At 35.1% G+C, this 276,451-nt stretch overlaps 1 long non-coding RNA gene across 1 annotated transcript; it reads left to right on the top strand.

Moving 5' to 3' along the window:
• The first annotated feature begins 92,843 nt into the window (after nucleotides 1–92,843).
• LOC103659009 lies at nucleotides 92,844–261,559 on the top strand. The gene is made up of 6 exons (XR_567379.2): nucleotides 92,844–92,957; nucleotides 157,019–157,127; nucleotides 193,671–193,730; nucleotides 218,274–218,355; nucleotides 256,931–257,126; nucleotides 261,374–261,559. It is a non-coding gene; the product is annotated as an uncharacterized LOC103659009 (long non-coding RNA).
• Nucleotides 261,560–276,451: the final 14,892 nt, after the last annotated feature.

Here is a 276,451-nt window from a genome sequence, read left to right as displayed (position 1 = left end):
TTTTTTTTTTTTTTTTAAGATTTTATTTGTTTATTTGAGAGAGAAAATGAACGAGAGAGAGTGAGAGAAAGAGAGAGAGAGCGCACGCGCACTCACACAAGCTGGGGGAGGGGCAAATTGAGAGGGAGGAGCAGACTCCGCTCTGAGCAGGGAGCTTCACAAGGGACTCCATCCCAAGACCCTGGGATCATGACCTGAGCTAAAGGCAGATGTTTAACAGACTGAGCCACCCAGGCACCCTGGACATTGTTTAAAAAAAACTTTCCCTACAGTGATTTTGTGCAACAAAGGACTGATACCACTGCTTTAGAGGATCCAGGTTTGTAGATTTAGTTTTGCATCAACTTGCAGCAAACTTGTTTAATCTGAAAGGACCCCTGGTAAGAAGATGACCCAGTGGGCAGACAGTATTACAGATAGCCAGATGCTTGTCCAGATATCTTGAATCTCTGTATGTCATATGGATGCAGCCTTATGTTATCATCCAACAAGGAGGATTAGCTGAGAAAAATATGAACATATTTATCTCTATCAGAGTGGGAGGAATTACACAATTGCTGGAGTTTATCTTTGACTCTCTGAAGAATAGGTCACACAGTTTTAAGCCAGCCTTCCAGCAGAGATGGAAACATCAGACAAACTGCTTATCTGACATACCCATAATAATTTAACATATTGTCCCTTTCCCTACTCTGTTGTTCACTTGTACTGCCAAACATGATAAGGGAACAAAGATTGACACACTGTTAGCATTTAAATATTACAGTGCTTCTCTGTCTTTATTATCTATGTTTTTCCCATCCATCTCTCTTTCTTTCTTTTCTTTACCCTGCCTCTTTTTATATCTTTTCCTCCTACATTTTAAGGAGCTTTTATGATAATAAGGGTTATTTTTTATTATGAGCAAGTGACACTGTGATAAATTCCTCTGTATGATATATGTAGTGGCACATTGTCTTACTCAAATGATTAATTAAAATTGATCATAAAAGAATGCTAATTTACCGAGGCCTCTTTAATACCTGTGAATCCTCTGTTATGAGGGAAAATCACAATGATGTGCGGCAGCAGTGCCATTAGTCTTTGAGCAAGGAATCCTTTTAGTTATGGACAGCTACATACTTCTCTTAAGTTCAGTGCTTTTAAAGGAAGTAGCAGAAAGTCCTTTGGCAACTCCCTGACGGATTTCATACGATGTGTTTCTTTTCTATTGGGAAATAGAGCAAATGTATCCAAGGGAATTGGGTAGCCATAAAAATGTATCATTCTAATTATGTTTATATGGATTGAAGATTTATTCTAGTTCTTTGAAAATTCAAGTGTGTATTTCTAGTGTTAACAATTACCTGACACTTTATGAGATGGTGCTGTCTTGCAATGGGTCCCTGGAGACAAGAAAAAAAACTGCTGACAACAGGATTCCAAGCCCTGGAGATCTCATCTTTATCTGCCATCTACTCCCCTGTTCTAACCAGGCAGCTGGAATCCAGCCATTAACATCATAAAATCCAGGCATAACATAACAAAAACCACAAAGTGCTGTAAAAAAAAAAAAAAAAAAAAAAAGGAAAAGAAAAAAGAAAAAGTAAAAGTAAAGAAATATAAACTACTGAAAGAAAAGATTAAATCTGAATTCTCATGTCAGGTATTTTAAATATAAATAAATAGAAGAAAGTGTTGATCCTGGTATTATTAATTGATACTAGCAGAGAAGACTGGAATCTTTTAGGCTGGGACTCCTATGTGAGACAAAAAGTTTCAGTAAATTCAGGCGGGGAAGTCGGTTTTACTGATTATGAGGCAGTTCAGTCCAAATGGATGATCTAGTGTTATATTTAGATATACCCTGAAGATCTGACACAGAGACAGAGAATAATCAAGGGCTCCTCTGTTTTGACTACATCAACATCATAATCATCATCAGGCATTAATTGATGTTTGGGCGCTGTGGTAATCACTGGTGCTGTGAACAGTAATGAAGACACATTAGACATATTGGAGTAACAATGTGAATAGGAGGTTGAAATTTTATTTCCAAAAGGGAAAAAGCAAATATTCAAAAAAGTATAACGGACAGTGCTGTATGGTTGCAAGAATTTTATGTAGTGTCACTGGATTTATAGATGAAGAAGCTACGGCACCCTTGGATCAGAATTAAACCAACTGGCTAAGCCCCTAAATGAAACCACCTTTGCCCAAAGCACCTCTTAGTTCATATTTTACAATAGGAAAGACATAACACACATTTTTAAATACATGAGGTCATGGGAAAGCATTTTAATTTTCACATACTTGGAAAAAGAAAGGACTCATCCTTTTTCTGAAGCAGAAGAGGAACTTGAGGATAAGCATATGAGCATTTGCTTTCTTTTTTACTTGAATACCTGGGGAAGTAAATACCTACTAGTATAAGTGAATATCTCTAGAAACAGAAACACAATCCTAAGGATAATAACTAGTATTTATTGAGTGCTTATTATGTGCAAGGTGCTGTTCTAAGCACTTTGCATAAATTAACTCATTTAATCCTCATCACAATCCTGTGTGGTAGTTATGTACTATTATTATTACCACTGTACAGAAGAACTAAACCAGAGAAGATAAATAGCTAGACCAAGGTCATGGAGCTGGTAAATGGCAGAGCTGGCATTTGAACCTGGGAGCGCTTAGTCTGGACTCTGTGCACAAAACTATCACACCTGAGTACCTAGATATATTTGGGTAATTTAAAAAAAAATTTCTTCTTGCCTCTTCCTAGGATTCTATCACAATCTTGTGGAGTTAGTTACTTTTTATTATGTGCTTTTCAGATCATTAAAAGTTCAATGATTACAGTAAATAGCTGAGCTACGTCAAAAAATAATACAGGATGATCATCAACCTTCAAAGGGCATATTTGCATGGTCCTGGAAGCCTCTGGAAAGAGGGTTAGGGCATAGGCAAAGAGGAGCTAAGGACACACAAGCTACCTGAGTTCTTCTGGGCTCGAATACCAGGTTGGACCATAGAGAGAGTGTCAACCAGATTGTAAGGTTCACAAATCAATGATAAAATTTCCTGGGGAAGAGAGGTTTGATGTGTATCTATGGGGAAAGGCTTTATTGTTGGCTTGTCTGAGGCAGCAGGGCCTTCAGGCTATCTAGGGGATAGGTACAGTTCAAGGAGCAACACAGGTCTGAATAAATGGGGCCAGTGTTTTTCTTCTGATAACGTTTACTCACTATATCAGAATGACATTTCCTCCAGGCTATGATGTGATCCTAGAGATTGAGGTTAGCGCTCTCATGCTAAAGACCATCATGAAATAGACTATTGTTACCATATAAACAGTAATGCTCAAGGGTGAATTCCTGGTACATCTGTCTGATAACTAATCAGTGCTTTCAAAATGGTTGACGGGAAAGCCTCTGTGATTCATCCAGATTAACATCATCTATCCTCAGAGAGGAGATGAGATAGTTCCCCTTTTCTCGTAAGTTTCAGACTTGTTCTCTCTAGTGTTCAGCCAATAACCCCCTTTTTAAAAAGATTTTATTTATTTGAGAGAGAGATAGAGCACAAGCAGGGGGAACGAGGGGTAGAGGGATAGGGAGAAGCAGGCTCTCCACTGAGCAGGGAGACCAACCTGGGCTCCATCCCAGGACCCTGGGATCATGACCTGAGCCGAAGGCAGACGCTTAACCGACTGAGCCACCCAGGCATCCCCTGCCAATAATTGGTTACACAATTGATTACACAAGAAAATAAAATGAAGTAGTAAGATGCTTTTGTCTATATACATAGAATTCCAGGAATGTGGTCCAAATGCAGACTGATACAGGTATGTTGTATTGGTTATACCAGTGACTTGAACTTCACAAATGACTTTGCTGTCAGGACATGATTTTATAAAACTGTAGACAACTTTTGATTAAAGTTCAGATAAAACAAGATAAAATCTTTCCACAATTTGCTTAGTACTGGCATTTCCGGAAAAAGTACCTTAGGGAAAACCATACAAAAACACACTGTGCTTGTTATAAAATATGGTTAGATTTTAGGCTCAAATTATGAACAGATTTTTCATCTATGTAAGTGACCAGTGGGACTTTTGAAAGCGATGTGGGCTGTGGGACAATTCTTTGTCAGTGGACTGCTTTGCATACCATAGAACATGTAACATCTTTGGCTATCTCTCTTGAAAAACTGGTGCCCATCCTCATCGTGACAACCCAAAATACCCCATACTTTTCCAAAATGCCCCCTACAAGGTGGTACCACCGCATGGAGAACCATTGGTCACTTGCTTCAATAGAATTTGTCTTTTTTTCTCCTTTCTTTAGTGGGAATAACATAGCTATTCGTCTGTACTCATGTCTCAATGACTGTAGACTATATATACCGCACATGAAGGTTATTGTTAAGTGCCTCTTTAACCTTGTAAAATGCCAAGGAAGACATTAAACAAAAATCTCTCTGTAAAACCGAAGTTGCTTTAAGAATGATTCAGCCATGGCAACAGTGAAAGTCAGTTTTTAAAAAGAAAGTGTTCTTTGACCAGTGTAAATTCCAGAAGGCAAAAAGAAAAAGAAAAAGAAAAAGCCACAGAGACCATCATGGTCATTTTGAAGGGCAAAGACACCTAAACTGGGTTTTATCCAGAACACAAGTACAAATGCAAAGCAGTTTTTCAGAGTGTCAATGGCTCTCATACAAAATTATGTAGTCAAGTCCAGTTAGCATGAATCCAGCCACAAAAATCAATGTTACATATGTCCTGTCAGAATGACCCATACATAAATCTCTTAAGTGCCAGACATATTGATAAATCTACCGAGCTCTCTAATGTTATCTGACTCTTTCACAGATAAGATGTCACATTTTTTGTGGCATTCATAGATTATTTTAGACAGGAATAAATTCCTAGAGGAAAAGAGGATAAGAAAAAGAAGATAAAGTATATGCTATTAAATACATTGAAATTTCTTTTTTTCTGTATTGTTTGAAAAAGCACACACTTAGTGACATTGTGTTTTGTCAAAGTAGTTCTAAAACTCACTTTATCCATGAAAACAAAATAGGGAATATTTATAGGATATCAGGAAGCCCATATGCTCCAATGACTACATTGATAGAATAACAGGACAATGCCCAAATGGATAAAGGCTTGGTTAGACACAAATAGGACAGATCTTAATGCTTTTTACCTTCTTGGCAAGCATTACTATTGTTAAGAAATCTCAGAACATAGGTAAGATTTTGAAATTTTTAAGATATGAACCCCTCAATATGTCAATATAGACATGGAGAAACATGCATATTTAGTTTACTAAATATAGTATTACCTCAAATTCATAAAAATGCTATTTTTAGACTTACCAAATTTCAAAAAGTGAACCTCTTACACAACAATGTGAATATGCTTAATACTAATGAACTCTTAAAAATGAGTGATTACGATTTTAAAAAAGTGAACCTCTGTAGTCAAAATTGTGCACTTTTAAAATTTGAATATAATTAACACAATGTTACATTAGTTTCACGTGTTCAACTTAGTAATTTGACAAGTGTATACATTATGCTGTGTTCACAAGTTGTAGCTACCATCTGTCCTGTTACATCGCTATTACAATATCATTCACTATTTTCCTTATGCTGTACCTTTTATTCCCTAGACTTATTCATTCCATAACTGGAAGCCCATATCTCCTCTCCCCTTCACCCATTTTTCCCATCCCTCCTCCGCAGCTCCTCTGGCAACCATCAGTTTATTCTCTGTATTTATAAGTCTGATTTTGACTTTTTTAATTTGCTTTTCTTTTCTGCTTTGTCTTTTTTTAGATTCTACTTATGAGTGGAACCATATGGCATTTGCCTTTCTCAGTCTGACTTATTTCACATAGCATAATACCCTCTAGGTCTATGCCTGTTGTCTCAAATGATGTGATCTCATGTCTTTATGGCTGTATAACATCCCATTGTATATATATATATATATTTACCACATCTTCCTTATTCATTTGTCTATTGATGGACACTTAGGTTGCTTCCATGTCTTAGCTATTGTAAATAATGCCACAATAAACTTCAGAGAGCATATATCTTCTTTGAATTAGTAAGAACTGTACACTTCTTAATAATTTCCTAACCCCTCTGTGCTACATTATAACCAGTATAGTACAATATCCAGTGGAAAGTAAGCAATGTGAATTCAGGGATGTGATTTATTTTGTTTATAGCTATATCTTCAGAGTCTAAAACATGCCTCTCAAAGCAGGAGTTCACAATACTTGTTGAATAAATGTTGACTTTATTATTAAATATCAGTTGTTCTCATGAGCTCCTGTGTCTTTGAGTGCATAATACAGTCAGTAATAAAATATACTGAATTCTTGGGATCAAATGAGATAATGTATGCAGAACTACCTTACCAACTCTTTCCAGTATGAGTTATTATTTTTACATGATGTTATTTTGATGTTTATCTTTTCAAATAAAATCCCACGTCCCAGTAAGTGAGTAAAAGCCAAAAGAGTACCTGACTTCTCAAGAAGTAACACTGCACATTTCCTCAAATACTCTTCTTTTAGTTTTCAAGATGTCTTGTGTCTGAGATTTCACTGACCACTCCTTCTCAATCCCTTTTGCTAGTTTCGCCTAGAACCTTCTTCCTTGAAACTTGGTTACCTTGGAAGCTTCTCCTCTTTCTTTATATTCTCTCTTTTGGTGATACAGTTTGTTACCATCACTTTATATATCACCTACAGACTGAGGACCTCTCAATTATGCCCATTTCAAATGTCTCCTCATATATATGTTTATCTGCCCCCCCCACACCAACCTTTCATTTTGGATGTCTCACAGGCATCTCAAAATATACATGGATACAACTGAATTCCTTTGCACCTCATCCCACCCCACCTATGTTCACATTTGTTCTACTTTCAAACTTCTCCAGCTCAGAAGATGTCAGCACATCTACTGATGTATCCGTTCAGTTGCTTAAATCAGAAACCTCGGAGTCATACATAAGTTGCTTTTCCTAATCCTCCTGCCCTCCCTCAGCCAATTCATCAACAGATTCCTTGAGTCTTCCTTCAAAATATCTTCAAATCTTTATTTTTCTTTATCTTCTCTGCCAAGACTCTGGTACAGTATACCCTCCCTTCTTCCTTGGAGGACAGCAATAGTGTCCGACTGCATCTCCTTTCATCGTCTATTTACCAAGGGAACAATTTGAACTTTAAATCATTTCAGTCCTCTTTTATACTCTCCCACTGCACTAAAAATCTAATCCAACCCCCTTGACATTTCTTATATAGTTCTGATGACCTGACTGCTATTTATTTTTTATAATCTTATTTTATGTCTGTCTTCTCTTCCCTCCTCTGTTCCAGCTGCGGTGGCATATTCTCTGATCTTTGAACAAAAAGATCTCTTTTTATGTTTCAGGGCTTTTATATGTGCTTTTGTCTTCCCCTAATACTACTTGAAATGGCAGACTCTTTCTCATTCCTTAGTCTCCAGCATACATGTCTATCCTAAGAAAAGCACCTCTTATTTATTTATCTAAATTAGCCCCATTCTTTGTTGTTCTTCATCACTGTACACTGTTTTCTCCATAAGACCAACTATGATTTGAAATAATGTATTTATTTACTTACATAATGGCTGTTCCCCTAACTGTAGTCCAGTTCTTTTAGGACAGAAACATGTCTATTTTGGATATTATGTTTTTGGAGGAGAGCCTGGAAGCTCAGAACCAAGTTTCATAGGACACTTACTTTTTTTTTTTTTTTCAGAAAACTTAACCTCCGTTTGTAATTATACAATCCTTAGAGTGATCATTTCAGTCATGTCTGTCTGTCCCATGAACCAGAAAGCTCCATGAGGACAGGAACCATGTCTGATTTTGGCCACTTGGTACATAGCACATATATAATTATTCTCAATGCATACTTGTTGGATTTTATTGACTGCATAGTAACATTAGAGTATATAGAAGGGAATTCTTATCAGATCAACAACATTAGATCAAAAGGAGCAGATTCTAACCTGACCATCTTACATGTTTAATCGCACTGTATTTTTCTAATTATCTAGGAATGGGCATTTCATCTGGTTTCCATTATCTTAAATCTTTATAAAGTGATACTTTTAAAAATTGTGTTTAAGGGGTGCCTGGGTGGCTCAGTTGGTTAAGCATCTGCCTTTGGCTGGCTCAGGTCATGATATCAGTGTCCTGGGATCAAGCCCTGCTCAGCAGGGAGTCTGCCTCTCCATTGCCCTGCTCATGCTCCCTCTCTCTCAAATAAATAAATGAAATCTTTAAAAAATTGTGTTTTAAAAAAGTCTGTAAATATAATAAACTTTCTATGAAGAATTCTAACTACTGACTGTGTTCATAAAAATTGTGTGAAAACCTCTGCTGAACAATGTCATTCAAAACTAGAAAGTTGTATGACTTTGATAGTTATGCTTCTTGTACTGTCTATAAAGAAAATATGAACTATTATGGTTAGTTTCCATGAGTTTCATTCTGAATTACAGAACAGTCTCCCTTCATGAAAAGGAAAGGAAGGTGGTCATTTTATTTTTCCCTCAAGTCTAGTACTTTATTATGGAGTGGTAGCACAGCAGATTCAAATACTATGGAATGTACTTTAGAGCATGATAACTTTAAAAACGAAATTTGTCAAGCTTTTGTTCAAGTAGTTCAGTGGAGGATTAAAAAGTACATTACTGAACTAAGGTCCTATGAAAAATGCCACCTCTTCTATTCCAAGAGACTTAGGAGTTTGAAGTTGCAGTCCAGAATCAGCTATGCACTTGGCTTTATTCTAAAGAGATAAAACATCAGAGCTTCCTTTTCCATAAATAAATGTTCACTAACTTCATTATAACGTCATTGTTTTAAAACCATGCTTTGTGAATTACCATGTTATAGCTAAGATCAATTTTAACAAAGTCTCTATAGCATTTCTGTTCACTGAACTCTGCTAAATAATGAACTGTGAAGGAATCCTTGAAGAATTGGTGACATTTGCATAGGTGACAGAAGAGGGAAAAAAGATGCTTGGAGGTAGCAATGAACAAAATATGTTTGCAGGTCAGTAAAAATACTGACCTACATTGCCTAGAAGGAATATGTGGGAAGAAAGAAGAAATAAGGCAGACTAGGTAGGGAGACCAGTGGAGACCTTGAAAAGCAAGCAGAATTGTAAACTTGACCCAGTGGGAGATAGGGACTCACTGAAGGTTATTAAGTAAGTAAGTAAATGCTCCAAAGTTATCTAGAGCCCTTTTTGTGTTTTTCATGGTATCAGATTTTTCACAATTGTGAGGCAGTGCTTACTAAAAGAGATGTTATCTGTACAAACTTCCTAGCAGGTAAGAGATATGTTAGCTCCCAACCTTCCTTTCTAAGGCTTTGGTACCTTTGAGCTAGTTAGTTTTGCCCCAGCACATCGTCATTTTCTCTAAAGTAAAGCAGCTATAACATGATACATTTGTCTATCTTACAAAAACCTTCTGTAAGAGAGAGAATCCAAACATGAATATGATCATCAAATTCCTGGAGGCAGTATGGCTAAAAGAGATGCATTTTGTAGAGCTGTTAATTGTTATACCAACAGATGACTGGTAATTCTATACCCAACTTTTTTAAGGAAAAAGTTGAATAATTGTTGAAAAAAACAAGCATAATTTAGAGTTAGATATCCAATTATGGTTCAAGTATGCTTGGGAATCATTAAGGCAAATGAACATTTCAGTTGTAAATAACTATCTACCAAAGTCTAGTATTTAGGATTCTCACCCTGGAGCAGTCCTGAAAGAATAAGCTGATGTGGAAGTCTCAGAGGTTTTTAGGAATCATATCCATCCATACTGATGCTTTACAACTCTCAGCTCTCTTCCCAGACTGCTTACCTATTATTACAGTGTAGCCATGAAGCCATGGGTGTTTCCTGGGCAGATAGTGACTCGACTAAGACCTAGAGGTTCAGGTGTGGGCAGGTAAAGGCTCTTTCAGGAGTAATATAATTGCCACTGGGGTGGTGGGGGGATGACTAAGCAAACATGAGTCATCTCAACTTAGGGTCCCATCCCACTGTTCTTGAATGTCTTTCTCAACTATTATATTTAAAGTTGTTTTCTTCCACAATACATCCAAGGAATGACTGCCCCCTGAGCTCAGGAGTTTCTGTTCATTCCAGTCATTCATACATAGTGTAGGGAATAGGGTTTGTCAAGGCAGGTTTCCCTAGAAAAGATGGCATTGGAGGAATCTATTTTTGTGAACACACCTGCTAGTCTCCCTCCCTTAATGAATATCAGCAATAAGGCCTGACCATAGTAATGCCAATATCTGTGAGGCCCAACTTCTCTCTGAAGTCTTAAGGTTGTCTGACTTCCGTTTGTCTGGTTTGAGATTGCCTGCTGATGACTGTGGCACGACCTTAGCTGCTGGCCTGTTCTGACAGCCAGCTTAACCCTCCAGTTCTGGAAATGCCTCTTTCTCAACTTTCCAACATTATGACTGACATGGTCAGCCACTGCTATGTGTGAAATGGCTTAGTGGTGCTGCTAGTAAAATAAAGCTGCATCATAAACCGTGCTACTGCTTTGGCTCATACCCCATGGCATATGCATATCCTCAAATTACCCATCATATCCACAAACACTAACTGAGCATCTACTATATGTCATTGGGCTGGTTCATCCATGGTATACCAATACGCGTAGTGCTTAGGCCTTCTTGCTCTTCAAAGGCCGTTGACAACATTTAAGAACTCAAAACAAAGCTAAACATTGATTCCAAAATATAAGAAGTAACCCTGAAAAATTCAAAGTAATAAATGTTTAAATGTCTACAAAAATTAACATTGCTTCAACTTCATTATTTGTTAAGGTTCATGTCCAGTAAAATTTCATAACCACTGAAAACAATTTGTGATTTAGATTTTTCCACTTTGCAAGAATTCCTGAGCGTGCATTGAGACTGAGATTATGGAGAATTAGAGCCAATCACAAACTGTTTGGCTTAACACCAAATTTCAAAAAAAAAATTACAAATACCTTTAAAAGTTTATAGTAAAAGTACAGTAAAAATGAGCCATAATGTGACTACTAAAATTTAACATGTTTCTGATGACGTGGAGTGGGGTCTCTTCAGGCAAAAATAAGTGCTGTTAAAACATGATTTTTTTTTAATTTAAATTCAAGTTAGTTAACATACAGTGCAGCCCTGAGTTCAGGAGCAGAATCCAGTGATTCATCACCCAGTGTTCATCCCAACAAATGCCTATCACCCATTTAGCTCATTCCCCCACTCACATCCCTTCCAGCCACCCTCAGTTTGTCCTCTGTATTTAAGAGTGTCTTATGGTTTGCCCCCTCTCTGTTTTTATCTAATTTTATTTTTCCTTCTCTTCCTGTGTTCCTGTTTTGTTTCTTAAATTCCACATATGAGTGAAATTACAAATTTGTCTTTCTCTGACTTATTTCGCTTAGCATAATATGCTCTTGTTCTATCCATGTTGTTGCAAATGGAGAGATCATTCTTCTTAATCACCTAGTATATATGTAACCATATCTTCTTTATCCACTTACCAGTCGGTGGACATTTGGGCTCTGTCCATAATTTGGCTATTGTTGATAGCGCTGCTATAAATACTGGGGTTCATATGCCCTTTTGAATCAGCATTTTTGATTCTTTGGATAAATGCCTAGTAGTGCAATTGCTGGGTCATAGGGTAGTTCTATTTTTAACTTTTTAAAGAACCTCTATTCTATTTTCCAGAGTAGCTGTACCAGTTTACATTCCCACCAGCAGTGTTGAATTTGATGAGTTCTTTATAGACTTTGGATACTAACCCTTTATCTAATATTAAAATATAATTCTGTAAGATGTACTGCTTACTTGATTTGCCCAGAATTTCTGGAGTCTCTTGTGGGGTTATCTCTGTATGTGATCACTTAATATGGAATCTTAAGAAGACCAAAAGAGGATTCACTGAGAATGGTCAATCCATACTTCAAAACTGAAACAGTGCCTATATTACTATGCTTTAACTTCAACATAAATCCAAATACCTTCAAAGTATATATATTGTGTATTTTGATAAAAATTTTCCATTCTCCTCCCTAAGGAGCTAATTTTGACTAAGAACTTAAAGGATAGTCTTCCCTCCTCATCCCCATGCATATGTTTTCTTCCACAAGTCTTATAAATATTTTTTTGTGTTCCACATCATTCTTGCCCCACAGAGCTCTGTCGTGAAAATGTTACTTCCTTGTGTTAGGGTCTTCATTTCTATCTTAAATAGAGTTCTAACTCCCTGTTCTATTTCTCAAGTTTTGCCTCAATAATAATAATAAAGTAACAAGCCATCTCTCATTGAATACTTACTATATGTGGCTCTGTGGCATACATAAACATTTCATGTAGTTCTGATATATTTTCAAGGTGTGTATTATTATCTCCATTTTACAGATGAAGAAAAATAGTCTCAGAATTTGTGTTACTGTTCATTGCCACATGGTGAATATCTTGAGCAAGATTCAGCTCCCTCGTGGTAACTCTAACCATGTTTTCACTACAGGATAGTTCCTTCCAAATCTTTATCACATGTTTCTTATTGGATTGGCATTTCAGTACAGTCTATAGGGTGCCAGCCCCATGTGGGAACCTTTAATAACTGTAGGATAGATCACCTTCCACTCAGTGTCTCTGCCGTTTGCATTTTGACCATGATGAGAGTTCTTTCTGTCCAGAATTTCTCTGTTACGCTTTTAATATTGGGAAAGTTAAATAGATCTCTTCTGGGCAAGAATAGTCATTTACTTGCTGGAGTCTCAGCCGGAGACAAATTTTTTTCCCACTGTACAGTGTCAGGGCACTTCCTGTTTAATGCCAGTGAGTTACTTCTCATAACAGCAGCTCGTAAGTCCCATTGTTCTGTTATTTCCTTTCCAATACTAGATATACTGCTGAATTAGAAAGACAAGCTCAGAAGGCTGTGGGCACAAAAGGAGAGGGCACCAATTCATGTGGTCTCTTTGTTGTGGGGTCCTTTCTGCTATTTACAGATTATTCTGTTTACTTGATAATATAATTGCTCAGAGTTTGCTTTCAGTTAATAAGTCTTTATTAATTGATGTCTGTAGTAGTCTGCTCCCTTTAATGCACCTTGTAAAATGCCTGCTATTTACTTAGTGTTAAGGAGGGAATGGCTTCTTTCTAATCTGCATGCTCTGTCCCATGTCTGTTTTTTCTCTTTCTGTATAATCAGCAATCTGTTTGCTGTTTACTGCAGCAGTGGAAAGGGTTATAATTTGTTCCCTTTAGTGGGAAGAGAAAGTTGCTGATTGGGATCACAGTTGAATATGAATCTTTCATAGGACAGAAATGTGTGCAACATGTTTAGTGATTAAACATTCCTCAGGGGGTGGTCTGGTTTACTCATTTTGACTCAAAATCATGTGCATTATACAAAGTTAGTTCAATATTAGGAAAACAGTTAGTATATTACTTTCTACCAATAGGTCAGAAAAGTAAAAACAATTTGGTAATTTCAATAAAATTAGAAAAATTCTGGAAAAAATTTACACTCACATTTTATTTTAAAATCTTTCCAAATTTACATATAAAATTTCATTAACATATGTTGTTTCTGTAACATCTCAAATCAATGGCTGACTTCATTCTTAATAGTATCCAATTAAAATCAGGTGGAAAACAAAAATGCATGTTATTATCATTGTTATCTAATTGTTCTGGAAGCACTAATCAAAGCCATAAGATATAGAACCAAAATACAAGGTATAATTATTAGAAAGGAAATGCAAAATTATCTTTATTTGCAGATGGTATAATTATATACTGAAAAACACAGAAAAGCATGAACTTAAAAACCGTAAGAATTTATAAGGACCTAAAATAAAATGTACTGATGCAAGATGAAAATACAGCCCCCTCCCCACACCCCATAAGTGACCCACCAAGACAGTCATCATCATCATCATCATCATCATCATCATCATCATCATTAAAGGTGTTCTCTCAGGGGTCTCCCAGCCAGTGATGCTCTTGCTGTGGATGAGTGTGGTGAAGATGGAACATGTCCTGAGCATCAAGCCACAGCACAAGCTCAAGTTACAAGATTCCTTCATAAGAGTTGTCACCATCATCCTAAAACTTGGCAATCTTACAGACCAAATGCATGTTTTAAAGTGAAGAACCTGGCACCACATTGATGCAGAAGGGGAGTTTGATAGATCTGTGATGTTATAGCCTTCTGATTACAATTTACATTTACAGTCCAACTTGCATCTGCTCCTCCTGACACCTCTGGTAACAATGGAAGCAGAGCGACCAGAGGCAAAACCAGAAGACATAGATCCAAAACTTAGGTGTGTTGGAATGGCCAGCAGAAAATAATAAGCCACATGTTGTAGAAATCAATAAAACACATTTACAAGTGTATTACAGACAAAAACACCAATGGTGTCTAAATCTCTCAGTCTTCATCTTGGGAGGATACTGAAGTTAAGTGATGGATGATGGTAGGACGCTGCAGGTAAAGTTCAGAGGCTGCAGGAGAACAGTTAAAAGATGATGAGCTTCTGTATTACTTAGCTCAAGCTGCCATAAAAACACCACAAACTGGGCAGCTTAAATAACAGACATTTATTTTGTAACAGTTCTCAAGACTAGAAGTCCATGATCAAGGTGCCAATAAATTTTGTTTCTGGTGAGAGCCCTCTCCCTGGCTTATAGACAGCTGCCTTCTTGCTGTGTGCTCACGTGGCCTTTCCTTTGTACTCATATGGAGAAAGAGAGAGAAAGTGTGCGGGGACAGGAGTGGGAGAGAGGGAGATACATTTCTGGTGTCTCTTCTTCTTCTCATAAAGACACCAATTCAGTTGGACTAGAGTCCTGCCTTCATAACCTCATTTAACCTTAATTACCTCCCTAAAGGCCCTCTCTCCAAATACAGTCATATGGAGGAGAGGGTTAGGTTTCAATATATGAATGGGGGGCACAATTCAGTCTATAATAGCTTCTTTATATGAGGAAGACTGTGCAAAGCAATAATTCAATTTCTGTTGGAGTCATAGCTCCTTGCTTCGGGGGTTTCTTTCTTTACTCTTGGATAATTATAAGGAAAATCTCCCTGTAGAGGCAGGATGCAAAGGATGGAACGTCGGATTGATGAATCTACTATATCTTGAGGTTTAAATTTATCTTAATAATGTCTAAAAATAAATTAATGATTGATGATATCTTACAGGTCTTTCCTTCAAAATACCCCTCCCTATACAAATATAGATACACACACACAACATGATTTTTCAGAAAATTTATTTTTATTTTTAATTTTTAAAAGATTTTATTTATTTGACACACAGAGAGAGAGAGAGAGAGAGAGGGAAGAGAATGCACAAGTAGGCAGAGCAGCATGCAGAGGGAGAGGGAGAAGCAGCCTCCTGCTGAGTAGAGAGCCAGATGCCGGGCTCTATCCCAGAACCCTGAGATCATGACCTGAGCCGAAGGCAGACATTTAACTGACTGAGCCACCCAGGCACCCCTCTTTTAGACAATTTGAAATGTATAGTAAATTATTTGGTCAGGGGATGATGAATGATCTTTATTAAATGACAAGGGGAATTGCAAATAATACCACAATCAAGTATTGTAAAGATAATTTTCACTATGTGTAGGCTTTGGTACATTACTTGCTAGATTACCAAGGTAGTCTTCCTTTCATTGTTGATACTGGCCCTTGGGAAGCTGGAATCCAGGATGGTGAGGAGTGTGGTCACCTCCATAGAGGAATATACCAATGGCTCATTAACCTCAGAGGTTTCTTTCCCATGTCTTCAATTCTGTTTAAGCCATCAGTTTCATGGGACCGATGAACAGACTCAGAAGCCAAAAAGAATTTCATTGTGGTGACTAGGAAGATCGGTAGGAGAAGAAAGAGATAAAGAAAGGGGGGGGGGTAATCAGAAGGGGGAATGAAGCATGAGAGACTGTGGACTCTGAGAAACAAACTGAGGGCTTCAGAGGGGAGGGGGGTGGGGGAATGGGATAGGCTGATGATGGGTAGTAAGGAGGGCACGTATTGCATGGTGCACTGAGTGTTATACGCAACTAATGAATCATCGAACTTTACATCAAAAACCAGGGATGTACTGTATGGTGACTAACATAATATAATAAAAAATATTTAAAAAAAGAATTTCATTGTGGTGATAAGAGACATGCTAGTCATGAATGAAAGGCATATAGTAACTGATTTACCTAGCACATTGAAATTTTTCTGCTTTGTTTTCTTAAAGGGGACCAAACTGGTCCCCTTTACTGTTGGTTCATATAGTAAAATTGAACGGAGATTAAGAGATGTATAATGCCTGGTTATTTAATGTATTTAATTTGGTAGTTTTTTGTTTTGTCTTGTTTTTTATTGTCACAAGATTACGACTAATGCTGTGTCTTAAACTCATGTGTCTTAATGAATGCCATTGGGTTAAGTTGGCATTGGTGCTGAGACCTGTGCTGGCCCCTTATCTCTACATTGTTGTGAAAGTTATGATTTATTTAAATGTTGGAAAACAGATATGTTTTTCCATGTAAGTAAATAACATTTTTCATAGGAAGGGATGTACTTAGTAATAACAGTCAAGTCTAGATTATCCTTTCATTGAAGAAGAGTCAGAGAAAAGCTGAACCTAAGCAAAAGCACATACCATTTTTTCACAACTCCTAACCACCACTTATACTTCTAGCCCACTTACCTCCATATCCAATGGCTTTAGTTTGGAATCATGAAGAGTGATTCAGGCTGCAGAATGATTAGGAGAGAAAGTAACAAGCTTTGTGTAGAGGGAAAATGGAGAAAGACTCTTCAGGTAATCCAGAAAACAGTCACTGAGACTATGAATATGAACTTTTTTAATGATGTAGAAGACCAGTCCAATCCTGTTTAATTATGTATCATCTTAAAATTAAATAAAACTTCCAAACAGAATTCTTCCATTTGTCCCATTTGCTAAATTGGAGTGGTTCCTGTTGTTGTTATTATTTTGTCATCAAAAAGTTGAGTTTAAAATAGGCTTCATCTGTGAAAGATACATTTCATGACTGAATGGTATTTTCTTTGGTTGGTTTAGCTGTGGGTTTGAAAACAACACAACTGAAAATCTTTTTAAAAATGCATAATCAGGGATGCCTGAGTGGTTCAGTCAGTTAAGCATCTGCCTTCAGCTAAGGTCATGATCCTGGGGTCCTGGGATCAAGTCCTGCATCAGGCTCCCCGCTCAGTGGGGAGTCTACTTATCCCTCTACTGCTCTCCTCCCCTTCCCTGCTCATGCGTGCTCTCTCTCTTTCTCTCTCAAATAAATAAAATCTTAAAAAAATATATATTTCTTTAAAAAAATGCAAGATCATTAGCCTTTCTACATTTCACCATTATAAATAAATACATACATACAACAGTAAGTAAAAATATATATAATGTGGAAACCTCATTTTCAATTCCAATGAAAAGATAAACTACAAAAGAATAACCTTAATATTATTAAAATATGTGAAGAGTGTATGAAGAAAATTATAACACTCTACCTAAATGGGGTTTTTTTTTTGACAACTTTATTTATTTATTTGAGAGAGAGAATGGGCACAGCGGGGGGCAGAGACAGAGGGAGAGGGAAAAGCAGACTCCCTGCTGAGCAAGGAGCTTGATGTGGGGCTTGATCCCAGGGCCCTAAGATCATGACCTAAGCTGAAGATAGATGCTTAATGACTGAGCCACGAGGCTCGCCTCTACATAAATGGTTTTTAATAAAAAGGGATATTTATACTAGGAAGAATAAATAGCTCTAAGGTATTGGTCATTCCTAAATCAATTATAGTTTTGATGAAAATTCCAATGAATATTTTCCATGTTGACAAAATGCTTCCAAAGGTACCCTGAAAGAATAGAAAGTTAGTATAATAGAATAGAAAATCCAGAGACAAATCCACAATTATATGGTCAATTATCTTCAACAAAGGAGGAAAGAATATCCAATGGAAAAAAATCTCTTCAACAAATGGTGCTGGGGAAACTGGACAGCAACATGCAAAAGAGTGAAACTGGACCACTTCCTTACACCATACACAAAAGAAGTTCAAAATAGATGAAAGACCTAAATGTGAGACAGAAAACCATCAAAATTCCGGAGGAGAACACAGGAAGCAACCTCTTTGACATTGGCCTTAGCAACTTCTTACTAGACAAATCTCCAGATGCAAGGAAACAAAAGCAAATGAACTATTGGGACTTCAAGATAAAAAGCTTCTACATAGGAAAGGAAACAATTAATAAAACTAAAAGGTAACCTTTGGAATGGGAGAAGATATTTGCAAATGCCATAGCTGATAAATGGTTAATATCCAAAATCTATAAAGAACTCATCAAACTCAACACCCAAAAAACAATCCAGCTAAGAAATGGGCAGAAGACATGAATAGACCTTTTTCCAAAGAAGACATATAGGTGGATAACATGAATACACATGAAGAGTTACTCATCACTTATCATCAGGGAAGCACAAATCAAAAGTTCAATGAGGTATCATCTCACACCTGTCAGAATGGCTAAAATTAACAACACAGAAAACAGCAGGTGTTGGCAAGGATGCGTAGAAAGGGGAACTCTTTCGCACTGTTGGGGGAGTGCAAACTGGTGTAACCACTCTGGAAGACAGTATGGAGGTTCCTCAAAAAGTTAAAAATAGAACTACCCTACAACCCAGCAATTGCACTACTAGATGTTTAATTAAAGGATGTAAAAATGCTGGGGCGCCTGGGTGGCACAGCGGTTAAGCGTCTGCCTTCGGCTCAGGGCGTGATCCCGGCGTTACGGGATCGAGCCCCACATCAGGCTCCTCTGCTGTGAGCCTGCTTCTTCCTCTCCCACTCCCCCTGCTTGTGTTCCCTCTCTCGCTGGCTGTCTCTATCTCTGTCAAATAAATAAATAAAATCTTAAAAAAAAAAAAAAGGATGTAAAAATGCTGATTTGAAGGGACATATGCACCCCAATGTTCATAGCAGAAAATACTGTTTTTTAAAGAGAGATTTTAAAGAGATTCATTCGGTAACTGCGTACAGCAAATTGGATTTGATGATCTAGAGGTGATGGGTGGCTTTGACCAGGGTAGGTTTGGTGCAGTGGTATGAATGAGCATCTTATCATAGTGGGTTAAGAGAGAATGGGAGTTAGAAAATGAACATAAACAACTATGTTGAATAGATTTGTAATGAAAAGGAGCAATCATGGCTGGTGGAGAGATTTTATCTATCTTTTTTTTTTCAAGAAAGGAATTATTATAGCGTTTTTTTTTGTGTGTGTGTTGGGAATGATCCAGTAGAGAAGGAAAAATTAATGATGCAAAAGAGAGAAGGCGTAATAGTCTTTGAACACACTTGACAGTGGCTGGAATATTAGGCTAAAATAGGACTATCTTAAATCCATGACAAAGCATTATGGTTTTATGATAAAATAAGATAAAAATAGAATAATAAATTAATATACATAAGGAAAGGGTAATTTTTTTAGTAGTATATACATTAATGAGAAAAAATATATACCCGTTAAATGTCTGATGTATAACCAAATAAATAAATTATGGTAAGTTTATTACAATAGTATTCAATTATTTTAAATAAAGAGTACAAATGTGTTACCATGACCAAAACATAATTCCTAAATATACATGATTAAGATTAAGGAACAAAAAGCAAGTTTCAGAACTATATACATTGTACTGTCTCATTTATTTAATGAAATAAGGAATGCATATAACATTTTTGTATATGTGCAGAAAATATTTGGAAAAATACACAACAAATTTCATAATGACGACATGGAGGGAGGGTGCGAGAATGCATTGTACATTGGATCTTTCTGTGCCATTTGAATTTTTTAACAGAAACATCTGTTGAATTTATAATTAAAACATCTTAAACAAATCAAAAGATATATACCGATAGATTTTACTATGTATATAAAATTAAGATTTACCAAAAAATTAAGTAGAAGGGAAAATGAACTGAAAACACACACATACACACACACACACACACACACGAAGACTCTACTAGTTAAAATGAACAAATTGCATGAGTAGTAATTAATTCAACATTAAAATATATCTGTTCATTAGTTGGTTCCTATGTATCCAACGTTTTTAGATAGTGTATATGCAAATATAAGCATGAAACATTGTTCTCAGGGAGCTTCCAATCTAGTGGAAGAGACAGAAGAATAAATACGAAGTTCTGATTAAAGGTGATAATGCATATGGCATGAAAAAGATGGGCAGACATAGAGAACGCAGGTACCCTGAATTTCTAAATACATATATCTAAGCTGAGACCCAACAGGCAAGTAGGAGTTATCCAGAGAAGAAAGAACATTCCAGGTAGCAACAGTAGCAAGTGCATAGGCCCAGAACAAGTAAAAGTGTCACATGCTGAGAAAACTGCAAATCAGTTTCATTAATGTGTTCCCAGTATATATCATAATGCCTAACACATAATACTTGCTTCATAAATATTTAACTGAATGAGTTTGGCTGAGCATAGGGTCACATTTGGGGGAAGAGGAGAGGTTGCAAATATTTCATACAAATGACAAGCAAATTCAAGAAAAATATATAGATAATATATAGATAAAAAGATAACACTTAATTTGCCAAAACATTAAAATAAAAGGAGACACCCAGTATGATTGAGAATGACATTGAACTGCCAACACTCTTGTGCATTTTCACTGATAGGTTGAACACTTGAAGAAAGACAGTTTTGCAAAATAAATCAAGAGCTTTAAAAATGTACATGCTTCTGAGATGCCCAAGTGGCTCAGTTGGTTAAGCATCTGACTCTCGATCTCAGCTCAGGTCTTGATCTCAGGGTTGTGAGTTCAAGCCCTGCACTGCGCTCCACATCTGGGGGTGGAGCCTACTTAAAAAAAAAAATGTACATGCTTCTCATCTGACAGTCCTTCCGTTGGGTAACTCCACTGAAAAACTTTTAGTTCCACCAAAAAATGCCCAAATCTGTGTACAAAAATACCAATTTCCACAGTACTTCCAGTAAGTCAGAAGTAGAAATAACCTGTCATAACAGTGAAGAATATTCAAGTAAATTGTCCATTCTGCATCATTAAAAAAGATACGTAAGGGAAGTTTAAAGTTCTCAGGAAAAACTTTTGTTGATATAAAAATGTAAATTATAAAAATGAGAAGCATACATTTTTTTTTAAAATGAGGTGTTGTAGAGTAGAGGAAATGTAGCAAAATGTTGACTGTAGTCATGTTAGATGGGAGAACTACAAATGATACTTTTTCTTTCTTCTACCTCTGTGTAATTTCTAAGTTTAGTATACATAAGAAAGTCGCCACATGAACTAAAAATTTTTAAAAAAATATGTACTAATTATCCTAAATTGCAAATATCTAGACTTCTGTGAAGCCATTTAGAAATGATGTCTTAAAGCCTGGAATATGGAAGAGTGGCTTTGATCGCTCTGTTCTTTTCATGTTATTTTTGTTGGCTTCCCAAAATTAATGTAGAGGTAATCCTTTAAAATTAAAATATGATTAGCTAAAACTGTTTATTCATGGGGAAAAAGGTGAAGGAGAGCTAGTTAGAATGGGTCTGACTTTGTAGGCAGCCTTACTAAAGAGGAAGCTTCTAAAATCATGAGATGCAGAGTTCTTAGGGACCTGTGGAAATAAAGGACAGCAAGTATGTGGATTATATGACATTGCAATATGATAAAAGCAAGAATGATTTACTATCTAAGTTTTAACTAATATATTACAGATTCAAATCTTCCAGTAAGCCAATTTTCAATAATGAATATGTCAATTAATTATGAGTTTTTCTTTATACAAGGTTGAATTTTTTACCACTTTATTTTCTCTGTTTATCCCATCATAAAATTCCAGTAAGGGGGGGCACATTTCAAGTGAATGAATTGTACATTTGTTATTGTAGTTCTGTCTAATAAAAACCAAACTTTTTCTTGGTACTAAGAAAATTAGCCCCTTGTCTGGCAAATATGTTGCTTATTTGCTGTCACTTGTTCATTTATTTTTTGACTTTGTTTACAAATTTTTTTTTTTTTTTGCTATGCAGAAATTTCTAATGTATCATTTTCTTAAGCTATACTCAGGTGTGCAAAAAATAAAAATATACTATTTTCCTTTGTTTTTGAATATCTTAATTTCACTTTTATTTTCGGCAGTCCCTCCATTTCCCTCTTGTTGCACGTGATAACAGATGAATTTTATTCACTTATATAAATCCAGTCATTTCAAGCTTAAACTGTGGCAACTCAGGACTTCCTTCACTCCCCTACCTATTTGTCCCTGAAGAGGCATATTAGTTCTGGGGGTCTTCTAGAGCATCATGGTGTTGGGGGAATGTGATTAGTCCCTCAGCTGGTTTCTGTTCGTGTTTGCATCTGTTGGGATGGCTATTAACACTCACTGATGGTTGGCCTCGCTAAAATGGCCGGTGTCCCCAGTTGTACAGTATAGTCCATGCTGCCATCTGCTGGTGTTTCCTCTTGTTTACAACTGTGATACCTCTTCAGGTCCCTTAGTTCACTCTAGAAACTTAACAGCTGTATACTTTTCAGGGTGATTTCATCTTCTCTTCTTTTATTCTCTGGGACTACAGAAAGTTGATGGGATTGTCTCAGCTTCTTCATACAGCCATCCCAATTTCTCCCATTCTACTGTGATGATGCCAACAAGAGTCATGTAAAGAACCCTCCCACTCCAGAGTTCCAGATAGGAAGTGAGGTATGGGTCTTTTCTACTCTTAGGTCTTAACCTTCTTTCTCCTTCCCTTGAGAGAATTTTTATTTCATTTTGGGAAAATGAAAATTGACTTTTTGTTCTCTATATTTTTTGCCTTAAAACTGGGCCATAAAAAGGCCAAGAAATTGACACAATTCTCTTTGACTATCCTAAGTTGTCTTCCCTCTTTGTGTCAATGAAGACTTTGTGTTTATTTCTTTTCTTTTTTTTTTTTTTTTTTAAAGATTTTATTTATTTATTTGACAGAGAGAGAGACAGCCAGCGAGAGAGGGAACACAAGCAGGGGGAGTGGGAGAGGAAGAAGCAGGCTCCTAGCGGAGGAGCCTGATGTGGGACTCGATTCCGGAACGCCGGGATCACGCCCTGAGCCGAAGGCAGGCGCTTAACCGCTGTGCCACCCAGGCGCCCCCTTGGTGTTTATTTCTGATGCTTAGATTAACACTGTAGGGCAAAGGAAGCATAGGAAATAATACACCTACTTGAATTTAACGATGTCATCCTGCACCAGTTTTTATGTATTAAAATTTGTCTGTCCTCCTGCTCTTGCTTCTGGGCTTAGGTCATGTTTATTCTAAGGTCTTTTTCACCTCAAGATTTTGCAGACTTTTATCTATATTTTCTTCTAGTATTTTTATAGACTCAACATTTTAAGCATTTAAATTTTGGGCTTGTACTAATTTCTCATTAAAGAAGAAAAGATTATTTATTTATTTATTTATTTATTTATTTATTTATTTATTTATTTGACTGGGAGGGGGGCGCTGACCATGTGTGAGTAGGGAGAGGAGAAGAGGGGGAGGCAGAGGAAGGGGAAAGAATACCAAGCAGACTCTGGGTGGAGCCCGACATGGGGCACCTTTTCACAACCCTGAGATCATGACCTGACCCAAAACCAAGAGTCCGATGCTTAACTGACTGAATGATCCAGGGGTCCCAGTTTACTCATTTCTCAAAATGACACCGTGGTAACATACCGGTTTGGATTTCTTGGAGCAAGATTTAGCCTGAAGTGCTCCAAGATGTTAGAAATAATCACTAATTTCATGACTGAACCTGTCTTTAGAGCTTAGAATAGTGGTTGTCACCTTTGACTGCCTATTGGAACATGTATGGATATATAAAAAATACCAGTAAATTGGTCTTAGCCCCTCATGACTGTAAAAATCTTCCTGGATGATTCCAATACAGTTATATTTGAGAATTGTTAGGTTACAAGCCTGTCTTTATGGCAAAAGAGAGCATAAGTGAAACCCATGTGACATTTATATTCCTGTAGAGCAGGTTGGAATATGCATCCCAGTCGCTTGGAGGGCTTGTTGAAACCCAGGTTGCTGGGCCCCACTCTCAGAGTTTCTAATTTAGAAGGTCTGGTGTGATGCCTAAGAATTAGCATTTCTAATAGGTTCCTGGTTTATACTGATGTTGCTGGTCCAGAGGCCACAATTTGAGAGGAGGTGCATTAGGGTATACATAGAACTTTTGGGAGAAAATAATTCTTGTCTTTTTATTTGGCAGAAGTTACCTGCATCTACATTTATAGTAGTGCTTCTCATTTCCCATTTGAATTTTTAAAAAAGATTATAAGCAAAAAATTATATGTGCAGAATTAATTATGTATACTTATTTAAGAAATGATTAAAGTTGCAATGAAATGTAATATAAAATGAAAAGAAGGGCAGAAAATTGGAACATGAGTTAAATACTGTTTGAAAAGATAAAATTAAAAAGGTAATGTACATATGTACATATGCTGATGTTGGGCTATAAATTTGGCTAAGCTTTCTAGCAGTGAACATTAAACAGGGAAACAAAATCATGACAGGATTTCTAGTGCTCCTGAGATGAAAACAAGCCAGGTGCTTCAGATAAAAATACTTATCCCTGTTCTGACATCACAGGAAAATTTCCTACATGTTTACTTTCAAAGATGATGCTGTACAATATTGGGAATAACATCTTCTCTCATCATTATCGCTGCAATAAAGGCGTCCGTTCCATCGATCAAAGATTAGGCTCAATTAGTAACGTTAATATACTAGGTCATTTGGTCACTAGGTCATTTGGAGTTTCTTTCTTTCTTTCTTTCTTTCTTTCTTTCTTTCTTTCTTTCTTGTTTCAGAGTGTATTTACTAAGGTGGTACCTCAGTGTGAAGCATTAATGTCTACCAGAATGCAGTAGAAGCAATGAAACAATGGGCAAATATATTTTTCAGCATTGCTAGTCTCAGTTTTTGGAGTTTGAGTCAGAGATAAACTTTAAATTATTCTGGGTCTTGGTTTTTACTTTGGTTATTCTAAAGTCTGGTCACAGACTTTTTTGAGGATCTGGTGATAACTAAGCATCTTCTTCATAGAAAATAATATATAGTGATCATCATCATTATTCACAAATTCCAAATTTATGAATTTGCTTACTCCGTAAAAGGATTTGTAACCCCAAAGTCAACACGTGAAGTCCTTTCCTGGGCATTCTCAGGCATGTGCCTGTGCAAAGCAATGCAAAACTTGAGTGGCCTGATGTATATGTTCCTGGCTGAGGTTAATAAGACACTTGAGCTTTGCTTTCTCGTTTCAGGTTTTGTACTATAAACAAGTATCAGTTTCACACACCATGTTTTTCACTCTTTTGTGCTTTTTCTTGTGATTTCACTGTTTAAAATGGTCCCAAGCATAGTGCTGAAGTGCTTTTCTAAGCGCGAGAAGGCTGTGATATGCCTTATGGAGAAAATAGATATACTTAAAAGACAGGCAAGAGTTATAGTGATGTTGGCCATTAGTTCAATGCTAATGAATTAACAATAAATATTAAAGTGTCTTTAAACAGAAACACACATAAAACAAGGTTATATATTAATCAGTTGACAAAAATATTGTGACCACAGGCTTGCAGAAATTTCTATTTTCCCAAGGAAAGAAATTCTTCATTTTCTTTAGGATCAGTGAGTTAGTATTCACTAATTCTACATTCTCAGTGACATTATGAACTATAACTACTGCAAATATAAAAAATTGACTTATAGACCCCAAATTTGCCTTCAGATTTTTTAAAGGATTTATGAGGTCTCTCCATCTATGTTGGTTAAGAGCCCTATGATGAAAGGATGTTTTCAGTATATTCAGAACTATCTTTTTTCTACTCAGTAGGCTTTTTATAAGGTTTATTGGTTCTAAAGCCAGACTGCTTTAGAACCAATATGGGGTTCAAACCATGTCATTTACTAGGTATATGGTCTTGGGCAAATTTCTTAGCCCAAGCTCCCTTATCTGTGAACTATAGGAATTAAGAAAAGGAATTGGAACATCTTTGATATTGCTAGTACCTTAAATTGATGGATTGGATATTGACTAGAGAAATACAGTAATAATTAGATTCTCATTACTCAGCAGGGAGGAGGTTAAATAGAGAACAGTAGGCTGCAGATATTAAAAAATAAACCACTCTGTTTTTACACCTTAATAAGCATAAGACTTCTCAATTAAACTGTTTACCATTCAGCTCCACATGGTTCTGTTCACAAATGAGTTTGGTGGGAACTTGTAACTGAAAGAACAGCTGACAGGGAATCAAACTTCTCATTCCCCAACTTTGGGTTGAAAATAATCATGCTACAAAGTAGCTGGGTTTTAAAAGGAAGAAAAAAGGGTTAGCAGCCAATGGAATTAAAAATATTAAAGGGAGAGTTAAAAGATTAAGATAAAAGCCTAAAGGAAAGGCAAAAAGCTTAGAGATTAAAAGAGAAAGCAAAAGGAAAACTCACTAAAAGCTATAAGCATTTGTGCCCAAGACAAGGCTTGAGGTGTGTCTAGTTTCCTGAGGGGTTGGGTCCCCATTATAATCCTGATGTCCATTACTCTCTGATAAACAGTTCTACAGAAATCTGTAGTAACAAAGTGCAGGACCACTCAGTTCAAGTAACCGGAGGGCTTTAAGCCATGCAGCAATTTATCTCAGCTAAATGAAACACACTGATAAAATAAATATGACGGTGAAATAATATCTGCTGTGACGTTCAGGTTTTTTCTTCTTTAATATTACCTTGGTTATTTTTGGTTCTTTGCATTTTAATAAAAAAATTTAAAGAATTCACTTACCAAGTTCCGTTTGGAGTGTTTGAAATGTAATCTGTAGATTACATTTAATTGATGATAATTGATCTCTCTATAGTACGTCTTTAAATATATGGTATATTAAAAATATGGTATATTTCTTCATTTATTTAGTACTTTAAATTCTGCCCATAATATTTTGTAGTTTTCAGTATAGTAGTCTTACACATCTTTTATTACATTTATTTCTAGGTATTTGATGTTATTTAAGCTCTTATAAATAGTATTGTTTTAAAATTTCATTTTACAAGTGCTTATGGCTTGTAGATAGAGAAAACAAATGACTATTTATTTAACAACTGACTTTTTAAATATTAACTTTGCATTGAGTGACCTGGTTAAAGTCACCCATTGCCTATTGGCTTCCAGATTCTTTTGGGCCTTCTAACACATTATTATTTTTGCCATGAATTGTAGCACCATTATTTTTTCTAATTCTTACAATTCTTATAACTTTTATTTCCCTCTCCCTCTTCCCATCCTTGCCCTCTCTCCTTTCTCCTGTTATTTTTGCTCTTCCTCCACTTCTTCCTCTTTCTTCTTATCTTTTTGTACTGGGTACAAACTCCAGTTCAATGTTGAATAAAAAAGGTGATAGTAAGCATCTTTGTCATGTTTCCAGTTTGAGGGGAAAATATTTTGCCGTTAAGTACATTATATATTAAAATTATGTATGTATGCCCATCAGAAGACATCATTAAGAGAAAGAAAGTGCAATGACAGAATGGGAGATATTTTTAATAATACCCTAACAAATGACTCCTATATAGAATAAAGGACTCCTATAAATTCATAGAAGACAGATAATTGAATAAATGGGCACATTTGAAAAAGTACTTCACAATAGAGGATATCCAAGAAGCCAAAAGACACATGAAAAGATGAGTACATTTGTGAGTCATCAAGGAAATAGAAATTAAGACCATGGTGTAATAGCACTACATCTCCACTAGAAGGGGTAAAATAAAAATGACTGACTGTAGCAGGTGTCAAGAATTTAGAGCAGCTTAAATCTCATGCACAGCTGGTTAAAATGGAAAATGGTAAAACCACTTTAGAAAACTGTTTGACAGCATCTATCAAAGCTCAGCATATACACATTCTCTGATGCAATAATTCTATACTCAATAGAAATGCTTACATATTATTAAAGTACATGCCCAAGAATGTTTATAGAAGCATTATTATATCTAAAACCTGGAAAATGAATCAAATGTCTATAAATAGTAGAATGAATGAGTAAATAATATATACTTATATGTAAGTATTATATGTATATATATATAGTATAAGTAATGAGAAGAAGAAGCTTTGCTGTACAACTTTGGACTTAGTGGAGTATATACTATAGGCTTCTATTTACATAAAATTCAAAAGCAGACAAAACTAATCTATAAGGTGAAGAATAGTACCTAGAAGAAGGCCTGAGGGGGTTCTAGAGTGCCGGTGATAGTAGATATCTTGGTCTGGAGGTTGGTTACATACATGTGTGTGAAAGTTCATTGAGCTGTGTATTTGTGGTTTGTGCACTTTCCTGCATGTATTATACTTTAGTAAAAGCAATAATGAAAACAAACCCAAAGCCTAAGGATTGAATAAGGCTATTTAATTAAAGATGACTAAAATCTGTCATAAATGTCTAGTGTACCTCAGAGGAAAAAGTAATGCCTATCTGAAGATGATTAAAATTTATAGGCTACAAAGCTTAGACCTCCATCAAAGACCTTGATGGGAAGACTTTGAAAGGTATCTGCTACTCCTTATGCCCCAGAATAAACATGTACTGTGATACACACTTGTGGGGAGAAGCAACTAGTATAGACAGGAATATCTGCATTGTCACACCATTAACCAACTTCAGAGTCCATGCTAATCCCCTCACCCAGAACACTTCAACAAGACAGTTTCCACATTGGATTCCATTCATCCCATAGCATTCTTTTCATAATATATGGTCAATTATTGGGTCCTAATTTGGAACTAAATCTACTTTTGTCAGCCATAAATACATGGCTAAATGAATTGTCCACTGGCTGATGAACTTGATTGCTTTATTATTTCTACTTCCTTTTAAATGAGGAAGAACAAGCCTTCTGAGGTAAGAGACACAAAGATTTCTGAGTTCAGTATCAATGTGATTACAGGATTATCACTATCTATTTCCCAGACTGCTAATGAAATGGCCAATAAAATATGAAAATAAGGGCAAACATATAGCATCTCTGAAAACTAGGAAAGGTCCATGAAAACAGCAGATAGGTCAAGACTAGAGGCCTGATTGAAGGTTGATTCACCAGTTCACTACAAGAAAATGAGTCCGTATTCCCCGGATGAAAATGAAGGTCACCCTGAAGAATCCTACCAACATTGCCTAATAAGAGGAAATGAACTATAGAGACAAAGGCGAAACACAGAGACAGTAAAGAAAGACAATACTACTTGTACCTCCTTTTATTGATTTGGATCAACCACATTTGAAAGCATAAATTCTCCCTCCTCTTTATCTGTGACTTGAATCGCATTTCTTATATTGATTGATATCATATTGTTCACCTAGGCTGGAGTTTTTTCCCTCTCAATCTTTTTTTTTTTCTCTTTGTTCTTCAGTTTGGATATTTTTTGTTGATTTGTCTTAAATTTCATTGACCCTTTATTCTTCTATATTTGAACTCTTGGTAAGGTAACCCAGTGGATTTTTTATTTCATATATTGTATTTTTCATCTCTAGAACTTTATATTGCTTTCTATGTATATTTATAGTTTCTCTTCTGAAAGACTTCATCTCTTCATTTATTCTATCAGTACATTCCTTTATATCCTTAATCATATTCCTAATAGTGATTTTAAAGTCCTTATGTGATGATTTCAATATCTAGGTCATCTTGTTTTGTTTTGTTTTTTTTTCTATTGACTACTTTTTATGTAATTATGTTTTCTATTTTTCTGCTTCTTTTCAGGTCAAATAATTTTCGATTGTAGGGTGGACATTGTGGATGACAGATTGTAGGGATCCTTGATAATACTGGTTTATCTTTAAGAATATTGAATTTTGTCCTGGTAGGCAGTTAATTTACTAGATCTTCTTGAATCTGTCACTTTTAGCTTTATGTTTTGTTTAAACTTTATGTTTTGTTTTGTTTCTATTTTATCTTTAATCTCAGGGTATGGTCCTATTTCTAGTACTTGATCTTTACTTCCATATTTTCCATTTCTGGGGTCCCAGTTGAATGCCTGAAGGGTTCAATGAGATTTCTTTACTCTGACACAGTCAGTAGTACTCCAATATATTCCAGCACTGCAAAACTTCCAAGTGTCTTTTCTTTTCATCTCTTGACTTTGAAGCAGCTTCTTTCTATTAGGCTTTTTGAAATCTTTCTATGTAGGTGTACAGCTTAGACCTTGGTTAAAGACTCAAGAGTAATCTCCATGACTCTGGGTCTCACATCTGTGTATCTCATGTATCTTTTTTTCTTTTTTTTACTCTGTCTTGAAAACTACTTTCTTTAAGTGCCCTGAACCCCAACTTCTGCTTCATCAGCTTAGCAAGACTGCTTCTCTGCTTTGGCTCCATATCTCTTAGCTATGATAGCTGGTGTGTTTCTAGGCAGAAAGCCTAAGTGATTATGGTATTTATCTCACTTTGTTTCTCTTCATGTTCTGTCCTGCCTATTGTGCAATGCCTAGAAACTATTGCCTTGTATGTTTTGTTAAGTTCATAGTCACATAGAATGTGTGTATGTAAGGAGTAAATCCAATATCAGTTTCTCTATCATTATTTGAAACAGAAGTTAATTAGATTTTTAACAAAAAACAAGATGTAGATTGTTACAATTCGTGATATATTACAATCATTAAAACAGTGCTGTAATGACTCCAGGATAGATAGATCATATTAAGACAGTGAGGTACTATACTCATATAAACTTTCAATACTGTATTCAACAAATACTATGAAGCATCTAGTACATACCCTATCTTTTGGTACACTCATTATGTTGATTTGTATCACTTTTATTTTATTGCTTCTTCCAAAAGTGTTCTCATTGTGGCTTTATATGTGACAAAATATCTGAGACTTTATATGCCTGAGAACAAAAAAGTTCTTCTTTTTCAGTATTTTAATTATACTACACCTCTGTCCTTTTGCCTCTAGTGGTACTGTTGAGAGATTTGATGTCAATCTGACTTTTGTTTTGTTTGTAGGCAATCTACTCTTTTTATTTACATACTTTTATAATTTTAATATCGTCTTAGTTATTCTTAAATTCCACGATCACTGAGATGTAATTCCCCTAAATTTTTGTGGGTTTTATTTTCACCCTCTGGCTTGCTAGTGTCTTGCCCATGTATGTAGAGTAGTGTCTCCTTCCTGCTCACCAGGTCCAATTATCATCAATGTTTTGGACCAGTATGATGGAAGAAGTGAAGGAAAAAAAAAGATGACCAAGTTCTTTCCCTGTGCTCTATGTTTTGATGTATGTCTGATGAGTTTATATACCCCTTTGGTAAGACTATGAAGATACATTGCTGGCCTTGCCAACTGAAAGAAACATCCTTCAGATGGTCCTTATAAACCATTAGAACAAGAATAAAAAAACCTTGACCTGATCAATAGTTGCATACTAGGTGTCAGGGTATATATTGACTTGTTTAAGCAATGAAACCACATTTGGAACTACAGCTATAATTTGAGTCACCACCATCTGATTGCACTTAAGATAATTCACTTTTATTCTCCCAAGAGTAATCTAACTTCTGCACAGGCCAAATAGACAGGCTGAATTGGAATGTGGTAGGAAGGAATTTAATACTAAATGTTGGTGAAAATGGAAGATGGGGTGCTTTTTGAATATTTGGGCATATACACTTGCACAGCAATTTGGGAAACCAATCTAGTAGTATGCAGTAAAACTGCCCTCTGATCCAACATCATAATCACGTATATATGATTTTATGTAAAAAATTATATATATGTACAAAATTATATATTATTTATGTTCCAGAGATATTCTTTCATAAATTTATGACTAACAGAGGCAGTTAAGAATATAGCTAAAAATATAGCTCTTGGAGACTTTAGTATTTAGATGCTATTAAAAGTCACATGTGAGATCACATAGAGACAGAAGTTGAAAGTCCTTGAATACAATATATTAGCATTTTAATTTTTATTGTTAAATCTGTGCAAACTGAAAGAAAGAAAAGGCTATGATAATGTATACCACAATGTTAAAAATGGTTCCCTCAAGTTAAAGGAATTAGTAATTGTAAGTTCTAGATTTTTTCCTTATTTTCACTTTGAATACATATTTTTAGGTAATAGATAGCTATAGGAAAACTGTCCTAATATAATGTAAAATCATGAATCAGTATGCAAACCATATGTATAAAATATGCATGTAATAAAAGCCTAAAGGAAATATGCCAAATGTTAACAGCTTTTATCTTTGACTATTATTATAATTTCATTTTCCCCTTTATATTTTCTTTTATAATAAATATGTTCTTTGTAACATAAAATAATTATCTTTTTAAAATGTTTGTACCATTTGATGAAGTTTAGAACAATTTATAAAGGTATTAAATGAAGTAATAAGTATTTATAAAGATTTATTACAGAAAGAATTGGAATTATACTATTAAAAAGAAGAAATAATTACATCTATTAAGCAGAAATGCTTCAACTATTTAAATTTGCTTTGTAAATATTTAGTATTAAATATGGATAAAACATTTGATATGTTTTCAGGTTTAAAAAACAGATTAAAATACAATGTTATTCTGATTTTGTAAAGCATTATATGCATTCATACACTAAAAAATATGCTTAGAGGATACATCTGATGTTCTCAGTAGTTGTCTCTGTGTAGCTATATGGTGGGAGAACTATTGGCTTTTATTTTCCTTATTTTTCTGAATTTTCCAATGTTGTTTTCAAAGTACACATATCACATTTTAAAATTACATATTTAAAAGTGATTTTTCTCCTTCCATACATTATTTTTTTAACTTAGCATAAAGAAGAAACAAGAAAAAATAATGGAAAGAAATATGAGAAAAAGTTATTAGAAAATGACAGAAAATAGGAATATAGGAAAAGTAGAAACAAATGAAATGTTATAGAGTCTAAGTAAATATAAAGACAATGTTTGGCCACTTATTTTCATGACAAGTCTATTATATTCAAATTAAGTCTTCCAAAATATTTTGCTTGTATCTAATATTTGTATAGAAACTTGAGGCTTTCAGTAGTTATTTTCTGAAAGCTGTTTAAGAAATGTTTTCTTTTTTCAAGAAAAGCAATCAGCTATTGAGATTTAAATAAATCTGTAATATGGGCAATTAAAAAGTATGTCATTTTGCTGTTTTGGTGTTTGCTTAGTGCAGGAAAAGATGATGATGCTAACCTGGTTATTTCAGCTCAGATTGACACTGTGTATTGCATGCAATACATGGTAATTTTATGTTTCATCTTCAAATATCTGAGCACACACTATCTATAGTAAGTGTATGTTTCAATTTGTTACAGATGCTTCTGTATCAAAAATGTTTATGTGAAAAAATTTGTAGGATGTTTGAAAAAAAGTTGAGTATTTAATTTATTTGTGCTCCTTTTGAGAAAATTCATTTAATCTGATATATATTCATTCTTCAGATTATACGCCTTTCCTTGGGCCTTTAAAGGGCTTATTTAAAATGTGTGTAAATATTTTTTCTTTAAAATCTGTTCTGTCATCCAGGAACCTTGGTTCCTTATTTTCTTTTGAACAAAATCTAAACAATTTATCCTGAGATTCAAAATTCTCTACAGTCAGGTCCGAATATGCTTAAACACACACACACACACACACACACACACACACACACACACACACGTAAAATATAAAATATAAATCTTATATATATATTTAAAATATTTTATACTTAATTCTTAAAATCTTATATGTATACACATATACATGTGTATATGTGAAAAAATATATATATTTTTTCCTTCCTCCACCCCTGCTATTCTTTCCATAGCAGTATACTCATCATTTTCTGAATATACTGCATTTTCCATGTCAGTTTCTTAGCCCAGAATATCCTTACTCTATATCTCCACCTGTCAAAATTCTACCCATCTTCCAAGAACTATCTTATGTCATCTGCTCCACAAAGCTGTCTCTAATTTTAGATTATACTCATTATTCAGGTATTTTAAGGTATTTAAAAAATATTTTTGCCCGAGAGGGTGCATTTTTCTAATAAGTAACATCAATGTTTGTAGCATCTCTTCAGGGAAGAGATTCTCTTCAAAAATAAAAGTAAGAACAGTAACTAACATAACAGTAATTTTTCTTCTCTTTGGTAAAAACTCGCAACTTTGTCATACACGTTGTGATTTTCATGAGCATGTATGAAACATTTTAATTCACTGGGATGTGTGATAACAAGGCAAAGAGGAAGAAATCAGCTAGATGGCTATCCAATATGACATAGTCTTCTTTATGGCTGCAGAATCAGAAACCCAAATACCATGCATATGAGGTGCCACTCTTCTATAAATATCTTCAGGGAAGATTTGGCATGAGATCTAGCTATTAAAATCGTTCATACTATTCTTTTTTTTTTTAATTTTTTAAAATTTTTTTTTTAATTTTTAATTTTTTTAAATAATTTTTTATTATGTTGTTAGTCACCTGAATCATGGAACACTACATCAAAAACTAAGGATATACTGTATGGTGACAATACATTTCCTTTTTTTTTTATTTTATTTTTTTATTTTAATAATGATTTTTTATTATATTATGTTAGTCACCATACAGTACATCCCCGGTTTCCGATGTAAGGCTCGATGATTCATTAGTTGTGTATAACACCCAGTGCACCATGCAATATGTGCCCTCCTTACTACCCATCACCGGTCTATCCCATTCCCCCACCCCCCTCCCCTCTGTAGCCCTCAGTTTGTTTCTCATAGTCCATAGTCTCTCATGTTTCATTCCCCCTTCTGATTACCCCCCCTTTCTTTATCCCTTTCTTCCCCTACTGATCATTCTAGTTCTTATGTTCCATAGATGAGAGTACTATTCTTACTATGTTAGGAGTATAGCAACCACATAGTTTGTGGAATAAAGTCCACCTTCATTCTTCATGTCAAAGATAGGAATATTTTTCTTCATTTGTCCTGGAATAATTATACTTGGCAGATCCCTACAACTGGTGGCATCCTGAAATGCCTAAGTAGAACCCACATATCCTCAGTGTGGAAGCTCAGATCTATGACTTTCTAAGATGACTTACAAAGATTGTGTGATTGTGAAATTTTAAAGACTTTCTCTAGTAAGTGGAAGTCATGGCTCTGTGGTTTTCACAGCTTTTCCAGAATCGATCTAGCTCAGTTCCACCTCCAGCCCATTCCAGAAGTATAATGAAAGAAGCTCTTATCAAGGATAATGGAAAGAATGATTCTTTTACACTGGATAGTTTTATTGTCCAGTCACTTCATAACCTAATGATTCAGGATTTATGAATAATTGCTAAATACCTTATCATCAAAAGAGACATTCTAAATGGTTAGCCATTCTGAATTTTGTTTTTATGAAATTATAGGCCTTTTAAAATGCAAGGCAATAAGCTAACATTTGGGTTTACTAGCAACATTATCTGCTACAGTATGGATGAATAATTAGATTTACAGTATTAAGATATATTACTTGTAAATAACATAGTGAATGTTCCCAGGAAACGTAAAGGTATTTATCCCATCCAAATTACCAATTTTAGCAATGTACTCACTAATTCATATTTTGAATCTTACAATTATACTAACACATACTCATCTAAAATTTCTTTTTTAAAAAGATATATTTAGGGGCGCCTGGGTGGCTCAGTCATTAAGCGTCTGCCTTTGGCCCAGGGCGTGATCCCAGAGTCTTGGGATCGAGTCCCACATCAGGCTCCTCTGCTGGGAGCCTGCTTCTTCCTCTTCCACTCCCCCTGCTTGTGTTCCCTCTCTCGCTGGCTATCTCTGTCTCTATCAGATAAATAAATAAAATCTTTAAAAAAAATAAATAAAAAGATGTATTTATTTATTTTAGAGAGAGAGCACAAGAGCAAGAAGGGGAAGAACAAGGAGAGAGAGAGAGAGAATCTCAAGCAGACTCTTCGCTGAGTGTGGAACCCAACAGACACAGGGCTCGATTTCAGGACCCTGAGATCATGACTTGAGCTGAAATCAAGAGTCAGAGCTTAACTGACTGAACCACCCAGGTGCCTCTCATCAAGAAATTCTTAAAGCAGATATTTTAAAAGTGGAATCAAAACAAAACAAATGGCAAGCAGAAAAACCTGGTAAGGGGCACTTGGGTGGCTCAGTTGGTTAAGTGTCTGACTTCAGCTTAGGTCATGATCCCAGGGGCCTGGGATCAAGTCATGCAATGGGCTCCCTGCTTAGCAGAGAGTCTGCTTCTCGCTTTCTCTCTCCTTCTGCCTCTCCCCCTGCTTGTACTGGCTTTCTCTCTCTCTCTCTCTCAAATAAATAAATGAAATCTTTAAAATAAAAAAAAAAAAACCTATTAAAAGGCATTTGGAAAAAAAAAGCATTTGACTAAAAAATACCAGATTTTAAAAATGTTTAGAAAATCACTATTTTTATAACAGCATAATATCAAATCAGAATAAACAGACATCCCATGAAATACTATTTTCATAATTATACTTTAAGTCTGTATTAGGCATTGTTTTGATTTTATTGTTTTATTGATTTAACAGGAAATGTGGACAATGCTTAGCAATTTAAAGAGATAATTACATCAATCTACTAGTATAAAATTTGCAATTTCTGTGTATCCAGAAACAGTACATGATGCTGTTATTTACACTTCTTTGGTCATTGTTAGTTGAGAGTTAAAGGAAACTCTAAAACAACTTATATACTGTGGTTTGCGATTAAGATAATCTTTCTCTGAATTCTATAAATGATGAGTCTTATTGATATTACTAGGGATATAAAGCAAAAGATATGCCATTAAATTCCAATCTATTATAGACCTTTAGTTATAGTGGGAAGATTTATTTTCCAATTCCCATTATTTTATTCCTTGATCTTCTTTATAATCTTTTTCAACATACATTTTCTGAATATATACCATGTGCAAGTGTACAACTAGGAAATAGTTGCAAATTCCCATTTCCATAAGCCTCTCATCTGTTTTCCTTCACTGAGTCATTATTTTATTGGTAAGGTTAATGACAATAGATTTGAGTGAGGGCTCAATGATTTCATTTGAAAATTAAAATTGGTTTAGTTTAATGTTTTGTTGTATTCACCATTTAGATTCAAAAATAATTTTAAAAACTTCCCAGAAATTTTGTGCCAGATTTGTTTTCCAAAAGAAAAAAAAAAAAAGACTTCATTTTGATATACTTCACTTACAGATTTTTTTACAACTAAATAAATTGAGCAATATTTAGCTTTATGTTCCTCAACTCCTCAAAAATTTTATTATTTAATAAAGCAAGAAATATGTATCCATGATTGACTATGTCAAAGTCAGTTTCGAGGAGCATCAAAGACATTCTACTTAAAAATGCCTGGTGAAACCTTACAAGCATGCCTGGAATGAAAATCCTGTTAAGTTTCTTGACCTGAGGCGAATAAGTATTTTCAGGCAGATAGTATAGTAAGCATATCTTTTACCGGGGAAGTGTATTGAGCCACGTTATCACATTCTGTAAAGCTCAGTTTATATTTTATGAGATTCTTAGTACTCAGATTTGTTAGGATCCTAATGTTTGACATGACCACGTAAAGATTACCCTTACAACCAGATTGATTTCTTTAGTGGCCTAGAAAAAAAATCAAATGCTACAAATCTGGAAGCTTAAATCAGTTCTCTGGGTATGATCTTCTTTCAAATGACTAGTCTCAGTAAGTCAGATCTAGTATTCTTTTTTTTTTTAATTTTTTTTTAGAGATTTTATTTATTTATTCGACAGAGAATTAGAGACAGCCAGCGAGAGAGAGAACACAAGCAGGGGGAGTGGAAGAGGAAGAAGCAGGCTCATAGCAGAGGAGCCTGATGTGGGGCTCAATCCCACGACGCCGGGATCACGCCCCGAGCCAAAGGCGGACGCTTAACTGCTAAGCCACCCAGGCGCCCCCAGACCTAGTATTCTAAGATCAAAAACTCTTCAAGAAAAGATCCTTTACAAGATCAATGGTTTTTGATAATTAAATATGTCATGTTTTTTATGATTCAGTGCTCAGTACCACTAAGGATTACTGTTCTGCATTTGATCATTGATTCATTTGAGGCATGTTTAGTAAACATATTTTCATGCCAAGCAAAGTGCAAGGCTTGGGATATCAAATGAACACAAGAGTGCTTTTTGCCCTTGAGCTGCTTGCAAGTAGAGTCAGACATAAAGACATTTCAATTATTTTTAACTACTACAGTATATATGTGAACAAAATGTTATGCGATCGTTGAATAAGGAGCAGTGAGGGATACTTTTCCATAAATGAGATGAAGCAAAAGTTCAGGCACTTGATAACTAAAATACGCATGTTTCCAATAGAGAAAGTCTTAGAAATAGTAATTATAGTAGGTGATATTTATTAGGTTCTCACCAAGTGTGAAACATTGTTCTAAATTTTTTAAAAATAATATTAGTCCCCCTATCCTTATCCAATTTATGCTAGTGGGCTGAAAGAACATAGCTGCTATACCTGTGGTTCTCAAACTGTGCACCAAGGTGCCCTGAGGCACCACAACAAACTCAGGACAACATGGGATATATTTGCTTTTTAAGGGAAACACAAGGGATACCCGATAACTATGAGACATTATATGAATACTAGCTTGAAGTACTTCACAATTTCACATTAGATCACACTAAATTATTTTTAATTAAAGTTATAATTTTTAAGGAATTTTTAGGAATTACTTTTTTCCCCCTAAGTTATCTGATTTGTTAGTATATATTTATAGTAATCTATTATCATACTATGTATATCTGTGGTTATCTGTTACATTGTTTTCCATTTCTCATTTTGGTTCTTTAGTTTTCTCTTTTTTTTTCTTAGTTAATATTGTTAAATCATTGCCAATTTTGTTAATTTTTTGGGAGAAGCTAATCATTACATTCAATGTTATGTTATTGTTTATTCTGGTCTCTATCTTACTTATTTTTGATTTCTCTTTGTTATTTCCTTCCTCTACTAAATTTTAGTCAAGTTTCTTCTTATTCTAGTTCCTTGTTATCTAATGCTAAGTTGTTTCTTTTTCTTTTTTGATTTGAACTTTTTTTCTTAATACAAGCATTTATAGCATGAATTTAACTTTAACACCTGCCTTTGCTTCGTTCCATAGGTTTTGGACTATTGTGTTTTCTTTTTCTTTTGTTTTGATACATATTTTGATTTGCCATTTGATTTATTTAGCCCATTGCTTGTGCAGTAGTGTGTTGTTTAATATTTACATATTAAATATTTAATATTTACATCGTAGATTTTTCAGCTTTGTTTCATTGTTGATTTTTAGTTTTGTACCATGTGGTTGGAAAATATACTTGGTATGATTTCAGTCTTCTTAAATTTGTAGTATTTGTTATGCCTCTTTTTATGTGATTTAACCAGGGGATTCTTCTGTGTGTACTTGAAGAAAATGTGTGATCTATTTTTGTTGCATGGAATGTTTTCTGTATATCTTTTAGAACCATGTATTCTGAAGTATGCTTCAAGTAAAAAATGTTCTTGTTGAGAAAAAAAAAAAGGACATACTATCTATCCAAAAATCAATATGAAACAGGAAAAGAGGGTAACCAGCCATACCCAATCTGATTGCATGGTTTAAGGTTCAGTAGTCAACAGGCATACGTATTTCAGGAATAAGTAATTGTAATTATTTAAAGATAAAACTTAAAAATTTTCCCTTCAGAATTTTCACATTTTTTTCAAATAACAATGGTTTTGTTAGAGTATAAAATGTATTAAGTTGTCATACCTCACTACTTAACAAAAGGAACTGTTCGATTTTTTTTTTTTTTTATCCAGTTGTTTCGTTTTGTTTCTTTGTTTTGATCTTGGTGATTTGTTAAAAAACCTTACTGGGACTCTCAGAATGCTTGGAACTAAGAAGGTTTAGGAACCTCTGATTTACAGCATTTCTATTTAGGATATGCCCCCAAATGCCTATTTTAGAGTTTATGTAAACAAAGCAATTTAAATCAATATAATTAATTAAATATACTTTCTCTCCGTTCTTTGCTTTCTCTTAGGGACACAGTCATTCTAGAGTTGCATTGAGGGGCCACAGGGTACGAATTAATGCAATAACTGTTTTTGCCTTATTAAACAATAGGGACAGAATCTGGTTCAATGAATTCATAGTAAGTCTGTGTGTGTATGTGTGGTGGCATTGCGAATTACCTGTACCCCACTCATGTAATGATCTGGATAGCAAGAAAACAAAAACAAAATACGTGTAGTCCATTTCAGTTTATGATTTAGTCCAAGTTGGTCATTTAAGTGGTCCCTATAGTTTTCAGTTTCATTTGTATAATTGCTCAGTCTTCCACACGCCTCTATTTCTTTCTCCTTATTGATCTGTAGGCAATGTGGGGAACTGACTGTGTCCTTGCTGCAGCAGTGGAAGCAGGTGATCTCCATGGAGTCCTCTGGTCTTTCTAGACTATGCCGATGTCTCTCATCTGCCTGTGCTCTGATCAGCCTGCCAGCACTTAGACTGAACTTGGGGATCAGTATACACATCTGGTCTGGCCTCTCTTGGCATGGTCAGAGCTTGGCAGCCTTCCCTCACTTGGCTCTCACCATTGCCTTTCACCTATTGAACCCCTGCCATGTCCTCCATCCTGCCAGTGGCCTAGTAAATCCCATGGCAGGCCTTCTGCTCACAAAGCAGCTGCTTTCAGCTGTTCCTTCTAAGATCAGAGACCTTCTGGGTCCCATCCACAACAGAGACAAACCAAGAACAGTGCAGGAAAGCTAAACCCTGTCCTTCTTCATCAGAATACCTGTATATTATTTTCTGCCTTTCTTCTTTCTCTGTTCTCTTAATACCTTTGGACCAGAAGTGGAGGACCTGCCTTTACCTTATCCTTGTGGCAGTATTCTGTTACAGTCTCTGGCCTTTTGGTGAAGTGTTAATTGGAAATCAGGGTATGGGAGAGAGAGATGGACTTACAGATAAGGGACCTTAAATTGGGAGTATTTTAAAGATAGTTAACCACATACATATGTAGTAAGGAATTATAACTCTAAAAACAAATGTTTAGATCCCAAGACTTTGTATTTTAGAACTTCTCAAAATGAGCAAGTTGAGGATAGTTACATTATCAAAAGGTTTTGACTAAAAACTGTCCCTCCATATAACAGGGCACAGAAAACTGAAACAATTAGAAGAACACATGCTTTCAGGGGAAGAAACGTAAAAATATATAAATATCACTGATGGTTCTAGGCAAAGTAATATGGTAGATAGTTTTATTCAACATCCTCTAAGTCTTTTATGTCAACCAATCTTGGGTACCCTGCTCATTTAACTGAAGCTGACCTTATTAACTAGTTCATTTTTTTCATGTTTCAGTTTACATGAAAATGTGACTTCAGGATGGAGATTAGAGATCCAGGAAAGCAAATACTGCATTTCGTTGTTTGCCAACTAACTTATACAGGAGAGGCAATGAAGTGTGATAGAAAGAACATGGTTGCAGAATTAAATGACTTTTTATAGAACTGCTTGCATGTACTTGGGTAAATCCATTTCTCTTTTGGAGTAGCTTTTTCCTTATTTGCATAAGACAAAGGTCAATTGCATGGTATTCTTTAAATATCTATTATTCTAATGCATATTTTTATCATGTTTTAACATTTTTTCAAGAATATAATCTGTGTGAAATCACTACAGGAAATTCACTATTACTGAATGGTGTATTTAAATTATGTGTCATATATTGAATAATTCTATTAAATAGAAAAAGAGAAGGCATCACCTGAATTCTGGACTTCATGGTCAGCAGACTTGATAAAAACCACTGAACAATACAGTTCTTAGCATTTGATCAAACAAATTAAACATTTGAAACTGAGAGGCCTTGTCCTTATTGTTTTAAAACCAGACTTTAAAATAAATCTATCCTTTATGTATCTTGCTCTGGTTGCATTGTGGTTCTCTGCAAATGAGACGTTGGTGCATGTAAACAAAATAGTTTCACTAACAGCACATAGCTCAGAGCCTTCTGTCCTGTTTTCAGTGACCTGGAAAGTACAAAGAGAGATGTGTCACAAAAATGGCTTTACTAGTATATTTGTAGACAGGTAGAACCTTCACTATCATCATAAATTTAAGCCTATCCACTTCCTCCTAGAAAATTATAATAGGAGAAATAGAAATATTGAGTTCGGTTTCATAACCATTTCATTTGGGAGATTGTGAAAAAGAAGAGGGAAAATAGATTGGGAAAATCTTTACTCTTGACATGAAGTAATAATAAATTAGAACTTAAAAGAGGAAGAAACTTCTACCAGTACTTATGGAAAAGAATTTTATTCACAATCATACTCCTTTCTAAATAATATTTTACCTATTTGATATACCTACAAATTACTCTTCTGCACCAAGCTTATTTAATCACTGGCATTGGTGTCTTTAGTCTTCATAAGTAGAAAAACAAATATATAAACTCAAATGTATTAGACAGTTTTATTGCGTACTAAATAGATAATGGAGAAATAGCTTATTACAATATATTTGTATGTTACAAATTGATTTATGGTGATCACTTGCAATGAAGTAACTTCTTTTATGTAACGTTAAAGATATAATCTAACTCTATAAATATCCACTTTCTGAGGAATTCACGAAGGTGTTTTAATATTTCTTAATAGAAGAAAGTTAAACTGATTTGGAAATATGTATAGAATCACACTTAAGTTTTGTTTTGCTTTTGCTTTGTTTAATTTTAAAGTCCTATTATATTTTCCCCTGCAGCATCAGACAGGTTGGAATATACTTATATTAAATCAAATATCTGTTCTAGATTCAGGTAATTAATAAATGAGATTCAATGGTAGATGACTGTTTTTAAAAATCTGGTGTTGATGGGATTAAGGTCGCAGGTGCATCAATCTGGCTTAGCAAAGTAAAAGTAGAAATCTCAAAGCTCTAAAGCCAATCAGTTCTTCTAACTTTGATGTTTTAATGCTTCATAATTTACACCTAATGCTGTAGTTTATACATTTGAAGAGATTATGTAAACACTGAAGACATTCATCTTTAATGTTCCCATTTGTGCAAAAAAAGGCTTTGCATATTTCATTAATATATATAAATTTCTGACATTTGAAATGGAGCTTAATTTTTATACTCTACCCTTCAAGATATCACTGTAAGAAGCTAGAATTCATCTCTCCCTAATAACTGTTCATTTATTAAAGTTTTGTTTTACTTTTTTAATAATACGTAGGACTTCATTATTATCTTGGTCAGTAAACCTTACTTTGTATGTTAAAGCTAGACATTTTTTTAAAAAAAATGCTTTATTTCATTTACTACTGAGTGATTTCATTCTTTCATGTTGTTAGGACTGTTCTGTATTTCTGTTTTAGTAAATGTTAGTGTTTGTTCTTTATTAATTAAGTTGTAGCTATATTTTTAAATATCTCACTAGCATTTAGAAACCTAGTGAGGATCTTTTCCCTTCCCACTTTCATCAACCAGCTGTTTTTTCCCCTTTAATATGGAACCTCTATAAATATTTATCTGTATTTTAAATATACTTGTGGTTATCATCAAGGCTAGTCTATTTAACAAGTCAGTCAATGAAAGCACATCGCTCATTTTAATTGTATTAATTCGCCTCCTCAGGGAAAGAAGGCGAAGCTTCCATCTGTCTCTGTCAATTTTGTTTCTTTCCAAGGAGATGACAAAGACATTTTTACCATATAGGTGTGAAATGCACAAGTATGGTAACCCAAGTTCACTCCCACGCCTACTCATCCCCCCATAAATCATCCTACCAGCAAGTGGAAAGCTTAAGGATGAGTGACATTAGTGGGTTCAGAATCCTTACTCTCCGTCTCTATTTAAAAAGCAAAAATCCCATGCTAAGAAAGCTTCAGTGAGTCCCTTATCCTTTTCCACTGCCATAGGACTTGTAGCTGCACTATTAGTGATGATCTGCCCTGCTGGGATATTGCACAGTCTCTTCATGCACGAAATTAATTCCTCAGTAAAGGCAAAACAAAGTCTCATGAAGCCCCCTCACTGTAATTTTGAAAGAACCAAGACAGGAAATGTTTGAGGAAGAAAATGTTTTATATAAGATATAAAACATAGGTTTATAGATTTAACTAGTCATGAAAAAAAAATAAAGATTTAAGAAATGTCTTATATGGGCATTGCTATAACATGTTAAATTAGTAAAATTGTCCAAGGGTAACATATTTTTCTACTTAAAAGGTAATAGGATCTTTTGGCTATGTGGACTCTCTGCCTGGGGCAGCAGGACACAATGACATTGCCTTGCTTTGTGGCAGGGAAAAATCTCCCCTCCTTCTGACTGTTTTCCCACAGAGTTCACACTTATTCTAACTTTTTTTCATACCTGACCTGCAGCTCTCTATTTCAAGTGATTCCCCTGATTACCACAGCTATGCTTTTAGCAGTTTGACGCCCAAAATATGCTTTCTCTACCACTTATGTCTGCACAGACTCTTGTAGTCAGAGAATTCAGAGTAGGGATGCATGGAGAAAATTCACTCTACCTAAACTTGCCCTAACCACATCTTTTATTAGCTTTAAAGTATGTGGAAAAAGGAAGCAGGACCATCCTCACTCAAGTAAATAGGCTGTCAGTTAGTTTGTAAAACATTGGCTGATGGTGAGCTCCCAAAGGCAATTTTTTTTTCTTTCAATGAAGGAATTTTGTATAGAGGAAATGTAAAAATTATAGAAGACTTAAATTTTAAGTTAAAAATAACTTTAGAAATAAAATATTTGTGTCCATCCCTATGATGTTGCTTAAGAAAGAAACTGAGGCCCAATATATTTATATAGCTGAGTTCTCACTTGTAATGGTTTAAAGCAGAATCCCATTTCCTCGTAATTGCTGAGAAACACTCCACATATAATTACTGATTTGTACATTTACCATAACTAATACTTGCAGTGTTGAGCTAAGTAGAATGATAAATATTAAACTTTTAATAAGGAGAGTGAGTATTTAGAATGTTTCCTCTAGGCCAGCTGGTGGCAATTACATTGGTCAAACATTTAGGGAAAAGGTAGTTGAAAATTTAAGTAAGGAAAAACAATATTTCTGTGATGTTTTACGTGCAACGTTTCCCTTAATCTTAAAATGTTAATAGTAACTTTTATCACAATGCTTTCTTTTATTTTTTGATTAATAAACTTTATTCTTTAGAGCAGTTTCAGGTTCACATCAAAACTGAGCAGAAAGTATGGACAGTTTCCATATAGTTCTTGTCCCCATCCATGCACAACTTCCTCTCTGTTGACATCTTATACCACAGTAGTATATTTGTTTTAATTGATGAACCTACATTGGCACATCATTATTATTTAACATCCATAGGATTCACTCCTGACATTGTATAGTCTATGGATTCCAAGGACATATATCTATTATTGTAGTATCATATATACATATATAGTTTCACTGCCCTACAAATATTTTATGCTCTTTTTATTCATCCCTTTCTTTCCCCCAACCCCTGGCAACCACTGATCATTTTTATTTCCATAGTTTTGCCTTTTCCAGAATGTCATATAGTTGGAGTTATACAGTATGTACCCTTTTCAGATTGGGCTTTTTTCATTTAGTAATATGAATTAAAGATTCTCCCAGGTCTTGTGCCCCCCTCTAAGTTTTGGTAGTATGATTTTTCTATGCTCTTTTTTTCCCCCTTTTCCTACTGCCACTGAAGTGTAAAATCATTCAGAGAGAGGAGAGTGAGGTTAGTAGGGTACAGTTAAGCATATGGCTGATTCACCTTTTTCTGAGGTTCTTAAGTTACCTTCAAATTTTAAGAGAATTTATAGGAATAATCTAGTCACACAGAAAGCATATATGGGGAACTGTAACTAAATAGCTTAGCTTCTTACAAAATCCACTAAATATGGTTTTATAACATCTCTTCACAAAACCTCACTGAAAGGAATTCCTACAGGTACTGAGTCATCATCCAGAATAACGTGCTGCAGACTCACAGGTGGCATGCATGGGGGTGTAAACCACAGGGACTTCAGGAAAGAGCATTCATTCAACAACTTAAAACAGGAGATACCAAAAGTTACTATTTTGGAAACTCAGAAATCAAATTAAGGAATTTCCTTCCTAATAGGGAAGGAAATCTCTTAATCTCTTTCCATTATGTCATCCATTTTTGCTCTTATCTACATGATTACACTGATTTGGGAGGGTCATCACAAAATCACAGGTTTGCCTTTCCGTTATTCTAAGAAGGAATTTAGTTATCAAAAGAAAATCCTAGTTTTAGAGAAGCAATGTAGAAGATGAAATTCCAAAGAGACCATTTTAGAACTCATCAAACTAAATATTATGAACATTATATTCTCAAAATCAAATAAATAACAAACTCAGTATTGGAATTGCAGTTTCAGTGGAAGATTTTAGAACTTGGTTTCCTGAATTTTATAAGAAAGGTCATTGAAACCTGATTTTGAATCGATATTTATCATGCTTAATTTTGCCTACTGTATAAACCAAAATCAACTCTAATATTTACAGAATTCAGATCTCTTTCTCTTTCCCCTTTTAATTTTTTCCCCAAAGTAATGCTTACATATGGTTAAAAATATCAAATAGTGCAGAAGTGATTATAATAAAGAATAACTACCATTCACCTCACTCAACCAAGTTATATTGCTACTTATCCTGCCTCCCAGAAAAAAAAAAAAACAACCTCTTTTTAAATTTTATGCCAATTACCAAGCAACTAAATAATAGATATAATTTTATTTTTACCAATTTAAGATTCTATTTATCTATTGATTCAGCATTATGAGAGCTGAAGATTTATTTCAATGAAATCCTCTTTTAACAGGTTATTAGTTTTTCATTTGTCTATTGGCTACTTTTGTAATGTTAAAACTCTATTTCTATATGTTCAGTTTCTGGTTCAACATGTAAGGATGTTGGAAGTCGCCACTGTGTCCTAAAAACAAGTAAAAAGGTGAATAGTCTGAAAAATCAGCTACTCTTCCTGGATCCCTAAGAGTGGGAGGGAAACAGGGCAAACCACCGCTCCCAAGATTGAAGAGACAGGCCAGTATCTTGGAGTCATGGTTTCCTAGAGCAGAGACACAAGTGAAAACTGCCAGGGGAACCAGTGTCAAGGTAGGAAAATCTGAACTGTAACTGATGAATTGCTGGAAGCTTAGTGTGGACAACTCTGAAAGTTAAAATCTCCAAGGGAACCCAGTCAAATTGGAGGGGGTGTCTGTCCCCTATATTTTGTGTTTTACTTCCTAGAACTCAACCAGATTCTTAAATACTGGAGAAAAACCCTGTATGCTTCCAATAGGGAGAGGGGGAAATGAATCATTTTGAAATATGCCAGAGCATTGTTTTCTCAACAAGACTGCCCTCAGGAGAAACTAGTTAACCAGGTTAACCTGCTGGGATATTATGAGAGCCTAAATGACCTGGCAGAAGGTAAATACCCAACTCCAGCCCACTCTAGCCATCCAAGGAGAGAAAAAAACTGAGTAACACTTGGGAAGTCTATAGTCTAGAATTATAGATACACTAAAGGATAAGATTTAATCATAAGAACTATAGAATATTTTGCCTTCCCTCATACCTTACCACCACATTACTAAGGCCTACTTACAATAATTCCTTTTACATGGTACATCACATCTAGTATCAAGAAAAAATTACAATGCATACTAAAAGGCAAACAATATGATTTGAAGAGAGAAAGCAAGATAAGAATCAGACATGGCAGAGATGTTGGAATTATCAGACTGGGAATTTAAAACAACTATGAATAATATGCTGAGGGTTCTAATGGATAAAATAGACAGCATGAAAGAACAGATGGGCAATATAAGGAGAAAGATGAAAATCCTAAGAAAGAATCAAAAAGAAATGCTAGAGATAAAAAACACTGTAACAGAAATGAATGCTTTTGATGAGCTTATTAGTAGACCTAGGGAAGAATCTCTTACCTAAAGGATATATAAATAGAACCTTTGAAAACTAAAAAGTAAAGAGAACAAAATCTGGAAAAAAACAGAACAGATTATCCAAGGATCGTGAGGTAACCACAAAAGTATGATACATACATAATGAGACTACCAGAAGGAGAAAAAAGAGAGAAAGGAATATGAAGCAATAATGACTGAGAATTTTCTCAGAATAATGGCAGATACCAAACCACATATATTACAGGGATCTAATTCTGGGCTCTCTATCCTGTTCTATTGACCCATTTCTTTGTTTGTTTGTTTATCCAATATCCAAAGAATGCTTTGTTCTTCTTCAATACTGGGTTGGCTATTCTGGAGCTTTTGCTTCCCTATATAAACTTCAGAATCAGCTTAAAAAAAGAGCAAAGGCAATACTATGGAGGAAAAATAGTCTTTTCAATAGATGGGGCTGGAACAACTGATATCTACATGCAAAAAAAATTAATCTAGTTACAGACTTTAACACCCTTCACATCAGTTAATTCAGAATGGATCACAGACCTAAATATAAAATGCAAAACTAAAAAAATTCTGAAATGTGCATTAAAACAATGAGATACCACTATGCATCTATTAGAATGGCTAAATCTGGAACACAGTCAACAATAAATGCTGATGAGGACATGGAACAACAGGAAATTTCATTTATAGGTGGTGGGAATGCAAAATGGTATAGCCCCTTTGGAAGAGTGACAGTTTCTTACAATACTAAATATAATCTGACCATATTACCATATCACATACCTTGGTATTTACCCGAAGGAGTTGCAAACTTATGTTCACTAAAAACACTGCAAACAAATGATTAAAGCAGCTTTATTCATAATTGCCAAAAGCTGGAAACAACCAAGATGTCCTTCATTAGGTGAATGGGTAAATAAACTGTAGTACATCCAAACAATAGGATATTACTCAGGGCTAAAATAGAAATGAGCTTTCAAGCCATGAGACAACATGGAGGAATCTTAAATGCATACTACTAAGTGAAAAAAGCCATATGAAAAGGCTATATACTGTGTCATCCCAACATTCTAGAAAAGGCAAAACTATGGAGACAATGAAAAGATCAGTAGTTGCCACAGGTTGAGTGAGGAGGGGGAGAGGGATGTACACAGAGGACAGAAAAATTTCAGGACAGTGAGAATACTTTGTATGATACTATAATGATGGATATATGTCATTATATTATACATTTGTCCAAACCCATAGAATGTACAATACCAAGAGTGAACTTTAATGTAAACTGTGGACTTTGAGTGATTATGTGTCAAAATGTACTACTCTGGTAGGGGATGTTGAGAATGGAGGAGGCCATGTTTGTATAGGGGTAAGGGGTTTATGGAATATCTCTGTACCTTCCCATTTCCTTTTAAACTGAAACTGCTCTAAAAAATGGTCTTGAATAAAAAACTGTTTCTTGTTCCATCAAATTTTAGACAGTTATCTATTGACCAGGGGTTACTCTATTTGATGAGATTATCAGTGTCCCTTTGTTCTCTCCACTTCACCCTTCCATCATGCCTCCTAATTTCCTGTCAGCTGTAACTTTACTTCCATAGGTTTATGACTGAAAACATCAATATTATGTTTTATAAGTATACTTAAATCCTATGTCAATTTATTAACGACTATGGATTCTGTTATTGTCTTCCTTTTAATATAGAGAGTGTCATTATAATAAACAAAAACATTGGGCAACTATTAGTGTCTGCAAACTTCAGGTTCTTTAAGCTTACAGTTAAGCTGAAGCTATTGAGACTGGTGTTTTATGAGAGGGGCAGATAATGTGTTAGGCTCTGTCATTATTTTTATTATCTCTAAGACAAACTTCTGAGAAACAACATAGGATTCTATGTAGCTTTTATTGATCCCTTCGTGACCTTTGACTCCAAATCCATGAATCAGTTATAGGTCTAACCAAAAGAATATAGTATAGGCCAGTAGCTTTGGTATAACCTGCACTTGGAAATAGTCTCCTGATGAGTCAGATAATAATTTCCTGCGCATAAAAGAGAGCTGTGTACTGGTGTCCCTCCTTTTCAACTAGTTCTTTAATAACTTGATACTCCTTTTGAGTAGTTTGGCATAGATACCTGCTGGCTTTCCAACTAGAAAGAACAGGAAAACAATATTTTGTGTATTTTGAGAACAGTGTTTTACTGTAACAAATTAGGAATGATGTTAGCAGTACTATCTAATTAATGTCAGATGGCTAATCATCAACTATTACAGGTGAATAATCATTTTTGGTCATGAGAATCCAGTCTTTATCTAGTTTGTAGTGAACAGGCTTGCAGTATTCCCTAAATTTTGATGCATCAGAATCACTTAGGAGGCATTTTAGGCATACAGTGTTCTTGGACCCACTCATAGAGATTCTCAGTTCGTGGGTGTGTTGGAGTGGGACCTGAGGATTTATGATTTAGAAAATCTTCTCAAGTAATGCCAAGACAAAGTCAGTTTTTGTAATTACTGTATTCACCAAGCCAGCTTGCTCATTATTTTCAGATACCTTGTACAATCAATTTACATAAGAGGGCAGTCAGGAAGTCGCATGATCTAAATATAAACAATCAAAAGGACTTCAGAAACTTTTTTCATATCTATAGCAGGTGTTTAATAGTACTTGTTTAAATTATTTTTCCATTTTAGAATTATCATGGCCATGCTCTTCATGTATTCTTTGGAAACTTGATTACCTTTTTATTTATAAATTGGAAGGGTTGCAGACTTTTTTCCAAGGATAGCTCATCTCTGTTCATGGTTATCTACAGAATCATTTACACTAAAGTGAGCTTTCTGTTATGCCTCAGCTCATCTCCTTGAAGAACTAGTATGTTCTTCTTTTCATATTCATATGTGAATATTCATTCACATTCATTCTTTATGTGTTAGATTCTGTTAACCTAAGTTTCTACCAAAATTTTTCATCATTAGTGCATATAAAACAAGCATTAACAGCAATATAAGATAATTACACTCCAGATACTTAACAAATAATACAATCTTGACCTCTCTGCCATCTAATACTCACAAAAACTCTGTTAAAATAAATAATACTCTTGAAAGACTATGTAAAATGCATGCATTCCAACTCTTAGTAAAATTTATTCTTGGATCAAGTTAGACCAGAAGAGAGATGAATAGTATTCTGCATTATTTTGGTCCCTAGTGCATTGCTTTTATTAATGTTAGACCACCAGCCTCCATTGAAAAAACAAAATCTATATAAAAGTCATTATTAGGGGTGCCTGGGTGGCTCAGTTGATTAAGTGTCTGCTTTTGGCTCAGGTCATGGATCCCAGGGTCCTGGGTTTGAGCCCTGCATCAGGCTCTCTGCTCAGCGGAGAGCCTGGTTCTGCCTCTCCCTCCGCCTGCTGCTCCCCCTGCTTGTCCTCTCCTCTCCCTCTCTCTCTGTCAAAAAAATAAACAAATAAACCTTTAAAAGTCATTATTATAGTTACTATTACAATCTTATATATCCAGCCTTTTAAAAAAGATTTTATTTATTTATTTGACAGAGAGAGAGCATGAGGTAGAGAGAGAGAAAGAGCATGAGTGGGGGTGGGGGTGCAGAGGGAGAGGGAGAAGCAGGCTCCCACCTGAGCAGAGAAGCCAACGTGGGGCTCGATCCCAGGACCCTGGAATCATAACCCGAGCCGAAGGCAGACACTTACCAACCCGAGCCAACCAGGTGCCCATTATCTATCCAGTCTTTAAATTAATTTTAAAAAATTGAGAATCACTGAGTATCTATAACCTTCAATGATAGAGGAGAATATATTAGTGTCTCTCAGTTTATGGAGTATAACTGTTAAGAGTAGAAATTGTAGACTCATATTTTATCTTAAAAGCTCACTAATTTTTTCTGTTACTGTATACATATTAGTGTTGATTTTGCAAATAATGATTCTTATTCTTATTTAAATTTTCAAATAAAGTTAAAATTCCACAGAGATGAACTGAGTTTATCCTAGGATTTAAGTAGTATCAGGCACTTGGCATGACTCTCAGGGGTAAGCACAATCCAGTTTAAAAAACAAAAGCCTTGTCCTCTTTTAAGAACTCATGGGAGAAAGTTATTTTATGTCCTATAATGATGGAAAACTGGGTTTATGATGAACAGCTTTTTTGTTTGTATGTTATAGACCCTGTGAACATTGTAACTGATTCATTTTCTACTTTATCCCTTGAAAGTTTCAAGTTGAATTGCCAACCATCTTGAACATATGTTCAGAACTATTGGACATCTAACAATTCTTTTGTTCTAATCTTTTATCTGGCTGCATTTAATTTTTCTGCCTTTTTATTCTTCTGTGAAAGACCTTTTTTTTTTTCTTCTATAAAAAAATCTTGATCCATTTTATTGCTTTGGGAAATTCCCACTCTAAAACTTCAAATTCTAATACCCCACTTTCAGACTACAAGCTTCTATACTTCCACCACTTCCATCACTTAATGTACTATTACATCCACTGTTTGACCTCATGGAATCCTTTATTTTATTTATTTGCTATTTGATAGATTGATTTCCTATTTTGGTAAAATGACATCAATCCGTCTTGTCATCCAAGCCTGAGACCTGGGAACAATCTTAAGTGTCTTTTCCCAAAGTCCCTTACCTCCAAAAGTCATTAAATTCTTTCATTTCCACCTCTTTAAAATCTTGAGGATTTGTCCTTTCCTTCTTCTTTATTTCCACAGCCCATCACCTTAGTTCAGACTCACAATATTTTTTGCCTATGCTATTACAGTAGTCCCCTCATTGGGCCCATTACTTCAAGTCTTATCTTCACCAATCTTTCCCATACTGTTACCAGAGCTACTTTTTCAAAACATGAATCATTACAAATCATATCATTCGTCTACTTAGAATTCCTCAGCGTCTTCCCACTGTCTATAGGATTAAGCCTAAATTTCAGCATGCCATACATAGCTCCTAATGATTGATTCCTATTTTCCCATACATTCTAGAACACCCTCTACTCCAGCCTGCCTAAGTATTTCAATGTTCCAGGGGTAGCATACTGATCCTTACCTCTGGTCTTTTGTACATGCATAATTTTTCTATGGAATAGCCTACCCAATTCCTCTACCACCCCAGTTCTATGTCATGATTTTTAATTCTTTGTTAATGCCATTTATACTAGCAAGGCCTGTACTCTTCTGAAATTTATATTCTCAGTATCTAATAAAATTTCATTTTTCTTCTCTAGCTGCCTGCCCTGTCACTCTTTTGTGCCCATGTTTCACCCATACAGGATTTCTTGTGCCTTTGCCTCTTCTTGTCCCATGTAAGACCTTCATATATAGTATTGCTCTTGATTGCAGTGTTTTCTTGCTCTTCTTTTCATGTCAGCTATTCATACTTCTTTTTCGGATATGTGTCTATGTCATGATAAGCAAAGACCTCCATGTGGCCAAACCAAATGGAAATTTTTCTGCCCTCATCATGATCTCTCAGCAATATTTATTAAAATATATAATTTTAGTACTTTTTAAACATTGTTATCTTTCTTTTCCTGCAGGTATATACTCTCTTTTCATCCTACCTCATGGACCATTCCTCCTGACTTCATTTTCTGGTTCTCTCTTTGCTACCCAGAATCTACTTCCTGGATTTTCTCAGGACTGAGTCCTTGGTCCCATTTTCTTCTCTTATTATGGTCCCTTTCTAGGTGATTTCACCAAGTTTCACTTCTTAAAATACCAGATGAGGATCTTCATCCCTAAATATCTATTCTATGATCCAAAGTATCCCCAGCACCTTGCACAGTGGTTGCAATATGGCAAATGTTTCATAAATGTCTGAGTAGTAAAGGAATATCTGCTACACTTTAGAAGCTTATTAATTTTTTGTTGACTGAATGAATTGACTGAATCAAAATTGCTAATGGTGACTTAGAGACTTTTTTAAATGGTAGAAATGAGTTAAGTGTAAACAAAATGATAGATCTCATATAGAGTTGGAGGTTAGATAAGATTGTGATTTGATCATTACAATCCAAATAATGTTTTCTCTCTAAAAATAGACACAACCATATAAATCTAAAAAAGCTATTTGGTAATTTGCACAAGAGAAGAGCATTGGCTCAGATACAGTCAATAGTAAGGAAGAATATGCCTGATTAAGCAAGAATTCTTTATTAATAATGAGTCAAAGAACATGGGTAAAGCTCAGCAACAAAGACAATTGATTCCCTTTGAAGGGCAGAATATTAGATCTATACCATTCATCAAGAACATAAAATACAGACTGATAAAAAAAAATTATTACAACAAAAATATATGTTGTAAAAATATATGTTGTAGAAAAAGATTAAAATCAAAATAAAATGAAACATTATGTGTATATGTGTATATATATATATATATATATATATATATATTCTATCTATTATAACAAAAATAATAACATGGAAAAATAAAGACCTAGAGTAAGAAATTCCAAATGTGTTCTGCTGGTAAAATGGTGTGGGGAGTGGGAGCAGGGAAATAGTTCCCCAGTGAAACAAGTGTGAGAAACACTGGCTCAAATAAAATCATGACTATGTCCTTCCTGAGAATTTCTCATGCTGTATGCTGTAGTGCCTTGGGGCTCATCAGTGGAAATATATGGAATGATTTTTTTTCCTAGATCTATTTGCCATCAAATCATTTTTGCACAGAATATCTAGTGGAATTGATCTGGGATGAATTAGTCTTGGTACTGAAAGTACTCTTCCATTAGCAAAGATTTAGTTCAGTTTTGTTAGATGAGAAGTATAATAGTCATCCTTAGATTGTTAAAAGGAGATTTTCTCAACGAGGCAATTATTTGAATGCATTGCCTGTGGTTATTCAGTGACAGATACTGATGTTTCTTTCTGTATGTGAAAAGAATGCAAATCATTCTATGAGGGAGTGTCAAGGAAAAAATGGATTTTGGGGAAGAAAGGAAGAAATGAGAATGGTGAAAGCAATGTGCAAATATACCTTAAATGCTTCATAAAAGAGTGGAGCAGTCAAAACTGTAATAATCTTCATCTAATCCTTGACAGAGCCTAATTCATACATTTCAAAGTCATTGAAGGGGTCATTATAAGGTAAGTTAATGGAAACTTCATGATCTGTTGACCTTATTGCATCATTAAAAGATCAGATTTTGGCCTGAAAATAGCAGATTCCTTCCCAATGATTCACATTGCCCAGAACTGTGGGGCTTACTGGAATTCTTAATAAAAATTACAAATCTCCTTGCAATAAATTTCAAGTGCTGGTTTTTGGTAATTTTAAGTACTGTTTGCCATTAAACTTGCCCATTATCAATTATTGCTTACCTTTCATTTTATTTTGATTTTAATCTTTTTCCTGATGATTTCTAAGTAGTATAGAACCTTCCATTCTCAGTTCATCCATAGTCACTTAGGAAGTTGATTTTAGGTTTTGGCATAAAAAGCCCAAATGGTGTCCTTAACTGTTACTTATTTACACTGAGAGTGCTTCATTGTGTGGCTTCCATAGATGGAGACACTCAGCTTTCATCAACAAATCCTTCCTCTGGAAGAAACTGGCTTTCTCATCTCAAACCAGATTGTAAACTCCCTTTCCCTTTGCTCATTTCACTGCTTTTTTTCTCCATTCGAGGCCATGAAAAAAGTAGAAAAGAACGATAATTCTTTTTTTCTTCCTTGTAACTTTATTTTTTAAAGATAACAGCTTTTTTCTACATAAAATGATACATGCTCACCTTAAACAGATTCAACAATATAGAAAAGCAGAAAGAAGAGGCAATTCATTCAAAATTTCATCACCCTGAAATGAGCAGTGTTACATTTGGGAAGCATTTCCCCAGATATATCTCTATGTGTATACATAGAAGGAAAGAGAAAGGAAGCCAAATAAAATTTATAATAATTGAATGATAGACAACTTGCTTTTCTAAAAATAAAAAGTATTAAGTTTAATTCCACTTGAATTTAACAGAATAAGAAACAGTAGAACTGAAGGAATTATTAAACTTGAAATAAATGTTTCTTTTTACTAAAGGATTATCAATTATTAAAAAAAGAAGAAAATAGGAAAAATATAGGTGTGGAGCCTTTTATTATTTATTTATTTATTTATTTAAAAAATATTTTATTATGAACCATACAGTATATCATTAGCTTTTGATGTAGTGTTCCATGATTCATTGTTTGTGTATGGAGCCTTTTAAGTTCCATATCGATACTTGGTCTGGAAAGACCAATAGTTCTCCATTGGAAGATGGAGGGTAAATTCTTTTATACTTGCTTCCCCTCCTATTCCTTTCTTCTGAGTGTTGTTGTCCATCTTACTATATCAGTGCCTTAAATGACGGCTGGGTTGAGTATAATACTATATAGTACTGTTGTGTCTTTCTTTTCAGAACATATAAACTTGGCTCCATTGTGTTCTGGAATTGAATGTTTAGGAAACATTCTTTGGCCAGCCTTCTTCTCCCTGTTTTATTCTTTTAGGACACCCTAGAGAGTTCTTACTTATCTTTAAAGTTCAGTTATTTAACTAGTATGTTTTGCTATTGATTGTTCTTTGTCAGCTCTTATTAATTCTGCAGATTTAGTTCCTGGAAATATTGTGTATCATATCTCTAAGTCCTTTTTCTGTTCAGTTTGTTGAGTTTTCTACTTCAAACGACAATTATCTTTATGTTGTATTGTTTTTGTCCTTCAAAAATCTATCATTGTTTGATTACTTTTTTCCTCTTCCACATTTATCGTGGTTATTTCGTCATTAATTCAAATGCTACTTAAGCTTATTTGCCCCTTATGTGTTCTAACTGATTTATTGGCTATGTAATGGTATTTTTTGGTTGTTCATTTGCAGTGGTTCTTAATTTACTTCCTTTGGGTCTGCAATTTCCTTGCCAGTACTTTCTATGCTTTATCTTTTTGCCTTTGAACTATTAAATCCTATCTAAGATTTTCTATGACATAAGGCATTCATGAGGAATTCAGTTTCTAGGGTTATGGTTTTGTCCAGGCTGATCTTGGTTTATCCCATTTGTAATTTGTTGCTTCTTTTCTCCTTTCCTTCCTTCTTTCCTTCCTAACTTCCTTCCTTCCTTCCTTCCTTCCTTCCTTCCTTCCTTCCTTCCTTCCTTCCTTCCTCCCTTCCAGTTTACTTTTGCCTTAAAAAATTAGTACTATTACAGTATAATTGCTCATATATAGGTGAGCTGTAATCTAGTATGACTGGTGTCCTTATTAGAAGAGGAGATTAGGACACAGACAACACAGACTGAGGACACATTGAGAAGTCAGCCTTCTGCAAACCAAGGGAAGGAGGCCCCAGAAGAAACCAAAACCTCCTGACACTTTGATCTTAGACTTCTAGCCCCTAGAACTCTGAGAAGATGAATTTCTGTTGTTTAAGCGACCCTGTCTGTGGTATTTGGTTGTGGCAGCCCGAGCAATACAGGTAATAGACTCTCAAGCTGACTTACCACTGATGATGTGAACCATGATCTTCTACCCCAGGTTGTTTTTTTCTAGTTTCTCTACAGTAAATTAATTACTTTTTCCTCCTCTATTCTTTTGAAGGAAGTTACTAAGTGTAGCCCACACAGGAGGGCAGGGAGTAGATTGAGGGAGAGTTTGGCTCCACTTTCTGGGTAGGAAGTATCATTTGGAATTCTGTAAGAAAGATCTGTCTTTTCCATTTATTTATTTCTTCAGTTGTCTATTATATTAATATGAACTCATGTGTGTTTATTTTATATTTTGGGTTATAATCCAATGCTAACTGATTCATTTTGTTGCTCAAATTGTTCTGGCTTTGGCCATGGGGACCTCTTTCAGTTGGCCTTATATTCCTTTTGACATGCATCCATTGTTGTGTTTTAAGTTTTTTAGCACTTTTTAATTTTCTGTCATTACATAATGATCCAGGGTCATCTTGTTTTTTTTTTTTTTTTTCCTGCCCCAGCTCTAGAATTAGCCAGTTTTCCAAGGAGCCCTGCTTCATTTTATTGGAGAAACCAAGATCAGATGCTAGATGGAGCAAATTATTTTAAATACAGTCTCATAGAACTTTTCTAAAAGTGTTCTCCATACATCAGTTACAATTTCTTTGTTGAATTTATTCTCAACAGTTGTTCTCAGTTGTTGTCAGGGAAGTTGAACTTTTCTCTCTTTGATGTAAAGGACAAATTTCCTTGGTATTTTCTGTTTCTTTCTTACTTATTGGAACACAAGGTCTGTAAGAGGCTCTGCAGGAAAGAAGGTTAACTTCATGATCAAATAATTTTGAAAGCATATGATATCACACAGCCTCTGAAAATTTACATTTTACATTGACAAATAATAAAGAGCTTTCTGAAAATATTTGTGCAGTAAAAAAAAAATAATTAACCTACTTTAACCCAAATCTTTTCCAATCTTATTTGACTGTACATACCACCTTTTTTGGAATATGCATTAGCATCTTATAGAATTTGTAATCCTTGGATTTCACTTGGGACAGACAAACATAATACCATGGTTTGGAAGCCCCCCATAGCTATACCATACAGTACTTGAGAGAAGTGTTTTCTTTTAAGAACACCAAGGCTAGAATGAAAATAATCCTTCTGAGGTGCCCTATGATTGAATGGCCTTTTCATGCAAATGCTAGATCTGTTTCTTTCATTTCCTTGAGCACTAATCCCTCCAACTCTGTTAAACTCAGGCTAATGTGGGTACTGTATCCAGTATTGTTGCATATGGGGTTGTGAGTAATTTTCTCATCTCTCTCACCTAGGCTGTTTCTCCAGAGCTCTGACATCATGATTTCCAGGTGCTGTTTTCCTTATACACCTCTAAGAGATCTGTTATGAGAGAGGGTGCACCCTAACTATTAAGTAAAAAAAAGGCTGGATCATTTTTATGAATTCACTGAAATTAGAGACAATAAATTCAGTAAAATCTTGATCAATAAAAATACAGCTGCTTAGAACAATCACTTACCTAGAATTTTTCCCTGCAATACTTAGAGAAGTAAGAGAGGGAAGACAACAGAATAAATTGATATCAGAAAAATTGGCTTCAATTTAATTTTTAGTTCAAACACAAACTAATTAAAATTTTTTTCCAATAGAACAGTGACATAAAATTAGAATAGAATCATTTTTATTAATGATAATATAATAAAGAACATTTCAAGTTACTGTTTTTCAGTTTGTAATTAATAAATATCTGTGCAAGATACTTTGAGGCTATGTAAATATCCTGTTCCTTATTAAATTTTCACCCCCTAGTTTTAGTATCCATTGATTTTTGCCTGACTCAATTATTGTGTCATTGGTTGCCAAATGATGATTTTTCTGATTCTATCATTCCTTCTACATTTAATGGCTGGCATTCTACTATAAGAAGGGGCTTTCTTTCATATTGTTTAATTGATTAGTATCAGCATATACTCCTGGATTGTTATTTAATCCATTTTTTAATTTGTTAAGGTGATTATTTTGATGCTTAGATTGTCCCAACTTTAATTAGTGGAAAACACTTTCAAGCTGACTCTTCTGATCTTTTGACATGTTTCTATTCCTATGTAAGTACTTTGTTACTGCCCTGGACTACAAGATGTTCCACTCCTTGGCCTTTGATGTCCATTTATGATGCCCTTTGTCTGTCTCTACGTGGATATGAGAATGCTTATTTAACTTTGTCTTCACCAATTTCTTGAGCCTCCTGGTGCTTCCAGTACCCCTGCTTGGATGAGTCCTGTCTCATCTATTTTTAAACCTATCAGATATTATCTTTGCTTTCTTGAATCTACCACGGCATGGGATTCTGTATGATGCTGCACCCTGTGGGCCTTTAATAAGTATTGGTGGATTGATGGTCATATACAGAAAAGGTTGCTGCATTGTAAATCTCAGGAAGAAGAGCAAGCTAAAAAATGACTTAACCTTTCCAATTGTTAGCACCATAAGGACCTGCAGGGCACATGATTTTGGATGAGGATCCTAAGATCATTAATTGTCAGAATAGTCTAATTGTTAACAAGGCACCTGTAGTGAGGAAATTGTGTTTGTACTTGCTGAACAGAAGACTAATGTAGCAAAAAATTATTAACATTGAAATATAACTTAATCAGGTATTTTATACTTTCTCTTATATTCTATTTATATTGGATATCACTGCTATTTCTCTCACCTGCCATTCCCACTTGAATAGCCTTCTACTTATCCCCATTTTGTTCAGTCATTTTTGGCTCAAAGGTGGCTAGAATTTAGTGGGTAGTAGCTTCTGTCTTCTGACAAGAGAATGAAGAGAAAAGAGATGAGGAAGAAAAGACAAAAGTAATAGAGAAAATGTTTAAAGGGTGTGAGGCTAAGCATCTCAGCACTTACGGTTGCTTAGCAAAGCAATGTTGATGGAAGGAAGGGAAATATGTTTGGGAATTGCAACACTGAAAGTGGTCTGGTGTGAGACACATAAAGATAATTGTATAGAAAAATAAAATAAAAAAATAATTTTTTTGGCAGTTTCTTCATTTTTTCTATAATAGTTTCTTTACTAAAAGAAAATACCTTTCATATAATGCTGGGAATTCTTCAAAACAAAGCAGGGCAAGATATATTTTAATGTGAAGAGTGCAGACACTGGAGTTAGTAGAAGTTGCTCTTTCCACTCATCAGCTTTGAGACCTTGAACAGGACCATAAACGTCAGTTTCCTCATGTTAAAATGGGGATAATAATATCTGTTGTATTATGTTATTGTAAAGCATAGAAACTAGAGTGGAATGTTAACACATAGTAGATACTTAACAAATGTTGCTTCTAGTCTAGCAGATCCTAGAATTCCATGCTGGTATGAATCCTTTAGGGATATTATTTTAAAAGCAAAATGAGACAAACAGGTCGCCAAGCTTTTCCTTGGAGATTCTTATTCACTCAGTCTGGGAAGAAAGCTGGGAATATCTTCTTTTCTTTGTAAAATTTATTTTAATGAACACTTGAGGCTATTCTTATCATCAGCGAAGGTGGGCAATCCTGTAACAGAACATCCAGTGCAGCATGGGCCTATCAAAGGGGAAGTTGTCAGGACTGATGAAACCAATATGCATATGATCATGATGCCCATGGTCTCTTTCTAATCCATATTTTTTCTAAGCTCCTGTCCTCTTTCTATTTCACTGCCCACTTTCTATGTTGTGCATGCCTTTGAAACTGGAATATCCAAATTGAACTATCCAAATGGCCTTCCCTTTATCATTTACCTTTGAAAAAGGAAACTCCTCTTTGTTTCCATTTTCAGGAAGAAGCACAGCCACCTTTCTAGTTTTCTAACTGAGATGAGAGGGGTATCTTCCATTTCTGCTCCATCTCTTCCAAAATGGTCTCCTGTATCCAGTCTTACTCATCCAACTTAATAGCAGAATGATCTTTCTAAAATACAAAACTAGCCATGTTTAAAATTTTTTAATGTCCCCTTAAAAATCTTCAGAATAAAATACAAATTTCTCATGGAAACATTTGAGGTCTTTTATGATCTGACCTTAGTCTCTGTCTTTTAGGCTCACCTTCTACAATATTCCTTCTTTATGCTTCTCTTCAGATAGACAATACTACTTGCTTCTTCCCACAGGTGTTAAGGCCTCACACCTGTGTGACTTTGCTGTTGATGGCCTTTTTCTGGAATTATCTATCAGCTGCCACATTTCACCTAACTCCAGTAAATTCCTCTATTCTTGGTTTTTTAGATATCTGCCAAGTATCCTAAAAGACTCAGGTAAAACATTATATGCTCCTGAAGCTTTTCTGAGGCTCCTTTCCTCACATCTGCTAATCTTTCTTCTAGAACCTTCTTTTGGCTTCTATAACCCTGATAATGCTATATTTTAAGCATCAATTTTCTCATTTACTTTCCATTAGACTAGATTTACTTTAAGGAGAATAATTATATTTTAGTCATCCTTATTTTCTCAGTTATTTGAAAAACTTGTGATATATGGAAGGCACCCTCTAAATATTTGTTGAATGAATGAATTAGGAACCAAATAATTTCTTTTTTATTCACTAACAGTTCACACTTAACAGTCAGAGTAACATTTACCAATTATTAAGATCTTACCCTAATTACAATTACATAGATTTATCTTTATCTCAGACATATTCTGAGAGTAGAGTAGTTTGTTTCCCTTAAAGATTCTATAAAATATGGGTTATTACCATTTTTATCCTCATAAGCTTTGGAAATGAGAAGTAGGAATGTTTCTAAGATTATTTCTTAATTCTGTGTCAACAGATGTGGGGAAGGATAGCTTGGATTTCATCTGTCCCACTTAGTGTGCCTTACTTCATGGAACATCCAATCACTAGTGACAACTTACAGTTAATTATTGCTTCCTGTCACTAATGTGAGTAGACATACTCTGTCAGTAGAAACAGCTCAGGGGAAATGATTCAGAAAGAAAAAAAAAAAACAACAACACAACTTTTTACATAAATATCCAGGCAGTAAGTGTGCTTTTATTGATTTTACCGATGATCAAAATGGCTAATTTGTATTGTCACTGTCCTTTGTGTGAATGGAAACAATATGTAGACCTTAGTGATTTGCATATCGACTCCTGAGGAAAATACCTCAGAATGCAGAAGTGCTGGTGAATTTACAGTGTTTTCCTTGGTCATTTACAGGAAAGCATTTTTCTCCAATCTGAATGTAATTTATCTTCTGGAAACAGAAAGGAGTTTCATTATAACAGTTCATTATAGCATGAACTTCAGCATAGCAATGGTATTTTCTTGATCCATTCAAGGAGGCTTAGAATGCAGAGTATATCATAGTAACACACCATATTACTTACGGCATGAATCCATATTACTGAAAAGCATTTTACAAGAAGACTTTCCATAAAGGCTTTCCTATATGGGGTAGAGGTAGTCACAGTATCTGTCTTGTTTACTAACGTACTCATGTACTTGTAGTATTAAAGTTCTAATGTAATATGCACATGTGTGTGTGTACCTGCATATTAATTGGAGAATAAATGAATGCAAGTTATGATGGCTAATGTCAAGGATAAAGAAGAATTGGGAAATTTATTAAACATCCTTTATAATTTTCCAACTAAAAGTAATGGTTGTGAAACATGTTGCAAATTAATAATGGACTAGCACTGAACATCAATAATCTATGTTTGTATTGCACAAAAATGTGTACATTTTAGTTTTACATCAGATTGCTAAGATCAGACAACATTTCTTCCAGGAAGCTCTTATTAAAACAAAAACTTGATTTAGATACACTCAGTTTTGCTTTCTGATGAAAAGAAGGATTAATTTACTTGGTCCTCCCTGATGTAATTAGTCAACACAATTTGCAGCTTAAAAAATGAAAGATACACTTACATAATAGAACTTTAAATGATAAGAACATTTGTTTACTAACTCAAAAAGACATTGTTAATGAATAGAATGAATGTCTTAAGATTTTTTCTCCCCCCACACAAGTAGATTGGCTTTAACATTCTACAGGAGATTCAGATTTCCAATTTTTCCAAGCTCATTAGACTTTAATGGTCCCTTATCACTGTCGGCATTGTCAGGGATTGGACAAAAGTCCAGCAAAGCTGCACATTAATTAAGCAAAGACATGAATGTCCTCCTCACAGCTTCTGCATATATAGCTGTGTTCCATCTCCCACCAGAAAGCAAAATAGCAGGAGTTAGACATTTTATAAGCTTTCATTTTAAATAAGGACATGGGAAATGTTAACACTTTCCTTTAAGATTGTGGAAGGAAGGTAGTCGTTCATTTTTCCCCCAATTTTATTTCCTCCATAATTATTCTCAAAGCAGTAGGCAGAGAAGTAGCTGACGTATTTTGAATTCATAAAATAAAGGGTATTCTTCATTCATTTCTGAATTAATACTTTTGTATCCATATATTCTGAGAGGGAAACCAAATTTTAATTTTCATGATCATGATCAAAGACTGATGAGTACTTATTAGTCAGTACTCTCTCAAGTTTCTCAAGCAAGGAATAGAAACTAAACTCAAAGTGGGTTTGGTGAAATGGGGCAAGACTGGTTCATATGATAGAATTATAAAGAGGGCAAGAAGGAAGTAGCCATAGGGGAGGTTGGGAACCAGGAATTTGTGTATTTCAGGATTTGTGCTCTCATGCTCTTTCTCCCTTCCTGTCTGCCACTCCCAGCCCTAGTTCTTTCCCTCTTTTTTTTTTAAAGATTTTATTTATTTATTTATTTTAGAGAGAGGAAGACAAAGACAGCAAGTGAGTGGCAGAAGGGAAGGAGGAGGGACAAGCGGACTGCCCTGAGTGCAGAGCCTCATTTGGGGCTTGATCTGAGATCCTGACCTGAACCAAAATCAAGAGTCGGTGGCTCAGTTGACCGAACCACCCAGGCACCATTTGTTTTCATTTTTAAATCAGTGTCTGACATAAAGTAAAGGTTTTGCCCTCCAGGAACCCCAGACTTACCTTATATAGCTTTGTATCTAGAGAGGAAAGATGCTTCTCTCAACTTCAGTTGGAGAATATTCAAAGGAAAAAGCAAACAAAAGAAAAAAAGAATAGGAATGGTCTCCGGCTAGTCACTTAAGAATGCCTTGGGCCGGAGCAAATATTGACAAACACAAAAGTAAATGTTCAGATCATGCTTCTCTTCTGAGGGATAATCTTTTTTTAGTTTATAATCCTGTGTGATGCTTATAAGTCACCATAAAGAAAACTATAATTCTGAAATATACAGAAAGATACACTTTTTTTTAATTTAAAGAAAGCTAATGCCTTTATGAAGAAACAATTTATTACTTTTTAAAAAAGTGAACAGATGAATAATGAGATAATAAAATGTAATAGAATTCCTCTAATTGAATTTGCTTGGAGTTGGAAAAGATGCTAGAGATCTTAGTCAAATGCTCTTGACATGCCCTCCTTCTTACCCTGTGCCCTGTCATGCAAATTCATTGATCATTCTTTAGTCTATTGAGAAGCATTAACAAGTTATGGTGTTCCAGAGGCCTAATGGTATAGAGACCTATATTAATCATGTGGAAGCTGAATATACGAATAAAATCAGAGGGAACTCAAAAGTGGCAGAAAAATTTCTGAGGAATTCTGAATCTTCTTATCCCAGATTCAATACTAAGCATCTGATATTACATCCTTGGGAAAGAACTATAACTGGTTAGCTAATTGTCTGATGGCCGTCCTGGTTTTAATTTCATTGCCATTAAAAAAAATATCTTCTTAGTTTTGGGAATTTTCTTACTTAGTCACTTTTAACTTTCCTGTGTTTCCTCCCTCAAAGAGACTACAGATTGGGAAGGACCACAGATGGAAAATTAATATAAGTTCTTCGTATGATTGATAAATAGCCTAGATCATGGAGGAGTCTATCCATGGTTTATTTTGAATATCAAAGGATCCTCCCAGATTCTGGAAATACACACACCTGAAACGTCTCTTAATTTGAGAACAGACTGAAAGATATTGTAAGGAAGGCTTTTTAAAACGTAAAGAAGGAAAGGTGTTGTGTTTTCGTTTTGCTTTTTCCTATGAAAGGTTAGGCCAGGACAGTGTTCAGATGTCAAGGTATGGGGACATCCATGTCTCATAAAATTTCCTGTGAGCCTCCAGGTAAGATTGATTCTTTTTACTTGAATCCAGGATTTTAGGAGAAATTGTTATTAGAGGGATGTTACTAGAGAGCTGGTAGCTTCACCAATAACATTTAGTGAAGGTTTATTGTGTGGCAGGCACTAAGGTATTGAAAGGAGATAAAAGAAGGAGATGATGCAATCCTGTGTTTTAAAAAGCTTAATTTTTTAATGAGTGAAGTAGACAAAAAGATGTAATAAAGTAATACAAATACGTAAGGATGCATTAGAGGCACAGCTGAGGAAATCAATTCCATAGGTGGTAAAAAGAGATAAAAATTTACAGAAGAAGTGTACATTTGAGCTGAGTCCAAAGATGAGTAGGCATTTGCCAGGGAGACCAGGGGAAAGCATTCCAGGCTGAGCGAGCAGAATCAGCAAAAGTGTGGACTATTAAGGTCCATTAGGAGAACTGTCAGCATTTCCTAATGGCTGGCATATATGCTAAAGGTGGAGATCTGTAAGACCTATACCATGTCAGATCCTGGATTTTTTTTTTTTTCCCTATAGAAAAAGTAAGCCGATGAAGATTTGGGTTTTCTTAAAGATCGCTTAAGTTTGGAGGATTGGTTGAGAATGACAAGATTTGAAGCAAGGAGACAGGTTAGGAGGCAATTGCATTAGTCCAGGTGTGAGAGTGAAGTGGCCTGGACTGGGTTGAGGCATAGGGATGGATGGTTAGGCCTGTTTACCTGCAAATACTATATTAGCATTTTTGTAATTGTTAATGTCATTGAATTGTCTGGTGTCTTAAAATTTTTATTTCTTTGATTATCATTAATGACCATTTATATTCTTTCTGATTTTTCTCATATTCTGTGTTCTTTTTTTTTTTTTTTTTTCATTTGGGGCACTGTTTGACAGAAACTGCCAGCTATTACTAGTATCTTCTCTCTTTCTCTCTCTTTCTTTTGGTTGGGAATAAGCCCAGGCATTTTATCTGGATGCATAGTTATTGAGAAAAAAAAACAAATTCCAGGCTTCTTGGCAGCTGGAGTGGTCCTGTGACTGCTTTCTGGCTAGTGTGAGATGAGCAGTATTGATATGTGTGACGTCTGGGTCCATGAAGAGAAAGAGAGAGGGATGCTGTCTACTCTCTTTTCCCTCCTCCTTGTCAGCTGGAATAAGGACGTGATGACAGAAACTGGAGCAGCCACTGTAGCCCACAAAATGGAAGATGCATATTAAGAATAATAGAACCACAAGGTAGAAGGAGCCTGGTGCTTACCACCATACCATTGAGTTGCCATGTCAGCCCTGATATGCTCGTGCTCAGATTGCAGTATGAGGGAGAAATTAATTTCTGTATTCTTTAAGTCTCTGCCATTTGATCAACTGGTATAGCAGTTATGCCTTTATCCTTACAAATATAAGGTGTTTGAATTATGGTTTTTAATTTATAAGAATTCTATATGTGTGTATGTATATAACTTTATTTATACATGTGTATGAAGTATATGAATCATTTTGTGTTATAAATGTGCAACACTTTTTTCCATTTTTTCGTTTTCCTTTACATTTTTAACTTTTTTTCAGCAGTTAAGACTCAAAAACTATTTCTTCTGAAAACTGTTGTAATTTTCCTTCTTAGATGATTATTTTTTCTCTTTTGTTTCTTCTCTCACCCTTAAATCTATACATTTCTTAAAGTCCTGTCCTTCAGTTCTTTCTTGCTTAAAAAGATTCTCTCCCCAAATCTTTATCTAGGTGCAGAATTTTAAATATTGTTATTGCTCAGGTATATATGAGTCTGAAATACAGTTCTCTCATCTCAGTCACTCTTCTGAGCTTTAGACCACTAACTGTCACTTACTATCTCTCTTACAAGGTTCTACTGGCACCGTGTGTTTAACACGTCCAATATCATATTCATTGTCCTCATTCCAGATCACATCCTTCTCCTTACATCCTGGTTTTCATTGGTGTTACCAACATTCTCGAAGGTACCCAGACATAAAACCCTGAAGTCATGTCATTCTTTTCCTTCATTCCTCACATCCAGGCAGCTGCCAAATTCTACATATGCTATTTTTGGATGATTTCTTTACTTCTTTCATAGTCTACTGCAAATACCCTAATTCAGGTTGCAAAATTTGTTATATCCTTGACTAGATAACTGATAAGTTTTGTTTTGTTTTTTGTTTTTTGGTTTTTTTTGTAATGGATCCAACTGTCTTGGCTTTCCATAATTCTAGTATAGGGGTTAGCAAACATTTTCTGTAAATGGCTACACAGTAAATAATTTTGGTTGAGGTTCATATAGTCTCTGTTGCAATTACTGGACTCTATCCTTATAGTATGAAAGCAGCCATAGGCAATTCTTAAATGAATGGGTGTGTCTGTGTTCCAATCAAACTTTGTTTACAAAAATGGCAATGGGCTGGGTTGATTCAATAGCAATAGTTTGTCAACCTGTATTCTAGGCCAGTAAACAAGAAGACAGTTCCTGGCCCCTAGATAACTTCTAATTTAGACAATTTATGCAAAACATGAAGAAGCAGATAAGTAAGTGATCAAGATTATGACCCCTTTCGTTGCTGTATTAAATGTTATGGAGCCGATGAAATGGGTGATATAACAACAAAGGACTAAGAATTCTCTTTAATATTGGATGGTCAGGGAAAGATCCTCTGAGGAAGCAGAAGCAAGTCAAAGGCCCTGTACTGTGAAGAAGGTTGGTTTATTTAAGGAACTTGTTAGTAGGAGAATAGGTACTAGAGTGTTGGCAGGACCTCATGGAGGCCTTCTACAAAGACTATGGTAAGGATTAGGGGTGCAATTTTACATCCAGTAGAAAATTTCTAGAGGATTTTAATGTGGGAAGTAAGAAGTTTTGATTACCTTCAGAATGCATATGAGAGGGTTGAGACATGGAGGCAGGTGACCAATTAGAAGGATTTTGTCATAGTAGTTCAAAGAATGAGTGTGCTTTAAATGAATCTGTCATTGATATGGTTGCAGTGGAGATGAGGGGAAATAGACTCAGATTAAATGGTAGGAAGACTAATACAACTTGGTTCTATTAGTTTGAATGCAGCAAGTGAAGGACAGAAAAAAAATAAGGATGACTTCTAACTTTTTGGCTTGAATAATAGGGTGGTGATATTTGCAGTGCTGTAGAAAAACTAGGGAAATGTTTGGAGAAAGGTATATGGTGGGCACAGGGGAAGTCAGAAGACTCTTGACTATGTTGTAGCAAATGCTGCTGAGATGAGAAGAGGGATATGAGTGTTAGATTTTGTGAAAGAGAGGTGATTGACTTTGACAAGAGTGATTTCAGCAGAGTGCTTAGGACCAAGGCCCATTTATAGGGAGTGAAGAAGAGAATGGTCATAAGGAGTGTAGGCAGCAAGTATAGATACATTTCTTGTGAATTATTGTTTTAACTATTTGTTGTAGTACTAACAAGGTGTTCTATGCATATGAGATACTAAATAATATTTGTTAGATGCTACTTGCAATATGAGTGCTTGAGCAATAGAAAGAAAATGGTAGCTCTCAGTATTTTAAAGAAAAAAAGAGAACAATTATAGACATTCCATTCCTGGTAAGAAGCTATAGCAAGTCTATGAAAAATCAATGTGTAGTCATATGAAGAATCACAGTGTACTGGCTGGAAAACATTTTGGCCTTTAAAACAATATTTATATTGACTGTATTCTTTCTTTGCAAGAGTGGCATACTATAGACTAGTGAGAAAAAATAGATAGCCTGTATCCATCACTTAGTTGAGGCCTTCAGCTCATTTCTTTATTCAAAAAATAACATCTAAAAATAATTTTTAAAAAGAGGGGCATCTGGGTGACTCAGTTGGTTAAGCATCTACCTTCAGCAGCTCAGGTCATGCTCCCAGGGTCCTTGGATAGAGCCCCACATCCAACTCCCTGCCTCCCCCCACTCATGCGCGTGCACTTGCGCACTCTCTCAAATAAATAAATGAAATCTTTAAAAAATAATTAAAAAATAACATCCGAATGTCTCTTCTGTCACTCTGAAGTAAGCAAAAGATTTTAGATGACTGTCAAAGGATAGTCATATCTTCAGGTGGGCAAAGCATGGGTTAAGTCTGTATTAGGTAGATCCCAAATGAAGAAGGCATCAACATTATGCTGGAAGTGATATCATAATGTTTCATCTGGGATCATCTTAGTTTTATAATTAATGATTTGATGATGTGGTTGAAATGATGTATACTAGAGGTGTTTGGGAATCACTAACATTTCAGAAGACCAAAATGTCATTCAGAATGATGACAAATCACAGTGTAAATTTTGGAAGAGTTAAGAATAAATTCAACAAACCTAGAAACTGCCATATTAGTATTGACTGGGAAGGACACATACACATTGCAGGGTAGTCGATGTTAGATAGGGTTGCAAAGATGAAGAAATGAAGATCTCTGACTTTGAGGAATTTATAATCTAGTTCAGTTTGGCTGAAGCATAAAATTTACAAAGGAAAGGAGTAAGGGGTAATGTCTGAAGGATAGATTAGGATTACATTTGCAGAGGGTATTAAAAAGCACAATAGGAAGTTTGGACTTTATTCAGTGGTCAATAGGGAATCTGTGAAGATTTTTGAACAAGAGAGTAATACAATGGCAATTATTCTTTAGGAAGATTAATTCAGCAGAACTGTCAGTCAGAGAAAGAAAGAAGACACAGAAGTTGGGAAATAAATTAGGATGTTAATTCCATTTAATATCCCTATATGTCCAAATAAATACCTAGTTACATTATTACTATATTCTTTTATAAAAATGAAATATTTTTTAAAATATCCTGTAGCCAGCTATAAAATATGTGTTAAAGTGAAAATAAAAATATTCTTGTACTATCCCACTTCTGAATTTATTTATTGATTAGTACTGACTAGGCAGGCACTTAATCTAATGGATTGAATCACTGCCATTTTTCAGCTGTTGCTGTATGCCAGGCACTGTTCTATGTGCTTGACAGCTGTATCACTGATACTTACCATGACCCTATGGGGAAGGAGTTTTTACTCCTTTTCTACTCAGCTGGAAACTTAAGCCTATAAAAATCTGAGTCCACCCAGCTAAGGACTCAAACCCAGTTGTGTTTCACTCCAGAGCCTGTGCCTTTCTGTTAAACACTTCATCATTAGATTTCACTGAAATGGTAATTTGTTCTCCAACAATTTATATAAAAAATAAGTGTTTTGGGGGCACCTGGGTGGTTCAGTCAGTGAAGCACGTGTCTCTGGCTTAAGTCATGATCTCAGGTCCTAGGATGGGCCTCCCTGCTCGGACTGGAGTCTGCTTCTCCCTCTTCCTCTGCCCTCTGTCCCCACTCATGCTCTTTTCCTCTCTCTCTTTCTCAAAGCAATAAATAAAATCTTTTAAAAAAAATAAGCTTTTATAGTAGTGTGTCTCTAACAGTTCTGGGAACACCAACTCAAACATTTTTGTTATTGTTACTTAGTTTGTTGTTTTCTTCTAAGTTTTAATTTTGAAATTAAAATCAATTTTCTTTTTCTTTATGAGATTGTAAAGTTATAGCACACAAGTGCAGCATGATGTGGGGTTTTAGAAATATATTTGAAACTATTTCAATGTCTGCCAATTTATATAAATAGAGCCTACTAGTCCCTGTGACATTAAATAGTGGTCAGGTTACATGGCTGGGTTCTTGAGATTATGGCTGCCTTTTGCTGTGGAGCATAAAAGTTATATTTAGAAACTAGTGTTTATTTCACTGTTAGAAGTCTTTTTTTAAATAAAATTTTGACTCTGAAAACCTTTTCTAGCTGGAATTGAAGGAGAAAAATGAATAGCGAAAAACCAAAATATTTAGTGAAAATCTATGAATATAAATGGATTGTCCTTTTTATAACTCTTTATGTTGCATGTATGAAAACGTTCTTGGAATTGTTCTAAAAGAAGGAACATAACACTAGGGATTACAGATGACTTAAAGCTTTTGTTCACTCTTTCTCTCTTTGTGAATATCCTTTGAAGCTGTGCCCCACACAGGAAACAACAGCCAAATACATTTCTTAATTCCAAGGCAAGCTAGAACTTTCTGAAAGCAGAGTTTCTCTGATAAGCTAGACTGAAAAGCTTCCTGCTCACTACTCCCTGGATTTAGAACACCTGGGTCTTTCAGACAGACTCTAAATCTCCTTGCCCAATCAGCCCCATGGAGCTGGAAGTACCCACCCATCCACAGAGAGAGACATTAGAACAGAGACGGGGCCTGTATGAGCATCTTTGCCTCAGTGGGAAACACTTTCATGTTTGCTTCCCACAAGGGAGATGCAAAAGCAAGATAAATGGTGTAACAAAAGAAGGTCTAAATGCTCTTGGCAGACAATGAGGTGAAGGGGAAGAGATGCTCCCACGTGGTTGCCTTTCAAGGCACAGTAACACTATCATTTGAGAAGCACAATGACAATCTCAGGTTCTAACCAATTATATCACCAGACCTCTTCTGGTGGGGAGTTAATAAGGGATTGCTTATAGGGTTGAAAGAAGTCTCTGTAATACTTCTTTAAGTGGGAAAAAGGTGTGAGAAGTCCATTCTCCTTATAGGCAGAAGTACTTTATAGGACCAAAACACGAGCAAAAAGGAAGAATGGTCCCTGTTACACAACTGTACCCAATGAAGTGGTACTGAAAGTTATCTTAAAAATTTGGCCCAGAATAATAAAGACATTCAAAATATATAAAGCCCATATAATTATATTTTATCTGTTTAAGAGGTTAAGTGTAAAATAATTAAGAAAAATAGAGAAAAATGAGTAAAATGAATAGTTACAGCATTTAAGCAACAGAACAGATGAGCATAGGGAAAGGAAAGGAAAAATAAGACGAAAACAGAGAGGGAGGCAAATCATAAGAGCCTCTTAATCTAGGAAACAAACATGGTTGCTGGAGGGGAGGTGGGAGGAGGAAGGGGTTATTGGGTGATAGCCATTAAGGAGGGCACTTGATGTAATGAGCACCAGGTGTTATGTAAATGATGAATCACTAAATTCTACACCTGAAACTCATAATACAGTATATGTTAATTAAATTGAATTTAAATTAAAAATTAAAAAGAAAACACAACAAGCTTTCTACACAAGTATACAATCAATTTACAGCCAAACAAATGTGTTAGACACAAAGAATTAACTAGATAGAAGAATAGTCATCAATGTAGCTAGTGATATAATTACAATATATTGGGTAACGGTGCCAAAGCCCTGATTAAAGACTTTACTTCTTTATCTCATTTAATCCTGGAGAATCATATACCATAGAAATTGTTAGTATTCTTACTTTACAGTGGGAATAATAGACCCATAACAAGGTTTAAAAAACTTGGCCAAAGACATATAGCACATAGCAAATGCAGAAGCTAGGGCTGATGGATATCAGTTTCCATGCTAATAGTATCAGCTAGTTTGAACTATTTAACATATTTATCAGGCTTGAACAAAGTTTCAGCAAAAGGTATAAAGGTGAAAAATGTCTGTGAAAATTAATTCTGAGGACTTTTAATAAGAGAGAATACAAGCATTCCATTGGTTAACTTAAAATGATTTTCTAAGAAAGCTTCTTGGGAGAAAGACTCCCTTGAATTTTCTTTCTGTGCATATATTTGAAGAAAGTTTACATGTTGGAAAAGTCTAATGCAAAGTTTCAACCACCATGGGTATAATTTTGAGTAATTTCTACAAATATTCACAATATTCACAATGATACAAAACAGGAGGAAAAAATGTCAAAACAGCTATTTCTAGGTTTTCAGAGATTCACTTCCAGATGAATGCCATATGCTTGAGCCAATAATGCTTGTAGAAAAAAATTAAATTCCATTAGATCTTTCCAGGCCTCAGGACAAGTGATAATTCTGGGTGATACTAGTCTCATGCAATATCATGCTTCATAGCCCAGCACCATAGAAATGCAAAGGATATCTGGATTATCTGTTTTATTGGAGCCTTGAGCATAAAATTTAGATCTGCATGGTTACAGACAAAGTTCACACTCCAGAGAAGTTACCAATTCATGTATAGGAGCTATACATTTCTTCCAAGTGAATGTAGGTTATCTCAACTTTCCAAATGATTGAATCTTCAAGGCAATCATCATCGCTAGCTTCTAAAATGCTCCTGGCAGAGTCCTGAAGTGATAGTAGCAGATATGGCCAACAGCCTCTGGTAATTCTTACCAGTTCTGCCCAGTTGAAGCAATAGGTTCTTGTTTCTAAATATGTTAGGAGAGATCAGTTATTTTATTATGGAATGTTTAAAAGGCAACAGTAGTAGTAGTGATAACAAAAGTAGAAATATTAGTAGTAGCAAGTGTAGTTTAAGATGACTGAAGCCATATTATGCCAACTGTGAAAGGCATTATATAATTTGACAAATAATTTTAAGCATAACTAAATATACATCAAACTGCTACATCTAGTGATTCATTCATCCATTCTGTTCAGTAAATTAAGTGGCAGAGATATGATGGTAATGGCACAGATAAGGTCCTTGCCTTATGGAGCATACAGCAAGGAGAAGGGAGTCAATAAACTAGTAAAATAAATACATTAACTACTTAATGATATGATTTGTGAAAAATAGTGCAATGCAGAGAAGGTGAAGTGACACAAAGCAGAGAACTGAGTTCTTGCCACTTTTGACAATATGATGAGAAGTGTCTCTGGTGAAGTGCCGTTTTGGCTTGCTAAGAAGCTAGGCACACACAGAGTAGTGAATTACAAAGGCTCTAGGGCACATAAGAGCTTGTCTTAGGGAACAGAAAAGAGACCGTTATGCTTGGGAGTGGGAGTGATGACATTGAAGAAGTGGCAGGAGCTGGATCATGCATGGCCTATAGGCCAAGGTAACCTCAGTTTTGATGTTATTAGACAAGATTTCATTCTACATGCAATGGGAACAATTGATGGGTTTGAAGGAGATTGAGGGTCTGAGTGACGTTTTCGAGATCAGTCTGGCTCTCAAGAGAAGAACAAAGTTGAAATGATACAAAAAGTTACTAGAACTCTCATCAAGAGATGATGAGGCTTGGACCAGAATAATGGCAAGGATGATGGAGAGAAAAGGATAAATCCATGTACATTTTCAGTTGAGCTGTGAAGCTCTTCTGATGATAAGATATGGGAGGGAAAGAGAATGACTCCTAGGATTTTTGGCTTGAGAAACTGGGTGATGATGAGACCATTTATATGTAGGAGGAGGATTCAGAGAGGAATAAAACTTATTTTCTGTTTTGGACATTTTAGTTTGTGATACCTATTAGATAGTCATATAAAATGTCAAGTAAGCACCTAGAAATACAAATCTTGAGCTCAGAGATCATATTTGAGCATCACACAGAATGCCAGAGTATACCATGCAAAAAGAACCCAAGTAATTCACTCTTTAGTGATCTCATGAACCATGCATTCCTCTGTTCATCTCTGAGATACCATCTTAGCAGAGGCAAGGAGAGAAGACCACCTGAGGAAGTGAGCTAATCCTAGGAAGTCTAAGATTACTTTAGCTAATTTCTTTTTAAGTTAGGATAAATGTGAATTATATTGGGCATAGATAGATAGATAGATAGATATAGATAGATAGATAGATAGATAGATAGATATAGATATAGATAGATAGATCTATATCTATATCTATATCTATCTATCTATATATCTATATCTATATCTATCTATCTATCTATCTATCTATCTATCTATCTATCTATCTATCTATCTATATCCCTGCTAAAGGATGGGTGGACTTGTATGGAAGTATAGATAATCTATAAAAAAGATGGAGGAATTTGCGTTTTCTCTGAATATACAGATTGTAGTGTGAATTAAATTTGTAACTTCACTCTACATTATAGAACAATTACTCTGGTTGCAAAAACTTCTCTTCTTTCACAGATCACTTCTCTTGATGAAATATGGGGACCAGGTAGACACTCATGCCACAGGAGAAGGCATTGGTCAGGGTGGAAGGATGAACCTAGATATGGGTACATTAGATTGTGATATTACCTTGATTTTGGCACTTACTCCACGCAGGTTAGAAACACATGATAAAGCTTGTTTTGAGGACGTGGTCTGAATGGATGTCTCAACTGTTTTAAGTTTAGCCCAACTTATTCACTGGCTTATTTTAAGCAATATAGAAAAACTAGTATAAGGTCAATCAGATTTCATTGTAAAGAGAGAGAAAGTGCCCATTCAATTCCTGGCTTTGCATGTTCTGTATCCCCAACACTCCTTCCTTGCCTCATTAATTCTAACATGACTTCTTGGAAAAAATTTGTTGTGTTCACCCCAGTCCATGGATAGGTGTACCTAGCTGTGTTTACCCAATACTATGTGCAGGAATTCTGTCACAGTGCTTATCACATAATATTTTCTGTTTAGTTTCTAACTTCACAATAGATGGCAGGTTTCTTTGCCACAGGGCCTTTCTGGGTCTTATTTGTCTTTAAATCCTTACTGTCTATTCTAGTGTTTGATATATACTGAATACTCACAGTATTATAGGAATATGTGAGTGAACGAATGAGTCAACCAAATCTATGGGCTTCAGTGTAATTATCTCAAATGTTATCTTAAAAAAGTCAGGCAATTTAATTACTCAGTGGATCAGTGATCAATTTGCAAGTGATGTAGGTCTAGCTTAGGAATTTTAAGTTCTTTCAGGGCTTCTGATTAATTGATAAACCAGGAAAAAGAAAATTTCCACATCAAGAAATACTCATCATCATGAAAGATACCAAATCTACAAAGATACTTTTTTTTCCCTGAAGAATCAGAAAGAATATTGATGGAGGCTTATCTTGGAGAAATTCACATTAAAGTTACTTTATCAGTGAAAGTAACCTATTTTAAATACGTGCATTGGCTCAGAGTGCTTACATATAAGGCTTTGTTGAAATTTTTTCTAGATATATATCTGCATTTTAAGATGCTCTGCTTGCTACTGTGATTTCCAAATTGTTTGCCATCTGTTGCTCTTGCATTTTACCTACAGGGAATTTTGAAATCTTGCAGACTAATTAGAACTCCATAATTGTCATCTGAAATGTTGCTTGTGATATTATCTTTAAATACATTTTTCTTAGGTAACTTCGTGAACCGCATTTATATTTTTCTTTTGCATGACTTTTTGAAGACTGTTTGAGGAAAGGATATTTTCCTGCAACTCTATAACTTTTCAGGCTATCAGTACTACAGCCAACATGAGAGCTCTTACTCCAAAAGGCATAGATTTTTATCTCATTAGAATTACAGCATTTTTAAAGTACTGGCTTGCTTTGCAGAGGAGACAGGGAATTTATGCCAAATGTTTCACAAGCAAAGCCTCTGAGATAGAGGAAGATACAAATGTATTGATTGTATCAGTTTTATTGAGGTATAATTACAAACAATAAAGTGACTGTATTTAAAGTGTATAGTCTGGTAATTTCTAAGATTATCACTGCAATCAAGATATTAAACATATCCATCCCTGCAAGTTTCCTGATGTCTTTTCTTTTCACTTTTTGCTTTAGAAGTAAAACACTACTAATTTTACTAATTTTATTTTAATTCTTTTTTTTCTCCTTCCTGATCCTTCCTTGAGCCATTTTCAGGGAATTTGTTCACAATATTTTTCTTTACGACATTCTCTGTATGTGAGCTTTGATCAACTTACCTGCAGTCCTCACGTCAGAGGTTTTAGATTGTCTCAACACACCATTTAGCTAAGGATGCTGGCTCATTATTGTTGTATTCTTATTGGGTTATGATTGTTTTCTGATTTTTCGACTTTCTATTTTATTTCTAATCTTTTGTTCTTTTAGGTCATGTCCACAGGAGTTCAGAAACATCTTGCCATTTTGGCCAGAAATTTAGTAAAATTAATCAAAACTTTAGTCAGACCTCTATGAGTTACAAAGATAGAGCTAATTTGTTTTACTCAAATGACAGTAGGCCAGATGATTTGGCTTCTGTGGCCTTGACAGATCTATGGCGATCATAACTGTTCTTTTCATGACACCTTCCATTGTCCTTACTGTTTATAGTGTATATTAAATTTGATTTTCTCTCTTAACTACTCATTTTTTTTTACTTACTGTTTTTGTCATATACATGTACTTCCGGTGCCATCTGGCTCCCTTTTTCCTAATAATCATTATTTGAGAACTACCATGGGCAACCTATAGCAGAATCTCAAATTCTTTGACATGTCATCCTCTATTGTAGCAACCAGGTCTGGCAGTATTATTCTAAAGGGGCACTGGATAACGTATAGGTCACCATTATGAATTTGAGTTGCAAATGTAAAAAAAAGTTTGAAAAATCATCAGGCTATGAATTGAAATGAGACACATTTCTGAGGAGAGTTCGAGGAGAGCTGACTAACAGGTAGGTCTGAAGCCTGTGGGAGGCAACAGACCTGGAAAACTTCCCAAAATCAAATGCCAAGAACTGTGGCACCTTTTAACCCAGTTCTTGTGGTCATTACATTATTTTATTTTTTATTTTATTTTATTATTTTTTTGATCTTTCATTTTTTAAAAATTTATTTTTAACTTAAATTCCATTAATTAACATATAATGTATTATTTGTTTCAGGGGTACAGGTCTGTGATTCATCAGTTTTACATAACACCCAGCACTCACCACAACACATACCCTCCCCAATGTCCCTCACCCAGCCACCCTATCCCCCCCACCCACCTCCCCTCAAGCAACCCTCAGTTTGTTTCCTAAGATTAAGAGTCTCTATGGGTCATTATTTTAAACACTTTATCCCAAAAGACTAGTCATTCAAATTAAGCTTCTTGCATAACTGTATTATGCCTAAAGTTTGTCCTGCATTTTCTTCATATTGATAGACCAACCACTTAGGAAACAACTCAGATCATGATCCCGGGTCCGGGGACTGAGCACCATGTCAGGCTCTCTGCTCAACGGGGAGTCTGCTTCTCCCTCTCACACTCCCCCTGCTTCTGCTTTCTCTCTCTCTCTGTCAAATAAATAAATAAAATCTTTATAAAAAGAAAAAAGAAAGGGGTTTATTATGAATATCAAGACAGCTTTTTCACTGCTATCATTTAGGAAATTCCAATGGCTTTAGGAGATCTGTGCCGAAGGGGGACAAAAATGAAATATGGTTTCTTATTATATATTACAGTATCATAAATGACAGACAAATGGTTGAAGTCAATATTAAAACTAGTATTTGACAATTTTTTAAAAATTACTTAACTGTTCTAGTGAAACTGCAGCCAAAACTCCTCAATGATTGCATGAGAATAAATCCATCTCTGCTCAATAGAGCTTCAATTTAATCTCAAACATAGTGCTGTATGGTTGTGCCCATAGTATCTTAGTTTATTTGTGTACTCTTGATGGAATTAGTAGAATCTCTAGTATTCAGTTAAGCTGAATAATATATATATGTAATGTATAATTGTGAGGGTGAGGACAGAACAGAAATAGAGGACTTCTCTTCAAAAAAATTATCTGAGAACTAAAATCATTTACTGAATCAGGCCATACTTTAGAATATTTTTGTTTTATGGTAGAAAGTTAACTTTTAAAATAGAAAATTTACAGAGAAGCTGCATTTTAATGTTCATGAGAAATACATTTACAGTCTAATTCAGGAAATTGGATGCTCATATACCCTGGTCATTAATCCATTAACAAGAAGGGACTGTGAATCAAAGGACATGTTAGCTATGTATTAAAGATGAAGTGTTTTTTTTTTATTAACTTAATATACAGGAGTTTTGTAGCCAAAATTTTTGAGTTGTACAGAAAGTCCTGGATTGTGAAAATTTAGAACTAGCCTCGCTACCACTATTTTATAGACTTGATGTATTTTGCGGGGTGGAACTGAAGAAACTGATTTTACATTCTAACTTATACATTAGCCACTTATTATGTGGACTTAGCTAAGCAATCTATTTCTCTGATGAGAAAAATGACTCATAAAAGAGTAGGTTAGATGGACTTTCTACATGCTCACATAATATCCACAACTTAGTCCTCCTATAGGCTTTACCAGTCTGTGTATTTATTGCCTTTTTGTTTGTATCACAAGCTCCTTATTAGCCATAAATTGTAACATCAACTCAGTCTTTGTGAATTATCTTACTTTATCATTAAACAAGTATTCTTTTATTCAAACAAATATTTATTCCACCATTGAAGATCTTCTCTCTACCTGCACTAAAATTTCTAATCACTTAATCCTTTCATTTCATGCAGGCTTATTTTTTTCTTTTTCTTTTTTATGCTGCATGGATATTCTGTGTTCCTGTCATGTTCAGCACCTAGTGGTCATCTATTTCAATATTTCTCTGCCCAGAACCCAAAACCTCCATACTTTGTGCCAAAGCTAGTGCCAGTTGCAGTCATGGGTCACATTATTTACTTTCCCCTTTTATTAAAGATTAGCATAGGAAAAATTATGCAAATGAATCTGTAGCTCTACTCTGCATTATATCCAACAAGGGGCCATTGTAATCGCCTGTTGAATAACTCCACTTAGAACTCCTTTATAAGCCCCTTGAAATTACCACATCTAATACTGAACTAGTTTCCACCCCTGAAAATCTACTTCTTTTTCTACCTACATCTGGTTAATGGCAGAGGCTGGTTGCTCAACCCATGCTCATTGAAGTTGTTTGACTCTTCATCCTCAAGTCATGATAGTTGAATATCTGAAATATCTCTGATATCTCTCCCTTTTTTTGTTTTTGGTACAATCATTGACACCATTCAAATTATTATCAACTCTTGCTGAATTGTTATACTCATCTCCTAATTAGTCTCATTGCTTCTCCTTTATATGCAGTTACCCAAGTATACTGGATATTGACAGGCTTACCTTTCTAAAATACAAATTAATTTTCTTCAGTATTTTGCTTTACTTAAAAGCCATTCCTAATAATTTATTCACAGTAAATAAAATTAAAATTTATTAGCATAATATAAACTTCCTGTTCTAACTTGCTTCTTCCTAACTTTCTAGCTATACTTTCTCCAGTCTGATACCCTCCTCTGGCATACAGCTTAACTATATTGAACTCTGTACTGTTCCATGGAGCTCCCACTCTCCCGTGTGCTTGCATACCACTCAGGCCTTCCTCATGCTAATCCCCTCATCTCCTTCTCAACTTTGCTTGCCAGGGAATTGCCTATTTATTCTTAAAGCAGGAGCAAAAATGCCCCTCCTCCTATTAACTTTTCCCTAATCTCCTCAGGCAGAATTAATTTCTTCTTTGATCATATTTTCTTAGCAATTTTATATGCCTATATTATAAAATATATAATATTCTGTCACTTTCATTAATACATTTTTACTGAGGTAAAATACACATTCAGTAAAATGAACTGATCAATGTATATTCAGTGAGTTTTGACAAATGAATCCCTGTGAAACTGACACTCCAATGAGGATATAAAACATTTTCATAACCCATAAAGTTCCCTTGTGCTCACTTCCAGTGCCCCCTGGGGATAGAGAAATTTTAATTTCTGTTGAGATAAGTTAGTTTTTGCCTGTATTTGGATTTTATATAAATGTAATCATAGAGTATATGGTCTCTTTTCCGGCTTCTTTTATTCAACGTGATGTTTTTGAGATCCATCCATGTTGTTGCATGTATAAGTACTTTATTTGCCTATTTTCATGTTGATGAACATTTAGTTTGTTTACAGTTTTTGGTTTTTATGTATAAAGATGTTGGAACATTTTGTACAAGGCTGTTTTGGAATATATATTTTTATTTCTCTTGAGCAAATATCTGGGAGTGGAATTGTTGGGTCCTAGGTCACCCAGAGGTGAATGTATTAGTCAAGATTCAGTCCAGATGAATGGATAAAGGAGATATGCTATATATATATATACACAATGGAATATTACTCAACCATCAGAAGGGATGAATACTTACCATTTACATTGATGTGGATGGAACTGGAGTGTATTATGCTGAGCGAAATAAGTCATTTAGAGAAAGACAATTATCATATGGTTTCATTCATATGTGGAATATAAGAAACAGTGCAGAGGATCATAGGGGAAGGGAGGGAAAACTGAATGGGAAGTTATCAGAGAGGGAGAAAAGCCACGAGAGACTCTTAACTCTAGGAAACAAACTGAGGGTTGCTGGAGGGGAAGTGGGTGAGGGGATGGGGTAATTGGGTGATGGGCATTAGGGAGGGCATGTTATATGATGAGCACTGGGTGTTATATACAACTGATAAGTTACTGAACACTATATCTGAAACTAATGATGTATTGTATGTTGGCTAATTGAATTTAAATAAAAAAATTAAAACTGTAGCGTTAAAAAAAAAAGGTTCAATCAGAGAAGCAAAACCATAGGGCTGGTATATAATAAGTGATTCCCTATGGAAATTTGACCCTACAGAACTTTGGAAGCTGACTTAACAGTTTCTATGATGCTATTGTGGGTGTTTCTGGTTCTGTGGCCTAAAACAAGGCAGGAAGTTGAGAAGGAAAGATGAATGAGAAGTGTGTGTGGGAAAATGATCAAGAGTAAACAGGAAGTATAAGCAGAAACCCATGAGGGTGAATTGAAATCCAAGCTTCTAACTACAGTGCTGGGGTGACCTACCAGAGAATCCGGTGCCTTTCATCAAAAAGCTAAATGCACACCTGGCTCAAGAGTCAGATAAGGATGAGATTTGACAAGATCAGCTGGAGAAGTTGCTGACGTGGTTGTTGTACCAAACCACTCAACTGGTTGAGCCAAGGGATAAAGCGTAGCATGTGTGAGCTGCCATAACTCCTGGTACTTGGCATCAACTCCTGAATGTAAAAATAATATGACTGCTGCTTCGTTTCTGCTTTCTAAATCTTTCATAAAATGTTTTCGTTTGTTTGTTTGTTTTCTACACTAACTTGTGCAGAAGGCATTGTGGAGAAAGTAATATGTTTTTGGGATCGAACCTAAAGGATTCTACCTGTGCAAGTTTTGTATGCACCTCATTTTATATAAGAGCTAGACTTTTAAAACCATTTTTTAGTAAATATTTAAAGTTAACTCACTATTTAAAATAATTCTATAATAAATGTTTATTATTTATTCTTCATATTATTGTTCTAGATCCTTGCCAACCTTTATGGTTATCAGTCTTCATAATTTTAGCCTTCTGTTGGTGTGATTAAATTTCCTTCATGACTAATGACATTGAATACTTTTTCAGAAGCTTATTGGCCATTCAGATACCTCTTCTGGGGATTTGTATGTCAATTTGCCCAATTTATAAATAGGGTTGTTTGTCTTTTTATTATTGCTTATTATTATTTATGTATTGGTTAGATGTATTCTCTTAGGCCACAATTTGCCTTTTTAATCCTCTTAATGAAGTCTTTTAATAAGCAGGAGATTTTATTTGATAAAGCCCAATTTATTAACTTTTTATGTCCAGCACATTTTACATCATATCTAAGAAATCCTTTCCTGGTGGTTGGCAAGGGAAGATGGTGGAACAGGAGGACTCTAAGCTCACCGCATTCCATGGATATAAGTAGATAACACTCATATTAGCATAAATAACTCAGAAAATGACCCAAAGACTGACAGAATAAACTCTACAAACTAAAGGCAGAAAAGAAGCCACACTGAAGAAGGTAGGAAGGGCAAATATGAGGTTTGGGAACAGAACAGATCCTGGTTGTCCATGGTGGAGAGTGAACTAGGGTGGGGAGAAGGGAGAAAAACTATTTCACTATTACACTGGAGAACCTGCACAGGGAAGATAAATTCCCATAACATTTGGCTTTGAAAGCTAGAGGGGTCGAATATCTTGAGTTCTTACAACCAGCAGGACTTAAAGACTGGAATTTTAAGAATCAAGTTCAAAATCATTAGCCATCAGGGAAATTCAAATCAAAACCACATTGAGATATCACCTTACGCCAGTAAGAATGGCAAAAATTGACAAGGCAAGAAGCAACAAATGTTGGAGAGGATGTGGAGAAAGGGGATCCCTCTTACATTGTCGGTGGGAATACAAGTTGGTACAGCCACTTTGGAAAACAGTGTGGAGGTCCCTTAAAAAGTTAAAAATTGAGCTACCCTATGATCCAGCCATTGCACTACTGGGTATTTACCCCAAAGATACAGACGTAGTGAAGAGAAGGGCCATATGCACCCCAATGTTCATAGCAGCATTGTCCACAATAGCTAAATCGTGGAAGGAGCCGAGATGCCCTTCAAAAGATGACTGGATTAAAAAGATGTGGTCCATATATACAATGGAATATTACTCAGCCATCAGAAAGAACGATTTCTCAGCATTTGCTGCAACATGGACGGGACTGGAGGAGATAATGCTAAGCGAAATAAGTCAAGCAGAGAAAGACAACTATCATATGATTTCTCTCATCTATGGAACATAAGAAGTAGGAAGATCGGTAGGAGAAGAAAGAGAAGAAGAAGGGGGGGTAAACAGGAGGGGGAATGAACCATGAGAGACTATGGACTCTGGGAAACAAACTGAGGGATTCAGAGGGGAGGGGGGTGGGGAATGGGATAGGCTGGTGATGGGTATTAAGGAGGGCACGTATTACATGGTGCACTGGGTGTTATATGCAAGTAATAAATCATGGAACTTTACATCAAAAACTAGGGATGTACTGTATGGTGACTAACATAATAAAAAAATATTATTAAAAAAAATAGAGCTACCCTATGATCCAGCAATTGCACTACTGGGTATTTACCCCAAAGATACAGACGTAGTGAAGAGAAGGACCATACGCACCCCTAATGTTCATAGCAGCATTGTCCACAATAGCTAAATTGTGGAAGGAGCCGAGATGCCCTTCAATAGACGAATGGATTAAGAAGATGTGGTCCATATATACAACAGAATATTACTCATCCATCAGAAAGAACGATTACACAACATTTGCAGCAACATGGACGGGACTGGAGGAGATTATGCTAAGTGAAATAAGTCAAGCAGAGAAAGACAATTATCATATGGTTTCACTCATTTATGGAACATAAGAAATAGCAGGAAGATCAGTAGGAGAAGGAAGGGAAGAATGGAGGGGGGGTAAACAGAAGGGGGAATGAACCGTGAGAAACTATGGACTCTGGGAAACAAACTGAGGGTTTTATAGGGGAAGGGGGTAGGGGATTGGGATAGGCTGGTGATGGGTATTAAGGAGGGCACATACTGCATGGAGCACTGGGTGTTATAGGCAAATAATGAATCATCAACACTACATCAAAAATTAAGGATGTACTGTATGGTGACTAACATAACATAATAAAAAATTATTATTAAAAAAAATCATGCTTGGCTCTGGGAGAGTCCTGAGGGTATTAGAAAGTGGAGTCCCCACCCTTAAATACAACACAATGAACAGTCAGGAGAGATAAAGCTTGGAAGAAACAGTTTGAAAAACACGAGAGACAGGCAGGAGGAAGAGTTACTTACTCATCAGAATGTGGCCCAGAGAGGCAGAGATCATGAGGAGACCCCTGCAGGAATAAAGGAGCTGGTAGCACTGTTTCCCTCCCTGACACCCCAGCATGAACACTCAGGGAACAAGCCTGGCACCAACACTCACTATCTAACTTGCTTACGCCAAGTGCCACTTCCACCCCGCTTTGGTAGATCCACCTGCCCAGTCACACTTGCTTAACTCCTGGTGCTGTGTGCCCCCTCCCATAGAAGACCTTTGCAAACCCCCCACCAACACCTCCTCTGCCAAGCCATGTATCTTGAGACCCTAAGTTCCAGTAGCAGCAGTAATGGCAGCAGTCTCATTTTGCAAGCAGACAAGTGCACACCTTGTTAAAAAGCATCTGACCTGGCCAGGAACCAAACACTGCTCACAACAAGCAAAGAGAGCCTCTGGGGACAACCTGACTGCAGGAAAAAGTGACCAGGACTCAATAGCAGGGCACATGTAACACACATAGGAGATACCCCCTGAAGTACCAGGTCCTGGGGAACAGAGAACACTGCACTGCAGGACACTCCAGGACCTCTTCTTCAAAAAGCTCTTACCTGCAAAAGTAGGAGATGTAGCTCACTTTCCTAACACACAGAAACAGATACAAAGTTAGACAAAATGACATGTCACCACATTGATAGCCAGGGTTGATTTGGATGATCTGACTACTGAGGGAAGAGTCTCCTTCCTCTCCCACCACTCCATGTGTGTCCCTCCCAAAGCTGCATGCTCGGTGGAGGAGGACAAACTTCCCTGAAAAAAGAGAATTGTTCTTTGGTTTAGGGTATATGAGTAAGTTGCATTCCCCTGCTAGAACCTCCAGACAAGCTCTCAAGGTCCATTTGTAGTAGGGTAGTCAACTTCCAAGACTCCAGACACATCCAAATGAGGTGCTTCATGTGGCAGTCTGCCTTTCTTTAAAAAAAGAAAAAAGAAATGAAAAAGGAGAAATAACAACCAGCCTGATAGAAATACAAACAATTATAAGAGAATATTATGAAAAATTATATTCCAACAAACTGTACAACCTAGAGGAAATAAATTCCTAGAAACATATAACATCTCAAAACTGAATCAGGAAGAAATGGAAAATTTGTCCAGACTGATTACCAGCAATTAAAACAGTATTCAAAAAAATCCCAACAAACAAAAGTGCAAGATCCAGATGGCTTCATAGGTAAATTCTACCAAACATTTAAAGAAGAGTTAATATGTATTCTGAAACTATTCCAAAGGATAGAAGAGGAAAGAAAAATTCTAAATTAATTCTATGAGGCAAGTATTACCCTGATACCAAAGCCAGATAAAGATACCACACACACACACACACACACACGCACACACACACACACAAACAAGAAAACAAAAAAAACCCTGCAAAACTGTAGGCCAGTATCTCTGATGAACAAAGGTGCGAAAATTCTCAATAAAATACTAGCAAACTGAATCCAACAATACATTAAAAAAAAATAATTTACCACAGCCAAGTGGGACTTATTCTTGGGTTGCAAGGGTGATTCAATATTGCAAATCAATCAAGGTGATACATCGGTTATTAAGATAAGGGATAAGAGCCATATGATCATGTCATTAGAAGCAGAAAAAAAATTTAACAAAATACAGCATCTTTCATGATGAAAATCCTCAACAGAGTAGGCTTAGAAGGAACATACCTCAACATAATAAAGGCCTTATATGAAAAACCCACAGTGAACATCATCCTCACCGGGGAAAAACTAAGAGCTTTCCCTCTATGGTCAGGAATAAGACACGGATGTCCACTCTCACCACTGTTATTCAGCATAGTACAGGAGGTCCTAGCCATAGCAATCAGACAACAAAAAGAAATAAAAGTCATCCAAATTGGTAAAGAAGTATAACTTTCACTCTTTGGAGATGACATGATAGTATATAGAGAAAAGCCCAAAGACTCAACTAAAAAAACTGCTAGAATTGGTAAATGAATTCAGTAAATTTGCAGGATTTGCAGGATTTGTTGTATTTCTATACATTAATAATGAAGTAGTGGAGAAATTAAGGAACCAATCCCATTTACAGGTGTACCAAAAATAAAATACCTTGCAATAAACTTAACCAAAGAGGTGAAAGATCTGTACTCTGAAAACTATAAGACATTGATGAAAGAAATTGAAGATGACACAAAAAAATGGAAAGAAATTCCATGTTTATGGATTGAGAGAAAAACATTGTTAAAATGTCCATTACTACCCAAAGCAATCTACACATTTAATGCAATCCCTATGAAAGTACCAATAGTATTTTTCACAGAGCTTCAACAATCCTAAAATTTGTATGGAAACACGAAAGACCCTGAATAGCCAAAGCAGTCTTGAAAAAGAAAAGCTAAACTGGCAGTATCACAATTCCAGACTTCAAATTATATTACAAAGCTATAGTAATCAATCAGTGTTGTACTGGCACAAAAATAGACACATAGATCAATATAACAGAATGGAGAGCCTGGAAATAAACCCACAACTATGTGGTCAATTAATCTTCAACCAAGCAGAGAAGAATACGCAATGGGAAAAAGACAGTCTCTTCAACAAATGGTGCTGGGAAAACTGGACAGCTACATGCAAAAGAATGAAACTGGACCACTTTCTTACACCATACACGAAAATAAACTCAAGATGGATGAAAGACCTAAATGTGACACCAGAAATCATAAAAATCCTCAAAGAAAGCACAGGCAATAAGTAATTTTTCTGATATCAGCTGTAACAACATTTCTCTAGATATGTCTCCTGAGGCAAAGGAAATAAAAGCAAAATAAGCTATTAGAACTATATCAACATAAAAAGCCTGTGCACAGCAAAGGAAACAATCAACAAAGCTAAAAGGCAATCTACTGAATGGGAGAAGTAATTCCACATGATATGTCTGATAAAGGTTTAGTACCCAATATATATAAAGAACCGATACAACTCAGCATCATTAAAACAAATGATCCAATTAAAAATGGGCAGAAGTCATGAACAGACATTCTTCCAAAGACATACAGATGGCCAACAGATACATGAAAAGATGTTCAACGTCCTCATTGTCAGGGAAACATAAATCAAAACTACAGTGAGATATCATCTCATACAAGTCAGAATGGCTAAAATCAAAACACAAGAAATAGCAAGTGTTGGCAAGGATGTGGAGAGAAAGGAACCCTCATGCACTGTGGTAGAAATGCAAAGTGGTGCAGCCACTGTGGAAAATAGTATGAAGGTTCTTCGAAATAAAAATAGAACTATCCAACTGTCTAGTAATTGTATTATTGGGTATTTTCAAAAAAAAATCCTAATAATTAAGAGGGATATATATATACCCCTATGTTTATTGTAGCATTATTAACAACAGCAAAATTATGGAAGCAGCTCAAATGTCCACCAATACATGATGGATAAAGAAGATGTGTATTATTCAGCCATAAAAGAGAATGAAATCTGTCATTTCCAAGAACATGGATGGATTTAGAGAGTGCAATGCTAAGTGAAATGTATCAGTCAAAGAAAGACAAATACCATATGATTTCACTCACATGTAGAATTTAAAAAAACAAAACAAACGAGCAAAGAAAAAAGAGAGAGAAGCCAAGAAAGTCTTTTTTTTTTTAAAAGATGTTATTTATTTATTTGACAGAGATAGAGACAGCCAGCGAGAGAGGGAACACAAGCAGGGGGAGTGGGAGAGGAAGAAGCAGGCTCACAGCAGAGGAGCCTGATGTGGGGCTCGATCCTATAACGCCAGGATCACGCCCTGAGCCGAAGGCAGACACCTAACCGCTGTGCCACCCAGGCGCCCCAAGAAACAGAGTCTTAAGAGAACAAACTGATGGTTACCAGAGGGGAAGTGGGTAGGGAGATGGGTGAAGGGGACTAAGAGTACACTTATCATGATAAGCACTGAGTAGTGTATAGAATTGTTAAATTACTATTTTGTATACCTGAAACTAATATAACACTATATGTTAACTGTGGTAGAATTAAAATAAAAAACTTAATAAAGGTGAAAACAATTTTTTTCCTGTCTTCAGATCATGAAGATATTCTCTTATGTTTTCTTCTAGAGGCTTTATAGATTTAGCTTTAAAATTAGGGCTATCATCCATCTTGAATTAATTTTTGTGCAAGGTGTGAAATAAGGTTTGAGGCTGATTTTTTTTTCTATTTGTTTATTTGATTTTTTTTAGTATTATCACTTGAAAATACTGTTTTTCCCATCACATTGTCTAAGTGATTGTCAAAAATCATTTGACTATTTTTGTGATTATTTCTAGATTCTCTATTTTTGTTTCATTGATTTGTTTCTCTGTATTTGCACGAAAATCACACTGTCTTGATTAATGATGCTTTACAGTAAGTCTTGAAACCAGGTAATGTCCTCCAACTTTTCTTTTCCAAGATTGTGCTAAGTCATTTGTAGAGTGTGCAGTTGACCCTTAAACACCACAGGGGTTAGGGAAGTCAATCCCTGCCCAATCCACTCCCCAGAAGTCAATCCCTGCCCAATCCACTCCCCAGAACTTAATAGCCTACAGTTGACTGGAAGCCTTACCAATAACATAAACAGTCAATTAACACATGTTTTATATGTATTATGTACTTTATCTTGTAATGAAGTTTGCTAGACAAAAGATAATGTTACATTATCTCATAGTTTCTGCAAGTCAGGAGTCCAGGGATGGCTTCTCCAAGTGCTCCCCCAGGCCCTCAAAAGGCTGCAATCAAGATGTTAGCTTGGACTCAGTTTAATCCTAGGCTCAGGATCCTCTTCCAATCTCACATGCCTATATTCAGAATACATTCGCTTGTAACTATAAAACATATGGTGGCTTGCCTCTTCAACACCAGTAGAGGAATCTCTCTGAACTCAGGGAAGACTTAAATCCCCTTTAGTTCAGCTAGACTGCATGGAATTTTCTTCTCTTTTTATGCCTCAGAACCTTGTCATATCCTTTTCTCTTTGCCTGTAATAATCTCCATATAGGTAATATCCATTCTTCCATCAGGTGTAAGTTTAAATTGCTTTTAATTTTATTTAGAAAAATTTAGAACAACAGAAAATTTGTAAGAATAGTACAATGAACACATATTCACTTCCACCTACATTCACCATTTGTAAATATTTTCATCATTTGTGTATATTTTATCATTCTCTGTCTCTCTTTGTCTCTTTCTGTCTTGTTTCTCTGTATCTCTCTCTCTCTCTCTTTCTCCCTTTCTCTATGTTAAACCATTTCAGGGTAAGCTACAGACACCATGATCCTTCACCACTAAATAATTTAGCATCTATCTCTTAAGAATAAGGTCATTCTTTTGTATAACTATAGTACTTTATCAAAGTAAGGAAAATTAATATCAATAAAATACATTCATTTAATATGTACTCCACGGTCAAAATTTGCCAGTTGGCTCCATGTTCTTTATAGCAACTCTACCTTTTCATCTAGGATCCAATCCAGACTCTTACATCACATTTAGTTGTTGTATTTCTCTAGTTTCCTTTCATCTGAAATAGTCCTTCAGCGTTTTATTCTCATTAATGACTTGGGCATTTTTGAAACGTCCAAGCCAATTCTTTTTTTTTTTTCAATAATTGGCTGATGGTTGGAGTTAGGTTATTTATTTTTTTTGTAGGAATACTACAGAAATAATTGGGTATTCTCAGTGTACCACATCCATTGTTCCATATTGAGTGGTGATAACTTTGTTCATTCTTAGTATCTGCCAGATTTCTCCACTGGAAAGGCACCTTTTCTCCCATTTGTAAGTAACAAGTAAATTGTGGGGAGATAAGCTTAAATTTCACTTTCTTGACTTTACAATCTAAACTATATTCCCATAATACTGTAGTCTCTGTGAGGACCTGGCATTTGTCTATATATTGATTATAGTTTCCAATTATTTATTTATTCAGAGGTTTGTTGTACCTCTCTCTCTGAATGAATTGTATCCGTTTTATTCATGCTATATTTGCAGTGTCTAGCACAGTGTGTTGTCACAGTGGACACTAATAAAATAATTATAAATGAGTGAATACATGAATATATAATTACACTTAGGAAAATTATTTAGTAAAGAAATTATAGGATTTCTTTATATGAATGATAGAAATAAAGCTTGTAAGACTTCATTTTAAACCCTGTCTATGTTTTGCTGATAACTTTGTCATCCTATTCCTAGAGAGTTAGAAGATGATGTTATTTCTCTATACTGGGCATTTTTCTGTAATGCACATCTCGTATTCTGAGCAACACAGACCTGTAGGCAGAAAGACAGTAATGGAAATAGAAATCCCAGCTCTTGAATAATAGGCTTAGGTGTTTTTTAAGAACAATAAATCCAGCTGGCTGATAGTCGTACCTCATCTGTAATGATCTATCCAATATTAGTCTTTCTGCAGATTGGTACAGAGTATTGGACATGTTTTTAGGCTTATAGTTTGTCATTCAGTTCAAAGCGAGGTATACTTTGTAGGTTGCTGTCAGAGATTATTCTTGGTAACATTTTCTTAAGTCAAATATTATTACATTTTGAAATAAATTACTTTTATTTTAGTCTTGCATTTTTTTTGCAGAAACTGATTTCTTTTTTTTTAAATAATTTTTATTTTGTTGTTAGTCACCATACAGTACCTCCCCAGTTTTTGATGCAGTGTTCCATGATTTATTATCTGTATATAACACCCAGTGCACCATGCAATATGTGCCCTCCTTAATACTCATCACTGGCCTATTCCAATCCCCCACCCCCCTCCCCTCTGAATCCCTCAGTTTGTTTCCCAGAGTCCATAGTCTCTCATGGTTCATTCCCCCTCCTGTTTACCCCCCGTTCTTCTTCTCTTTCTTCTCCTACCGATCTTCCTACTTCTTATGTTCCATAAATGAGTGAAACCATATGATAATTGTCTTTCTCTGCTTGACTTATTTCGCTTAGCATTATCTCCTCCAGTCCCGTCCATGTTGCAGCAAATGCTGAGAAATCGTTCTTTCTGATGGCTGAGTAATATTCCATTGTATATATGGACCACATCTTTTTAATCCAGTCATCTTTTGAAGGGCATCTCGGCTCCTTCCACGATTTAGCTATTGTGGATGATGCTGCTATGAACATTGGGGTGCATATGGCCCTTCTCTTCACTACATCTGTATCTTTGGGGTAAACCCCAAAGAAACTGATTTCTTTACATAAAAATCATTTTTTTCGCTAGAACAGTGAATTCTTCATTGCCTTTCCACTCCCCTCTAGGGTCACCTATTTCCTTCTTACCACTCCACTAAATATTTAGTTATACCTCAGAGTCAGTAATTAAAAAGTATGAATTTTACTAACAGAAGTTTTTTTTTAACTGCCTTTCTACAGAAGTTCGCTATTTTCCATAGAAGAGCAACCTTTGATTTAACAGTGCAAAATCCTCTTGGAAAATTAATTAATAGATCTTCAACATATTCTGCTGTTTCACTTCAATGTCACTGCAAAACCCTAAGGGATCTGATGAGTTTTGAGTCATAATTGCTATATTTTATAACCTTTGAAATTTTATGCTCCTAGTAAGTATGTCCCCCTATTCTTAACAGGCCCTGTTTACAGAGTGCAAGAGGCGCTTAGACTACTCCATGTTCCTGGTAAGATCAATATTTATCAATACCATCTACCCTCTGACTACCACTACAAATTACCTGAGAACTCTCCCAAGGTGAAAAACTAATATAGAACGTCTCCTTAAGGGGCGTCTGTGTGGCTCAGTCGTTAAGCACCTGCCTTTGGCTCAGGGTGTGATCCCGGTGTTCTGGGATCAAGCCCCACATCAGGCTCCTCTGCTGGGAGCCTGCTTCTTCCTCTCCCACTTCCCCTGCTTGTGTTCCCTCTCTGGCTGGCTGTCTCTCTCTCTGTCATATAAATAAATAAAATCTTAAAAAAAAAAAAAAGAACTTCTCCTTAAGAGACTAATTCCATGATGTCTCCCATTTCTGTTTACTTCAGTCAACAGACTTAAGAAGTCCAAGGCTTATAGGCATATCTCATTACCCACAATCTCTTTTCCACATGGCTCTGCATGTTCTATAAATGGGCCCTCATTTTTACTTGTAATTGGAAGCTAGCTTTTTTACAGCCTTCTTAGGTGGTGGCATTCCACATATTACTAGAGGTGGGGTAAGTTCAACTTTCCTCATTGCTCCTTCCAGATATTGTTTCTTCAGCTGCTATGAAAAGTCCAGTTTTGATTCTCATATTGTCACCTTCTATTCCAGTCATCTTCATCCCTACTGGTCACTTTCTTTCATTTATTGGTGATAATAGCAATAGTACTGGTTCTTTTTCTTCACCATTATTCCCATTCTTCTCAATCTGAGTAATTTCAATTCCATGTATGTCATCTATATAATACATTCAGTACTCTGACTTACTAATTTCTTGATCTGCTCACTTCTAGTGATTTTTTTCTCCAATTATCTCAGCCATATATTCTAATGTATTCCAGGTCTTGTTGTGTGCAATAACTACAACTCATCTAAATTCTTTATTACAAATATCCCTGTCTTTGACAACCAACTCCATCTTTCCATCTTATTTTTCTAAGACCCTAATTCCAAGTACTCTTTCACCTGACTCAGAACTCCAATATATTCATTCTATTAGCTTTTCACTGTCACTCATGTTGTGTCCTCATTTCTTTTCTTACACAGAATTAGATGCCACGATTCACTATTATAATCACTCTTTTACATATACCCATAATTCTTTTTTTTTCTTTCTCCCTTCCTCTTGGCAAAACTCCAAAGCTTGTTAAATCAAACTCTCTGCCTACTCCAGATGTACATCAGAGCAAAATTGCTGAAGGAAATACATCCAAGCTGACTGGTCTCATTTCAGATTCTAAATCACAGAATTCAAATGAAACCCCAATGCTGCCCAATGCTTTGTGACATTTTCATATTCAGTTTGTATCCCTATTCTTTAAGAATACTATTTCATATCTTATCCACTCTGCTTTAATCTTTTATCCCTCCTTCGACTTCACTCTCAGATGATGAGCTATCTCATTAATTCAACAAAATAATTGAAGTAATTTTAAAAGAACCTCAATATCTTCCTGGAAGTGACCTATATGTATACCTCTACAACTTGCCTTTTCTTATAAGTAATGTAAGAATGTTATCTTATTTGTGCTCTAAATTCTACTCCTCATCACCTACTTAAGGTCTTTATCCTTTAATTATCCTCCCACTCATTAAATCATCATTTTTTTCACTGTACTGGATCATTTCTATCACAATGCAAACATTATATATATCCCATTTTAAAACAGCCATAACAAGTGCAAACCGTAAACTTTCATCTTCCCATAAGCTTCTCCTTTCTCTGTTCTTTGTTAATAGCACTCCTAGACAGGGTTGTGTATATTCCCCCTCTCCAACTCTGTACTATCTAATATCAGTTGAACCATTCCTATCAGACTTTATTTTCCATTACTCCACAGAAACCATTCTTATCATGGTCACCAGTGATCTCCTTGTTGTCAAAATTATTGGGCAAATTTTAGCTTGTATTACTTGATCTATCTATAGCATTCAAAACTCTTGATTTCGTCTTTCTTCTTTAAACATTTCTTCACATCATATTCCCCGGATCTTTTCTTAGCACAATTGCTACTCCTTTCCAGTATCTTTTGCTGGAAATTCCTCACATTTTCAGTTCTTAAGTTTCACAGGGGTCTCTGTCTTAGGCCTGAAATCTGTTCTCTTCTGTCTAAAGCATTGATATGCTTTAAATTATATTTATGTGTTGTAGGGTTCCAACATGTATCTCCAGGCTCAACCCCTCTCTTGACTATTATAACTGAATTCCTTCTTACTATCTCTACTTGGATATCTAATAGGCATCTAAATATGAGATACTAAAACTGGCTTATTAATTCTGCCTTTAAATCTCCTCATTCCTTCATCTTCCATATTGGGAATCTGGTTTTTCTTACACTCAAACTGTGTAGTCTTTTGGATTCTACACTTTCTCTTATAGCCCACATACACCCTATTAAGCACCTCTGTAAGCTCTGCCTTTAAACTGTATACTTTCTTCATGGCAAAGCCAGGGACTTTGAAAAGAAAGCAAAAAAAAAAAAAAAAAAAAAAAAAAAAAAAACCAAAAAAACCAAAAAAAACCCCAGAAGCATGAAATTTAAAGTCTAGACCTATGCCATATGCAAGTGTGATTTCCAAATTTGCATTGTCTTTTAAGTGTGAATTAAGTGAAATGAGCCCAATTGATGTAATTTTAAACTACAGTGTTATGGAAAATGAAACTAAATACAAGAAATAGTAAGATAAAATTTGTTCTCATTATGAATATTTTTCTAAAATCTATCAACCTACAGTCTGGTTGTTATTTCTAGTCAGTTAGTAAAATAGAAACAAAGTCCAGAACTAAAAATACTGTTATAAGTTCTATTTACTTTGTATAATCTTCAAAGACTTATTGGAACTTCTTAGTAAACTAGATGCTGTTATCACAATTTATATTAAGTGCATAGCTGAGATCTTAACCTGCTAAGGAAAATTATGGGAAAGTAATATTATAGGAAATGGTGCATAATAGATTTTGGAGTTCATGAAAGCAATTCTGTCACAGAAAAACTGCATAATTGCAGTGTTCTACTGGGGTGAAGCTTAATGCCTCACATAAGTTGCCTTTCTGTTTATTTATGGCAAAGTCTGTTGTCAAGGTAACAACTATACAGAACCATCATGTCCATATGGTGTGACCAAATCTTCCACTTATAGTAGTGTCTTTTCTATCCAGCCCAATAGCAAATAATCAATGGTCTCATACACAAGGTTTCTATTTCCATTGATTGCTCAGCAACTGATTTTTACTGAGTGTGACTTTGTTTCCTAGAGCACTGGATTCAGTTAAATTCAAAGACTCAGCTTGAATAAATGATAAATCTTACTAGGAACATTCTAAATATTATTGTGGTACAGAGGCCTTGGAGATGAATCCCTGAATAATGAACTCTTAAATGTGTATTCAATAAAAATGATCCTAAAAACTCTATCTATATCCCAAAATTGCTTTCACTGGGTTTAGTTCTTTCAGGAAATGTTTCTTTTGTCTACAACTCAAATACTTGGTTTAATTACACTTTATTTTCACCATTTACTACTCTACTTATTTTTGAAAGGTTAATAGGTGCCAACGGCAATTCTCCCTTCCCAAAGCTGAAAATCTTTACAGTAGCCATACAAAAGAGTCTTCATGGAATTCTTTTGCACTATACTGACACATGAATACAAGGTTTTACTCCATTGTGGATGAACCAATCAATTAGAAGATAGAAAGAAGAATAAAAAGGTTTACTAATCAGTGATCACTGACATGAGATACCTGGACTTGCTTTTATTTCCATTATTTTCTGTTCTTTGAGACATATGTTATTTGAAAGCTTTGTGCCATACCAAAAGAGTTAAGAAAATGTTTTAAAATTTTTATGATATACTCAAAGATATGCTTCTTTATAGTGTGTTAACAAACAAGACACCTTTAAAGTTTAATTTTTTAAATCATTGTGTAGACTGTTGTTGCTTAGTATAGCAAGCAACATTAAGCTCTAAGGTGGTCTTTGCTAACCTTATTGCACATATTAATCAATAACTATGGATATGGAGTATTACAAAGTAATGTAAATGTCCAAAGCGCTGATGTTTACACATGCAGCTTTATTGTTAGGTGCCTGATTGATCACCAGGCACAGAGTTGCCCATGAGTTGACGGGTTGCACTAACATCTGTAAATAGACACCTCTAATCATGTTGTGGTTTAGTGGCTTGCCCAATCACTCATGTTATTTCAGGTAGTTATGACTATAAAATAAATTTAAAGATTAAAAATTATCGTAATATGGTATAAAATCACTGTAATATGGTGTAAAATCACGTCTGACTTCTATTGGTTACAAAGTCATAGACACCATTAATACACTCTGTGCTGTTACTACCTATCTTCATAATTGAAGGAAATGCTAAATTTCAGTAGAGGGTTATGAAAATAAAAATTTCAGCCTTTTCCCATACTAGAACACATACCTTCCTCAATTCCCAGCTTAAGACCCCCTGATATATGGTGTTTGACAAATAAACTGAAAGATATGTATGTTTCAGAAAGAGTACAATCACCAGTGTTTGTTAGGAGACTGCTGAATGAATAATATTATTATGGGTGTTACAGTGAACAAAACACTGGCGTAGGAAACAATGCCTTTGCCCTTGAAGAGTTTATAATTAAATAGAGATGTAGCATATGCTGACATTGCTTAACATTCTTAAATGGTTTAAGTGCATTTTAGATTCAGGTGGGGAATATTTCCAAAGGGTGTGCAATGTCTAAGCCTACATAGGGAAAAGGGTCAGTTGCCACTGTCCTTTAAGTAGTAGAATCTGTTAATACAATGACATGAATGTAGATATTTTTCATGTCTGCAAATGATACAGACACCCCCAGAGAATCATACCAATACTTACTTAGGTCTACAACTGGGATCAAAAATATGAAGAATATTCTTTGAAAAGTAAATTTTGATAACTCTGGGATATTTGATGTTATTTCTAAGAAATGATATATAGAAATGTCATTCATATTTGAAGACTTAAACAGGTTTACTTCCTATGTGTTTGATTGTAGCTAAAATAGATTTAATTCACAGTTTTACATCTCTTCTGAATAGGCTCTTTTTGGTTAATGCACCTAGCTAGATCCAGGAAAGCCCTTGGCTGTGTGCAGTGCTGGCTCAGCCCTTACTACCCACTGAGTTTGGCATTTTGAGTTATCTAACTTGGATTTATATTAACAAAGCTGTATGCATTTTCACACAGTGCCAGAGACATAATAACAACAGTCCCCACTACCTACCCCCACAGATAAACTATTATCATGAAAAAGTTTAACACATTTTCCAGAGATGTCTAATTTACAATCAGGTTGTAGCTCAGTCAAAGCCTTGGGGAATGTGGCTCAATGATATAGTGTGACAAAAATGAATGAGAAACAGCTGCAGAACAGTGCAATCCTGTAATAAAGTAATTTCTTATTGGTTCTGAATTCAGAATCATCAGCAAACATTCATCTGGCATCTACCATGTGCCTGCCGTTAAAGGTTTGATCACCAAATTTCTAAGGCCAGACTGGCACAGCGATGCGGGCCGTTGGCCTCTAGGGGGCAGTTCAGGAAAAAAGGCCTGTAAGACCATTCAAAGGCAGAGCATTGCCTGAGAAATGTTAAACCAGAAAGAAGAAATTAAAGCAGTCAGTACCAGAAATAAGCAAGGGACTATAACAAATGCAAGTTAGAGGTGCAAACCCAGTTGATAGAGAAGCTGAGAAGACAGAGTTGCAGACACCAGATTACGGTTTCTTTATTCATTACTTTTGTGCAATTTATGTGTACTTGCCAGGGATTGGACTTCTGAGTCCAAAATGAATTACTGTTTCTGGAAGCCTGTGGGCCTGTCACCTTGCTGGTATTGATTTGCATGTGGTGTTCTGCTTGGGTGCTTTTGTTTCTGTGGGGTTAGGTAGAGATTTATTTTGGTGCAAGAATACCAACCAATAAGACAGCAAGAGAGAGGATGAAAGGCAGAGCCACTATCTCATTCTTGAGTTGGTTTTGAGGGCATGGTATGGAGATGAGTTAGCAGCATAAACATGAGCTGTGTTCATAAATGACTTAATTTGACTATGGGAACAAGTGTTAGTAATTCTAGGTTTCATTACAAGTACTTGAGGAGAGAACCATCTGCTCCTCCCTGTCCCTGCATTACACATTGTGCTGTAGGGAAGCTTTGTCACAATGAGTATAGTGTCCAGAGAAGAAGCAAGAATAGTGCTTCCATTGGGTGTATAGGAAACTACTACAGAAGTAAGACATGACTCTGAAAGTGGTTAGCCAATACTATTGTCAAGGTGACTGAAGCAGAAAAACACTAAAAATAATGTTCCTGTTCATATCATCATGTGTTTAGGTCTTAAAAATATAGGAGCTTGTAAATAAAACAAATAGCTATTTATATATATGTGTGGCTCACACAATACTGGTTTGATATTCCTCTAACATGATGTAAGATGTAAAAAGGAGGCTCATTTTCTGTTGTACTGTACTATAGACTACCCATCAGCTTTGGCATCCTAATGTGGAACAGAAGGGGTAAGACAGAGGACCTGATGGCCTAGGCCACAAACAGAGAAATACCATGTTTGCTGGCATAAACCAAGAGACTGGCATTCTGAAGGCCAGGGATGATAAGTGAGAGCTCCTGGCAGCAGCAGAGCTACTACAACATAAGTAGCACACCTTTTCTAGACTCTGACTTATATGGTGGTAAAGGGTAGAGTGGGGAAGTGATACTTGCAGGGAGCTGGAGAGCCTGCTGCTATGCCGGTCAAGCCTACCAAGCTAGACAGCAAAATTTGAGATTTATGTCAATGTATGATATCCTTTGTAGGAACTGGTGACACTTGGGTCACACATATGATATATCTTAATGGAAATTAATATATCATCAAAATTGAACAGTTCAGGATTGTAGCTTGTTGATGGCACAATTTGATTCAAGGATAAAAGTTAAAATGCCTAAATGGAGTGCTTTTCCTTTAGGCAATTTTCCATGAAACTTAATTGCAGACCATCTAAACTGACAATTCAGGTCACATGCATTTGCTTTGGCAAGTTGATTTATTGAAGTTTGGATAAAATCTTATGAAAATAAGATATGCCCTAAGTCAAGATACGTGTCTGAGTAGAGGGCCATCTCACATATAGTATAAGATAAGACAAGGCTGTGCCTATGAGAAGGGCCAGTGTTTCCTCAAAATGTAATTCTACAGCTGCCCAAATACTGAATTATGTAGCAATCAAAACCTCAAAGTTTGGGGCTGTAAAGTATTACATGAACATTTTAGCCTTGAAATGTCAGAAGCATTTCAAATACCCAATGCAGTCATTCAAATTGTTAATATGGTACCCATGGGTTGCCAAAATTCAAGTAATGATAAGTCTGAGAAAAACAGGTTTCAAAATATATCTCCGGGTATTTAAATGAGTTCACTTACTACTCTGGGATTTATAAATATATACTAATTAAATGTTAGAATATAGCTGCCAAAAATGGTCATTTGAATTTAAAAATTATTCTTTCTGACAATAATTAGTTAGAAGAATAGTTTTTATTGAAACCACCTGTACATTTGACAATAAAACCTTGCCATCAGCATGCTTCTTTTGTTGTTGTGTTTTAGGAAGAGATGACAGAAAATCACAGTTTTCCACCCAGTGAAGAATATCTAACCCAAGCACGATAGGGCTAAGCATGTCATGATACAATAATAAAATCTTATTTCAAGATTTCCCATGAACGCCCATTGAAATAAATTTAATCAAAGCTTTCCAGTAAAATTTATACATATGTTGGGTGATAAATGGTTCAAAAGACATAATTCTAGGGGCGCCTGGGTAGCTCAGTCGTTAAGCGTCTGCCTTCAGCTCAGGGCGTGATCCTGGCGTTCTGGGATCGAGCCCCATGTTGGGCTCCTCCGCTGGAAGCCTGCTTCTTCCTCTCCCACTCCCCCTGCTTGTGTTCCCTTTCTCACTGGCTGTCTCTATCTCTGTCAAATAAATAAATAAACTCTTTAAAAAAAAAAAAGAAAAGAAAGAAGTTTAAAAAAAGACATAATTCTAGTTTTTCATTCACTTTCAATAGGTCTTCAGCCAACTCACCAAAAGATTCTGCATGATCGAGAAATGTAGAATAAGTACAAACTTTAAAAAAAATCAAAACATGTAAATACATATAAACACAGATCTCAAGCACTTCTGGAATAGCGATCAAAATATAGAAGCAGATTTTATACAGTTTATCAGGGACAAAAACAGGATTTAGAGGGACATCACTTTCATAGGTGATAAGTGGCTATTTGGGTTAGCTTGATAGACATCAGTATGGCCATTCTTTTATGTCAAGACTTATTTTTTTAATTGTTAACTGGAGAAATAAATATATTTAAAACTCAAACATGATTTAAAAATGAAGACTAAGTGGTCATTAATATTAAAACATTAGAAAAGCTAATTTTTCAAAACCTTTTCTCTTTTGGACACTATCCAGATATGTTCCAGATGAGGAATCTTAGTAATTGGAGGGACAGTCTGGTGAATTTCATAGATCTTAAAGAATCCAAACAGTGGTATTTCATGTGGCTTGGTATAAGCTAAAATGGAGTAGCTGTTTGAGAAGTTTGAACTGAAGCTAGCAGGCTAGCATCATCTCATCTATACAGTGACATTTTCAAGCCAGTTCTTGAAATTCAGTAGCCTGAACAATTTCTAGACCAAGTCACTTTATTTGCACCAAGAATACCCCCATTTTCCCTCTCATTTGAAAGTGTATTAAGAAGCTTAATAATGCCATTTGGTTTTTTAGAGAAGTTATGTAAGGGTGCTAGGTGGAGGGTCTCTCTCAAGGCAGACATTTCTATTCATATTCACTTCTTAAGTTATGGCATAATATAAGTTGGTCCAATATCCCACTACCATATATGCTATAACTTACAGGCTTTAGAACATATGAAGCTGGTCATGTGAGCATTAAATGTTGAGAAATGATAAGATTTAATATTATTTCAAGGGAGTAAGCATACCACATTCCAGGAGAGAAAAAAAAAATTGCTCTGATAAAGATTAACCACTAGGTTTCCTGACTGGGTGTTGTTGAAAAAAATTAACTAACTTTGGGAACTAAATACATGAAATTGAAGTTTTTATAGGTCAGTATAGTAAAATATTGAATATTATATATATATATATATACATATATATGTAATCTATATTTTTTTCTTAGAGAAATTAAGCATTTTCAAGAAGGTATTCTCTTCAAAATAATCCAAAATTTAATGTTTTTTGACCAAACAAGGTTTTTTATTAATATAATAGTGAGTCCCTTGGTTTTTCTTTCTTCTTTTTTTTTAGGTCTGTTTGTTTGTTTTAGTTTTTATTTAAATTCCAGTTAGTTAACATACAGTATAATATTAGTTTCAGGTGTGCAACATAGTCATTCAACACTTCATACTTCTCTCATACCAATGAGGACACCCTTCACCCCTGTGGTTTCAGGAGAGGCCATGTGTTCTATTTATCACCAAGTGGGTAATTAGAAAGACAGAATGAATGAATATATGGCTAAAAGATTAGACTATTGTCTGTATTGGCCAGATATATTCACATTATGACAAGTCTATGTTATTTTTTAAAAAAAACTCAAACTTAATTTTTAGGAATGAGAGAGATGTTGGAATGGAATATCAGAATTAAGTCAATTTGTTCTTTTACAAAAAGAAGAGTCACAGAATTTTTATTTGTTATCTAATGCAGTTTCTTTCAATCCATCAAAAAATATGTGACTGTATTATAACTTCCCTTTAGTGAGTATAATAATCTCAGCATTGCCATAAAATATGTCATTACATCTTACAAAACGTTGAAACTTGTGGTAATTTTCCCTTATGTCATACTCATTTTTCTTAATGTGCTGTGAAGTCCAGGAAAGCTTTCCAAAGTTAAAAAGCACTGGAGAATATCATATGGATATAAGTACTTCTAATATTGCTAGTATGCTGCATGGAGGATCTCTTCAAAAATTAAATATTCCCTTAGCAGCTTCAATTGAATCATTGGCTGAGTTAACCACTATGATCAGTGAAATATGTTGCTTGTATGAGTAATGTTGAGATTGAATAGAATTAATTAGTTGGATGGCTGTGAATAGGGACAGTACAAGTTTTACTTATGTACTTATGTTATAGTCTATGCAGTGATGGTGAGAATAATGAGCAGCACAGGAGAAAGAGAGCTGTAACCAATAATGCCATTAGTTATCAGCTATTTAGAATAAGAACTTAATAACTGGAGACAGTGATTACAAACCACGGGCTATTTCCATTAAGTCATTCAAATTGGTTATCAGTTTTCTCTATGCACAGGGGAGTAAAATTGTTAAGTCATATAAGCATGTTTGTGGCTTTTGCTTTTCCAAAGATAAGAAAAGGAATTATACAGCATAATTCAATAATGAGTAATCTCAGTTTGGATGTTCTTTGTGAAATTTCCTATTTACATGTTATGAGGAAATTATATTTTATGGTAAAAAAAATAACCCTGCTTATAGTAAGGGCAAATAAAATAAAAAATATGAAGCCTAATTCTCCCTGTTGAAAATAAGGGAAGAGACTCTTCCTCATCCTTTTTCTTAGAGCATTTACTGTAGAAACTGTTTTTTATCCTTTGATAGAGCAAATACGGGGGTCCACACAATCACCACATCAAGGGGTATGGTGGGCAAGGGAAATCAATGATCTGCCATTCCCCTCCCCCCAAATATGGATGAGCTAAGAGCAATAGAGATCCATTGAGAGGGGTTGCTAATAGCCATATACTTGATATTTTTCTAGTAAAGATGAGTTGGGAGAAGTTGCAGTAGTATACTCAAAAGATGCGTGAGGTCCCACTGATTTCTGTCATTGGTTTGTTGAAATTTTCTCAAAATCTATTCTCATAGATCTGAGCGAGGATCTCTGGCCTAACTCCCTTTGTCTTGGTTCTCATGCCTATTACCCAAACGCAACTTAAGGAAACGGTGGTGATACAGGAAGGATAGACTATTACTCAATTGTTAGCGGTAGCTACTGTTTGAGAATAATCTAAAGAAAGCTAAAGAAGAGATTAGACTGCTGTATTGGCTGCTCAGTTAGACTCTACAAAAGGGAATAATCCCTACTCTGGCCAACCTATGAAGGGGAGAAAACTAGAAAAGAGATAGCAAATCAATGTCCTTATTGCAAAAAGCCAGGGCATTAGAGGAGGGATTGCAGAAAGAGACTCTGAAGGATGTGGGATTTATAAGGATTAGAGAATCAAAAGAGCCTAAAGGACATCCCTCAGCTAGGAAATACTCGTCAAGTGACTTAAAGTGGGTAGACACATTGAGGGAATCTTGGTGGTGGGAACTGATGAGCCATATGTATCAATAACTTTTTCTTAGGCTAATCTATCCTTGCCTTTTCTGATAGCTACTGGTGTTACTTAGTCTGCAGTTTCCTTGGAAATTTCTCACTTTCCATTTGGTGACAGAGCAGGTTGTTGCTATTTTGTTTGTTAAAGATTTTATTTATTTATTTATTTGAGAGGGAAAGAGAATGAGTGAGCACAAGCGGGAGGAGGGGCAGAAGGGGAGGGGCAAGCAGACTCCCTGCTGAGCAGGGTAGGCTCATCCCAGAACCTGAGACCATGACCTGAGCTGAAGTCAGATGCTTAACTGACTGAGCCATGCAGGCACCCCAGGTTGTTGCTATTTTGATCATTCTTTACTTGTTTCTTGCCTTCCACAATTCCCTTATAGATTGGTGCTCTGATTGAGGAATAGGCATCCTTTCTGCTGAATCTCCTATAAACCCACTAGAGACAGTGTTGCTGTGCAAATTAAAGACTATCATATTCTGTACTCCAGTTGGGATATTTGTGGAACTCCCTTAGGAAAAAGGCACCTGGATTGGTTATTCTATCCCTTCTGGAAGAAAAGGGATATGTTAGAGAGTGGCAGTCTTACACTGTTCTTAAAAAGCACCCCAAGCTGAAACAAAGGTATGCATAGCTTTGGGCCCTAGGGAATTATGATTCTGATCTAATTCAAAATATAAAACTAATACCAATAGTTTTCCAAAAAGATAAGGTATGGCTATGAGGTAAATCAACATCCATTGTCAAATGTTCAATTAGAAAGAGTAAAATCAGATAAAAAAGAACTAGATAAAGAACAGGTCATTTGAAAGGGGGTAGTCACTCTGTAATATTCCCATGTTTCTGTAAAAAAGAAAAGTTGACAGAGATTGATTGACCACTACAGAGATTTGTACAAGATCTTAGAAAAATAATTTTTTTTTCTCATTAACCCCTGTAGTTCCAAACCCTGCAACTATTCTTACTTCAGTACTGTTGTCTACAAAGGCTTTCCCTGTGATTGATCTGTTCTGCTTTTTCTCTCCCTCTAGTGGGCCAATCTAGATTTTTGTTTGATTTTACATGTAAAGGACCCAAATATTTATGATAAAGAATTACTTGAGGGTTTCAAGACTACCATACTATTGTCTCTAGTCATTTATAGGAAAACTTTGCAGAAATTTGTTCTGCTAGAACAATTTATAATTGCTCAAAATATAGATGCTTTCTAGTAGCCTCCAAAACTAAAAAACAGCACAAAAACGCATACTTCGGCTTTGTTAAAATGATTTGCTTCACAAATACATAAGGCCTCAATAGACAAATCGCAATATTGCTTATCTGAGATAAAATATTTAGGGCACCTGTTGTCAGCTATGGGCCACAGAGTGTTACAAATGGGAATAAGCCCATTTTGTAGATAAAATGGCCTACTACTACTACTACTACTACTACTACTACACACACACACACACAAACTTGGATAATTTGGGGGACTAGTATAATATTATAGATGAGATTCCAGCTTTTGCAGAGTGGACCAAATCTCTGATAGAGCAATTACATGACAGTTCTTCTTAGCATCTGGTTCTGTTCCTAGGATTTAAAGAGGCTTTCAAACAACTGAAAATGGCTATAGTTTCTCCTCTAGCTCTGAAAATTTCAAAATTTGAAAAACCCAACCTGAATTACTTTATATTCCTGTTCATATTGCATATTTGATAGTGTTTACTGATGTACTTAGGATAAAATGCCAACTTAATACCTCCTGTGCTGTAGTGATTTATTAAAAACACCAGAACCTTATGTTTTGTCAGGAATTGAGTCTGCACAAGCAAATGAGTTAACAGCAATTACTAGATGGGAGATTCTTGACTAGAATTTGGGTGTGAGACCATGTCTTGTGCCCAATTTAACAGACTCTTCCTATAATCATGTTCAATACAAAGAAGGGCTTTTCATTTCCTAGGAACCCTGAGACTTAAAGTTGAAAGGAACTGGGAGTACCTGCCAAAGGAAGTCAGCTACTTTGATCAATTAAGAGATAAAGGTGTTCTTATATGAACATGTTCCAGAAGAAAGGACATTGAAAGGGACCCTTCCAAATGTGTATATCTCATTATGACTTCCTATCAGATATTACAGTTAATTTATTCTTCATGTTTAGATGTAATTTTAAAAAACACATGTCATTTCTGTTATAACCAATATTGCCAAGGAACACAGTTGTCAAAGATACTGCTTTTTTGGTTACTAGAGGCGGCAAAGCTAGAGAGTTAACCAAAGGTCGATTTTTCACATACCAGACAGAAAGATTTTAGTTCTTTTCCACTCTGACTATGGCAACTTAGATTTGAAATCATCTTGTTTGTCTTCATTTCCTCAAACTGAAGATTTGGGGATTAAAGAAGATAGTTATTTAATACCACCACAATCTGAACTACCTAAAATAGAACTTGTTTTTGAAAATTGTTTGGCCATAATGGCTGTCATATAATTTTAGGGGGCTACCTGTATACCATCATGTTGCTCAGATCCTCACTTCTTCATACCTCCATACCTTCTCCATTTCTCATGCCATTCCCCATCCTCTCTTCTCTCAAGTTTTCTTTATTTTCTTAAAGAGAGATGTATGGACATCTCATTATTTTGACATCCCTTTCCAAACTGAACCATGTTGTGAATAGAGGGTAGGGAATCACCTTTCATAAATTCAAAATGCTTTACTAAGTAAAAGAATTTCCTGTTAAGAAGAATGCTGCTACTTAGAAGACAGGAAGAAGTTTAATTTCTAAGCCCACCCTTTTCCTCCCCCTTCCATTTCTAAATTTTTGGCCTTACTTTATCACTACCCAGGTTCCAATTTTCTAGTTTCTCTTTCCAGTTTTAAAATCACTTTTCTTAGAACTCTGCCCTTGGGCTGAGTTGTTTCTTAGAGTGATTGGAGTTGATTTCTTACTATTTTGGTAAGGCTTTGGTATATCAGGTTAATTCCTTAAAAAGCTGTAGTCCCTGTTTCAATAACCGTAGCTTATGACATACCCATGGCAGTGTCTTTTCTAGAAACTATCTGGCTTGTGAAACACATGATGAGATGGACATATGAACTCTAGTAGAGTTATCCCAATAGTTATATAAGCTTACTTCAAAGCATAAGAATATCTAAGATAAACTCTAAATTTTTCAGATTGTAATAACCTAATACAATCATGATTGTCATGGATATTATAAGGGACATTCTAGCATTCATTGAAAAAGGGAAAGAGTGTGTTAAAATCAGAAGTCCTATAGCTTTCCTCTCCTAAATTTAGTGACCTACAGTCATTTTTTCATTTTACCAAATAAGTGTGTGTGTAAATTTTAATTATAATTTCATAAAATGGGAGATGTTTTAATATAAAAGCAAGAGGGGCATAGAATAAAAAGATGAATAAATTTAATTTTATGAAACATTTATCACCTTGTTCTAATTGTTCTCCTTTCCCCCATGGCTCCAACAAAGTTTATTGTTTTTGATGACAGCATTGGAATTATAAGCCATATGACTTTTAAGTCCTCATTGTCCTATCCTTGTGATATCATGACCCTGGAACTATCAGTACAGCAACAAGATTGAAGAGAAGGCAAGATCTGGTTGGGATGATTAGGACATAAAGTTGCCATGAATGGTTGCACTGATAGCATCTTTTTGAAGTATTGATCTAAGTTTTCAGGCCCTCATTTAAAAGACATTTTTCTAAGCAGTATTGGGAATAGAGAAAGTTTTGACTAAAGGTCATGTGAAGTGAAACACATCATAGGTATTTTTTAATAAATTTTTGGTAATTAACAATAAGCAACTGGTGTTTTGTTTGTTTTGCTTTTTATATGGTTTGAGAATTAGATATTAACCAAGAGGAACACTGAGATTCCATGGTTATTTATATGAGAAAGCTATCTTCGTTACTTTTCTGTTTTATTTATTGGATTAGCTTCTTAAGAATTCAAAAAAATGAATTCTTAATATTACCTCAATGTTAATTTTATTGGAAAACTGTTTCATAAAAACAATTTTGTAAAAACTTTTCAAAAAAATTTTCTCTAAACTTGCAATATAATTTCAAAGTAATGTGGCAGAAAGTATTCTACCTCTGAAATTATATTAAGGAACCATAAGTTACAGATTGCTGTTAATGGAATTTAGAAATTTTATGGTACCTTCAAATTTTCCAGCCAACATGTATCTCTAGCAGTGTATAAATTTGAAAAGCAGAAAGAAGACTTCATTGAAAAGTCTCAGGACTCATTGAAAAATTTTTTCCCTAAATTTAGATCCAAGTAAAATGTGTTTTTATTTTGCTTTTTGTTGTTGCTCTTGTTAGAAAATGAAAGATAATAGGTAATCCAGCAAGATCTATTTTTTTCAAATAGAAATTAACAAGATGATTCTAAAATTTCTATAGAAATATGATGGACATGGGAAGCCAAACAATCTTAAAAAAAGAAGAACAAATTGAAGGGACTAGCTAACCTGACTTAAATAATGAAAATAAAGTAGTCAAGACAGTGTAGTGTTCACAAAAGAATAGAGCACAGAAATGGACTCATACATAGTCAATTGATTTTAGACAAAGATCTATAACAATTCAGTGGAGAAAAAGAAAGTCTTTTCAATAAATGATGCTGGAATGACTGGACATCCATATGGAAAAAAAAGAAACTGACCCCTATGTTATATCTTATACAAAAGAATAATTTGATGTGGATCATGAATCGAAACATAAAAACTGAAGAAAAAAAGAAAATATCTGTTTAAACAAGGTGGTGGCAGATGGAGGCAAAAATTTCTTGAATACGACACAAATAAAAATAACCTTCAAGGTTAAGACAAAAGATGATAAATTAGACTTTATCAAAATCTAAAAAAAATTTTTAAAATGCTTCATTCATCAAAAAAATACTACTAAGAAATTGGAAGAATCAGGCAAAAGCTGCAAGAAAATATTCATGACACATTTGACAAAGAACATTATACAGAATATAGAATGTATAATAGATTTGTACAACACAGTAATAAAGAAGAAATAACTGAATAAAAATGGGGAAAACATGCATAGACATTTCATAAAGGAAGATGTATAAATAGCCAACAAGGATATAAAAAGGTCTCAACATTTTCAGTCAAAGCAACCAATCAACATGCTACCCCATTAATAAAGGAATGGATAAAAACAGATGTCAATAGGTGCAGAAAAAGCATTTGACAAAATACAGCATCCTTCCTGATAAAAGCCCTCAACAAAGTAGGGATAGATGGAACATACCTCAACAACATAAAGGCCATATATGAAGGACCCACAGCTAATATCATCCTCAGTGGGGAAAAACTAGTCTTTCTGCTACGATCAGGAACATTTCTATTTAACATAGTACTGGAAGTCTTAGCCTTAGCAATCAGACAACAAAAAGAAATAAAACTCGTTCAAATTGGCAGGAAGAAGTCAAACTTTTAATATGTGCAGATGACATGATACTCTTTGTAGAAAACCCAAAAGACTCCACCAAAAAAATTGCTAGAATACATGAATTTAGCAAAGTCGCAGGCTATAAAAATCAATATGCAGAAATCTGTTGCATTTCTGTACACCAATAACAAAGCAGCAGAAAAAAGAAATCAAGGAATTGGTTCCATTTGCAATTGCAACAAAAACAATAAGATACCTGGGAATAAATCTAACTAAAGAAGTAAAAGATCTATAGTCTGCAAACTATAGGACACTTATGAAAGAAACTGAAAAAGACACAAAGAAATGGAAAAGTATTCCATGCTCATGGATTGGAAGAACAAGCATCATCAAAATTTTTATTCTGCCCAAAGCAGTCTACACATTTAATGCAATCCCCATCAAAATACCACCAGCATTTTTCATAGAAGTAGAGCAAACAATCCTAAAATTTGTATGGAACCACAAAAGACCCTGAATAGCCAAAGCAATTCTGAAAAAGAAAAACAAAACTGGAGGCATCATGATTCAGATTTCAAGCTATATTACAAAGCTGTAGTCATTAAGATAGTATGTTACTGGAACAAAAACAGACTCATAGGTCAATGGAACAGAATAGAGAACCCAGAAATGGACCCACAGCTATCTGGCCAACTAATCTTTGACAAAGCAGGAAAGAATATCCAAGGAAAAAAGACAGTCTCTTCAACAAATGGTGTTGGGAAAACTGGACAGCAACATGCAAAAGAATGAAACTGGACCACTTTCTTACACCATACACAAAAATAAATTCAAAATGGCTGAAACACCTAAATATAAGACAGGGAACCATCAAAATTCTGGAGAAGAACACAAACAGCAACCTCTTTGACCTCAGCTATAGCAGCTTCTTACTAGACCTGTCACCATAGGCAAGGGAAACAAAAGCAAAAATGAAGTATTGAGACTTCATCAAGACAGAAATCTTCTACACAGCAAAGGAAACAATCAACAAAACTAAACGGCACCCTGCAGAATGGGAGAAGAGATTTGCAAATGACATTGATGAAGTGTTAGTATTCAAAATCTATTAAAGAACTTCTCAAACTCAGCACCCAAAGAAACAAATAACCCAGTTAAGAAATGGGCAGAAGACATGAGTAGACACTTTTCTGAAGAAGACATCCAGATAGCTAATAGACACATGAAAAGAGGCTCAACATCACTCATATCAAGGAAATATAAATCAAAACCACAATGAGATACCATCTCACACCTGTGAGGATGGCTAAAATTAACAACACAAGAAATAAGAAACAACAGATGTTGGTGAGGATATGGAGAAAGGGGAACCCTCTTACAATGTCAGTGGGATGCAAACTGGTGTAGCCACTCTGGAGAACAGTTCAGAGGTTCCTCAAATGTTAAAAATAGAACCTACAGCCCAACAATTGCAGTACTAGGTATTTACCCAAAGGATACAAAAATACAGATTTGAAGGGATACGTGCACCCTGATGTTTATACCAGCATTATCAACAATAGCCAAACTATGAAGAGAGCCCAAATGTTCATCGACTGATGAATGGATAAAGAAGATGTGGTATATCTGTATCTATGTATCTATATATATTTTATGTATATATATCTGTAGGTAGGTAGGTAGATAGATAGGAATATTAGTCATCAAAAAGAATGAAATATTGCCATTTGCAGTGTCATGGGTGGAGCTAGTGTATTATGCTAAGTGAAATAAATCAGTCAGAGAAAGACAAATACCATATGATCTCCGTCATATGTGAAATTTAAGAAAGGAAATAGATCAACATATGGGAAGGGGAAAGAAAAAAAAAGAGAGGGAAACAAGCCACATTAGACTCTTAATGATAGAGAACAAACTGAGGTTGATGAAGGGATGTGGGTGGGGGATGCGCTAGAAGGGTATTAAGTGGGGCACTTATTGTGATGAGCACTGGGTGTTGTATGTAAATGATGAATCACTGAGTTCTATTCCAGAAACTGTACCTAAAATTAAAAAAAAAAAAAACTTAGGGTATCTGGGTGGCTCAGTTGGTTAAGTGTCTGACTTCGGTTCAGGCCATGATGTCAGGGTGCTGCGATTGAGCCCCATGTTGGGCTTCCTACTCAGTGGGGAGCCTGCTTGTCCTTCTCCCTCTCCTTCATCCCCTGCGCCTCGCTCATGCTCTCTCTTTCTCCCTCTCTCTCAAATAAATAAATACAATCTTTTTTTAAAAACCCATAAGATACCACTATTTAACCACTGGAATGGCTAAAATTTAAAAAGAATGAAAACATGAGATATTGGCAAGGATGTAGAACAATTGGAACTCTGAAATATTCTGGTAGAAGTATAAAATGTAAAAGCACTAAATTACCAATAAGAAAATTTGGAGGAATAGATCATATGCTATGGTGTTGGATTGGAAATGGAGATGTCAGTTGAAATACATACCTAGAGAGAGAAAGATAAAAAATAGATAGTAGATATTATATATGTGTGAATGAATGTTTGAGTATGTATGTTTGCGTGTGTATTTTCTAACTAAGAGGATCTAGAAGCATGTGCACACTTAAAGAACCAATCAAAAGGACCACAGTAAATGCCCAGACCTTGGTTTCTAAGTATTATTCTTCACTGAAAGGAATCAGGACCCCCTGGCAGAAATTACTGATTGCAGGGTTAGGAATAAGGAAACTTCAGAATGAACCTAGAAACTCTCATTGTGCTAGGAAATAATTTAAAGAATGATAGGGATATGTCAGAAGAACACAGGACACAGTTTGAAGGGGCTTTGGCTTCCCAAGTCTGGAACATCTGTACATTAAAATAAATAATGAGACTAATGGACTATAATTTAATGAATGAAGTAGAAATCCATAAATGTATGTGGATTCAAATAAGCAAGAAATAAAAGGTCCTACAAATATGTTCTACATAGCATACTGTGGAACAACAAAGGAATGATGGAGCTAGAAAATCAGAGATATTAACAGTAGAGGAAACTTTGATGAAGTATCATGTCAAAATATCTTCCATTAATAAATGATTAATTACAAAACAGAAAAATAGTAACTTTACAATATGTACACCTAGTAGACACTATCTGGTTAAAGTTAAACAACATTGTGGCAAATCAACATCGTGTACCTCCTGATAAATTGCACTGGGAAGAACACAAAACCACATATGTGATATTCCTGCCAAAAATTTACAGTCCACATCTAATTATGAGGAAATCCTCTTGATTTTGTTGTAAACTTAAAGCTGCTCTAAAAAATAAAGTCTTTATTAGAAATAAGTGTTTTAAAAGCTATATATATATATATATATATATGAGGCAATGGTGAATGTTCATTAGTGGCAAGGAAAGTTGTTGTTTTCCAGTGCTGTTCTGTGGTGAAACAGTACTAATTTACTCCTAAATAGTATTAGCAGCCACATTGTGTATGCATCAGGCCACATACTTCTAAAAAGCTATTTCTGAGATATTTCCAGCAGTTGCCTGGGAGCCCATTATGCTGCCTCAGATCTGAAGTGACAGCTGATGGGTAGATGATTTCTATTCCTCTAATATGTGAGGAAGTGTATTTCCTCCAGTAAAAAAAACAACATGTTATTCTCTGGTACAAAACGCCTTGCTTTCAAAAATAACAAAACAGCATCTCTACTAGTATTTGGTTGGCAATTTGTAAGATTTCATTAAAAGATACTGCTATCTGTATTTTTACTTTTAGGTTTTCATAAAGTACATTTTTATACTGACATTTAATATCCTTGACCTCAGCTCAAAAAGTCTAGAGAATGTATGTTCCCATATTAATTTAATTTTCACATTTGGGAAAAATTAGCATAGTCTTCAGTTTATTAAAGCATATTTATGAGTAGTTCTGTTTCTAGTAACTAGTCCCACTCGAAAATACAATACATAGAATTAATCAAATATAATCACCATCCATTAGCATGTTATTGAGTATTTTAAATTTTAAGTATTTAAATTTCAGTTAATTTTAGAGTTTTTAAGTTATACCATAGCAGCAAAAAAAAAAAATTCTTTAATAAGGTTTGGGTTAAGACAAAAAAATTTTTACACTAATTACATCCCTATGATTTAGCAGTTTCTTCTTGGTTTAATTCAAAATCAACATATGTGTGTTTTGTGTACACATACCTATACATACATACACAAAAACATATATATTTCTCATATATGTAATTCTGGGAAGTCTATTATATTATTTCTTATTCTGCTTTTAAAAGCAATAGATGCTTACTGAGAGCCAAGTGCTGAGGGTACAATTGCAAAAAAGACTCAACTCTGCCATTCAAATGGCTTACAATTTAATAAGAAGAGACTGCCAATGGCAAAAGAGTGTAATATGTGCTACAGTAAGAGTTAATACTGTATGAATTTATATAAGAAACCTTTAATACAGTCTTGAAGATGAAGGATGGAGTGTCAGAGAAATCTTTGCAGAAGGGATGTCTCATCTTACCAGTTAGCCTTAGTGGATGGATGTTTCAAGTAATGTCTTTCCCTCTTCACAAAGTGTTTCAAAGAATTGCCTATATGTTTTGCCTGTAATATTTTCAGTTTCCTACTTTTGATCTTACTTAAGTCTGGCTTCAGCCTCCGTCACTGCATTTAGCAGGTGCCTCTTTCTATTGGCATACATCCAAGACACTGTTTGGTCAGTTCTCATCTGCAGTTGACCACTCTGCCCTTCTTAAAACTTTCTTTTCCCAAGACTTTTCTGAAAACAACCATTTTCTTCGTATCTTTCAGACATTTTCCCTTCCTGTTTCCCTTTGCAGGGCATGTCACTCTACCTGGCTTTGAAATACTGGAGCTCCTCAAGGCTTATACTATATTTCTCTATCTAGGTAATGATATTTTTCTAGGTAATCTCATCTATGCCAATGGATTCTAATCACATGATTATAGATTTCTATCTCTACCTCAGATTTCTTATCTAAGCTCCAACCACAACTGAGAACTTTCTACCTTTTCTTGGATGTTTCAAAGACAGCTCAAACCAGACATGTCCAAAAATAGACTTATAATGTTGCTCATAAATCTGGTAAACTTCCAGTAAATGACACTACCATTTATCTAGCAGTATAAGACATAAACATAAAATTTATCTTTAAAACTTTTCTCTGCTTCATGCACCATATCCAATAAATCATTAATTTCTGCCTAGTTTCTTAAATCTTTTTCAAATTCATCAGTATATCTGTATCTCCAACATAAGTCACACTTGATTCATGCCACCATTTCTGGCCTGTACCACTAAAACCAAAATTCTTTAAGCTGATCCTTCTATATCTACTCTTGCTTCCTTGAGTTTTTTCTCAACACAGATGCCATAGTGGTATTTTAAAACAAAGGTTAGCAAAGTTTTTCTGTAAATGAGCAGTTGGTAAATTTTTTTAGCTTTGTAGGACATGTAGTTTCTGTTGCAACTAGTCAACTCTGTAAGTGTAGCTTAGACACAGCCATTGAGAATGTATAAAAAATGGATATGGCTGTGTCCAATAAAACTTTGTTTACAGGACAGGCAGTAGGTCAGATTGGATCAGAGGGACATATTTGCCAACTCTTGTTTTAAGATATCAAGCTGCTCAAAAGAATCCCTTGCTTAAAACACATTAATGATTTCCCAGTACTATTAGGGTAAATACCAAAACATAATCCATAGGTTTTTCAAGATCTGGCCCCTTTCTACCTCTGTTATCTCCTACCATCATCTCTTCTATACTTTTCTCTTCTCTTTATTCTAGTATCCATTTTGCAATTCTTCAAATATATCGTGTTCCTTCCTGCTATAGGGCTTTTGTTTTTGTTTTTTTCTTCTGCCTGAAAACACTAGACTCTGTTAAATGCATCATGTTAAATGCACCATGTATCTCTCTTTCAAAGAAATGACTACATACATACTTTCACATTTTTTGTGTCACTATTTGATTAATGTCTATTACTCCCAGTAGATTAAAATCTAAGAAAACAGATTGTGTGTCTGTTTACTATTGCAGTCCTAATTCTTAGCACATTACTCAGTACATTGTAAGTGTCCTATACACTTACACTCATACAAGATAGGAAATCATGGCTTGTTAAAGGAACTAAACATTCTGGTGGTGCTTAAGAACCACTGAAGGGTTTTAAGCAGAGGATTTTCAAGATGAGACTGGCTTCAAAGTGTACCATGCAGGAGATTTCAAAATACTATTTATTCATGTATTGCTTCTTTTCTCCTTTATATCAAAAGCCTGTGTACAAGCTCTCCTTGTCTACATTTCTGTCAATTATTTTATGTAGTTAGGCTTGCTCATGTTTTCTTAATAAAATCGTGTCATTCTGTTATTCTTTTTTAAGTGTGTGTGTGTGCATGAGTGTGTGTATGTGTTTGGGAAAGAAGTCTGCTGAGACTTTAGTATTCAGGTTTTGGTGCCTAGTGCCTTTCATCTTTCACAGCCACATAGGAACCAAGTGTGCTGGAAGAATCCAATATAAAATTTTAGTTGATACATTACACATTATAGATTGGGTCACTCATTACTACTCTATCAAGGTTTCCAGCACAGCCATAATTATTCAGCATGGGACGTAGGTATTAAATTTAAACCTGGCAATTTATTTCACCTTTTATTCTGCTGGAGAGGTTTGGGAATCTAACATTAAAACAGCTAAAGAAGGATTGATGACTACCCTGTGTATGGTCCATGGCTTGTTATAGTCTCTCCTGGCTGAATGCCATAAAAACACTTTTAGGTCATAGAACTAAACAGGAAAATATATGCTGGTCGTTTTAAAGAAAGATAACACCACTTACTCACTATTGTCTTGTTTTTTATACCCTCTAAAGCAGAGGGATCAGTCCCCTTTCTGACAGGGCTAACATTAGTCAACTGAGTTATTTATCACAGTCTTTAGGAACTAGATGAGTTTGACCTAGCAACTACTAACCTCTGTTTGACAACTCTTGTATCCAAGGTTTCAAAGTTCCAATTTTTTTTTAAAAAAGTACACCTTTATATACTTATATACCCAAATATGTAGCTGCTTTGGATGGACAGGGAGAGGTGAAGATTGACATTTTGAAATTGGAAAAATGATATCAATGACTCACCTGTTAAAATCTCAGTAATCATGGAATTCAAAGCACAAAACACAACACTGGTGAAGAGAGAAGTAAATCTGAGGGCCCTTAGATATGAAAGTTCTTAGTCTTGTAAACTCAGTCCGTGTTGGACTTAAATTTTAGTATGTTCTCCTTTATTATGTATTTTTAAACCATGAACACTCCAAAAATATTGCAGTAATTGTAATTATGTCTCAGGAGTTACAGATAGATCATCTTGACAAAGCCCCTGGTTTTACATTTAGAAAATGAGGAACATTAAGTGACTTGCCCAAGGTCATCCAGCAAATAATAATAACTTTTCTTGAAGTAGTTAACATATGCAAGCAGAAATTCAGCAGAACACTGTGAATTCAGCAGAACACTCTGAATTAGATATTAAAATGTACATTTTATAATTTAGAACAAAATGCTTCAGTAAATCTCTCCAAACCATATTACTGGTAAGCAATGAATCTGGAATTAAAATTCCAGTTACCCTAACTTCAGAGCCTAGAATATAACCCAACCAAATGCTCTTTCCACAATAGCATTTACACTTCATTATTTTTATTTTGTTGATTATTTCTCTTTCAAGAGTATAACATTCTCTGCACTGAACCCATTTGAATTTCGATCACAATATGAACATGTCCACCAGGACTTGACTAATATTTTGTTTTTATTCCAAGCTAACTTTTTGTGCTTTTATTTTCCACATCCATTTTCTTGAGTACCATTCTTATGGTATCTCTCCCGTACCAGGTGGCTACATGCATTCTCATTTTTGCAGCAAGAGGCCCAGGAGAATGTCTAAACTAGGTTTTCACAAAGGAACATATTTAAAGGCTGAGTATTTGTTTTAGAAATCTTCCTAAATTAATAACTTCTAATCATTTATTTTCATTATCAAGAAACTTTTTGCTACTTTATTAGGGTGAACTTTATGATACTTGAAAGATTTTTGTCTACCTCAAACTAATTAAGCAATTCTTGTAAAAAATATTTTATTACTCATATAAAAATGCCAATAAGAAATTCTAGACAGCATGAGTTAAGTAGCATTAGCAAAGGCAAAAAATTAATACTTTCCTTAGCTTAAATTGCATTTATGTAGGCAAATGTATATCTGCTTAAACTTTTGGAAGTATTAAGGATATTTTCCAGCCATCCTACTGCTATGTTCTGATAACACTTGGGGAGACTTGGAGAGCCATTTTGAAATTTCTGGCTTAAAGACCCTATTGGTTCACCTCATGATCTTACCCTGACCCCCAAAATGCCTTCTAACATTGTGCAAGCCCCAGTAATACTGTGGCTATCCCTGGATGAGAAAGCTCCTTTTTTTCTGGGAAAAAATAGGCAAATAATTTATGATTATTTTCTAGTGTGAGAGATATAAATCAATAAGTATGACACACCAAACTTGGAGATGTTTTTATAATATTACAACTGTAAAATTTTAAATCATCATGATCTGAGTTATAACACATGAATATAATGGTAAACAGCCATTAAAAATTATTGAAAAAGATTTCAGGATATAAAACATTATGTTTTATAATGTTATAACATAAACATGTTACTTTTACACTAAGGGGAACAATTTGGGAAGAAAATAAAGACACCATTAATATTGGTGAAGAATAGATGAATTAATGAACTTGCTGACTCCTATTAATTCAAATTCAGTGTCATCAAGTTGGAGATGGTTAAATACATGGAATGATGCAAAGGAAATGGAAAGACCTTTCCACATTAGAAGAAAGTAAATAGGAGGATGAAGAAGGAAGGGTAGGAAGAGAAGGGGATTCCAGATGGAAGTTTCCGAGGAGTGAAGTTATCCCAGGACCTCAGTAGTTTTCAGATGAGGCAAAGGTAGGGCAATAACTCCTGAAGGTAACATTCATGGGTATAGTGTTTTACTCTATCAAAACTGTTTCTGCACCATACCAAATTTCACATCCAGCTCAATTACTGTAAAATACTTTTCAAAACTCACATTTCTTTTCCATACCTACTCTGAATGAACCATTCTACCTGATCTTAGTTTTAGTGTTACACAATCCCTCATTGTTTTCTTGCCTCCTCTGTCTTCAATTCCTTGTGTAAAAGGGAAGATATATTGTATGTGGGAGTGAGAAAGGATAAGAGTCATAAAGGTAGTATATGTGTGTGTGTGTCTGTGTGTGTATTTGAAAACACTCGTTAACATACCTAACTCAGTTACAGAAATTGCAGCAAGCCAGATGCTTCTGGGTGATGTTTGTCTGTCTCACCAATCAGACATGTTCTTTAAGATCTTTGTAAGATAATAGAGATGAATATTAAGAAGGAGGCATTCCCTCAGGCTGTCCCCCAAGAATCTTTACTTGGTACTAATTTTTTCCTGACTTCACGCACTGGGCACCCACCCTCTCTCTGTATGTCTTCTGTACCATTCTTCCATTCCATACACTCTGGCTCCAGAGGACGTGTGGGGCTAGCCAGACTACTTGACAAAAGAATTGTAGTTTTACAGGATTTAGTTAATGGGGCTTCAGTGATCTCTATAGCTGCGTTATGTTTTGGTAAATACTTGAATTAGTGCCAGCTTGTTAGATCTGTATGTGCTTGTAAATTTTTAAACAGTCTTTTGCTCTAGTATTTTACATGATAAATTGTTCATCTGTTTGTATTAAAAATGGTTATCATTTTTAAAATGAACACATTCCCCTGCTTAACAATTGAATTTATCTGGTTAGAATATTCATAATGTCTGTAGAGAAAAATGAAGGATGATTATCCTAGTTTTTTGCAGGCTGCTTAGGAGCCTGGGTACTTGATTGGGCAAATTTGGGGGAATAGGGCAAAGGAGCTTGGGGTACATCCTAATTTTTGGCTCACAAATCCATATAGTAAAACAAATTCTCAATGGCATTTTTATTAGTGTGCATGTAGGTGATAACTTACTAAAATAGTTCTTGAATGTTCTCAGTTACCTGAATCTATTCAGCTCTTCCAAAGCAAGGCAATAACATTTCTTCCACATTAAAATCTCATTTCAAAACTGTCATTGTCCTAATTCAATTCTCTGTCTTCTTACAGACTTTTTCTTTGAAACAGAAACCTATGCTAGTCTCTGTTTCTCTTTCCCAACTGGTTTCTTTTCAATGCCATAACTTTCACCCTTATAATTATTTTCATTTCACTCAATCCCTAAAAAAAAAGTATCTTTATCAAGGTGCATTATTTTTTGTAAGATTCTTTTATGTCTCAAATCTAGAATAAGCAGATTAAAAAAAGCAGTCATTTTTTTGTTATTTATCCTTTTTTTTTTTTTTTTTAGAGAGAGAGTGGAAGAGAGAGAGCACAGTGAGGAGGGGCACAGGGAGAGGGAGAAGGAGAATCTTAAGCAGGCTCCAGGTCCAACACGGGGCCAGCGCAAGGCATGATCTCATGTCCCTGAGATCAAGACCCGAGCCAAAATCCAGAGTCAGATTCTTAACTGAGCCATACAGACACTCCTTTGTTTTGCCATCTTAAGAAAAGATAGTAATTCAGTTACTGCAGTGATTATAAAATAAAAGGATAAATTGGATGTTTATTTTAGTTTATAAATGGAAATTTCTATTAAGATGAAGTCTAAAATGAACATAAGTCAGTTTAGGCAAGCATGTGTCAATATTGGAAATAGATTAGTAAGTACTAAAAGTAAATTATTACTTTTTTCTGCAAGATTACCATCAAATCAAATATTGAATTATTGGAGGTGGGGTGGAAGGGAATATGATCTGGGTAAGATCTAGTCTTTATTTGACTTCATGCTTCTGCCTGAATTCATGGGGAGAGCAGAGGTTCAACGTAAGTCCCTTCCTTCGCCTGACAGTGTTGAGGGTACAATGGAGAGACTCTAGCGCTCAGTGGATTACCTGCCACTGACAGGCAGGATCACCTAATTGAAAAACAGTTATTTGCACTAGCCCTTTGTTTCATATTTTCTACTCTAAAAAGGTTGATAATTCACCTGGGGGCAGAGGGAGGGAATAACAAGACCCACTCATTTTTTCCAATACAATTTACCGGAGGCCTGCATTTTCTGGGTTGTTAGGATGAGTGCTTAGTTTAATAAAGTGTGCTTTATTTCTCATTTGGCTGTAAATCCTTGTCTGTATATTCCACAGACCATTAACTCAAAAGGAGTGAGGATAAGAGGCATCAAGAACCCTTGTTCCTACCTAAATGTCCTTTAAATTTCTCTCTGCCAAGATTTTGCTCATCCTGTTTCCTCTAACTGGAATACCTGTGAGTCCTATCCATCCATCATAAACTGTTCTCAACTCCTCCTCCCATAAAGTCAATAAACCCTCACAGAATTTTGCTGGTGGCATTTATGTAACATTTTATTACATGTATTTTTTAATAGACTTTTTCAGAGCAGTTTTAGGTTCACAGGAAAAAAATGAGCAGAATGTACAGAGAGTTCTCATATAACCCTGGCCCTTATACATGCATAGCCTCTTCTATTAACATCCAACACCAGAATTGTACATTTGTTACAATCGATAACCTTCATTGACACCTTATCATCCAAAGTCCATGGTTTACATTAGGGTTTACTCTTGGTGTGGCATGTTCTAATGGTTTTGACAAATATGTAATGACATGTATCCACCATTATAGTATCATACAGCATAGTTTCACTGCCCTAAAATATGTATTTATTAATTGTCTTACTCCCTTTATTAGAATATAAGATTCTTAAGGAGAGGGACTGAATTTTATTGATCATAATCTTCCGAGTTTTGGAATGAACAGGGTTCTGTGTGAAGTTAAGGATAAAAAATGTTAATTGAATTGGTAATTTTCAGTGACTATGATATAGAAAGAAAAGTATGCATCTTGTGTGCTGCTTAGTTCTATTGAAATGCAATCTTAGTCTTTATAAGAACTGTCCCAGTGAGTGATCTCTTATCAACCAGGGAGTAAAATGCTCCCACACTCAATTAAAAGAGGGATGGCACTCTTGTAGCTTGGGATGACTCAAAGAACCACTATTACCAGTTTAAAATTAAACATCATATGTAACTTTATCCATATTTTAAGATGGTTGAGGCTGGTCTTTAGAAAGGGAGAAAATCCTTGAAAAATTGTATTATCTATTACATTTTACTTTTCCCTCCCTCACATCACCCACCAACCTTGCTCTGAAACATTTTATATTCCTTAAAATAGGACATACTACATGTTATACATCTTACACAGTGGCTTAAGTACCTAAAGATCATACTCAAAAGATGATATCCTTATGAAGTTTACCTGGGTTGTAGCACAAGAATCTGTCCTTGTTTCATGCAGTTTAATGTTTTTACCAATTATTTGCATAAAGATCTGGGTGTTCTGTGCCTTTATAAGAAATTACAGACTGCTTTCTCAAAGCTGTGAGGGATTTAAAGTGAATATAGGTAATCAGCTATCTATTCTCAAGGCAATGAAAATGGCTGTCCTTTTTGGGTATTATAAATGACAACTTTAAATGGCCACATTAAACAAACTAAGCTAAAATGGATATGTAAGTTCCTGAATAGAGGGCTAAAATTTAACGCAGGAAATATTACTCAATGTTTAAAGTACCACCTAACTTTTTAAAGCCTAGATATTATAGTTAATATTATACCCAAATTAGGTGAACATTATAAAGAATCTTACAAAAACACTAATATTTTTAAGGACTACATTCGTAGAAATGTAACTGTGATGAGAGATGAGATAATTCTACTCACTGAATTCATGTCACTACATATGCCTGGAATAGTGTGTTCCATTTAGGGAGCTCTTAATAAGGCAATTAGTAGAACAAACCCAGAAGAAATCATCTGTAATTTTTTGCTTACTCTAAAGAAAATATATTTCTTAACTTGTCCCTAGCAACATATTGATTATATCAAAATATACTTCTTTAACAAATATTATTGTACACTTGGTAAATGCAAGTCAGTGTATTTGGCAATGCAGTTGTGGTAGGCAAAATAAAGTCTCCCCAAATATGTCTGCATCATAATCACAAGAATGGATGAATATGTTATTTTACATGGCAAAAGTGACTTTCCAGATGTGATTAAATAAGGACCTTCAGATGGAAAGATTCTGGATTATCTGGGTATGTTCAGTCTAATCACATGAGTCCTTAAAACTGGAGAACTATTTTGGCTGTGGTGAGAGAAAGGTTAGAGAGATGCTATGTTGCTGGCTTTGAAGATGAAGAAAAGTGTCCATGAGCCAAGGAATGCAGGCAGCCTCTAGAAGCTGGAAAAGTCAAGGAAAAAAATAGATTCTTCTCTAGAGCTTCCAGAAAGGAATGCAGCCCTGCCAACATCTTGATCTTACCCAGTGAAATTCCTCCTGAACTTCTGAGCTATTGAACTATATGGTAATATATTTACATAACTCTAAGCCACTATATCTGTGATAATTTGTTATAGCAACAATAAAAACACTAACACAACAGCCTATTCTTCAGTGGGGAAGGTCTACATAAAAGAATTACCCAGTCACAGAAGAGAGTCCAAGATGGTGGTGGAGTAGGAGACCTTAGTTTCATCTGGTCCCAGGAATTCAGCTAGATAGCTATCAAATCACTCTGAACACCTGAGAACTCTATCAGAGTTCTAGGAAGAGAATAGCTGCAACTCTACAAATAGAAAAGTGACCACTTTCTGCAAGGTAGGAGGTGTGGAGAAGTGAATTCAATGAAATATGTGGGAAGATAGACCTCAGGGGGAGGGAGCCTCCATCAGCCAGCACTGGAAAGTGATATAGCAGTGGAGCACAAAATCAAAACTTAAAAAGCCTGCTGCAGTGAAGGAAGTCCCTGCCTGAAAGATGCTCAGGTGGTGAAGCGGGGCAGATCCTAGGTGGGACAATGTGGTTTCGGGAATCCCCAAAGTCACAGGAAGACGGGGGGTGCCTGAGTGCAGGAGAGTTCCCAGGCCACTGAGCAGGGAAGCCAGCTGCAATCAGCAAGCCTAGTAGTGCGTTCTTATCTCAGTGTTGCCATAAACCACAAACTCCAGCATGGTCAGGCAACCGCTCTCCAAGCAGGGGCCCAGCAAGTGCCAGAACCGCCCGGAGATGCCCCCTGCCTCCCCTGGAAGTAGAAGTGTGGGTACATGCCACAGGAGTTTTCAGGGTTTGAAGACTCGAAACAGGGTTGCATGCCTGAGATAGAAATGCTCAGTCACAGGCTGGGTGATCATAGAGTGTGAATGGAGACCAGGGAGACAGGAGTTATTGACTGACTTTCCCTGAGGGTGCACTGAGGAGTGGGGCCCCGAGTTTTGGCTCTAGGGCTAGAGATTGGGAAGTCACCATTTTCATTCTCATCCTCTAAAGTGGTGCATAAAGCCTTCAGAGAAAAGCCACATAGAGCAAACTGGAACAGATTATTTAGCCTGGCCCCCACACGGGTGGTACAGTTCTGCCCAAGGCAAAGACACCTGAGAGTCAGCGCAACATGCCCCTTTTCCTGAAGACCAGCAGGAACATCCGAACAAGACCAAGTTTACCAATCACACAGAACTGCAAAACTCCAGCACTAGGGAAAAATAACATACAGAATTCAAGGGTTTTTTTTCCCCCACGATACTTTAATCTTTCAATTTTAATTTTTTTCTCATTTCTTATCAACTCTTTTTAAATTTTTTAAAAATTTTCTTTTTTTATACTTACATTCTATCCTTTCATTGTATTTAATTTTATTTTTGTATATATGTAAGTTTTTCTTTATTTACAGTTTAGGATGCAGTTCTTTCTAACAAACAGATCAATATAAACCATATATACCCAGAATTCAGTGTATTGCTCTGTCTGTTCCCCTGTCGGTTTATATTCCTTTTTTTTTTTTTTTTGGTCTTTTAACTTTCAGTTTTACATTTCATTTTATCCTTTCAATGTACTTAATTTTATTTTTGTACATATATAAGTTTTTCTTTCTTTACAATTTTGGGATCTAGTTTTCTAACAAATAGACCAAATACACATAGGATCCAGTGTATTGCTCTGTCTGTTCACCTGTCTGATTATATTCTCTCTTTTTTTTTTTAATTAATTTTTTTTTTTGACTTTGGGTCTCTTCTGTTTTGTTTAGTGTATATTTCTCTGGGGTCATTGTTGCCATTTTAGTATTTTGCTCTCTTGTTCATCCATTCTTCTCTGGACAGAATGACAAGATGGAAAAACTCACTTCCAAAAAGAGAACAAGAGGCATTACTGACTGCCAGGGACCTAATCAGTATGCCTGTAAGTAAGATGTCAGAACTACAGTTCAGAAAAACAATTATGAAGACATTAGCTGGACTTGACAATAGCATAGAAGTCACTAGAGAATCCCTTTCTGAGAAATAAAAGAACTAAAATCTAATCAAGTCAAAATAAAAAAGGCTATTATGAGATGTAATCAAAAGTGGAAGCACTAACTGCTAGGATAAATGAGGCAGAAGAGAGAATTAGTGATATAAAAGACAAAATGATGGAGAGTAAAGAAGCTGAGAAAAAAGAGATAAACATCTACTGGATTACTAGGGGAGAATTTGGGAGTTAAGTGATACACTAAAGTGAAACAATATTAGAATAATTGGGATCCCAGAAGAGGATAGGGGGAGGCAGAAGGTATACTGGAGCAAATTACAGTAGAGAACTTCCCTAATCTGGGGAAGGAAACAGGCATTTAATTCCAGGAGGCACAGAGAAACCCCCTCAAAATCAATAAAAATAAGTCAACACCTCGACATATAATAGTGAAACTTGCAAATCTCAGAGACAAAGAGAAAATCCTGAAAGCAGCTCAGGACAAGAGGTCCATAACCTAAGGATAGAAACATTAGACTAGCAGCAGACCTATCCACAGAGACCTGGCAGACCAGAAAGGGCTGGCATGATATATTCAGGACGCTAAATAAGAAAAAATATTCAGCCAAAACTTTATACAGAAAGGATGTCATTCAAAATAGAAGGAGAGTTAAAAAACTTCCAGGACAAATAGAAAATAAAAGAATTTGTGATCACCAAACTAGACCTGCAAAAAATATTAAAGGAGATCCTTTAAGCAAATAGACAGCCCAAAAGTAACATAGACCAGGAAGGAACAGAGACAATATACAGAAACAGTGACTTTACAGGTAATACAATGGCACTAAATTCATATCTTTCAATACTTACTCTGAATGTAAATGGGCTAAATGCCGCAATCAAAAGACACAGGGTATCAGACTGGATAAAAAAGCAAGATCCATCAATATACTATCTGCAAGAGACTCATTTTAGGCCCAAAGACACCTCCAGATTGAAAGTGAGGGAGTGGAAAACCATTTACATTGCTAATGGGCATCAAAAGAAAGCTGGGGTAGGAATCCTTATATTAGACAAATTAGATTTTAAACCAAAGACTGTAATAAGAGATGAGGAAGGGCACTATATCATAATTAAGGGTCTATCCAACAAGATCTAACAATTGTAAATATTTATGCCCCTAACATGGGAGCAGCCAATTATATACACCAATTAATAACAAAATTAAACACATTGATAATAATACAATAATAGTAGGATACTTTAACACCCCCCTCATTGCAACAGACAGATCCACTAAGCAGAAGATCAACAAGGAAACAAAGGCTTTGAATGACACACTGGACCAGATGGACTTCACAGATATATTCAGAGCATTCCATCTTAAAGCAGCAGGATACACATTCTTCTCAAGTGCACATGGAACATTCTCTGGAATAGATCACATACTGGGTCACAAATCAGGTCTCAACCAGTACCAGAAGATTGGGATCATTCCGTGCATATTTTCAGACCACAATGCTTTGAAATTTGAACTCAATTACAAGAGGAAATTTGGAAAGAACTCAAATACATGGAGGCTAAAGAGCATCCTACTGAGGAATGAATGGGTCAACCAGGAAATTAAAGAATTTTAAAAATTCATGGAAACAAATGAAAATGAAAACACAACTGTTCAACACCTTTGGGATGCAGCAAAGGCAGTCCTAAGAGGGAAGTATATAGCAGTACAAGCCTTTCTCAAGAGACAAGAAAGGTCTCAAATACACAACCTAACCTTACACCTAAAGGAGCTGGAGAAAAAACAGGCAATAAAGCCTGTACCCAGCAAGAGAAAAGAATTAATAAAGATTAGAGCAGAAATCAATGAAATAGAAACCAAAAGAACAGTATAACAGATCAACAACACTAGGAGCTGATTCTTTGATTAATAAGATTGATAAACCCCTGGACAGACTTATCAAAAGGAAAAGAGAAAGGGCCCTAATAAATAAAATCAATTTTTAAGAATTTAAGAATTTAAGTAGTCGATCCATTTACAATTACACCCAAAAGCATAAGATACCTAGGAATAAACCCAACCAAAGAGGCAAAGGATCTGTACTCAGAAAACTATAGAACACTCTTGAAAGAAACTGAGGAAGACACAAAGAAATGGAAGAAGATTCCATGCTCATGGATTGGAAGAACAAATGTTGCTAAAATGTCTATGCTACCTAGAGCAATCTGTACACTCAATGCAATCCCTATCAAAATATCATCAACTTTTTTCACAGAGCTGGAACAAATAATCCTAAAGTTTGTATGTAACCAGAAAAGACCTTGAATAGCCAAAGGAATGTTGAAAAAGAAAACCAAAGCTGGTGGCATCACAATCCCAGACTTCAAGCTCTATTACAAGCATCAGTGAAATAACAAACAAACCACAATGAGATACCACCTCACAATGGTCAGACTGGCTAAAATTAACACATCAGGAAACAACAGATGTTGGCGAGGAATTAGAGAAAGGGGAACCAAACCCTGTTATACTGTTGGTGAGAATGCAAGCTGGTGCAGCCACTCTGGAAAACAGTATGGAGATTCCTTTATAAAGTTGAAAATAGAGCTACACTATGACCCAGCAATTGCACTACAGGGTATTTACCCCAATGATACAAATGTAGTGATCCAAAAGAGTACCTGAACCCCAGTATTTATAACAGCAATGTCTGCAATAGCCAAACTATGGAAAGAGCCCAAAGGTCCATTGGTAGATGAATGGATAAAGAAGTTGTGGTATATATAGACAATGGAATATTACTAAGCCATCAAAAAGAATGAAGTCTTGCCATTTACAATGATGTGGATGGAACTAGAGGGTATTATGCTAAGCAAAATAAGTCAATCAGAGAAAAACAATTATCATTTGATCTCACTGTTATGTGTAGTTTAGGAAATAAAGCAGAGGATTATAGGGGAAGAGAGGAAAAAATAAAACAAGATGAAATCAGAGAGGGAGACAAACCATAAGAGCCTCTTAATCACAGGAAACAAACTGAGGGTTACTGGAAAGGGAGGGTGTGGCAGGATGGGGTAACTGGGTGATGGATATCAAGTAGGGCATGTGATGTAATGAACATTGGCTATTATATAACACTGATGAATCACTGACCTCTACCTTTTAAACTAATAATACATTATATGTTAATTAATTGAATTTAAATGAGAAAGAAAGAAAGAAAGAAAGAAAGAAAGAAAGAAAGAAAGAAATGTGAAGTACTTTGAAGGAAAAATAAGCAAAATGTGTGGACTTGTTCATATCTAATCTAGTCAGTGAATTGATGATCAGAAAGATTACACTTTCCTGACTGATGATCTGGGCAGTCACAAAAGCATGGTCAAAGACTATTGAGAAACAGTGTTTTTACAGGAGCTGTAATAGTGTTTAATCAAGGAAGCAGAACCACCATGAATTCAGAAGTAGCCTGATTATAGGAATTTCACTGAGGAATTGAAGTATTAGATATCTTAGGAACCAGTCAAGCTAAGTCAAGCACATTTAACCACTAAAGAGGGGCCGTGATGGAGAAGTCATTGGGAAGTTGCCCCTGTATGTCTGCAGCTAGGGTTCAGTGAGTAGCCTGCAGCCAGTGTTGAATAAGAGGGCCATTTGTCAGGAAGAACTGACCACAGAGTGGAGGAGATAAAGAACAACCTGAACATTGCTGGCACGTTTGCATTTATCTGTCACCACATCTAAGGACAACAACATTCAGAGATTAGTGGCTATTGCCTTCATAGCTCATGCAGATTCCTCTTCTGGCTCACTCAGAACCCAAACCCACAGAGGGAAGGGGATTCTGGGTAATGTAGTTGCCAGCTTCACCAAGTTGGCAACAGAACAATCCACCACTACAGGAGCTGTACTTTAAGAGGAGTACAAATAGTTGTTTATATTCACATGGGAAGGCATCTAAGATGGTTTGGGAATGTTGAAACAGTGTTTCATCATTTTTTGTACATACTTCCATATCTGAACACTCAGGTGTCAAGGTCAACTAAAATCACTGTTACCCCCCATTTTTAGTGACTGGTTGTCTTTCTTTGTAGTAACTGACTTTACTCTTTTAGGGACATTAATGGGGGAAATGTCAATTGTATATGCATTGTGAGTAGGAAAAATTCAGTCTTCTTCCTACATGTTTTTCCTTTTCTCTCATACTACTACCACACTAACAACACCTAAATGCCATGCAGTTCTCTGTGACATCTGCTGAGTGTCCTACAATTTAACTCAATTCTGACACTGTGTACCTGGAGATAAGCTCAGATCCTACAGGTTAAGGACTCAGTCCCTTGAGAAAGACTCCCTCCATCCTGATTTCAGATGTCAATTGAAAGGACTAGTAGGTCCCTAGGTTACTCACAATTTCTGTCCAACTTGGCTACAAATCTAGGGTTCCCATGACCTCCTTCCCTCTGGTTTCGGTTCTTTGCTAGAACAGCTCACAAAATTCAAGGAAACACTTGCATTTACAAGTTTATGTAATGAAGTATATGATCAAGGATACAGATGAACAACCAAATGAAGAGATATATAGGATAAGATCTGAGAGGGTCCTGAGCAAAGGAGTTTCTGAGTAGTGGGGGTATATCACTCTCTCCATACATGGATATGTCCACCAACCTGGAATCTCTCTGAACCCTGTATTTCTGAAATTTTTATGGAGGGTTCATCACGTAGGCATGATCAAATATTAACTTCATTTCCCACCCCTGTTCCCTCACTGGAGAATAGGAGTTGGGATTGAAAATTTCAAGCTTCTGATTATGGCTTGATCTTTCTGTTGACTACCCCCGTTCAGGAGCCCACCAAGAGTCACTTCATTAGAAAAAACACTACTATAACCAGGTAATTCCAAGGGATTTAGGAGCTCTGTCAGAAACTGAGATCAAAGACCAAATATTAGAACAAAAGATGTTCCTAGTGCTCTTATCACTTAGGAAATTACAAGGGTTTTAGTTGCATGTGTGTATAAATGTGTGTGTGTGTGTGTGTGTATTTGTGTGTGTGTGTGTGTATACATATATATATACATATATATATGTGTGTGTATATATATATATATATATATATAATTTCACACATTGACAGAAATACATTCAGTGAATTGTTGAGTGATATTGAATGAATGACAATGAATGGACTGTTCTAAAAAGAAAGTTAATAGTATTTTGATATAATGGATGTTTCTTTGCATTTGCTTGAAGACAACGATATTAGAGTATTAGTTAGATTTTAAAAATAATCAGTGTACTAGAAAATATCACCAATATCTTATTAGAAGAACTATTGTTTTTAAGATTGTTCTAGTGTTCTTGAGAACTTTATGGGATACTGAGCTTAGTGTCTGAACAAGCTATTTAAAAATTTAAAAAATAGGGGAACCTGGATGGCTTAGTCAGTTAAGCATCTGACTCTTGATTTTGGCTCAGGTCGTGATCTCAGGGTTGTGAGCCCTGCATCAGGCTTCTCACTCAGTGCAGAGTCTGCTTGTCCCTCTCCCTCTGACTCTGCGTGCTCCCTCTCAGATAAATAAATAAATTAAATCTTTTTAAAATTAAGAAATATGTTACTGTAGGCCCATTGTTTTGTATCAGATATCCAAGAAATTCTTATTTTAGTAATATAATTTAAAATGAAAATATTTTCAATGTTGTTGTATTTCAGTTACCATAATGGCAAATATTATATATATGTAAATGTGGGATAACACTTCATGTAAGCATCAGTAAGATCCCTAAAATATTTTGAGCAGTGGAGACTGCAGATATCAGGTACATTATAAATCTTGCCAGTGATTTAGATTACTGTGCATGTTGTGTGGAACATGTAAAGGATATCCCAGAGGTTTAATTTAAACATCGTAAGTAAAATTGGTGTTGCTGATTATCCCACTCTATATTTATCAATCCACAAATAAGTCTATTTTTATCTTAGTAATGTTATAAATAATTTCCATAAAAATAACTGTTGTAGGGAAAGAAAAATATCATGTCATACATGAGTTGAATTTACATTTTTTGTTTTATTATAAAAATAATGATCCACATATAATGTACCAATTTTTCTAAATGCTATAAAGATTAACTCAAATACAAGTTATTTATGTCTTGAAGCATAATGCTTTCTATTACATTTCACACACACATATGTATATAACTGTAAGAGTACAATCACCCATACTCTTCCTAAAACATTGTAGTTTTATAGCTTAATATAATAATTTTTAGTTATGTTGGGCTGGCACAGTGTTTATATAAATGTCTTTGAAAGGCTTTGTGTAGTGCATGGATGTACTAGTCCATCCACAGCTACCACTCCTTCCCATTATTTTTCTCCTGCTCAAGTCACACATTTATGTTTTCAATAGACATCTGTAGGTATTTCACTTTTCTGATCCTTGATGTGCAACATACCATATATCATTCTCTCCTGTAGCTTAGTTTTTATGAATCCATCTCACCTGCTGTCTTCCAAGCATTTTAAGGAAATGGCCTATGTCCTATTCATATTCGTATTCTCCCAAGTGCTTTACACAAGGGAGGAATTGCATAAGAATTTATTGAAATAATTGAGGAGGTGGGAAATACTTGAACATATATAGAGGATGCTCCCTGAACATTTAAAGAATTAAAAGCAAATTTCACCTTTTATAAAACTAGGGTTTTTAGGAAGGTAGCAAGCAGTCTGTGGTAACAAATTAATTATCCCTTGTAGAATAAATAAAACCTTCAACAAAACAATAACTGGCATTCCTTAGTCTTAATTTTTCCTCTGATCTGGATTTTGTTACCAGAGTCTAAGACTGCTAATTTTTCTTTAATTTATATATTAAGAAAGTATCAGATGTACATACTTTAAAAAGTCAAATATTTCAATGAGCGTGTAATAGAAAATAATAGTCATCCTGAAATATGTTTGTGTATATGTGTTTATTTGTATCTTAAGATAAAAATCAATAAGAATGTAAGCTGGATTATGATTATTAGGATAAAAAATGGATTTTTAAGAACTGAGTCAAATGCATTTGAATATCAAGCTCTGCTCCATTCATTCACATTTCATAATAATAAATCTTTGACAATTTGAAAGTATCATTAGTGGGTATCACAATTATCATTTGTCTTAGGTAGGTAAGTAGACAGGTAGTGAGCACTCATGTTATTCTTGTGAGGTCACTTATTACCTATAAAAACTAGCTTGGGGACCAATGAGTTATTTTACAATAACATAAATCTTTGAATGATTTTTTTACCCCTAAGTATTTTTAGATTACGGGGACAGAACTGATCTTTGTAATCTTCAAAGAAAGCCCTTGAACCAAGATTTACAACTTTCTTAGAACCAGATTAGAAAAAAACATTTCTTAATGCAACTTATTTTGCTATCCACAGAAATTTGGCATGTTGTCTTATTGGTTTTTGCATCATTCAAATGACTAAAAATGTATGAAAATAACAACACTATGTACATTACCATAAGAGAGGGACGTATACGCCTTGGTAATTTTGTTGCTTAGATACATTTGAAGATGGTTATATGTTACAAATGTTATATTAACAATGTTTCAAAAAGATGTTTCTTGGCGATTCGGGGCCTTTTCTGGTTCCACACAAATTTAAGGGCTGTTTGTTCCAGTTCTTTGAAAAATGTCATTGGTATTTTGATTGGGATGGCATTGAAAGTGTAGATTGCTCTGGGTAGCATAGACATTTTAACTATGTTTATTCTTCCGATCCATGAGCATGAGATATTTTTCCATCTTTTTGTGTCTTCTTCAATGTCTTTCAAGAGCGATTTGTAGTTTCTAGAATATAGAAACTGGTTAAGTTAATTCCGAGATAACATATGATTTTTGGTGCTATTGTAAATGGAATCGATTCCGTAATTTCTCTTTCTTCAGTCTCATTGTTCGTGTATAGAAATGCAACTGATTTCTGAGCATTGATTTTGTATCCCGCCACATTACTGAATTGCTCTATAACTTCTAGTAGTTTGGGGGGGGAGTCTTTTGGGTTTTCTATATAGAGTATCATGTCATCTGCGAAGAGAGACAGTTAGACTTCTTCTTTGCTGATTTGGATGCCTTTATCCCTTTTGGTTGTCTGATTGCTGTTGCAAGGACTTCTAGTACTATGTTGAATAATAATGGCGAGAGTGGGCATCCTTGGTGTGTTACTGATCTTAAGGGAAAGGCTTTCAGCTTTTCCCCATTGAGAATGATATTTACTGTACGCTTTTCATAGATGGTTTTTATGAAATTGAGGAATGTACCCTTTATCCCTACACTCTGAAGGGTTTTAATCAGGAAAGGATGCTATATTTTGTCAAATGCTTTTTCTGCATCAATTGAGAGGATCATATGGTTCTTGACTCTTTTCTTGTTGATGTGATCTATCACACTGATGAATTTGCGAATGTTGAACCACCCTTGCATCCCAGGGATGAATCCCACTTGGTCATGATGGATAATCCTTTTAATGTACTGTTGGATCCTATTAGCTAGGATCTTGTTGAGAATTTTGGCATGCATATTCATCAGGGATATCAGTCTGTGATTCTCCTTTTTGATGGGGTCTTTGCCTGGTTTGGGGATCAAGGTAATACTGGCCTCATAGAATGAGTTTGGTAGTTTTCCTTCTGTTTCTATCTTTTGAAACAACTTCAGAATAGGTATTATTTCTTCTTTGAATGTTTGGTAGAATTCCCCAGGGAATCCGTCAGTCCCTGGACTCTTGTTTTTGGGGAGGTTTTTGATCACTGCTTCAATCTCTTCAGAATAAATCGGTCTGTTTAAATAATCAATTTCTTCCTGTTTCAGTCTTGGTAGTTTATAGGTTTCCAGGAAAGCATCCATTTCTTCCAGGTTGTTTAATTTATTGGCATAAAGCTCTTGATAAAAGTTTCTAATGATCCTTCCTATTTCTTTGGTGTTGGTTGTGATCTCTCCCCTTTCATTCATAATTTTATTAATTTGGGTCCTTTCTCTATTCTTTTGAATAAGTCTTGCCAGTGGCTTATCGATCTTATTTATTCTTTCCAAGAACCAGCTTCTAGTTCTGTTGATCTGCTCTACTGTGCTCCTGGTTTCTAATTCATTGATCTCTGCTCTAATCTTGATCAACTGCCTTCTCGTGTGTGGGTTAGGCCTGTTCTTCTGTTCCAGCTCCAGCTTCTTGAGGTGAGAATATAAAACCTGCATTTTAGATTTTTCTATTCTTTTGAGTGAGGGTTGGATGGCTATGTATTTTCCCCTTAGGACTGCCTTTGCAGTCATTTGCCAACCTCTGCCTTCGAACAAAGAAATGACATGTTGGTGAATGATAGATTCATCTTTAAATAGCTGCTATTTTTTCTAATTAAAATTTAATCCATGCTCACTGTGAAATATAACAAAGAAAATAGTTTGAGAATATGGAAATATTTTTTATATTACTCATAACCACATAACTCATGAGTTACTACTTTCAACAGTTGGTGATTTTCTTTGTAGAATTTCTATTTATCTATCCATCTGAACAGAATTAGAAATATGCTATGAAGACTTCCAGGGAAGATGGTGGAGTAGGAGGATCCTAAGCTCACCTCATCTCACATATACAACTAGATAACATTCACATCAGTGTAAATAACCCAGAAGACAACCTCAAGACTGGCAGAACAAACTCTACAAATCACTGGACTTGAGGAAAGAGTGAAGAACCTCAGTGAGAACCTTCACAAAGAGATAGAAAATATTAAAAAGAACCAATCAGAGATGAAGAACTCAATAAATGAAATTAAAAATACACTAGGTGGAATAAATAGTAGACTAGATGAAGCAGAAGAGACTATATAATAATAAAGGGAATAATCCAACATGAAGATATAATTTGAAATATATATACACCCAACATGGGAACACCCAAATGCATAAAATACTTAATAACAAACATAAAGGAAGTAATTGTAATACAATAATTGTAGGGGACTTTGACACCCCACTTATATCAATGTGGATAGATCATCCAAACAGAAAATCAACAAAGTAAACAGTGACTTTGAATGACACATTGGACCAGATGGATCTAACAGATATATACAGAACATTCCATCCTAAAACAACAGACTACACCTTCTTTTCAAGTGCACATGGAACATTCTCCAGAATAGATTGCATATTAATTCATAAAACAATTCTCAATGAATTTAAAAAGGCCAAAGTCATGCCATGCACCTTTTCTGACTAAGATGCTATGAAACTAGAAGTCAACCACAAGAAAAAAATCTGGAAAGAGCACAAATACATGGAGGTTAAATAAAATGCTACTAAACAATGAATGAGTCAACCAAGAAGTTAAGCAGGGAATTAAAAAATACATGAAGACAAATAAAAATGAAAACACAATGGCCCAAAATCTTTGGGATCCAGCAAAAGCAGTCATAAGAGGGAAGTTTATAGTAATACAGGCCTACCTCAAGAAGGAAGAAAAATCTCAAATACAACCTAAACTTACACCTAAAGGAGGTAGAAAAAGAAAAACAAAGCCCCAAACCAGTAGAAGTAAGAAAATAATAATGATTAGAGCAGAAATAAACTAGAAAATTAAAAAAAATGGAACAGATCAATGAAAGCAGTAGCTGATAATTTGAAAAGATCAACAAAATTGATAAAGCTTTAGCCACTCTTCAGAAACAACAAAGAGGGGACTCAAATAAACAAAATCAGAAATAAAAGGAGAACTAACAACTGACACCACAGAAGTATAAACAATTGTAAGAGAATATTATGAAAAACTATATGCCAACAAACTGGACAACCTAGAAGAAATGGATAAATTCCTAGATACGGATAGCCTCCCAAAACTGAAGCAGGGAGAAATAAAAAAATTTGAACAGACCAATGGTCAGCAATGAAATGGAATTTGAATCAGTAATAATAATAATAATAAAACTCCCAACAAACAAAAGTCCAGGACCAGATGGCTTCACAGGTGAATTCTACCAAATATTTAAAGAGTTAATACCTGTTCTTTTTAAACTATTCCAAAAAATAGAAGAGGAAGGAAAGTTTCAAATTCATTCTATAAGGCTAGCATTACCCTAAGACCAAAACCAGATAAAGACACTACAAAAAAGAGACTACAGGCCAACATCTCTGATGAACATAAATGCAAAAATCTTCAATAAAATATTAGCAGTCAAATCCAACAATACATTTAAAAAATTATTCACCATGAACATAGTACTGGAACTCCTTGCTACAGCAGTCAGACAGGTAAAAGGAATAAAAGACATCCAAATTGGTAAAGAAGTAAAACTTTCACTATTTGCAGATGATGACACTATGTATAGAAAACCCTAAATGTTCTACTAAAAAACTACTAGACCTGATAAATGAATTCAATAGAAAACAAAACGAATATACAGAAAACCATTGCATTTCTTTTTTTAAGATTTTTTAAAATTTATTTGAGGGGAAGAGAGAGTGAGAGAGCATGAGCCTGGAGGGAGGGACATAGGGAGAGGGAGAAGCAGACTCCCCGCTGAGCAGGGAGCCCAACACAGGGCTCAGTCCTAGGGCCCTGGTATCATGACCTGAGCCAAAGGCAGACACTTAACTGACTAAGCCACCCAGGTGCCCACATTGCATTTCTATACACTAATAATGAGGCAGCAGAAAGAGAAGTTAAGAAAATAGTCCCACTTACAATTACACCCAAAGTAATAAAATACCTAGGTATAAAAACCAAGGAAGTGAAAGGCCTGTACTCTGAAAACTGTAAGACATTGGTGAAAGAAATTGAAGACAACACAAAGAAATAGAAAGACAATCCATGCTCATGGATTCGGGGAACAAACATTGTTAAAATGTCCATACAACCCAACTAATCTGCAATAAAGCAGGAAAGAATATCCAATGGAAAAAAGACAGTCTCTTCAACAAATGGTGTCAGGAAAATTGGACAGCAACATTCAGAAGAATAAAACTGGACATCATACACAAAAATAAATTTAAAATGGATGACAGACCTAAATGTGAGACAGGAAACGATCAAAATCCTAAAGGAGAACACAGACAGAAATCTCTTTGACCTCAGCCATAGCAACTTCTTTTTACACACATCCTTGGAGGCAAAAGAAACAAAAGCAGAAATGACTATTGGTACTTCCTCAATCTGATTAAGGGTTAGTATTGAATTCATGCTTTTGTATTCTTTGGGTAAACACCCAGTAGTGAAATTACTGGATCATATAGGAATTCTATTCTGAATTTTTTGAGAAACCTCCGTACTGTATTTCCCCAGTGGCTGCACCAGTTTGCATTCTCACTAACAGTGCACAAGGGTTCCTTTTCTCCACATCCTCACCAACACTTTTGTTTCTTGTGTTTTTGATTTTAGTCATTTCAACAGGTGTGAGGTGGTATCTCATTGTGATTTTGATGTGCATTTCCCTGGTGGTGAATGATGTTGAGCATCCTTTCACTTGTCTGTTGGCCATCTGTATGTCCTCTTTGGAAAAATGTCTGTTCATGACTTCTACCCATTTTTTAATTGGGTTGGGGTTTTTTTGGTTTGTTTGCGTTGTATAAGTTCTTTATATATTTTAGATACTAACCCTCTTTTGGATATGTCATTTGCAAGTATCTTCTCCCATTCGGTAGTTGTCTTTTAGTTTTGTTGATTGTTTCCTTTGCTTTGCAGAAGCTTTTTATTTTGATGTAGTCCCAATAGTTTATTTTTGCTTTTGTTTTGATTGCCTCAAGAGACATATCTAGAAAAATATTATAGCCAATGTCACAGAAATTACTGCTTGTTTTCTCCTCTAGGATTTTAATGGTTTCAGGCCTCACATTTAGGTCATTAATCCATTTTGAGTTTATTTTTGTGTATGGTGTAAGAAAGTGGTCAAGTTTCATTCTTTTGCATACTACTGTCCAGTTTACCCAGTACCATTTATCGAAGAGACTCTTTTTCCCATTGCATATTCTTGTTTCTGTTGTCGAAGATTAATTGATCATATAATTGTAGGTTTATTTCTGGACTCTCTTATTCTGTTCCATTGATCTATGTGTCTGTTTTTGTGCCAGTACCATACAGCTTTGTAGCGTAGCTTGAAATCTGGAATTGTGATGCCTCCAGTTTCATTCTTTTTCAAAATTGCTTTGGCTATTCGGGGTCTTTTGTGGTTCCATACAAATTTTAGGATTGTTTGCTCAATTTTGTGAAAAATGCTGGTGGTATTTTGATAGGGATTACATTAAATGTGTTGATTGCTTTGGGTAGAATAGACATTTTAATGATGTTTGTTCTTCTAATCCATGAGCCTGGAATACTTTTCCATTTCTTTGTGTCCTTTTCAATTTCTTTCATAAGTAAGTGTTCTATAGTTTTTAGAGTACAGATCTTTTACCTTTCCAATTGGGTTTATTCCTAAGTATCTTATTGTTTTTGGTGCAATTACAAATGGGATTGATTCCTTGATTTCTTTTTCTGCTGCTTTGTTATTGGTGTATAGAAATGCAACAGATTTCTGCATATTGATTTTATATCCTGCAACTTTGTTGTTTTCATGTATTAGTTCTAGTAATTTTTTGGTGGAATCTTCTGTGTTTTCTTCTTAGAATATCATGTCCTCTGCAAATAGTGAAAGTTTGACTTCTTCCTTGCCAATTTAGATGACTTTTATTTCTTTTTGCTGTTTGATTGCTGAAACTATGACTTCCAGTACTATGTTAAATAGTAATGGTGAGAGTGGACATCCTTATCTTGTGTCTGACTCTAGGGGAAAGGCTCTGTTTTCCCCATTGAGCATGAGATGATATTACCTGTGGGTCTTTCATATATGGCCTTTGTGATGTTGTGGTATGTTCCATCTATCCCGACTTTGTTGAGGGTTTTTATCAGGAAAGTATGTTGTATTTTGTCAAATGCCTTTTTTGCATTTACTGACAAAATCTATTAAAAATTATCAAATTCAACACCCAAGAAACAAATAACCCACTTAAGAAATGGGCAGAAAACATGAATAGACACTTTTCCAAAGAAGACATCTGGGTGGTTTACAGACACATGAAAAGATGCTCAACATCATTCGTCATCAGGGAAATACAAATCAAGACCATGATGAGATACCACCTCACACCTGTCAGAATGGCTAAAATTAACAACACAAGAAACAATGGGTGTTGGTGAGGATGCCGAGAAAGGGCACTTGCACTGTTGGTGGGAATATAAACTTGTGCAGCCACTCTGGAGAACAGTTTGGATATTCCACAAAAAGTTAAAAATAGAACTACCCTATAACCCAGCAATTGCACTACTATTTACCTACCCAAAGAATAAAAAAATACAGATTTGAAAGGGTACATGCACCCCAATGTTTATAGCAGCATTATCAACAATAGCCAAACTATGAAGAGAGCCCAAATGCCCATCGACTGATGAATGGATAAAGAAGATATAGTATAATGTGTATGTATGTACACACACACACACACACACACACATTTCATTCTTTTTTATGGCATTAGTATGTATATATACTAGTATACTAGTATATATATATATACTAATGCCATAAAAATATATGTATATAATGCCATAAAAAAGATATATATATAAATACATATATATATAAATTTTTATATATAAAAATATATAGCATATATATACTAATGCCATAAAATATATATATATATGTATATATATATACATATATATGTGTATATATATACATATATATATGTATATATATACACATATATATGTATATATATATATATACACTAATGCCATAAAAAAGAATGAAATTGTCATTTGCAACAATGTGGATGGAGCTAGAGTGTATTTTGTTAAATAAAATAAGTCAGTCAGAGAAAGACAAATACCATATGATCTCACTCATATGTGGAATTTAAAAAAGAAAACAGATGAACATATGGGAAGGGGGAAAAGAAAAAAAGGAGAAAGAGAAACAAGCCATATGAGATTTTTAACATCAACCTATATGAGACTCTCAATCTGAGGGTTGATGGAGAGAGGTGGGTGGGGGGATGGGTTAGATGGGTGATGGATATTAAAGAAGACACTTGTGATGAGCACTGGGTGTTGCATATAAGTGATGAATCACTGAATTCTACTCCAGAGAATTGGAGTGGATGCGCTGTATGTTGACTAAGTAAAATCTAAATTAAAAAAAAGAGAGAGAAAACACTAATTCGAAAGGACATATGCACCTCTATGCTTATTGCAGCATTATTTATAATAGACAAATTATGGAAGCAGCCCAAGGGTCCGTGAATAGAAGAATGATTAAAGAAGCTGTGGGGTATGTGGATAGATAGATAGATTAGATATAGATATATAGATATACACACACAATGGATTACACACACACACACACAATGGAATATTACACAGCTTGAAAAGAATGAAATCTTTCCATTTGCAGCAACATGTATGGATCTAGAGAGTATAATGCTAAGTGAAATAAGTCAGAGAGAGATAAATACCATATAATTTCACTCATATGATTTCACTCATAGCAAAACAAACAAAAAAAGAGACAAACCAAGAAAAAGACTCAACTGTAAAGAACAAACTGATGGTTACCAGAAGGGAGGTGGGCGTGGGAATGGGTAAAATAGGTGAACAGGATTAAGAATACAGTTACCTTGATGAGTACTGAGTAATGTGTAGAATTGTTCAATTACTATGTTATACACCTGAAATTAATATATCACTGTATGTTGACTATACTGGAATTAAAATTTAAAAAAAGAAATATGCTATGAATATAATTTTCATTCTTTTTTTCTACCTATACAATGAAGTTATTGTTCTGTAATAATTATTCTATTATATAATAATTCTATTATTATACAAAGAAATTCTTACCAAAAATCTTATAATATTATTTACACTTCTTTCATGGAAGGACTCATGATTGAATAAATTTGAAAATTTAGGAACATAATTACCCTTTCCTTAATGTTATATCTTCTTACAGTATTGGTCCTGTCAAGGAGAACATTCTCAAACTCTATACCTACTAACAGCTAGCCACAGTTATACAAAAATCAGGAAGAGCATGATTTTTGCTTACCAGTTTATTTTAGAACTTATTACCTGAAAAAATAATATATTTAGTTAATTCTCAAACTTGTTCCATTTTTTTTTTACTGCCTGAAAAGTTATTTCACTTAAAATCATTTCTCCAAATTATTTCAAGCCAAATATTTCTGAATGCCATTTCAGTTTGTATCTGAAATTTAATAATTGGTGCTAAAGAGGATGATATATAATTTACAAAATAAATATTTGAAGACATCCTTTTAGAATGCAATGACCCATTTTCCTGTGAGAAGGCAGGTATTCATAGGCCATCGTATTCCACAAAGTAAAAACCAGGAGCAAAGATAAGTGTAACTTCTTTTGGTGAGGAAAGATGTACCTGAGTTTATACTGTATCTAGGAACACAAACTAGTATGCATATGTTTGCTGAAAAAAGATGTCACTCATTGGTACCAAGATAGATCAAAAGAGTGCTTTAATTCATTAGCTCTGTTAAAATGTTTGTTTCTGTGGTAGTTTTTGGACTAATCTCAATATATTTTTTTCAAAATAGCCTCTATCTGGGTAATCTGGATAAAGCATCATCCTGATCACAGGCATTAAATCCTATTTTTCTCAGCTTCCTATTAAAGTGGTCAAAGATAAGTAAGAAAATAGGAGCAGGGGAATTAGTTTCATCACTGGAAACTTGAAAAGTTGGCAGCTGTGCGGATTAACTGATAATTTGCTTTCCTAGTCAGTCACCCTCACATACACACTCTATAACATAGGGAGCTCCATTTCCTATGCTCCCCTGCACACTTGCTTCTGTGTTGGAAGTGTGAAATATTGGATGGTGGAAGACTGACTCCTGATCCTTCTTGGACCTCCCTTCCCCACTTATGTCCCCAGGTAGTCTTCACTGTTATTCCAGCTCCCATGGGATATCCTGGGTTCTAGGCTCTGGTAACACCACATCTCCTCTTTCTCTTGTGTTCTTTTCTATATGTTCCAAATTTTTGTCTCTTTATATTCCAGTATGGATATTTATTTCCTTTTATTAATCTATTTCTTTGGGTCATCCTCTGTCAAATCCATTTATTGAGTGTTAATTTTAGTTATTTTTGTTTTTCTAAATTTTCCATTGATTCTATTTCAGATATTCTAGTCCTCAGCTGAAGTTCTCTTCACTAATTTATCAAATGTGTTATTTTAATATACAATTTTTGTTATATTTGGCATCTAATTAAATCAATGTCTGAATCAGTTTATTTTTACATTATACTTTTTGTTTGTTTGTTTGTTTGTTTGGTTTGGTCACTTGGTCTTGTCATCTAGTATGCCAAAATTGTTTGGTAAGGTAAAAAAAACTGATTACTAATTCTTGTAGAGATAATTTGAGGTTCTGATGATGTTATAATTCTCCACATAAGATTTCCTTTTTGTTGGCAGAAAGTTAACAAAGGAGTTGATACTTCTAAATCAATGGGGTATTGACCTAATTCAAACAAAAATTTCAGTATTTGTGAAGGCTGTTTTATTTCTGATTTGCCCTCACTCTCTTGGAGGTGCAAATTCCCAGTGGTGCCAGTGGAATCCTGAGCTGTTTACCATTGTCCCTCCTCCTTGTGATTTCTAATCTCTAATTATTGTTCTTGTGGCTTCATGAGATTTCTGAAAGCTCTCTTCAGCTTTTCAGCCTCTTAGCTACTATTTTCTGCTCAACTTCGCCATCTCGCAGCTATGTTTTATAGATTGGAAAATGCTGCAAGGAATAGAATTTTGAATTCTTTCAGCTACATGTCTGTCCTCTCTGGAGCATTTAATTCTCTGGTCCTTGCTGGTTTCGTAATTTTTCTAGTGCCTTCAAACAGATTTTTTAAATGTTTTACACAGATTTAGCAGTTATTCTTGGTGAGAGGGGTGGCTTAATATAACCCAGTCCAGAAAAATGGCCAAAAACAAAAAGCAAAAAATTGAATAACAAATATATAGGAAAAAGTAGAAAAAAAGAATTATTTTTTAAGATTTATTTCTTTATTTTAGAGAGAGAGGGAGAGCATGAGTGGGGGAGGGGCAGAGGGAGAGGGAGAGGACAGAATATCAAGCAGACTCCCCACTGAGCACAGAGCCAAAACCAAAGTTGGGCTCTTAACCTGCTGAGCCACCCAGGCACCCCAACAGAATTATATTTTTAAAAATCTAAAAGCAAATCACGAAATGAGAGGTACAAATATAAAAATAATTAAAATAAAAGTAAGAATTAAAAAATTATGACCATAAAAATCCAGCAAATTTTCTGGAGTTTCTAAAAAACTAAGATAGCCAACACCATTCCCAGTTTGGGCAGGAAAACCCATTTTTTTCCCCAAGATACCTATCTTCACTTTTTCTTTTTAATCTCCCATAGGAGCTCTCAGAAGGTTAAAACTCAGATGGAACCTTTTTGTAAAATATTCATAGTCCCTGCTAAGTCACCCCAGGGAGAAAAACAAGGATTTTCGTTTTAAGTTAAGTTGCCTATAAGACATCCAAGCAGAGAAGTCATCCTGTCAGTTAGATGTATGAGCCTAGAGCTAGGAAAAAATTCCAGGCTGGAACTATAAAGGCAAGTGTTGCCCACAGAAAGTAATATTCAAAGCATTGAAATTAAATGAAATCATGCAAGTAATTGTAAAATAGTTCTAAGGACCAAATCCTAATGTTCAAATAGAATTCCAGTCATTCAATCCTATTGTGTGCCTTTGTTCAGAGTGTGGGGCAAAGTAGAGAAATCAGTAAAAGAATTTTTGAGATAGAAGGAAAACCAGGAGATTGGGGTTCTCCTGAAAGAAGAAATGTTTTAGAAAAGAGAAATAGTCAAAGAAAGATTAACCGAGACTGGTAAATAGATTTATCAATATAGAGGTCACTGACAAGAAAGACTAGTTTCAGAAAAGTGATGGGGTGAAATTCGTTTAGCTGAGTTTGAGAGAATAGGAGAGAATAGAAGAGTACTTGTAGATAGTGAGGCTAAAGAACTTTTGGGAGGTTTTCGATAAAAGGGAGCAGTGAAATAGGGAAATAGCTATAGGGGTGTTTGTGTCAAGAGAGCTTTTCTTTTAAGATGGGAGAAGATATCGTGTATGGCTTAATGAAACTTTATTACTAGTAAGAAGAGAATTAATGATAAAAAAAAGTGAAGAAATTGCTGGAGAGTAGGTGAGGGAAGATGGAATTTAGTGTAAAAGTGAGAAAGTCAGCATTCATTTGGAGCACAGGCTGTTCACATAGAGTAAGAGGGTACAAATGAGAGTCAATGAGTAGATACAGTGGTCAGAGCTATTGAAATTTTTCATATTGCTTCAATTTTTTCAATTAAGTTAGAAACAATGCCATCAGCTGAGAATGTGAATGGGTAAGCAGGTATTGGAGGTTTGTATATAGAGGGGAAAGAAATACCTGGGTTAAAATAATAGAGGCTGTATTTTCCAAAACATTTAAGTTGCTGTGTTCTGGAAAAGTATTTAAGTCATAAAATTTGTCTTTTCTCTGGCCAAACTATGATTTTTTATTTGTAATTCTGTATGGAAGGACTAACTGCACTCAACGTACAGTAGTTCCAAGAAAGACCTTTATACCCTTTAACTGAACACAAACTTGTATATTTATTTCTCCATGTAGTAGAAGAATCAATATTAAGTCACTGAATCACTTCTCTATATACATGGCTATCCTCAAACTTTGAAAATAAAATTAAGTAAATTATTATATGAATAACCTAAATATTTGGGCATTATAAATGATACTATAACTTTTGTTTTATCCATCTGTTTTAATGATAAATATATTGGTGTTTTTATTGTCATTCATAGATAAATTTCTTTTGATTTTAATCCAGTGTCAGATGTAGAACATGTAGGTCTAGCTTGGTTTTCAAGATCAAAGCTTGTCCATTATCCAATATTGACACTCCAGATGATAAATGGAGGAACTAACATTCTCATATAGTCTAAATCAAAGGCTGGTGTAGTCTTCATTCTATATGTCAGCTTGAACATATAGAAGGATTTTTGTTCCTGAAAGATATTTTCTTCCACAGAAATGCTTCATTTGGTTATGATTTGGATTTGAGTTAGAATTTTTACTTCAGTGTTTTTCTTTCAGGCTACTAGGAGATGCTATATTCACCTTATGTGACTCCTTCAATGACTCAATCCTTTAGATTTGTGCTAATTTTTTTAGATTATGGTAGCCAACAAGTATCTATTGAAAACTTATAATATGTTTAGAGAAACCAAGGAACTTAATTTTCTATTTATTTAATTGTAATTAATTTGCATTTAAAAATTAGTTATTTAAAAATATTTTTCCATTAAGCACAACTTCATTGCTTTCATGGGACTGCACTTCACGTTAGCCACTGAAAATGTAGCATATAATTGAAATAAGCTGTAAGTGTAAAGCACAAACTAGATTTGAAGACTTAGTATGAAAAAAGAAGACAAAATATCAACCTGATAGATTTTTATATTAACTACCTGTTGAAATAATAATGGTTTGGATAAATTGGTTTAAATAAAACACAAAAATAAAGTAGTTTAAATATTTTTAGTTATAAAGTATTTCATGTAAAATTAACATTTAAAATATTAATAATAGATATATTTAACCTTTTAATGTGGCTACCAGAAAATTCTGAATTACATATGTGGCTCACATTATATTTCTGCTGTAAAGCACTGCTTGAAGTTATTAAACATAAACATTGTGCTGGATGAATAGGAAGGTCCATAGGTTACCACTGTTGTGAGGCCTCTTTCTGACTAGTGAGGCCGAGAGCATTATTTTCCAGTCTTTTATTCTCTGTGGCTTCAGAATTAATAAGGAGAAGCTATGAGACTAGGACTACCTTTTAAAGAGAACCATTTAACATATAGGGTGCCAGAGAAGATAGTGCATCTACACTCTGGGATGAATTCAAGAAGAGCCTTACTCAGTACTTGTTGATAGAGAAAATACAGGAAGGTAATAGAGAAATAAGAGAAATAAGTACTCATCTCCTGAAAACTTTCAAATAAGCTTCCTGGTTTCAAAGTCAAGGACAGTCTATCTACGCAGTCACCTTACCAGAGAAATTGGTAGCATGTGCATTCCAAGTCCAGTAGTTAAAATACATACTGGCCCTTGATGTTTTGAGTTTTGTTCTATTTTTGTTTGTTTGTTTGGTTGGTTCTTTTGGTTTGGTTTGATTTGGTTTTAATCACTGCCTTTTCTTTCTTTCTTTTTTTTTCTCTTTTTTTTTTTTTTTTTTTTTTTTTTTTTTTTTTTTTTTTTTTTGCATTTCTTATTTTGTTTTCCAAAGAAATAGAGCAGCATGACCAGCCTGGTCAATTTTATCAGAGAGGAGAAGTTTTATTTGGTATCTTCTTCCTCTCTTGGTGATGTCCTATCTCCTTTTGGCAATATGTCCAATGCCTAGGCTACCCAAGCTCTCCATTCATTTTTGCAAGAGAGGAAGTCAATCTGTGCATATATATTTCATGACCGTTTATTACTATTTCATTGGCATTTTGCCTTATCCCAATAGAATAGAAATTTCAGGCTCTATGACAGGCAATTGGAGGATATATTCTGGGAATGTCAGAAGTTTTGGACCAAATTCAAATGTTACTATGTGACAGTTGTCTGTTTCTCCGACTGGGCCTATTAAGGGTCTATTGGTAGGTCCTATTAAAAGCTATTTAACTTTTTGAATTTTTTTCTTGTTTGGCAAAAGAAAGTGTATAATTTTCCAAAGCTGTGGTAGAATGCAGTACTCTCTTTACTGAGGTAATCATTCATTTTCAAAATTCTCATATTCTTAGAGTTTCGTTAAAAAATACTTACAGTGGGACGCCTGGGTAGCGCAGTCATTAGGTGTCTGCCTTTGGCTCAGGGTGTGATCTCAGCATTCCGGATCGAGTCCCACATCGGGCTCCTCCGCTGGGAGCCTGCTTCTTCCTCTCTCACTCCCCCCTGCTTGTGTCTCGCTGGCTGTCTCTCTCTGTCAAATAAATAAATAAGAAATCTTAAAAAAAATACTTACAGTATATTTATGCAACAATGCTGCATTCTCCTAACCTAACTAGTGTAAAAGTTTCCTGCAAATATTTGATGGAAGACATTCTTGAGTTAGCATAAATTTATTTATTCCCTGGTGCGTGGGATTTCATTGCTTTGGTCCATGTGGGATAGTCCTCAGAGTGATGGATGACTCACTGTGAAACAGCTGTGACCTGATAAGAGTTCTTGCTGGCAATGCATTTTATGTGTAAATTTGATTAAAAAAAAAAAACTATCACCATTATGTCATTGCATTCTTCTGCTTCAGTGTTGGTGGCTGTGCTCCTTGGGGATGGAGTAACAACCTTCTATGGGGAGGGGGTGATGGAACAGATGGGCTGGTGTGGAGAGCATGAAGATGAGGGAAGAAAGATGACAATATATATAAGCATTTGCAGAACAAGCTGGCCTATTTACTATTAAAGCTAGGACAGGCCCATTATGTGATGTTTTGAAATTCTTAGAAATGGTCTGCTGGGACTAGTAATCATCAGTGGATGCTGTGTAAGGCAGATGCCAGGCAGAACTACCTGGTGCCTCATCAGTCTCATCTCCTTCCTCTTATAGTGCTCTTCTGCCTCATAGTACACTCTCCTCCAGCCTTTTTCTCCCTTCCTGGAAGTGAGATCCTGGGCACACCCTTAGTTTACCTGATTTTCTGTTCCTTCATCATTAATAAGAGATCAAAATAGTAACCATCTCTCAGGGTAGTTTTAAGTATTAATATACGTAACACTTTTAGATCAGTAACTGGCCTATACATGTATTGAGAATTTATTATTTTTTATTGAGAAAAACAAAACAGAATGATTTGGTATATAGCTCAAGACCTTGGCTTTCTTCTCCTGAACAGAATTAGATGATCCAAATCTCTATCTCATATCCTCATCAAAACTTATTGTTGTGTACCCCTCCCCCTTTCCATAATAGTAAAAACCTCAAACTAGCAGCCAGCTGCTGGATCCGGCATATGGATGGGTTCTTCTGCGCCTGTACAGTTAAAAATTTAATTAAATGCCAGTATTTATAAAGTCATATTTAGATATTTCTTATAAAAGTATGATTTCTGACTTCCCTTGGGAAAAAAAATTTTTAAATCTCAACCATGAGATAGCTGCCCAACATGGGAACACTCAGTTGGAACTAAATAGTAGCAATCTCCGTTTGATTCTTTTTTTTTTTTTTTTTAAGATTTTATTTACTTATTTGACAAGATAGACAGCGATAGAGGGAACCCAAGCAAGGGGAGTGTGAGAGGGAGAAGCGGGCTCCCCGCAGGCTTCCTGCCCAGCAGGGAGCCCGATGCAAAGCTCAATCCCAGGACACTGGGATCATGACCTGAGCCGAAGGCAGACATTTAACGGCTGAGCCACCCAGGTGCCGCTCCCCGTTTGATTCTTTTTTTTTTTTTAAAGATTTTATTTATTTATCCGACAGCGATAGAGACAGCCAGCGAGAGAGGGAACACAAGCAGGGGGAGTGGGAGAGGAAGAAGCAGGCTCACAGCGGAGGAGCCTGATGTGGGGCTCGATCCCATAACGCCGGGATCACGCCCTGAGCCGAAGGCAGACGCTTAACCGCTGTGCCACCCAGGCGCCCCTCCCCGTTTGATTCTGCATCTATCTTCCAAATTTCCAGTCTCCACTGTCCCTTTATTTTTCCTTACAACCCAACCCAGCTCATTTTTCATTGTTGTTCTGAGCCCTGTGAATATGTGAGTTTGTAACCAGGTAGCACAGTTGTCTTTCATAGTTGGATTATTTGTAACTTTGACAGAACATTCTAGAAAAGAAAAAGAAGAGTTGGTCCAGACATGGAGAAAAATGCCATGTTATATTTGTGTAGGAAGACATTTAATTCACATTCCTTGAGTCCTGCACATATGCCAACCACTGCTCTTAGTGGTTAATATCTGTTAATTCACTTGACCTTTACTCCAGTCACAGTAAGGTGTTCGAATTTATTGGACGCACAATAGGAAGTCACTGAGGGATTTTAAGTAGAGGAGAGACAATACATATTTGATTTGCATATTTAAATATCACTATAGTTGACATGCAGAACTTGGAAGGGATGAGAGATAGGAAACAGGGGAACCAGTTAAGTAATTATTAAGATAGTTAACAAAGAAAGAATAATGGTAATTGGGACTAGGTGATAGGAGTGATAAGAAAAGAAGCTATTAGGGCTATCACCCAATGTACTTAGAAAAAATATTGTTTATAGTTAACAAAGAAAGAATAATGGTGATTTGGACTAGGTGATAGGAGTGATAAGTAAAGAAGTTATAGGGCTATCACCCAATGTACATAGAACATGTACTTAGAAAAAAAATATTGGAAAATAAGGGCATAATCTGGCCCCTTATCAGCACATGGCCACTCTATCCCATTTGCTTATTCTATTTCTATTTCCACCCCCATTCCCCTTTCCTTAAATGCCAAGATTATTTCAACCTCAGAACCTTTGCACTCACTGTGACACTCTCATCCCACTGTGTCACACTGTTGTCACTCCTACAACAGTTCAGTGCCACTTCCTATTCCACACTGTCTTATCACAGACTATGTTTTAAATGCTGTCATTTATCGCCATCTAATATTTCCACGTTTGTGTTCTTGATTACTTGTACTTGATTTTGTTTTGTTTCTCTTGATTATGAAGTTGTAAGTGCAAGGGCCCCTTGCCTTATTTCCTCCTGCTGCCTAGAATAGTGTCTGGCACATTCAGTTGCTTAACTGTTTGTTGTATGAATGAGAATATGTCACAGATCTTAGTTAAAATACGAATATGGGAAAGAAAGCAACATCAAGGGTGATTCTCATTGTGTTTAGTAAAGATAATTGAGTGGATGTGTGGTCATATACACTGAGACTGTGGAGAGCAACTGACTTGTTTGGAGTGGGAGATAGAATTAGAGATCTGTTTTGGATGTTGTATAAGTTTCCTAGGACTACAATAACAAAGTACAACAAACTGGGTAGCTTAACATAACAGATTTTTTTTTTTCTCTCACAGTTCTGGAGGCTAGAAGTCTGAAATCAAGTTGTTGACAGGGTTAAGTGGATAGATCTGGTGGAGGAGAGATATGACATGTCTCTACTTGGACTATGAGACAGAGGGACTGGCATCTTAGTACTGCAAACCTCAGTGACAATTTAGATCAGGCCCAAATAATCAAAGGTAAGAGTCAACAGAAGGTGGAAATGGGATCAAACAGATAAATTGAGTAAACTTGAAGAAATACAGCAAGGAAAGATGGAACTAGATGTGTGATCTAAGGAAAGGAAGAGAAAGAGATACATTAATTTCATCACTTTGAAGAATCTGATTGTCTTGGTATTTTACAACAAAGCAAAGTGAATCCATTTTCCTTGGGATTAGTTCTTTGACTTTCCAATGTTCCAATATATTGGTTGCCAACATTTCTTTTTTTTTTTAATTTTAGAGAGGGGTGGGAGGGGCAGAGGGAGAGAGAATTTCAAGAAGACTCCCCACTGAGTGGGGAACCTGATGAAGGGCTCGATCTCATGACCCTGAGATCATGACCTGAGCCAAAACCAAGAGTTGGACACTCAACCACTGAGCCTCTCGGGCACTCCTGGTTGCCAACGTTTGTAGAGTTTCTGATCTTCTCAAGAGGATCTTGTCGTCATGATAAACAATGGGTTCTATATCCCACATCACACATAGGAAAGGAACTTAGATGTTGAAAATATGTCTGTAACAGTAAAGGGAAATTTCACAGTAGTATTTCCACTCCAGATTCTCTCAGCAGGAAGACCTTATGGTCAACTTAATTAGGCTGATTATACTGTTTCAGAATGCTCACCACTGCCTTATTGACAAATAGATAAGAGCACTGACAGTTACAAAAGCAAATGTTAATGCTAATGTTAATTTTTTTAAGCTGACCCCAGCAGGGGAAATGAATAAATTGCTTCTTTTTATAAATGAATTGCAAGATGTTCTTTAAAAAATATTGTGGGGAATTGTACAACAAAATGGGCCTAAATGTCCCATTTTTAAAACTTATTTTCTTAGCAATTAGATTAAGACAAAAAACAAGAAACCTTTTCCCATATATTTCCATGATAGCAGGGAGAAGATATTTTAATTTTAACTACAAGTACCATATTTCTTCTTGTGGAATTGTGTGGAATTGTGATGAAAACAAATGGGAACAGACTGTTTGAAGCCTTGCACATACATCATCTATGTATAAAGCATGTGTTCTTTATAGATGAAGATACAGTATTCAGTCACTGTACTTTGAGATTTTCTGTGGGTTGATAATTGATGAGCTAGTTGATTTACATATTCTCACAGGATTCTCTACCTATATGAGTGATTCTCAAAATTTATCATGCATCAGTATTACTTATGGGGGTTTATTCAAATACAGATTGTTGGGCATCTGAGGCCTGAGAATTTCATCTGTAATGAGTTACCAGGTGATGTTGAGGTTGCTGGTGTGGAGGCCACATTTTGAAAACCACTGCCCTACATAATTGATTCTTAAACTTTCCAACAAGAATATATCAACTATTTTCATAATAAGAAAAAAATGAGTGCAGATTGGTTGCTGTGAATCAGCAATTCTCTACATTTAGGCTGATTTCGCATATCAGTGATTCTTCTTGATACAGCAGTCTGTATAAGCATTTTTCCTTATTATTATAATCCTTGTGAATATCCTTATTTTTTCCTTGTGAATATTTTTGGAAGAAGAAAAGGCAGATAATTAAACAGTTATAATCGTCAGTTTTGAGAATTTGGTAAGATGGACATTCACATATAGGGTTGGAGGTATCTGGCAAATCAAGAGCTACACTGTCCATTCTTGAGTTCACGAAGATAGATCCACGTTCTGGTATTGGGTGAAAGAAACTGCTGATCAACTTAGGCCATTCTCATTTTAATTATTATCAGTCCAAAAAACAGGTCTTCAAAAACAATCTCTGGACTCAAGATACACTGTAATGTTTCCCTGGTGTTTCTCCTGCCTTTTTCCTTTGAAGTAGACCTAAGGTAGAATGCTTTCCATACCCTCAGGGAGTGAGGAATCTACCAGGTTAGAGGCCTCCCAGACAGTCAGTCAGTGATTTGTTTGTTTATGTGCTTATTTTTATTATTTATTTTTAATTTTTAGGCTAGAGGAGAAGCCACTTTAGTACTCAAGGACCAATTCTGTTACTTAATTATCATATAAGGAAAATGTTGTATCATAGTTGCCTACTACTACCTTCCATTTCTTACTACATTACCAAGCCTGCAAGTTTCAATATAGCAAACTTATATATGGACAATCATACCTTTAACTTACATCATATATTTTGAGAACCCATTACCTTATCTCATCATTAGCACAAAATGCTTTCTTATATCAAATTTGGACATTCATACATCAGCTGATGAATAGATATTTACACTATCCTTTGGTAGTATTTATCTCTAAACAGTATAACAGTGATTAAAAAAAAACTTCTTAGGGAATGTTATACTTAACCTTTGGGGCTTTGATTCAATAACTAGAACATAAGGAAAATAATAGTACCTCATAATAGGATTATAATAGTAATTAAATCAAGTAGTATATTAAAGAGCAATTAGTCTGTGTCTTGCACATCAAAAGTACTAAAATTGGTGCCCTCAACTACCTAGGTATGTGCCTTAGTAGGAAGAATTCATGACTTGGATTTCTTAAGGAATTTGTACTTTTTGCTCTAACACTTTATTGTATTTTGTCTTGTTTTCTAAAAATGAACACAATACAGAAAAATTAGAGACCTGCTAGATCTCTGTCTATATTATATATTTACTTGTAGAGAAATAATGCAAAGAAAATATACCAAACCCTAAAAATATTTTCAAAGATTTTGACTAAAAGGTGACATACCTTTAAGGAGTAAGAATCAGTATCAAAGTATTTAAGTGACACACATCCAATTGCAATGAGTATCCCTAGTATCCAGATTGTGTTCCATCCAATATATTTTTCTCATAAAAGGAACCAGAGCTCCTGGGGGAAATGACTGATTCTGTATTGAGGGCAAGAAGTATACAAACTGGTGCCCCTGGGTGGCTCAGTTGGTTAAGCGACTGCCTTCGGCTCAGGTCATGATCCCGGAGTCCCAGGATCGAGTCCCGCAGGGGGCTCCATAATCTGCAGGGAGTCTGCTTCTGCCTCCAACCCTCCCCCCACTCATGCTTTCTCTCTCTTTCATTCTCTCTCTCTCAAATAAATAAATAAATAAATAAATAAATAAATAAATAAAATCTTTAAAAAAAGAAGTGTACAAACTGAACCTGGAACATCTTAATATGCCAAAAAACAAAGAAGTTATCAGATTGCTAGGTTTGTGTCAAAGGACTCAGAAACCAAATTCTGGAAGCTCCGATTAGTCAAATAAAATTATCTTGGAACATCAGCAAGAATATTGATTGCAATGTATGAAAACCCTTCCAATTAATCTTAAATCTCTAAGTTTAAAATAATAGCAAAAAATAAAAACTAGAAGTTCATTGATCACCTTTGGAATGTGGTAGACAATCAAGTAATTGTAGAGGAAAGTAAAACAGGTGAATCAATGCTTTATTTTCCTCTGTGAACTGTATATTACTAATATACAGTATAATCAAATAACTGATAAAGTTTCTTTTTATAGAAATCTTTTAGCTAAGACATGAAAGCGGAAATTATAGAATTAGAATATCATAATTTTTAACCTCCAGTGAATTAAATGATCTAGATAATGATCACCAATGACTGCTGACATCATACACACTTGCACATACACACATATACACTCTCACACACACAAAAATACACGCACACACCAGACATTATGCATCTCCTTGTGGAAGTATAGAATGCCCTGAAATATCAAACTTGAGTCTCAGCAATCTTCTAGATCTAACTACCATAAATGTAGGCTATACAGGGAGCTGAGTGTCGTGTTAATTTGATAGGACAGGGATGCAATCAGCAAAATCTAGGGTGTACAGAAAAATCTCTACAGAAAAATGAACTGGATTCTTCAACAAATAAACTTTAAGGGAAGAATAAGGGTGGGGAGAATCTGCAGATAATAAGTGATTTAAAAGATACACCGAACAGATAAAATATGTGGGCTTTATATAAATTCCAATGTGAACAAATTTTTAAAAATCTAGGAGATGTTAATTACATTAAGAAATTATTTTTAATATTATGGGATGTGAAAATAATAATATAGTAAAATGGCAATATGATTACATTGTTAAAAGATTTCTTTTAGATATACACTGAAATATTTATAAGTGAATAAACTACTTTTGGGGTGGCTAATGGGTAGGGTGTAGGTGAAACGAGAAGCTGAGTACATGAGAGTCCATTAAACTGTTGTCTCTACTTTTGAGTCTGATTGACTTTTCTGTAATAAAATGGTAAGAATCTGTAGCCCTCAGTGAGATGAAAATGCATAGTTTCCTAGAGCTTTTATATGAATACTGGGTACAGGAGCACTTTTAGCAAGAATTTCATTAGATCTTCACTTGAAAAGTTTTAGGAAAAGTGATAAAATAGCATCAAAATCATCATTATAATCTCCTGCTATTTATTCTTTTGTGAAAGTTACCATCAGCCCACCTTCTACTACACATTTAAAAAGGTTCTCTGTCTACTTAGGGTTACTTTGAGGAAACCAGAAGAGTAGAATGTAAGGCAAAAAATTATTTCAGAAAATGAACCTATTGAGATTTAATGTTTAATCTCCTTAACATTTTTGTAACTATATATATATATATATTTTTAATTCTTAGGAATAAGAAAGTAAGCATTTACAAAAAATAGGAATATTATCTTTTTCTAATTATCTGAGAACATTATCTCCATTATACTATGTAAATTTATTGCTTGATATTTGTGTGTTTTATTTCTATATATTTTTTCAGGAACATATAGTAAATGAGACTATTGTACATATATAAAGAGCTAAATAAAATTTAATCTTTGACTCAATTTCTTTTTAGGAAGCTGTTTGAAAAACTAGAAATTCAGATGAATATGAGTATTATATTTTATCACAATGTTATTACCAGTGAAATTTTGAAAGTAACTTAGATTTCAAATAAAACAAAATCATTTAAATTATAGCATTTTATGGTATTTTGTAGTGTTGTAGAAATCTAATTAAAAACAAATCTCCCATCCCAGAAAACCACTCCGCAAAGTAGGAGAGAGACCACTTTTATTATTGAGTAAGCATTAAATCAGAATATGATGCATATCACAGGCAATCTGCTGAGATTTCAAAAACAGGAAGAAATCTCAACCTTTTATATAACCGGGCAGAAGCAACCCATTACATGCATGTTGTCAAGATAAACAATAACTACTCCTCAAGTAAGAAGATTTAACACCACTTCTCACACATATTTAATTTAGATTTGCCTGGTAATTGAGATTAGCTAATCAGCTTTTTCTAGAGGAGAAACAGATTTCTCATATCTTTATGATAGGAGGTAGTTTTGTAACATGAAGCAAGGTGCCCACATATCTTAAGTACCAATCTTTCCCCAGAAATCCAGAGATAGTGGTACTATCTCCCTTGATGCTTCCATTTCATAGAGAAGGCTCCCGCGTACTTAAGAAAGACATTCCTAGTTATAAAGCTGACAAAAGGCCTAATTGCTTTCAAAAGTATTTATATACTTTCAAATAGAGAAGAAAGTACGTACAAGTTTTCTAAAGTAAATGTTCTGGCAGAAAGGAGGGGAGGGAAACGTATGGCCTTATTTTAAAAAATTGTAATCAGGACCTATTTTTTTTAGATCAGTTTTAGGTTTATAACAAAATTGAGAGGAAGGTACAGATATTTCCTATATACTTTCTAGTCCTGCACATCATAGCCTTCCCCATTATCATCATCACTAACCAGAATTGTACATTTTTTTTTTACCAAGGATGACCCTACATTGACATATCATCATCACCCCAAATCCATAGTTGACATTAGGTTTCACTCTTGGTGTTGTACCTTCTGTGGGTTTGGACAAATGTATGGCTTATATCTGTCATTATAACATTTTGCAGAGCATTTTCAATGTCTTAAAAATCCTATGCACTCTGCCTGTTCACCTCCTCTCCTCCACCACAGTCAACCACTGAATTTTTTTGCTGTCTCCATAATTTTGTCTTTTCCTGAATGTCATATAGTTTGAATTGTACACTATGTAGCCTTCCCAGATTAGCTTCTTTCACTTAGTAATATGCATTTAAGGTTCCACTATGTCTTTTTATGGCTTGATATTTAATTTCTTATTAACACTGAATAATATTCCATTGTCTGGATGTATCATAGCTTATTCAACCACTGACCTACTGAACGACATCTTCGTTGCTTTCAAGTTTTGGCAATTATGAATAAAATTGCTAACAGCCATAGGCAGATTTTTGTGCAGACATTTACATTTTCGACTTCTTTAGGTAAATACCAAGATGAAAGATCATTGCATCATATGGTGAAAGTATGTTTAGTATTGTAAGAAATGACCAAACTGTCTTCCACAGGGGCTGCGACATTTGCATTTCCACCGGCAGTGAAAAAGAGCTCCTGTTGCTCTACATCCTTGGCAACATTTGGTGTTGACGGTGTTCTGGATAATGGCATTTCTAATAGGTGTGTAATAATATCTCATTTTTAATTTGCATTTCCTTGATGACGTGTGATATGGGACATTTTTTCATGTCTTTATTTGCCATCTTTATATCTTTTTTGATGAGGAGTCTGATAAGGTCTTTGGACCATTTTTTAATTGTGTTGTTTATTTTCTTGTTGAGTTTTAAGAGTTCTTTTGTAAGTGTTCTAATTTCTTCACAACCTGACTAATACTTGTTATTGTTTATTGTTTATATTATATATATCATGTAGTGTGTATATATGTAGTGTGTGTATATATACAGCGTGTGTGTGTATATATGTGTATATATGTTTATATAGTGTGTATACATGATATCTATACACATGGTATGTATATTATATATATATTAATTATAACAGGTGCAAGGTGATGTCTCATTGTGGTTTTGATTTGCATTTGTCTGATGATTAGTGATGTTAGTCACCTTTTCAAATGGCCCTACTGGTTATTCATATGTCTTTTTTGGAGAAATGTCTACTGAAGTCTTTTGCCCGTTTTTAATTTGCTTTTAGGCTATGGAATTGTAGGAATTCCTTATGTATTTTGGAAATTAACCTCTTACCAGATATATGGTTTACTAATATTTTGTCCCGTTCTGTTGGTTGCCTTTTCACTCTGTTGAGTGTTTACTTTGCTATGCAAAAGTTTTTTAATTTGATATGATTCCACTTGTTTTTGCTTTTATTGCCTGTGCTTTAGATGTCATATCCATGAACTCATTGCCAAACCAATGTCATGAAGCTTTTCCCCTATGTTTTCTTCTGTGAGTTTTAAAGTTTCAGGTGATAATGTTTAAATCTTTAATCCATTTTGAGTTGATTTTTGTGTGTGGTGTAATATAGGCATTCAGTTTCATTATGTTGCATGAGGATATCCAGTTTTCCCATTAGTATATGTTGAAGAAACTATTCTTTTTCCATCGTTTATTTTTGGCTTACTCATTGATTTGTATATGAATAGGTTTTTTTCTGGGCTCTATTCTGTTCTGTTGTTCTATATGTCTGTCTTTATTCAGTACCAAGTTTTAATTACTGTAGCTTTGTAATATATTTTGAAATAAGGAAGGGTAATTCTCCTACCTTTGTTCTGTTTCCTCAATATCACTTTGGCTCTTCTGGGCCTTTTTACATAATCATAAAGAGGTCAAATTTTACAAATATATAATATGTGAAAAAAAATTTGCACAAAAATAAAACCTCCATCCAATCCTGGTTTTAAAATATCTCTGGTAAGAATTCAGTCTATTCAAAATTTAAACTCCCTGTCAGCCCCTTTTAAAATCTTTTCCTTCCCTCCATCCCAAGGTGGCTTTTGAGGTCAGGAGTGAGCTTATGTAAGCTATGTCAGGTGTGTTTATCACTAGGAGACAAGGAGGCAACACAATTACATGCTTACTGTCTGTTCATGAACTAACATTTGCATGGTAACTAATCATCGACAAACTTTGAAAGAAGTTAGTGATCAGTCATTGATCACAATGCACATCTGTTACTTACATAGTGATTTGTCAGCTGAAGAACTAGTGGTAAAGTATGTATCTTTTTATGCACTTACAGCTAATATACCATGATCATTGAAAGTTAAACCATGTTGGTTTGGGAGCTGGTATTCTTTAACTAAACTATGATAACTGGAATTCCATCATATCAGAACTTGCCTGTGCTTAAGTTTCCCGGGGTGGTGTTCACTCTCCCATTTCCTGAGGTTATGAGTGAAGAAGGGATGCAGGGAAAGAAACTGGGCTAGAGAGAAGGGAAAATTATTAGGAGGTAGTTCAGAAATATTGACTTTATTATACTGAAATATTATATGATGCACACTTATTTACTTAACATAATGTTCATAATTTTCACATTTTTAAAAATATTTATTCATTTATTTGACCGAGAGAGAGAGCGAGAGAGAGCGAGCAAGAGAGCACAAGCAGGCAGAGCAGCAAATAGAGGGATAGGGAGAAGCAGGCTTCATCCCAGGGACTCCATCCCAGGACCTGGAATCATGACCTGAGCCGAAGGCGGATGCTTAATGACAGAGCCACCCAGGAACCCCCATAATTTTCACATTACTAATACTTAACATGATTTTATGACTTCACAATATTTCATCAGACAGCAATAGATAAATTTTACTGAGTGCTTGTACATGGTAGACACTGTTCCAAATACTTATAGTATTATCTCATTAATCCTCTTAATATTTTGAGATGGGTATTATTATTCACATTTCATAGATAGGAAATCCAAGGTAAAGGGAGATTAAATTAAAATTCAAAGATGCACAGTTCATAAGTGAGAAACTGGAATTTGAATGTAAGCATTCTGATTCTAATGCCCTTTCCTCTTTTCCACGAGGCTCTACTACAATATTATTTATTCATTCTGCACTTTTTGTTGGGTATTTAGGCTTTTACATTTTTCTGCTGTTTTTATACAGAAATCCTTGTATATATTCATGGTTTTCAATAGCAAAAAATCCATAAATTGTTTTATCAAATTTTATGGATCTTTTTGGGATTTCTGTATTTTGCAAATCACCTCTGAAAATATGTTTTAATTTATTTTCATAAGCTATGCATTAGGTTGACCATTTAAAAAACCATCAGCAACTAAGGATTCATAGTTTAACATGTATTTAGTGGCTTTATATTTTTTGTTTTATTATTCTTTGCCTATTTTTAGTTGGGCTTTTCAAATTATGAGTGTGCTTTTTATATATTAATGATAAGCTATTATTTTATATGATGGATATATTTTAACCTTTTACATTTATATTTTAATTAGCTATTTTGTTGCTTATAGGAAAGTTGTAGATTTTGCATATTTATTTTATAACTGTCCTCTTTACTAGATGAGACAGAGATATTGTGAAAATAGTATAAAATGAGAGAATAAAGGGAAGCTATGATAATAAGGTTAGAATTTATTACAGTATTGTATGGGTTTTTAAAAATTCAACACACAAAGTAGCATTGGATATATAATGCAAAAATAGAATGATGCAGAGTAGTTTCAAGATCCAAAGTTCTAAGCAGATCTGCAAGGAATAATATGGAGAATCTATCACCGCAACTAAGGAAGAAAGAATAAAACTTGCAACAGAGCTGTGATTTAATGCTGGGTAATAAAACCAGAAATATTTAGATTTCTCCTATTTAGGGGTCAGAGACTGAGCAAATGTGTACTGGCAGGCCACAAGGGCCAGGGAACTGATGATTAAGCTGAATCCACCTTAATTTAATCACATCATATCCAATCAAATAGGTGGGGAAAAGTGGGTAATAGCATTTATATAGATTTGCATGTAAGAAAACCAAATGAAGAGGTGGCACAATTATGGACTTATTTATGTAATGCAAAGTAAGCCTTTAGACTGAAAATCTCGGAGTTCGTTATCTTTTGAGAAATTGGCATATCTACCTTCATTATAGAACCTCACTTATATAAAACTAACCTTAGAAACATTATTAATACTTGGTATCTGATTATGTAAATGTGTTAACATGACCCTAACATTGCTTCCACTTTTTCAATTCCTGACTCTTTCTGCTAATCAATCATTTCAGATTTCAAATTTTGTTTTATATTAATGAGAACATTTTTAAAATAGTATTTACCTATATGGATAATATTTGAAATGTGTGAATGTCAGAAAAATTTAATTAATGCCACAGAGAAATTAACAGAGAAGGTAATTCCACCTTTGGAAGCCGTCAATGACAGACTTGGTGGCCTTTATCATTCCAAGAACCAATTATGATTTTTTTAAATGATACATGACTGTTTTGATGGGTATAGGAGAAAGATAATAACTTCAACCCAGACTGGTCACTTCGAAGCCAAATTGTCACAAAATATGTTTAGCTATTTTTTCTCATGATAAAAGATTTAATTATAAAACTTAGATTAATCTTAGGATATTTTGTGTCAATTTTCTTTTCCTTCCCTGTCTCACTAAATGGAACTCTTATTCTTAAAAATCTTTCTTTGTTCTCTTTAAGATGACCACATGACTAGAAAAGGAATTTCTAAGGTACTCTAAATTTCCTCATTGCACTATGCTATAAAGTTCATTTACCCAGTTCTTTTAAGATCTATAATAGTGCCACACTAAATAGTCCTTTTGGTCAAACATTAAATGAAATAATGCTTCACCTTTTACTTCTTGCCTATAGAATACCCTGAAGAGTGGTAACAAAAATTATTTTCTGTGTGCAGTATCTGGTTGTCATGAGTAATTTATAACTTAGCCAATGAAAGTGGTACCAGTTTACGTAGTTTATTCATGTAGAGATTACTAAATTACCAAAAGCTGAACAGTCTTTTTAAAGTAAGTGTGTTGTCTTCAGACATTTCACTTTACCATTTTTTAAGAATTTTACAAGAACATCTCTCAATCAAACCAGAAATTATAACCCAAATCAGCATAATCTGAGGATTTTATAGCCTCTAAAAAATGTGTTATTTACTATTAACTCCGTTGAGCTATCCCCAAATTCTCACTTTATGCAGAAGAAAACATCTGGTCACTATTTCATTGCTGAAGATAATTAGCCTCCAGTTTTCACAAATTGTATTTTCACCTATGCCCTTGCAAAGCCCAGGGACTGCCGACTCGTCCAATTACTCTGACCCATCTACCTAGGTGAATGAAAATGGAAAGCAGTTCTTTCCTGTAAGAAATTAACCCATCACCTGCTAACCTCTAAGGTTGTATCTCAGCAGCTATATAGGCTGTCATTTAAAATTTGGTTTCTTACAATAAACCCACAAATGCCCAGTTGGTCACTATTATTATCAAGAAATATTGATACCTGTTATATAGTATATTTACACTGTTGAAGAATGTCAGAGCAAATTTCTTCTGAAATCATACTTCACACTACAATGGCAATGGCATAACTCCGCTACTTCTGTAATTTATAGTTCCATTCCTAGTTTTATTCATAGGAAAAGAAGATCTTAAGTATAATTGAAGAAGGATTGGACTGTTACTTTATATTTTATGCATCTCAAGCACTTCTGCTTCAGCTGTGTAAATATATTTCCTAACCCCTTCCAGCCTGTCCCTCATCCTCATACCCACTGACAGTGGAAAATACATTTGTTTACATTAGGTTTTGGTTTTGAAAAGCTTTGTAACATAAAAGAAAGAAGCATTCCTGAACATAATAGAGACTTAAAGTTTGCTCAGTGATAGAAAGAGAATACTTCTCAACTTTTTGAGAAAATGTAAATTAGAGAATGAGAAGATATGACAGCTGAACAATCAAAGATAAAGAAGTTGTCCAGGAAGCCTTCCCTAGAAGAAAAGTAATATATATTTGTGATCATAACTCACACCATACAAATCAGCAAGTGAGAGCAGTCTGAGAGCAGCACTGATGATTCAGAAGTGAGAATAAATTGTTAGAGAACCTGCTTGTGGTCTAAAAATGACAAATCATCCTGATTAGTACAGTGTATTACTTGAGAATCTGAAATGTTTTTGTTCCATCTAGAAACTTGCTATATGTGATGATTTTTTAATAAATACCTATTTTCTGTAAGCTAATATTGGAAGAACTGTTCTACACACCATTTTGACTCTGTCAAACAAACTAATTACCATTTCCCCCACATTGTCTCACAAATATTCCCTTGGCCTAACACATTGCCCTGTAGGTAGATAATGTCTATTGAATTGAATGATGTAAAGAATGTATAGAGTCCCGTTTTTCAGAGCTAGCAGCAATATGAACATGTGACCTCATTTTTCTAGATGTTATTTCCCACCATGCCTAAAACTGGTATCCCCTAAATATGCATGGACTGGTTTCTTCACCTCTCCACAAAAGCACCTTGCACCTGTTTGATTCCATGCTTAATAAACCATTGTCACTCTGCTTTCATAAATTCTATCCATTTCTCAAAGTCAATTTTAGGCCTCACTTTCTTAATGAAGCCTCCTTTCATTTATCTTGCCCTCATTGATCATTCCTTTCAGTGCCTACACCTGTAATGCATAACATCCAACCTAAATGTTGATATATGGGTATAATATCTGGCACCATACACAGTTGTCCTTGTGAATTAGTCTATACAAATAATATAAAATATTATATAACTGAAAGATCAATGTCATGTCTTTAATTTCTTATGTACATTCATATTACCTAGTGAACCATTGAGAATATAATAAGCCTACAATAACATTTACAGACAGAAAGGGATATGCAATCACACATAAAACATATCTAGCAGTTACATTACCTTTTTTTCCCAAAATTCTACATATTTTTCTATTATTGGTAGGTTCCATGGACACATTCAAGAATAAATTTAAGCATTGCAGAAAGCACTGGAGAGAGACTAAGAGGTAGAGTGAAAATATCAGCAAGGTACCCCTCAACCAATTGGCAACATATATTATCTTTGGGTGCTTTAAGATTTTATATAGTGCATTTAGAGGATGCTAGAGTTTTGGATCTTGAGTCATGAATCACAGATCATTTCAGTATGGCTCATAATAATGTTCAAAATGACTCTTTATTGAACTAAATAATGTTATGTCCCAAAGAAAAGAGTATGTACAGTGTGAAGAACAGAGTTCAGAGACTTTACAACTATTCATTTTTGAAGAAATATAGCTATAATAATGACTAAAAGATTTTATTGACAGAAGTGATGATTAGAAAAGTCATAAACCAAGACCTGTAAGATAATTTACTTCTGGAGTATTGAAATCTTATTTCATGCTTGTTTGTTGTTGTTTGCTTGTTCACGCTTGTTTTGCTTAGTCACTGTGTTTTTGAGGATATGCAAATTGCACCTAAAAATAATCCCAGAACCTGTTTACTTTTAGTTGGCAAAGAAAAAGAATAGGAGCTTCAGCGTGAGCTGCTTCCTTGCAAATAGTAATATTATAAATGTAATATCAAGCTTATATAATCACCTTTGCAGAATAAAAGATTTTGATTCCTTCTCTTATCAAATTTAAAGTTCACAGTAAAAAATACATATCCTTGCTTGTGTAAATATATTCTTTTAAGTTCTAATTTAAAATTAGGGTGAAATACTTAAGCTCATTGCTCTCATTCATTGAAAATGAGCCATAAACATATTTTAACTTTTTTCTATTGCCCCTAAAAGTCAAAAGAATAAAGACAACAAAGTCAATCAATTATTTGATTAAAAAGTAAAAGAACATTTTTTTTTAAATCTCAGGGCTAGCATCAGCCTTCTGTTAGTACTCTCAGGTACCCTGATAATCCTGAGCAACTAACGCATGTAATCTCATCAAATGATCCATACAGTCTCTCTGTAAACTAAGGAAATAACCTAACCATCTCCAGCCTGAACTTGGTCCCTCAACTTAAAATGAGCTGAGGCATCTGGAGCTGAGATGACAGAAGCAGAGCCTGCTTTTCATTGATGAGAGCACTCAGACTCCAGGGACCCTGAACTAGCCATTCACCCCCCACAATCTTTGCTTAACTCATGGAATATCTAAAAAGATATAGAGTAGCTATGGGTATTAGAGCCAAAACTTATGTAAAACATATCCTAGTTCCAGTGTTGGGATCAGAACACAAACCTGTTTTATCAATGCCTCTCACCGTCTTCCTTCCTCCCATATCACAGACTTTCAGAGCATCACAGGTCTTTGCTAACAGATATTAATACCTCAGACGACTATGACCTCTACTCTGAGGTGTCTTCTGAGTCTTCTGACAACCTGACCATACCATAACCTATAGTGTGTAGTGCCCTGCCCACTCCGTTTCCCAGGAATATCTTATGATATTGAAGAAAATCTAGTAGAGAATTTCATTCAAACTTTGTCATGACATAATTCCAGGTTTCATATCCTGGAAACTGGTTTAAACTTGAAATACCTTTCAGTAGGCAATGGAAAGGACTAACAGAGAATCACAGGGAAAATAATGCTCCCAAACAACTCCCTCTCAATTATACTTCTTTCACAAAACACACTCTATCCTTCTCTAAGATCTTCCCTTTTTCCTCTTCTTAATCCTCTCAACAGAGGGATACTATTCTGTTGTGTCAAATTCCAGAGCACCATGTGGCTGTATTTACAAGTGGAAGAAGTTACTATTTTGAAAATTTATGTGTGGACTTCTCCTTCTGATTTTTGTTGACCATGTGCTGTGGGATTAGTAAGCTATAGCAGAGCCCCCTTAGCACCCTGCCGCCAAGCATTCTCTTATTTCCTCTATCTCCAGCCTGCCACTTAAGTTCTGGCTATTCTACCTCCAGTTATATGTCCAATTATATCCTTACTTCTAGTACCTTTAGATCAGATTCTCTTAATTTCTTAGCCAAATTATACCTATGACCTCCTAAGTGGTCGATCTGCACCTGATATTTTCTCCAATTTTTTTCATTGCAATCAGAGCAACTCCCATGCTTAAAATCTTTTAATAGCTCCTGTTGTCTTCAAGATAAAATCTGCATTCTTTAAATATGGGTTCCAATGCCTTCAACTTCTATTTGCTATTCACTCGTCCAGACTTTTTTTTTTTGGTAACTCTTTGCTCATATTCTTTTACCACAGTAGGAAGAGGGAGTTACAGAAGCAAGTAGCTTATGATACATTTATTCATTTTATTGTAGGAACACGGTCAGAGTAACGAAGAAGGTGGGTGGTCGTATCTGTTCCTGTTAACTGGACCCAAGCATCTGAAAATTCTTGAAAGTGAGATATTACATTGAAGAAGTAAATTAATCCTGCTTTCACTGCCTACTCTAACAGTAGCCAGTTCCTACAGTCAGACTTTTTTCAGTTGCATTTTCAATTTTCAATTAAATCACAAAATTACATTTCACAGCAAGCCTTCATGTGCTTTGAAGTCTAGGTTAGTACCCTTCTTGTATAACTGACTATATATAGCTAACATAGCTGACTTTACTTCAATAGCAGTTGCTAATCTTATAGTTACCTATTTAACCAGTTTATTGCATAGAACAAACTTATTAAAGTACAATTTTAAAACATTTATTTCAACCTATTTACTGCCTTCAGATGTCTTCTGCTAGATCTCTTTCACTGCCTTTTGGCTATATCTCAGGCAGATCCTGTAGCTTTGCATTCATCCCCAGCTATAAGAATCACCTCAAATTCAGATAACAAAAATTCTAGCCTCAACTACTTTCATTGAATTCAAAGCTGTTTTCCTCCCCTGGCTTAGGCCTGACTCTGAGGTTGGGGGACATGTAGTGAAGAATGGGGCATGGTCCACTTTTCACTTCTCCCCTCATTGTTCTTCCAGTTTTAGAGAGGAAAGGATTACAGAGAAAATGTAGAGACTTATGAGAGTGAGGCTGTTGTAATTTGGCTGGTGTTACCTTCTGTTATGTCAGGCATCTGCGTGCCAACTCTCTGATGTCATTGTGGTTTCTTCTGAGATTCCCTTTGCCGACTTCGTACTGTTCTATGCCATTCCCTGACACACAGGAATCACTCTTCTGAGATACAGCTACTCCCATCTCAGCTTTGTTCCTACCTCCCGTAGTTTGCCTCCAGTCTTTTTTTGTTAGGTTCCTCTCAGCCATGCAGGCAATCCTCAAGACAGCTCTTGGCCTTCTTCAGTGTCTGTATGGCTCACAGGAAATATCAAACACCCTGTCACAGCCAGTATTAGAAGCACCAGCTACTCCCTGTGTGGCTCCCTTCTTCTCCTGCTTTAATAGGCAGCTCTAGCCAGACCTCGCCATACTTCTCTGAGTGAGGCAGAGCCGCCACATTCTAAAGGCACATGTTAAGCCCTTCCAACTTCTCTATCACCGTGATTCATAAAGACTAGAACTGTGTGAGTCATAAACACCAGTATTTTAGTACCTGATGCATAATAGGCATTGAGTAAGTATTTGTTGCATTAATAAATGAATGAATTAGTATTGATCTAGCAGAGGGAAACCAAAAAGCCAAAACTGTCTGACAGTCTCTGGAGAGTACTTTGATAATTTTTATCAGAAACCTTTAAAAAATTCCTTTTCCTGGGGGGGCACCTGGGTGGCTCAGTTGGTTAAATGTCTGCCTTCGGCTCAGGTCATCATCCTGAGGTCCTGGGATTGAGCCCTGTGTGGGGCTCCCTGCTCAGTGGGGAGTCTGCTTCTCTCTCTGCCCCTCCCACTTGCTTGTGCTCTAACTCACTCTCTATCTCACTCACTTTAAAAAAATCTTTAAAAAAATAAAAATAAAAAATTCATTTTCTTTGACCTAGCAATCCAAATTCTAGGAATTTATCGTAAGGAAGTAACTGGACAAATGCTCATTGATATGGGTACAAGGATGAGCGATGTCTAACATTAACAAAATGAAAATCATCTATGTGCTCAGTAATAGTGCATGGTTAAAATAAGTTATGGTTTATTCAGACATTTGGGATATTACTCTGTCATTAACTTTTTTATGTATGTAGATGTATATTTATTGATATGGAAATGAGGCTTGAAGCAGAAAATGACAATCTGGGAAAGAAAGAAAGAAAGAAAGAAAGAAAGAAAGAAAGAAAGAAAGAAAGAAAGAAAGAAAGAAAGAGAAAGAAAGAAAGAAAGAAAGGGAAAGGAAGGAAAGAAGGAAGAAAAGCAAAGCAAAGCAAAGCAAAGCAAAGAAAAGAAAAGAAAAGAAAAGAAAAAAGAAAAGAAAGGAAGGCCGTGAACAGATTAATTTATTAAACCATTACCTGCTACACAATCCAAGTGCAAATAAAATGTTGCAACATTTTAGGACTTAAGTATCAAGCTAAGATAATAGCACTAAGAGCACACAGATCCTTATGTTTCAAAGACCATTGACTATTCTAGCAAATTGCTTGTTTATAAATCTGACAAATCTTTGCCAAGACCGTTCTTGCTAACTTCTGCCATAAAACCATCCATAACTAACTCCAGTTCCTGAAATCCTGTGAGTACCCTTCCCCCTAACTTCCGCATTTAAGACAGACTGAAACTCTGTCAAAATGATGTCCCTTGCCCAGCGTGTACAGTAAACCCAGCTTTGCATATTCAATGATTCAGTTTATAAGATCAACAGAATAACTTAATTTGCTCAATTCTTTCCTTTTTTAAACTATAATATAGAAAAATTTTAGTCTGAGTATTTTCATGCTATTTTTTTTACCTTCATTTGGAGTATCTGTGTGATAAATACCTTTTAAATTATGAAATAAGTTGTCTCAACTTATGAATATTCTGAAATTTTCAGCAAATTAAGATTTGAATTATAGCCTTATCAATTTTATTTCATTCCCAGAATGAATATATCTATTTTTTTGTTTTTTAAATATATCTAATTTTTTAAAAAGGTTCTTTATCAAAATATTCTTCCCACAAATCACAATAATTAAAGATATTTAAAAAATAAATCTTGTGTGCCATCAGAGGTCATGTTTCTTTGGGTACTCCATAGGTTTTATGAAGATGAGCTTGTTTGCAAGCTCTGTCTTTACAAATTTTATTTGCCATCAATCATCAGAACCTGAAGTTTAGCATTCCCTTTTTGGAATACTTTGATTAAAGATTTCCAAAGAAGTTTGAATAAAATATAATCAAACTTTATAAGACAAATTCATATTAAAGTTGAATGGCTTTTTACGACGTCTAGTTTGATTTAAAAGTAGAGATTCAAAGGCTTTAATACCTGTAAGATTTCATTTTATGGTGGTTGACAAAGAGAACTATGTATTCAGTCTGAAGTGTCATTTTATTTGTTTTGTTTTGGTTTTTTTTGAAGATTTTATTTGTTTTGGAGAGAGAGTTAGAGTGGGGTGAGGGGGGGCAGGAGGAGAGAAGAGGGAAAGAATCCGAAGCAGACTCCATGCTGAGCATGGAGCCTGACGCCGGGCTCCATCTCATGACCCTGAGATCATGACCTGTGCTGAAATCAAGAGTCAGATGCTTAAGCAAATGACCACCAGGAGCCCTTCAAGTATCATTTTATTCAATTTTAACATCATCACATTTAGTGGTTCCCTTACTACAACTAATTGTAAGTGTATTTTTAATATGTTTTTATAAGCTTTTTTACTGTGGTAAGAACACTTATCGTGATTTCTATCCAGCCAATTTTTAAGTGTACAATACAGTATTGTTAACTGCGGACACTATGTGGTACAACAGATCTCTACAATTTATTCATCTCGTGTACCTGAAACTTTATACCAGTTAAACAGAACCTCCCCATTTCCCCTTTCTTTAGTCTTGGCAACCACCATTCTACTGTCTATGAGTTTGACTATTTTAGATACTTTATATAAGTGGAAAGTGGAATCATGCAGTTTTGGATTTTGGGGGGTTTTTTGTTTGTTTTTTGTTTTGCTTGTTTTTCTTTTTTTGTTTATTGTTTCGTTTGTTTTTTTGTGTGTTTTTTGCTTTTGTGATTTTTATGATTAGCTTATTTCACTTAGCATAATGTCCTCCAGGTTCATCCATGTTATTGCATATGGCAGGGTTTCTTTCCTTTTTAAGGCTGAATGATATTTTACTGTATGTATATACCACGTTTTCTTCATCCATTCGTCCGTCAAAGGACATTTCAGTTGTTTCCGTATCTTAGCTATTGTGAATAATGCTGAAGTGAACATGGCACTGTGGATACTTTTTCTGAGTAAATATTTCCATTATTTTCAGATAAATACTTAAACAGAATTGCTGGATCATATGGTAGTTATATTTTTAATGTTTGAGGAACCTCCATACTGGTTTCCATGGAGGTTGAATCCTTTTACATTCCCACCAACAGTGTGCTTAATTTGGTAATAACATATTTTTTACATTATTCTGTGCTCCAGAAAACTTTGTATTCATGTTATCATTACAAAATAAATAATATTATATTCACTGTTTACTATTTTAACTGAATTCGTAATAGGAATAAAAATAAGATCTGATGCTCTGAACCAGATAGAATGAATTTCCAAAAACTTCACTTTGATTTTACTAGCAAGATGAAAAATTAAGATGTGGTTCAAATTGAGTTAAGTGATCTTCTACTTAAAGCATTTGATAACACTGAAAGGAAAAAACTCCTATCATTTTAATTCTATTTAATTCTACTTTTCATGCATAAATGAAAAAACCTGGCTTGAAAATGAGTGAAATTAATTTAGATACTCTGAGTAGTCATTTGATCTAAGTGAAGAGTCGGTATTCACAGAATGGTAACATCATCCACCTTCTCCATCTACATATCTTAAATTATCATTTTTAGTCTTCTCTAACGACTCAGTTTTGAAGTAGATACTGATACTTCTCTGGTAGATTTATATCTTGTTTTTCTTGTGTTTAATGTTATTTTTGGACCTCCATAGTAGATGGCAAATGTTAATACACTTTTCATGCAAATCACGTATATCTTCATCAACCTTATTGAGAAATAGAAATTAATACTTATTTTTTGTTAAATAGGCATTTTTTATACTGAGCTAATTGATGCAGAAAGGGCTAATTTGAAAATTAAAAAGCATGGCCAAACAATAAACAGATAGTTGTAGATTTATAACATGCAATATATCATAAAGCCACTCAAGCAAGAGAATTCAGACTACTCTCTATACACACCAGAGCAGGATTGCTCAACCTCTGTCTCACATATTTATATTTTATAAATTCCTGCATCTCGCAGGCCATGGCCTAACTAGCTCCTACACCAAGTAGCTGGCAAGGATGATAGAGTATAATACTTCTACAAACACAAAACACTGGAAGGAGTCACTTGTTTCTGGTTCCTCACGTTGGAGAGCATTCGTTGCATGCTATCCTTGAAAAGGAGAAGTTGGTAACATTGTACCTGGGAAAGGTTGGGAAAAGAGAGAGGGTTATCATTGGCCATCTCTTGGGTTTAATCATGACTTCAAGTACGAACTGTCACTACACTAGAAGAGACTTACCAGACAAGACACTGGCAGAAGGTGGCAATCTAAAGAGGAGGTATGCCAAAGAAGTAATAGACTATTTTAATGTAAATATTAATCACAATACTTCATTATGCAGGAAATATCTGGGATAAATTCTAAAACACCTGTGACCCTGTTAGCAGAATGGGACAATAGTTTCTCTAATTAAAGACTTATATGTAAGGCACAAATTAAAAATTCTAGAAGAAAATGTAGAAAAGTATTTATGACTCTGGAACACAGACACATTTATCAAAAACAGGAAAGCATGAATTACAAAGAGAATTTGGTAATAAATAAAACAGACTCAAAAGAAATGGTGAAAATGTAACACAGACAGCAGAAAGATATTTTCAAAATATATAACAGATAAATTTGGGATATTCAGACCATATAAAAACTCCTGCAAGCTATACTTAAAAAACAGCAACAAACACACCAATTTAAATTGGCTAATATATATATTACATATATGAATAATGGTAGAAGAAACATAACTGTCAACTAAACAGGTAAACATATGAAAAGATACTTAACTTCACTAGCAGTGAGGGAGATGCAGTTTTTAAAAGTCTGACAATGTATGAGAATATGGGTAAATTCATATATAGGACTTCTCATATATAACTGGTGTAAACTGGTATAGCATAATTTGGAGCATAATTTGAAAATACCTATAAAAGTTGAAAATGTACATGATCAGTGTTCCAACATTTCTTCTATTAGATATATACTCTAAAGAATCTTTCATGTAATCACACAGAGTTATGTACAAAGATGTCCATTATATAATTACCTGTAATAGGAACTAGCTAGAAACAAGCTAAATATTCTTTAATAAAAAATAGATGAATAAATTGTGGTATATTTATATGGCAGAAAGCCACACAGCTGCAAGAGTTATTAAATTTGATTTATATGTATCAACACTAGATTATTACAAAACCCAGCTTTTTTACTGTATAATATGTTTTTAAGATTCATTTATGTTAGTACATATAAATCAAGTTCATTCATTTTAACTGCTGTAGGATTTCCATAATTCTGCAGTTTGCATTTTTCACTCAATATTGTTTTAAAATGATACGTAAATCATGATACATTCTGTAGAATTTTAAAACACATAAATCAGTTTTCTACTTTGGTGAAGGATGAAAACATGTTTGGTAACCATAGAAACAAAACAGGCAGGATACACTTCAGAATTGTGGTGGAAACTAGAAAGGGGGTGATTGAATGGAGGGAGAGGGATACAAAGTTCCCATAAGCCATTTCATGGTATTTTTTTATTTAAAAAATAATAAAATGAGGGGGGAAAGGAAGAGATCTGAAACCTATATAACAAAATCTCTTTAATCAAGCTGGTAGGTACATGGATGTTTTGTTACCCTCTATGCTTTTCTGAATGTTTGTAATAATTAGTTGTTTTAAAATGCTTTAATATGAAAATTTTTAATTATCCAAATAAAGAATAAAACCTTATATTCTAATATCTCCCCATGTAGCAGGGTATTAGTGGCCTTTTAAAATAAAATAATCTGCCCTCCCTCCATTTTAAACTTTAGTCTTTGTTACCAATCCTGAATTTTAGATTGGAATTATTCTTATTAAATGATGCTTTTACTACTTGAGGTTTCCTTTCAAAAACTTTTTTTTTAAATACTCGCAATCTTGCATAACTGTTTAAATGGTTTTAGTGACTGCTACTAACAATTTGTACCGCAAATCCCCGTTCTTCAGTTCTTAATTTTTATATACTTCAGGAATGGCTGGTGAATTTTTTGATGGCCTTATTTTCTGAAAGAATTTATGGTTGGTATATTTTTTACATCCTTGAACTTATGAGAGTATCTTAGTCTGTTTGACATAAATGGCAGTTTGGCTAAAAATATCATTCATGGGTTAAGATGCTTTCTCTTCAAAATACTATACATGTTGACCATTGTTTACTAACAGGGTTACAGAGAAGTATTAATCCAGTCTGATTTTTATTTTTTATTCAAATCTCTTAGTTTATTTTCTGTCTGCAAAGTTGTAGTTTATGTTCTTGTATTTTGCAATTAATTTTTTTTTTAGAATTGTCATTCGTTTCTATATTAATTTTGCCTAAACCATGGTGTGCAATTTGGTCTGTTTCATCTCCAGATGTTTTCAATTATATTTTAAATATTTATTCTATTTAAGTGTTTTGGCTTCTTCCTTAAGAACATAAATAATTAATTTTAGGTTAAATTTCTATTCTGTTGCCTTCCTATAGACACTATTCTTTATTACTGTTTAAAATTATTGTCTTCTTCCCCCATATTCTGGTTAAGTGTCTTTTCTTTATATTCTACAACATTGATTATTTTTTCCTATGCCAGTAACATTATTTATTACCTCCAAAGCAGGTTTTTAATTTTCAGAAGGTATTCTTGTATCCTTGAAACTTCACCTTATTTCAGTATGCTTTGTATTCATCTCAGCCTTTGCATCTCAGCTCTGGTGTTTCCCAACAAACCTGTTTTAGTCAGTAATACTCTAATTCCAGTTTTGTCTCCATTTGGTTGTTATTAGATCCCCACTTCAAAGATGAAATGGAGAGCGGTTGTTATTGTTAGATAGTACTCAAATTTTCCATTGTCTAGTAGCATTCCCCCCTATTCTCTGCCTAACCGGATGGAATCCTCTCCTGTCCTCATGACAAGGCTCTTGGGCACTCTGAACCAGTTCAGTAGGTGAAAATCTACCATTCCCATCATACTGTGTTGCTACCAGGTTTCTGTCTCTTCCCTCCTTAAGCTAACTACTCATCTAAAAGTGTAGCATGCCATTTCTGGCAAATTCCCTCACCATTCATTCACAAACACAGTATCTGAGTAAATATAGAATGGTAAATTAATAATGGAGTGTAGGTGAGTGCTAGGGTAAACCCATTCTTTCTGGAACCAGTCTTCATGCAGTTTTAAGTAGGTGAGCCAATAATCTCATTGGTATAAAACAGCCAAATATATGTATTTTAAGGTGAAATCCAGAGAAAAGAGAATAGCTAAAATTTCCATCTACCTACTTCTTGGCTAGCAGGCTGCTATGTTTCAGAAAATGTATAAGCCAAATTTGTGCTTTTCAATTAACTCCTTGGTGTTTTTTGTTAAATACAAGTTCCTTCTGGATTTTAGTACCAGATTGCTTTTCAAGTCTTAGTTTTTGTTACCATTGTAGTTTCACTTTTTTCTATAAATTCATAGGAAATGTTGGGAGAGAAGATGTCAGAAATTGCCAGTTTGACCCCTTCTTAGACAAAGGGAAATTATTAAATATTTAAGTAATTTTTGTAAGTTACTGGTCTGAAAATAGCATCTTAAAACAATTCCTATAAATCAAACATCTTATTTGAATCATAGTCAAACTGTGTTTTTGTAACCATAACTATAGATATTCAAAATTGTGGAAAAAATTATTGGTGAAAGGTCAGATTCACTACTCCATTAAAAAGGTGTTTAAGAATGTTCATAATAGTTATTGTCATAGTAATAGGTATGATCGTGTAATGATCATGGAAGTATATGGAAATATATCTATATCATGTATATACTCATATTGATTTCATATCCATGAGCATTGTGCAATTCAACTTCAATTTGCCAAATGTATTACATAATCACTTAATATACTCCAGATGCTCTGAGAGATAAAAAGATGAATGAGATAAAGTGAAGAACTAGATGTTTTCATCTTTTTACTATTAAGAAAACAAGTAAAGAGGAGTAATATGACTTTCATTTACCGAATCAGTCATTCACAAATATGTAATGCCTATCATGTGCCAAGTAATGTGCTAGGGCCTGGAATTACAATAGGAAGAAAATATAGTCAATGTCATCATAAGTAAGGAGTGGGCTGGAAAAGGGGAAAGGCAAATACTGAGAGTGGTGTAAGAGGAGTCACTAGAAATATGAAAGATGCAAAAATCTTGAGGAAAAGAAAGACTTGAGAAAAATATTAAGGCAGTTACAGAGTCATATGCAGCATAAAAAGTAGGAATTAGGGAGTGTCATAATAGTACAGTTGAAGAGTCTAGCAGGAGTCAGACCACACTTGGCCATCTATGCCAGGGGAAGGATGCTGTTTTTTGTTTTGTTTTGTTTTGTTTTGTTTTTAGTGTAATAGGAAAAGAGGAAGGATTTTAAGCAAGTAATGATTCAGAATAGTATACTTTAAAATAACTATAATAAATGTTTTCATTAAGATTAAAAGGAAAGATGGAAGTTTGCACAGAAGACTGGGAACTATAAAGACAGCCAGAAGATTCCAGAAATGAAAAACATAAAAATTAAAATAAAAATCAATTAGATGTGTCCACCAGCAGATAAGACAAAGTTGAAAAGGGAAGTAATGAACAAAGGACAAGTTAGAAGAAAATATGTAGATGGAAACAGAGAAAAAAGGATGAAAAATGAACAAAGGGGCATATGATTGATACACATGAGATATATGTGTAGTCTAGAAGAAGAGGTTGGAAAAGTCCTTCAGAAGAAACAATATTTGAAAAGATGATTGCAAAGAATTTTCCAAAAACAGTAAGGACACCAAATCACAGATACTAAAGCATCAAAGCTTTGTGAATATAAAGAATATCATACCTCGGCACATCACTGTGAATCCACTAAAAAGAAAAGACAAAAAAAAATCTATAAAGCAGCCACACCTGGCAATCATGAATCATATTACTTGTAAAGATGCAACGATAAGACTGACAGGTGACTTATCAATAGAAGAACCCAAATGAAGTCAATGATAACACGATGGTATCTGTAGAGGTTGAAAAAAAAAATAGCTGCTAACTTAAAGTTCAATAATTAGTCAAAGTAGCCTTTCATATGAGAGAGAAGCAAAGACATTTTCAAAAATCAAAACTCAGATCATTCCCAATCAACAGACCCACAGCAAAAGATCTAAATTACATTTTTCAAGTAGAAGTAAAGGGATACCAGAAGGAAGTTCAGAGATATAGGAAGGAATGAATGAAGAGGAATGAAAAGCATAAATTGGTAGGTATACACATAATAAAATATGAATATCTTGGTAGTTGGAAAAATATTAATTGTAGTGATTTAAATATATCAAATATATGTGATATAATCTCCAGAGAACCTAATATTAAGACTTTTTAAATGTAAAACTAGCTAACCAATAGAAGGGTAACATGGAGTAATATAAGTGCTTAATTTATCCAAAAAAAAAAAAGAAAATAAAGAAAAATGAAACAAACAAGGGTTGATTAGAAAAATACCAAAATGGTAAATTTAAAAACCAAAAGAAATAGTAATAATAAGATTTAATATTGGATTAAAAGGAACCCAGTTATATATTAGTTGTATATATTGGTCTTATTAGTTATAAGACACAATCTTAAATGTCAGAACATAGAAAGATTATAGGAATAAACTGTAGTATACCCAAACAATAGAATATTATTCAGCAACAAAAGGAATGAATTATTGATACAGGCAACAACATGGATGAACCTCAAAATAAGTATTCTGTATGAAATAAGCCAGGCAAAAAACAAAACAAAACAAAACACCACAAAAGAAAACAACCATACTGTATTATTTGATTTATGTAAAATTCTAGAAAATGCAAGTAAATCTATATTAACAGAAATTAGAACAGTGGTTGTATAGAATGGGGATGGAGGAAGAGATGGATCTTACAAAAAGCCCTGAGGAAACTTGTGGAGGTGAAGAAATGGTTATCTTGAATGTGGCGATTGTTTGATAAGTGTATACATACACCAAAACTGATCAAATTTTGCATTTTTAAGATGTTCAGTTTAGTATACTTCAATTGTATTTCATTACATTTGTAATGAAAAGTGAAATAGAAAACAAATGTGTAATAGAAAAATTAACAAAGCCAAAATTTCATCTCTTAGAAGGACTGATACAATTTATAAATGCCTGGCAGAGAAGGTGGAAAAAAAAATATGAGAAGACAGTACAAATTCTTGACATTAGAAGTAAAAAAGAGGACAAAACTGTAGATACTATGTAATTTAAATGCTAATAAGAAGATATTATGAACTACTTCATGAAACTAAATTTGAAGTTTTAGAGGCAATGTATAAAAATCTTACTAAAAACTGTGATGAGAAAAAATGCATATCTGTACCCATGATTGGAGAAGCCAGGGACAACTCATTTTCACCAATACAAATGGAGAATCTAAGAATGCTGTGAAAATATTTAATCTCTAAAGTTCTAAAATCTTTAGAAATGAAAGAAAAGGAAATGTGTGATAGACATATCACATAGCATTTCTGTTTTAAAAAAAATTAATATCCCAAATTTTTATCCTAAGGCAAACTGAGGCCCTCATAAATAAATACTGCTACTTCTTGTAATTTTGAAAATGCCATTTAGTGACACATGGTTAAATATGTCTAATAAAATAACCTTAATCCACCTGAACAAATATTATTTGTTCATCAAATGGTTTTTAAGAGGTGCATAAAACATTTTCTCCTTAATTTTATGATTTCCATTGTTAGGATGAGCATAAATTAAGACAATATTCAAGGTGAAGGTAGCTGATGTTCAGCTTTATGGAGCAATATTTTCATTCATTTTTGTTTAATTTATGTGAATAGAAAAATTTAGTAGCTTTATTGTTTTATTATGTTTATTTCTCTATGTATATTTGAAAACTACTTCTACTCGTGTTTTAAATTATAGTATGGTGTAAAACAAGTATAAGTAATTCATTTTTATTTTAAATATACCTATGTCCTACAGATTTTGAATGGCATACAAGAGAAATAAGAATGAGTAACTTGGAGTCAGAGTTTTTGTTCTATTTAGGTGGCACAGATATTGAATGTTCCTGAAGGACTTGGATGCAAGGATATAAAGTATATTCATCAGCAGATTGCTTCTTAGTTATTCTTAGAAGAAGCATATGTGCTACCAAGGCCTGCCAGGAAATAATTTACATAGTCCTCTGTAGCATTGGGTACTACTGACTCTCAATTGCAAATCAATAGTTAAAGAGAAAAATTAGATTAAAATGAACACAAATGTTAAAAAAAATCTTTTCTATTGAAAATATATTGTTCAATATTTTCAACTTGTGGTTGATATTTAGAAATGTAGCAGAAATTTAAAAATAAATGAACCTTCTTCGATCATTTTTGTAATAGATTGTTAACCAAAGAAACAAAGATAAGATATGCATTATTTTTAGTTAATAAATACTGTAAAATATTTGCATATTTAATATAGAAAATTGTAACAACTAGAAAAAGTGAAATATTTTAATATTAATTTTTTAGCTTATATTAATTGAAAATATTGTTTAAAACTCCAATTTTTCAATATTTATATATGGAATTTAGTTTGATTATGACATTATTATAAGTTACATAGTGCTGTGATTGGGATTCACCTAATCTAAATTTGGTCAATACCAATGAGCACCTACCATGTAAGAAATCACACTACAAAGGACTTTCCCTCACAACAACTCTAAGAAATGAATAAAATGTCCAATTTTAGCAGTGAGAAATCTGAGGTTCTGCCTGGCTAAATGATTTGACAAGAGTATCATGACTATAAGGTCAGAGCAAGAACTAGAAACACATTTTCTGATTTCAGTATACAATGGCCTTCTAAAATTTTAGTATGTAACTAAATTTTTAATATTTTGATGAAACAATAAATGAAGATATACTGGTGAGCAATTTCTGTAAACTTATACCTCCCCATCTTCAACACTTGGACAGATCCAACTGGCATTAGTAAACTGAAATGAATAAACTTACTATGAAAATGAGCTTTGTAAGACAAATTAGGATTAACGTTCCAAAATCGTAGTACTTGTACTCAAGGGAAAAAGAAGTTAACAGAAAAATAAAGTAAACAAAGTCAAAGTTTAGAAGTAACAGAGATTTTAAAACTGCCATTAGAACCACGTTTAATGAATTAACAGAAAAGATGGTTGAGATGAAGAAACAGTTTAGAAGTAACAGAGATTTTAAAACTGCCATTAGAACCACGTTTAATGAATTAACAGAAAAGATGGTTGAGATGAAGAAACAGTACTGCTATGCACTATAGCCTCAATCAGGGATGACTCTTAAAGGCAACAGTGACAACAATATCTTCCCAATAGGCATAGTTTCAAGAATTTGATCATCATCTTTGTATGAATGTAGAAGTAGACTGAGATAAGACAAATGATTGATTGGTCTGTTTGGGTCCGGAAGGAAAAAGATTGAATGAGCTTAGAAAGCATTTACATAGAGCTATGGGAGTAAGGACAAAGTGTGTGGATTGTTGGGACTCAGAGGAAACACAGAACAACTAGTTGAATAAGATGACTCAGGATTCATTAAGTAGAGGTCAGCTGGCCTCTGTCCTCAGCCACCTAGTGGTTATACAGTGATGTTGAGGATAGGTACTGTGTATATGCCCTACAGCACGAGCTTACTTTCAACAAGGCTGACCTAGCTATTGTGATTGCTAACCAGTTTATCTTCATTAGAGACCAATGCTGAACTGTCAGTGTGATACCATTTTTCAGTGAGACCATCCAGCCACTGGCTGACTATTCTGGACCCTGTCTATTCTTAGGAAGGCAGCAATTCACCCTTACTGGGTTTTTTATGTTTTCTGAGAATTGGTGTACCTTTCTTTCTCTGGCCATCACCGCTACCTAAAAGGCCTCAGGGTGTCTAATTTGTCAGCATGCAAACCCATATTACATTGCCTACTACCAAGGAACCTCTCTTAAGGCAAAGGAGGTACAACAGTGGGCATATGATATATTAGGCTCCTTATCCAAAAAGACTAACAGGCAAAGAAGGAGGAATTGACTCTGACTATCCTGAGGATATAGGGTTACTACCATGTAAGGGCAGGTAGGACTATTTTTGGAACTCAGGGGATTTACCAGGGGCCCCTTGTTACTTCCATACCCAGTAATAACAATAAATGGTCAACTATAGTAGCCATGACTCTGTTAGAACATTAAATTTAAGGCCCCAACCCCTCAGAGATGAAGATTTTGGTTAACCCCCTGGATCAGTAGAAGTGCTGGCCAAGAATGAAGGGTTCTAGAATGGGTAGTTGAGGACAGAGATAAGGAATATCAACTGTGGTCTCAGGTCCAGTTGTAGTCTTGAGGGCTGTAAATTGTACTACTAACCTTCCTTATATTCTTTATTCAAGAATTGTGACTAGTCACCAAATTAGAGGATCTATGACAGGGTAGAATGAAATGAATGTGGCATATGAGTGAATCTTAGTAGTATGAGAGGTCAACTGTCACAGATGCTTTTGATACTCCACTTCTACCTTCTCACTGTTACCATTTAAGTACACGTCGGCCTGACTTATATCATCCAGGACTATATTTCTTTTCCTGAGAATTTTCTTTGCCATGGAAGCCCTGAAGTAGGTTGGAAAGGCCATGGAATTAAAAGTTCCTCTTTCTGGGAATAGTCCTGCATGGGTAACCATCTGGATTTGGTATATAGATTCCTCTATTCCTTCACTCTTAAGGTTAGATATCACTCTGGCCTGTTTCTACACTAACTTTCAAAGTGGAATGGACTGGATTTAAGTTCCGTTGGACTATAGTAATATTTAGTTTGTTACATACCATTTATTAGTGGCTCTTACTTCCTGACTAAATTCCCACTGTGCTGCAGCCAGCTCCCAGATAAATTAATTTCCCTCAAATCCAGAGTTTGCTTCTAGAAAAAGAAGACAGAATTCCATAACGTATAGGGTGTGGAATTTGGAAACAATCTAAATATCCCACATTAGTAATAAATTATGATACAGTCATATAATTAAAAGAGTGATATAAATTTATCTTCCTTGATGTGGCAAGATAGCCTACATGTAAAATTAGGTTATTAAACATGTAAAATATTGTCACATTTTAGAGAAATATAACATTAATACTTATCTAAGTTATATATATAACAAAATGTTAAGAGCAACTATGAAGATTTTAGTTGATTTGTTTTCCTTACCTAAAATTTTGATTTTGCACAGCAAGTATGTGTTATTTGTGTTATGAGAAACATTTAATGAAAATTTAGAAATTGGACTTGTTAATCTGTTCATTTTGTGTGTGTGTTTCTCCTTGTTTCAACTGGGGAATTAAGGAAATGAACTTCGATAAATAAAGTACTGCCTTATAAGAGAAACTCCAAAATAAACTTTGCATTCTCTTAATAATGTATATAACCTGCAAAGGTGTATATATAAGTTTACATGTGTTCATTACATGCCAATCTATCTCAAGAGTTCAATGACTTGAGGCAGTAATTCTGAGGAGACCTACTAGCAATCTGAACTATCAGCGTTGACTAGCCAGAATCAAGTTGATTGATTACCAAGAACCCAGAATCTACCTAGGATATGAGTCCCTCTACCTAATTATCCTATTTCATTAGATTTACACTTGTGATGGAAAAAAACAAGTTCCTGACTTATCTTTTGGATTATCTGAAGGTTTACTTAAATAATACTTGTTTCTGACATAGCTTAAAAATATCTGAATCTTATGGTCTTTGCTTTAGGGCCCTTTTCATTGCACTTTTAAAAAATCACAAATCAAATTACAAAATCTTGGAAAATATTTCTATTTTGAGTAAGAAGTCTTCACTGAAGTTTCTTAACACGGGAGAAACAAGAGGGAGTATAACCCAAAAATACAGCCAAACTTCACGAAATACACTATACACATTTCTTTCCACCCAAATTCCACTTCTTTTGGCAGCTCGTTTCTTCTTTTTTGCTCTCTTCCTCTCATACTTTGGAGTCAAGTGTACTCTCTCTGCTCCACCCATTCTTTGATGCCTGTCCTCCCACCTTCTTACTCCCCTCTCTCCTAAGTGGTACCTCCATGCCTTTTCTAATATAAAGCAATTCCAGCTCTAGTATTCTTTCAGTTTTCTCTCTACCATATCCATGAAATCAGCAAAATTAAAGCTTAAAATGAGCAGTGGCGGTGGGGGGGGGGGGGGCTGCCTAGGTGACTCAGTAGGTTAAGTGTCTGCCTTCCACTCGGGTCATGATCTCAGGGTCCTGGGATCGGCCAGCATAGGGTTCCCTCTTTGGTGGAGAGTCTGTTTCTCTCTCTCCCTCTGCTTCTCCCTCTTGCTCATGCTTGCTTGAGCTCTCTCTCTCAAATAAATAAATAAAATAAAATCTCTGAGAAAAAAAAGACTTGAGCAGTGGGGTTCAAGGGCTGGGAGTACCAATGAGAAGACCCCTCCTCAGAAAGGACATGAGTTTTTATGTTGTTGTTGTTGTTTCTGTAGCCCTGTTACAGTTACTGATTTCCATGAACTCTGTAATGCTGTATATGTGGAACTTTATATTTCTAGGTACATGAATAATGATGAGTTGAATTCTCTTATGCATATTCTTGACACTCCTCCTTGTCTGCTTTTCAGGCAGTGGGAGGGCAGATGCTTGGTTACAGTATAATTACACTGTGTACCCATCAGCAAGTCTCCTCTTACAACCTTGGAACAACCCCAAGGAGTTTAGAAGCAATGGAGCAAACACGAATTGGGCCTAAATATAAAAAGAAGAAAGTGTTTGTTTTATTTATTTATGTTTTAAAGATAGAGTTATTTACATTCTACTGCACCATAAGAATTGTAAATTTCTTTAATAACTGAATCGTTAGGTTGAAAAAAAAATTAAGAAGTTTTAATTCTGATCCAAAGTAAGAATATTGTTACATAAGACTTTTCAGAAAAGATAAAACATTAATTGCCAAGAACATTATTCTTCTGCCTGTAAAACTGTGATGTTGCCAGTGTCATGGCTATCAGGTTAGATATTAAGGAAAATTTATGGAAACTCAGAGAGATGAAGTTTAATGATTATGGTGTAAATACATATAGTGGAATAGATTAAGGTAAATTTATTCCAGAATATATTCTGGAAGATTCTTCAAATGGTAAAAGACTTACCTTGTGTTATGTCATTGTTAAATTAACACTTATTAGGTGGAGCACAAAGTGCCAGATAGTGAATCAAAGTTCAACAACAAATCGTAAGAGAAACTGAAATAGAGAACTTCATTACTTACACATTCTGGGGGAAGTACATGGATCACCTCAGGGGGCCACATGGGGAAGTTAAGGCAGAGTGCAGACAGAGAGTAGGACCTGGGGCACATGCCTTTCTTAGAATCTGTGGATAGAGTACTTTGGTATTAGCAGCCTAAAAGAGAATTAGTCAATTCAAAAGAGCAGAGTTTTGGCTAGCCCGGCAGAGGTCTTATCTTCCCCTTCCCAGGGGAAGGCCCTGGGAAGCAAAGAAGGCTGCTAATCACAAAGGCTACTGAAAAAGTCATTCAGGAATTTACCTTTGCTTGTGTCTCTGGGGCTGTTATCAAGGCACGTGCTTGCATGAGGAGCTGGTATCAGTTTAAGGCCCCTGTGGGTCATTTGGCCAAACAAAATGGATACCAAGGCAGCAATACCATGGAGTAGCTTAGCTAAACTCTGGATACCTTGTTTAATGCAATTTATCCCAATTTCCAGTCCTTCCTGCTCCTTAAGCTTTACTGCTGAATCCAGTCACCTACTAAACATTACACTTAATTCCCTTGCCATCTTCTTTCCACAATCAGTTCTCTTTCCTGGCTTCCCTGTTTCTGCCACTTGCACTGTTATTATCACAAAAAAACAATCAGGCATTTTTATGCTGACCTCTCACTTGCTTTTGGACTAATACAGGAAGTAGGTCCTGTTAATAACAGCCCAAATATAAACATCCACAATTATAAGCCCTTCTTCTATATTCCCAAAGAAAAGATTTAAAAGGATCCACTTGGGGGTGGAGGGCATAAATATATAAATATTTGATGCCATAGTTAGAATATTCATAAGTTTGTTTAAAATGTTTTATTAATTTAGTAACACATACATTTTAAGAATTATGTTAACATATATTATTTTAGCCTTAAATTTAAAATGTAACTCAGCAATATTTGTTCTGCCAATCCATGAGCATGGAATGTTTTCCCATTTCTTTGTGTCTTCCTCAATTTCTTTCATAAGTGTTCTATAGTTTTCAGAGTACAGATCCTTTATCTCTTTGGTTAGGTTTATTCTTAGGTATCTTATGGTTTTTGGTGCAATTGTAAATGGGATGGATTCCTTAATTTCTCCTTCTTCTGTCTCATTGTTAGTGTATGGAAATGCAAGTGATTTTATTTATTTTTATTTATTGATTGATTTTATAAGTCAACCCTGCCACTTTGCTGAATGAAATGAGATGTGTATGAGATCTAGCAATTGTTAAAATGTCTGTGCTACTTGGAGCAATCTATACATTCAATACAATCCTTGCCAAAATACCATCAACATTTTTCACAGAGCTGGAACAAACAATCCTAAAATTTGTATGGAACCAGAAAAGATCGAACAGCCAGAGGAATGTTGAGAAAGAAAACCAAAGCTGGTGGCATCACAATCCAGACTTCAAGCTATATTACAAAGCTGTAATCAACAAGACAGTATGGTACTGGTGCAAAAACAGACACATAGATCAATAGAACAGAATAGAGAATCCAGAAATGGACCCTCAGCTCTGTGGTCAACTAATCTTTAACAACGCAGGAAAGAATATCCAATGGAAAAAAGACAGTCTCTTCAACAAATGGTGTTGGAAAAACTGGAGAGCTCCATGCAGAAGAATGGAACTGGACCATTCCCTTACACCATACACAAAAATAGACTCAAAATGGATGAAAGACCTAAATGTGAGACAGGAATCCACCAAAATCCTAGAGGAGAACACAGGTGGCAATCTCTTTGACCTCGGCTGCAACAACTTCTGGCTTGATATGTCTCCAAAGGCAATGGAAACAAAAGCAAAAATGAACTTTTGGGACTTCCTCAACATAAAAGCTTTTGCACAGCAAAGGAAACAGTTGACAAAACTGTAAGACAACCAACAGGATGGGAGAAGATATTTGCAAATGTCTTATCAGATAAAAGACTAGTATCCAAGATCTATAATGAACTTAGCAAACTCAACACCCAAGGAACAAATAATCCAGTCAAGAAATGGGCAGAAGACATGTCTCAATTAACAGACATTTCTCCAAAGAAGACATACAAATGGCCAACAGACACATGAAAAAATGCTCAACATCACTTGGCATCAGGAAAATACAAATCAAAACTACAATGAGATACCATCTCACAGTAGTCAGAATGGCTAAAATTAACAAGTCAGGAAACAACAAATGTTGGTGAGGATGTGGAGAAAGGGGAACCCTCTTACACTGTTGGTGGGACTGTAAGCTGGTACAGCTACTCTGGAAAGCAGTATGGAGATTCCTCAGAAAGTTCAAAATAAAGCTACCCTATGACCCAGCAATTGTACTACTAGGTATTTACCCAAAAGATACAAATGTAGTGATGTGCTCTGGAGGGGCACCTGCACCCAGTGTTTATAGCAGCAATGTCCACAATAGCCAAACTATGGAAAGAGCCCAGATGTCTATTGACAGATGAATGAATAAAGAAGATGTGGTATATATATATGCTGTAGAGTACTACTCAGCCATCAAAAAAATGAAATCTTGCCATTTGCAATGACGTGGATGGAATTAGAGGGTATAATGGTAAGTGAAATAAGTCAATCAAAGAAAGACAGTGATCTTATGATTTCACTCATATGTGGAATTTAAGAAACAAAACAGAGGATCATAGGGGAAGAGAGGAAAAAATAAAACAAGACAAAATCAGAGAGGGAGACAACCATAAGAGACTCTTTAATCATAGGAAACAAACTGAGGGTTGCTGGAGGGGAGAGGAGTGGGGAGATGGGGTAACTGGGTGATGGGCATTAAGGAGAACATGTGACATAATGAGCACTGGGTATTATATGAGACTGATGAATCACTTATCTCTCCCTCTGAAACTAATGATACATTATATGTTAATTAATTGAATTTAAAATAAAAAATGTATCTGAAGGGGAAAAAAGAAATGAAATAATCCAAAGAGAAAACTGCAGGTGGCATTATTAGAGCAGTATTTAAATGTATTAGAATTTTCTAATGGATAAATACATTTCAATTTAATTTAATTTAATTTAAAAATGATTGAAGACTATTTGATTTTTTTTATAGACTCATGGATGCCAAGAATCAGAAGGGGAAAGATATGGATTGTGCATAATTAAAGCACAGATATTTTTATTACACTTTATGTTTCAGAACTGAAGTTTTTTAAATGTAGGGATTGTAGACCTTATTATGGATATGACTGAATTGTAGAATATAATCTCAAATATTTTAGAGGAGAAACTCTTTCTATTAAGAGCATATAAATCATCTAACTTTTTCCGTGTCTCCATTAAAAGAAATATTCCTTCAGAGCAAAAGAGGTTTGAAAAAGTTCCTTTGACACATTACTTTTTTGTTAGGGTTAATGGAATAGTGTAGACCCTTGCTACTCAAATGGTCTATGGATCATCAGTGTCATCCAGGAGCTTGTTAGCAACGCAGAATCTTAGGCCCCACTCAGGACCTTCTTAATCAGAATTAACATTTAAACAAGATACTCAGGTAATTCTTATGCACATTAGAGTCTGAGAGAGACTATTAAAAATCTTCACACTGTAAATTAGTGCTGTCCAATGGAACTTTGTATGATGATGGTGATGCCCTGTGCCATTCAATACAGTAACCTGTAAACACATATAGCTATTAAGCACTTCGAATAGAGCTAGTGCCAATAAGATAGTGATCTTTTTTATTTAATGTAATTTTAATTAATTTAAATTTAAGTAGCCACACATGGCCAGTGGTTACCATATTATACGTTGCAGCTGTAACTTTTTATTCAAACATATTTATAGGAATAATGTATGCCTTCTGAAGCTTTGAGACGTTTGTTCTCTTTACCTCATTTACCAAAGGTCATAGGGCCCTGGTGATACAGTGATACTTCTAAGTGCTGTTTACTTATTTATTTATTATCTGTACTATTCCTGGGACACACTTACTGTATTCTACTACAGTTATTTGTCCTGGGGCTCAGGACAAGCAGCTCCAAAATATGTCACTTTGGCATATTGATTATTTTGAATTAAGATTATTTAAGAAATAGCCAATGCAAAATGGACACTTTGTCTCCTGAAAGCAGGAAATAAATCTCACATGTGAAAAGTACCCACCCTATACGAGGAGGTAGAGGATCATCCTTATCATCAGAGATAGGGAATTCAGGGCCAAAGAAGCCTATATAAACAAACCTTGTTACTTTTACTGATTTACTATGCCAGTCCAAGTTCTGTTTAGAATTCCTTACTAACTGAAGCTCCAAAACATAAGTTTTATTTGTTCTGTCAATTTTCTACAGATTTATTTTCTTTCTTTAATGTGTATAAAAACTGCAAACCTTGGTGATTTCTTGGGTCTCAATTTTATTATTGGGCCTCCATGCACACGTAATTAAACTTCTTTTTCCCTGTTAATCTGTCTTCAGTTGAATTCTTAGACCAGTGAGAACATTGACGGGGAGAGTAAAATTTTTCTTCTCCAACATTTACATGGCTGTTTTCTACCATATCCCACTGTCAACCTGATCCCAAGATGAACTGTAAGCTTCTCAAGGGAGAAATCATGTCTTAATGATTCTTGTATTTCTATTCGCCTATACCAAGTTTGGCATATATGAGGTACTCTGTGCAGTACCATTGAATTGAATTGGCAAAGAAATAAACCCATGAATATTTTATTTTATTTTATTTTATTTTATTTTATTTTATTTTTTAGAGCAGCCATTTTTAAAGACAGTTTTATTGAGGTATAATTGATGTATAAAAAAACTGCACACATTTAACATGCAGGCTTTGATGAGTCTAGACATATGCAAACACCCATGGTATCAATACAATCAAATTAATAAACATAGTCCAGCATGTTCCAAAGACTGTTTTGCTCTTGTTTCTTTTTTAAATGGTAAGAATACTTAACATGAGATCTACCCTCTTAACAAATTTTAAAGTATTTAATATTATATTGTTAACTATAATCAGTATATTGTACAGAGATCTATAGAAGTTGTTCATCTACCATAATTGAAAATTCATTCCCATTGAACAACTTCCTTTCTCCCCATTCCCCCATCTCTAAGATATGTCTGCACTCCCATGTTTACTGCAGCATAGCCACAGTAGGCATCTATGGAAAAAAAACATGCATCCACCAACAGAAGAATGGAAAAAGAACATGTTATATACATGGAAGGTAACATTATTCAGACTCAAAACAGGAATAAATCTTGCCATTTGCTACAGCATGGATAATCTTGGAGGACATTATGTTAAGTGAAACAAACCAGGAACAGAAGAGTAAATACTACATGATTCCATGGCTATGATATATCTATAGTAGTCAAATTCATAGAAGCAGTGCACATGCATAATTATTTTAATAAGACTTAGTAAAGCATGGAATTAGATTTAAAGTAACATTATCTTGGACAATATCCATTAGTGTTCATCCCACCAAAAAAGCAACTGTCAAGCAAACAGAAACAATAACAATTATAAAAACAATAAATTTTGCATAGCTAGGATTAGTTTCGGCTCTTTAAAGTCAAGCTGATGGAAGGAAAAAGGTGAAGCACATCAGTAAACATATTAAATGTCCTGGGTAAGTTATTTATGAGTAACATGAAAATCAACTTTTTGTACTATCAGTTCTGAATTGGCAAGAACACCAGAGTTGAGCCAGGGACATGGAAGAGGGGATGTCCCCCTAAGGGGCTAAGTGGCTGAGACACTGAGGCTGGATAGCCAGATTGTCCAAGTCCCAAGTTGATGTGAGCTAAAAAATTAGCTACAGAACACAAATAACCAGGGGGTCACTAGCACCAGGTGGACAGCCTGACCCTCATGCCATGGTGGGAATATCCAAATGCTTTTCTGACAAGCAGTGCAAATAGCCAGGTAAACAGCTTGTGACATGAACAGATGGCTTTGTAATGCCAGTTTGGTTTTTTTTTTTTTCCTTTCTTTTTTTTCTTTTTCCTCCTCCTCCTCCTCTTCTTCTCCTTTTTCTTCATCAGAGAAGAAGCAGACTGGCTGTGGAAATAATGGCTTCTAACTTTGAACTCAACAGTCTTTCTCATCAAGATTCTCAAATCATGTGGGTTAGAATGAACAATTACCAAAGCCAACTCCGTGTATTTTGCTCAATTCCGTTGTCTTGTGAACAAAGATAAGTCTACTTGAAGTTTTGAATTATCTACACTTTCATATTACTTGAATTCACTAGACATTAGGAATGATATATTATGATATACTGAAAACATCTTGTTGATGAATTTCATACTTATAGTTCATTCTTCAGTAGGTCTGAAATATTTACAAAGTTCTGGCAAACGGAGTCTTTTGTTTATTTGTTTTAATCATTAATTATGGGAATTTTCAAACATATTCAAAAGTAGATAATGATAAAAATCCACATACCTATTGCTCAGCCTCAAAATGATCAACATCCTTATTTCATCTCTCTTTATTATTTGAATAGAGTATTTTTTGCCAGATCCCACCATACTATTCTTTCATTTATAAGTACTTCACTATGAATCTTTAACAGATAAAGATTTTTTTAAAAAATAGAATAATAACATAATTATCACAGTAATAATTTATTATTATTTAATATTCAGTCCCTTTTCAATCTTTCCTGGTTATCTCAAAATCATCTTCTCACAGTTGGCTAGTTTGAATCAAAATTCAAGCAAGGTACAAACTGCATTTATTTGATGTCACTCTTCAAATATGTATTTTTTTGTATTCTTTAAAAGATTAAGTTGTGTAAGAACACTTAACATGAGATCTACACATTTAACAAAATTTTAAGTGTACAATACAGTATGGTTACCTATAGGTACAATGAGTGGATCTCTACAATGTAATCATCTTGCATTACTGAATTTTTATACCTATTGAATAGCAGCTCCCCTTACTCCCCACGCCCAGGTTCTGGCAACCACTATTCTGCCTTCAGTCTTTGACAGTTTTAGTGTATGGGAAGGGAAAATAATTTCCCCTTTACCCTTCTGAGTTCTTAGCTTAGACCCTGAAATAAAAGATAGTTTAACGATAGAAAAATGAGCATACGTTTATTAACGTGTGTATCTCATGTATACATGGGAGATACCCAGGGGAAAATAAGTAATTTTCAGTGGTAGCCTAATCCATCATCTTAAATACTATCTTCAGCTAAAGACAAAAAAGAAAAACTTTGGGGGAGGAGTAGACGGAGGAGGGACAGGAAGCCCAGTTATGGGTAACCTGGAGGTTACCAGGAAAATTATATAAACAAAAGTAAGGTTTGTTATGCATATCTAAGTTGATGCCTTCTCCATTGATAAGATATTCTTGTGATTTAGAGTCCTTCTCCTCCTTGTGTAGACATGGGGCATGAGAAAATGTCTTTCTAATGAGTTCCCAGGATGCTGTGGTCTGGGATGACACTTTGAGACCACTGTTTTTTGTGTTTTTTGCTTGTTTGTTTGTTTTGTTAAGATTTTATTTATTTATTTGTGAGAGAGAGAGAGAGCAAGCACAAGCAGGGGGAGCAGCAGGCAGAGGGAGAAGCAGCTCCCCATGGAGCAAGGAGCCGATGAGGGACTCAATCCCAGGATCCTGGGATTACAACCTGAGCCGAAGGCAGACACTTAACCGACTGAGCCACCCAGGCATCCCTGAGAACCACTGTTAAACACATATTTCTCTGAATAGAAATTGGTACAGCCCATGTGTCTCATTTACGTTCAGAGTAATGTATCTTCATTAAAGTCTATGTGACTGGACTTACAAAACTGGTTAAAGCATGGTATTAGTCACACCATAACACTAATCACTGCAAACTCAGAGGCAGAATGACATAATGGTTAAAAGCACAACACTGTTTTAAAAAGATATATGCACTCCTATGATTATTGCAGCATTATTTACAATGGCCAAGATTTGGAAGCATTCTCAGTGTCCATGAATAGATGAATGGATGAAATACACACACACACACACACACACACACACGTTAAGTGTGCGTGCACATAATGGAATATCACACAACCATCCAAAAAAGGATGAGATCTTGACATTTGTGATAACATGGATGAACCTAGATAGTCTTATGCTAAGTGAAATAAGTCAGACTGAGAAAGACAGATACCATATGATTTCACTCATATGTGGAATCTAAAAAGCAAAACAAATGAATAAACAAACAAAAAGCAGAATCAGTCTTATGAATACAGGGAACAAACTAGATGGTTTGCCAGAGGGAAGGAGGTGTGGGTGGGCAAAATGGGTGAAGGAGAGTGGGAGATATAGGTTTCCAGTTATGGAATGAATAAGTACTGGAATAAAAGGCACAGCACAGGGAATATTAGCCAATGATCTTGTAATAACATTGTATAATGACAGATGGTAGCTACACTTGTGGTGAATATAGTATAATATATAGAGTAGTTGAATCACTATGTTGTACACCTGAAACTAATGGAACATTGTATGTCAACTAAATAAACAAAGAAAAAGCTGCTTGGCCTTAGATCAGGATTTCCTTTCTAATTCTCCTGCCAAAGAGCTATGAAACTTCAACCATGTTGCTTAATTTTATGACTCATTTCCCTCATCTATAAAATGGGGAAGTACTAGTACCAAATCATGGGACTGTTTTAAGGATTAAATAAGATAACATATGTAAGGCATCTGGCAAGTATTTTAATTCTTTAGCATGCTATTAGAGCTTGGTTAATGTCCTTACCTTGGCTAGCCAAAGTTTGAAGTTTAATATTACTTGGTATTTGTTAAATAGTACCCAATAGGAGTACAAAGGCTTTAGGAGTTTTGCAAGAACTGTCCATGAGGGTATAAAAACTATAATTGCTTTTATAATTTTCAGTAAGTAGGTTTAACTTTTAGTCTTGAAAAGGATTTTGGAGCACCATAAGTAGGAAAAAAATAAGTTCCTAAAATCAAGTGTGTACCTTCTATTGTGTGGGGGAGTATAGAGGAAGAATTTTTTTTTTTTTAAGATTTTATTTATTTATTTGATAGAGAGACAGCCAGAGAGAGAGGGAACACCAGCAGGGGAAGTGTTAGAGGAAGAAGCAGGCTTCCAGCAGAGGAGCCTGATGCGGGGCTCAGTTCCAGAACGCTGGGATCACGCCCTGAGCCTAAGGCAGATGCTTAACGACTGAACCAGCCAGGCGCCCCCCAGGAAGAATTCTTTTTTAAGGAGCTCATACCACCTGAATCAAAGTCTTGCAGAGTCCCAGAACCATTTCTGTCAATTGTCTTCTTAAATAAAATCTACTGACCTATATCCAACCAACAGATCAATTTAGTCAATAAATTTATTTTTTAAAACAATCTCCATTAAGGATATTGAATTGATTGACACATGGTCAAAATAATTGGATAACTGGCAATACTTTCTGTCTTACATCCAGGAGTTTTGACATTATATCAGATCCTAAGAATTTTGCTATGCTGTCCTTCTCACCAGAATAAAATGAAATTGGTTAACATTTGGGGTTTGGGGTTTGTTTTTTTAAATTTTTGCAGTGTCCTCTGAGTTTGTACTGCACTGCCCTCTGGAGGACAGAATTCATCATAACACAAGCATTGTAATTTTAGGAAAGCCTGAACTCCTCCATAAAGACAAATTGTGCTTCAAGAATGTATGATCCATGATAATAGCACCAGGACATAATAGCAAAATAAAAAATATAAATGATGCTAATATTTCATTTGGCATTATTGAGCAGTGTTGTTTTTCATTCCAAGTATTAAGTTTTAATTTCTGTAACAAATGATTAAAGTTTTTTAAATCAATATTCCTTTAAAAAATTATGCATCTGACTTAGTTGGCTCTTAAAATAAAGGTCTAAATGTTTCCATATTTTAGCATATTAATAGTCATAATTCTAAGTGCATCAAATTTTTCTGATAATCGGTTTGCCCTTTTTATTTTGGATGTAGATAAAATTTCCTATTTGAAGAATAAATATGTCTTTTTATTCATTTGCCATAGATTTTGACATATAGTCAAAGATTAGTTCTTTACAATGTACATGTGCATGAAAACTGGCTGGTTGGCTTATAGAAATAAGCTATTAAGATATTTCTGTGGAAAATGTCTATTGAACTTGACTGGTTGATAAAATCAATGAAACCAGGAAAGAAAGATAGAGGAATATTTTAAGGAGATTTAAGTGACGTTAAGATCTTTCTTGAACCTTGAAAATCATTGCTTTAAAAAAATTACTGTCACAGAAAAAAATTCAGGATGTACTTCATGGGACAAAATTTGTGCAAAATTACACAGTGACAGTATTGTCCATGATTATTCTGTATTATTGTCTAATTTTATTTGGTTTATATGAACTTGGTATAACAAGAGAAGTTACTTTGTGTTTTTCTTTTATACCTCAGACTAGAAACCCAAGATGTTTTTGGCTGTGATCTTTAGGCTGAGAACTAGACTAATTTTAGGATGAAAGAGGAAAAAAAGAAAGTGGGAATCTTGAGGATTTACTCTATTTTCCTTTCTTATTCTCGTCTAGGTTTTTCAACCAAATAAAAGCATCTGCATTCTTACTTTAGACTGCTAAGATCCCATATAGGTAAGTTCTTACTTAACACTGCTAAGCTGCCAGTCCAAATTGGGATGGGTAACCAAAAAATGGAGCCAAACAGTAAATGTTACTTGTCTTTCACAGCTGTTTTTCAACTCCTGTTACCTTAAGACTATTCCACATTGTCCGGTGTCAGGATCTAAAAGCAAATAGGTGACTTTCTATTTGGTTTTTAACTGTAATATTAGTTCAGGTCAAATAGCCAGTTGACAGAGATTAATCAAAACATGAGAATCAGTTTCCAAATGGCATTGCATGCAGGGGTTGAGATTTAAGAGAAAGAAGGGTCTGAAGCAAAAAAAAAAAAAAAAAGAGAGAGAGAGTTTACTTTTTTTTTTTTTTTTTTTTTGAGAGAGAGAGAGAGAGAGGGTGCAGGGAAGGGCAGAGGGAATCTTAAGCAGGCTCCATGCCCAGCACTGAGCCCAAAGCAGGCTAGATCTCAGCACCCTAAGATCATGACCTGAGCCAAAACCAAGAGTTGGATGCTTAACCAACTGAGCCACCCAGGTGCCCTGAGGATCACTTTTTTAAATAATACTTATCTTACTGGGATAGCCAGATATTAAGAATTCATGTTAATTTCTCTGCTTTTTAAATCCCTATTCATTGCTCCTATCTCTACTTCAACTGTTAATATACACTTAAAATGTGTGAGTATTTCAGCATTTCAATGGAAATAACAAACTTAGGTAAGCTGGAACCAAATGTAAGATTGCATTCATTTTTGGGTTTTTTGTTTTGTTTTTGTTTTTTTTACTTGTTATTCAATTATTTATTTAGCAAACCGTTGGAGTATGCTTACCTCTTTTCTTCTGGATACAAGCCTTTTATAATAAATGCACACTGTGCCTATCAGATTTCACTTCAAATGATTTATTATATCAGGGAGTCCCTGTGCCACTATTTTATTATATTACTTTTCCTTTCTAGTGCATATAGCTTTCTCATGATAAAGCTAATTCTGAACTCATTACTACCAATTGCATATTAGCCTGTATCCCAGTCTGACTATTGAAATATTTTACTGTTTGTGCCAATAATTTTATAACCTAATATTCATGTACTTTATCTGTTAATCACCACAACCTGAATTAATGTAGCTATATATCTGATTTATTTGCTACTGTTTCATGATCCCAGAAGAGCTGCAGCACATTTCGGAGTCTTAAATATGTGCATATTGAGTTTTCATGTTGCTTAAAATTTTAAAGTAATATGTTGGCTTTCTGTGTTGTTTTAAAATCAAATTTAAAAGTTTCGAGGTTTCTAAACATTTGCTTGGCATATAGTAATGCTGACTTCTAAATGCATGGACATATGATTTTTTATTTGCTGATTTCTCTCTATAATAGAAATTGTGTAAATATGGTCACCCCACCACCAAAATATATTTCAATCTTCATCCATAAAGAGTTTGACATACAAGTTTCAACTCTGATTTACATTGTATAATTTTAAGTTGTTCCCTGTATTAGGTAGATTTTTAAAAACTAGAATAGATGAACTTTGCCCCATTTCTAACTACTGAACTTCTCATTTAGTTGTAGAGTTAGATTCACACACATATCTGCCCCTCAGACTTCTTGGCTAAATGTATGCTTTATTAACTGTTTAAAGTATGATTACTCTGAAATCATAAACACAGGTGGATTGTACTGAAATGAACTTTGAAGATTTCTGTGTAGGGACTCAGTGGATGTGTTTTTAAAAAACTGAGCAGCTGAAATGCTGAAATAATGTGCACAATTTTAGGTCTCCAGTTTTTTTTTACTCTCATTTCAAATACACTAGCACCAATAAGCATAGCAAAAGCAAAACACCTGTGATATCATTTATTTTCTTAACCATGATGGGACTCCATTTTTAACAATATGGTAAGTCATTTTGTTCAGTGAGAATAAAATTATGGGAGCAAACACAATCATTCCAGTGTCTGAGCAGTAAAAGCTGGTAATAAGACTAGCCGGGGGCTGGGGAGTAGGGAGGAAAAAAGACTAGCTGAAATCCATATCCTAAAGTGAGATTGAGACACAAATGTCTAAGGAATAGATTTAATTAATCTTAAGAAATCCACAGCTCTCCAATCCTCACATATGGGGCAACTTCAACTTTTGACCAGTGGCTTTAATAAGCTTTTGCTAGAACTAGATATCATCAGTATTAGAGAGCTTTGTGTATCCATCATTCATCGGAATTATCTATCTCCTAAGCTAATGATCTTTAGCATCTTCCTTACTGGCTCTGGAGAGGGAGTATAACCCATTATTTCATTTTTGTAGATAATCTAAAGGTAGGAGTTTCAGTGTATGCCAGTTAAATGAGAAAACTATTCTAATTGACCTTGAGAGGTTAAAAGAATGGATTTGATAGAAAAAAAAAAGATTAATGGAAAAAATAAACTAAAAAATATGACCATCTGAAAAGTAACAAAAGGAACAGGGGTATTCACTTGACTACAAAATAGCAACAATAATTTAGGAAAGCAGACACAATGTTACCTATGGCTATTTTAGGACAAGACAGAAGTATAATATTCAGTATAAAATTGGCACTAATTTAAACTATATATGTGATTGTTTTTGATTGAGGAAAATGATTAACAATAAGTTTTCTGATATAATTGAGAACTGGGATATTTTACTCCATTGAAAATTTGTTTGACTTAACCTCAGGTTAATTTTCTTCATGATTTTTCTTCCTAAAACCCAACCCTGGGAAAGGAGAGTCTTCTCAAAAAATGGTGCTAGGAAAACTGGATATCCACATGCAAAAGAATGAGGTTGAACCCTTTACTTATATACCATATCAAAAATTAACTAAAATGGATCAAAGATATAAATGTAAGAATCCAGAATACAAAACTCTAAAGAAAAAGGGGAAAGCATAAGGGGGAAGCTTTACATTTTTGGATAAAATACCAAAGCATGGGTGACCAAAAAAAACAAAAACAAAAACAAAACAAAAACAAAACAAACAAACAAAAAAAACCACCCGGTAAAATGTAGACTTCATTAAAAATAAAAACTTCTTGGACTTTGAGAACACTCAAGAGAACAAGAAGGCCATCCACATAACAGGAGAAAAAATTTTAAATCATATATCTGATAAGGGATTAATATTCAGAATATATAAAGAACTACAACTAAACAACAAAAAAATAATCTGGTTAGAACATGGACAAAGAGCTTGAATAGACATTTCTCCAAAGAAGTTGTACAAATTGGATAATAAGTACAAAAAAGATGCTAAACATCACTAACATTAGGAAAATGAGAATCAAAACCACAGTAAGATAGTCTTGTGAAAGATGGCTATTAGAATGGCTATTATAAAAAGGGGGGGCAGAAAATAACAAGCATTGACAAAGATGTGGAGAAATTGGAACCCTTGTATGGTGACTAACATAATATAATAAAAAATATGATTATAAAAAAAAAGAAAAGGTAGATTAAAAAAAAAGAAATTGGAACCCTTGTATACTGCTGTTGGGATGTAAATTGGTGTAGCTGCTATGGAAAACGGTATACCAGTTCCTCAAAAAATTAAACAGAATTACCATATAATCCAGTAAATCCACTTCTGGGTTTATATCCAAAATAATTGAAAGCAGGGACCCAAACAGGTATTTGTACACCCATGTTCATAGCAATATTATTCACAGCATTCAAAAGGTGAAAGTAACTCAGATGTCCATCCACAGACGACTGGATGAACAAAATGGTGTGTACTTACTGTGGTATGTACCTACTGTGATGGTGAATGTGTCAACTTGGAGGAGGTATTTGGATGAGATTAACATTTAAATTGCTGAACTTTAAGTAAGCACATTGCCCTCTTGAATGTGGGTGGGCCTCATCCAATCAGTTGAAAGCCCATTAGAACAAAAAGATTGGTTTCTCTATGCAAGAGGGAGTTCTCCAGCAGATTGCCTCTTGTCTTCACCTGCACCATCAACTCTCCTGGGTCTCTACCTGCTGACCTTTGGACTGGAACTATACCACTGTACAGTCTCCAGGCTGCCAGCCTTCAGACTGTATTCACACCATTGGTTCCCCTGAGTCATAAGCCTGCTGGCTGAAATTACAGATTTTGGACTTCCCAGCCTCCATAACCATTGACAGCCAATTCCTTATAGCAAATCTCTTTACATAGAGATTTGTTCTATTTATCTGAAGAGCCCTGCCTATTATGCCTACAATTGATATGTGTAAGTATCTATATACATGTTGCACTTATCTTTAGTTGTAAAATTTCTCCCCATTAGAGCTTGGTTGCTATTGCTACTGTCTTATACTTTATTCTCAGAGTTTTTGGATACCAAATGTCTGTCTGTTTTTGGTGCTCTGGTATCCCAGGATTCCATACATTTTATAATAGTGTAATGCTCACCTTTGCTGTCATAAATCTTCACTTCAGACATCAGTTAGCAGTTTCATTCACCTTTAGTGGTTTGGTGCATCTCTTTCTCAATCCCTGCCCTGCCTCCCTGCATTTATTCCAACACTAGCATCTTAATCTCAAAGCACCTCTTTCCTTCTTTACCACTCATCTGGCAATTGCCAGGTGTAAGCCTCTGAGGTCCCTCCAATCTTCTCTAGGAAAGGGAAGTAGTAAGGTTCCAGGCTGGACAGGCTGTCAGACAGGCAGCTGAGTAGGTGCCAGAGAGTGATGGCTGTCCCTACACAGTGTGCCCAAAGGCTATTTCTACTCAAGGGAGTTCAAGAGGGTGGGAAGTAGCTGGAGCTTAACAATTGTGCTCTGTAGATACCCACCTGAATAGACCCTAGGCACAGGAAACTCTAGAGTGAGTGAACACAGCCAGGCTGGTACCAGCAAAGGAACTTTTTCTCATGTTCCAAAGTTTTAGTAAGTATATTAAATGTCAATGATTTTTTTAATTTTAAAAAGTATATTAAATGTATATTAATATGATCAATGATTAAAAAATCAATGATTTTTTAATTTTATAAATTCTGACGGTAGTCAACAATTAAATACATTGATATCAATTAAATACTGACAGATTGTTATTTTGCTATAGTATTGCACTAATTAATGTGATTTTTAACCCCTGCAATCCTTTTCATTGTGTTTCTGTCTGTTGAACACCCATTTTCTTATGTCACATCCATAGGCTTGCCAGAGTTAGCAGAGAAAAATACAGGATTCCCAGTTAAATTTGAATTTTGGGTAAACAATAAATAATCTTTAGTTCAGAAATTCAAACTTGACTGGGTGTCCTATATTTTATCTGACAATCTTACACACTTCCCAGTCTTGACTATTGATCTTGTTCTGGGACCTTCAAATAGTAAACCATGACCACCAAACGGGACTTTCTCACACCCACAATTGGCCTATTTCCTTTGAACCCCCTACCTCCCATTCATTCAGGTTATGGGCATCTGTGTCCTAAGATATGACAACCAGTAATCCTTTGATACTGTTTGCAGTTGGAACCAAATACAATACTTTTCTTGAGATGTGACCTGAGCCAAAGAATAGGACTAGACCTCCCTTGTAGAATCGACTTCTGCTAATAGTGTTTAAGGTAACAACCTACTGGTCAGCTTCATCACACTGATTACTAATATTGATCTTCATTTAATTTACTTTGTCTTTTTAAAATGTTTAGATGAATGATATTTTACTCCCTAGTTTTCTTTTTCAAGCCTTACTTCATTCTATTTTTGAAAGATTGCACCAACAAATTTTCCTTGTCCCTTTCATTTCTGAGCTCCTCTGAGAGTTAGTTGAGTAGTCCTACTGGCATTGCTAGGTATTCACCTTCTGAATCCTAATCAGGCTTGTCTGAGATTGTGTCATCTGAGATTCATGTTATCTCTGAATATTTTTTTCTCCAAAATTTGAGAAATTTAAATCTGTAAAGTATATGTCCACCTTTGCCCATATATTAGGTGCTTTACTTGTATTATCTCTTTTAATTCTCACATAACCATGAAAAGCAAGTTCTATTATTTCTGATTTATAGACGAGGAGACAGAGATTCAATGAAATCGAGTGACTTGTCCAGGTCAAGACTTGAAGTAAAAGTAGAAGTGCTAGAAATGGAAGAGGCAAGCACAATGAGGAGCCTAGATAACTGGATAAAATCCTAGCCTCAGAAACATCAGTGAGGGTGCAACCTCTGAGAGAAGGGGCAGCCTCAGGGCATTCCAAGGGCCCACAAGAACTAGGGTAGGACTTTGATTTCATACTAAGCACCTACCAAACTGCTCACCAGAGCTCATCTTCTGGCAGACTTTGAACAGGTCTTTGGCATTAAGAGATAGAGTAAGAGCATACAAACCCAACCATGGATGAGACTAACCTAGTCTGTGGTTGCCAAATATCTGGAATTTCTAAAAATCAAATAGTTTTTGTAAAACAGTAAATAAAAGTTGAATTCTAAAAGAAAATATAAATTTCACAAGATGCCTGAGGCAGTTTAATTATATTTTCTCTCATATACTGCCACAAACAATAGGATGGAATTGTAGCGCTGGAAAAGGATCTTAGAAATCACCTAGTTCTTCATTGTATAGGACACGTAAGTTTAGTGGTCAAATGACTCATCCAAAATCACACTTGTAGCAGAGCAAAGAGTCTAGAGCCTGCATTCTCCAGTCTAATCTCTTTTAATTAGACTATATTTATATTATTATTATAGTTGATTTTAACTCTAAGTAGATAACTAACATTTCATTCATATTTATTCTATTGACAGGTAGAATATCTCTATCTATCTATTATCTATCTATCTATCTATCTATCTATCTATCTATCTATCTATCTATCATCTATCTATCTATCATCACCTTTCTGTCTGTTAAGCCACTTGCCTTTTTAGGGCTACTTGTTTGACAGGTCTGAGATACTTGTTCTTTGCATTTAGGCAATGTGCCATCTGGTGGTAGGTAACCTGAATTACAGTCAGAAGCCCCGCATTGCTTAATTGCTAAACCAATCAACCAGACTCTAATCTAAACGTCTCAGACACATACAAGTCTCTCATACTATACAAGACCCTGAATGTGGCTTATCTTTTTGTTTTTAATTATGATTTTTTAAAATGATCTCAGTTTTCCAAACCAGACAATAAGAACCGAGTCCTGTAAACCAAAAAAGGAGGTTTTAAAAGGCTGAGAAAATATCCAAATGTATCATAGTGTCTCACAACACTGCTCTGCCTGGGTATATTTTGGTATAAAAAAAAAATTTAGAAACAGAATGACGTTCCCTAAGATACTGTTCTGAAAGTTTTCTGAGAATGTCTCGGAGTGCTCAGAAGTTGATAGCTTAGTAAATGCAGTTACTAGTTCTCTTCCAGTGAATATTAATATGGCTACTCAAGATAATTCAAGGGGCTAGGGTCTAGCTTAACATTTATTTTACTTGAAATAAATTTAACAACACTAGCTTTCTTCATTTAGTATATTATTATATACTATATATATTTAGTAGATATACATTTCAGTATATCTTTTACTATTTCTTTCTGCCTTTCTATTTTGATGCTGAGATACTCTCATGAGGCAAAGCTAGATGAAATAAATCCAATCACATTTTTGTGATTATTATGATATATATGGACTTACTTCCATCACCTTATTTTGTTTACCATTTTGCATGCTTTTTTCACTTTTCTGCCCAAGTTTCTTAATTTGCTTTTTATTCCTTTACTAGTTTAGAAATATCTTCCATTTTCATTACATATAGCAGTGGTCCTTTTATTTTTAACATCCTCTCCTGACATAAAATCTAGCATTAAAGAATATCTTTGCCCTCTGAAAAAGATTAGAACAGTTTAATTGACAACTTAGAGAAACAGTTTAATTAACAATTTAATCCCTCATTCTTTTATGTTAGTTGTCTAGTATTTTAGATTCTGCTTTTTTTAAAACTCCTCAAAATAAGATGTTTTTGTTTCCTTTTGTCTGTTTTTGCAATTAAAGCTTATTTAGTTTTACCAAAATATTTAAAATTTCTTTGGGGAGAATTGCTTTTGCATTGTAGTTCTTTCTTTAGAATACTTTTTTTTTTTTGGTACTGAAATGCATAATTTAATATTTATTTAAGCAAATTCCACAGATTGAAAAAGCTCTCAGACTTTGAGGGGAAAAAAAAAGGCTTTATTTTACTTTCTTTCTTAACCAATCATTTAGCTGGGTATAAAAGTCAATTTTTTCACTTATTTCTCCCAAGCCTTTTGAAGGTATCTATTACCTTGTGTAGCTTTTGATGCTAATAAAATGTCTATTCTCATTCTGATTACCTCTCCTTATTAAGTGATCTGTCTTTTCTTCTGAAACCTTTGATTATTTTCTTTTTATTTTTTATGTTCTTCCTCACAACAACATGGCTAGTTGTAGATTTAATTTTATTTTCTTGCTCTGAATTTGTGTGTCACTTTACACTCCTCACCCCACTATCTAGATTAACTTTCTTCATTATAAGATTTCAGAGAGTATTTTTTATTTGATATAACTTATCTGAGTTTGTAATTATACTTTTATTAGTATTATTATTTGACAAAACTCTGTTACTGCCTCACCCTCAATAGACTCTTAGGTCCATGAGAACAGGGAATATATGTGTTTTTAGTTCACTATTTAATCCCTAGCACTTGGACAATGCCAGATACATAGTAGTCATCCACTTAAATGAAATATTTATTTGTAGATCAAATGAATGAGCAAATAAATACACCTTTTTATCCTGCTAACCATGAAAAAGTTTCTTCTGGATGTATTTCATTCAGATATTGAATGAATCAGATTTATTGAAACTGTTTTTTTATTCTGTCTTGAATCTGCTATTATTGGTGCTACTATGGTGAAAGCACTCAAATACCTGAAACATCCAAATACAGAGAAATTACTAATCATGGAGTTTCTGAGTTTTTGAAATTTTGAATTTGGAGTCATGTAAAAACACCAAAAGTTGCCTTTTATATAAGTCTACAAAGTATATGAGTTTCTCCAATAGAAGAATTGCAAACTCTTCTCTGCATGAAGAAATGTTAGATCAAAATGAATGCCATGAAGTGGTTGCATACTGGAATGAGATTCCTAATTCATGATTTTAGGAAACTTGATCTTTATTTCAAGTTCACAGACAGCAGTCTAGGACTTTCTTAATGCTCAAATGAGATGTTTGGTGCCAGGAAGGTTTTGAGTTTTAGAGAAACAGCATGAGAAGTTTTCACTTTTTATAAGAAAACATCATGAGACTGTTAATTTTAGAGTTTAAATAAAACTGCTGGTACCTCTCTCTGGCATCCTTCAAAATCCCTCTGTACTATGAGAGTCATTAAGGTATATAAATTTAGATACCAAATTCTGAAATCAAAGAAGGATCCTCCTTGCTTGATTACTGGTTGTTGACCTCCTATACTGGCTTCAGCTTCACATTGATAAGGGTGTGTGTGTGTGTGTGTGTGTGTGTGTGTGTGTGTCTGTGAAAGAGAGAGAAAGGCAGAGAGAGAGTGAGAGAGTCTTTTAATACTCTCTTTAATACCCAAACTTTAATACCCAAACATTTTAATCAGCTAGCTTTTATTTTTTTATTTTTATTTTTTTTAAAGATTTTCGTATTTATTTTGAGAGAGAGAGAGAGTGGGAGAGAGAAAGCACAAGTGGGCAGATGGGCAGAGGGAGAGAGAATCTCAAGCAGACTCCCTGATGAGCATGGAGCCCAACATGAGGCTCGATCTTATGACCTGAGATCATGACCTGAGCCGAAATCAAGAGTTAGGCACTTAACCGACTGAGCCACCCAGACCCCCCAGTCAGCTAGCTTTTAATGGTAGTATTCTTTTTTGATTGTTTGGGTATCCCTTCTGGAGAATTGTCATCCATGTCAAGTTAGTGGTTCAATAACTTGGTTGTTTAATATTTTGACTTTTATGTGTGTACATGTATACAAGTTTGGATGGAAGGATAAATGAGTGGGAAAGGCACTTGTTGCATGCATACATCTGGTTTAATCAGTCTCTACATAGCTTCTGAACAATGAAATGAATTTCTTAAGTATTTGAAACTTACATTAAAAAATAACCAGGTCTATAGGCCTCTGTTATATTGTCTCACTTATAGGGAACTTGAATTGATATTCATTTTATAACTGGCATAGTGCATAGGTTCACTATAAGTATAAAGCAAAACTTTTTATCAGAAGTAAAATCTAATTATTGAAAATTTAATGGTTGGCCAATTATAAATGGCCAGTAAATGTTTTTTTTTCTTTTTCCTTTTTTTTCTTTATTTCAGCCTCATAAATAGTCATCTGGCATTAAATATTTGTGATCTAGGCCAGTAACCTTTTTCAATCTCACAGGGCCTTTTTTAATTAAACTATATCTTTGTCCCATGTCTGTAATCCTCTCACTGACATTTTATATACAAGACAACTTGCTGAAAAAAGGTCAAGCAGTGCAGTTATAAATGGAAAAGAGATTAGAAGAATTCTCAAGCCATAGTGTGATCTAAGAGCGAGTTAAATATGGAGCAGTACTTAGTAGACATGCTTAGTAGACAAGGAGGAATCCTCTGGGTAGATTTTAATGATTGGAGCAGCAAAGCAAATGAAAATTATTTTTATGGCAAAAATGAAAATTACACATTTTTTTCATAGTCTTCCATAATTATTGTGAAAGACCATGAGGCTTTAAAAGCCATAAGATGTTCAGGAAAACAATTGTGAAATATAGTCATGGTGTTTATGTAATTCTTGCCTACAAAGACACTTTTGTTGCTCCGTAAACCTTGCAAATGTCAGTCTTATGTTAAGGTTAATTAACTCTAGAAGTAAAAGAAACATGTTGAAACTTATATGCATCAAAGAAGAGTAAGAAAGGAATGAAAAAACTAAGGAAGAGGGAGAGAGCAAATGCCACGTTATTGAAAAATCTATTTTAATACGTATAAATCGAAGAGAAGCTATGTGTTTGGAAGGTAAATACATTCACAGAAGAAGTGACTTACATTATTTTCACCAGAACATTAAGCAGAAATTGAAAACGGATTTTTCCCCCCTTAATATTCTCCAGCTGGCATGTTATGACTAAAACTTGCTGAATCCATGCCACACTGTGATGCATTTAATGGTGTACATGGGTACAACTAAACAATACATTACTTGTAATGTCTGAAATAACCTAGCAAAGCATGGTACTCAAGTGTTGAAATACCACTCTCTGTTTCTCAGAGGTTGCTTAGTTATACCCAAGAGGCCAACCTTCTCTGAAAAGCCTTTACTGCTAATTTCTTTCTGTCACTTTTATATAGTCCAGTGATAAAAGGGTACCCTTTCATTCCTATGTCATCAAAATGGCGTTATTTAGATGTTAATGCTTGAGGCATAGTAGTTGACACCAGACCTTTAATCATAGGACTTATGCTTCCAGGGTTCTTCGTTTATAAATGGTCCACTTGGTTGCAAATATCCCTTAATTTTTAAAAAAGAGAAGATCTAAGATAAACTAAACTAAACTAAAATAAAATACAATACAATAGAACCAGAACTTTAACTTTGACTTGAGCTAAATCTCTTTTGGTGTCTCTCAGGCTTTGGGTTTCTGGACAGAATCTTTGTCGGTGCTAAATGAAAAGGTTACTGTGTGCAGTTTCCTTCAGCTATTATAAGACTTCTGGCAGTGACTGAACTGTCAGGTTCCAGCAGGCCAGTCCCTGTTCAAAGTAACCGGATGCTGTGTTTGAGAAATGTGATAGTTGACGGGCTGACATTATGATGCTTGTGACCCAGCCTGGGCCCCAAGCTTCGAATCAGCTCCCAATCCAAAAAATAAGAATAGTTTCTAGACGTAAAAACCTGTTTGTACATTTACTTGCTAACAGAGAAATATTTTCACTTATTAAAGCTAGTTATGTTTTTAAAAATCAGTCAGCTAAAACATTGAGTTCTGATCATTTTCAACATGTTGTGTTGGAATCAGCTTTTTGTCTTTCAAAGTGACTTGTTCATCTAGATAAAATTTTAGACTCAGACCATTTGAAAAGATAGAAAATTCAGTTAAATAGTTGCTTTTTCTAAATAAAAACACTCAATTTTCCGAACTGACAGGAATGACTAATTATTTTGCCAATGGTTATGGTGAGCATTGGTATGCAAAATGTATTGAACTTACGTCTGAGTTTATGCAAAATGACCCAGGCCAGTCCAGACAAATTGGGCATTTGACAAATGATATTTTTCACTTTGCTTCCTTAACAGATTAACCTGTCATATAGTCAGAAACAAATTTACTGTGAGATAGATTATGAAAAATAATCTATTGAATTATATTCTGTACAAAGCACTTGCCAATAGTTCTATTGTTGTTGTTACCATCACTGGTGTGTTGAAGTTCAGGAAACTAAGATACAGGGAGGCTATATAATTTGCCTAGGGTCATAAAAGTAGTAAGTTGGTTTATCTCTAACTTCATGTTTTCCCAGTACTATCAGTACTCTCTTGCATTTACTCATCTGTCTGCAGTGTCATCAGGAATAGTGATATTTTTCCCTTTTTTATCATATTGCCCAGATATAATAGACAAGGATTTAATTTTATTTTGTCTACAGACCAACGAAATAAACAACTGAGAATATCAAATAATAGCATATGTTAAAATGATATTCAAAGATTTTTGTTTAAAAAGAAAAGCATGTAAATTTTATCCTAAGGCACAGGTATATATATATTTAAAACAGCATTTAAAAATGTAAATATGGAATATATTGCTTATGATTTATCTTTGAGGTTTTTCTTTTTTTCCCTGCTTCTTAAAAGCCGCAATTTTCCATGATTCTGCAAATATTCAGAAATATATGTTCACTACTAGAAAAAGAACAAAATGTTTGTGATATGGCAAATACACTAGGAATTTGCTAGATGGTGCTGCAACATATATTTGTAATAGTCTACTAACAGTGTTGTTTGAATAGGAAATTTTCTTGCAATTAGAAATACATCGATATTGATATTTGGACTCTTCTTATGATATAGACATTATTTTTTAAAACAGAATTATGTTACATCCTCAGTCCCTAACTAGATTTCAGCCTCCATTTTTATTAAATTTGGGCTATATTTAACAAATTAGCTTTTTATATTTATAGAATATTTTAACATACAGACCAGGCTCAACAGGCCACTGCTCAATAGCAAAGATTAATCTGTAATACTGTTTCTTGGAATACAGATAATTTTTTCAGTCATCCTAGTAGAAGCTGAATATAATTCAAAATCAGATTATTTAATTTTAGGTGTGCTAATTCAGAACAAAGAAAAATTACTTTAAAAGGTTCAGTAATCTGAAATGCAAAACTATCCATTATATGCAATCTTTCTTCTCTTAAATAAATAATTAAGTAAATTAAAAGCAACAGAAAAAGAAATATTTCTCTTTTTTTTAAGCCAAAAATCTTTTTTAACATCTACAAGGTATTATCTGTACTATGGCTATTAACCTTAATCATGTATTTGTCCTGTCTAGTCTACATTCTAGGCAATGTCCTGCAAAATTAAGTTATAATCATAGAGAAATAGTGGCCATATATATAAGGGAAAATTGGGCAACTTTGTATGTCAACATTAGCTAACTTGTTTTCACTGCAGATATCATAATTATAATATCTTTTGAACTTCAAAGCACTGGGGATCTATATGACCTTGAAAATAAAAAAATAAAAACAATGAATGCCTTTTTCCCAACCCTGAGGCTCTCCAGGTCAACCCTTTGAAAAGATTTTCAAGTGAGGTATAATGAAAAAACAGCCGGATATGCCAGAAGATTAAATAAAATATTAATTAAATTTTAATAATTGTTTACTTTGGAAAAAAGATATAGTCTCCATTCTACCATATTTCATCTCATAAAAATATATTCATAATGCAATTATATTAAACAATATGTATTGAATAATAAGCAATTTAATACTTTATAGTCGAACTAATTGGGATAACATCACACAGGTAAATACTAAGATTATGTTGTAGAATTCCCAAAACTTCAAACCCTGCTTAGTATGAGACAGAAATTTCCACACATGAAGAAATTTAAATTGCTATTCCAGAATTTTTGTATAGCAGACTAGTTGTTATAACTCTTTTACTGAGAACAATTAGAAAAGCTAGATAATTTTTTAAGTCTGTCTGAAGTCATTGGAAAGTTCACAAAGCAGCCACTAAGGTTTTGAGGGGCACAGAGGTGAGTCTGACATTTGGCTTTTCTTTTTTCTTCAAGGCAGTATGCCAATTCCTAAATAGCTAAGAAGCTGAGCAAAGCTTACAGAAGACTTAGAGTTATAGAGAGAGAAAAACTGAAATACAGATCCTGCGAAGAAAGAGGGGCCCTGGAAATTACTCCAGGATTTTAGCTGAGACCCCTGAAGTGTTAGCCTCATTGCAGAACCATCAGAAATAGCCTTCAAAAATGAAAGTGAGATAGAGGCATGACAGGAGAAAAACCTAAGGAATTAGCATCTGCAAACCAGCACTAAAAGAAATACTAAAAGGATTGAGCAGGGGTGGGCAGAAAATTAAAAATCACAAATGGAAACAAGTAAATTCAATAAAGAATGAAGAACAAGGGAGAGTATAAGTATGTGGTTAAATGACAATGTATAGTGAATATACAAAATAATATTAATATCTTGTGGGATTTTAAATACATGTATAATTAAAAGACTGGGGACTATGCATTTGTCAAAACTCATAGAACCTTACACAAAGACCAAGACTTTAATGAATGCAATTTTAAAAATCAGTTAGTATATTGTGGGCTTTGGGATGGAATACAGCCTGTGACAAAAGAATCTGTGTTACAGATGTATGACAACTTCATTGAAAGGAGTTGGGGGGGGGGTAATTTACCTAACTTAGGAAATGAGTAGACACTATAAGACTAAGGATTAAAAGAACTATATATAAGCACTGTACTGTAATTAAAATAGTAGTTTCCCATGGGGATACAGGTTAACAATTCCGATACCACTATACATGTAAACTGGGATTGAGCAAATAAAATAAGCAAATAGATCATGGATAGTGGAAGCAAGGTTTCTTACTACTAGAGTGAGAGGGTATAGATAAGTAAGGAGAGAAGGCTAGAATCAACCATATGGTGCTGGATGAGAGTCAGAGACTTCAGTACGAACTCATGTTTACCTTAATATAGATACAGATGATTACATATAGAAATAATTATAGACATGTATATATACACAGGTTAGTACACCACATATATTTCCTAGCACTGTCTGCTGATAGGAACAATATCCTCAGTAGCAACCAGCATACTTAAGATCTAGATCTTGATTCCTAATACCACTTTCCAATAAAAGCAACTAGGAGTCCTTGAAGAAATGACTGTTTCTAGACTGGAACAGGGAATATGCGAGAGCCTGGATTGTTCTGTAGTGCCAGGAAACAAGAAATTATTTAATTAACAAAATAATGGGGATATGTCAAAGGGACACAAGAATCAAACGGAAGAGCTCCCAGTGGCCAAAGCTGGAACAATTTGAACAATAAAAATAATGAAATATTGAGTTATAATCTGAAGGATAAAATAAATACCAATGAGTCCATACTTATGTATGTATGTAAATAAATAGTTAAATAAATAAGCAAATGGGGGAACAATAGATAAATTTCCCATACAAAAGAATTATAAATAATTTATCTGGATGCTTCACCATCAAGGAGGTGTTGCATGATTCCCTACTCCTTAAGTGTGGACTGTGCATAATGACTTAATTCTAAAAGGTACAGAGTTAGGAGGAGCAAGGGGAAGAGTAACTTTACATCATAGAAATGTGGTCAACATGAGGTTGACATCATCACTGACAAGTCAGATCCTTGATATGTAACGAGGATGGCACTTTACCTCTGTGATCTTCCTCCCCAACACTTACAACCACTGTCTACCCATGAGAAAAACATCAGACAAATTCAAACTGAAGGACATTATGCAAAATACCTGACCTATACTCCTTAAAATCCTCAAGGTCATCAGAAATAAGGAAAGTCTGAGAAACCGGTGGAGTTTAGAGGAGACTAAAGAGATACAAAAAGTAAATATAATGTGGAACCTGGTAGGACCCTGGAACACAAAGAGAACATTGAGTAAAAACTAAGAAAATCTGAATAAATTGTGGGCATTATTTAATAATAGTGTATCAATATGGGTTAATTAGTTATCACAAAGTAGCATATAAGATGGTAACAGAAGGGAAAATGGGCAGTTGAATATTAATATTATTGCAACATTTGTATAAATTTAAAACTATTCCAAAATAAAAATTTATTAAGTGTTCAAAAAATATGTAAACTACTGAGCAACAGCATAAAAGATGGTGAAGTGGGTAAATAACGTCAGAGTATTCTAAGATTTCATCTCACAAGTGGTTAAAGTATTAATTTATATTAGACATTTAAAAGTTGAGGGTGCATTTGTAATTTCTGGGTTAGACATGAAAAGAAAAGTAAAAGACTGTATAAGTAACACATTCATAAAGGAGAAAGATAAAAAATAAAATAATTAGAGTAACCAAAAGAAGATAGGATTCGAGAAATTAAAGATCATAAAACAGTTTATAAAAATAGAAAACAAAGGGGCACCTGGGTGGCTCAGCTGGTTAAGCAATCAACTCCTGATTTTGGCTCAGGTCATGATCTCAGTGTCATGAAATCAAGCCCCTCTTTGGACTCCACTCAGCAGGGAGTCTGCTTCAGATTCTTTCTCTCCCTCTACCCCTCCCCTCATTCGTGCTCTCTGTCTCTCAAATAAATAAATAAATAAAATCTTTAAAAAAGTGGAAGACAAAAGTAAGATGGTAGATTTAAACCCAAGTACATTAGTAAGTAATTATTAGTCACATAGAATTGCAGGTATTCTATCTGTAAAGATGGCAATTGCATATGACGAACCTAATGCATTAAAAAAAATTGAAATAAGTACTCCAATTAGAAAACAAAGATTGTCATTTTGTATGAAAAATGCAGAAGTATGCTACTTATAAGAGACATACCCTAAACATAAAGGCACAGAAAAGTTTAAAGCAACAAGGTGGAAAAGCTGTGTTCTATAAACATTAAAACTAAGAAAGTTGGTGTAGCTATATTGATAGAGGAAAAGTAGATTTTAAAGTAAGAAGAGTTACTAAAAATAAAAAGGGATGTTTGCTAGTGTTATCTTCTACCAGGAAAGGATAACAATTCTAAATTTGTCTGTACCTAGTAATAGCTTAAATTATCTAAATAAGGGGTGCTTGGGTGGCTCGGTCGTTAAGCGTCTGCCTTCGGCTCAGGATGTGATCCCAGCGTTCTGGGATCAAGCCCCACCTCAGGCTCCTCCGCTGGGAGCCTGCTTCTTCCTCTCCCACTCCTCCTGCTTGTGTTCCCTCTCTCACTGGCTGTCTCTCTCTCTCTCTCTGTCAAATAAGTAAAATATTTTTTAAAAAATCTAAATAAGAACATAAATGAAAAGCGTCAAATCTACAGTCAGGTTAGGAGAAATTCTAAGACCTTTCTCAATAATTGAAAGAATATGTAGATTAAAAACATTAAAAACAATAAAAAATTTGACTACAATGAACATTAAGAGAACACTGAACACAACTGCAAAATATTTTTTGAGTACATATGAATCATTTAATAAAATTTACCTTTTTGTAAAACATATCAATTCTCAAACAAAGATTGAAATCACACTGAAATAAAATTGAACATCAGTGATGAAAAAGGCAAATAGAAATAAATCCAAATGTTTTGATATTAACCACTTATTTCTGGATAACCACTGGATAGAAGAAATCACAGTGAAAGTTAGAAAATATTTTGTAATGTAATATAAATATCTCCCAAAATTTGTGGGATACATCTGAAATGATAATTTGAATACCGATAAATCTGAGACTTTTGCAAATTAAGAACTTCTGAAATAATATCACTTATGAAAACTGATATAGGAAGAAATGAGAAATCGGAATAGTTCTGGGTCCAGTTAAGGAAACAAATATGTAAATAAAATCCTTTCTCAAAAGAAAGCTGTGGGGTATGTTGGTTTTAAGAGTGAATATTACTAATGTTTAAGAAGTAACACCAAATTTCCAAAAACTCTTTCAGAGCATAGAAAAAGAAACGCTTTCCAACTCATGTTATAAGCTAAATAACTTTGATATGAAAACTTGACAAAAGCACTGCAAGAACAAATCATTATAAGCTAATCTCTTTCATGAACACAGATATAAATATTCTGAAGAAATATACAAATAAAATCCAGAGTTATATAAAAAGAAATTGTATGTGACAACCAGACTGATTTACTCCCAGGATGGAAATACACACACAAACACAAAAAATCATGTATGTATTTTTTATTTTTAATTTATATATATATATTCACACATTCGCACACACATATATATGTGTCTACAGTTGTATATATATTATTTCAACATTTGTAGAAAAAACATTTGCTAATTTTTAACACTCATTCATAAAAACTCTAAGTTAACTAAGAATGAAGGGAACTTTCCTAATCTGATAAAGGGACCTCTCATAAACCTTATAGTGAACACCAGTCTTAACATAAAATATTAAGTTTTCCCTCTGAGTTTCTACCTGAGAAGAGTATGCCTGCTCTTATCACCTTATTTAATATTGTATCGGTGTTATTATCTAGTGGAGTAAGGCGAGATAAAGAAATAAAACTGATAAAGATTGGAAAGGGAAAAATGCTATTATCATTCACAACTGTATTCACTATTATGTATTCAAAAATTTTTATAAGTAAGAGAATATGGCAAAGTCACTATAGTTGATCCTCATTATTTATGAATTCCAAATTCATGAATTCTTCTACTTGTTAAAATTGATTTGTGACACCAACCAAAATCAATACTCATAAAACTTTCATAACTATTTGTGAACATGCACAAAAGGGTGAAAAATTTCAATTGCCCAACGTACATGTTCCTAGCTGAGGTCAAAGAAGGCTTACCTTCTTGTTTCAGCTCTCACACTATAAATGACAGCCCATTTTTATGCCACAATTTTTATACATTTTTGTTTTTTGTTGGTGATTTTGCCATTTAAAATGAGCCTTTCTGAGTTTCCAACGAAAGTGTTGTCTTGTGCACCTATGCTCAAGAAGGCTGTGATCTGCCTTGCAGAGAAGATACATGTGTTAGATAAACTTCAGTCATGAGTTATAATGCTGCTGACTGTGAATTCAATGTTAATGAATAAACAATATATATTTAAAAAGATTTCTTTGAGCAGAAACATAAATAAAACAAGGTTATGCGTGAATCAGTGGGTGAAAATGTGACCAGAGGCTCACAGAAATCTAACTCTGTATTTCCCAGGGGAGCCATGCTTCAGTATTCACTAATTCAATGTTCATGGTGATTTTATGGAACATTATTCTTTTAAAGATTTTATTTATTTATGTGACAGAGAGACAGCCAGCGAGAGAGGGAACACAAGCAGGGGGAGTGGGAGAGGAAGAAGCAGGCTCCCAGTGGTGGAGCCCGATGTGGGACTCGATCCTGGAACGCTGGGATCACGCCCTGAGCTGAAGGCAGCTGCCCAACGACTGCGCCACCCAGGCACCTATGGAACATTATTAATGTGAATAATGAGAATTAATTGTATTTGCAAGATCTATATACAAATCTTTAGAGTTTGTATTTTTATCAGGAACAATTAAAAAATGAAAATGTTGAACTATCATATGTAATAATTTTAAAAATAAGTAAACCTAGGAATAATTTTAGCAAGAGATAAATAAGACTCTACACACAAAAAAGTTCAGTATCTTTTTAGGAGAGATTAAAGGAGCTACATCTTTCCTATATTCAGCCTCATACAGACATGCATCCATAACATGCATGGAAATAAAATTTCATCCTTGTGTTTTCTTTTTTGCCCATAACCTTCAAAGTCAGACTTGTCTTAAATATCTGTAGTCAAATATGGTGACAACCTTTCTGATTCAAACTTAAAAAACTTCCTTGGACAAATATATAACCTACTCAGTTTTTTAAAAAATCATTATTCCCAAATATTCTTTTGGCTGCTGAGGCATTTTAATTTTTAAGAATTCCACATTAAATGCAAAAGCTCTTGAGTGGGTGGAATCTGAAGCTACATTTCACTAATACTAGTTAGGGAAGATCCTATTGGAATGAGAGAGGTGCAGAATGGGAAAATTACAAGAGGGGGAGACGTATAAAGACCAGTGTTGCATTATAGTGCTTTACAACCCCTGCTCACACTCACAATGTGCTTCCTTTTACTAAAATTTAATCTCATATTTGACAATTAAAACCCTTGTCTTCCTTCTGAACTCCTGGGAGAAATGGAGAAAAGTGATGCTTTATTAAGGCAAGTTTTCTTAGGGGAAGTCTGCTATGAAAATCCTGCTTCCTTTTACATGGTCTAAATCTATCTCCGTTTTCCTCTGTGGCTCCATTTTGACTCCCGAATCAGCTTTACTGTTTACTGAGACTCTTCACTCACTGCTCCTCTGAATCATTTGGGTATTATTAATATAAAACTGCTGCTTAGTCATTTTTGGGTTTTGCACTTTTTGAGACACACATTATGTTATAGACTTATAGATTCCACCGTCCCAAAGTAGGAAGTAACATTTTTAAATGCTATTCTTTGAGGGATGTAAGTGTTATAATATGTAATGTTAAGTTCTAGATGCTGAGAAAACATATTTTCTGGTCATATTCTTGAAACCCCTCAGTGGCTTCAACACCTGAATGTTAGAAGAGAAACTGAGTCTCCATCAAGCTCAACCATATCATATCCCAGATCAGGAAACTGAGCTTCCTTTACAAAAACAGTGCAATATTATAAATGAAGAACCTAGAATCTTGCCTCACTGACAATTCTTCAAGTGCTATTTTGTGGTGAATAAATCATTCATTTCCCCCTCATCTTTGCCAAGTGAATGTTTCATTGTTCAGCTGAGCTGACAGAACAGATGAAGGCGAAAGAGGCAATACTCAAGAGCACAGTTACTGATAAATAATTACAACAAGGACATTATAATTATTTAATTAAAATCTGTGCACGGGGAGAGATTATGAGTCTTTCAGCTTGCTACCTCATTTAGATGATACTAGTCATTAACCAATTTAGCTGGAGTCAGCGCCTAAATGTCCACATGCTCCACTTTCTCTTTGAAACCTGTGCAGTCAGCAGCCATGGCTGCACGCTCTGTGTCCTGCTGCACAGAGCACAGGAGCACTCCTTAATAGCTTTAGCTTTAGGAGACGCTTGCAAGTCTTAACTACCCATAACCATCTCATAAACCTTTTCTGGGATTCTGAAGGTTTTCCTTTGAAACATAGTGCCCAGAAATTTTGGTGGTATTTACTCTTATTAAGAACATACTGAAACTTCTGCTAAAGAATAGAAATCTATAGAATACAGGCTTGATGAAGCTCTCCCTAAAAAGCTTTCTTTTCTGATGTATTGAAAGGAGGAGGGGTTCACCTATATGGCAATCCTACACAACTACTCCAAAGACAGCTCTATAGTCAGACTCTAGGGTACTAATATTTCAATCTCTACATAGAAATTAAAGTCCCTGTTCTTCAGGTGTTTCCTTTTCGAATATATATATAAAGAAAAGGCAACTATACACTATTACTACACTGACTGTTGGGACAAAGGAAATAACAGAGAGAAGCACTGATCTTAATTTAATGGGGTCTCTCTCTCTCTCTCTCTCTCTCTCACACACACACACACACACACACACACACACATACTTTCTCTATTTATTTTGCTTTTACTTTGATAAGTCATTTATTTTACTCGGCTGTGGCCCAGTTCTGCAAATTCACCTAGTTTCTAAAAATGTAACGAATTACTCTATTTCTGAAATCAGCTTGAAGTAGGACATCTTGGCAAATCAGTACACTCCCACAGGCCTCAGTACTTACAAAAAATAAGACAAACTATGGTCACGTAAAATTTTTTAATAAAAGTAAAATAAGTGATCCCTGGACCCTGGGCTACTTCTGTGATAGCCTAATATGATACAGCTACCGAAACTGGTGAGTCATCTCTGAGAGTTAGAGCACTAATAACAATTTTTGACATTTTATGCAATCTAGAGAAGCTGTGTAAAAGAGGCTCCTGGTCTATTAATGCCTCCCCCAAAATACAAATTTCAGAAATATTAAATGGTATCGATATGGTAGAACACACAGAAAACCAAATACAAAAATACCCTTTTGAAAGAATTCCTTTGCCTAATCCACTTCTTTGACATAGAGATGACTCTTCTACTCAATATAGGAGAAATGAGACCTGGACTAAGTAGAAAGGGCAGACTAGACAAATTTGAGGATTAGTTTTATCTATATTAATAACTACTTACCGATATGTAGGCTCATGTGTTTTTTCTTATAAATTACTTCTTATAAAAAAAAAACCTACTTTCCCTTTTACTCAAATATGTACTCTGCTACATCAACTCTTCCTGCTTCTAGGGACCAATCTAGTTTCTGTCTCAGGGCTTTAACCATTGCTCTTCCCTCTATCTGTAATGTTCCCTTTTTTATGGATCTTTAAATTTCTAGCTCCTTTTTGTGTACTATTAGCTTAAATGTCACCTCCTCAGAGAGGTCTTTCCTTATCACTCTGTTAAAATAGGCAGCCATTTGTTATTCTTCATCCTAACACCTTTTTGTTATCTTCATAGTACTCATCAGTATTTTTAATTACATAAGTATTCATTTGATTACACATATATAGACTGTTTCTCTTTGTAGACTATCAGCTCCATGAATAGAGGTGCCATGTTGGTCTCATCCACTGTCACAGTTCCATTGTCTGGTGCAGTGCATGAATGAATGAACCCCCAATCAACTTGACGTAATAAACAGAAAGTTGCATTTAAATAACTTTGCTCCTTCTTTTACTTTCCCTTTTTTTTTTTTAAGATTTTATTTATTTATTTGAAAGAGATAGAGACAGCCAGCGAGACAGGGAACACAAGCAGGGGAAGTGGGAGAGGAAGAAGCAGGCTCACAGCGGAGGAGCCTGACGTGGGGCTCGATGCTTAACCGCTGTGCCACCCAGGCGCCCCTACTTTGCCTTTTTATCCCAGCTGGTTAAATTTTTGACTAGTGGTTGAATATGGTTGACAAGTATTGCCTAGATTTTTGTGCATTACCATGTAATTTTTACCTTTATTCCTACAACATGTTTTGTTTATTTTGACTTTTTGGTATTTTTCTCTATTGAATCCCATTCTGTTTATTTTTTACCATCTCTGTAATTGAATAATATTAAAATTTGAAATATATATCATAAAAATATTAAAATATGCTGTTTTAAATTTCCTTCATTTTTCTTTTTTTTTAAATTTCATTGGGATCTTGATTTCTATCATTTACGGGTAGTTCCCCCAAAGAAACTCTCAATTCATCTTCTAGCTCAAAATTAACAAGTCAGTCACTATAGAATCAATCCATCCATACTTGTGAGATTATTCCACTGATACATGAAACTAAAATGATATTCTAGTAATTAGTGTGTTATTAAGGGGGCATTTCACTAGATTTCTTCCTTTGTTACAATAGGCATATATTATTTTTTCTAATGGTAAACATTAAGGTTTTTCTAAATCGGTTTGTTTGCCTGTTGTATAATAACCCTAAAATTCTACCCTGGGTAAATTTTTTATCACATATATAAAGTAATGAACAAGACTTGAACACTATTTTTGTTTATGCTAAATTAAAGTTACATGTCATTCTACCTGAAGCAAAGTATTCTCAAGCATTAAAAATGTGGTCAGACAAATCATGGCAGTTCAACATATTATATTGTTCCTGGGATTGGAATGACTAAGTTATTTGCAAGAAGATTGTATCACAAGGTCTGCTACAGTTTTACTTTCCTTTTTGTATTATTGTAATTTAATTATGAGTATATTAACACTATTCCCTGGCATTTATTTTCTTTCATTACTCCATCTAAGTTATGGCTCAAACCTCTCAGAACTTTAAAACCATGAAGTTGATTATATACTGTTACTTTCAATACTATGGATATCAAAGTTGTTGCTATCTTTATCATGGAATGAGGAGCAACTGAGCAAGTTGAGACAGCAGGGCAACTTATCCAGTGTCTTATGTGTTGGGTATTATGATGTGACTGTGAAATCCTGTTTGGAGTTTCATCCATTCCTGGAGTGGGTATGGGAGGACTATTTATATACATAAGAACAAGGATTATTTTGGAACGAAATATAAACGGTTTTCCAATTCCCCACTTATTTTAAATTTCCCACATATCTCCTAGTCTGAGACATAGATATTTATGTTTGCTTAAGTGTCTTATTTTGTAATTTCAGTTAAAGCGTTAATGAAGATCCCTCCAAAATCACTACAAATAGTAAAACATATAAGTATTGCTAGAAAGTCAAACATCCCAATTTTACCCTGCATGTAAGTATTTCTGTGTTGTTTTATTTTCTTACCTCTACAGATGATGATCATCGTGAGAGAAGTGATTTTTTTCTCATCGCTTTTGTGTATCTCTGAAGTTCCTACTCTGAGCCTGAGAGCTGGTAAGTATTCATTCAACATTTGTGGGGGGAAAATTGTATAAAAACTCCTTCTGTTATGAATGACCAACTTTAAAAATGCGTAGAATATTAAACAATCTGACATTATTAAGGTAAAAATCATTAAAGCCATTGAGACTCTGTAAAATATCAGGATATATGCCCAGATTTTGTTGAGTTTGCAATCTAAACCACTTGTTTAATAGAAAGAGGTTTTCCCCTCCAGACAACCTATTCACATCAGGTACCCATTTCTGAAATAGCACCGTTTTGAAAACCTGTGAGGTCAGACTCGATATCATGCAGGAGATTATATGAGCCAGAAAGTAAAAGCTCACATCCTCTTAAAAACCTTTAATACAAATAAGCAGCAGAAATCGTCGCAAAAAAAGAAAAATGTAGCTAATAACACAATCTCTTACAGATGAACTAGCATTACAGTTTCTGAAATATCACTGTGAAGTTTTGCTTCTCAACTTGAGGTTGACTCTCTTTATTAATGTAACCTCTTGGGGGATGATATTACATCACCTTGTACGTGCGATCTGCACACGGTTGTTAAAGACCTTTAAATCTAATGTGCACTGACCTCTTGAACATTTGCTCTCACTGGTGGTTTCCAATTTCTTCTATATCAAATGGTGACCTTCACATTCTAACTCATGGATATAACTATTAGAATTGAGCTGACATGATAAATGACTGCTCTTGCCTTCTTGGTCATATTTTTATTTTTCAGAGATTCAGTTGATAGTTTGGTCTTTTCAGTTTGCCTTTTACTTCTCCTGAATAATGGCCATTTCATTGTTATTTGCATCCCCCTACAGAAGAAATACTCAAATAATTTCATTAGCAAATATAATCTCTGCAATTCATGGTTTGATATTATTGATCAACTTATTTGATTTTTTTTCAAAATTAATTGAGGAACATTATATGCAACCATGTCTACTCATGATTATCTAAAAATGTGTTATCTTCCACATTTGCAGATTTCATCATTTACCCTATCCTGCCCAGTCCTACCGTTCTCGCAGTTATCTAGTTATTTTTAAAAGCCTTTATGATTTAGGTGACTATCAAAGTTTTCTGTATCTCTAATTCACCATAGGTTAGTTTCTGCAGTTTATCCCCCCTGTTGATGTTTATCTTCCTGCTACTTGATACTAATTATGTCTGAACCCAAATTTACTTGCTCTAGGCATGTCATTACCAAACTGTCTGTCTTTGATTATCATCAATGGCGGAACAGCCCTGTCCCAGCTTGACAACAACAAATTGAGACTCATCCTTCAGTTATGTCCACACAAATTATCTGTACAACCTGAAAGATTATTCTTCACTTACCAAATTTTAGCAACTCCAATTAACATATAATGTTTAGTCTAGATATCCATCAATTGGCTTAACTGAATTTGTAGCTGATTGCCTGAATAAATTTGATATATAACTACAGTATAGTCAGATAAGAATTTTTAACGTTAATGAGGATTTGTTTAATGGACAATAATAGCTCCATTATTTAAACACTAAAAGGGTAAGTGCTACAGTCAAAAATTAAACTAAGCTATTTCTTGAATTATTTATCTGTTTCCACTTAGGTGTCTTCCTGAGAACATTTTATAATCTGAAACACTTATGACTGTTTTATGATGGTTAAATTTTTACTGAAGGAGTTAAAGCATTTTCTGTCTAATATACCTCCAAAAATAACCTTATCTGACTTGACAAACATGGTCCAATATATATTTAAGCTATTTTGAAAATAATGGAAAAATCTTATTAATAACTGTTTTCTCTTGTGGGGTGTGGTGAATAGTAATTTAGGGCAGGTGAGAGCAAAGCAATTTAACATTTCCCTTGTTAGTTCCTTTGACCTACAAGTTTGGAGGTCTCTGCAACACTCTTGAGCTTTTTCCACAGGATAAAGTAATAATTGCTAAAGAATCTGCCAAAAAAAATCTCTGTTTTGCTGTTAGGTTCTGCCTCTATCTTGTTCAGGTATTTATTTCTTATATTATTTCTGTCTCCAAGAAGAGAAAAACTACATGTGTATGCGTGTGTGCATTGCTTATATATATTATATATGGTGTATACAGTTGACTCTTGAATGACACGGGTTTGAACTCCATACATCCACTTATATGTGGATGTTTTTCAATAAATGCAGTACAGTACTGTAAGTGTATATTCCCTTTCTTATTATTTTCTTAATAACATTTTTCTTTTCTCAAGTTTAGTTTGTTATAAGAATACAGTATATAATACATATATAAAATATGTGTTGACTGTTCATGTTATAGTTAAGGCTTCTAGTCAATAGTAGGCTATTAGTAGTTAAGTTTTGGTGAGTCAAATGTTATACATGGACTTTCAACTGTGCTGATGGGTCAGTGCTCATAACCCCTGCATTATTCAACTATATTTTATTATAGGAGAGCATATATCTATATTATATGTTTCTTTTCCATTTCCAAAGGAATGATGCCCTTAACTTGATCTTGTATAATGAATCCATGTGTCTGACGAGTTAGGAATATGTATTGCCTTTATTTTAAACAGTATGGCCATTGGCTTTCACCCATTTATGGAATCACCTCTTACCATTGTATTTAATTTCTCTCTATCTTGGCTCTTCAACCAGGTCAAGAGAATAAATTCATGCAAGTATATTTTTGAGGAAACCAAGTAATGACTACTAGAAATTACTTATTGAAGTAAAATGACTTGATTATGTTTAGGGCTTCTCTGAATCATTTTATGTTCTGGGTTTGTGGGTGACTGCATATTTTTGCAATTCAGAGCAAATGCCAAATCAAAACATTGTCCAGTAAAAAGTGCACAGAGCTGTGAGTCAGACAGCCTAGAGCGCAATGTTAATTCTACCATTAACTAAATAAGAATTTTGATAATCCCTGAAATTTCCTGGATTTCATTTTCTTTGTTTGTAAGATGAAGTAGTTAAATTATCTAAAATTTCCTGCTTTCCAAAAGTTCTGTGGTTGAGAAAATTCTAAACAGAATTGAGAAAAAGTAGTTTGACTTCAGTAAATTTCCATTCTTAATTTCACATTTCCTCCCTCCGGAAGCGCCAAGTGCTCTCTTGCTGCCCAAGGCCTCCTCAACACAGAAATTGCCTGCCTGACTCTTAACAAGTTTGAGCTGGTGACTTCTGAGCCTAGACGTTGTCTGCTTTATTTCAGAATAGCACCAACCTCCAATAAATGCAACCTGAGATGAAAGCAAAATCCTATATCTTATCTTTTTTATCATCTTCTACTCCTTGATCTATCTCACTAGCTCAGGAGTGTTGTACAATAATATTATCTACTAGTATAGAAAACTGACATTTTCATATATTTCAATGGCAGTTTTAATTAGTACAGCCTTTAGATAAAGTAAATTGGTAATAAGCAACAAGAGACTTTCAATTTTTTCATAATTATTGACCCATAAATTCAACTTCTAAGACTTTGTTTTCAAGAAATATTAGGAGGGACACATAAAGATATAAATATAGCACTATTCCTAGGGAGGTGGGGGGTATATTGAAAACAACAGAAATATCCAAAATATGACATCTATTAAATAAATTATGAGGACCTCTGTAAGAGAATATTATATAGCCATAAAAAATCATGGTTTAAAGAATAATAATATGTCAAAAAGGTGACTGATTAATCAGTATAATTTCTAATTGGGAAAATTCAGGAAAGAATGTAAAAATAAACAAATATATCTGGATTCCCACTGATCAAGGCTATTATTGTTTATACGTTTGTGAACTTCTCCTGTCTCTATCAAAACCAAGTATTGCTTTATAATGTGAACAACAGCAAAATCAAACAAAAATCTCTTCTTGCCAATGGCCATATCGGGAAGAAACCAAGATATGTGTATGTGTGTGTGTATCTGTGTTGAGACATGAAAACCAGGTATATTGATTCACAGAGAGGGTTTGTATACATATAAATGTAAAAATCATATAGACACATAGAGCCTTCAATAATATCATAGTTTCTCCCTCTGAGCAGGGTCTTTTCAACATCAGCAGATAATTACTTTTGGGAGGGATTTATTTCTCTGTATATTGTAAGGTGTTTAGTAGTATCTCTGACCTCTCTCTGATAGATGCCACTACTAATTCTCCCCTCACTAATTTGCGACAACCAAAAATTGTCACCAGATGTCACCACATTTCTCTTGGGAGGGCAGCATCATTACTTCTTGAGAACCACTGCTCTACAGCTACATTCTCCCAGACTGTGCCTTTTAAGCAGCAAACAAGATATATCTATATTAGGTTGTTTTTAATAGTTAGGAAAAGCAGAGGATCCAGATAAAGGCACTATTGGAAAAAATTGCCACATACTCCTGACTCCTAAGTACTGGTTTGTTGTTGTTGTTTAAATGTTCCCAAGTACTGGCACAGTCTCCTAGGGCATGGCTTCCTTGTGCAGCAGCTAGCACAAGAGAGCTCACAAATTTCTGATCCCCAGTATTCTTTCACTCTTTAACATCTGACAAACCGGCATAGTCTCAAACATTATTTTTATATCTCTAGGTCTACCCCATCACCACACCATGAGAAATGGAACTGCCACAGCCTCACCAATATCTCCCTGGCTGGGAGGGGTAGGAGTGTCTCGTTACTGTTCCCCATGACCTCTACTGACACCATGGGGGATGGAGAGACCTTGTTACTGCTGGGCAATGGTGAATGGCCTGACTCTCCACCAGGCTTCTTTTGATACCATGCCAGTATATGGGAGGGGCACCAAGTTATGCCAGTGGGGGTAGAAGTCCCACATGGTTTCCACTGACTCCACAGGGGTCAGCCTCATCCCTGACAGTAGTCAAATTCCTGACTCCCTTCCTGGCCTTCTCTGATACTACCCTAGTTGGGGAGGGGTTGGGACACCTCATTAAGACTTGGCATGGGTGGAATTCTAGGCTCCCCACATGGCCTTTGCTAGTGTAGGTGGAAATGGAGCTACTATTTTATCAGTGGTGTTTAGCAGGAGTAGAGCAGCTATTTTCCAAAATCTTTCTATCTTGCCAGGCTGCCCTTTCCCTGGTTATTGGCTAGAGAGAGTAGACTTTCTTTGGGGCTATTTTTGTTTCCATCTTTTGGCATTTCCAGGTTGCCTGCTAATTTAGCTCCAGATCTAGGATATATGAAGTAAAAATATATGTACTTATACAATGTATAGTTTCCCCCAAATCATCTATTTCCTTGACATTTTCAAAGTTACTAGCATAAGAAGGTACAAAGAAATATCTTGTTTTTAATCTTTTACATGTCTGCAAATTCTTCACTTTTAATTTGTGCTCTAGTATTTTCCTGAGTTCAAGAAAAAATTTTGACCCCAGGCCACACTGAAGGTCTAGAATATTGTTTTGAATTGATGTGTATTATTGCCCTTTATTGTAAGGAAAGGTAAAATTACAATTAGGCAGCTCGAGACTGGGACTGCTCATTAATCCCACATGGGTGTCATTTTCATCTTCTCAGATAGAGATGATATATCTATCCTACAGTTTTGCAATGAAGCTGAAATAAAATTAAACAAATAAACAATTAACACAGCTTCTGGATTTTAGGAGGTGCTTGATACATGTTGGATTTTAGCTATTGCAGGAGGGAAAAAGTTTTCCTCGATACTTTTAGGGTTCCTGGTCAGGTTTGCAAATTAAACTGACAAAGACAGATTAAGAGGAAAAAAATAGGGGTGCCTGGGTGGCTCAGTCGTTAAGCATCTGCCTTCAGCTCAGGGTCTGATCCTAGAGTCCTGAGATCGAGCCCCACATCAGGCTCCTCCGCTGGGAGCCTGCTTCTTCCTCTCCCGCTCCCCCTGCCTGTGTTCCCTCTCTCACTGGCTCTCTCTCTCTCTGTCAAATAAATAAATAAAATCTTTAAAAAAAAAAAAACAAAAGGAAAAAGGTATGTACATATCATTACATGATACAGGAGCCTTCATAAAGAAACAAGCCCCAGCGACACAGACCTGTATTTTTATGCTAGGTTTTATGGGGAATGGAGTTGGATAGGAATATGATAGGTAAAGGAGTATGAGATAATTATAGTAAATTGGGGGAAATTTAGCAAATCCTGTTGTTAAGATTCTTCCTGGTGTCCCTTTGTCTTCAGAGAAAAGGATGCTCCTTTCCTTTGCATATAGAAGGGCACCTCTCACAGGAGGATTTTATGGCCTATTTAAGGGAAGAGGACAATATGGGTGGGTCAGAGTGACTTCCTGCTTCTGCCATATACTCAAACTCCTTCAGCTTAGTTTGTTCAATATACAAAGGTGCCTTATTTTGGGGTAGTATGTCCTACACCCCATCACTGTTTTAGAATATAATGAATGATTACATCGATGGTGACATTCTTTATCTTTTCAAATTTATTAGTAAAATTTTCTAATTTTAATTTATACTTTCAATAAATTTGTTTTGAATACTATGTACTATTTAAATATTAATAGTAATTAGTAAGGAAGTTTCCCAGTAAAGTAATTTCCCCCAAAGAATCCAAGCCAAAGTAAAAAAATTCATGACATTAGCTTCATGAGAGGATGCTCATTTTCTTATATGTCTGTCCTCTTCTCTGTAAATTGGGCCTTGTTATGCTCTTGTTATCTTGATACACCTCACGTTTAATCCCCAGCTCTTCATGCTCTCTTCTGTGATCCTGTTCCCTAGGTGCATGCTTTAGCAGGCTACATCCATAAGAATTTTCTATATTAGAACACAAAAACAACATGGAAATTTGGGGCTTGGTGATCGGTAACGAAATAAGAGGTTCAGCTATATTAAAGAGCCTGAAAACCACTTGACTCAATATTTGTTTTTTCAGTTTAGGTCTTGCCCTGCTATCTAATTGGTTGGACACAGAATCTGATTAGAAACAAAACAGATGACACAAATAAGAAAATCCAAGAATTTTATAGAATTTACAAGTCAGTAGGAAAAATAAATGGTAAATAAATTGGGATAAGAATGGGCAAATAAAGTATGCAAAGAGGATAGTTGGAGGGTACAAACTGTAAACTTTACTAAAGTATAGCATAAATGCAGAAAAGTGCACCAATTATAAGTGCACAGCTTAATATATTTCACAATGTGAACACATTTATTTAACCATCATCAAGATTTAGAAGCAAACCATTAGCAGAGTTCCATGGCCCTTTCCAGACGCTGCCCCCACCGGCTCCAAGGGTAATCCTATTCTATGTTCATTCTGAAGCTCCATAACACTGGCAAGAACTATATGCCATGACTTTTGGAAGAAGAGACCATTCTATTTGAAATCCAGCATAAGATAAGATTTCCTCATTTTATGAATGCTATGATGCTTTTCTTATTATATAGCAGCATTAAAATCCCCATCCTCCATCCCCCTCTCAGAAATCTTAAGGCTTAACCATTTCATAGCCATTGTAAAGACACAGTTTTAACTAAGTTCCAGGTATGTTATGTAGTCACAAAATGACCTAATAAAATAGGGACTATTTATAATTATTCCACATTTATTGTTGAGGAAACTGAGGATAAATTAATTGGCCAAAGTCTCAGTTTTAACAAGTGACAAAGTTGGGATTAGAGTGCAAATTAATGATTCTAATGTGTGAATTCTTAACCACAAATTTATTCTCACACTTTCACGCAGATACTAATAATATCTGTGATATTATTCAAACTCTCTCCTCTATTTTGCCTCAGTTGTTTCACATTTGGTGGCTCATTGTGAACATTGCTTCCATCAGTTTGTCCTTTTGAAAGTTAATATAGAAGCAAAGGTAAAAAAGAAAGCTGTTAGAAATGATGTGCTCAGTAAAATTAAATATGCTGGAAGTTTTCATGAAGATTTCCACCTTAGATGATGGACTACATCCTTGATTTTTAACTCTTAAGATCATATAAAAACTTCCTCTTAGATATGGTGTTTGGCTTCAGAAATAATCATTGCATGAGAAGGTCATGTATTGTAGCTTCTGGAATATTTTCAAGCTTTGTAATTAATAAAGGTTATCTGGAATTATATAATTAAGTCTTCATGGGATACTTTATTTATATTTAAAGTTTTAAAATCAAAGTACCTTTAACATGTGACCATCTTTTAATCTATGAAGATACGAGTTTCAAAGATTAGGTTATGGCATAAACAGAATTTTGAAGATTAGGTTATGGCATAAACAATGTTCCATAATAGTAAATAAATTCACATAAAAAAAATCATATAAGATTTCACCTTTTTAACATTTTACCTAGTATTGCACTTGTAGGAGACATAATATATTGTTAGTCTAGTAAATAACCAAATGTCCTTACAGTTCAAGTGTAAAGTAACAGGTTGATGATGAAATAGATTTATTCTATGAGATAAAACTCTCATATTATTCCTGATCCATTAACACACAGTTCTTTGTGCCTTAGATTTATACAGTCTTCAGGCAAAAAGAAAAGCTTATTAAAATTAATTTTTCCCTTAGGACTTATTCTGGATTTTCACACACATTGCACAAGCGAAATGGCTTTTAAAACTCATGCTTTTTGTCATCCTAATTGTTTTACACATCTTGGCAACTTTTCACACCCTGCATAAAACAGGGGTTCATTAGGAGTCATTAAAAGAAAATATTTTTCTTGCAAATGCATTAGGGAATTTGCACATTATTTTATGCCATTTTCAGAAGAGATGTAAATTGTGACTAATCATGAAGCAAACAGGGTCACTTAACAATAATGTAGGAAAGAGTCTCTCAGCAACAGCATTTCAGAAATGAGAACTTGATGGGATTTGGAAATTGAACCATTATTACCTGTTGATAAATGTTTAGCATTATATTTTTATTTGATCAGTTTTAGTTCTTAAATGATTAGTGATATTTTTATATATTCTTAGGTATTACAAGAAAATAAATATAAGGAAAATGAATAATAAAATCAAAATCAGAGGTGAAAATTGTATTCTTACTTTACTTTTGGTAAAATGTAAAATTACCAAATGATTTCTTACAAAAAGAAAATAGGTATGAAGTGAGATAGAGGGAGAAGGGGGAGGTAAGGTAAATTTAGCAGACATACACAGTTTAGGTGGTGAGATGTTGTTGAAGAAAGAAAAAAGGTCCGTATTTCAGTATTACCAACATATAAGTCATATGAATGAACAAATCTGATTTTATAACCACTTCATGGAGGATCCAGGAGTAGTGTTATTTTTAGAGCCTTAAGAACAAGGAAAAATAACCAAATCATTGCCATTTAAATGAAGTGCATATATTAAGAGCAAATAAAAAGCATTCTCTAACTTTGTTTCTCAGAGCAACTTTTATTTACTGAGTCATATGCAATTGCACACATGCTTAGGTTCTGAACAAACAGGTTGTTAGAATCATGTAGTGAACTTTACATTCTAACTGTACCTGCATAACTCCAGGGTAAACTAAGCAATAAACCTGATCCCAGCATGTAAGAGAGCCAATGCAGACTCATCTCCCCTATTTCTGACATTTCTTATGACCATATTTTATTTAACAAAACTAAGAAATTTCCACTGATATAAAACTATTAACTAAACTACAGACTTTATTTTGATTTCTCCCAATTTTCTACTCATGTGTTTTTCTGTTGCAGGATCTAGTTCAGGGACAGTACCACATGTATTTAGTCTAACACCTCCTTAGTCTCCTTTTGAGGAGTATTTGTCTAGTATTTACAGAATGCCTCTCAATTTCGGTTTGTCAGACATTTCTCATGACTAGAGTAAGGTTTTTAGGTTTGGGGGATGAATAGCACAGATGTGCCCTTCTCATTCAATCTTATGAGGCCAGCTACTTCTGTTAAAATTTACTTCAGTTTGGTTTCCATGGGAAGGTTATTTGTATGATGCAATTTGCTAGGCATGCAAGCCCTAGTCATGTGCTTGACCTTTCTTGCCTAATAAGAGTAACTGAAAAAGTTGGAAGGAGTCAAGACAATTTTCTGGATCAAACAGAATATTAACAGGATCTAAGAAATTATGAAAATAGTTTTTAAGAAAGCCAGAGTCATCTTATGGCCCCTGCATCAGGAAAAAGATAATGATTAATTTTTGGTGAAGTTGGCCTGATAGACAGTGAGGATCATGTCCAAAGACACATCATATTCTTCATTGGCTGAAAATCTACTTTGTTACTTTTTGTTTACAAATCAGCCTTGGATTTCACATAGTTTGATTATACAGGAATACTTTCGAGCCAGATTGCTTGGGTTCACATTCTTGGCCCTCCCTTTGTAGTTGCCCAGTCACTGACCCTTGCTACATAATTTGAGTAAATGCACACAGAATCCTAAAACAACAACACCTGGCATAGAGTAAGTATTCAATAAACATTAACTACTATCATTTTTATTCAAAGCTACAAGACTTTATTGGTAAATATTTTATGTGTCCCATTTTAGTGTGGACAAATAAGGCATAGAACTTTTTAAGGGGGAAGGAGCATTATACAAATAAAAGTACTCTTACATAGTTTGCCTAGCCTTTTTGTTTATATCATCCATTGTATATATTTCTCTATATTCCAAAATTAAATGCCTAGTTCCCTATTTAAGATTGAGTTCATATTTATTTTTCCAAATACATCCTTCTTTCAGTTCTCATTTATTTTACCAACATTCACATCATGTGTAGTTTTCAGATATCAGGCCTCTTGATACCTAAACTTTCCCTGTTAATACTGACTTCTAGATTCAAAAGTTGGCCTAAAAATCTGGAGAATTTTATGTTTATTTCTGGTACACCATAGCAGTTAAAGCTGTTTATTTAGTACCCTTAAATAGTTTATTTAGTAATCTACACTACTAATAAAAATGGGAAAGCAAAATATAAATAAACTCATTAAGAGTTGGCAGAATGGAATGTGAAGCACTGTTTACATAAATAAACAAATAGTGAGTGTGCAATTATTTCTTTATGATCTGATTTGCCTGGCTTTGTTTCTGTACATAGGATGACCTTCTAGGTAAGATTGCTCTTTGCTTTTCTGAATCAGAGGATTCTAGAAGCCATATGAAAAACTCTACAACAAATGTATGAAAATTCAGTTTCACAATCTTCACTGTGATGAAATTATATCCAGTATATGATACATACACCTCTTCATTAAATGAAGGAGTTTCTTTTCACTCATTCATGTGCAAATTCTGTGACTCCCATTGACAATGATCAGAGGAGCAAAGATAAAGCTGTTCTTTAAGCTCTTGCAGAAAATAAAAAAGAGCTGTCTCAGAAGTCTCTACCAAATCCCTCATCAACTCTCATTGGCTCAAATTGAGTCACATGCCCATTCCTTGCTCACTTCCCGAGGGGATGCATCGCCTAGAGCTGGCATTGGTCCAGCTTGTCCTGACATAGGTCAGCTGAAAGGCAGAGGACAGAAGTTGAAACTTGTGAGTTCTATTAGGAAGAAGGACAGAGAATGGATGATAAATAGGCAATTAAAAATTCATATTATGGTAAAAATTTGGATATATGTTAAATATACATCCCTATGTCTATTTATAGTGTGAGTAAGAGAAAGTTTCTGGTCTCATGAACTCATATTCATTGGCAAATACAGACAAACTAAGATAATTTTAATATTTAATATGTGCAGTAAAAAAACTGAAACAGGGTGATGGGAGATGATTATTTTAGAATTATTATTCTAGTGAGGTGGCCTCTGTGAGATGGTGATGTTTAGACAAGACTGGAATGGTCAAAAGAGGCAGCCAGGTGAAGACCTGTGGAAAGAATCTTCCATTTCAGAGAGAAAAGCAAGTGCAAATTCCCCAGACAAGCTTGGCCTTTTCAAGTGAAAGAAGATTGGCAGAGCTAGATCATGAAGAAGGTAAGAGATCGGAATTGAGAAGTCATTGGGACTAGCTCACGTCCAGGTCATAATGAAAAGTTTGGATTTTATTCTACTTGAACTGGAAAGCCACTGGGGTTGGATTTCTGGGGAGAAAATAGAGACACATCAAAGGGAAGTAAAGCTTTCTGATGGCTGTCTCACAATTTCACCTGTATTCATTTGTATTTCCCAAATCAGCTGATCTCTTTGATCTTGGAGTTTGAGACCATACATCTGAGTACCCCAAATAGTTTTCTGATTTTCTGCAAAACGATTGGTTAATTTTTCACATGCAGTTACTCTACAAAATGGGTCACTTTCTAATTTGAGAAGACTCGTACAATTACCTTGAAAACACAATTTTACAACTGTCCAAATGGAAGTTGGGCTGTACTGCAGAATTACTGAGGTAGTCAAAATATTCAGACTGGCTGGGAAGCATTTTAAATGAGCAGATTTGTCAAGGCGTGTACCACAAGTCAGACATAACTGCTATTCACTCAGCAGTCTAAACTGTCACCTCCATCCTTCTCCTGCATAAAAATAAACATTTTCTCCACAACAAAGGCTTTTTATAAAAGCAATAAAACAACTCAAGGGAGCATTGTTATCATGAGCTAATCACACCCTTGGGGAATTAGGGGCACTTAGCTGCACCCAGTGCCTCATAGCACCTGAGCGCTGTTATTGTCTTGTGATAACCTCCCAGTCTGTCAGACCTTGTTGGTTAATTAGATAATATTCAACTTGGTTACAGTGTATTTGAAGATTCTTTTGGAAGCCGCATAAACAAGCACATTTTATAAAGCACATACATACATGCACACACATATCAGCAAAAAATTGGATAATTATCATTTACTCCAAATGATCCCAAGTTTTAAATATCTATATCTGTATTTATGTATTTATATTTATAAAATAGAGTCCAAGAACTAAAAACCCTGAGGTGCTACTTTAACAATGAATAATTCTGATGAGTTCAACCCAGGAGATCTTTTAGAGAAACCGGCTAAAATTATATAATGTAGTTTATTTGCAATTAATAAATGGTTGTGACACTTCAATCCCTTTTCTAACATTCAGTTGCCCATTGTTTAATAAAGAATTGAGGCAGAATTATAAACAGATATTGCTAATAATAAATCCAGGCATAAACATATACATTTAATTTGGAAAAGTTTATGTTAGGGTGATGGAGAAAAACTTAGAAATAAACTTAAATATTGACAGTTATTTGACAGTTTAAATGTTTTAATTAGTTTAAATATTTAAAGAAAAAATTATTTCTTTCTTATTTATATTCCTGGCACAGGTTACTGTGCAAAATAAATTTACCCAGCCATAAAGTGTGTATAGTGTCTATGAATCAAACAGATCATGGTATTACATTAATAAATGAGTGAACTTTTTAAATAAAAAATGCCATATAACTGAAAATATTTTATAGCACTATCACTTTTCACAACTACCAGAAAATTAAGAAAAAGGATTCAAAAGTTTAATTTTGCTTTTTTTTGGTTTCTTATGTAATTAAGTAAGAATGAAGTAGATGAACCTGAAGAATAATAATTCAGGTAGAGTTTAAGTTTTGGAAACTTAATACGTTTATAATGTAGTATGCTAAGAGGTACACTAATAACGAAGGATGATGGGACTGTAAGGGGAACATCGGAGATCTAGGATAAGTAGTCTTAAGATGGATAAAAGAGAGATAAATTAGAATGAATTTATGAGGGAGATTATAGAATCTTTTCCTCCTGGTATTGTTAAAATGCCAAAAAACACAGCAAAATTTATTGAGTCACCACTATATGCCAAGTGCCATTACCACCTGATTGTGTATAGCAGTCAAAATTCAGATAAGGTAGAGCCCCTGCTCTCAAAGAATTTATTTATTTTTGTTCTACACAAAATGTCTCATATGCTTGAACTTAGTAGATATTTATATAAGTCAATACAAATAATCAAAGTAGTCCAAGATTCCAATACCTATCCATCAAAATCATCAGGAAGCATTTGTTTTTAAACCCAAATTCTTATGCCCTGAGAAATTCTAACTCAGCAGATCTGTGGAAGGAATTTGTTTTTAAGTCCCTCATATGACTCATATGCACAGCTCTATTTGGGAAACATTTGAATATTGTTGGGGAAATAATATAATTAAAAGCAAAATCTTATCAATTCAGAAAACCTCTCCAAAATTATAGGAAAAAAAGAAAATTTTATTATCGAATAAGCATTAAATCAGAATATGATTCACATCACAGGAAATCCACTAAGAGATGCAAAGACATAAAGAAATCTGGCCATTTTTATATAGCCATGGAGATACAACTTATTACATACATGTTTTCAATATATATAATAATTAGACCTCAAGTAAGAGAACTTGACACCATTTGTCACACACGGTTTACCCGAAAGTCACCTGGTAATTGGTTTTATACAAAGGAAAAAAAAGTCCTCACATCTTTATGACAGGCAATTAGTTTGCAAACTTGGAGCTAGACTTCAACCTCCCACAGAAATGGGGAGATGGTGCACTGTTGCCCTTGGTGTTCAGATTCCAAAGGGATGGCTTCCAGGTCCTTGAGGAAGACATTCCTGGATTGTGAAACTAGCAAGAGGCTTTTTAATATTTACATACATCTGGAAGGGGCAGAGAAAGAATTCACAATTACAAATTTATAACAATGCTCTAAGAAATGGATAGGGGCCATATCTTCCTTTAATTTTAACAGGGAAAACTAAGCCTCTTATTTTTAATTTGTATTCAACCTTAAAATATACATACCATAATTCCATCATCTAAGATGGTTTGTGAACAGGACCACCTGTGAGGTAATGATTATTTTAACTACTCTTAAAATTCTAAAGAGGTATTAAACTTGGACAATGTAAGACTGAACATTTAAATAAATGAATGAGTGAATAAAGGAATTGAGGAATGGATGAACAAATACCCTTTCCTATGAGGGGAATTCCGTCATAGGTGAGCTGTCCCACTTCTCTTCCATGGACTTCATTCTTGGATAGAGGAGATTTCTGTCTGAAAGGCCCCTTCCACCAATGAGCTTCTTAGAGTATTTAGATGATGTTCAGGGACACATGGGTTTAAATAAAGCAGGCATGTTGGAACTACTAGTGTATTCTCTTGCAACAAGAGATTCCAGTCACTGGGACAAAGATATTTCAGAGTTTGAGGTACAACTACTGGTAGAATTTATTGCCATTCTGTTGGAAGTTTGCTATAGCCATTAAGGCCTTTCATATAAGCAACAAAAATTCTAAATGATCAGAAATACAAAAAATAAATTAATCTGACATCTTTTGAAATACAGTCATACAAGACTATGTAATTATGAAATTAACACAATACCACAGAAAGTGATAACTTGTATTTACTCTGTGTGGGTTCTTATTTAAAAAGAAATAACACTAAATTAAAAATCAAACATTTTAACTTACTTAAGAGAAGCTACTCAATAACCAGGTAAAACACATTTCTGAAGGCAAAGTTTTAAGTCAACTGTCAAGATGACAAAAATTTTAAGCCTTACCACATTTCTTTGATTATTCATGGATTATTTACTCCTATGTTTTGCTGCTCCAAAATAATGCATTCACTCAATAAGATAGTTCAGTAAATTATTTCCAAGGTTGTTATGGGAATAACTCTTGTGAATCTTTCTGAATCAACCTGTGCCTTATCTTCTCTTACACAAAATTCTGGATTATTTTTCCACTGCTTAGCTCTTTGCTTTATCTGCAATAAGAAAAAAAAGTACTGTTTAATGAGAAAACAACAACAACAATAACAACAATAAATATTTTTAGGAGCAAGTAAATCTATTACTGGAATAGTGATGCAAAAATATGACATCGGGCTTTCTTCTGAATTGTAATTGAACAGTAATGTTAGCTATTGAATACAGTATTTGCGCTAATCTTCCTTTTTGCAGAGATTGATGTGGCTAATATAACTTTTTTCAAAGTTTCAAAGAGCTACTTTCCAAAGTATTTCCAAACTATTTAAATTTCAAATTAAAATTGACCAAATAAATTCATTGGAAATGTTAAAACATAAACTGAGGCATATTAAACATTTTAGGAGTTTATTTGAGCAAAAATTGATTCTAGTCTAGCAACTCTAAAGAAGTGATTAGGAGCACTCCATTGACAGGAACTTGGAGAAAGACTTCTATAGAGAAAAGGTGTAAGCAAAGCAAGGAAACTATTTGATTGGCTGTAGCTTACAACTTAAAACAACAATTGATTGTTTATGATTGATTATTCTTAGGTTTTGATTTCATAACATTGGGGCATTTATTTATAGGCTTAGAGTTTGGTTTACTTAGTAGGTTGCCATGGCATTAGAGCCACCTCAGGCTAATAGTCTCTTTGTTTAATTATTTTAACAAAAATTAGTCCGTAAGCCTCTCTGGAACAAAAGGACCATCTTTATTCTATCATTTCAAACATTATTTATATTGCCTTAATATTTTAATGAGATTTTCTTCAAGCTAGTGTAGTATTTGGAATGTATTTCTTGACCGACCATAAAGCCTATCTTAAGCCTAGCTCCTAGCAGAGGCCTTTGTCCATATATGCTCAGAAAACACTGAATAGATCAGAGACAATATAAAATCTTTGAGATTGTAGACTTTGAGGAATTCTTAGGAAGTCTGGGGAGTAACATATTTTCTGCAGTAATAATAGGCATAGATAAAAATCCCAGAAGGCAATTGAGAAGTCTTCTAAAGTGATTGCATTTTCAGGCAAAGTTATCTATCTAAAAATAGACTGGCTTTACTTTGTGGAACTTTCCCAGGTATAGGAAGAGAATCCCAATGACATTATTAAACATATTGCCTAATACTTTGCCATTCTGGGTATTTGCTTATTTGCTTAATGTGGGTATGCATACTGCTTAAACTAGAAAGCTTTAACATATACAAATAGCATTCCATTGGGTTTGTGGTTGAAATAACTTCCAAATAGAGATGCTCAAATCAGTATTGTAGTGGCATAAAGTATTTTAATCAAAGTGGTGCGTACACAGAGTTAACATTTCACCAGTGACTAAATTGCTTATATCTATAAATATGTCAGTTTTCTACCCAACCCTTTCACCACCACCACCAGACCTACTTTTTATCTTTTATCTTTTTTTTTTTTTAGATTTTTAATTATTTATTTGAGAGAGATCACAGAGGAAAAGAGAGAAGCAGGCTCTCTGCTGAGCAGGGAGCCCAACACAGGGCTCGATCTCATGACCCTGAGATCATGACCTGAGCCAAAATCAAGAGTCAGACACAACTGACTGAGCCACCCAGGCACTCCAGTGTACTGGAGTTAACTAATTAACTAGTCATATATTGGGAAATTAAACTGGTACTGTATAATATGGATAAATTAAGCATATCTATATAAATACATTATTTAGGAACATTTAAGTTAATACCTGAAGAAACAGCCAAAAAAGTTGAAAGATCCTTTCTTTAAGGAGGTCTGGTAGTGAGGCGCCTGGGTGGCTCAGTCAGTTAAGCATCTGCCTTCAGCTCAGGTCATGAACTCAGGTTAAGATTCTCTCTCTCTGTCTGCTCTGCCCCTCCCTCACTCTCATAAAATAAAATAAAATAAAATAAAATAAAATAAAATAAAATAAAATAAAATAAAATAAATAAAATAAAATACTACTGTACACCTCCCTCACTCACTTCTGCTCTCTCCTTGCTCTCAGTTTATTTGGTTAAACAATAGTCAGTGTTTACATTTTTAAGACTGCAACTCTTTTCCATGCTGAGCTGACCAAAGTAATGAACTAGACTATCTTTTTCACAAAGAACGTTTAACTTTTTCATTTGCTTAGTTATCCAGGTATTTATTAATTTTAATGATGACTTATATAGTTTTCACTAATTTCTTTTCCCAGTTTTTCAATATATCTATCAAATACCTAAAAATATTTTTTTTTCAAATGTTCAAACTCATCTTAGGTCCATTTCCTTTCCCAGGAAAGGCCTTTCCATTATATCTTCATCCCTGTCAAGTTTGGACTGATTCTGTCTAGGCCTGAAATAAAACTGTCATCCTTGGATTTTCCTTTACCAGTTTTCTATGTTGGATCACCTGCTACCTAAATCCTAGGTTTTACCTATTCTGAGTTTCTTTCTGTATTTTGCTGATACTTACCCTTTATTGGGTTCCTAAGAAAAGATATATTGGGAATATATATTTTTGCCCATGCACATTACAAAGTATCTTTATTCTACTCTCATACTTGATTGATAGTTTTGCTGGGTATTGATAGTTTGGCTTGTTATTTTTATCAAATATTAAACTATTTGCCCTCAGAGATTTGAAAATATTGCTTCATTGTTTTCTAATTTCCAGCATTATTTTTGAGAGAATTTAAACTGCATTTTGGCTTTCAGTTATTGTTTGTGACCTGTGTTGTGTCCATCACTCTTTGGATCTTCTCTTTATTCCTTTATTCAGAAAATCTTTATGGTTTTCTGAAATGTCTTATTTATGTGCCTTGTCCTGGGTCTGCTTTCATTGACAATATTAGAAAGAGTGTGACCTTTATGGAAAGGGAGGAATCACACTGAGCTTCACAGGAAGAATTAGGAGCCCCATGGACCTAGTTGCTCTGAATATCACCATCTCATTTCCATGTCACAGCTCATGCTTCTAATCACCATGTTTTTCAGGGGTTCTTGAGGCAATTGTCTTACTGTTTATGGTTTCTTTCTTTTTTGCTTTATCTTATAACTGCCTCAGTTCCACCTTAAGTTAATTACCAATCTTCCTTCTGATATCCATCTTTCAAAATTGTGTTAAAAGCTTTCATTAGTTTTTCACCTCTTCCCCAACTTTATTTTTCCTTTTTGTCTAACACTTTATTATTTCTTTAATTTTAATGAAGTTTGGGTAGGTATAGGAGATAAACACAAGAAGCCAGTCTATTATGCTTAAGCAGATGTTGTAATTTAATTTTTAAAGAGAAGAACCAATGTACTTAAACCTTCCTAATGCTAGTCTTAAAATACGGTACTTCCTATCTGCCCCCAAATAAAGAGGAGGTAAGAGGGCAATAGTATGGAAACTTTTAAAAGAAGAAGTCTTTCTTCAATACCCCCTGCCTTTCTTCCACTACTATTCCTGTGCTCCATGGCGTTTCCCCTCCTTTCCTAAGAGTTATTTCCACTGTTTATGTTGCTTTTGTTTTAAATAATTTTATTGTACTTTTTTTTACCTCCTAGAACATATTTTCTTCTACTAATAACTACCTCTAGTAATCTTACTTCACATTGCTTTTGTCTCAAGCAAATGTTACTGTATTTATCTAATTTTAAAAATACTAGACTGTGTACCAAAGAGACAAAGTGAGTAGTATTTCACAGAATATTTGTAAATGTCATTTAAGTGAGCTCCTCATTTCTTTATTCCCAAATGAGACAAGACATCTCAGAAAAAAGAGACCAATGTGTTTCCTCACTTGGCCAGATAGTATAGCAATGATGAGAATAGAAATTTAAGAATTTGATCAGAAAAATCTCCTTTATCATGCACAGCCAACCTTCTTTTCCTTTGGTCCCATCATAAAAAAAGACAACATAATGATAAATAAGTAGAGCCAACATTTCTCACAGCAATAAAACTGTATTAAGTTTATACTGGCATTAATCAGGTGTGAAATAAAGTGCTAAATACATTATTCACACAGATTTTTGTGGGCTCTGATTCAGTAGAACATTATTCCCACAATGGTACCTTATGTTATTATAAAGACAATTGAGCTAAAAACAGATTAATAAAAGTGCCATGCAAATATAACGGAATCATGTAGGCTCTTTATTGTCTAACACCCTCTGTATAATAATTATAAACCCTTGTATTTATAGGTTGGTTTTCTCTAAAGAACTAAAAAAACTTTCTAGACATAGTTTTAATATGCATGTTTTGCAATTACAAAAAGACATGAAAAAAACAGAAAACACATATGGTGTCAAAGAGCAATTTTACTTGTTCATCACCTCTTTAATAAGGAAATTGTGTTTCTGCAACAAAAATACTAGGTATTGTAGAAATGATTTTAAATGGTTTGGAATGCCACCTAAAGCAACATCTACATAACCAGTTGTGTTTTTAAATAATGAGCTACTAGTGTTAGTGACACACTTTAACTGGTTTAACTTAGTTCAACAATCTCCCTTTTCCACTCAACCTTTTCCCATCTCTTACCCCCTAGATATCTTGTTCTGTCTTGAACCTGGAAAACAGGTGGTGGGTCTTCAACTTAAAAAAATTAAAATGACACTATTTACTCCCTTTGTATTTCCTGGGCTACAATAGGCATTAAAAAGGCCCAATATACTGGGGAGTCAAAGATTGCTTTGATCATACGTGGCAATGATTTCATGTGTCACACTTACTAATCTCCACCACAATACCTGCCTACCACTATTCTTTTAATTTTGGAATTATTGGTATTCAAGTCAGACCTCCATTGCATTCTTTAAATTTAGCATTTGTCATGTCCCCTCGTCCTCCAAACCATGAAAACAGCTGCTTCCACTATTTGGCATGGCAAGGATGCATCAGTCTCCTAGTGATTAAATGGACACAACCAACGATACTTAAATTTGAATTATATTGTTAGGACCCAGCAACAAGAAGCTGAGAGTGGGCTTCTGGAACTAGAGTTTTATCTGGAGGTAGGAGAGACTAGAACAAGGCTAAGTTGGAGCAGCTGCAAGACTAAAGCACATTTCCTAGAAGAGGACCAGCATTGGTCACTTCCCATATAGTGTTAATCAGTGATACCCCAGGAAGCAGCATCACCCAGCAGAGCACTCTAACCATATGCCCAGTTAAGGATAAATATTTTTGCCCTTTCTCCATAATCCCTTCTCCCTGACTCCAAATTTAAGATGCTAGAATCAGAGGCAGGATAAAGGGTAAAATAGCAAAACAATTTTCTTACCCTTTCCCTGACTCAGGTTCTAGCTGGGAGGAGATAAACTGGAGTAAGATTGACTGAGATTTTTAATAACTGTAAATGACTGGAAAGCTATAGAAATCTGCTCAGATATTCTTAGGAAATGTGCTACCCATCAGGAAAATAAGATTTAACTTAGTTCTGGTTGGGGCAGTGACTGGTAAAAAAAGTAAAATAATTTCATGTTATGTCCTACTGAGTTAAACATTTTAACATCCTTGTTACACAAATCTCTTCAAAGCTTTAGATAGTGAGGCACAGTTATAGTGATGGGTTACTGTGTTCCTTAGTATTTGATTTTTTAAAACTCCGAGAAAGCTGTTAACTCATTATAATGGCACAAGTTATGATCCAAAAGGATATTACACCAAACTACTGCTGAATATAAATCTGACTGCTTACAGAAGTGCCTAGATAAGTAGATTCAACCTTTTCAAATTATCAAATAAATTAAGGACACCCTTAATTATTTTTCTGTTTTGCATCTAGTCTCCTGTTCTCCAACCCATTTTGAGTTTATTTTTTACTATCTGGACTTTTGTTGTTTATTTCTTGTCTATCAAATGTCTCTTCTAAATATTACTCTTAATTATTATCTCCTTGAAAGTGATAACATTGTCTATATTGTTCATGGATATATTCCTAGCTCCTTGCTTATAGTAGATACTCAATAAATATTTGCTGGTTGAATGTGACCTTTGCCCATACATTTTATATGTAATTTCTGCTAAACAAATGACATTTCATAAGTTCTAAGTATTTTATTTCCCATTAGCTCACCAGGATTGCTACACAGAAATGATGTCCTTCCAGGACAGATCAGAGAACCTTAATAAATCTTTGCTCTATCATGTGCTTAATGTAGAATTTCCCAAGTTGGAAATGACTGCTCAGTAAAAATGAGTGATAACTATTGCCAAAATAAAATGAATGTGTCAGATCAAAACTGTATAGTAAATGTATATAAATGCTGGATGTCAAGATGATGATAATGTTAATTTTCCTCAATTTTCACTTTTATCTGATAAAATGAGCTATAATTTCATTTACTATATCCTTATAGATATTAGTTATGATCAGAATAAGCATCAATATCAAGTAGTACATTATGTTTATCAGGGATATAACATTGGATATACTATAATTTATTAATCTCTCATTTCCAACAAGTTCTTGGAAACAGAATTCTTAACGTTCACCAGAACTATATTTTGTCTACATTTCTCTTCAGTGTTAAATTTGGAAATTATAAAATTTTAAGGAATTTCGTGATACTTTGCGCCTATTTTCTGTGTAAATCCAAAGCTATTGATTTTTTACAGTGAAGATGACTAAATATGAGAACTATTATCACTCAAATACTTCTGTTTGACCCTTAGTCTAACTTTGAAGGACATCCCCAGTGTATACTCAACTTTAATTTGGGAAGGAAAAGGAAAACATAAATTTGAAACCTTTAGAAAACAATATAATCTCTAACACTTATTTTAATTAGAATGTACTAGGGGATAATATCCCTTACACTAAAATCAAGTAAGAAAACCTCTTGACACAAAGTTGATATGTTAAACCAGTCAAGATTCTAACCAGATTCCTACAAGATTCACTTGTAGGAGTATAAACTTAAAGGATTTGAAACCTGGTTGAAATGGATTATATCATTCAGAAAGTGATAAATATAACTCACCATGGGGGGGGAAATGGAAATAATCAGAATACTTTGGAGTTCTTCTGAACATTTGTCTTAACTCTCGATGGCCACTAGATGGCACCTAGTATTTGGCAACCATAACACTCCTTTATTTCTAGAGCTTAAAATAACTATAGCACCAGGTCAGTTCTGACAGAGCAAAAATTAATCCAGCCACGGACATGTAACACTTCCTTGTCAGATATCTAAATTTAAAATGCATGTGATTTTCTGGTCACACACAAAAATATATAATACCTTGTTATTGTTCCCAGGTGTTCTAACTTCTAAAGGAATTGTGAGATTTAAATATTTTTAAATAAGGTACTTGATTTACATCATTCTAAGGTAGGGATTGGGGCCATGTTGCTCTAAATATGCTTCATTCTTTAAGCATTCATTTTATTTTTCCAAGTCCAAATAGAGTTATCATTTAAAATTGATGTTCTAAAATTAAAAGTCAATTGTGACCAATACTACCCTTAAAGGATTTAGACTAATAGACCCCTGTTTTATTCATTTATTAATTCTTTAAAAAACATTTTTGAACAATATCTATGACAAAACAGTGTGCTGTGCATAGTAGCATCTGAATGTACTCTATCTTTCTGGAATGCTTCATTATGAAATAAGAAATAAAAATTAAAAACCACCCATTTAAATGCTTATCTAATGCCTATAGCTTGTCTTAGAGAATGGCAACATTCAAGTGATTGTAGATTTCATCAGTGAATCTAGAATAAGTTTTAAATTAAAAGAAGGGGCGCCTGGGTGACACAGCAGTTAAGTGTCTGCCTTTGGCTCAGGGCGTGATCCCAGTGTTATGATGGGATCGAGCCCCACATCAGGCTCCTCTGCTATGAGCTGCTTCTTCCTCTCCCACTCTCCCTGCTTGTGTTCCCTCTCTCGCTGGCTGTCTCCATCTCTGTCGAATAAATAAATAAAATCTTAAAAAAAAATAAGTTAAAAGAAGTTATTTTTAGGGTAAAACAAGAACACAGGATGTTTTGTTTGTTTAAGTGTTAACTGTTACTACCAAGATGTTATTCTGTTTTCATTCACATGGTTGTATATGTTCTTTTTGCTGTTGTTCTTTGGGGGAGGTTTTTTTTGGTTTTTAATTTTTTGAGTATAGTTGACACACAGTGTTACATTATTTGCAGGTATACAACATAGTGACCCAACTTCTCTATGCATTATGCTCTATGTTCACCACAAGTGTAGCTACCATATGTCCTGATATATCATTATTACAATCTCATTGATTTCATTCCCTATGCTGTGCCTTTTGTTCCCATGATTTATCCATTCCATAACTGGAAGCATGATTGCATATTTTCATACTGAGGGACAATTTAATTGTGATATGGCCAAGGAAAAAGAAATATTCTCTTGCCTTTAGAAACACCATTTTCTCTTGCTTCTTCGTCTTTATTTCTTTTATATTTTTTATCTTTTCTTATCATTCTATTTTGCTGGCTCATTTCCTTTGCTATCTTCTCATTCACCACATTCTCTTCTCATCCTGCATTCCCTCAAGTTACTCTCATCTATTTCCATGGCTTTGGCTAAGAGATATGCATAATAAATTTCTCTGTTCCTCCCATGAGCTTTTCTAATGAGCTCTAGATTAGATATAAATTTGCTGAGCATACCACCTGGATATTTCATGAACAACTCAAAATCACCATATCTAAAACTGAAATTTTCATCATCCTGTAGAACCCACTCACCCTTTTGAATGATCCACCCATAAACCCAACCCAGAGACCTGGAATTCCTCAGACTTCTCCCTTTCGCTCGCCTCTTACATCACTAAGTCCTATGACCCTTATCTTTTAAATATCTCCTATACCTAATCCCTTCCCTTTATCCCCATTCAAACTTAGTATTGCAAGTAACATTTTCTTTCCTTGTTTGGCCATCTATCTGCCCCTCAATACTCATCTTTGCTCTCTATCTTGACCCTAAACTTGAGATTGACTGAAATACTCATAGTTCCTCTCCTTTTTATTACTTTTGCCTTTTTATACTGAATGTTTCCTTTGCCTCTCCACTGCTTTGATTCTTTTCCTGGTGAACTTGTATTCTTTTTTCAGGATTTAGCACACCTGTGATGGTTTCCCTGTAATCACCAGGTAGAGCTGGCCATTATGCCAAATCAGTATGTTGACTCAATGGATATCTATCTGAGTTTTGGTTTTGTCACCAATAACATGAGAAAATAATGCATTTGCATTACTGCATTTTTAAGAGCAATAAAATGAATAAATTGCTTATGAAAGTGCCTTGTATATAGTATTAAGTGTGAATGTCAGGCATTAGTAATAATAGTACCGGTAGTAGTAGTAGTAGTAGTAGTAGTAGTAGTAGTAGTAGTAGTAGTGTTGCTACTCCTATTACTATTAAATGCCTTCTGGGGGCACCTGGGTGGTTCAGTCAGTTAAGCATCCCACTCTTGGTTTCAACTTGGTACTAGAAGTCCTAGCCTCAGCAGTCAGACAACAAAAAGGAATAAAAGGCATCTGACTTGGCAAAGAAGAAGTCATCTCTCACTCTTCACAGATGACATGATACTCTATGTGGAAAACCCAAAAGACTCCCCCCCAGATTTCTAGAACTCATACAGGAGTTCAGCAAAATGGCAGGATACAAAATCAATAGACAAAAATCAGTCACATTTCTATATACTACTATACAGTGAGACAGAAGAAAGAGAAATTAAGGAATCAATCCCATTTAGAGTTGCAACCAAAACCATAAGATACCTAGGAATGAACCTAAACAAAGAGGCAAAGGATCTGTACTCAGAAAACTATAGAACACTCATGAAAGAAATTGAGGAAGACACAAAGAAATGGAAAAATGTCCCATGCCCATGGATTGGAAGAACAGATATTGTTAAAATGTCTATGCTACATAGAGCAATCTCTACATTCAATGCAATCCTTATCAAAATACCATCAACTTTTTTCACAGAACCAGAACAAACAATCGTAAAATTTGTATGGAACCAAAAAAGATCCCAAATAGCCAAAGGAATGTTGAGGAAGAAAACCAAAGCTGGTGGCATCACAATCCAGACTTCAAGCTCTATGACAAAGCTGTAATCATTAAGACACTATTGTACTGGCACAAAAACAGACACATAGATTGATAGAACAGAATAGAGAACCCAGAAATGGACCCTCAACTCTATGGTCGACTAATCTTTAACAAAGCAGGAAAGAATATCTAATGGAAAAAAGACAGTCTCTTCAACAAATGGTGTTGGGAAAATTGGACAGCCACATGCAGAAGAATGGAACTGGACCATTCCCTTACATCATACACAAAAACAGACTCAAAGTGGATGAAAGACATAAATATAAGACAGGAATCCATCAATCCTAGAGGAGAACACAGGCAGCAATCTCTTACTTCAGCTGCAGCAACTTCTGGCTAGACATGTCTCCAAAGGCAAGGGAAACAAAGGCAAAAATGAGCTATTGGGACTTCATCAAGATAAAAAGCTTTTGCACAGCAAAGGAAACAGTCAACAAAACCAAAAGACAACCAACACAATGGGAGAAGATATTTGCAAATATTTTATCAGATATAGGGTTAGTATCCAAAATCTATAAAGAACTTATCAAACTCAACACCCAAAGAACAAATAATCCAGTCAAGAAATGGGCAGAAGACATGAACAGACGTTTCTCCAAAGAAGGCATACAAATGGCCAACAGACACATGAAAAAATCCTCACATCACTTGGCATCAGGGAAATACAAATCAAACCACAATTAGATACCACCTCACACCAGTCAGAATGACTAAAATTAAAAAGTCAGGAAACAACAAATGTTGGGAAGGATGTGGAGTAAAGGGATCCCTCTTACACTGTTGGTGAGAATGCAAGCTAGTACAGCTTGCAGTATGGAGGTTCCCCAAAAAGTTGAAAATAGAGTTACCCTACAACCCAGCAATTGCACTAGTGGATATTTACCCCAAAGATACAAATGTAGTGATCCAAAGAGGCACCTGCACCTCAGTGTTTATAGCAGCAATGTCCACAATAGCCAAACTGTGACAAGAGCCCAGATGTCCATCGATAGACGAATGGATAAAGAAGATGTGGTTTGTATGTATGTGTGTGTGTGTGCATATATATATATATATATATATATATATATATATATATAATGCAATACTACTCAGCCATCAAAATAAATGAAATCTTGCCATTTGCAATGATGTGGATAGAGCTAGAAGGTATTATGCTAAGTAAAATAAGTCAATCAGAGAAAGGCAATTATATGATTTCACTTATATGTGGAATTTAAGAAACAAAACGGGAGCATAGAGGAAGGGAGGGAAAAATAAAATAAGTTGAAATAAGAGAGGCAGACAAACCATTAGAGACTCTTAACCATAAGAAACAAACAGAGTGGCTGAAGGGCTGGAGAGATGGGGTAACAGGGTGATGGGCATTAAGGAGGGCATGAACACTGGGTGTTATATATAACTGATGAATCACTGAACTCTACCTCTGAAATTAATAATACACTATGTGTTAATTAATTGAATTTAAAAAAATTTTTATAAAGTGAGTACCCTAAGAAGAGCATCTGAATTTCTCTGTTCCCTTCATTAAGATTCACCAAAATGACTCTAAGACATCTGAAGGGGGAAAAAAATCCATAAATGATTTGAGAATGAGAACTTTCCACTCACCTTTTTCATCAGATAAATTTCTAAGAAAGATTCACTTTTTGAACTACATTGTAATATATATACCTTTTTTCAGTTCAACATAATGACACTAACATTTATTTATTTATTTTAATTTAACAACACTAAAGTAGGGATTTAAAATTAATAAATTAATATGTAACTGGGTGTTCATAAAAATATATAAGAAGTACAAGTAAAATAATAATTCCACTCAAAGGGAAACATTTATTTACCCTAATGATTTCATACCCACATCATAAACAGACATTATTACCATCAGTAGTGAAATTAAGAAAGGGAAAGAAAAATAAGGGGAGTTGATGGCTAGCTCGTTTGAACATTCTAATGTAAGAAATCAATGCTTCAGTCAGTTCAGAAGTGTTAGTAATTAAAATGGAGACAACCAGTGTGACCTCATTATCTTAAGAAAGAAAAAAGAAGAATTTGAGCTGTTCTAGAGTATTATGTCTAGCTCAACCTAAGATATTATTGTTCAATTAAATAAATTATTCATGAAAGTGTTATGATCATAGTTCTGAAAATTTGGAATATGCAGAACAAATGTTCCAAATTACTCGTAACCTGCTATACATTATTGCTTTGATGAGTTTAACTCCAGAATATTTTCTCTTGCTAATTATGCCAGAGACTCTCAGTTGTCTCCCAAACTTACTTTCTTGCTGGAAGATCACTTTCCATAATAGAGGCTGAAAATACCAAAGTTTTGTCTTCCCAGACTTCTTTGCAGGAAGGGTATGTGACCCAGTCCTGGCGAATGAGGGCTGAGGGGTAGTCTGATTAAGGAAATGCACTTATGTCTTCTGGGAAGTATTTTATTTCCTGTTAAAATAGAGATGTGTAAAGATTTGAGGTGAGAAATTTCCAGCCATCTCATGATCACGAGATGATGGCCAAGAGAAACTGACACAGCACTGACATTGTTGAGCCAACACTGAAACAGTGCACCTCTAATGAAGTACATACTTAATGAATTGAGAAAAAAGAAGCACTTAGTTTACACCACTTTTATTCAGGTATTCTGTTACCTGAAGCCAAAATACATTGCATATGATATATCTGTTTATATATACAATTATGATCACAGTATGTATAAAATTTTATATCTTCTTTTTGTCACATAGTATTTCATTATCATTTTCTAATTTGATACATTCTCCTCAAAATTATTATTTAATGGCTGTATAATGTAACATTGTATGAATGTATTATAATGAGAATTTCCACCAGCTGTACAAATATTATGGTAAATGCAATCATATTAAGACTAATACCTCCAGTTCCAGTATTTTTGAACCCCTACTGCTTATCTGATGCTCAGCAGGGAGTCTGCTTGAGATTCTCTCTCTTCCTCTGCCCTTACCTCCCACTGGCATGTGCTCTTTCTCTCTCTGTCAAAATAAGTAAATAAATCTTAAAAAAAAAAAAAAAGAAAAAAAGAACCAAGTGTCCGGCAAATACCTCATAATCTTGAAGGAAGCTAGAACAGTGTAAAGGGGCCTTGAAAACAACATCACAACAGCCAGAGAAAGTTGCAAAGTGTCTTGCTGAGTCCAGAATTTTAAAATGATTGAAGAAATATATGAAAAAATAAAAATTGTAATAAAGTAATGAAAGTATAGTATAGGCTAGGAAAAGGAAAGAATGGGGAAATAATGATAAATAACCTAAGAGAACTTCTAAAAGTGAAAATAGTGTCAGTGATGTTAAAAACACAATGGATGAATGAAACCAATTCATGATAAAATTTTAGCAATCTAAGACTATACAAGGGCTTCTTAACCAGGTAACATGCATCTACCAAAAATATACAGCAAAGTTAAGTTGACAGTGGACAATCTACTGGGAAATATTAGTTACACACTTAATTAAGATCATGATCAGGAATCACCAATCACAAATATCTGGAAGCACCAATGCCATGAAGGATGGGGCAATAAAACCAACAACCTGAATTTACACCTGAAGAAGCAGAATTAATAGAATAACTAGAATGAGACTTTTAATAAGTAAAATTACTATCCTCAAAGAGGTATTATAATATAAAAAAAGGAGCAGATAGTTAAAGAGAAGCTACTTGATATTTAAAAAAACAGAAGCAAATATTTTTGCATTTATATTTTATGTAAAATATGTTATATTTTAAGCAAATTATGCTTAATGAAATAACGAATATTTTCCTGAACTCAAAAGCTGCCATACTTATTCTATTTTCTCTCTTTTATTTCTCTACTGCTTTTTTTAAAGCCAATTTCAGCTTTGCAGATTAGGAAATGAAGAGGGGAAATCATGAGGATAGTAGAAGAAGTAATAGAAATCAAGAACAAATCCAGCTGTCTTAGCTTTAGTAAGGAGAAAATTAAAACCATGAGTGAATAATTTGTCCAAGGTCACATAGTCTCTTATAGGGAGCAAGTGTTGAGATTAAATTTTTTAAAAAAAGGGAAGAAAGAAAAGCAGTAGAGAACACCAACTGATCTCATTTCTCATTCTTCTCTCTACCATCCCAGACCAAGTTTCCAAAACTATATGGGAATCATTTCTGTAATTCTTAAGTTGGCTGAGTTTCATTTGGGGGAGAGGTTGTGATTTCCTGTTAAAAAAGATGTTCTGATCTTTGTTAGGTGACGGTTAAAGTGGTTTGTTGGTTCTCATGTTTAAGTGCCATTTATTTACATCCAGCGATAAGTTCTCTATCACCAGAGACTCACTCACAATTTTTCCCAGTTCTACCACATCTATTCTTCAGGGTCTTATGGCAACACCTTTGCAGGATGTATAATGTTATACACAGAAAATCTGAAGCAGTAAAAACATCATCAGTTAGTTAAGCCTATCCATTAAGGACCTCTTTAATTCTTACTTTGCTTTTTCTCTTTGACAGATAATAATAAGAAATGATATATTCAACACCATATTCATAATAAAGGCCTATGGTTTGCAATCAGACACCAGAGAAAATCAGTTTATATTTGACGGCTTAGTGCCACCCCAGGGTCACAAATGATTATGAGGGTCAAAAGAAAGAGGCCAAAGCTATTTTCTAACTTACATCCAATTCTTTTTCTTTGTAAGATACAAGTGTCATTCTTTTCAAATATTTGCACTTCATAACTTGTATGTAACACATATCTGCATGTAAAACCAAACAAAATACCTTATTTCCATTTTGTCTAATAATTTCTTGGGTTCTAAAATGCCTGTGTTACCATTTTTGACAAATTATGAACATTATTTTTCACTATAGTTCCAAATATATTTAGGAATGTGGGTTTTATTAAGCCTGGTCCATTATTTCATCATTTTTACAAGCCATTTGATACAATCTTCAACTTCCAACCCATCTAAGCCTGGGGGTAACAATGAGCAATGAGAGGAGTAATTATAGTAATGAAAGGTATTATTGGTCCTGAGCTTCTTTACAAAACCTCATAGTTCATAGGAGTAATTGTAGTAATGAAAGGTATTATTGGTCCTGAGCTTCACAGTCTTTTGAGACAGTAGATCTGGGTCTTCCATTTGTATCCATGTGATCTTTACCAGCCTAGGTTCCATAATTTGTGGAGTGGGCATATTGATAATCGTACCTACTTTGTAGTTGATCTAGAGGGATTAAGAAAATAATAAAATATATGTAATATTTAGCAAGTTTCCTGGCTCACAGAAGGAAATTTATTAAGTTTTGATGCTGTATTATCACCATCATCATCACCACTGTAACTGCCCTATCCCCAAGGTGGTCCCTTCCAATAACAGGATTATGGAGTGTTTAGATACCACCTTCTTGGTAGCCATTATAAGCATTCTGCAGAAATGTGTGCTCCTCTCTGTCTACTTCACAGCCTCAGGGACTCAGCTATTATTGCATGACAGTTGCTGATGACACTAGACCTCATGACTATGCCAATTGCCACAGTTGGAGCCTGCCAATGTCACTCAAGTTACCGTCCAGCTACTGCCAACACCACTCACATTTATTTTGGCAGGTCTCCTCCACGTCTCCACCAGTGTTGTTCTTCTCACTAAGCTGCTTTCAGAAATGTCTTGCTCTCTTGGTTTTTAAACAATGTTACAGTCCTATTAGAGTCTGCCTTCCTCCTCCTCCCATAACAATGATAAATGAGAAAATGTCTTTGTAAGCACATTGCTCATAATCTAGCAAAGGAGATGGACATATTAACAACTGGCTATAAAACAATGTGATAAGTTTCATTTGCTATAATCTTACTTGCTTTTGTTTTCCCTTTTGCATGATGTTTATATTTCTGTCTTTCCAGTTCTCCTGTCACAATCATAGGCCAGATCATAGGCTTAATTGTCTAATTTCCCTTCCTGTTTCTAGATTCTCCCTTCTCCTTTTCATCCAACATGTCACTGTTAGATTAATCTTTCCAATGGACTACTTTAATCAAGAGATCTTCTACTGATTGCTAAAGACAGGGGGTCTTTAAGAAACAAGGAAATTGGATTCAAAAGGTTTTTTTTTAAAGTAGTAGATATGATTAAACACCCACTGGCATTTGAGAGAGTACATTTCTTACCATCCCACCCTTACCTAATTTGGGGGGGAGGGATTTACAAAAGCATTAAAGAGATGGACTCCTCCCTCCATCTACTGAGTGGTGCTTCACAGCTATCCTCCAGAGCAGCTGGCTCATCAGGATGGACTGCTCAGGGACCAATTGAAATGTAGGCTGGTGGGCAAACTCCTCAAGTTACTGACTTACAGTTGAAATTAAAAGGTTTCTCTCTTTAGCAAGCCCCTTCCTCCAAACATAGAACCCAAGATCTTCCTATTTCCGTTTGTGCTGCTTATCAAACTGTTGTCTCTTGTCTCTAAACCCACTATTCTATGCTAGGCTTTGTGATGCTAGTGCTCAGATTCCACAAAGAATATTTCTACATTTCACCTCCATGGTGCCAATAGAGCACACTAGAGGGATTCTGCTAGGTTACTTCAGGAAGAAGAGCCTTGCTCTCTTCTGTTTTCCTTCTTATTCCTCTGAGTGTCATCCTAGCAGTGATCCTTCATCTGGACAGTGGGGATTCCTTCCTGTAGAAGCAGCTGAATCTGGTTTGTAGATTTTTGCATACTTGCAAATACAGATTCATCATGGCCCCCCTTCTCCACCATGAAAAACAATACCAGCAGTATGATAGCTCTTCTTCGGATGTTTGGGTTTTAGGCTCATGGGGATGCTCTTCTGTAGTCTGAGTCTCAACTCTATGGAACCCTTCTTCTAAATTTTAATGATTGAAACCACTTCCCTTCTTCCCCTTTAGCAACTCATCCTGCAGTTGCTAACTCAGTGACACCTTAGAGTTCCCTGTTAGCCTATAGATTATCTAGTTAATGAGTTTCTACTGAATTAACAATTCTTTATATTAAATTTCTCTGTTCAAATAACTGGTGCAGTTTTTGTTGTCTGACTGGAGTCTGACTGATACACCATAATTAAGTTATGAGTCTGATGATCCTTTTTGCCTCATCCTAATTTCTCCAGAAAATGTAGAGTTGAGTGTATGTACATCTAGCCATTCTGTTAGATGGTGGTGAGACTTAGGGAGACTACATGTGTTTTATTGTCGCTCTGCCTATAAATTTCACCAATGAACCTGCTTTACACCTACAACGTGTTTCATTTGTAGAGTTTGTCCCATCTGTGGCTTAACAAACAGAAGCAGGTACAGTATAGGAGTCATAGAAGATATCCAGAAAATGTTTATGAATGAGTAAATTAAAATCCATTAGTTGTTTTAAGGAGAAAAATTAAGATATTAAATTGCTTGGAAGTGTCTCCAACAAATAATGCAAGTTTCTGTTGCTAATACCAGCTCCTTCTGAGAATCTTGACAAGATCAGCCCCAAATGAAGGGACACCTTCTAATAGGCTCTGCACATATAAGTCAGTGTTTTAGGTTATCAAACTATTTTTTCTCAGCTCCAAGTACACCCTTCTACACTCAAATACACTTTGCTTTTCTGCTCTTTTCCTCTTCTTTTTTTTTTCTGCTTTAGGATTGGTACCAGCAGTAGCTCAAGTAATACCTTCTGAGTATTTTGATTTCCTGCTCTGCAAGTCCTTACCTCCAAGTTTAAGGATCGGTAAACCTGGCCTCATTTCATTTTGTTTGCAAACCACATTTCTACTTTGCCAGCTGGCTCCCTGTTAGGTTCTTTCAACAGAGAGTCCTGCAGAGAAACTAGAAGCCAGGATGACAAGAGGAGAAATTTTCTTATTCCTGTTTGCTTGTCCCTATCCACATCTCCACAACAAGAGTTCTTCACCCTGGTAGTAGCTGTTGGTTCTTTTCTCTCCCACATTCCTTGAAATAGACTCATGTAATCCCTACAAAATACTAGCATCAATTGGCAGGCACCCTTTCTTAGAAGTCTGAATTCCAATTCCTTGGGCAACCTCCTTTATGATCTTAAGATACCAACACCATCTAGATGACCCTCCCTCTTCAGAGGTCTGAATTTTAGCTCTGTAGGATCTTTCCTCCATGTTCCTGAGGTACCATCAACAGCTAAGTAACCCACCCTGCTCAAAATCCTGCTCTTACCTCTGCAAGTTACTTCCTCCAAGCTCCTGAGGTACCAACCCCGCCAGGCAATATCTCCTTGGCATTTTGGGTCCCAGCTCTTTGGGGTCCCTTCCTAAGTTTTATGATTCTAATAACTCAACTTCTGTATAACCTCCATATTTCCCTTCTGTATTTTCTATAGTCCTTTGCTGATTAGTCAACATTCTATATTAATATTTCTCTGTTAAATGAACCATGCTAAATAATTTGTTTTTCCATCTGGATCCTGACTGATACAGTCACATTCTTGGTACCAAATAATGCCACCATTATTGCCACAGCTAACTGGATAGAGGATGAATTCTGGTCCCAAGAACTCAGGCCACAAAGGCAGATTGCCTGGCTCCATATCCCAAGTCTAACCCTTGCTAGCTGTGTCAAATTGAGCAAGTTACTTAAGCTCTCTGTGCTTTTCTTCATTTATCTTAATAGGATAATAATAACACCTTCATGAAGTTGTGAGAATTAAATGAACTGATACATGTAAAATACTTAGAATAATGATTTTCAATAAGTAGTAGCTATTGTAGGGAAGAAAAATAATTTTCCTTCTACTCTTCTAGGTTGGCTGAGAACCCCTGGTAATAAAGGATGGATTGATAGGGGAAAAAAAGAAGTTTAATGACCTTAAACCTTCTGTATACATGGGAGATACCCAAGAAAACTGAGTAACTCTTCCAAATGGTCCAATCTACCACCTTAAATACCATTTTCAGCTAAACACAAAAGATGTTGGGGGGTGAGAGAGGAAGGCCAATTATGGGAAGTTACCAGGAAAGTCATAGTAAACAAGGGTAAAGTTATGTAGATTTAAGTTCTTACCTTTTCATTGAAAAGAGTTTCTAGAGGTTTGGTCCTGGTTTTCTTCCTGGTCCAGAGAAAGAGACTTCTTTACAGATGGATATTTCCCTCATCAATGTAAGTGTCTCTTACAAAAGGGTAACTTCTGATTGGTTTTCTAAGCTTCTCTAGGGACTACTGCTTTTAAAAAATAACGAGCTCAAAATGATTCTTAAGGCAGAGGCATATTTTGGGGTGGTATATTCTGCTCCCCTTTCATACATTATTAAAATATATTTTTGTAAAGAATATGAGTTATAGTAAACATCATTTAATGAATAGCAGTGTATATAAAAGAAAGAGAATGAGAGAACAGGAGAAACAGGGGAGGTGAGTAAATACTGTAGTGAGTGTTAGGTATACAGATTGCTCTCAGACAACTAGACCTATAGCATCTTGAATGAAAATGAAATCTCCTACCTACCCTCGTGTCTCTGCATTTTCCTGACCTATCTGCAAAGAACTTATAATCAATTATACTACAGCATGCTAATTGCTAGAATAGAAAAATGCAGAAATTTATAGGGTCACAGAAGAAAGGCTGGAGAATGTTCCCTGGAGTTATGATGTAGACAGGAAAACTCAGTGAAGAAAGGGGGAAAAGCATATGCAAAGAGCTCGAGAGCACAGTATTTTAGATAAGTGAAAACAGTTATCCTGCACCACAGGATATGTGTGGGATGTGGGAGAAAATAAAGCTGGAGATGTAGACAGATGCCAGACTATTCAGAGTCATGGTTACAAAGCTAAGGAGATTGAAAACTGTAGGGAGTCCTCAATTTAGTCCCTTTCCCGTTATCATGGTAAGGCTGAGACAATGTTTATGTGTTTATCACACTGTTTCATTTTCCTCTTGTGTACACAGGAGACTACATTTCCCAGCTCTCCCCTTTCAAGGTAGATGTGACTAACTGACTGGGTTCAGGCCAGTAGAATATAGGCAGAAGTGGTGTACACTACAGGTGACCCTTGAACAGCCATGGGTTTGAAATCTGTGGTTCTCCTTATACATGGATTTTTTCAATAAATATATGTACAGTACTGTAAATGTATTTTCTCTTCCTTATGATTTTTTAAATAACATTTTCTTTTCTCTAGCTTACTTTAAGAATGTACAAAATATGTGTTGGTCAACTGTTTATATTATTGATAAGGATTTTGGTCAACAATAGGCTATTAGTAGTTAAGTTTTGGGGGAGTCAAAAGTTATATGCAGATTTTTGGCTGCATGCGGATCAGTAATCCTAACCCCTACATTGTTCAAGAGTCAACTGTACTTAAAAACCCAGTGTTACTGCTAGGCAGGGGTGGGAAAATCTCTTCACTCCCTCCCTGTTCCAGGAAAAATTCAGCTGCAACTGAGTGTGAAGAGGGTAGAAAAACTGACCTGCCTCCAGCCATCCTCCACTGATCCTAGGAAAAACCGTCTTTTGCTAGTAGGGAAGCAGGAAATTAATTTATGCCCAGGATCCTGCACTGGTACAAAAAAGATGTCTAAGGCTGCTGGGAAAGTTCTGCTTGCTAAATGCCCCACTGACAGAAAACAGTTAGGCTATTATAAATAAGAAAGAAATCTGCCTGCCCTCTAGAATCTATGCTGCGTGGAAGATGCTGTAGACCAAATGTTTGTGTCCCCTCAAAATTCCTATGTTGAAATCTTAATACCCAGTGTGAGAGAATTTGGAGGTGGGGCCTGTGAGGAATGATTAAATCATGAGAGTAGCACCCTCATGAATGGAACTAGTACCCCTATAAAAGAGACCCCAGAGCACTCCCTCACCAACACCCCCAGGTGAAGACACAATAAAACGACAGCCATCCGTGAAACAGGAGGCAATTCCTGAACAGACACTGAATCTGCCAACACCTTAATCTTGGACTTCCCAGCCTCCAGAACTGTCAGAAATAACTATTTGTTGTTTATAAGCCACCAATCCTATAGCATTCTGTTATAGCTGATTAAAAAGGAGGGAGTTGTTTGCCACTGGATGAGGAACTAGAACCCTGAAAAAGCCCCACCCTAAGGCTCCAGGGTACAGCCCTATGTAACATTGAGGATGGAGGACATGTAGAAACCACCTCTCCCTCCATAGAGCCATACGCTAGTGCTTGAGTAACAAGCAACAACAGTCTCTATCTTTGGAGGGCAAGAGCAAGGAGATAAATAGGTGACACAGGTGTGCAGGAAAACCTGACTATAGAGCAGTAATACAGAAAAACTTTGGGCAACAGCAGCCCCTACACTAAACACAGGGTGTAGGTGTCTACTACTGGAATAATTTGAATCCTGTGCAAGGAAATCCAGGTACACCACTGACCACATTGAATCAAGCCCACATTAACCACTGATGAAAGGAGAAATGAATAATTTCTGAACATAAGTATTATTTACCTTGGTTTCTAGTATTCTTTTATACATAACTAGTCTGGAATTCAATTTTAAGAAGTAATGCCCCCAAAAGCAGAAAAATATAAAACCTTTCCAAGACATAAAGAAGTCAACAGACTCAGATGTGAGAACTATCAGAGAAAAACTTTGAGTGACTATATTGTGATTACAGTGGGCCACCTGGCCAAGCCAAGATAATCTCTGCATTTGAAAATCCTTAACTTAATTACATTAAAGTCCCTTTCACCAAGTAAGGTAACATATTTACAGGTTCCAGTGATTAGAATGGAACCTCTTGGAGCAGGGAAGGGAAGCATTATTCTGCCTAATACACCTAGCTTCCAAAATTTCAAGCAAATTATTTCTTTAATTGCATTACAATTTCCCATCTTCTTGTTTGCAGCTCTCTCTCCCCTTTCCTCTTTTCTCTCTTTCTTTCCCTCCCTCTCTTCCTCTAAAATCTCTCTCTTGTTCTTCCTCTCCTCTCTACTTCCTCTGCCCCTAGGCATCTGGTTTCTTTTTATGTGTAAGCTTCCCTACCCTCTACTTCATGTCTTATTTTTAACTACATGAATTCTTTTAAATCACTGATCTGCTCATCTCTCTCACTCACATAAAATCCTTGACTTTCTCTTGCCTTCAAGATGAAGTTCCTTAGCAAAGTTCTTTTATCACCTGCCCTTTCCCACCATGTTAGCCTCCTTTATTGGCCCTAATCACTCCTATCCACGTGTACTTAATGTTCCAGCTGTTGCATCCTGCTAATGGGATTTCTGAACACACCACACTGCTTTGCATGTGGGTGTCTGCACTTTCTGCTCTTTAAGGTTCCCATCATCTCCTGGTTATTCGTCAAAAGCCAGTGCTGACCTGACCTTTGACCAGGATGCCCCCCTGACTTCCTTACAGAGATAACGCTCTTTCCTATGGTCATGTCTCATTTTATCTTTTATATATCTTCTTATCATATATATAATTCTAAGTATTAATTTACTTATGTATATTTTCTTTTCTACCCTTTGAGGGTATCTAGAGATCAGGAACCATCCACTCATTATTAGCATGTGGCCAGAACCCAGCACAGTGCCTACCTAACATGTAATAGGTGCTCAATCTCAGTGTGAATCTATGTCTGTGGTTTTAGAGAGTAAGATAATTCTCATATAATTAAGACTTCCCTAGAAAAAATATTTCCTTGATGGTAAAATGAATTTTCTTTACTCACTTTGGGAAAATGTCCTATGATTTGGTAGAGTTCTCATAATAAGAGGACTGGGTTGATTTATATATCCTGGATTCTAGTCTATTTCTCCTGGTTAGGTAAACTGGTAAGCAGGTCAGGAATTTGTAGACCAAGTGATAAACACTTTTTGGGGAAGTTATAACCAGTATTTATTTATTTGTCTGTTCTTTTACAATGTAATCTTCTCTGCTGTTTTCTGCTTAAGCTGTTTCTAGAAATTGGGAAACACTTCCCATGAAATCAGAAAGTTATCTCAGCATCATCAGATGGGAAAATGTGGATGGAACCTATAGAAGATGATACACAATATCTTTCCAATATTTTAAAGCAAGTGAAATATGGATAAAATGAACACCAAGAACAGCATTGAATGGAGAATGAATTCTCGACGTGTAGCAGAGGTAAGCAGAGAAACTGTTGTAAAGTGGAAAGGAAAAGTCCTGTTTTGGTAAAAGATTAATGTTCATAAAAGCAAGCATTATAGCCCCTTAAAGCAAACAAACAAAAAGAAAAGAATCAGTAGAAATTTTTAAACATTTTCTTATACTGCTTTTTTCTTCCTAATTCATGTCTCAGTCACAGGCATATAGTAAAAAAAGAAAAAAACTTTATTTTCCTTCCACTGCCCCTCAGACCCACTCTGTAGGGTTTTTTGCTCTGCTACTCAGATGAAATTGAGAGGAAATCCTGTGACTTTTTGGTCACTCTTAGGTAATAAAAAGTCCTCTGATCACCTCTCGTCACAAAAGGAAAGTCTCATTTCAGCAATTAAAATGTCTAGTCCGTGTAAGATCAAACTTCATCTAAGTTAGAGCTTCTCCTCAGCCCCAGCTGGCCTCCTCTAGGTTGTTACCTGAAGGGGGAAAAGGGTCTTGTGGGTTCCTTCTCTATTTCCTGTATTTCTTTGCAAGTCCTACATAGGTGGTCTAACTTTAGAGTGTGGAATAGTTGGCAAATATTGTCTTGGGGCTTTAGCCAAAACAGAGTCAGAAATAGTTCAATTTTAACATCCTGTTGCATATCCTTGGTAGCACAACTAAAACACACGATTTTCATACAGTTTTCAACTCCATATATTGCAAGTTGAGATGGAGAATCCAGGGGCAGGCACTAGAATAATAAAGTAGGCACGTTTACGTGCTTTACAGGAAATACCTAACCACACGTGTCACAATCAACTGTAGTGTTTTCTAAACTTTCCCACCAACTTACCCTGAATCACTGAGAAAGAAGACAGACCTCTGTAGGTTATGAGGTCTTAGTCTAAAGAGGCATTTTTTTAATGGTATTTCTTAGTAAGTGTGTGTTTTACTAATTAAAGCACACATACTTTGTATTCTATACCATAATGTCTCTATTTATTTTAGCATAAAAATTACTAGTTTCTTCTAACATTTTCTTAAAATTGATTCACTAGGGATATATACCATATTTAACCTCTAATTCCAGTTAAATTCTAGCAAAATGTCATATTCCCCAGTTTGATAATCATGAAACCCGTAGAAATAATGGTATTCCTGTACTTTAAAGGATGTTTTTGGACTTAGGTTTTCTTGTGTTCCCCTTGTTAATATTAATATTAATGACCATTCAAGCTGTTTTTAGCAGAGGACTTTAAATTCCAAATCAGAGGTGAGCAAATATTTGTTGGCAGTAAACATATTATCCAAATAAATACCTGGACTCTTTTATAGACATTGGTTTTTTCCTTAACCTCTCCTCTTAACATATTCCATTACAGTCTGATTAGTCTCCAGTTTCCGGAAGCACTCGACTTAAAATAGAAATAAGAATATCTTTGGAAAGGGAAAGGAACCTTTAGAAATACAACTGTTTTACTAGTTCAGAAGAAAACTGGTCCTGCAGGAGAACCAAGCTAAAAGTAGTACTGAGATGAGAGTACACTTACAAATACATTTTATGCCAGTTGTCCTGCTATTCCTATCGCGGATTACTTTACCCAATAGAGTTATCTATAGTTTTCCATCCTTAAAACTCCACTTTCATGGGAATGGGGGACCCCCTGCATACTTCTATAAGCTCAAGCTGATACTCTGGTGAGACAGATACTCAAAGATAAGTAGCAACTATTCAACTCTATTTCAGTTAAAAAAAAAAAAAGCTAACTCCTGTCATTCCAAGATAAATATCCCTGAAGAGTTATTGATGAATACCACACTAGGACTAGGAAATGAATGGCTGTATGACCTAGCTACAAAACTAGAGCTGGAATCAAAGAGGAAGAATAAGAGAATAAGCTGGTTAGCTGGTTTTATGTTTAAAAAACCATGAGTCTCAAAAATCCATGAGATTAAACCTGGAACTAGTGATAGTAGTAGTTTACCATAGTGAAAAGTGAACCCAAAGTCTAGAACAGTATTTTCAAAGTTTGAATCTCAAAACTTTCTGTATCAGGATCACAGGTGAGGATGGGGTTGACCAGCTTGTTAAAATGCAGATTTCTAGGCCTTATACTAGACCTACTGAATAAAAATTTGAGAGTTGAAAACTATCCCTAGGAGATCCTTATTGATGTTGAAGCTTGAGAACCATTGTATTAGGATCTAACAGATGAATAATATAAAGAGGGGGAAATTATGAATCTGATAGTAAAGGAAACTTTTAGTAATAGTATAAAAGATAAATAGTTCACAATTCTCAAATCCATAAGGTTCCGAAAACCAAAAACCTTCACTTTATTTTTTGTTTGTTTGTTTTATAATACATTTAGAGATAATTCCTGGCATGATCTAGATGTATTTTTGGCAAAAATTGTGAGATCACATAGCCTCTATCCTGCTTTGCATGCACGTTTGGGTTTTGCTGCATAGTTACTGTGGAGTACCCCAAATGGGGTTTAGTATATTATATAAAGTAGATGTACCATATTCTTTTTTTTTTTTTTTTTTTTTTTTTGAGAGAGAGAGAGAGAGTGCATGTGCTTGTGAGCAAGGGAGCTGGGGAGGGACAGAGGGAGAGAGAGTATCTTAAGCAGGCTCCACGCTCAATCTCACCACCCTGATGAGATCATTGGGCGCAAACAGTTACAGATAACGGAATGGGTACCTCCAGTTGTCCACAAGCTTTTCAATTACAAGAAAATAATGCCCCTATATGAGCCTGAACCTACAGCAAATATTAAAGGGAACATTTGTGAAAGTTAAAGGGGAAAGGGAGAAGGAAACATGAGGAGAGCCTTTGGGCTGCAATGTAGTTCTGGTACCTCTGGACAGAGAACAGGAAGGAAGGAGGAGGGAATGGTGTGTGCTCCAGACTGCAGAGCATCTCTGAGAAGTCTCAGTCAAGGCAATATGCAGTCCTTGAACAAAATTTCACATTAGAGGAAATTTGCACTGGACAAAAATATCCTGGCTCTGGTGCCCCTGTCATGCTTATTCATTGGCTAGGAGTAGCCTGGGCACTAGTGTGGCCTCAACATGAATGTCTGGGCAGATCTGAAGGTACAACAGCTAATCTCACAGCAGGTTTTCTTTAAGAAAATCTTAAAGATTTTCTTCACCAACCTCAGTGGCCTCCACAGTTCCTGCCTTACCAGATGGAGAAGAGCAGCCCAGCAGCTGGGAGCTTTACTTAGGATTGGAGTACTGCAGCAAAATATATTTCGTTGTTCCATAAACTTCTGTTTTATTGGGTATTTTTATCACAGAGTCTTACCGTTTTCTAGCCAATACCTTTCACATTTCTAATTGTCTTTCTCCATATATATTTGTCAAACCATTTGTCTTCATTTAGGATTTAGAAAATACGATTGCTATAGGTTTTTTTTTTTCTTTTTTGACCTATCCTACTCAGCCTTGAGGGAAAAAAAAGCCATCAAAGGAACTGTTGGGCTCTAGATCATCTGGAGAAACCTTTAAACATTTGGCTCTCTGCTTTAATTCACATCTGCCCCGTCTGTTGCTGTTGAGGGAAAAGAGAGGTCAAACATCTTTGTTAATAAGGACCACAAGCAAGTGGTTCCATCCTTTGCCCTGCAGGGACACAGTGGTCTCTGCCTCTCTATCTCCTGAGAGGAGCCTGAGTTGAAAGAACCTACATGGTTGTCACAAACCAAGACTAGTAAATGAAAGTAGATTTTATAAAGTTTGTTACTAACCCCACCAATCTAGGTGTTATGCATATCCTCAGCTTGGTCTTTTTCTTTAGAGCCAGTTAATGCAGAATTTTCCAGATAAGTTTTATGAAATGCTGATAAAGGCCATTGCTTGACAAGAATAGAGGGATAAATTGGGGCTCTGTGCTGACCCCTGTTGATAAGATACATAGAAAATCTGATATGTTTTAGTCAGATCCTTTCATAAAATAAACATTAAAAGGGCCAATTTTTTCTTTTTTTTTTAAATAAACTGTCTTGTTAATGATGTTTACGTTCAACCCTATTTTCTTGTTTCTTGGCTGTTTCAAAATAGTGGTTGTCTTGAAAATCAAATATAAAAAATTATTTAAGTGTCTGTTCTCATTTTGGTTTTCATGGGGACTCTATGGGATTTAGGTATAAGAAAAGATGGGAAAAAAGTGTTCACTAGTCAGTGCCCTTGCCTCAGAGTTCAATTCTAGTTGTTCTCGGAGATTTTAGCATCACACTCATTACTTATTTATATCTTCCCTCTTTTTTTCCACTTTGCAGATAATTGCTACTTAATTGATACTGCCTCTATGCAAACCTAGTCACAAGACACACTGCTAAATAGAGGAATCATTAATCTGCATGTATGTTGTAGATTTCCTTAAAAGGTTGGCTGGAATAAGCAAAGTCATTAGCAGTTTATTTGCAACAGTGCACTTATGAAAAGCTCTGTGGAGAACACATCAACAGTCGGTATGTAACTGAGCAATTAACACAGGACTCCTGTACTTTGGGGTGTTAGCATGGGAGTAAACAGAAGCAGATGTGAAGTGTTTGTACTGTTAGCATGCATGGTCTGTTCTGACATATGCAAATACCACTCATGCTTACAGAACCTGCAACCTCTATTGTACCATGACCTTACTGATGAAGCCCTATGACAGAAGTACTTCATTTGCACTGGGTGCTATTAATTATTAACAGGCCAATACCACCTTTCCTTGTTATTAGAGCTTAGCAGAAAGCCAGGTAATAAAGCATCACAAACAAGTTGATAACACTCTGGTTCCCAGCTTGCCTTGACTACAGCTCTCTTGCCAAAAGAAAAAATAGAGAAAATAAAGAACAATTAAGGCCAGAGAGAACAGAAAGGGTCTCAAAAGACTGACAGATGGGATCACCTGTGCAATCCAGGGATGAGTTTGAATAGTTTTCTCCATGGGACTCAGGTAAACCCTGTGATGATTCAGTGGTTTCTATATGAAGGCAGGAGAATTCTGGTCTTGGGACAGGTTTGTACATAAGAACTTAATTTACCATTTCCCCTTCCTTGACAGGGAGCTGGAAAATTGTTGCTGACTAGAACAATTAAAATTAGAGGGAAATGGCATGACTTTCTGTCCTTGTATCTTTAAAGGACATGTCAGAGTCCTCATCTTTCATATCACTTGCATTCTAGAAAAGAAAGCAACTTTTATGATGTAAAATGTAATTCCTTCCACCTCACTGTCAGTAAATGCTGAAATTTCTCATCGTTAAAGAAATAGGAAGTATTTCTAAAGTCATATATGCATCTCAGAAATATTAATACTTCATTACCAAAAACAAAAACAGAAACTGCAAAAAGATTATTCTAGAGCCTTGTTATTATGTAAGTGGGCATCCTATTCATGGGTAGTTTGACAAAAGACAAATGGTTGATATTAACGGGTTAGGATTTTTTTTAATTCTCTAAATTACAATATGTTATACTTTTAGAAAAAGAAACAATACAATATACTTTAGGATGATGAGGGGAAACTTACCCTCAATTCATTTTATGAGGAATATTTTTCTAATGTTTTCCTATGACTGAGCTAGACATTGTTTAAGTGCATCCCATTGGAATGAATTAATTTGAACCATTAGTACATTCTGCTATAAATATCCTAACATTTACTCTGATCTTATACCAAAACTCTGGTTTTCCATCATCTTTTTGTGTAAGCATCTTACATAAAAGAACGTGACTAAAGCTGTTAAGGTAAGGGGTTGAAACAACATATCTTAGAGTTATTGAATTGGAATCCTAGCTCCTCTATAAAACTTAATCAACTAAATGAAATATGAGACAGATTGCTCACTCCTCAACTTCATCCTATAATGCAATTCTCATATTTGAGGGGAAATCACAAATACTAAATCCTATGCACAGTGTAAATCTTCCTTTCTCATAACTTTAACAATATTGTCTCCATCTTTATTTAATTTGTGTACAGCCTATATTTTTCTAGGTTTTTAGATTGCTGTCCGGAATAAAGCATATCTTTTTTGCTAGTCATGTTCTAGACATAGTGTAATATTTAATAAAATAAAATTTACTTTATTTATTAAAACAGTCCTTTAATTTTAGGAATGTAATCTATCAAGTAAGAAACATTTTCCATGAGAAGAGTCAGAGGAGGAGTGAAAAGAAGTAGGAAAACTAGAAAGGTGAATAAGGATTTATTTTGTACAACATAGTTTGCTTTGAATGCCTTGATTTTTAAACTGGCATATGTTCTAATAGAACAGGAATTCTGAAAGAAAATGTTTATGATCTAGGTGATCTATTCACTATGGTGAGATGAGATAGATCTAACCATTCTGAGTCCTGGAATTAGGTGCCTGATTCTTGAGCTGTGGTGGAATGTGTAGACTGGAAAGAGATGAGAGAAAATTCCCATGGGTCTTTCATGTTTCTCTGTGTCTTGGGAGGAAAGCCTTTTGTTCTAGACTAAATTTTTAAGGATGTTTGTATGGAAACAGACTTGGAAGATAGAAATGGTATTTCCCTCCAGAGGAAGAGACAGATTTGCTTGCTGTCTAGTATAATAAATATAACGTCTCCTTCCAGGGCATAGTCAGGCATGCTTACTGCCTATTATAAAAGATTTGGGTTCCCAAGTTCAGAGTTCATCTCTGGGAGCACAACCCATTGCATGTGCAGTTATCTTCTAGCTCTCTTTGGTTTGCTCTGTGAGAACTTGGTCTCAGTGCCTCAGTACAATATATGTTGATTTTCATGCTGGTTGCTTGCTATGAGTAATTAAGTTCTTTGACTTGGAAAAAGATTTCTGACATCTATGATGAGCACCCATAATACTGTGGCAGGCTAACCTGTTAGCTCCCAAGTAGAGTAAAATCTCAGTCCTTCACAGTTCTGTATAGTTTGGTGGTGGGGTAATGACAAAGACACACTTTCTAGAAGAGGAAAAGTTAGGGCCTTATAGGACAATTAATGGTATTTGAGGGAAACCCAAAGGAGTCAATAGTAAACATAGCAACCAAATTGTGTGGCCACCCTGGCAATAAATGATCCTTTGTTTTATTATCTATTAATGAGGAAGTGTTAAGGAGTTGTTTGTAGGCCAGGTACCAGGAAGTACGCTCATAGACAGATGCATGAATGGTGGCCTGATTGTTGCTAACTCTTCCTCTATGGTGGAGGGGGAGGATTCCTTGACAACATGGCAGTCAGTCTTAGGTCTGCCCCACTATAGCAGCTAGCAACTAATACTATGAGTTATCCTTAGTAAATAGAATTTTCCAACCCATTTCAGATAATAACTAAAGAATGTACACTATACTGGGCTGAAAGAAGGAAAATCCATGAATAGTCTGGGTAGGACCAAGGCAAATTTTAGAACATTATCTGGTTTACTAGAGAGATGAAGGGATGAGAAGCCTGTCATTTACTGCTTGCTAAGAAGAAATGGCAACAACTGAACAGTTTTGTGACTCAGTCTGCCCATAGTCTGGCATGACTAACTTAGATCCATTCAGAGACTACAGTAGAGGGTCACAAGGTTGTTTTGTTTTTGTTTTTGTTTTTGTTTTCTATTTTGTTGTGGGTCATGGCTGCCATAAGGGAAATTAGGCCTCCTCAGGGAGATTTCCTAGACAGATAAATTCCCTTGAGAAACCCCAGATGAGACATTGACTAGACCTTGGACTCTCACTGCCGTGATTGGGCTAACAATACCAATGGAGTTCACTCACTATAGAATGAAAAACTAATGCAAAGAATTTCAGGTAAATTATTGCAGTCAGCTCTGACACCACGGGAAACTCCCCTAGCCTTTATGTTGAAACTAGATATGAACCGAAGCTATACTATTTTGGAAATGGGATAGCAAATGATACAGATTAAGATGGATTCTATTTTAAAAAGATGACTACTGGGTGCAAATCAATCCCAAGTGAATCAAAGTGTACAAACCTGACAGCAACAATCTCAAAGCAGTGTGTCTTTGGCTACTAAATCAGAGGGTCCCCAAAGCTAAAATATTCATGTAAGTGATAATGAACTTGGTTGATAAAGGCATTTGGTGGACCACTAATATTGGAATTTTGTTTGGTTGAGCCATGAACAGCCACCATGTCACTAGAAACCTAAAGTAAATGGGCTTTACTTAATAGCACAACAGTACTCTCGTCTTCCACATTTCCTTTCCCTCCTTTCCTCTCTAGCTTGATCTCAGCTGCTTTACCAAGAAAGATAATTAGGGGGGGAAGCTAAAGTTTCCTTGTCCAAGGGGGACTGAAGTCCATACCTATTCATCCTAGTAACCTGCAAAACTTCAGAGAGAGTAAGCACTCAAATTTTTACAGCTCTGTTTGGTACAGACAGAATTGTATTGTCCTATATAGTCCCATGGCAGGGAAAGGGATGCCCAAATTCAACTAATGGGGTTTGGGCAAGGTATGCAGTGGGGAAAGGAAGTTAAAGCGAACTTGTAGATGGGGCCCTTTGGGTTAATTCAATGTACCATTTTTGTGGCTTCCCTTGCTGAATATATAATTGATATTAATGTTTCACATGCTTGTACTGTGAATGTTCATCAAGTCCTGGGGGATTTTTCTGATCAGTAAGAGCCACATCTGGAAAAGTGCTAGTGGACACATAAAATACTTCCTGTCATCTCTCTCTGTCATCTCTGCAGCCTAGAATAAAGCTACTGGCTATGTACCCTGAGTGGTGCCCTGACTTCACAGAGCTTCCCCTAAAATATCTGGGACTAGTAAATTGATGATTCAGATGAGCAGAAATCCAGAGGTGTCTACTAAGTAACTCTAGCTCCTCAACCTCAGTGCCAGCCATATAGAACCAAAAAACGACTGTGGTTATTCCTCTCTGTGAGCAGAGCATAAAACAGTTCTCATAGCTCTAGCCATTACTACACTTGATGAACCTAGTTACAGACTGAATGATTCTTGGACTGTTGCCTAGATATTTGCTCTGCTACTGGGAAAACTATAGTCTGGCAGATTGTAGGAATCTTCACAGAAGATTGGCTAAAACTGGCCCTTGACCCCCTCTCAGGGTTACCAGTGGTACCTTACCATTAATGACACTTTTCAGATTATGCTGTTGCCTTTCCAGTCCAATTAGCCAACTCTGGCTACTAATAGGTGTCAAGTTTTCAGCTTTCCAGTTCATTTGTAGTTTGACAATCGTGTAACTCTTACCACAGAAGCCAGTGAACAAGGGTTGATAGCAAGGTTTTGATGGTCTTCCATGTACTTAACCATTCACAATCATCTGATACTGTTGATTTTTAGAATAGCTTCATAAAATATTGACTTCAAAAGCTCTCTAACTTTAACTCCCTCATCTCATCCTGGTCCACACAGTTTAAAAAGATACTTTGGTAACTGAATACGTCTTTCTACATGAATGGATCATCTTCCCTTGGCCACTTCCTAGATAAATGTCATAATGATTAAGACAAAAGGAGGGGGTGTTATATAAACTTATTTTGAAAATTCAGATTTCTGAGCTATTCCTAGGCATAATGAATTTTTTCTTGTCCCTAATAGCAACTTCAGGGTGGCCTTGTTGGTAACCCTCTTGGTGGCAGCCCAGCCAAAAGGGGACCTAATGAATTCTAACTTAATTTTGGTCAGCTACTTGGCTTATCTTATTGAATTGACATGGTCTTAGAACATAAAGATAATAACTACTTAGTTGAGTACACTGCTTGGAGTGTCCTTCTACAATGGCCAACACATCTCAAAGTGGGGGACATAGGGTTTTGATAAGTTTTATAAAAATGCCCATGTCCCTCTTTCACCTGATCCTTCTGTATGAAAGGTCTGGGTATGAGTAAGAAATGATTTGAAAAAAGGCAAGGATATATCTATACACAGGTTTTGTGGTGCTTGAGGGACAGTGACATCCCTGTTCTCTGGGGAAGGAACACTTCAGACCCCAGAAGGTATGAGGGAGAGTAAACATTAATGAATTCTGTCTTTCGTAATCACCCCTGCCACTTTATTCATGAAGGAAATTGTCCTATTGTGGCTCTCCCAAGCTATTGCAAACACCTTAAATAGAACTGACTACTAGATCTGTCATGTCCTGTCAGATGGGCCTGACAATGATTTGATTGCTCTTTCCTGGAACCTAGCTGGAAAATCTATGGGAAATAGCAGATTATGGTCCCAGCTCATCTACCAACCACACAAAATATCTGTCAGCACTTTGGAGGTACTTGCCTTTCCCCATTGCTGTAACTGTCAGTCATTCCACGGGGCAGATAAGTGCCACCTGGCTCGTGCTGTGGACAAATAGGATTGGTTGGAGGACCTGCCTGAGAACTAGATTGAAAAATTCAAACAGAACCGGAAATAATAAGGGTTACCAGCCAGTGGGAGGCCGTATTTGATTACTGTCAGACTATGCTCCTGATTGATGTAGGTCCTACTCATGGAGACTGACAACTTGAGAGAACATGCTCTTTCTCCACACACCACACACATCTCTAGGACTATACTCTTTGTGTTGAAGCCAGACATTACCTTGCCTCCCTCCCCAAAATATGGTGACTTGTGCCTGAGGGGTGGTCATAAGAAGACCTTCCAGTGTTTAAAGAAACACCACCAATAGATCCAATAGATCATTTTGCCCTTAAATAACTGTGAAGATCTCTCCAAAATGAGCCATCCTTGATTTCTTGGGGAAGCTTCTGGAGGGATTCCTGCTTCATTATTACATATACCCTGGAGACTTCTATAATAGGCATCACCTAATTAGAAAAAGCAGCATGAAATTTGTCCCTGGCATCAGCTGAAATGCTTAATGACACCACTGGTCAGTGTTGTTATAAATGACACATTTTCCAGATGGTCTAGATTTTCTCCATGCAGCCAGATACCTGGATTAATGCCTCCAATTTGTGGGAAGGTCAAAATAGAGACTTAAGGAGAAAGCAACCTGGTTTTCTGAGGGTAGGCCATGATGCTTTTATGGGACTTATTCAGCTGGTTGGGCATGGGATTTGAGGGGGCCATGACTGATATAAATCCCGCAAGCTAGCCTCATCCACCTGCTTGAAGTCTTACTGGTATCAACCTTAATTAAATTCTGTATGAGACAAATTGAAAGAATTTAGCTCCAGCCACTGCTGGTCAGATCATAGTGGCTGATGCAGTCATGTACTCATGGGAACATTTGCCAGAAGCCAAGATGGTTTAGAAGGAATGAATTGTAGGGAGACAGTTATCCATGGGTTTCTCACATATCTGTTTGTCTTGAAAAGTGAGTCATTGACTGTCTTTTGCTCCAAACTATCATTTCAAGAATGTTTGTCTAGTAAACAGCTTTGAAAGATAGAGATAATGTCTCTATCTGGAGCAAAGAGTGAGCTTGCTTAGTCTTGGAAGATAGTGTCTTTCTCCAGAACAAAGGACAAGCATCCTTGCTCCCCATAATGTCTCCCTGCAAGGCAAAAAGCAGGCATCCATTTTAAAAGATCCAGATTCAAGAATCTCAGGGTTTCTTTCCTCCCTTGCAACACTCTGCATGTTCAGGTGTCATCTGCTCCTCTTTGCAGTTACCCTGTGGACTTGGGGCTCAGAATTTATCTTATGAAGATAATCACATAGTGTAAAAATATGAAGAGCTATATGCACAAGGATGGTCTTTGCACCATTGTTTGTAATAGTAAAAATTATCCATTTTATCAATATAGGGCTACTAAAATATATTGCGGTTCATATATACAATGCAAACTTGGTAGCTATTAATATGGGCTGCAAAATATGTAGGTATTTTATTTGATATGGAACTATGCCAAGAATAGTTAATGATGCCATAAGTGGTAAAAGATGAGACTGAACAGGTAGGCAGAGGCCAGATTTAGAAGGAATTTAAAAAGGATGTATCAGGAGACTTAATTGAAGGGACTTAGAGGATCATATTTTCATAAAAATATGAAAGTATATACAGATTACATTGGAATCACAGATCATGTAGGATATCCTTATAATAATTTAGGCAAGAGATGGTAAGACATTATAATAGCACCTACCAGTGAAAATAGCAATGATGGGATGATTCAAAAGACCTATCAGAGAAAAACTTCACAGGATTTGATGAATCTTTGGATGCCACTATGTGAGCAGGGATGAAAGGAAACTGAAAGAATGGAAGGTGTTAAAAGTGATACCCAGGTCAACCGTGATGTCTTGAGAGATGTAATCTGGGAGAATGAGCTGGTCTAGATTTGGTTACCAGGGAATAATAGCTTTCTTTAGGAATATGTTGAATAAACAGGTGGATATGTCCTCTAGTATGAAAGCTGAAGAGTGAGTTCTAGGCTAAAGGTGTACGTTTGGGAGCTATTGCTACAAAGGAAGTATTTTATTTTATTTTTTAAAGATTTATTCCTTTATTTTAGAGAGAGAGTGTGTGGGGTCAGGGCCAGGGGGGAGAGGCAGAGGGAGAGAAAGTCTTAAGCAGACTCCACACTGTGCATGGAGCCTGATAGGGACTCCATCTCATGACCCTGACGTCATGACCCTGACATCACGCCCTTAGCCAAAACCAAGAGTTGACAGTTCACAGACTGTGTTACCCAGGCACCCCACAAAGAAAGTATTTTAAATTATGGTACAAAATGATATTCCCCAGACAGAGAATATGAAATATGACAAAAATGCCGAAGATGGAAAGGTACAAAACAACATTTTTTTTGTGGTCAGTGAGAGAAAATTAGACAATGAAAGCACGGGTATTGAATCTAGGAAGTGACTCTTAGAATGAATATATTTTACTCTGAAGAACAGGGAAGATATTCCTTAGAGAAATGCAGCCTCTTTTATTGGCACTCATTACTTTGTAATATTAAATCATTGTTTCCATGGACATTTTGAAAAGCTCAATGAGAGTATAAAGAGATTTATGGTGAAAAATTGTCAGTGGGAGGTATAAATTATATATATTTTTAATTCTCAAAATACAACACATTTCTTTTGTAATAAAAAATCCAAAACAAAACTCTATGTAATCTTTTTGTAGGAGAGAGTGATATTCAAGATAAGTGACTGAAGGAAGATGTGATATATTTATCTTACTAAAAACCGATGGTATGGATTTTTAAATGTCTTGAAACTTGTCTAACAGGAGGGGAAATCCACTGACTATGCCCATCAAACCACAGATGAATGCTTTTTCTTCAGTCACTCTGGTTCTCCCAGCTAGGTGGGAAGAGAAGGCTGGGAATGCAGATGTATATAACCCATCCCTACGTCAGGGGGTGGGAGTGGGATCTCAAGATCTATTTTAAATCTCTTTAAAAATAAGGGGTTTTTTTCTTTAAAAATAATAATGGCCAGCAATAAAGAATATTCTAGAGAAGTGGCAACTATCATTTGGGTTACCTTTGCCCATTCTTTGCCCCGCTAAAAAACTGGAAGAGAGTATTAAATTTGGTGTAAGATTACAAAGACTGCTTCTTTAATTCAAGTCTTGGAAACACTATGGAAAGGAGTCCTTGAAAATACAACAAAACATCAAGGAATTAATTACAAAATATCTGCCTTCTCATACTCTCTGCTTTTCCATCCTCAGCCTCCTTCTACCACCACTAGCATCCTATAGAATTGAAAATCAGAACAAAGGGGTGAGAAGAGATCAACAGAACATAGGACCTGACACATTTGTGAAGAATGACAGGTAAAGGGGTTGCCTGTGTTATTTGGAAGAAGGTTCATTATAGGATGGTAATTAAAATTATCTCTCACACCAGTAAGTTAGAAGAAGCGGGGCATACTATTTCCCTGAATTATTTCATAGTCTACTAAGACTGATCCCTCCTGTGCCCTCCTGACAATTTGTGCAATGTTCCCAGATTCTCTCCTCATCAATTTTCTTCTTGGTTTTTGAAAGAGAGAAGCCCAAGTCATTTTCCAGAGCTAGTTCTTTGTGCTTACTATTGCAGATTGCCTTAAAAGGTATGTGCCGGGAGACTGTACATATTAAGGACAAGGGAGGCTCACTGTATAATCTATGCATCACATGAAGGATTTATAAAATAAAAGGCTATTTATAGATTATGATCTAAACTCTCATCACGTTCTTTTCCCTCCCAGAGAATCCCAATTGGATTTCTCTCCTGTTCTTCTTTCTTGCTAATTGAATCTTCCTTTTTTAATGTTTCTTTCCATTGTCTTTTCCTTGCTTCCTTTGAAGAGAAAGTTAAGTTTTTATTCTCACTTTATCCCTTTTCCTCTTATTTTCTATTGAATAAATGGTCTGTTGTTTTGTATCTCACCGCTAAGTTGGGAAATTCTCCACATCATTTATTTAATGAACTAATTACAGTTCTTCTGACTTTAATTTGGTCAATTACAATTTATGTTTGGTTACCTCGAGTTCCTAGACTGACACAAATTGTGTCACTTCTAGCAGCTACAAATGCCATTGAAAATAAAAATTTGGTGTCGTTCCAATCAGTCAGCTCTCCCTTCTCCTTTTTAATTATTTATTTTATTTTTAAGGCTCAAACTTCTGTCATTATGAAGAGGGTGGTTCATTATTCCAAAAACTGCTAAGAACAGGATTGCTATCCAAGCAGAAGAGAATCTGTTTTAAGTGGTGAGACATTTCGGTTGATTGTGGAAGAAAAGGTGCCTCATACTCTCCCTTCACTGGTAGAAATGCTTCTTTTTAGAATTCTGAGACCTGGTCCTTATTCACATTATTCTCAAAATAGAATGTAGTGACATTTATAAAAGGAGGAATGAATTCTACTTTGTTTCTTTACACCTAAATACTTCAAAATTTAAACACTTCATGAAAAAAAGATTGAAAGTGTATCTATTAACACTAATATACTTAATTTAGTGGATTCAAGTCTGTAGAATGTTAAAACAATAAGATTAATTGTTGAAAGAGACATTCTAAATATTTATTTAGCCCCATCTACCTATATCACTGTAATTGGTATTTCTCTGAGATACAAAGAAAGCACAATTCAATTTGATTCAACAAATATTTATTAAATTACTATTATGGCCAAGACACTGTGCTAAGTACTGCATGGAATACAAATATAGGAAATGTGAAGTCTAGCAAAGGCTTGAGTTCAGTTCTGTTAATCTCAGACAAGATTTATTGAGCATCTAGGTACTATGTTAAGTATTGAAAAATATAACACATTTTCTGTAGGCAAAGAAATGTACAGTCTCGTAAGTTGGGGTTGATGAGTCCTTAAAATTACATGAAAAATTGTGTGTGTCAGTGCCATGTGTGTGCACATTTTTTTCAGAGAAGAGAGGTACTGTCTTCAAGATTCTCTGAAAGTTCAGTGACCCCCAAAATATTAAAATTCATGTGTGCAGTAAGGGTAGACTCTCAGAGCTATAAGAGAGATCCAAACAAAGGACTCTTCCTGACCCTGGTCCTTCAATTCCCTACATGGTGCTTAGGACTGAGCTATGTGCTGAGATGATCATTAGCAGAGGATTTTACAAGGAAAAGAAAGATGGTCCTCAGAATCAGAAAGAAATTTTAAAAGTTAGTGCTAAATAGATGAGTATTAAATGTTACAGGAGAGAAGGGAATAGTCAGTAAATCCTGGAGTAGGGTCAACCAGCTTTTGGATCCCTGAAGGAATACATACCTGAGGAGCCTTGGAAGACATGTAGGGCATAAGTAATTGGAAATAGAAGACAGTGCATGCCTGGTTTGTGGAGATGGCCTAAACAAAGCTACAGAGCAAGGAATAAGCAGGAATGGAGAGTGATTCTTTCCCTGATGCTCTTGGATGCATCCAGGAGCACTGGTGAACTGATGAAGTCCAGGATCCAGACTCTTTGGAGTCCAATTATCCTTCAACTTGTCTCTGAAAGTTGCCACACCCGTTATACCACTGCTGGCTCAGCCAGAAGCAGAGATTTTTTTGTGCATAAATTTATACACATAAATACACACTGACATGTTAGCATCATACATATATGCATATACAAGTATATATATATACACATATATATATGTTATCACACAGCTCTTTTGATCAATGTTCCTCGAGAAAATAATCAAGTGTCTTGTCTTATAAGTATATTTTGAAAACACCTCTTGTGAAATTGTCTCTAGAATAATATTTTAATCAGTGAGTAGAGTGAGATAAAAAGAACAATTTTAAATACATTCTAAAATTATATTGGGTACACATTTTAAAGGGCAAGATTTGCAATATTTCTGCCTTGTCATATTTACCAGAAAAATACCAGACTTCCATTTTACTTTATGTTGAGAAAATCATCGTAGTTTGTAATGTAGTCCTTTAATGTTACTATCAAATCCTTAACTAGTCCTTCTTAAACCACTTTCATATAAAGAATGGATCTTACTATAAACTTCTACATTTTGTAATATGCCATATTTTGTGCCTTGAATGAATGAAGTTATTCAAAAAGAATGTCACTGAGAAGTTTATCACTAAGTAAAAGGGGCATTTGAATATACAACTGCGCCATATTCATGAGCTAGTGGTTTCAAAATTATGATTAGATCAAAACAGATGCACCCTTCGTAAGCATTAATTAATGAGACCAGTGCAGAGGACCTATCTACACTTACTTATAAGCATCACTTGCTATCAACAAGAAATTAACTCAAACATAGATTCAGAGCACAAGAGCATGAGTGTTTTACAAAAGTACTAAAGAAAGAACTGTCACTAAAATTGAATACAGTAAGGACAAATACATGATGAACACAGAATGACTATTGGGTTTTTTTCAGTGTAATTTTATTACTACTAAATTTCCTATGCCTCTTATATTGGCTCTTGAAAATTATTTTCCTCTATTATTATTTTTTATTATTATTTGGTTATTATCTTTAAATTTGCCTTTTTTTCCAAAAGATTTTCAAACCTTTCTACATTTCTTGGCACATTATATATTTTCTACCCAATGATATTATTTATTTTCTAGCATTTTGCTTCTTAGGAAGGAAAAATATATTTGAAGGAAAAGATAGATAATATTCCAGAGAACACAACCATCTAAAGAAGTACTTTGATGCACATTCTAATATTTGTATTGGGCTGAATTTCTAATTACCCTATCATTTCAGAAGAAATGTAACAGAGTGGTCTGCACATGAAAATAGTATTTCCATTTGGAAGACCCAATGCTCTATTTAGAGATGGCTCCTGCATATTAAATAACTAGAAATAGATCTTTGATTAGATTATTTAAATAAATAAATGCAAATGATAATGTGCTTGGTGTTTGTAGCTAACATAAAAGCATAATTATAATTGCCAAGATAAATACCTCTTCAGCCATATTCTTGTTGTACTTAATGATTGTCTCCTTCATTGGAAAATACTTGATTTCAAAGCAAATATTCTAGATTTTTTTAAAAATTCTGTCATATCACAATAAATTTCCTATTTAATATTTTGACACTAACTTTACTTTATGGACCAGCTTTAGTGTCAATCCTTTAAAATGTATTTTCAAGGAAAACTTGGTAGATAATGAGATCATCATCTCTTTAATCTTGGACAATTTTGTTAAATGGATACAATATTGATAAAAATTTTTAGTTGCATTTTACTTTCAGGGGAAATTTACTCCTGGCTATAGAGGGACCAAAAAAATAATATGTGGTTAAAATATGCTTAATACTGTCCTCCCATTCATTTAATTACTTAGATGTTTTGATTTTTGAAATTCTATGCTTTGTTTTTCTTAGAATGTGGGTTTGGATATTGAGTCCAGCATACACTAAGATCACCAAAAGGAAAGCAAACATTTTATGAGAACATATGATTCTTCATCCAACCAAAAGTCACACAATGGGTGCTCAGCTTAGAACAATATGGGATAGTCGAGACAACTCAAACTTCACTGTGGGAAGAGACTGCTATTCTCAATTAATACACCTGACTCATTAAGTAGAGGGAAGAATTTAAGCCTAACTTTTGCCCAAAGTGCAGCTGGAAGAACAGCCCACTTTCCAGTTAATCAAGAGTTAAGTCCAGAAACACTGGAAAATGACTGAGTAGTCTTACTTTTTTAACAAGTATCTTTACCATTTGCCAGAGTTTTTCAGAAATAAAACTTGTTGGTTTCTATATGTATCACTCATTTCTTTCTTTCCATATTCTTCTTGTATAAATCATAAACAATCTAGAGTTTAATCAAGTCTTGTGAGTTACATATTTTTGGTTGATTTGTTTGCGTGCTTGTTCTCCAACCATACCGTATCCCTCAACACTCCACACACACATGCTACACTTAGACTGCCAGGTAGCCAAGCAGAAAAAAAATTCCCCAGTCTCAGAAACTTGTTTCCTAAGTTAGGCAATATTTTCAACTTTCCAAAAGATGTTTTCTTTCATCGCTTCTTGATGAAAATACCATATGTCCCCATGGTTCACATAATAGAAAATGTAATCATATACATCTGGGCAAAGTGAAGAATGCCAAGGCTGACCCAGGAGCCAAATTATGTTACCTTAATCTTCCACACTTAGTTCAGGAAAAAATGTTAAAACTTAAAATAATAGGGTCTAGAAGCACTAAAATGGCTCTGTTTCATAGAATTTAGAATTGTAATTTTAAAACCTTTTACAGTTTTAAAAAAGCTACCAATTAAGCTGCTAAAATTCAGAGGGCTTTTGCTTCAATATACCCCCCCCATAATTTAATTTTCATTTGAGCAGTCAAAAAATATATGCACAGGACTTGGGTGAATTATGAGCTTTTTTTTTTTTTTTTTTTTTTTCCATTTACAGCCTCCACACTTTACATATTCCCCAATCCTATTCTTTGGCCTGTTCCCTACATTCCTTTTTGCTGCTGATAACCTTTTCCATTTTGATATAATTACATACTAACTGGGTCTCCTAAAATTCCAAAGGCATTGTCAGATAATACAAATATAAAATACTTGAGAGGCTTGAAACAACAGTGGTTTCAAAAGTGAACCTCAAGAGGCAGGGGTTGACTTGCAATTGGGTTGCTTCTCTTTTGGACATTCCCGTAGGTGAGCGGTAGCAGGGAATTTTATATTTAAAGATAGTTTTTGATCCTTCAAGCAATTTTAGAGTGGTATATGAACAGCTGGTATATTGTAACTTTAATTGCTTAAAAAATTATTTACACTTTAATTTCTTAAAAAAACTATATTAAATTTTTTTATTTTGTTATGTATAGAAAATTGAAAGAAATAATTAAAATGTGGTCCTTGACTTCAAATAGCTGACAGTCTTATGAGGTAGAGGACTATATTTGCTTCCTGTAATGCATGACGGAGAAGAGGTTTAGACTGTGTACTGTGTCAATGTTGAGCAAAGTTTACTAGTCTTGACTGGG

This window comes from Ursus maritimus, unplaced genomic scaffold (assembly GCF_017311325.1).
Source record: "Ursus maritimus isolate PB19 unplaced genomic scaffold, ASM1731132v1 scaffold_3, whole genome shotgun sequence".
NCBI classification, from domain to species: Eukaryota; Metazoa; Chordata; class Mammalia; order Carnivora; family Ursidae; genus Ursus; species Ursus maritimus.
The sequence above is the reverse complement of the archived record's forward strand: the minus strand, read 5'-3'. Positions and strand labels throughout refer to the sequence as shown.